Consider the following 288,358-nt stretch of genomic DNA (forward strand, 5'->3'; position numbering starts at 1 on the left):
AGGCATAATAAACCTTCCTCCTTTGTAAGTTTTTCGATGATTTCTTCAATTCCCTTTCTGCCACCATTATTCTATGGTCAAAACAAGTTGACCTACGGCTAAAGCTTGGGTTTCCATATTGCAGTTCAACCTTCCCGAATGGCAAAAGAGATTGTGTCTAGTGAGGAGAATTGGAGAGAAGGACAATCACAGGAAGAAAAAATCCACCTTGGCCTTTGGCCTGTTTTAAACTCTGCCCAGTTTGAAATCATTAGAAAAGAAGGTTGAGTTGATTGTAAAACAGGGATTCGCGACTGTCCATTTACAATACAGTGCCAAAAAGACCATCAAACAGGGGAGGTTTCCAATCGAATATTCAAAACACCACATCCACAAGGATCCAAGGATTAATAGAGAAGTGATGGCTCACATGTTGAGAGCAAGAGTGACCTTTGGTAGGCAGCTGAGTTTAAAATCAGCTCAGCATCAAGGTTGCCACTGAGCTGACCCTCTTGTCCTTAAAATCTCCTGTACGGATGTAGAATGTAAACACTCTGTGGGACGCACCTTTGCTGGCTGGAGAGTTTTACCAAAGGTACCTTTGCAGCTCAGTCATATTAGGTGGCAGGACAGGATCACCAAAAACAACGTGCGGTTAGGCAAAGGAATCAAACGTTATCGGGGAATAGATAGGAATAGAACATAGAACATAGAACAGTACAGCACAGAACAGGCCCTTCGGCCCTCGATGTTGTGCCGAGCCATGATCACCCTACTTAAACCCACGTAACCCGTATACCCGTAACCCAACAATCCCCCCATTAACCTTACACTACGGGCAATTTAGCATGGCCAATCCACCTAACCCGCACATCTTTGGACTGTGGGAGGAAACCAGAGCACCCGGAGGAAACCCACGCACACACGGGGAGGACGTGCAGACTCCACACAGACAGTGACCCAGCCGGGAATCGAACCTGGGACCCTGGAGCTGTGAAGCATTGATGCTAACCACCATGCTACCGTGAGGTGGAATTTGAATCACAAACAGGTCAGCCATGATCTTACTGAACGGCCTACTTCGCTGATTGTTAACAGCATCAACATTGAGGGGACAACAATCAACAGTGAGTCCCATTGGCCTTGACATGTTGTTATGGTCAACAATGGGCTGAAGAGTGTGTTTCATGAATACCTGGGTGGTAGAAGATAGTTGGAAGGGCAAAGAAGTGCAGAAAGAACACACTGACCTTGAACCAGTAAATTGTGGTTGTTGACTCTTCGGAAGCTCTGCTTGTTCCAGCCACATGTGAAAGTGACGAGTGGAGGAGTCGCGAAGGGCCGTCACAACGCATTGCCAATTTAGAAATGAGAGGTGCTAAACGGAAATGTTAACTGCGGAGCAATGAACAGAACAGCATCTCCCCTCCTCCTAACACACCCAACCCAGGAACGCAGTTCTCTGAGGCTCATGGGAGTTAATGTTTTTCCAAAGTCATTCTGCATATTAACATAAACATACACAGATACTGGACACTAAATGCACTGTAAAATCTATGGGCATAGTTGATGAGTTAGTGGACTTTTTTAATGATTGAAGAATCTTGTGCAGAGTGACCTCCGACTTTTACACCCAAACCTCCGAATGTCACAAAAAGCTTGATGCCGGGAGTACTAAATCGTAATACTTACCCCATAATTCCAATACTAAGAAATGACAATGGATATAACACAATGGGATGGTCATCTGGCAAGGTTCTGTTCTACATGGGCAGCCCACTTTGCCAGTTTACCACCCAGGTGTGTGAAGGTAAAAACCGACTCGAAAAAGCACTTATGGGGAGTTTGTAAGTCACCAGGCACCAGATATTTTAGCTTGCAGAGCATTAAAATGATAAGATGGGAGAAGTAATGACCATTATTTTTCAAAATTCTGTGGAACCAAAATACTGATGATGGTCGCAGTTTAATTTCAACTCAACAAATTTGGAAATGGCTGAGTAATTGTAGAAATGTTATCTTAGTTTTAATGATTAGAATGTTTGGGGCCATATGAAAGAACAGCATCAGTAAATGCATAGATTTGGGATACTCAAGAATAGTCAATACATATTTCTAAAGAGGAGCTTTATTTGTCTAATAGACTAAGGGCACAATTCAACAGGATAGCCCCGTTTCGGGCGTGTTTAGCATCGTGTTTCCCGGCAACTGCAGCGCCGAGAATGACCCTGCTACTCAACGTCACTTTGCCGTATTTCTGGCCTTAGCGGGGACTGTCCTGTTGAGGCTGCACTTACATCATTTCCTGCACTGATAAACTCAACACAGTAGCAGCACGGGGCAGCACGGTAGCATAGCGGTTAGCACAGTTGTTTCATAGCTCCAGGGTCTCAGGTTCGATTCTCGGCTGGGTCACTGTCTGTGCTGAGTCTGCATGTTCCCCCCGTGTCTGAGTGGGTTTCCTCCGGGTGCTCCAGTTTCCTCCCACCGTCCAAAGTTTTGCAGGTTAGGTGGATTAGCCACGCTAAATTGCCCTTAGTGTCCAAAAAATGTGAAGTAAGGTTACTGGGTTACAGGGATAGGGTGGATACCTGGGCTTCAGTAGAGTGATTTTTGTAAGGGCCGATGCAGACTTGATGGGCCGAATGGCCTCCTTCTGCACTGTAAATTTGATGATTCTATGAACACGCCAGTGCAGGAAGATGACTTGTGAACCCCACGGGGTTGCCAATGTGGCCTCCGGAAACCCCCACCCACTGCACCCAACTTATCTTTTTCTGGGGTTGTCAAGCCGCTCCCCCCTCACGCCACCTTCTATGGTCAAGGCACCCCAGTCTCGAACACAGGCACGGGAAGCCTGGCACCCGGGCACCTTGGCACTGCCAGCCTGGCACCCTGATAGTACCACATGACACGCCTGGGTGGCAGTGTGAAGGTGCCAAGCTGGCAGTGGCAAGGTGCCAGTGGGAGTGCCTGGGTGTCATCTTGCCCAATGCCCGACCACCACGGGGCTTCCAATGGCCTGGTAGACCTCCCCCCTCCCCAGGTGCCATTACACCTGGTCCACGTTTGTGTGGACCAGTGATAAACGACACTCTGGCGAGGTTTCCCGGGTGCAGCCATGAGGAGAATCTAGCGCAGATGTCGTTAAGTGACCCTAATGCTCATTTACATACGGTTAGCCATTGAGGGCAAGATACAGATTGTGACATCTCGCGAGATTTCTTTGAATCTCGGAAGACGTTTCGAGTGCCACAAACCTCGCAAGATTCAAAGGGCTCGTTACATCACCAAGTCGGGACCGATGAGGCTGATTAATCACATCTTTGATTGTGAAAGATTGTTTTTCTTGGACACTGACTTCAATGGGGGGGGGGGGGGGGGGTGGTGTTGTAATGATAAGATCAAGATTGGAATCTTAAAAGTGAGGGAGTCACAACATTTTTGTGCACACCATTTTAGGATGTGAATTGCATTACCTAATGCCAAGTCAAACATAACGTTTGGGAGCATATTAGAAAATTATCACAATTTAAGAATATGGGAGAGAGCAGGGAAGCGGGATTCAAGAGCTTCGGCTGAAGAGGTTGGCATAGTACAGGTATGTGAGACGGGCATTGAACCTAAATCAAGCCCAGCTATGTGTCATGGTGATGAACAGCTCCAAGCTGAATAAGAATTTAAGAATCGGTACAGCCTGAGCAAGCAACTGGCTGAAAGAGGAATCATTTATGAATCAATTGTTCAGTAATTCTTGAGATGTGGGCATCTCCTCAAGGCTAACAGTTATTGGGCAGCATTATCCGGCCTGTCTCTGGCTGCAGGATTCTCTGCTGCCGTTGCCTTCTCACTTACTCAGGCAAAGGTTCACCAGGATGATTCCTAGGATGGCAGGATTGTTGCATGAGGAGAGATTGGATCGACTGGTCCTGTGTTCACTGGAATTAAGGAGAATGAGAGGGGATCTCATTAAAATGTGTAAAATTCTTACAGTGCTGGACAAACTGAATGCATGGATGTTGTTTCCTCTGCCTGGGTGGTCTAGAGCAAGGCATCACAGTCTCAGGATTCATGTTAGGCCATTTAGGACTGAGATGAGGAGAACCTTCTTCACTCCGAGGGTGGTGAACCTGTGAAATTCTCCACAACAGGAGGCTCTGGAGGCCAAGTCACTGAATATATTTAAGAAGGAAATAGGTAGATTTCTAGACTCTAAAGGTCATGATCATAATGAATGGCAGAGGAGGCTCGATGGGCTGAATGGGCTATTACTATTTTCTATGCTTCTATGTCAACTTACTTTGTTCAACTGTCCGTTCGCTAAAATTGACAAATTACCAAGGAAGAACATTCATGATTGAATGTTCCCACCATGTGCTCCAGACTGTTTGTGCAGCCTTTGGATATCAACTGTGAAGAAGATCATGTCGAACTACCATCTCTCACCCCTGAACTGACATCCACATTGAATCTCGCCACGCGCACAGAGCAGCTTAACTCTCCAAAGCTAATGATGCCATCTTCCCACAACCGATGTTGGGGCAACAGCAGCAGAAGATGCCATGAACTCAGAGGTATGAACATGGTGAGCTGCCAGAAATGACTGGCAGGAGGCGTGACCAAGCAACACATTGACCACTGATTGCTCACATGGGACTGGAGACTAATTGGACTCTGATGGGGGCCAATATCCCAGAGCTTTAAGTGCTCATGGGCATTTGAGCAACAATTAGCAAGATGGAATCCATGGGACTTCCAAACAGTTAAATTGAACACATGTTAATAATAGTGCAAAAGGGGCAGCACGGTGGCCTAGTGGTTAGCACAACCGCCTCACGGCGCTGAGGTCCCAGGTTCGAATCCCGGCCCTGGGTCACTGTCCGTGTGGAGTTTGCACATTCTCCCCGTGTCTGCGTGGGTTTCGCCCCCACAACCCAAAAATGTGCAGAGTAGGTGGATTGGCCACGCTAAATTGCCCCTTAATTAGTAAAATTAATTGTCTAATCTAAATTTAAAAAAAAAAAATAATAGTGCAAAAAAATTACAATGTGTGTATACACGTGCCACCTATTGTCTTTAATACTGCCTACTTTTTCTTATCTTACTGCTATGTCTAGCTGCGGCCCTGATACCTGCAGTGGAGATACAATCAGCATGCTGACTGCTCTGGCTTGTTAACTGAGATGACTTTGGTGGATGTCCCGAGTACTTGATGGGCCCGGAATGCAAAGGCTCTTCTGCTCAGGTGTAGGTGCACCCTCCTTGGCCTGACCTGCTGGAGGCAATTAGATCGCTGGAAACCCTATGGAATATCCTGGGCAGAGGCCCTCTGGTCTCTGGCTTGCAATCCTCCACCCTATTGGTGCCTGATGGCACCTCCATTGAGGGGAAGTGGCACCTGGGAGGAGGTCTAGGGGCCTAGTTCCCCTCTTACCTAGCCATTGCTGGGATGCACCCGTGGGTGGACTGGTGGAGTGCCAGTTCAAGCTCAGGTGCAGCAGACACTGTGCGTTCTGCTGCTGCTGGGTCTCCAAGGCAGTTGCAACACTTACATAGGATACAGACAAGCGCTGACATGCTGGAGCCGCACGAGCAGAGAGGATGGGCCACAGCCTTTGGGAATTCTGCCCGTGGCCTCTGGCAGCCCTGTCTGATGTTCTACTGCCTCTCTCTGTATCTTCTACAGGTCTCTGAGGGCTTTGGATGCATGAATAATGAGCCGTGCAGCAGAAATTGCATGTGTTCAATCCCTCCCACTTCCGTGCCCACCAAGGACTTAGACTGCAGACTGGGATGGCACAGTGGTTAGCACTGCTGCCTCACAGTGCCAGGGACTCGGGTTCAATTCTGACCTTGGGTGACTCTCTGTTCACACGCTCTCTCCGTACCTGTTTGGGTTTCCTCCCGCAGTCCAAAGATTAGGTTCGGTGGATTGATCATGCTAAATTGTCCCTGAGTGCCCAAAAAGTTAGATGGGTTACAGGGATTGGGCGGGGGAGTGGGCCTAGGTAGGATGCTCTTTCTGAGCCTCAGAGTAGTGTCAAAGGGCCAAATGGCCTCCTTCAGCACTGTAGGGATTCTATGGTTCAGAGTGGGAGATTCCAACCAGGGAATTGTAATTTGGGATGTGACAAAATGGGAGCCTTGTTAACTTTGAAATGTTCTCTACTGCAAGTACATTCCACAATGATGGAGGTTTTCTCTTAGGAAGGCCGGGATTCATTTGCATCTTTTCGCTCTGTGTCTCCATTTCCTGAGTAATTTAAACATCAACTAGGATAATGGCTCAGTGTGCTAATGAATTAAGGCATGTTGTGACAGGAACTCAGCTTGAAAGTCTGACTTATGTGTACTGGATGTGAATGGCAAATAGGGAGGAAAAGAAATGAAATGAAATGAAAATCACTTATTGTCGCGAGTAGGCTTCAATGAAGTTACTGTGAAAAGCCCCTAGTCGCCACATTCCGGCGCCTGTCCGGGGAGGCTGGTACGGGAATCGAACCGTGCTGCTGGCCTGCTTTAAAAGCCAGCGATTTAGCCTTGTGAGCTAAAGCAGCCCCTAGAACTCAAGAGCTGTAGGTCTTCCATGTAGTACCTTGGATTTCCCAGCCTAACATCTGACTGTGCTTTAAATACAATTCTGGCTATGAGCAACTGAAATGAAATGAAATGAAAATCGCTTATTGTCACGAGTAGGCTTCAATGAAGTTACTGTGAAAAGCCCCTAGTCGCCACATTCCGGCGCCTGTCCGGGGAGGCTGGTACGGGAATACGAACCGTGCTGCTGGCCTGCTTGGTCTGCTTTAAAAGCCAGGGATTTAGCCTTGTGAGCTAAACCAGCCCCTAGCTGCAGTCCTTGCATTGGCAGAAAAGACCATCAGGTGAAATTCCTCGTCTGTTCACGGCAGCGAGATTCTCCAGTCCACTGCAGTGAATGGGACATTTACTGGGGGCCTAATACTCTGTCCTCGCTAGCAGCGGTAGTAGGGCAGTCTCACAGCAGAGAATCCCGGCTGATGTGAAGTGGGACTCCCAGCCAGCTTGAAGCAGGTAGCCTGGTCTCCGCTCCCATTCAGCTTCAGAACATCTGCTCCTCTGTTGCCATGAGGCTGAATGTGAAGAAAATCAGGCAATTCATTGTTGCCCATTTTGAAGTACTGCCCAGTTCAGATTTATAGCCAAAAAAAGAAACCAAAGAAAAGGATTTTTTTTATCATAACTCACCAAGTAAATATAAAGTCGCCATAATCCCAGATGTCTATCGGCTGCTTTCCCCTTGGAAGAGAAGTGCTGACTGGTGGTGATTTAACTTGAGGGTCACCACACCTCAGGCGAGGGGCAAGGTTGAGAAGGCGGGGCCTTCATGAATAATCTCAGCCGGTGCGGGGAATTGAACCTGCGTTGTTGGCCTCGCTCTGCATCACGAACCAGCTGACCAGCCAACTGAGCGAAATTGGGTCCAACCCTGGGTGGTTGAGCAAATTGACAGAGCTGGATTTGAGGACAAATTATAAGTACACGAGTTAGAAAGGAATAGGGAATATATTGACGGGGCTCGATGAGGACATTCATTCACTCATGGAATGTGGGCATCGCTGAGCTGCCATTTATTGTCCATCCCGAATTGGCCTTGAACTGAGGGGCTGGCTAGGCCATTTCAGGGCGCATTTTTGCCAAGGGTCAACTTTGCTGTGGGTCTGGAGTCACATGTATGCCAGATCAGGTAAGGATGGCAGATTTCCTTCCCTTTAGTGAACCAGATGGATTTTTGTAGCAATCTCATGGCCATCATTCGGATTTTAATTCAAAATGTGTACTGAATTCAAATTTACCATCTGCCGTCGTGAGATTCAAACCTGTTCCCCAGAGGATTACTCTGGATTACTGGATTACCAGTGACAATACCACTACACCACTTCTTCCCCTATTATGCAATTAAAGCGAGAGGAGGCTACTTTGGAACATAAACACCAAACTAAGCCACTTGGGTTGATGGTCAGCTTCTGTGCTGCGGATTTGATGTGATTCCATCCAACTATGTGAAGATGGAACTTTCAAACCTGCACATTTACAAGGATGTAAAGACCACATGTTGAGAGCGAATGTGGCCTCCGGTAGATGAGCGGGATTTTGCTCACACCGCCCACCACCGAGATCGTCCAGTCCACCAAAATTTAACAGACTTTTGGCTGGGTTGCCTATTCTCCCGTGGCAGGTCCTGCTACGATGGAGCTGGAAAATCTGCTCCTCGGTCTCCATGAAGCTGAATGTTTCTACGATAGGGTTTCCGGAACCTACACTCCCCAAAAGTCTCAGCACGGTAGCATGGTGGTTAGCATAAATGCTTCACAGCTCCAGGGTCCCAGGTTCGATTCCCGGCTGGGTCACTGTCTGTGCGGAGTCTGCACGTCCTCCCCGTGTGTGCGTGGGTTTCCTCCGGGTGCTCCAGTTTCCTCCCAATGTCCAAAGATGTGCGGGTTAGGTGGATTGGCCATGCTAAATTGTCCGTAGTGTCCTAAAAAGTAAGGTTGGGGGGGGGGGGGGTTGTTGGGTTACGGGTATAGGGTGGATACGTGGGTTTGAGTAGGGTGATCATTGCTCGGCACAACATCGAGGGCCGAAGGGCCTGTTCTGTGATGTACTGTTCTATGTTCTATGTTCCGCCGACCTGGTGTACATTGCATCCTGTGCCCTCCACTCACCATGCCTGGCCACTGAATGTTGAAGGATGACTTGGTTCCATAAAATCGTACCTCAACCAGTTGGGAGAGGGGAAAAGTGACAGGAAAAAAAACTTCCCTTCCTCATCCCCACATTGGGCTTTTAGCCTACCGTCAGTAGATGGGTGCAACCTGTGTATACATGGGGCGGGCATTCCGGCTCTTCCTGCCCGTGGGATCTTCCTGTCCTGCCGAAGGTGACCCTCTCCACCGCGGCATGTTCTCTGATGTTAGGACGGGAGAATCAGGCAAAACGGTGCAGGCATCAAGGGAACTGGAAGATCCCCCTGGCAGCTAATGGGGCGGGGTTGGGAGGCGGAAAAATCTCTCCCATTGTGTTCACCATTGGCCTCATTAAAAGGCAACAACTCCTGGCTGTCACAGAAAAGAAGAATTTAAAGTACGTGTGAAATATAAAACCACAGTTGTTGAGGGAATGATAGGCAGAAAGGGGGACAGACATTGAACTGGAAACATTTCCCTTCCTGTAAACTGTGCACTTATACACTCGGTCATACTGATATACAGTCATGTGGTATGTCCTCAGATACTATACCATCATTTGAGGTGTGGTGATGCTAAGATTAAATCACCACCAGTCAGCTCTCCCCCTCAAAGGGGAAAGCAGCCTATGGTCATCTGGGACTGTGGCGACTTTACTTTGCAATCATTCCAGGTGAGTGAAAATGGCCCAGCAGAGCGGTAAATCATTACAAAAAATGAGGGAAAGGCACTTGTAAATTGTAAATAAGTTGACTCAATCAAATCCAGTCATTAAGCTCATGTTGACTGCCATTGTAAAGGTGATTAGTTTGGAGTATTTATCAGACTGCGAACTCTCTCGGTCCTGAACCTTGTAATAACCTGCATGGAACACACGGGGCTGGGCTGTTTGTTTTCCCCGTGTTGGTCAGGGAGTATGAGCTCCCGCACCAACAACGGGGCTGATATCGTGTTGTGAATATGGTCAGCCAGATAGGAACCAACCGACAGAGAGAGAAGACCCGGTGGGATTCAATCGGGCCCTTTGGAAATTGTACGTAGTTTAAATAATCGCTTTCATTGTGTTTTTCGTCTGACTCCCTTCGCCTTTGCTAAAAACTTATTACTTCAATAACACTCACATGTGTTTGAGCACAGAGTTATTCTTCTCAGTGATTCTGTGTCCCGAGTGGGTTAGCGCAGGAATTCGCACTTCCCATCGTTCAACAAAGTTTTGACACCGATTGTCAAAATTTGGGTTTACATCAAGGCAAGTTACTGGTGATAACCAGTCAGCTCTGTTTCTTAACACACCTTTTCTTAACTGAGCTGTAAGGAAACACTGGGATGCTCCACTTAAATAAAAAATACTAACGTAACAAAGGTGCTCCCTTTTTTGATGTGGACAGCTACTGGAAAAGTACATTGTAACACACAAAAAAACATATCAGGCTAAAGAATCTTCTCATCCCTGTGCACGGTGCTCATCATTCCTGTGTTGTGAACAGTCAGAGACGGGGTCCTCAGTGCAGCAGTGATCATTACAGGTTCCTTATCCAGGGTCAGCCTAGGCTGTGGAACAGAAACAGGGGGCGGGATTCTCCCCTACCCGGCGGGGCAGGGGGTCCCGGCGTAGGGGAGTGGCGCCAACTACTCCGGCGTCGGGCCTCCCCAAAGGTGTGGAATTCTCCGCACCTTTGGGGGCTAGGCCCGCGCCGGAGTGGTTGGCACCACGTCGACTGGTGGCAAAACCGGCACCAGCGGCCTTTGACGCCCGCCGCCCGGCGCCGGGGCTGGCCGAAAGGCCTTCGGCGGTTCGCGCATGCACCGGTGGTGATGTCAGCGGCAGCTGCCGCTGACGTCACCACCGGCGCATGCCGCTGGGGGATTCTCTTCTGCCTCCGCCATGGTTGAGGCCGTGGCGGCGGCAGAAGAAAAAGAGTGCCCCCACGGCACTGGCCCACCCGCCGATCGGTGGGTCCTGATCACGGGCCTGGCCACCGTGGGGGCACCCCCTGGGGTCCGATCGCCCCGCGCCCCCCCCCCCCCCCACAGGACCCCGGGGGCCCACTCGCGCCGCCGATCCCGCTGCCACCAGAGGTGGTTCAAATCTCGGCGGTGGGAGAGGCCTCCCATCGCGGGCCGGAGAATCGCCGCAGGGAGCTCACCGATCGGCGTGGGGTGATTCCCGCCCCCGCCAATTCCCGGGTGGCGGAGAATTTCTGCCACGGCGGGGGCGGGATTTTCGGCGGCCCCAGGTGATTCTCCGACCCTGCATGGGGTCGGAGAATTTTGCCCCTGGAGTCAACAGAATCTGGGCTCACAATGGGAATAGCTTGCAATCTGTTCAGTGTATGCAGATAGCGCTCTTTGTGGAGGTCTAACATGGTTACAAGTATGGCGGTGGCTCCACAGTATGTGTCCTCAGTAAATCTGAGCTACTGAGACACAGAGGATCCCAGGTTCCCATCACTGAGTTTCTCCTTATTCAAACACGGGGCTGGATTCTCCGATTCTGGAGCTATGTCCCCATGCTGGCATGGGAACGATGGCGTTTTACGAAAGAAAAAATGGCGTAAAACGGCCACCGATTCCCCGTTTTGCTCGGGGCTAGCATGCCGGCAGCGTAGAGCATCTGGCACTAGCTGCTAATATGGCCCAGGGAATTGCCGGGTCCATGGCCACGCACGCGCATGGCGGCGGCCTGCAGTGGCCGCGCGCGCGACATGGCGATGGCTGCTCACGGACCCGGCCTGCAAGATAGTGCCCCCGCTTTGGCCAGCTCGCGCGCCCCGGACCACGGACCGCCCCCCCCCACAGTGCCCTCAGCCCCAAATTAAGTCCCCCCTGCCCGCGGATCGGCCCTCCCCTGACTGTGGCGGTGCTGGACTGAGTCCGCAGCCAACACGCCACTTTCCCGACGGATGAGTCCACACGTGACCAATGCCGTAGGGAACATGGACGGTCGGGGTCGGAGTATCGGGGGTGGGTCTCAGGCAATGTCCTGATGTCGTCGATAGGTTGCGCAGTATGGAGGGGGCGGAGCATCACAAAAGCAGCACCGCCCCCAATTTGGTAGGGAACTCTAATTCTCCGGCCAATCGCCGGACTCGATTTTGGTGCCAGTGACCGGCGAATCCAGCCCATGGTCTTTCAGCATGGTCCAGTGCCAGCAAAACCCTATTGATGTTATCGACTGAAAACATGCCCTGGAGATCAAAAGCAGATCAGTTTTCATGATTTCAAATATTTTAAAACAGTTATGGCATCGATTTTCACACCTGAGAGACACTAGCCAATGGCAGAGGGAAATGGTGACATCTTTCTGTTACCATAAGAAATAGGAACAGGAGTAGGCCATTCAGCCCTTCGAGCCTCCTCTGCCATTTAAAATGATCGTGGCTGATCTAACACTCACTAAGTCCACTTTCTTGCCTTCTCTCCGTAACACTTCAATTCCCCCACTGATTATCGATCTCAGCCTGGGGTAAAGAATTCCAAAGATTCTCCGCTCTTTGAGAGAATAAATTCTTCCTCAAATCCGTCTTAAATATGCACCCCTTTATTCTGTGCCCTCTGGTCCTATACTCTCCCATGAGTGGAAACATCCTCCCAACATTTACGATGTCTGACCCCCTGGGAATCTTACATATTTCAATCCTAGCACCTCCCATTGAGCCAGTGTGCATCAGCGTGGTGATTAGTGGATACAGCGGCTTGCCAATACCAGAAAGGAAAACCCACACCGATGCCTGGTCACTACCCTCTGTGTGGCACTTGTGGCACATCCTGCACTGTATGAAGCAATGGATTGGCTATCATCTGATGTAAATGGATGGATTTTGATGCAGATGACAACACCTTTTACCTCTGACCTATCCATGACCTTCTATTCTGCTCCACGTCCTCCACCCACCTCCCCAGCTAAATAATCCATTACATTTCCACCCCTCCTCAGCTTTGAAAATGGAAATAAGTCACCCAGGCTCAAAACGTTAACTCTGTTTCTCTCTCTGCAAATGCTGGCAGACCTGTTGAGTTTGTCCAGCATGTTCTGTTTTTGCAACTTTTAAAAACTGTTACGAACTTTTAAGTACTTTTCACACTTTAATGACAGTTTTTAAAACTTTGTAAACTTTTAAATGCTGAAATGTAGAGAGGTGAGGAGGGGGACTGAGAGAGGTAGGGAGACAAATATAGAGAGAAATAGGTATGGGAATGTTCTGGAATAATTCGTTTGAGGCCCCTAGTGTTTCCCAAGCTCCCTGTCTGCTGGGATCAGTTCCTCGGGTATAAGTGGCATGGGACTCCTCTCAAAACCCCAGCCCCACACACACAGGTTATCGTGGCTTTGTCAGTTCATCTTCCACTTCCAACCCAGGCATCCCAGCTACTCTTTCCCCCAGCCCACCCAGCACCCCTTCAGCCCCTTCTCAGCTCCTATCCCTCCCCATGCCCAAATCCCCATTATCCCGCTGACCCCTCAGTCTCACAGATGTCGGAAACATTGCTTTATTGGATGGGAAAACACAGTGGGTTGAACAGTGGGTACATCAGTGTGAGCTCCCCTGGAGTCCATTGACATGCATCCTGATTTCTGGATTTCAACCAAAGTTGAAGTCAAATTTCCAGGGCCAGATGAAATATATCCCAGGTTGTTGAGTGAGGCAAGGGAATAAATAGCACGGGTGCTGGCAATAATGTTCAATTCCTCTCTGGCCACAGGAGCGGTGCCAGAGGACAGGAAGATACCCAATGTGGTACCATTATTCAAGAAGGAAGGAAGGAATGAACCAGGAAACTACAGGCGCGTCTGTGGTGGGAAAACTATTGGAAGCAATTCTGAGAGATCGAATTAATCTGCATTTGGAAAGGCAGGGATTGATCAAGAAGGTGATGGGAGCTTGGAACTCGCTGCCTGAAAGGGTGTTGGAGGCAGAGACCTTCATAACATTTAAGAGGTAATTAGCTGTGCACTTGCAATGCCAAGGCATACAAGGTTATGGGCCAAGTGATGGAAAATGGGATTTGAAAACTTTGGGGGTTGTTTTTGACGAGCACAGACGTGATGGGATGAAGGTGCCTTTTCTGTACTGTAGACCTCTATGAATCCATGACAATTAGCAACGTGAAAATGACCAGATAACCTGCTGCAGTGGTGTTGGCCGAGTGATGGACATTTACCAGGATTCTGTGGGGAACTCCCCTGCTCTTGTTTGGCACCGTGCAATGGGATCATCTGCATCCACTTGAGATGGTAGGTACAGGCTTTCTTTTAATATCTGGTCCAAAAGATTGCACTTCCAGCAGTGCATCATTCCCTGAGTAATGCGCTGAAGCATTAAAGGTGAGACTCAAGCCTACCATATTCTGAGTCAAAGATAAAAATGCTAGCAGTGAGTCAAGGCTAACACCTCGACGTGTTCCACTATGGCCAGCAGCCAGACAAGGTCTTTATAGCATTCGTTTCGGACTGGATTTAAATCCAGATCACATCTGCTCTTCAGAATGTTGCTTTGTTGTGGCACGGCAACTTAATGGGCACTGATAAATTCGCACCATGAAATGGCATTGCAACTACAGAACAGCACTTTGTAATCACATTGTTATTTATGAAAGCAAAGCTAAATCATTATCAGCATTCCTTTAATAATTAAACTTTCGAAACCAATAAGCAAAAACATTTTTAATATTTTGAGTTATGATTATAAAGAGAAAACACAGCAAGGTCATACTCCAGTGGAATCGCTGACCCATTTTAAACTTCTAATATACTTGCTGCAGGGACAACAAATAATTCATGATTTTTTTTCTCAGTTATCTGTGCTGCCTCTGGCGCTCCCTATTCTCTCCAGTTATCATTTATTTTCTGCACCCTAATCTGATCCGTGGCTGTTTTTTTTCCACTGGCATGTATATGGGTCGAGGAGGCAGTGTCAAATGTAGCCGCAGCAAGAATATTGGATAGAGGAGAGAAGCCTATCCCAAGCTGGCTCTCCTTTCTCTGTTTCTCACCGCATCACCTTCCCCGACCTTCTGGCCTTCCATACTGTGAAGGGCTGAGATGTGTTGCATGGGACTGAAGCCTTCAAGCCAAGACAATGAACAGGCACAAGGTACGGTGGTTAGCACGGAGATGGTACAAGTGTGATCCTTTAAGAATTATTCTGTCAACTGTTATATCGTGTGCTAGATTAAATGAATTCACCCAGTCCCCAGTCTAGAATTTTGAAGTAAGGCAGGAGAAAATAAGGATCTTAATTGGAAATGTGTGTTCGTTCTTGTAACTCCATAATTCGAGAAAGATGAGAGGGAGAGAAAGCAGGTTATACCTATTGTGGGGACGTTACTGGAATCTATATTTAAACACAGTGAGTAGTCACTTAGAGAAATCTGAGCTGATTAGACAGAGCCAACATGAGTAGGCCACGACTAATTGAATTTTCTGGGGAAGCGACCGTAGACAGCTGAATGCTCAAGAATGTGGTTCATATGGATTGCCAGAAGGCATTCAATAAGGTTCCATGTACCAGTCTAGGGGTTGGTTAGCTCAGTTGGCTGAATGGCTGGTTTGTGATGTGGAGCAAGGCCAATAGGTAGGTTTTATTCCTCCCATCGGATGAGGTTATATTTGGGCAGCACGGTAGTACAGCGGTTAGCACAGTTGCTTCACAGCTCCAGGGTCACAGGTTTGATTCCCGGCTTGCGTCACTGTCTGTGCGGGGTTTGCACATTCTCCCCATCTCTGCGTGGGTTTCCTTCGGGTGTTCCGGTTTCCTCCCACTGTCCAAAGATGTGCAGGTTAGGTGGATTGGCCATGCTAAATTGCCCTTTGTGTCCAAAAAGGTTAGGTGGGGTTAATAAGTTACAGGGGTGGGCTGGGCTTAAGTGGGGTGCTCTTTCAAAGGGCCAGTGCAGACTCGATGGGTCGAATGCTCTCCTTCTGCACTGTAAATTCTATGACACTATTGTGGTAGTCACACTGATTGTATAGTAGATGTAGTAACTGTATACAATAAGGCTCCTGTACTAGAGGTACGGGGGTAAATCCCTGCCTGCTGGCTCTGCCCATTAGGCAGCGTATAAATGTGTGTGCACACCAGGGATTCTCCCATTCTGGTAGCAGCTGCAGGAGGCCACACATCTCTGCTTAATAAAGACTCGATTATTCTCTACTCTCATCTCGTAGTAATTGATCGTGCATCAACTATGATCTATGAACGCCCCGCCTTCTCATCGCTGCCACTCACCTGAGGTATTGTGACCCACAGGTTAAATTACCCCCAGTCAGCTCTCTCCCTAAAGTGGAGAGCAGTCGATGGTCTTCTGGGACTGTGGTGGCATTTTAGAATGTAAGAGACTGTAAACTAAAACTGAATCACACGGATTCAATTGACCTTGCCAGGTGTTTGCTTCGACATTGGAAAACAAAGAGAATGGATATAGACCTAGAAAAATATGAACGAGGAGCAGTCGTAGGCCTTTCGCACTCCCCAAGCCTGCTCCACCATTCAATAAAATCATGGCTGATCTGATTGTAACCTTAACCCCACATTCCTGCTGACCCCAATAGCCTTAAAATATTCAAGGACACTGCTTCAACTGCCTTTAGTGGAAGAAAGCTCCAGAGACTCACCACTCTCGGGGAGGAAATACTTTTCCCCAGCTTTGCCTGAAATGGGCGATCCTTATTTTTAAACAGTGACCCCCTAGTTCTAGATTCTCTGACAAGAGGAAACATCCCCTCCACATCCGTTGTGCCAATACCCCTAAGGAACTTAAAGGTTTTGATATGTACTCATATTGTACAGAGTTTGATGGAATTAAAAGGGCTGGTGTTGTCCTACAAGACTCTGTGCAGGAGCATTGGGTGGGATTCTCCGACCCCCCGCTGGGTCGGAGAATCCCCGGGGGGGTGGCACAAATCCCTCCCGGCCGCCCCGCCGCCGGCTGCCGTATTCTCCTCCAGCATTTTTCGGGCGGGGGCGGGATTCACGCCATGCCGGTTGGGGGCCGTTGGCAGCGGCCGCCCTGACAATTCTCTGGGCCCCGATGAGCCAAGCGGCTGTGCGTTTTTGGCCAGTCCCATCGGCGTGGGTTATGTATTGTCCCACATGGCAGGATCTGGCAGGTAAGTTGGTGGGGGCTGTCCTCGGGGGGACGCGGGGGCATCCGACCCCGGGGGGGGGGCATGGTGGCCTGGCCCAGGATCGGGGCCCACCGATCTGCAGGCGGGCCTGTACCTTGGTGGCACTTCTTCCTTCCGCGCTGGGCCCTGGCCATGGCCGGCTCAGAGAAGAGTCAAAATATGTCGGCCGGTCTGCGCATGCGCGGAACCACGCCGGCAGTTCCGCGCATGCGTGAGATCATGCCAGCCCTTAGGCGCATGCGCAAACCCACGCCGTCCCTTTGGCGGCAGCTGGAGCAGCGCCAATCCCTCCAATGTCCACCTAGCCCCAAAAAGTGCAGAGAATTCCGCACTTTCGGGGGCTGTTGACACCGGAGTGGTTGGCTCCGGTTCTCCCGCCGGAGAATCCCGGCCATTAACTATATTTATCAGGCATGTATAGTCCTGATAGGAGAATTTCTACTTTCTGTTGAGGCTGCAATATTTCCCAGACAGACGACCATCTCCAAAGGCTCATGGATCACCTATCCTGTGCTTATGACATGTCCTTGCTTTCATCCCATAGCTACGTGTCAAGAAAGTTGTAGCTATGGGATGAGCTTTTATGTCTCTGCCTGTGATCAGACTATACAATAAACCACTGGAAGAATTCAGTAAGATCGGTTGCTTGGATTTAAGGTGACAGACAACCTGGGCGGAATTCTCCGCCCCCCCCCCCCCCCCCCCCCCCCCCCCCGGGGGTCGGAGAATCGCCCGGGACTGGCGTCAATCCCGTCTCCGCTGTGGCCCGAATTCTTCGGCTATCCACAGTACAATCAAGGTTACTGAGTTGACCTCTCCCAGAATCCTCTTCTACCACCCCTACTGGATGAACTTCCTCCTGTTTGTCACTGGACGGGTTCTTTGGCTACCCACAGTACAGTCAAAGTGACTGAGTTGATTTCTACCAGAATCGGAGAGACAGCGGCGTCATGGTAATGTCAGTGAACTAACCGTCCAGAGTCCCAGACTAATGTTCTGGGGGTGAGGGTTCAAACCCTACCACGGCAGCTGGTGAAATTTAAATTTAATTAATAAAATATGGAATTAATAGCTGGTCTCCATAATGGTGAACTATCACTGACTGTTGTAAAAACTGGTTCACTAATGTCCTCGAGGGATAGAAATCTACCATTCTTACAGGGTCTGCTCTACATGTGACTCTCGACCCATAGCAATGTTTTTGACTCGTAACTGCCCTCTTAAATGTCCCAGAGAGCCACTCAGTAGGAGGGCAATTAGGGATTGGCAACAAATGCTGGCTCCATATCCCATCTCTTTCTTACACAATGCAACATGCAGCAAACCTATACATTCCTCAGGGTGGGTGGATTATCTACTGCAAACTCCACTACAATGGTCCAGACAGCAGAAACATCGGCACATGATGCTGATCACTGGCTTAATGTTAATGGCAGCATAGGGCTCTCGCTAAAGGGTGATTTTTCAGCCATGCACAGACAGGAATCATGAATAATGACCATGGTGATATCCTCATCACTCAGCGGTATACTTTCACAGGTCTGGATGGCCCAAGGGTGGCACAGAGCTACTCATTGGTATCATCATACAGGCACACAGTTAATCCACCAGCTCAAATATTGCCTGCTGCCTGAGTTAACGTGGGCAGCTCAGCACGTGTCGGAGGTGGGGCGAAAATCTGGAAACAAAAAACAAATAGCCTCTAAAACGAGGGTGACGGCTTTTTCAGATATGAGCTTGAGGAGCTATGTTCTAAACCACAACATTATTACAGAGTAAAATCCTTGAAAAGATTCACCCAAGGGCCATATTTCTGTATTCCTGTAACCACTGCAAATTCAATGAATATTTAATGACTGACAAATGGTGTGCCCATGAACTGCTGACCCTCAGTAAAGATAATGCTGAGAATGGTGTGGCATATCCACTGACTGTAAACTTCATGCATTAATGTGGAATGAATATCTGTCTGATTCATGGATGCCACAGATCTCAATGATTGCGCTGCCTTCCTGACTCTCAAGAGTCAAGTAGTTGAGTTTCCTTGACTCAACCTCTGCTAAAGAAAGAAACACACTTTTACCTCAGGATAAGTCCCAAAGTGCTTTCCAGCCAATGCAGTACTGTTTTTTAAGTTTGGTCCCTGCTGTAATGTATGAAACACGTCAGCCAATATATCCCAACAGGAGAGCTCGCTAACTCTTCTCAGAGGTATCGTAGAACCTTAGCATGGTTACAGCACAGAAGGAGGCCTTTCAGCCACTGGGTCCGTGCTGGCTCTCTGCAAGAGCAACCCAGTTAATCCCAGCCGCTCCCCACAACCCACCCCGCAACCCCGCCCAAACCATTCTCCTCAGACCCTGAAAATCCTTTTGTTTCAGGTGTCTTCCCAGTTCCCTTTTGATAGCAACTATTGAATATGCCTCCACCACACTCTCAAGCATTACATCCCAGACCCCAACCACTCAAAATAAATTTTTCCTTGTGTCGCTGTTCATTCCATTGCCATTTACCTTTTCTCAGAGGCCTCTCGTTCTCGAACCTTCCACCATTGGGAACCACCTCTCTTGATCGGTTCCATCCATACCCCTCATGATTTTGAACACTGCGATGAAGTCTCCTCTCAACTTTCGCTTCCATCAGGAGAACAGCCCGAGGTTCTCCAATCTATTTAGTTTATATTGATTCACATTGCATTTGGAAAGCAATCTGATGTCTCAGAACCTGACAGGGTGATTCTTGATCTTTTTATTGTGTATCTTATTGTGCCCTATATTTTTATGAAATGGAAATAAATGTTTTTAAAGATTTCAAACTTTTTTTAACTCTCCAATCATTTTTGTTAGTTGCACATGGCAGTGTCCTGGTCCTGGCTTCTCCATGGCAACCCCTGAGTTTGACGACTCAGTCTGAAGGGCAGCATCTCCAGCAGTGCAGCACTCCCTTAGTACTGCACTGAAATATCAGTGTGCTCAAGACTCCTTGAACAATATCAGCTTGTTCGAGTCTCCAGTGTGTTCAAGTTACTTTGTGACACAGGTGTCACAACCACCTGGGATAGTCATAGAATCTCTACAGTGCAGAAGGAGGCTACTCAGCCCATCGAGTCTGTACTGACCCACCTAAGTTTAACAGTGCTGGTGGAGCTCAGTGGGCTATACAGCTGGTTTGTGATGCAGAACAAGACCAGCAGCGCGGGTTCAATTCCTGTACCAGCTGAGAATTCTGAATTCTCCCTCTGTGTACCCCAACAAGCGCCGGAATGTGGCAACTGGGGGCTTTTCACAGTAACTTCATTGCAGCATTAATGCAAGCCTGCTTGTGACAATAAGGGTTATTTAATCCCCTGCCCTATCCCCTTAACCCTACTTAACCTTTGCTCTACTAAGGGGCAATCCACCTTATTTGCACATCTTAGGACTGTGGGAGTAAACTGGAGCAACCGGAGTAAATCCTTGCAGACACTGGGGAAAAGTCTAAACTCCACACAGTCACCCAAGACTGGAATTGAACCTGGATCACTGGCAAGTGAGGCAACGGTGCTAACCACTGTGCCACTCCACGCTATTGCGCGGTCAATTTCAGCCCCATTTGATCTGGAGTCGCAACGCAGGTGAAATTTGATTTTGCTTAATATACCCAAGGTCCTTGGTTGATCCCAATAAACTACAGTAACCAGGTTTGTAACTTTAAAACACAAGGAACCGTTATTATGTACAGTTTTATAATTAAACGGATATAAAATGTAACTGACTACTATCTCTTTCCGGCAGCCCCCTTTCCTAACTCGTCCCACATTCTACACACACATATAGACAAACAATGCAGAGGGGAAAGGGTGGTGGAAAGGAAAGAAAATATTAATAAAAGTATAAGAATAAGGATCTTTGATGCATTGGGATGACTTCCAGCCAATGTCTTTCTGAAGTTCACGCTTTTTTTTTGGTACTTTTCTCTTCTCGGCTTGAGATGGTTTCCTCTGGCAAGGTTGCCCACTTTCTCTGCAGACTCAGCATCTTTTCAGGTTCACAGCAAAGGAAATGGCAGGCACACAGAGCAGGAAACAACAGAGCAGTTCTGTCACTTCAGTGAGCAGGTAAGAGAGAATGAGAGAACTCCTTTCACTTCCAAGGTCTGAACACTTCTGCCCAGTTCTCTCAGAAAGCATCACACAGGAACCCATCAGTGACCATTGTCAGGCAGAATACTGGCCTCGGCCAACCCACCAGCTGCTGGTCAAACCGATTTCCTCCAAAACCTGTTGCTCGGATCCACTCGGTGCCAAAGAGTCTGGCATTTCCTTTCCAAAATACAAAACCCAGGAACAGTGTCCTGGCAAGCAGACTGTTTCAACTTTGAGTCTTCTGCTTTAAGACACATCCCGATTATGGGTCCACGGACCAAAATAATAAAATAAAAGGAATGGGGACAAAGGGAATAAACAGGAAGGGCTCTTGCACAGAACTTAGCCAAAGCTTTTGCATTGCTTTATTTACATCTCACTTACACTGTTGCCAAGACCTTGCTGCCATACAGCCGTGTGCTGAGGACACATTTCAGATTAACACCTTCCATGCCAGTTGCGTTGGTCGCCCAACGTTGGTGGCTGCCTTTCCAATGTGCGTACTGATTTCTTTGTCAAGAGACAGGGGCCGGAATTCTCCCCTACCCGGCGGGGCGGCGGTCCCGGTGTTGTGGAGTGGCAAGAACCACTCCGGCATCGGGCCTCCCCAAAGGTGTGGAATTCTCCGCACCTTTAGGGGCTAGGCCCGCGCCGGAGCGGCTCCCACTCTGCCGGCCAGCGCAAACGGCCTTTGGCACCCCGCCAGCTGGGGCTGAAAGGCCTTTGCCGACCGGCGAAGTCTGCACATGTGCCGGTGATCAGTGGCTGCTGACATCATACCGGCGCATGCGCAGGGGAGGGGGTCTCTTCCGCCCCCGACATGATGAAGGCCATGGCGGGCGGAAGAAAAAGAGTGCCCCCACAGCACAGGCCCGCCGGCCGATCGGTGGGCCCCGATCACGGGCCAGGCCACTGTGGGGGCACCCCCCGGGGCCAGATCACCCCGCGCCTCCCCCAGGACCCCGGCGCCCGCCCGCGCCGCCAATCCTGCCGGCACCAGACGTGCTTTGATTCCTGCCAGCGGGAAACGCCTGTCAGCGGCGGGACTTTGGTCCATCACGGACCGTAGAATCGCCAAGGGGGGCCCGCTGACTGGCGCGGATAATTCGGGCCACGGCGGGGACGTGATTGATGCCGGCCCCAGGCGATTCTCCGGCCCCGGGGGGGTGGGGCAGAGAATTCCGCCCAGGTTGTCTGTCACCTTAAATCCAAGCAACCGATCTTACTGAATTCTTCCAGTGGTTTATTATATAGTCTGATCACTGGCAGAGACATAAAAGCTCATCCCATAGCTACAACTTTCTTGACACGTAGCTATGGGATGAAAGCAAGGACATGTCATAAGCACAGGATAGGTGATCCATGAGCCTTTGGAGATGGTCGTCTGTCTGGGAAATATTGCAGCATCAACAGAAAGTAGAAATTCTCCTGTCAGGACTATACATGCCTGATAAATATAGTTAATGGCCGGGATTCTACCTCCTGGGGACTAAGTCCCCACGCCGGCGGGAGAAACGGCGCCAACCACTCCGGCGTCAACAGCCCCCGAAAGTTCGGAATTCTCTGCACTTTGGGGGCGAGGTGGACACTGGAGGGATTGGCACTGCTCCAGCTGCCGCCAAAGGGATGGTGTGGGTTTGCGCATGCGCCTAAGGGCTGGCGTGATCTCGCGCATGCGCGGAACTGCCGGCGTGGTTCCCCGCATGCGCAGACCGGCCGACGTATTTTGATTCTTCTCTGAGCCGGCCATGGCCAGGGCCCAGCGCAGAAGGAAGAAGTGCCACCAAGGTACAGGCCCGCCTGCAGATCGGTGGGCCCCGATCCTGGGCCAGGCCACCATGCCCCCCCCCCCCGGGGTCGGATCCCCCCCGCGTCCCCCCGAGGACAGCCCCCACCAACTTACCTGCCAAATCCTGCCATGTGGGACAATACGTAACCCACGCCGATGGGACTGGCCAAAAACGCACAGCCGCTTGGCTCATCGGGGCCCGGTGAATTGTCAGGGGGGCCGCTGCCAATGGCCCCCAACTGGCATGGCCTGAATCCCGCCCCCGCCTGAAAAATGCCTGAGGAGAATATGGCAGCCGGCGGCGGGGCGGCGGGAGGGATTTGCGCCACCCCCCGGGGATTCTCCGACCCAGCGGGGGGTCGGAGAATCCCACCCAATGCTCCTGCACAGAGTCTTGTAGGACAACACCAGCCCTTTCAATTCCATCAAACTCTGTACCGTATGTGTACATATCCATTATCCACTTGATCAAAACCTTTAAGTTCCTTAGGGGTATTGGCACAACGGATGTGGCGGGGATGTTTCCTCTTGTCAGAGAATCTAGAACTAGGGGGTCACTGTTTAAAAATAAGGATCGCCCATTTCAGGCAAAGCTGGGGAAAAGTATTTCCTCCCCGAGAGTGGTGAGTCTCTGGAGCTTTCTTCCACTAAATGTCCGAGAGGTCAACTCAGTAACCTTTATTGTACTGTGGATAGCCGAAGAACCCCTAAAGTGACAAACAAGAGGAAGTTCCTCCTGTAGAGGCGGTAGAAGAGCATTCTGGGAGGAGTCAGCTCAGTCACTTCGACTGTACTTTGGGTAGCCGATGAACTGGTGTCAAGCAGCGGTTAATCCCAAAACACTACAATAGAGTTTCCCTCCTTCCCTCCTCCTCTAACCAAAAAAAGGCACTGTGAAGAGTGTTATATTCCTTGCCCTTTCCTCCAAAATAGCCAGATATGAAGTGCTGACAAAGAATATACAAATAAGAAGTTTGAATCAGAACTAATTTATTTTACACTACTAAACTAAAATGAAGTTCGCACACCCTACTGAATAACAGATAATAAACAAATGATACTAAATCTGTAGTACTGTATTCAATATTCTATCTAACTATTTAACTACACTATGACTTGACCTCGTGCTATATTTCTACATTCAACTTTCACTCTGCTCTCTTCATGATCCCTTCAGCTTCTCCCAGAATTCCTAGAGATGCTGTCTTATCCACAGTGAATTAGTAACACCCTCTAGTATTTGATTTACAAATAGATTCAGATATTAACCCTTTACTATACTGCATTATACATATCATTACAAGAAGGACAAGCAAGGAAAGATATTTCCTGGGGTGTTTATTTGCTGTAACCTACTTCAATACAAGCTTGTAATCAAATACATTTTTGTTAAAAAAGGTGGTCAAGCAAGGGTAAAGAACGATATGACGACCAGCAGGTAAGTGATTGGCTGGTGACTGGTAAGTGGTTTTTATTTTTATTTTCTATTTTCTTTTCTCTTAGTCTCTCTCGGTGTTGTTATAAAGTTAACTTATGGATTAAGTCATGGCAGGAGATCCCAGGCCTGTGTTACGCTCCTCTTGTGCAATGTGGGAATTCAGGAAACCTTCCAGTGACCCTCACTCCTTCACGTGCAGTACGTGTGCCCAACTGCAGCTCCTATCAGACAGCTTGATGGCTCTGGCGCTGCAGGTCGATTCACTTCAGAGCGTAAGCGATGTTGGGAAAATTGTGGATAGCACGTTCAGTAAGTTGGTCACACCGCAGATAAAAATTACTGTGGAAGATAGGGAATGGGAGACCACCAGAGAGAAGAAGAGTAGGAAGGCAGTGCAGGGGTCCCCTGCAGTCAACTTACTCAAAAACAGATATAATATTTTGGATATTGTTGGGGGGGCATGGCTCACCAGGGAAAGGCAGCACCAGCCAGGTTCACGGCACAGTGGCTGTCTCTATTACACAGGAGGGATAGGGGATTCAGTTGTAAGGGGAACAGATAGGGGTTTTTGCGGCCGCAAATGAGACTTCAGAGTGGTGTATTGGTTCCCTGGTGCAAGGGTTAAGGTTGTCTCGGAGCAGCGGTAGGACATTCTGGAGGACGAGGGTGAACAGCCAGCTATAGTGGTGCATATAAGTACCAACGATATCGGTAAAAACAGGATGAGGTCCTACAAGCTGAATTTAGGGAGTTGGGAGTTAAACTAAAAAGTAGGACCTCAAAGGTAGTAATCTCAGGATTGCTACCAGTGCCATGTGCTATTCAGAGTAGGAGTGGCAGGATAGCTAAGATGAATACCTGGCTTGAGGAATGCACAAGAGGGAGAGATTCAAATTCATCGAACATTGGAACTGGTTCTGGGGGAAGTGGGACCAATACAAATCAGACGACTGTACCTGGACAGGACCAGAACCAATGTACTAGGGGGAGTGTTTGCTCGTGCTGCTGGAGAGGGTTTAAACTAATATGACAGGAGGATGGTAACCGATGCAGGAGGTTGGAGGGAAGCACCAAAGGGCAAAACCATTAGTGGGACTTGCGTACAGACCACCAAACAGCAGTTGTGAGGTTGGGGATGGCATCAAACAGGAAATTAGAGATGTGTGCAGTAAGGGTACAGCAATTATTATGGCCGACTTCAATCTGCATATTGATTGGGCTAATCAAACTGGTAGCAATGCGATGGAGGAGGATTTCCATAAATGTATAAGGAGTGGGTTTCTTGACCAATATGTCAAGGAACCACCTCGAGGACAGACCACCCTAGACTGGGTAATGAGAGAGGATTAATTAGCAATGTTGCGGTGCGAGATCCTGAATGGAAGAGTGACCAGAATATGGTCGAATCCTTCATTGAGATGGAGAGTAACACCATTAAGCCTGAGACTGGGGTCCTGAGCTCAAAGAAAAAGATGGGGTGAAATGTGCATTGGACTAGGACACTTAAGGGGTTGACATTGGATAGGCAATGGCAGACATTTAAAGAACACATGGATGAACTTCAACAATTGTACATCCCTGTCTGGCGCAATAGTAAGGCTGGGAAAGTAGCTCAACCATGGCTAAGAAGGCAAATCAGGGATAGTGTTAAAGCCAAAGAGGAGGCATATAAATTGGTCAGAAAAAGCGGCAAGCCCGAGGACTGGGAGAAATTTAAAACCCAGCAGAGGAGGACAAAGGGTTAATTCGGAAGGGGAAAACGGAGTATGAGAGTAAGCTTGCAGAAAACATAAAAACTGACTGCAAAATCTTCTATAGATATGTGATGAGAAAAAGACTGGTGACGACAAATGTGATGATGTACCATCAATTGAATGCGAGACGAGTTGCTGTACAAAAGTATGGCCTTAATGAGCTAGATGTTAGCCCTGCGTTCGACTACAGTAAATGGACGACCGCAGGGCGTACTGGGTATTTATACCCCGACCTGGAGGCAGGGTTAACTCAGCCTCTCGACCAATCGGGGAGCCGTCACATGACTGGTCTCAACCAATCGGTCGAGAGGCACATGACCGACCAGGGCCAATGGTAAGCCGGTGTTCTGCACCAATGGCAGGCAGCTATGTTAATCATACCACCACATGTAGGTCCCACACAGTTAGAATCAGGTGAATTACTAAAGGGCAACAAATATATGGCAGACCAATTGAACAATTACTTTGGATCTGTCTTCACTAAGGACGGCACAAATAACCTACTGGAAATAGTAGGGGACAGAGAGTCTAGCGTGAAGGAGGAACTGAATTAAATCCTTATTAGTCAGGAAATTGTATTGGGGAAATTGATGGGGTTAAAACCCAATAAGTCCCCAGGGCATCTGCATCCCAGAGTACTTAAGGAAGTGGCCCTAGAAATAGTGGATGCATTGGTGATCATTTCTTAGCATTCTGTGGACTCTGGAAGAGTTCCAATGGATTGGAAGGTAGCTAAAGTAACCTAACTTTTCAAAAGAGGAGGGAGAGAAAACGGGGAATTATGGACCGGGTAGCCTGACATCGGGGGTGGGGAAAATGCTGGAGTTAATTATTAAGGATGAAATAACTGAGCATTTGAAAAGCAAGGACAGGATCGCTCCAAGTCAGCATGGATTCACCAAAGGAAAATCATGCGTGACATATCTTCTGGAATTTTTTGAGAATGTGACCAGTAGAGCGGACAAGGGTGCACCAGTGGATGTTGTGTATCTGGACTTTCAAAAGGTTTTTGACAAGGTCCCAAACAAGAAATTAGTGAGTGAGCAAAATTAAAGCTCATGGTATTGGGGGTCATGTATTGACGTGGATAGAGAACTGGTTGGCAGACAGGAAGCAGAGAGCGGAACTAAACGGGTCCTTTTCAGAGTGGCAGGCAGTGACTAGTGGGGTACCGCAGGGTGCAGTGCTGGGATCCTAGCTGTTCACAATATACATTTATGATTTGGACGAAGGGATTACATGCAATATCTCCAAATTTGCAGACAATACTAAGCTGGATGTTAGTATGTGCTGTGAGGAGGATATAAAGAGGCTGCAGGGTGACTTGGATAGGTTGGCTGAGTTGGCAAATACTTGGAAAATGCAATATAATGTGGGTAAATGTGAGGTTATCCACTTTGGTGGCAAAACAGGAAGGCAGATTATTATCTGAATGGTGGCAGTTTAGAAAAAGGGGAAGTACAATGAGACCTGGGTGTCATGGTGGAACAGTCGCTGAAGGTTGGCATGCAGGTACAGCAGGCAGGGAAGAAAGCTAATGGCGTTCAGAGCGAGAGGTTTTGAGTATACAAGTAGGGATATCTTACTGCAGTTATACAGGGCCTTGGTGAAGTCACACCTTGAGTATTGTGTACCGTTTTGGCCTCCTAGTTTGAGGAAGGATATTCTTGCTATTGAGGGTGTCCAGCGAAGGTTCACCAGATTAATTCCCTGGATGGCAGGACTGACAGGTGAAGAAAGACTGGATCGACCGGGTTTGTACTCACTGGAGTTTCGAAGAATGAGAAAGGATGTCATAGAAACATATAAAATCCTGATGGGACGGGACAGGCGCGAAGAATGTTCTCGATGTTGGGAACGTGCAGGATGTTCTCGATGTTGGGGACGTCCAGAACTCGGGGTCACAGCCGTAGAATAAGGGGTCAGCCATTCAGGACTGAGATGAGGAAGAACTTATTCTTTGAGAGTTGTGAACTTGTGGAATTCTCTATCACAGAAAGCTGTTGGGGCCAGTTCGTTGGATATATTCAAGAGGGAGCTGGACGTGGCCCTTGCAGCTAAAGAGGTCAAGGGGTGTGGAGAGAAAGTGGGAGTGGGATACTGAATTTGCATGATCAGCCATGATCATATTGAATGGTGGTGCAGGCATGAAGGGCGAATAGGGGGTGTCTTGGAGGGCGAGTCCTTGGAGAAGCGGATCTTTGGTTTTACTTTTTGTTCTGTTAGAACAAGGGGGGGGGGGCTCATTAAAAGTGCACCCCCCCATCCCCGATTTCTGGAAGGCAGGTGTTGCCAGCCGGGTGGGACGCAGCATCATTTTTCCCCTTTGTGTTTAAAAAGTCCGTTGGGAGAGGCCGGATCGCAGCCGACGGGCTACACAGAGCTTCTCCCGCCTGAGAGAACACTTTGAAAATAAAACTGAGATGTTCCACCCTTCGTTTAAATTCCAAGCAGATAAGGTTGGAAAATAGTTTCATATAATTGATACTTCCTTCCGACAGTCAGAAACAGCTCCATCAATGGATGTAAAAATGAGGGAAATAGCAGCGATAGAATTACTTCTTCCACATTTGCACCAGTATTTCATCACACTTGCATGCGCCAATGACCAAACATTTCCAACAATGTACTCAGCGATAACTCAGAGGTAATCAATGGAATGGAGTGAGTTGTGACTTGCTTGAAGTCCATTCGCTTTCGAGGGGTGGCAGTGGCATAGTGGTATTGTCGCTCAACTAATTGTCTAGAGACCCAGAGTCATTCTCTGGGAACCTGGGTTCGAATCCCTCCACGGCAGATGGTGAAATTTGAATCCCATTCAAAAAATGTGGAATTAAAAGTCTAAAGATGACCATGAAGCCATTGCTGATTATGGGAAAAATCCATCTGATTGACTAATGCCATCTGGTTCCCAGGAAATCTGGCATCCTTACCTGGTCTGGCCCAAATGTGACTCCATCCAGAGCAACGTGGTTGACTCTTGAAATGTCCTCAGGGATAGGCAACAAATGCTGACCCAGCCAGCGACATCCATAGCCCATGAACGAAAAAAAAAGATAAAATATCAAAATGGACAAACATAAACCAGTATCCTTGAACCGTTCATACAAGAACAAAATATTATGCATACTGGAAATCTGAAATAAAGTTCTGGATCCTGCCTGACATGTTAAGTATTTCCAACACCTTCTGTTTTTATCTTTTTAACCGTTGTCTGGAAGGGACCTCTGTGAACAGGTGGATGTCTATTTTTAATATGTTTGCACATGGAATTGAGGGGCAGCACGGTAGCATTGTGGATAGCGCAATTGCTTCACAGCTCCAGGGTCCCAGGTTCGAATCCGGCTTGGGTCACTGTCTGGGCGGAGTCTGCACATCCTCCCCGTCTGTGCGTGGGTTTCCTCCGGGTGCTCCGGTTTTCTCCCACAGTCCAAAGATGTGCAGGTTAGGTGGATTGGCCATGTTAAATTGTCCTTAGTGTCCAAAATTGACCTTAGTGTTTGGTGGGGTTACTGGGTTATGGGGATAGGGTGGAGGTGTTGACCTTGGGTAGGGTGCTCTTTCCAAGAGCCAGTGCAGACTCGATGGGCCGAATGGCCTCCTTCTGCACTGTAAATTCTATGAATAGTTTCATGTTAACGACAAATGAATACTCTCTTTTGTTAATTGCTTTCAAAAAAAATTCCCTTGTCCTAATACCTTGATTATTGGAAATAGATGGAGGCCAGGGTTCTCTGTGGCAAGGATGGAGAGTTTGGCACTCAGTCAAATCTCCCATTCACTTAAGCAAGATCAGAGAATCCCGCTGCCGTGAACAGAGGGAGAATACAGCTCGGTATCACAGAGGGGGGCTGGATTCTCCGATTCCACCAGCCGCATGTGTCTTGGCTGCGTGTCGTTCGCTGGTGGTGGAATTCTATCTTCCCATTGAAACCACCCTACATCACTGGGAAACCCATGGGTGGAGATGTGCTGCCGGCGGGAAAAGTGAATCGCAACGGCGAGAGAATTCCGACCCTTGTCTGGGATACCATTCTTCAAAGTGTGTTCAAGTAAATTTCTTAATAAGACCAAACTGGTTAATTTATCAAACCATGATACCATTGCGAGGAGGGTCTGTAACAGCTCTGACACCAGATATACCTGCTTGAGAATCTGATGCTGTATCGATATTTTGATGTATGGATTGACATTTTGTTTAGCAAGAAAAAATACCCCGTGCGGAGACATTGTGGTGAGAAACATTTAGATCCAATATTTGGTTTTATTACAAATGCTGGGAAAAAGGCGCAAACATTCGGAGAAACTGGTTATTTGAGACACAGGAAACATGTGAGGCGGGTGGGAGAATTGAACTGTCAGCTTTAGCTTCTGACTCCAGGAATTGAGCACGTACTGGGTCATTTTATGAGGAAAGTTTGACAGATGAGGGGCGGGATTCTCCGACCCCCCGCCGGGTCGGAGAATCGCCGTGGGCCGGCGTCATCCCGCCCCGTCATGTCCCGAATTCTCCGGCACCGCAGATTCGGCAGGGGCAGGAATCGCTCCGCACCGGTCGGTGTGACCCCCTGGCGATTCTCCAGCCCGCGATGGGACGGAGTCCCGTCGCTGTCATGCTTCTCCCGCCGCCGGTGTGGATCAAACTACCTACCTTACCGGCGGGAGCAGGCGGCGCGAGCAGGCTCTGGGGTCCTGGGGGGGGGGGGGGCGCGGGGCGATGTGGCCCGGAGGGGGTGCCCCCACGATGGCCTGGCCCACGATCGGGGCCCATCAATCGGCGGGCGGGCCTGTGCCGTGGGGGCACTCTTTTCCTTCCGCCTTCGCCATAGTCTTCACCATGGCGGAGGCGGAAGTGATCCCCTCCCCTGCGCATGCGCGGGGTGACGTCAGCAGCCGATGATGCTCCGGCGCATGCGCGGACTTCTGCAGGCTGGCAAAGTCCCTTTGGCCCAAGCTGGCGTGGCGCCAAAGGCCTTCCATGCCAGCCAGCGGAGCCCAACCACTCTGGCGCGGGCCTAGCCCCTCAATGTTAGGGCTTGGCCCCGAAAGGTGCGCAGACTTCAGCACCTTTGGGGCAGCCCGACGCCGGAGTGGTTCACGCCACTCCATCACGCCGGGAACCCCCGCCCCGCTGGGTAGGGGAGAATCCCGGCCTAGGTTTGTATTCACCAGAGTTCAGAAGAGTAGGAGGGGACTTGAAGATACTGGGCGGGATTCTCCCCTATCCGGTGTAACTGGCGCAAAAATCCGGCGCCAGCGGCCTTTCAGGCCCGCCGCCCGGCAGCGGGGCTGGCCAAAAGGCTTTCGCCGGTCGGCGCATGCGCGATGTTGGTTTCTCTTCTGCTTCCGCCATGCCGGAGGCCGTGGTGGCGGTGGAGGAGAAAGAGTGCACCCAGGGCACTGGCCCGGAGTCTAAGCGGGGGGCCCTGATCGCGGGCCTGGCCACCGTGGGGGCACCCCCAGGGGTCCGATCGCCCCGCCCAGGACCCCGGGGGCCCAGTTGCGGCGCCGATCCCGCCGCCACCAGATGTGGTTCAAATCTTTGCGGCGGGAGAGGCCTCCCAGCAGCGGGACTTTGGCCCATCCGGGCCGGAGAATCGCCGCAAGGGCCTCGCCGATCGGAGTGGCGTGATTCCTGCCCCTGCCAATTCCCGGGTGGCGGAGAATCTCTGCCACGGTGGGGGCGGGATTTTCGGCGGCCCCAGACGATTCTCCGACCCTGCTGGGGGTCGGAGAATTTCGCCCACTGTATTGACAGGGTGGATGTGTGGAGGATGTTTCCTCTTGTGGGAGAATCTAGAACACATGGTCGCTGTTTAAAAATAGAGTCAGTCATTTAAGACAGAGATGAGGAACAGTTTTTCTCTCAGTGGTTCGTGGGCCTCTGGAACTCTCTTCCTCAAAAGCCGATGGAAGTAGAATCTTTGAATATTTTTTGAGGCAGAGACAGATAGATTCTTGATCAACAAAGAGGTAGTGGGGGTGGGCAGGAATATGGAGTTGAGGTTGCAATCAGATCAGCCATGATTGGTGGAACAGGCTCGAGGGGCCGAGTGGCCTACTCCTGCTCCTATGTCGTATGTTTGCATGTAATCTGAACTGACACCTGCCTTCCTCTCGCCGATTTGTAAATCTGTAGTCTCATTGTTTCTGACGGATCGTCGAGACTCCCGGGCATTTCTTAAAGAGGGATTGAGTGTTGCCTGAGTGTCTCAGCCAACACCACCAGAAAGAAGTTGATCTACTGTTCACCTTATTGCAGCACACAAAATCAGAGTTGCATTTGTGATATCAATTAGACAGAAATTATTACAACATGTTGCCATGAGAAGTGCTAAGGTGCTGCACAAATCTTTCTGGTCACAAGTTCCAGTTTTCAGCACTGATACTTCTTGCACAAATTTATTTCTATTGGTTCATGTTGCAAGAATTTGGGATGCTCACCGAGAGGCTGATGTATCTTATGATTATAACATATCATTAGATTGCATCCGAACTCCCGGTCTCAGTGGAGGAGCCAGTACACTTGATAGAGGAGCCTCATTAACAATCATTGAACCAACAATCTCGATTTTCCAATGCAGTTGCAGTTTATACCAATTTGCTTAGAAATCATTTTTTTGTTGACCGAGAAGAGTTATTTGTATCTGGATTTCCAGTCTGATTTTATTAGAATCACACGTACACCTCTGAGTGTCCGTACCAGAGAGTGCAAGGACCACACGAGTGCAGCTAGCAGAACCTTCTGTCGAAGTGGATATTCAGGACATGTTCAGTGAAATTGTTCTGAGAGACTTTGGAAAGGCCCAAAGGACAGCTCAGTCAACTAGCCAAGGATGACGAAACGGTGACTGACATAACAAAAGTGACAGTAACTCCAGACGTAAGTGTGTGTTTGAAGGCAAGTGATAGAGGTGCCTGCCGAACAGACTGCGCATTTGTTTGGTGGTTGCTGATGGTCATATCTTAGGTGGGCACGAGGAGGATGGCACTCTGCACCACTTCATTGAATCCCATTCATTGGCCACAATGTAAGGAAAGAAAGACTGCATTTATATCGCACCTTTCACAGTCTCAGGATGTCTAAAGCCCTTCACAACCAATGAAGCGACCCTCTAGAGTAGAACACATGCAGTAATGCCACATTACGTTGTACTGTAGTCAGCTTTTATTGCCACCGGATGTGCTAGCTACCTGATAGCTTCAGATGTCTTTGTGGCAGACACCACAACGTACCAGCTAACTCTCCAATGACCCGTGCTCTGTGAGTGCAGTTCCTCATAGTCTTTGCTGGGTAGATGTTCCAGATCTTGGCAATATGGTTGGCGGCAACTTGATATATGCTGCCCATCAGGCTACCTCACTGTTGATCACTCTAGTATATCTTCTTACATACATAGAACATAGAACAGTACAGCACAGAACAGGCCCTTCGGCCCTCAATGTTGTGCCGAGCCATGATCACCCCACTCAAACCCACGTATCCACCCTATACCCGCAACCCAACCCCCCCTTTAACCTTACTTTTATTAGGACACTACGGGCAATTTAGCATGGCCAATCCACCTAACCCGCACATCTTTGGACTGTGGGAGGAAACCGGAGCACCCGGAGGAAACCCACGCACACAGGGGGAGGATGTGCAGACTCCACACAGACAGGGACCCAGCCGGGAATCGAACCTGGGACCCTGGAGCTGTGAAGCATTTATGCTAACCACCATGCTACCCTGCTGCCCCTAAAATGCTTATTGTCACAAGTAGGCTTCAAATGAAGTTACTGTGAAAAGCCACATTCCGGCACCTATTCAGGGAGGCTGTTACGGGAATCGAACCGTGCTGCTGGCTTGCTTGGTCTGCTTTCAAAGCCAGCGATTTAGCTGTGTGCTAAACAGCCCCTTCTCCTAATGAAAGTGTGAAATACTATGTTTGCGGTTTTTCTGAGGTCAGGTCAGGTATTTGCAGATCATAGCGGTTCCCTCAGCTCTGGTGTGGAATAGGGGTACTTAGATCTTTAATCTTTGGTGAAAACAAGACATGTCCACTTCTGCCTGTAGATACGGCTCCCATTGGGATGGGAACTGGACAGTTATGAGGCCGATTGGCTTGCTTGGTGACCTTTCCTAGGTTCTTCTCTACTCTATTCCAAAAAATCTAAAGGAAGTCCCAATGGGAATACTACTATGTGAACTGCTGGGATTAAGATGGCCACCCCTTAGTGAATGTCACAAAGGCAGATGGGAAAGTCCTTAGCTTCAGCAAAACGCAATAAAATGTCAAGTGGCTAGCCTGTGTTAACTTGTTGCTAGGACTACAGTAACTCTCGCATCTTGTCCGGGGGTATGTAATGACGCTGGACCCTGACTTTGTACAGGGAAGAATGGAAAAGATTGCAAATGACACTGAAACAATAAATAATGGAATTCAGGACAACATAACATCATTTGCTCCTCTCTTGCATAGAGCCAGACAGACATAGGTCTTCCTGCAGCCTTTAAGAAGCATAGCGGAAAATATGATGGGCACCAGAGAATTCCGAGACACTAAGCAATGGACTCCCACCCCATTTCTTGACCGTGGGTGCCCCATTATCATTTGCAAAACAGGAGATGATTGGAAAACCTTGCCTATCTTGAATTTCATGTGCACTCCTCTTTAATACCCTCCTTTAAGAAGGAACCAGTCCCGTTTCAAAATAATTTATTGACTCTGTTTAAACAATGGGTTTTGGCAATGAACAAGGCAAGCTAACCCACCCAAAATGGATTATAGGGGGTGTTGTCAGATAGTACGATGATCTTTGATTTCTGGTTGTTGGGCTCCAATTCAATACGAGCAGACAACAGGGTGTCACTGTAGCACAGTGGTTAGCACTGCCCCCTCTCATCACCAGGGACCTGGGTTCAATTCCGCCTTTTGGTAACTGTATGGAGTTTGTACATTCTCCCCGTGTCTGCGCGGGCTTGTCCCGGGTTCCTCCCACATAAAAGATGTGTAGGTTAGGTGGATTGGCCATGCTAAAAATAAATTGCCCCTTCGTGTCCAAGGGTTAGGTGGGGTTACAGGGTTGTAGGGATGGAGTGAGGTTAGGTGGGGTGCTCTTTCAGAGGGTCGGTGCAGACTTGTTAGTTCAAATGGCCTCCATCTGCACTGTCGGGATACTATTCTAGGTTTCTATGAACAGTTATTGTTGATTGGTTACAAGGATTAAATCAGCTCCTAGTGGGAATGGGGCCTATCATGAAAAAATACAGATGATTTTATGATTTTATGATTTTATTGCAAGATGTGACAAGGTGGCTGGTTTGGAATTTTTTTTTTAATGTTGCTAAAATACTTGTCTGAAACTGGGCCAAGATACATTTCAGAAACAAACTATAACTTTCCTCTGAGCAGTTATTTTGTTGTTTTCTGTCTTTGAAGCATATGGCGTGATGAAAAATGTAGAACACATCCCCAATAAATGTTGAAAGACAACTTGTGAGATCTATAGAAGCAGATAAGATTCAAATGAAGTTCCACAAGCTGTCATAAGTTGTATCCAAATGAGGTACCCAATAGCCACTAATCGATGTTGCCTGTCAAGTTTATTTTTCAGGAAATTATTTGGTGATTCTATTTTTTAATTTGGTGAAATATCTATTCGAAGCGTCAAGGTCCATTGAGCCGGAGAGCCCTAGGGTTCAACAAAACAGGAGGGAAGATAAATCGGGAAGCTGTGGTCAGTTGACAACTAGCTTCAATATTTAAAGCCAAAAGGATGGCTGAGAAAAGTATGTAACTTCAATATCTTCAGCACCTGGGATAGAATAGTAGCCAGTATTTTATATGCTGTAGTTCTATTTATGCTTAATATAAATTTACCAATCTCACAAAGGACTTGTAAACTAAACATGGATTTTTAAAAATTTGAAGCTATGGTACAGGATTGTTCAACAGACAGATTTACTATAAAGATTCAACAGCTATTGATAATAATCAATAGGAAAGTACAGCTGCAATTCCTTCACGCCACATGCTGTTAACTGAACTGAAAGCTCCTCTGAATAATGTCTGCTGGCTATACGGTTTGCATCCTGGCTACTTACTCAGAAGCACATTCTCCCTTAAAGTGATATTGCAACAATATGTATTGCAAACACAATAAAATAAGGATCAACAGAAAAGCAAGGATATGTATAAAGTTAGATTATATTTGCAGTTTATAAAGAACCTAAGAGGAACATTCAAAAAAGTAATTGTGTTGGCAGCATTGAAAAAAAATAGAGAGACAGAGACGAGAGGTTACAACAGAGAGAGAGATGAGAGCTCGGGTAGAGATTGGTTTGGATTGGATATCAGACCTTCCCATGCTGATAGTGTCTTCTTCAATCCAGTACTGAATTTACACATGAAACAAAAAAAATGTTAGAGATTGCTAGAAGGTTTCCTAAACAGTTAAACTTGTACTGGTTCAATATTTACTGCTAAATTAATCTTCCATTTGCATTGTTCCACTTACATACTCTAATATTTGATTAATATGCTTCTTTTTCTGCAGATCAGATGTGATGGGTGAAGAGTATTAGTGTGAAGTTGCAAATTGAATGTGGGGTAGGTTTATTGTACCTGAACTTATAGTGCTTAATAGTCACACGATTGCTGCCATGTTGCAAGGGAAAGCTTTCAAAGGGGAGACATTGAATGCAATGGTGACGAGGAAACTAATTAAACGTTTGGACTTTTTAATAAAGCCGTCTCATCAGGAGACATTGTACAGGATAGAGTGACAACAGAAAGCTAATGAAGACATACACGGTTACTGCAGTCACCAGTTTAATCATTTCCTTTATTTGGAAAGGTTACTCAATCAAAACTGTGAGGAGAAAAGAAAAGGGTAACATTTACAGCCTTTCATGGCTTTTCTTAAACAAATTCTTCTTTTGCAATGATGTGTGAGGTTTTATTTTCAGCTTAGTAGCACTATGATGACAAGCTAAGTGACTCTTTTGTGAGGCGATACGGACACGATGGGGTGAATGGCCTCCTTCTGTGCTGTAAATTTCTATGATTCTGTGTAGTCTTGTGGAAGTGGAATGGCTCTTCGCTCGTTCAGATGGGTCTTGAGTGTGCTTGCCGAGCACACGGATGGCCTCTGCCTGCTATTTGTCGCAGAAATGTATACATTTTACAGCCAATCTGTGAAACTGGTAGAACCCTTTTCTTGAACCGGGTATGGATCATGAAATAGGCAATTTGACTGCTCATTTCATGAAATGGCCGGTGCTATTGTACGAGCTTTAAAATCTTACTCGTGGAATTGTTGCTCAAGCCTGTCGCAGTGTTGCGGCCTGCTGAATATCAATCGGTTAGTGCTGCCCTCAAGCAAGGGAAAACTGGACAGGAAGTTCCAGGAGCTGAATATTGCATCCTAAAAACGTTTGTGCTTACAGCTCCAGGTGGTGTGGACAAGGTGACCGAGAGAGGTGGTGAGTTCATGGGTACCAAGGAAGCAATCGTGGACATAGTGAGACAAGTCCACATTGAAACTGGACATGGTGGTAAAAAGGAGACTCACAAGAAACTTTCTGAAAAGTATTAAAGCATCCCACAGTTTTGTATAGGATAGTACATCATTCGCTGTGAGAGAAGCACAGAAAAGCAGGCAGGATGCAGCAACAGAAGTGGTTGTGAGACAAGTAGACCTGATTGACATGCAGACTATGAAGTATGGAAGCTATCATTTCAGACCACAATACATAGAGTACCTGACCACGTTCTACATCATTCATCCTCTGAGCTCCAAAACTGCAGCTGAGGTTGCTCATGAGCAGCTTCTCATATTTGTAGACATCTCAGCTCCTCATATTTTTCAGTCAGATAACAGAAGGGAATTCGCTGCACAGGCCATCCACTAACTGGCAACACTCTGGGAATCTCTGGTGTCAACATGCGCCCAGACATCCCCAGGGTCAAGGGTGTGTGGCACGCGGTATTGGTGATATGAAACTGAAGTTAATGGCTTGGATATGTGAGAACAACTGTGCTAGGAGGAGCTATGGTATCCGTTTAGTTCAGTGGGCAATGAGCAACTATTTCCATGATACAAAGATGGCTCCTTACCAAGCACTCACTGGAAAGAAACCACAGTGTGGCCTCAAATCAAAGTTGCCAGGTTAGTTCCTCAACAGAATCTCCATCGCCACCAAAGAAGAAAATTTGGAAAGACTTCTTGAGAACATGGAAAATCCTGATCCTGAACTGGCCCCAGAACCATCCAGTGCACATGTCAGTTCCTGGAGCATCCAATATGGAGAACTCTGAGCGTTTCCCAGAACTATCCACCATAAATGACCCTGGGTTTGCCCCCGAAACACCCAACATGGCAAACTCTGAGCCAGCCCTTGGATCATTCAACATGGACAGAACATGAAAACATCTGCAACCATCCTTCATGAATGAGTGGCATGGTGGCAAAGTGGTTAGCACTGTTGCCTCACAGGGCAGACACCCCGCTTCAATTTGGGCCTTCAGTGACTGTCTGTGTGAGGTTTCCAAGTTCTCCCCAAGTCTGCATGGGTATCCTCTTGCTGCTACGATTTTCTCACACAGACCAAAGATGTGCAGGTTAGGTGGATTGGCCATGATCAATGCACGGAGTTACAGGGATGGAGGTGGGGGTAGCGGGCCTAGGTAGAGTGCTCATTTGGAGGGTTAGTGAGCTGAATGGCCCCTTCTACACAGTAGGGATTCTGTGGATTGTATGGAATGACCCTGAGCAGGCCTCTGGATCAAACATTACAGATGACCCTAAATCTACTGAAGAATTCCATCCTGCCAAATGACCGCAGGAAGGGTGACCCATCGGTGTGGTGCTGCTGGCAGATGGGACTGGCTGTACCACTGGAACTGCCAAGGAGATTGTGATGGGCAAACTTGCCAGGAACCAATTTGAATTTGTGCAACACGGTGGACTGAGTGCAGAAGCCATTCTACCGGAACAACTCAACCTTCGTGAGATTTTATGTATTCAAAGTATTTGTGCTGGGCGGGGCTTCCAGAGATGTCACTGCGGGCATAACTGCTTATCAGGACAATATTCCTGAAAGCCTTGTCGTAGAGTGGCAGTGCCCCTACCTCTGGACCAGAACTCCAGGTTCAAATCCAACACAGGACCCGTTAGCCACAGAAGAAACGTTCAAAGCAGTTCAACAGGCTGATAATCAGCTTCGGAATTCTTCCACCACTCCCACCACTATTCCGCAAAGGGAAAAATACAGTATGGGTGCAAAGATACATTTACAAAAAAACAATGGGTCTGATTGAATGGCCTCGTCGTGCCTGATGCAGTGATGGCCAGTCTCTGGACAGGGTGATACCGTGGCATCACTGATGCCACCTGAACACCTTGGCACTGCCAACCTGGCACCTTGGCACTGCTCAAGGTATCCTGACAGTGTCGCTGCTAGGGTGGCAGGCTGGCAGTGCCAAGGTGCCCAGGTGCCGGGTTGATCGGGCCCAGGGGTGCCCTGAGCTCAAAAAGTGACAGAAAAACTGCTCCTCCAAATCTATAAAGTATAGAAGATACCATGCTGCGATAACATGGTGTGAAACTGTTTATCTTCAGATTGTAAACTCACATTAAAGGATGTGTATGAAAATGAAAAAAAAATGAAAAATGAAAATCGCTTATTGTCACAAAAGAAAAGTAGGCTTCAATGAAGTTACTGTGAAAAGCCCCTAGTCACCACATTCCGGCGCCTGTTCGGGGAGGCTGGTACAGGAATTCAACCGTGCTGCTGGCCTGCTTTAAAAGCCAGCTATTTAGCCCAGTGTGCTAAACCAGCCACCAATTTGTGAAAGTTCATGAAAACAGGACAGTTTGACCATCTAGTTCAGAAATTGGCATCAGAAAACTTGCCCAGTTTCTGAGGTGTGGTGAGGGAGGGCTTGAGGATCCCTAATTGGTAGTTGGGGCATCGGGGGAGGAGGGTAGGGGGGGTACGGAGGCTGAGGTGGGGGCGAGGCATTGGGGCAGCACTTTAAAATAGCGACGCAATCTCTTCCTGTACAGGAAGGAAGTGACTGTAATTGAAACCTCAGCGGGGTGTGACCCGCAGAGGATCCCAAACTGTTCAATAGCGGGGTTATTCGTGGCACTGCAGGCTCCGAGAAACACCCTGCTATTCGTGCCCAAAACTGGACTCTTTCTTTTGTTAAATCACGCCCGATGTTGCTGCTTGAAAGCAGGTCTCTGTTACAACAGTGCCTGTCACATCCACAAGAGCTGTGACAACATTGACCAGTGCTGGCATATTAAATATGTATGAATTGTATTTGTGCTTTTTTTGTAAATATTGATGTACAAGCTATCGGAATGGTTCAGGTGTGATCCTGGATGAAATATAACAAAGCATAAACCAATGAATTTGAAATGCTTGGATGTCACAATGAATGTTCAATGTACATTGAATAAAGGCACGTAAGTGGACAGGAAACTGAATTAAGCAGATTATACATTTGAGAATGATAGTTAATTCTCCGTTCATTGAAGTTGGCGATGCCATGAACTGGGCAAGTTTTCTAATGCCAATTTTTGAACTAGATGGTCAAACTGTCCTGTTTTCATGAACTTTCACAGATTGGGGGCTGGTTTAGCACACTGGGCTAAATCGCTGGCTCTTAAAGCAGGCCAGCAGCACGGTTCAATTCCTGTACCAGCCTCCCCGAACAGGCGCCGGAATGTGGCGACTAGGGGCTTTTCACAGTAACTTCATTGAAGCCTACTTTTTTTTTGTGACACTAAGCGATTTTAATTTTTCATTTTTTTTTTTCATTTTCATACACATCCTTTAATGTGAGTTTACAATCTGAAGATAAACAGTTTCACACCATGTTATCGCAGCATAGATGTAGTGGCAGATATTTAAAGGGATATTTCAGAAGAGAATAGATTCATTCCAACAAGAAAGAAAAATTCCAAGGGGAGGACTGACCATCTGTGGTTAACTAAAAACATTAAAGGTGATATCAAACTTAAAGAAAAGCATATAATTGAACAAGGATGGATGGCAGGTCAGAAATTTGGACTGAATTTAAAATAAAAAAACAGCAACGAATGACAAAAAGATTAACAAGGGGTGAAAAATTAGAGTAAAAGAGAAAACTATCTAGAAATATAAAAACAGAAAGTAAGAATTTCAATAGACATTTAACAAAGTAAGCATTGGTCCTATAGAAAGTGAGCCTGGGGAGTTACTAATGGAAAATAAAGAGAAGGCAGATAAATTGAACAGGTATTTTGCACCTGTCTTAACTGTAGAGGATACCAGAAATAGCTGTAAATCATGAAATAGAAGGGAAGGAGGAACTCGTGAAAATTATAATCACCAGGAAAGGGGTACTCAGTAAGTTGTGGAGAGAAAACGTAGCTAATATTTCCAGTTCGGATCACTCGTCAAAGCTGGTGAAAAGACACCCAAGCTCTATTAGCTCTGTTCTCTCTCCATAGCTACTGTGAGACCTGCTGAGATTTTTCAACATTTTCTGTTTTTGTTGCAGATTCCAGCATCTGCAGTAATTTGCTTTTATTTTACTGAGTAAATTGCTGGTGCTGTGAGCTAACAAGTCCCAGGGTCCTGATGGACTTCACCCTGGGTCTTAAAAGAAGTGGCTCATAAGATAGTTGATTTAATTTTCCAAATTTAGAGGTTCCATTAGATTGGAAAATAACGCATGTAACTCATTTATCATGTAGATCTTGTGGCGCAGTGGGTAGCATCCCTGCCTCTGAGCCAAAAGCTACGGGTTTGAGTCCTACCCCAGGATTTGATGACCAAGTTCATAACATGGCCAAACAGGTTTGATCCAAAATCCTTCCAACACACACCAATGGCAGTTGGTAAGAATGAGAGAGACTCCTGGTCAGCCACATTGGTGTGGAATGGCTCCTTTCAAGCTATAACCATCTGATGACAGGCTAGCGGTTTAATTTAGGTAAAACGAGCTATGGTGCAGGAAGAGAAACAATAACTCCTTTATTCAAAAAAGGAGCAAGACAGAAAGCAGGCAACTGCAGGTTAGTTAGCTTAACATCTGTCACAGGGAAAATGTTGGAAGCTATTAATGATGTTGTAACTGGGCAATTAGAAAAATATCAAGGTAATCAGGCAGAGTCAACATGGTTTTGTGAAAGGGAAATCATGTTTAACCAATTGATTAGAATTCTTTGAAGAAGTAACCCCTGCTGCGGATAAAGGGGAACCGTTGGATGTACTGTATTTAGATTTCCAGAAGGCATTTGATAAGGTGACTTTTCAAATGTTATTGAATGAAATAAAAGCTCAAGATGTAGGGGTAATATATTGGCATGGACTGAAGATTGGCTAGCTAACAGGAAATGCAGAGTTGGCATAAATGGGCCTTTTTCTGGTTGGCAAGATTTGATGAGTGGTGTGCCACAGGGAGCATTGCTCGGATCTCCACTTTTAACAACTTGTATCAATTATTTGGATGAAGGGACCAAAGGTTGTTGCTAGATTTGATGGGTAGGAACGTAAGTTTTGAAGAGGACATAAGGAGGCTACAAAGGGATATAGATAGATAGTGAGTGGGCAAAGATCTGGCAAATGGAGTATAATTTGGGAAAATGTGAAATTGTCCATCTTGGCAGGAAGAATTTTAAAAAAGCATCAGATCTGAACGGTGAGAGATTGCAGATCTGTGAAATGCAGAGGGATCTGGGTGTCCTAGTGCACGGAATGCAAAAGGTTATTTTGCATGTACCGCAAGTAAGTAAGAACGCTAATTGAATGTTATAGTTTTTTGCGAGGGGAATTGAATACAAAAAAAGGGGGGTTTTGCTTCAATTCAGTAGGCATTGGTTTAAACTACATTTGAAGTACTGTGTACAGCATTGGTCTCCTTACTTAAAGAAAGATGTAAATGTGTTGGGAGCTTTTCAGAGAACGTTTACTCGACTAATAACTGGAATGGGTGGGTTACCTCATGAGGAAAGGTTAGACAGGTTAGGTTTGTATCCACTAGAGTTTGGAAGAGTAAGAGGCGACTTGTTTTGAAACATATAAGATCCTGAGGGGGTCCAGACAGGGTGGATGTGGAGAGGATGTCCTCTTGTGTGAGAATCTGGAACAAGGGGTCACTGTTTATAAATAAAGTGCCCCTCATTTAAGACGGAGATGAGGTGAAATTGTTTTAGTTCTGAAGCAGTTTTGAAACTAGGCCATAGTTTGGATGATCCAAGCTCATCAGATGGAATCACAATATGCCCACTGGTCTGCTGCTTATGGGTGGTCACATCGAGTAGACATGTTGGGCCGAATGTCCTACTCCTGCGCCTATTATATTCTCATAAATTTCCCTCAGAGGGTCTTGAATGGAGATCTCTTCCTCAAAAGGCAGTGGAAGCATGGCCTTTGAATACTTTTAAGACCGATCGCGATAGATTATTGATAAGCAAGGAGGTGAAAGGTTTCAGGGGATGGGAATATGGGGTTGAGATTACAATCAGATCAGCCATAATTTTACTGAATGGTAGATGGGCCGGATATGTTTGTGACTTCTGGGATCAGTATTTGGTGTCATTTTTGCTAGACTAGAGACCCTCTCCATTTTTGTGAAAATTCAGGCCACAATTTATTTTAGCGTGTTTGGTTATCACTAAGTCAGGCAAAACCTTCCGCAATGGTTAAATGGAACTCTCTAAGCCCCCCACTGAGTTTATAATGCAGGCCACAGTGAGCTATATGTGTACATGCTGTTATAGCTTAGAGATATTTATATTTACCAGGTGACTTTATGATTTTATTATTAGGTTTAACTAGGATTGTGTTCGTGATTATTTTTTAAAAACAAGGCATGTCTTGTCTCTAACATATCTGGGAGAGCTTTTGGAGTGTGGTGGCATTTGGAGTGTGTGTGAAGTCTATCTTCATTGAGTCAGTTCTATCTAACTTTGACTTGCAAAGGATGGGGCTGGGTGAAAATACCCTCAAAGACCAAAAAGAGTAGTTCCTGCTTAAGCCAATGCTTCATGTTTGTGTCAGGAGTGTAAGATCTGCTGTGAACTGTGTCTTACATTACAATCCTGAGTTTGCATATAGATAGTGTCGCTCATGCCTAGCTTAAGGTAAGTGCTGGCACCAGGGAACTAGGAGGCTTGTGATTTTCTGACAATCATTGTCATTGGCCATTAAATCCTGCTTCAGAATGTACTTGGAAAAAGCTGATGCCCGAGCTATAAAGCGGACAGATATGCCGTCACTTCCTTCTCCATCTAAAATGAGGAAGCATTAGTTGTTAAGATTACTGTGTTTTCTAACATTTACCATTGTTAGCCTCCATCTCATAAATGGATTGTTCAGATGGCAGTGAAGATTGTTGGTTGGATGGCCTGGGAAACTATCATTTGCTGAAGAGTCAGATGGTTAAAGAGTGACTGCACAATCTATCCACAAAATAAATTATATTGGGCCTAGAAGGAGGCCATTTAGTCCATCGAGTCTATGCTGGAAGAGATGACTCTTGTAGAAGGATATCTGGCAAAACGAGGATCAATGTGAGACTGGGAAACAGTACCACCTGTGGTGTGGTTTAAAGAGGCAGATGACCTGATACTGGAGGTCAGATTTGGACTGGACTGAGACCTGTGTAGAAGCAAGCATGGAGTTAGTTCATAGTTCATAGCCAAGGGCAACAGACACATGAGAATATCACCACATGCAAGTTCCCTTCCAAGTCATTCACCACCCTGACTTGGAAATATATCACCATTCCTTCACTGTCGCTGGGTCAGAATCCGTAAACTCCTGCCCAAATAGCACAGTGGGTGTACCTACACCTGAAGGACTGCAGCAGTTCAAGAAGGCAACTCACCACCACCTTTTGAAGAGCAACGAGGGATGGGCAATAAATGCTGGCCTAACCAGCAACACCCATATCCCGTAAATTAATATTTTTAAAAAATTGCTTCATTATACACAATTGCTGAGCTACTTGTGATTGAAAATAAACACACATTCTGAGCTTTGTTGCCTATAATAAAAAGTTTTATTTTAATTATCTCACATGATGTGGGTGTCGCTGGCTAGATCAGCATTATTGCCCATCCCTAATTGCCATTTTGAAGATGGTGGTAGCTGTCTTCTTGAACCGCTGCAGTCCATGGTACACCCACAGTGTAGGAGCAGCGATATATTTCCAAGTCAGGGTGGTGAGTGACTTGGAGGGGAACCTCCAGGTGGTGGGGTTCCCAGGTATCTGCTGCTCTTGTCCTAGATGGTAGTGGTTGTGCGTTTGGAAGGTGCTTTCTAAGGAATCTTGGTGAGTTACCGCAGTGCATCTTCTGGATGGTACACAAGGCTGCCAACTGTTTGTTGGTGATGGAGGGTTTGAATGTTTGTGGAAAGAGGAACAAGCAAGTGGGCTGCTTTGTCCTGGATGGTATCAAGCGTCTTGAGTATTGTTAGAGCTGCACTCATCCAGGCAACTAGAGAGTATTCCAATACACTCCTGACTTGTGTCTTGGCGATGGTGGACAGGCTTTGGGGGGTCAGGAGGTGAGTTACTCACCATAGGATTCCAAGCCTTTTACCTGCCCTGATAGCCACAGTATTAATGTGGCTAATTCAGTTCAGTTTCTGATCAATGGTAACCTCCAGGATGTTAATTGTGGGGGATTCAGCGATGATAATGGCATTGAATATCATGGGACAATGGTAGATCCTCTCTTCTAGGAGATGGTCATTGCCTGGCACTTGTGTGGTGCAAATGTAACTTGTCACTTGTGAGCCCAAGCCTGGGTATTGTCCAGATCTTGCTGCATTTGGACATGGACTGCTTCATTATCTGAGGAGTCACGAATGATGCTGAACATGGTGCAGTCATCCGCAAATATCTCCACTTCTGACCTTATGATGGAAGGGAGGTCATTGATGAAACAGCTGAAGATGGTTGGGCCTAGGATCCTGTCCTAGAATTCCTGCAGTGATGTCCTGGAGCTGAGATGATTGACCTCCAACCACCACAGCCATCTTTATTTGTGCCAGATATGGCTCCAACCAGCGGAGAGTTTTCCCCCTGATTCCCATTGACTCCAGTTTATAGAGCTAGGGCTTCTTGATGCCATATTCGGTCAAATGCTACCTTGATGTCAAGGGCAGTCATTTTTGTCCATGTTTGAACCAAGGCTACAATGTGGTCAGGAGCTGAGTGACCCTGGCGGAACCAAAACTCTGATGATGGAGAATAGACTGATAGTCTGGTAATTGTCTTGGTTGGATTTGTCCTGTTTCTTGTGGACAAGACACAACTGGGCAACTTTTCACATTGTTGGGTAGATGTCAGTGTTGTAGCTGTATTGGAACAGTTTGGCTAGGAGTACGGTAAGTTCTGGAGCACAGGTCTTCAGTACTATTGCCGGAATATGAACAGGCCCCAGAGCCTTGGCAGTATCCAATGCCTTCAACCATTTCTTGAAATCACGTGAAGTGAATTGTATTGGCTGAATCCTGACATCTGTGATACTGGAGGAAACCAAGATGGATCATCCATTGGCACTTCTGGCTGAAGATTCTTGCGAATGCAACATATGTGCTGGGCGACTCCATCATTGAGGATAGGAATATTTTTGGAGCTTCCTCCTCCAGTGAGTTGTTTAATAGACCACCGTCATTCACGGCTGGATATGGCAGGACTGCAAAGCTTAGATCTGATGCTTTGGTTGTGGAATCGCTTAGCTCTGTCTCTTATGCTGATTATGCTGTTTGGCACGCAAGTAGTCTTGTGTTGTAGCTTCACCAGGTTGACACCTCATTTTTTGGTATGCCTGATGTTGCCTCTGGGATGCTGTCCTACACTCTTCATTGAACCAGGGTTGATCCCCTGGCTTGGTGGTAATGGTAGAGTGTGAGCCATGAGGTTGCAGATTGTGGTTGAATACAATTCTGCTGCTGCTGATGGCCCACAGCGCCTCATGGATGCCCAGTCTGGAGTTATAAGAACATAAGAACATAAGAACATAAGAACTAGGAGCAGGAGTAGGCCATCTGACCCCTCGAGCCTGCTCCGCCATTCAATTAGATCATGGCTGATCTTTTGTGGACTCAGCTCCACTTTCCGGCCCGAACACCATAACCCTTAATCCCTTTATTCTTCAAAAAACTATCTATCTTTACCTTAAAAACATGTAATGAAGGAGCCTCAACTGCTTCACTGGGCAAGGAATTCCATAGATTCACAACCCTTTGGGTGAAGAAGTTCCTCCTAAACTCAGTTCTAAATCTACTTCCCCTTATTTTGAGGCTATGCCCCCTAGTTCTGCTGTCACCCGCCAGTGGAAACAACCTGCCCGCATCTATCCTATCTATTCCCTTCATAATTTTAAATGTTTCTATAAGATCCCCCCTCATCCTTCTAAATTCCAATGAGTACAGTCCCAGTCTATTCAATCTCTCCTCATAATCCAACCCCTTCAGCTCTGGGATTAACCTAGTGAATCTCCTCTGCACACCCTCCAGCGCCAGTACGTCCTTTCTCAAGTAAGGAGACCAAAACTGAACACAATACTCCAGGTGTGGCCGCACTAACACCTTATACAATTGCAACATAACCTCCCTAGTCTTAAACTCCATCCCTCTAGCAATGAAGGACAAAATTCCATTTGCCTTCTTAATCACCTGTTGCACTTGTAAACCAACCTTCTGTGACTCATGCACTAGCACACCCAAGTCTCTCTGAACAGCGGCATGCTTTAATATTTTATCGTTTAAATAATAATCCCGTTTGCTGTTATTCCTACCAAAATGGATAACCTCACATTTGTCAACATTGTATTCCATCTGCCAGACCCGAGCCCATTCACTTAACCTATCCAAATCCCTCTGCAGACTTCCAGTATCCTCTGCACTTTTCGCTTTACCACTCATCTTAGTGTCATCGGCAAACTTGGACACATTGCCCTTGGTCCCCAACTCCAAATCATCAATGTAAATTGTGAACAATTGTGGGCCCAACACGGATCCCTGAGGGACACCACTAGCTACTGATTGCCAGCCAGAGAAACACCCATTTATCCCAACTCTTTGCTTTCTATTAATTAACCAATCCTCTATCCATGCTACTACTTTACCCTTAATGCCATGCATCTTTATCTTATGCAGCAACCTTTTGTGTGGCACCTTGTCAAAGGCTTTCTGGAAATCCAGATATACCACATCCATCGGCTCCCCGTTATCTACTGCACTGGTAATGTCCTCAAAAAATTCCACTAAATTAGTTAGGCACGACCTGCCTTTTACGAACCCATGCTGCGTCTGCCCAATGGGACAATTTCTATCCAGATGCCTCGCAATTTCTTCCTTGATGATAGATTCCAGCATCTTCCCTATTACCGAAGTTAAACTCACTGGCCTATAATTTCCTACTTTCTGCCTACCTCCTTTTTTAAACAGTGGCGTCATGTTTGCTAATTTCCAATCCACCGGGACCACCCCAGAGTCTAGTGAATTTCGGTAAATTATCACTAGTGCATCTGCAATTTCCCTAGCCATCTCTTTTAGCACTCTGGGATGCATTCCATCAGGGCCAGGAGACTTGTCTACCTTTAGCCCCATTAGCTTGCCCATCACTCCCTCCTTAGTGATAACAATCCTCTCAAGGTCCTCACCTGTCATAGCCTCATTTCTATCAGTCGCTGGCATGTTATTTGTGTCTTCCACTGTGAAGACCGACCCAAAAAACCTGTTCAGTTCCTCAGCCATTTCCTCATTTCCCATTATTAAAACTCCCTTCTCATCCTCTAAAGGACCAATATTTACCTTAGCCACTCTTTTTTGTCTTATATATTTGTAAAAACTTTTACTGTCTGTTTTTATATTCTGAGCAAGTTTACTCTCATACTCTATCTTACTCTTCTTTATAGCTTTTTTAGTAGCTTTCTGTTGCCCCCTAAAGATTTCCCAGTCCTCTAATCTCCCAGCAATCTTTGCCACTTTATATGCTTTTTCCTTCAATTTGATACTCTCCCTTATTTCCTTAGATATCCACGGTCGATTTTCCCTCTTTCTTCCGTCCTTCCTTTTTGTTGGTATAAACCTTTGCTGAGCACTGTGAAAAATCGCTTGGAAGGTTCTCCACTGTTCCTCAACTGTTCCACCATAAAGTCTTAGCTCCCAGTCTACCTTAGCTAGTTCTTCTCCCATCCCCTTGTAATCTCCTTTGTTTAAACACAAAACACTAGTATTTGATTTTACTTTCTCACCCTCCATCTGTATTTTAAATTCCACCATATTGTGATCGCTCCTTCCGAGAGGATCCCTAACTATGAGATCATGAATCAATCCTGTCTCATTACACAGGACAAGATCTAGGACCGCTTGTTCCCTCGTAGGTTCCATTACATACTGTTCTAGGAAACTATCGCGGATACATTCTATAAACTCCTCCTCACGGTTGCCTTGACCGACCTGGTTAAACCAATCGACATGTAGATGAAAATCCCCCATGAGTTGTTAGATCTGTTCGAAGTCTGTCCATTTGGCAAAGTGATAGTGCCACACAACAAGGTGTAGGGTATCTTCAACGTGAAGATAGGACTTTGTCTCCACAAGGACTGTGCTGGTCACTTCTCCCAACTCTGTCATGGACAGATGCATCTGCAGCAAGCAGATTGGTGAGGCTGAGGTCATGTGTGTTTTTCCCTCTCTGCTGCCAACCCATCCAGCAGCTATGTCCTTTTGGACCCAGCCAGTTAGGTCTGTGGTGGTACTACCAAGCCACTCTTTGTCATGGACATTGCAATTCCCCACCCAGAGCATATTCTGCACTCTTGCCACCCTTAGTGCTTCCTCCAAGTGGTGTTCAACATGGAGCAGTAGTGATTCATCAGCTGATGGTGGCCGGTACGTGGTAATCAGCAGGAGATTTCCTTGCTCACGTTTAACCTGAAGCTATGAAACTTCATGGAGTCCAGAGTCGATGTTGAGGCAACTCCCTCCCGACTGTCTCCCACTGTGCCGCCACCTCTACTGGGTCTATCCTGCCGGTGAGACAGGACATACCTCGGAATGGTCATAGTGCTGTCTCGGATATTGTCTGTAAGGTATGATTCTGTGAGTATGACTATGTCAAGCTTAACTCTCCCAACTTGGCACAGGCCCCCAGATGTTAATAAGGAAGACTTTGCAGGGTCGGCAGGGCTGGGTTTGCCGTTGTCGTTTCCAGTGGCTGGTTCGATGCCGGGTGGTTCGTCCGGTGTCATTCCTTTTTTGTGTATTTGTAGCGGTTGATAAGCGGTAGCTGAATGGCTTGCTTGGCCATTTCACAGGGCATTGAATTGAATTGAGTTTGGCCAACCCAATTAATATCACACGTATTCCCATGGGTTGCCGTAAAACTCATTTGTTTCCACATACCGTTAGGAAATAGATATGGTTTTAAGTAATTTATAATTCTTTTTGTGAGTATTAGAAATAAGTTAGAGCTTTAAGAGCATAAGAACATAAGAACTAGGAGTAGGTAATTCAACCCCTCGAGTCTTTTCGAAAAAAGAGCTCCTGCCTGTTCTTGATAGTGTCAACCAAACTATGGCAGTGAGCCATTTCAGGGGGCAGGATATGTGGTTCACATAACAGCTTGGTGCCAACTGCGCGGGAACGTGTATACCCTGGATGTCTCAAACCTAAGTTTTACGACTCTGGAGGCTCCTGACTTTAAACCATTCACAAGTTGGACATGTTGGTCAAGGATCATTTTAACCTCACGCCCTGCAGTGGCATCAATTCAGTTCTGTTGTTGGGGATCCTGAAGAGACTGTCTCCACTTTCGTAATCAGGCTTCTCCACGTGGCAGAATACTGTGAGTTTGGAGCAGTGCTCAGCGATATGCTGCCTGACCGCCTAGTCCGCGGAACCAATAACCTCAGCAGCCAGAAAAAAACACCTGGCTGAAACTAAAATTACACAAGACAAAGCGATCAAAGTCGCTCAGGCAACAAAATGCATCGAAAAAGGCGCACCTGAGCTCCAAAGTAAATCAGCTGTGGGCAACGAGCCCGTGAGGTATGTGGCAAATCGACAGGTACAGTAGAGAACGAGGCACGGTCCTGATGTTGGGCAGAATAATGGCCAAGAATATGGGGGAAACCCTGAAAATCCTCAGGACCACCAATACTCAGTAGCCTACAACAAAAAAGAAGCACAACTGCCTTTGATGGTTGTGAAAGGAAATAGACCAAGCCTGATGGGAAGGGGCTGGTTACAGGGAATTAAACTGAATTGGCTGCAAATCTCTAAAGTTACCCATAGCGAGTTTCAAAATGTCCTGCGAAGATACGAGGATATGTTTAACCTGAAGATATGAAACTTCATGGGGTCGAATTTGAGTTAGGTCTAATTGTGTTCCAATCAGAATTTGTATCGCATGTGGTCTATGTTAACAGCAGGACAGTACGGAAGAATGTCGACCACTTGAGAAGCTGGCCGTCGGTGGCCGTCCCATTCCAGATCAGTTCCAACCAATGTCATGGTCTCACCTGAGGTTGTTCCAGAAGAGAGGGAGTCTGAAGTTTTGTAACCAGCCATGCCAGCAGTCCACGTGGGATGTGGTGAGGGTGGCAGCCTTGCATAAGAGTTGGAGTCACCTGAAGCGTCATCATCTGCCAACGACAGGGTGGCCATGGAGATGGTGGAGCCAGCTGGGGAACTAACAAGGCCTGCAAGGATTCAAAGACCAGAAGATTTAGGAGGATAATTAGGCCATTTGGCCCATCGGCTTTGCTCCACCATTTGATCATGGCTGATATGTTTCTCATCCCCATTCTCCTGCCTTCTCACTGCCCCATAGTGCAATGGAATATGAGTCATAAAATGATTTTAAGAATGAGAAAGATATATTTCTGATAGGGAACGGGTTAAAGGGATCTGGGGAACAGGTGGGGAGGTGGATTTGAAACCAGGAAGAGATCAGCCATGAGAAGGTTCGAAAGGCTGATTTTCCTCATTCTGCGCTGATTTTCCTCATTCTGCTCCTAATTCCTACATTCCTATGTTCACCCCGTAACCCCTGATGCCTTTATTAATCAAAAACCGAACTAGCTCTATCTTTAAGGCACTCAGTGACTTGGCCTACACAGCCTTCTGCAGCAATAAATTCCACAAATTCACCACCCCCTGGCTGAAGAAATTCCTTCTCATTTCAGGTTTACAGGAACGAGCCTTCAATCTGAGGCTGTTCCCTTGAGTTCTAGTCTCTCCTCCCCATGGAAACATCTTCTCCACGTCCACTCTATCTCGGCCTCTCCGTATTCTGTAAGCTTCAACTCCCCCTCATCCTTCTAAACTCCATCGAGTACAGGTCCAGAGTACTCTACCGCTTCTCATATGAGAAGTCCTTCATTCCTGGAATCATTCTTGTGAACCTCCTCTGGACCCTTCCAAGGACAGCACATCCTTCCTTAGATACAGGGCCCAAAACTGCTCATAATATTACAAATGGGGGTCTGACCGGAGGCTTATACAGCCTCAGCAGTCCAGCCCTGCTCTTGTATTCTAGCCCTTTCAAAATGAATGCTAACATTGCTTTTACCTTCCTAACTGCCGACTGAACCTGCACGTTAATCTTTGGAGAATCCTGAGCTAAGACTCCTAAGTCCCTTTATGCTTCAGATTTCTGAAGCCGTTCCCCATTTAGAAAATAGCCTGTGCCTCTATACTTCCTACCTGTAAAGACCACCTGGGCTAGTGTGCGGCCAATTCCAGCCTGGAGCCGCAACACAATTCAAATTAATAAATAATTCTTAAAAACACACTTGAATCTAGCAGGATTCTCCACCAGCGGGACTCCCCGTTGCGACGGCAACGCACCCACGCCCACGGGTTTTCCGGCAGTGTGGGGTGGCTACATTGGCAGGTGGTGGGAAGGGAGAACCCCATTGCCGGCGAGGGCGCGTCGGCCAGGAAAGCGTGGCTGGCGGACTGGAGAATCCCGCTGATTGTCTTTGGCCCTTGGCTGCCCAATAACTACAGTCACCAGGTTTGTAAATTTAAACGCAATTCATTTTTTTTTAAACAGTAACTATAATTAAAAATGCAGCAAATACAGCAGTTTAGCTGTTATCTAATTCGTAACACCCTCCCCCCCCGACACATCTAAACTCACCCCACCCTCTACACACATACACAAACAGACAAATACAGAGGGGAGAAGTGGGATGTAAAAGTAATTATGAAATTAAAAAGATAAGAATCTTAGTACATTTCTTCAATCCAGGCTTTCCATTTGAGTTTTTCACTGCAGATCCATGCAGATTCTGTGCACAGCTATGCAGTTCTTCTTCCTTTGATTTCGGCTTTCAGTTTGAGGTTTACAGTCTATAATGGTTTTCATTGTAGACTCATTAAGGACTCTGCAGTTTCAGACACACAGCCGCTATCCAGGTTTTCTGGAGAGAGAGAGAGAGCTCCTTTCCTCTGAGTGTCCAGGACCTGACTGCTTCTCCTGGCTTTCTAAAAATTATTATTATTTTTTAAAATAAAGTTAGAGTGTCCAATTAATTTTTTTTCCAATTAAGGGGCAATTTAGTGTGGCCAATCCACCTGACCTGCACACCTTTGGGTTGTGGGAGTGAAACCCACGCAGACACGGGGAGAATGTGCAAACCCCACACGGACAGTGACCCAGGGCTGGTATTCGAACCCGAGTCCTCAACACCGCAGTCACAGAGCTAACCACTGCACCACATGCTGCCCACTGGCTTTCTCAAAATCATTCCAGTAAGGCAGGACCCAATCACCGCCTCTTACCGGGCAGAATATGGCCTTTTGGCCAATTCATTGGACACCACCCAACCAATCGAACCCGAGTATCTCGTGGCTGAAATTCTGAGTTCTGTTGTCTGAAAGCTAGCAGAGTGTTCTCTGTTGTAACTTGAATTCTGCACTTCCCCTGCTCGACTTAAAGATATATGTCCATTCAGCATCCATGGATTAACATGATAACAGCAAAAATAAAGAAACAGGGAAAGTAGGGATTCGACAGGTAGTGCTTTCGCTACCAAAGTGCATAACCTCACGCTTTTCCACATTGTATTCCATCTGCCACTCCTTTGCCCACTCTCCTAGCCAGTTCCAAGTCCTTCTACAGCCTCCCGGCTTCCTCAACACTAGCTGCCCCTCTAGATATCTTTGTATCATCTGCAAACTTAGAAACTGTGCCTTCTTCCAGATTGTTAATGTATATCATGAATAGCTGTGATCCTATCACTGACCCCTGAGGCACACCACTAGTCACCAACTGCCATCCTGAAAAAGATCTCTTTATCCCCACTCTCTGTCTTCTGCCAGTCAGCCAATCTTCTATCCATGCCAGTACCTTGTCCCTAACATCATAGACTTTTATTTTATTTAACAGCCTCTTGTATGGCACCTTATCAAAAGCCTCTGGAAATCCAAATAGATCACGTTTACTGGCTCTCCTTTGTCTCATTTCCTTATTACCTCCTCAAAGAATTTTAACAGATTTGTCAGGTATTTCCTCCCCTTGATGAAGCCATGCCAACTCAGGACTATTTTATCATGCACTTCCAAGTACTCCACAATCTCATCCTCAATAACGGACTCTAAAATCTTCCCAACAACCAAAGTCAGGCTAACCAGCTTATAATTTTCCGTCTTCTGCCTCTCTCCCTTCTTAAACAGGGGTGTTACATTAGCTATTTTCCAATCCTCTGGGACTGTCCCTGACTCCAGTGATGCCTGGAAGATTACCACCAATGCCTCCACAATCTCCTCAGCTATCTCTTTCAGTACCCTGGGGTATAGTCCATCCGATCCAGAAGATTTATCCACCTTCAGACCTTTCAGTTTCCCCAGCACCTTCTCCTTACATTCACCTCTGCCCCCTGACTCTCTTGAAGTTCTGGATGCCACTGGTGTCTTCCACCATGAAGACTAACACAAAGTACCTATTCAGTTCCTTTGCCATTACTTTGTTCCCTATTGCTATTTCTCCAGTCTCATTTCCCAGTGGTCCAGTGTCCATTCTTGCCTCTCTCTTACCATTTATATATCGAAAAACACTCTTGCATTCTTCTTTTATATTGCTAGCTAGCTTACAATCATATTTCATCTGGCAGCACGGTAGCATTGTGGATGGCACAATTGCTTCACAGCCCCAGGGTCCCAGGTTCAATTCCGGCTTGTGTCACTATCTATGCGGAGTATACACATCCTCCCCGTGTGTGCGTGGGTTTCCTCCGGGTGCTCCGGTTTCCTCCCACAGTCCAAAGATGTGCAGGTTAGGTGGACTGGTCATGATAAATTGGCCTTAGTGTCCAAAATTGCCCTTAGTGTTGGGTGGGGTTACTGGGTTATGGGGATAGGGTGGAGGGTTGACCTTGGGTTGGGTGCTCTTTCCAAGAGCCGGTGCAGACTCGATGGGCCGAATGGCCTCCTTCTGCACTGTAAATTCTATGAAATTCTATGATCTTCTTCCCCCTTACTGACTTTTTAGTTGTTCTCTGCTTGCTTTTAATGGTTTCCCAATCCTCTGGCTGCCCCCAATCTGCGCCACACTGTATGCTTTTTCTTTTGATTTTATACTGTCCCTGACACCCCTTGTCAGCCATGGTTGCCTCGTCCTCCCCTTAGCATGTTTCCTCCTCCTTGGAATGAATTTCTGTTATGTCTCCTACATAATGTGAGGCACGGTAGCACAGTGGTTAGCACTGTTACTTCACAGCATCAGGGTTCCCTGATTCGATTCCTGCTTGGAGCACCGTCTGTGCGGAGTTTGCACGTTCTCCCTGTGTCTGCGTGGGTTTCCTCCGGGCACTCTGGTTTCCTCCCACAAGTCCCGAAAGACATGCTGTTAGGTGAACTTGACATTCTGAATTCTTCCACTGTACCCAAGCAGGTGGCGAAGTGTGGCGACTAGGGGATTTTCACAGTAACATCATTGCCATGTTCATGTAAGCCTACTTGTGACAATAATAATGATTATTATAATAAAAAAGCACCTGCCATTGCTGTTCCTCCATCTCTGCTGGACTCCCCTTTACAATCAACTCTGGCCAGCTCCTCCCTCGTGTCTTTGTAGTTACCTTTACTCAATTGTATTACTGTTATGAAATGAAAATGAAATGAAAATCGCTTATTGTCACAAGTAGGCTTCAATGAAGTTACTGTGAAAAGCTCCTAGTCGCCACATTCCGGCGCCTGTGCGGGTAGGCTGGTACGGGAATTGAACCGTGCTGCTGGCCTGCTTTGGTCTGCTTTAAAAGCCAGTGATTTAGCCTTGGGCTAAACTAGCCCCTGATTCCAGCTTCTCTCTCTCTAACTGCAGGGTAAATTCTATCATATTGTGGTCCCTAAGGGTTCCTTCACCTTAAATTCCCTTATCAAGTCTGCCATTCAAAAAACAGAATTGCCTGTTCCCAAGTGGGCTCTGCCACAAGCTGCTGCAAAAAAACATCTCTCAGACATTCCACAACTTCCTTTTCTTAGGATCAGCTCCTAACTTGATTTTCCCATTCCACCTGCATACTGAAGTCCCCCATGATTATTGTAATTTTACCTTTCCTATAAGCCTTTTCTAACTCCTGATTTATATTATGCCCCACATCCTGACTATAGCTAGGGGGCCTGTAACTCCCATCAAGGTCTTTTCTTCTTTGAGGTTCCTCAACTCCACCCATACAGATGCTATGCCTTCCGATCCTGTACCACATTTCGCTATCGATTTAATTTCATTTTTTACTAACAGGGCAACTCCACTCCTCTGCGCATCTGCCTAACCTTTTGACATATGCTTGGATATTTAGGTCCTAGCCCTGATCCTCTTGCAGCCACGTCTCTGTGACACTCATAACATCGTACCTGCCAATTTCAATGTACGTTACAAGCTCATTTACCTTGTTTTGTATACTGCGTGCATTTAGGTACAAGACCCTCAGTACTGCGGTGACAGCCCCCTTTCTCATAGTTGTCCCCTTATCTGTTCTGCCTGATGTTAGATTCCTGCTCCTTTCCATACTCTCTATTCCATTACTTGTTCTGGAAACTTTACTAACCTCCTCCTGAGCCCTCATCCCCTTTAACTAGTTTAAAGTCCTCGACTTAATCTGCACTCTTATCTTCTCCATTAACTTTGATTTTCTGAGGGTCCCAGATAGACTGACCTTTAGATGGATTCTTTACCCTCATATCTCTTGACATTTTATAATAATAATAATCTTTATTAGCGTCACACGTAGGCTTACTTTAACACTGTAATGAAGTTACTGTGAAAGTCCCCTAGTCGCCACACTCCGGCACTTGTTCGGGTACACTGAGGGAGAATTCAGAATGTCCAATTCACCTAACAAGCACGTCTTTTGGGACTTGTGGGAGGAAACCGGAGCACCTGAAGGAAACCCACGCAGACACGGGGAGAACGTGCAGACTCCGCACAGACAGTGGCCCAACCTAGGAATTGAACCCGGGTCCCTGAAGCAACAGTGTGCTACCGTACCAGTATTTTACTGCACCACCATATAGCACTTATATAGCACTTGTACATAATTTGTCTTTGAAAAATTCCGGAAGGGGCTTGAGGGTGGAGGGATGTGGTAGACAACCCTTTTAAGGGGATGGCATTGCGCTCTGCATGACAGGCTCGGGGCCTATCACGCGGGAGCATGAAAACACTGGTGGGGAACACCTGGGCCCTGGGAGCAGGGGCCCGAGCAGTGTGGACCCTGGAGCTGGAGAGTCAAGTCCAATCCAGCATTGCTCTGTTATTTAGTTGCCTTTGCCTATTGTCAATACACTCTTTATTTGTTACAACTGGAAGTCTCCGGTGTAGTGTCTCGAGCCAGGTACCATACTTTTTCTTTTGTTTCTTTTTTTAAAATTTAGAGTACCCAATATTTTTTCTTTTCCAATTAAGGAGTAATTTAGTGTGGCCAATCCACCTAACCAGCACATCTTTGGGTTGTGGGGGTAAAACCCACGCAGACATGGGGAGAATGTGCAAACTCCACATGGACAGTGACCCAGGGCCGGGATTCGAACCCAGGTCCTCAGCGCTGCAGTCCCAGTGCTAACCACTGTGCCATAGGTACCATACTTGGAAACATTCTTTGCACCTTCTTCTGTGCCTCTTTATTCTTGCTGTAATAACCACAGTTGTGCACAGAACTTTCGATGTTGCATAATTGTGGATTTAGACGGATTTAACACAGTCTTTGCTTTTCAATTTTATCCCTCCTGAAATATAGCTCATTTTTGATGGCCTTGCTAATTTTGTCTCACTCTACCTTGGGTCTCTTTGTTCCACTATCTCATTTAGACTCATATTACTCAAGGAATATGTGACGCCTTAATTCCACCTCCCAAAATGACCCAAGTTGCACCTAATTTACCAATTCCATTCTGCAAGTTTATTGTGTTCTTATATTTTGCAGCACTTCCTCCTCCGAACTGTATTCTCCACTTTGACATTTTCAAAATTTGAAATTGTATTCCCAAGTCCCAGTTGTTGATGTGAATAGTCAACAATGATAGTCCCAGTGTCAATCCTTGTGAACAGTTCGTTACATCATTTGCCAGTCTCAGTAACCTTTCTCAGGCTCCAAATTCCAAATCAACTGAGCTGAGAAGACCCGGGCCCAGATATTCCGGTCAGCGTCGATGCTGCATTGTCGCTGACCACGAACATTTCCGCGCTATGACCGTATTGTGTTATTGTGGATTTCCAGGATTGCCAATATTCCAGGCCAGGATTTCCAATTTTTCAATCACAGATGCAGGAGCAATGAGCCAGTGCCACCATCTTTGCCGAGGGCTGGTGAGAGCAGCAGAAGACAAGCAAAGAGAGAACACACCATCTTATAACGGCATTAGCTGGTGAATTCAGCACCATTATTAAAGGTCCCTGTCTTTCAGCTGGTGTGAGCAGGTGAGTGAGTGACTGAATTGGTGGGTGTGAGTGATATGGGGGGGGGGGGGGCACGGTAGCACAGTAGTTAGCACAGTAGTTAGCACAGTTGCTTCACAGATCCAACGTCCCAGGTTCGATTCCCAGCTTGCGTCACTGTCTGAGCAGAGTCTGCACGTTCTCCTCGTGTGTGCGTGGGTTTCTTCCGGGTGCTCCGGTTTCCTCCCATAGTCCAAAGATGTGCAGGTTCGATAGATTGGCCATGCTAAATTGCCCTTGGTGTCCAAAAAGGTTGAGAGGGGTTACTGGGTTACGTGGATAGGGTGTGGGCTTAGGTAGGGTGCTCTTTCAAAGGACCGGTGCAGACTCGATGGACCGAATGGCCTCCTTCTGCACTGTAAATTCTATGATTCTATCATTAAGTTAGTGAGCAATCGGTGGGTGATTGAGTGGGTGTGTGAGTAAGTAGGTACATGAACAACTAAGTGAGTGATTGAATGGGTGGTTGGGAGAGTGATTGAATGGGTGGGTGTGTGAGTGAATGTGATTGAGTGGGTGAGTTATTTATTGAGTGTATGAGTGAGTAAGTGATTGAGTGGGTCAGTGAATGGATGGGTGAGTGGATGCCTGAGTGAGGGTGTGAGTAAATTACTGGTGGGATGGGATCAGATGGTCTAGTCAGGTAGGTACTTCGGTCAGGCAAGGCCGTGCAGTCAGATCAGCTCGGGGTGGGGGTGGTTTGCTGGCTAGGCTTGGCTGATGGGGCTGGGGTGTTGGTCATGTGGAAGGGAATAGTTGTTTTGTGTTGGGGGTGTATATGTATTCAGGTTGGGTGTAGGGTCCAGTGAGGGGATTAGTCACGTCAGGAAGGAAAGTTGGCTCAATTGATTGTGGAAGTGAGGGGGTCTGTTGTGATCAGTTCAGTGACCCTGTTAACCACTGATTTAGATCAGAGATTAACAAGTGTCACATTTCCAGGGTGTGTATCTGGCCCAAGTCTCTGACAATGTACAAGGCGTACGAAACATTCGCATAATGTCTGTGGCAGGGTAAATCAGATCATTGGGAGGTTAAACCTCTGGCATGATCACGATGTATGAGGAATTCCACAGGGTTTGAAAGTGCAACACAGATTGAAGTCTAGATTTTGCCACCATTTCTGTCGGACCAATGTCTCCGAGAGTGAGAAGAAGAAGAAAGTGATTATGCGGGAAAGGAAAGCGAGGTGAAGTAGGGGCAAAGAAAGAGAGATGGTGAGACAGATTGCAAACAATTCTTAAATAAACTCCTGACCTTGACTACAGTTCAAAATTGATAATCTTGCCTCTCTTGGCCCAGAACACACTTTCAGGCCACATCTGCCAATTTATTTGTTCATTCAGGTGGGAATTGTTCCAAAGTGTGCTCAAAACCGAATGGAGATTCTCCCACAAGCAGTTCAGGATGCAATGTCAGTTTTGTGGTCTTCAAATCTAAAGATATTAATAATGGATTACAAACCTGCCTCTCGGTTCTTAGAATCCCCTACGAGCAGAGAGGGTGAAGGTTTTCAATTTTAAACACTCTTCAGCTGTGTGTCTTCTCCACAGTGATGAATTATTGGCGGTGCACTCGATGTTTCCAAGTCTCTCCACACTGCATGTGTACGAGGCCCTAACCTTACACCAGTGTAATCATTCCTGTTCACCAGTTAGGTAAATAACTACTGCAATGTTGATTTACGTATAACTTCAATGTTGGTCAGCTTCCTACATCGAACTGATAAAGAAACCCAGGCTTGCGATGAGGACGACACCCCCCCACCCCCCACCCCTCCCACCTTGGGTTACCCGGTTACCCGGGTTACCTGAGTCAGGTGACCCTGTCGGCCGATTGTCCCCGTAAAGGGGGACAAACATCATCCCCTGCTTATTCATTTGCAGAATCGTGGCTTCTTTGACCACCTCCTCATTTATTGCTGACAGACTTTGGAGACAAATGCCTCCTCGTGGCTGTCAAATTAGGAGCATCCAGAAAGTCACCTTTTTCAGCTTCATTAACCTTGTCATTTCTTGATGGTTGCTTGTTCCGGGGTCTTCCGAATCAGAAATTGACCTTCCATTTTAAAAGCATCTTTCATGTCCTTGATGGGAAAACACTGCATAGCTGCTGAGTCACCTTTAAACTGTACTCGCAATTGGGATGTCGAAAAACATGGCAGCCAATCTGTGTAGTCAGATCCCATACATGGCGAATGAATAGTCACTTGTGTGATGAATGTAGGAATTTCAGATGGATTGTATTATAGGTATGTGGTGCAGTAAGGGTTAAAAGCCTGGAGTGGAGTGTGTGCGACTTCTGCAGTCATGCTATGAAAGAATCTTGGTTTGAAAAGTTGGAAGCCAGGGGTGCAATTAAACTATCATAACAAAGTTTGGGCTAATTGAATTTTGTTTAGATTAAGGGGGGAGCTTATTAGATTTCAGCTTGGTAAGATGATGTCGTTGCTGGGTGGAGCTAAGGAATCAGGCATTTTGCAGAAAGCAGGGCAGTCCTGAGCTGAATGAAGCTGTGACCAGAAATTGCTCTCTGCAATTCAGTTAAAAGAGATTATCAATCTTTAAAGCAGCACAGACTTGTCTGAGAGCAAAGAGGAGCTGAAACAAGCTGAGAAGCATCTTCTGAAGAAATACAGCCAGAGTTTCTGCATTGGTCAGATCTTGTCTTTAAAGCAGTGTCAATAGATCTCTCATTCTCAAAGAAAATCTCTACAAAGCAATAATCCCATGTGCCATTGATATTTAAAGTGGATTGAGAGCTGAGTTGTTTTTCTTGTTGTTTAGGTGGGAATGAAGATAACAATTAAGGGTATTGTATTCACTGTGTTGAGTAGTATTGTTTAAGGGCTAATTGTAAGCTAATTTTGGGTGTGATGTTAAAGATATTTTAATATTGTGTTAGTAATACAGTTTGTTTTGATATACCATATCCCTATTTCTTTGTGTAATCACTTCTGGAGTGAGATATCCTTTCTTACAAAATAAAAATAAAATATTGGGGTTTCTGTCCAGTATCCTAGCCACTGTTGGGGTTTGGTCTGGGATCGTAATACTTCACAAGACATAACTTGAGTATTGCTGGCAAAAAGAAACATGCCGTTGAAGTTTTCATCTTGCACTCATCAGGACATACACAAGAATGTCAAATTTCAAATGGAGCAACAATTTATATTGCCTGAGAAAAGGGTGCTGATTCTTTTGGCAAGTAGACTCTAATTAGTCGGGAGATTACCATGGGGAATAATCTATAGCCCCTGACTTCCTCGGAGTAGCAGTGGATTGCCACTCCGTAGTGATTTATCTTCGTTGTAATGGAAAGCACCCATCTCGCCCAACCTCCCTGATTCAGGCTGGGTGAGATGGAAGAAGCGAAGTGCATCCTTGGCTCCAGTGGTGAGCTGCAAAAGGAGCGGAACACAGGAGGAAACGGCCTCTTTTAATGGCATTAGCCATCCCATCGGGCCCTTGGTCTGGGTCTTTAAACCAGCTACTTTGAAGTTGGAAGTGCTTTTATTTCTTCTAACTTGCAAAGCAAGTATTGGCATAAAACTGGCTGAACCATCAGAAGTTAGCAATTTAAATCACTTTGTCGGACAGTTCTCTACGCAGCACAATTGTCCAGGGGAAGTTAGCGCTTCTGGAGAATTGACTCTTAAACTGTTGCTTGGGAACGTCCAAGAGGTGTTCCCCAGTCCATCATTGGGGTCCCCCTCAAATGCAACTCTGGGGAGCCAGGAAGTTATGGCTCAACTTTCTTCATGAGATTAGTTGGAAGAATTGCCACTCCGTAGTGATTTATCTTCGTTGTAATGGAAAGCACCCATCTCGCCCAACCTTCCTGACTCAGGCTGGGTGAGATGGAAGAAGCGAAGTGCATCCTTGGCTCCAGTGGTGAGCTGCAAAAGGAGCCGAACACAGGAGGAAACGGCCTCTTTTTATGGCATTAGGGATTAGTGCTGGCCAAGGTGCAAGAAAAGTCCACCTTCTTCTCTGAAGAATGGCTAAGCAATCTTTATTGGTCATCTGAACATGATGACAGGGTCTTGGCCTAATGTCTCATCCTGAAAGGCTTCAAATTCAATGGTGCAGCGCTCTCTCATTACTGCACTCAACCTTGAATGTCTGTTCAACTCTCCAGAGTGGGAGTTTAAACCATGGCCTCCTGATTCAGGTGTGAATAGTGATATAGTCTAATGGCGCATCTGTGATTGAGATAATCTAACTCACCGAAGTCTGCAAGTCAGGTTTTCCATTTCCAACTCACTTCACACAATGTTAGTCAGTGTTCCTGATTTTCTTTTCATTCGTTCATGGGATGTGGGCATTGTTGGCTGGGCCAGCATTTATTGCCTGAGTCAACCACACTGCTGTGGATCTGGAGTCACATGTGGGCTAGAACGGGCAAGGACAACAAATTTCCTTCCCTAAAAGACATTAGTGCTGGATGACATCAATTTGAGCCATCCTTCTCTACACGGAATAATAATTAATATTTACCGATGGGCGCAAAGCTTATCGAACACCTTTACAATCGTTGCATAAGAGGGTGTACTGCCTGTGATTTCCTGTGATGCAGTCCCTGCAATATGGGATGACAGGATTACCCGAATGTGTTTGAATTAGATTCCCTTTACCCATCCCCATTTTCTTAAATTTGTTCTGGGGATGCGAGTGATATTTGCAAGGTGTCCATCTCTAGTCATCCTGAAACGCTTGTGATGATCTTTTGCCCCGTGGCCGCGGTGTAAGTGGGTTCAAGGCTCCCACAATGACATTGGCAACCCAATGTGAGGATACCAATCCAAGGACAAGGAGAGAACGGTGATACACCTGCCACCTGGAGAGTGCGTTACTTGCAAGTCATTTATTTTAAACATGAAAATGTCTCCATTGAAAAAAGAGGCAAAATGAATTTTGCTTGACTTCTGCCAATAGGGATAAATGCTGGTGTGTTAGTCCCATCAGCAACAATCGACTGAGGTGCAAAACAGGTTGCTAATTCTCTATTACCCATTTAAAACTGGCATACCAGTCAATGTGTTTTCAGACTAATAAACAATGAGCTTCATTTCAATGTAGAACTATTTTCAGGAAACCTGAGTACTGTCCCAGTCATGTCCTCAGCTATCTCATCCCAACTGAATCAGGAGTGCAGGGTCATCAGTTTTTGCCCGGGACTATCCTGGTTTTGGGAAAGGGGACCCTGTTTTAAAACACAGGCTGTTGGTCCCAAGACCAGAAAGGACAAAACGTTTTGAATGCTAAGCCAAATCCAACTCCACCCAACAGAGACTCTGGTCACCTTTTTGCCAGCTCCAAATTGGCTAGGGAGGTAATGACATCCACCAGCCTGATCAAGGAGTCTATAGAGCCCAAGGGAAAACAGTTTTAAACATTGTACAATATTCCAGATCAGGAATTCCCTTTGTTCCACAATCCCAGATGAACGAGGGGCGAGCAAGCAATACACATTCGGAAAATGCCTTCTGTCCAGTCGACTTTAGGGTTTGTTTTCGCCATCGAGGTAAATCAGGCAGAAAACGGTACAACTGGAGCAGCCTCCGAAACAAAAAAGAGAGTTCGAGCCATGGGGTGAAACAAAAAAGGAAGGAACGCGAGGCATACAGCTCGACAAGATCGGTACACGAGAGCAGCATAGACTCTCTCTTGTCGTCCATCTACAACCAGGGCCAAAAGAAGTGGCATACCCCCAGGATCGGGTGCAGCCCCAAAGACTTTGACCAGAGTACACGGTAGGGTGAATGTTTTGTTTGTACTCCAGAACTCAGCCCAATGTCGTGTGTAGAGCTGCCTCGTATCTCCCGATCAAACCATAGGTAATTCTAGGGGATTTAACAAATGTGAGTAAGGGAACCCAGAGGGGCATAGTTCAGTGATGGCCAAGGGGAAATAATCTTTTTCAAGAATGGTTAGGATCGGTTGTGCAGAGTCTGCACGTTCTCCCCCTGTCTACGTGGATTTCCTCCGGGTGCTCCGGTTTCCTCCCACAAGTCCTGAAAAATGTGCTTATTAGGAGATTTGGACATTCTGAATTCTCCCTCAGTGTACCTGAACAGACGCCATAGTGTGGCGACTGTGGTGATAGGCCTGTGGGCTATATCACAGTCAGATGGTGTGCGACCTCCAACCAGCAGGTGGAGGTACAGACACACCATGCGATCTAGAGACCAAGGTCATGTGACCAGTGATGCAGATGAAAGGGAGATATATCCGTCCATCTTCAAAAGAAGATTGAGAGGGTAATAAGATGTACATGTGAATGGTCAGTGCCAGGTGCAAGTTCCAGAGGAGTAGTTAACAGAATCCATGATAGCGTGCTCTGTATCAGATTATTATGTTACACGAGACTCAATAAAATATTCTGCTTGGGACAAGTCATTGTGTTTGGTGAGTTCCTTCTTGAAGTACAAAGGATCAAACGCAACAAGCAACGAGAGGATTTTCACAGTAACTTCATTGCAGTGTTAATGTAAGCCTACTTGTTAAACTAATAAAGATTATGAATATTATTATTATTTAATTTCACTGGACATAATACACACATGCATATTATTCAACCTTGAAACCTGTGTCAAGTGCATTACTCATCATCCTTCAGTATGGTTCATCAACGTAGGCCCAAGCCTTAAATGAGTAAGTTCGGTCATGACCCGTAAGGCTGAACGACCCTCTCCTCCCCCGTGTTCAGGAGGGTCTCCAGCTCTGCATTGGTGAAGTGTGGTGCCACGCATCTGGCTGCCATCTTGTTGGCCGGAATGGTGTGTATGGGGAGTGAAGTGTGTATATATGGCTGCAGCTTGTTAGCCTCCTGAGTGTTAATCGCAAAACCTGCGAATCCTGCACTGGTTCTCATTGGAATCGATTATGTTCCACGTGGTGTCGGTGCTAGCCCCTGAACAGTAGCTGAATCGGTCCAGGTGTGGCGGCAGATTTGCTGTCGTGGAACTCCACGAATCCTGCACCAACGTTAACACCTAGTCTCGGAGAATCCAGTCCCATTGTTCTTTGTTCACTCAACGTGCACAGTCAAGAGTCCCTGCATAGTGATCAAGAATATGAACCCCGATTGAGATTCATTTCAGACTTTATGTATTTATTCATCTTTTGGTTAAATCTCAGTGCAGTTACTGTCTTGAATAAAGTTGCAGCATTGCCACAGCCAGCACAGATTCTTTTAACAGGAGAAAGAAAATAAATCTTACACTGATCCTTTCATATTATGATGTCCCTAAATTCCTCACGGTTAATTAATTCCTCTTTGCAAGCAGGCCATGAAGCTCATTTCGGCCCCACTCACCGGCTGGGAGTTTGAGAACTAATGACTCTATCGGCCCTGTAAGCCACCATCAGATTTTCACCGTCAACAGGCATTTAGTTGCCTGAAAGTGGACACTACGACCCACATGAGGTAAGATCCCACCCCCCCACCCCCCCCCCCCCCCTCCCACCCACCCTCTCCCCTCCTGTCATTGGCCAGCAACTCATCAGTCCCAGTAGTAGTAAGAGAAGTGGTCATTGTTGGCATGACATCCAGTCGCAGGCTAGGAATAGAGGTGGAGGACTGGGTGAAAATCCTGGAACTCCCACCCTAACAGCATAGCTGGTGTACCTGCAGCTCATGAACTGCAGTGGTTCAAGAACGCAATTCACCACCACCTTCTCAAGGGCACCGAGAGATGGGCAATAAATCCTGGCCTATCCAGGCATGCCCACATCCCATGAATCAGTTTTTAAATACAGATGAATGGGGCGGTCTTGCAAATTAGTCTTTCAATTAGGTAGGCACCACCAAACATTGGGGGTGGCAATCAGGAAGCCAGGGGGGGATATGCAGGCCGCGATGGCCCTGGGAATGATACATCAGCTGTGATGGCCCTGGGAGGGATAGGCACATAGGGATGGCCCTGAGAGGAATACGCAGGCCGCATCCCTTTCTGAAAGAGTGATCAGGGGCTTTCCGTGAGGCACCAGAATATCCTGTGGCCTCACCATGTAGTGTGGCACCTACACCTTCAGCTGGTAAAATTCAGCCATCAGCAGAAGGAGGCCCTTAAAAGGCCATGAATTGGTCACTTCAGGGCCCCAACCAATCCAAGGGTGGGTGGACAGGCACCTCCCCACACCTCATCTGCTGCCAATAAAATTTCAGCGAAGGAGGATTGGCAACAGGCTGGTTGGCATCTCAGCCCCCATCCTTTACCTTCCCACTCAGAGTTTTGGGAGAGTTGGTTACTCTTCAAATGACGCACAGGCTGAGCCTCGGTTTTGTGTCTTATCCAAATGATAGTATCTGTGTCAATATTGCACTGAAGGATCAGCCTATATTTGTTCAAATTGTGGTTTGAATGCATCACCAGTCTATTCGGAGACAATGGCCATTACTAATTGAGCCTTACAGCCAATGGAGGTGTGTTCTACTTCCCATCTCAGCTTCAGCAGTGCTTGGGTCTCCCAGTGGCATTGATGAGGCTGTAGAGCTGCCAGCCCTCGCATTGAGCCAGAAGTCCTGTGATTAATGTAGGAATTGCAGATCTACAGTAAGGGTTAAACATTTGGGTTAGTGTGTGTGTATGACTGTCATGTTTTAAAAGAATCCTGATTTGAAAGGTTTTGGGACTTAGAGGTGCAATTAAGACATCATAAAAGTTTGGGCTAATGGAGTTTTGTTTGGATTAAGAGAATCCTTGTGGAGTTAATTATGTATATTGAGTGGGATTCTCTGCCGGCAGGATTCTCTGTTGCGCCGGCTGCGCACCCACGCCCCCTGGATTCCCAGCGGTGTGGAGTGGCAACAATGGGAAATCCCATTGGCAGGCGGCGGGAATGGAGAATCCCGCTGCCGGTGAGGGTGTGTCACACAGGAAAACATGACTAGTGGAACGGAGAATCCCGCCCATTGTGTTTCAGCTTGGCAAGATGCTGTAATTAATTTTTTTTTTTTAAAATTTAGATTACCCAATTATTTTTTCCAATTAAGGGGCAATTTAGCGTGGCCAATCTACCTACCCTGCACATTTTTGGGTTGTGGGGGTGAAACCCACGCAGACACGGGGAGAATGTGCAAACTCCACATGGACAGTGACCCAGAACCGGGATCGAACCTGGGACCTCAGCGCCGTGAGGCAGCTGTGATAACCACTAGGCCACCGTGCTGCCCGAGATGCTGTAATTAATGGGAGGAGCGGGCAGCACGGTGGCGCAGTGGGTTAGCCCTGCTGCCTCACGGCACCGAGGTCCCAGGTTCGATCCCGGCTCTGGGTCACTGTCCGTGTGGGGTTTGCACATTCTCCCTGTGTTTGCATGGGTTTCGCCCCCACAACCCAAAGATGTGCAGGCTAGGTGGATTGGCCACACTAAATTGCCCCTTAATTGGAAAAAATGAATTAAAAAAATTAAATCTGAATTTAAAAAAATAACGGGAGGAGCTAGAGTATCAGGCATTTTGCAGAAAAGTGGTTTAGTTTTAGATTGGGATGTGAGCAGAAGTCTAACATCTGCTCTCACTGCTGTTCAGTTTTGACTGGGGGCAGACCATAAGACCATAAGACATCGGAGCAGAATTAGGCCACTCGGCCCATCGAGTCTGCTCCGCCTTTCAATCATGGCTGATATTTTCCCATCCCCATTCTCCTGCCTTATCCCCCATAACCCCTGATCCCTTTAGAAGCAGAATTTGCCTGTGAACAGGACAGACAGTTTCAACAGTGAGTTGAGACATACAGGAATTTGCAGTTGATTCTGGAGATGGAAGTCAAATCATGGAGACTGTTTCTGAAGACTTCATCTGGAAGATCCTGCATTGTTCTGACAGGATTCAGGTCTATTTCTGACAACAGGCTCAAAGTAGAGTATCCAGACATCTCTGTACAGCAGGTATTCCTGAGTGCTAATTGTATTTAAAAGTGGATTGAGAACTCAAGAGGGTTTTGTTGTTTGAGGGGGAATAAAGGTAGCAGTTTAGGGTTAGTGTGACACTGTATTGATTAGCATTGCTCAAGGGGTAATTGTTGTCATAATATACACCAGTATATCATGGTGCAGACACACACTGATGGACGCACACAGGGACCAATCAACATGCACAAACACCGCAGCCAATCACCAGTTAGAGTACACACACTATAAAGGCAGAGGGCACCATGGTTCCCACACATTCTGGGTGCTGCCTCTGTGTGAAACAAGAACTCATCCAGCCCATCACAGACTTACAACACGTGCTGAGAGAATCAACTGGTTCGGACAAGGCTTAGGTCTCTAGTTTAAGTTAGCATCAGTTAGACCCACAGTCATTGTGTGTTAGTTAGATATAGTTAATAAAATTGTGTTGAACCTTCATCAGTGCTGGAAGTGGCTGTTCATCTCTCAAGTCTACACTAGCCAACACTTCAATTGTAAGCTATTTTTCTAATGTGGTGTTAAAGATATTTTAATACTGTTTTCGTAATAAAATTTGTTTTAATTTACCATATCACTACTTTGGGTGAAATCACTCCTGGAGTGAGGTATCCTTTCCTCACAGTCTTACAAAATAAAAATAAATAATTGGAGTTTTTGTCCCGTATCCTCGCCACTGCTGGGGTCTGGTCAGGAATCATAACAGCCCAGAGAAGCGGGCTGCCATCACTAAGGGAAGGGTGTCTAGGCAACAACATATTAATTTGCTGTGATGGATAAAATAGTTTCAATGGCCTGCAGGTGTGGACTCACGGCATGTGTTTACACCTGACATAGAGTCTTAGGGCATGCCAGTAAAATTCCAGCCAAGGCCTTGTTTCCCTAAATCTTCTGAAAATATTCTCACACAATCTCTGACGGGCTCGTTTGCAAAATTGAGAAAAAAATACCTCATTGTTTGTAACAATTCCCCTACTTTCTCCTGTCCTTTTACAAAGGCTGGAAAATCCCGCCATGGAAACTATCACCGTGTTTCAACATTCATTTGAATGTTAGGGGTTTTGGGCTTTCTGGAAGTTCCTTAGGCAGCACCTTCAAAACCCACAGCCAGTATCGTCTAGAAGGACAATGGTAGCAGACACTTGGGAACACCAGCACCTGGGGGTTCCCCTCAAAGTTACTCACCATCCCAATATGGGAATATATCGCTGTTACAGGGGCAAAATCCTGGAATTCCTTCCCTAAGGCACTGTGGGTATATCTACACCATAAAGACTGCAGTGGTTCAAAGAGGCAATTCCCCATCACCTTCTGAAGTGCAACTAGGGATGGGCAATATATGTTGGCCTAGCCGTAAAATGAACTAAAAAACGGTGCAGGATCTGGACCAGTAACCAGACGAGGTTTTACTGGGAGGGACACAAATGTATTTTGAAAGTTAATGTATTGAACAATTATTCACTCACAAAAATCCTCCCCACCCTCCATGCACCACACCCCCACCCCACGTACCGTCTCACCCACTATTACTGCTTCAGATCACTGTTCAGTGCCTCTTCATCACATGACCTTCGGCATGGAGTTCAGAACAAAAATAACCAGATTGAGCTCTGCAGCTATTAATATAAACCATTGTCGATTGTCGTAAAAACCCATCTGGTTCACTCACCTGTCGCCAGGTCCACAGGAATGTGGTTGAATCTTAAATGACCTCAGGCATGGGCATTGAATGTAGACTCAGCCAGTGATGTCTGCAACCCATGAACCAATAAAGAAAAATTATGATCATAGCTATTTACAAATGTCGCTCAGTCTAAGCCGTGAGCTTTCTCTTTCCAGACTCCTAGTCAAGTGACTCTCTCTTACATCGCACATACGAGTGTCACTATTTCTCCAGATCCACACATTAACCCTTTCAGTCCTGAATATCCTCACACTACAGTAACTAAATAGGAGCGCAGTGGCAATCTGACTGTAATTGCTGCTACTCAGAAGATTCGACACACTGCCTACATCATGCTGATGGCCACCCTGCTGTGTTAGAACATTCAGAAGAGAAAAAAGTAATTTACCTCAAAATTCCTGTCCACTGTCTCTCTACAGCCAGTCTCTCAAGAAGAATATGAACACTACACGGAGGTTCCTGCTGCTCTCTTCAATTTAATTAATTTAGACCTACAGTCCAAGTGTAGCACCCGGAGGACAATGTCTCATTGGTGATATCATTCTCTGGGTGAGATGTCAAGCTGAGGCTTTATCTATCAGCCCCATTGAAGGTTAAAGAACCAATGGCACACAATCAACAAAAGCACCCCATGGGCGGCTGGTTTGTGAGGCAGAACGATGCCAACAGCGCAGGTTCAATTCCTGTACCGGCTGAAGTTATTCATGTATGCCGGCCTTCTCAACCTGGGGTGTGATGATTCTCAGATTAAATCACCACCAGTCGCCACTCAAAGGGGAGAGCAGCCAACAGGACTGTGGTGATATTTATGGCATTATTGTTTAAGGAATGCAAGGGCTGCTGAATCTGCCGACACTGGGAGTTACTGCACTCAGAAAACTTGCCTCATGGCTTGAAACACTGGAAGTCTTTGGAAGAACTTGATGTGGACTTTCTCTTTTACCCCTTTGCCAGAGGAAAACTTCCAAACTTTGTTTGCTGTTTCAATGCAACGACTGAACTGAAATTGGGGGTTTTGGCTCAGGTGAGGGAAGCAGCGTGCAGCTCGCCAGCTGTATTGCTGGCTTTTCCTACCATATTTTCAGCATTTTGAAAAAAGCTGGAGATGGATCTCATGCAAGCAGATTAGGCTCTTTCAACGTTGTCTTTCCAGAGGTTTGGGCGCCATTTATAAAGATTCCCCCCACCCACAGTGACCCCTCCCCCCACCAGCACATGGGGGAACCCCCACCACACACACACACACACACACACGGAACCCCACCCATCGTCCTCTCCAGAGGAACCCCCTCCTTGGCATAGCCCCCTGGCAGTCCGTGTGGCATTGCCCTGCAATGTCAGGGGGCAGTGTCAGGAGACAATGCCAAGAGGTACTGCCAGGGCATGTCCTTCTCACTCCAGGGATTGTACTTACCGTGCATCCTCGGTGGGTTCTCTTTCCCTGGTTTCCGTTGCTCCATACCTTTTGTCTGGGGTGACACAGTGGCACAGTGCTCATCATTGCTGCTTCACAGTGCCAGGGACCCTGGTAGAATTCCGGTCTTGGTTGACTGCCTGTGTGGAAGTTGCGCAATCTCCCCTGTCTGCGTGAATTTCCTCCCACTGCCCAAAGATGTGCAGGTTATGTGGATTGGCCATGCTAAATTGCCCCTTAGTGTCCAAAGACGTGCAGGTTAGGTGGGGTTATGTGGATAGGGCAGTGGAGTGGGTCTTGGTAGGGTTCCCTTTCAGAGGGTCGGAGTAGACTTGATGGACCAAATGGCCTCCTTCTGCATTGCAGGGATTCTATGGCTCTATGATTGTAAACATCACCGATGTGACATCACGTCAGCAAGAGGAAATCCAAATATGGGAGGTCAATGCAACGGGGAACCCCACTATTATTGAAATGTATTAAAATGCGATTCCCAATCTTTCTGGATATGAACCGTGTTATGTCAATGGCAGAGGTCTGGGAATGATCTACTGCGCAGTCCCGTTGATGCAAATCTGTTTTTTGGCCTGAGTGGAGATTTTACCCCCCCGTTACCATTTGTGCCCGAGGCAATCATGGTCGCAAAATCCCAGTCTACTCTTTGTCCTTAGTTCTTAATTAATCTTATGAAATAAAAGCTAAGTGCGCTTACATTCCAGTATGTAATGGAACCTACGAGGGAACAAGCGGTCCTAGATCTTGTCCTGTGTAATGAGACAGGATTGATTCATGATCTCATAGTTAGGGATCCTCTCGGAAGGAGCGATCACAATATGGTGGAATTTAAAATACAGATGGAGGGTGAGAAAGTAAAATCAAATACTAGTGTTTTGTGTTTAAACAAAGGAGATTACAAGGGGATGAGAGAAGAACTAGCTAAGATAGACTGGGAGCTAAGACTTTATGGTGGAACAGTTGAGGAACAGTGGAGAACCTTCCAAGCGATTTTTCACAGTGCTCAGCAAAGGTTTATACCAACAAAAAGGAAGGACGGAAGAAAGAGGGAAAATCGACCGTGGATATCTAAGGAAATAAGGGAGAGTATCAAATTGAAGGAAAAAGCATATAAAGTGGCAAAGATTGCTGGGAGATTAGAGGACTGGGAAATCTTTAGGGGGCAACAGAAAGCTACTAAAAAAGCTATAAAGAAGAGTAAGATAGAGTATGAGAGTAAACTTGCTCAGAATATAAAAACAGACAGTAAAAGTTTTTACAAATATATAAGACAAAAAAGAGTGGCTAAGGTAAATATTGGTCCTTTGGAGGATGAGAAGGGAGTTTTAATAATGGGAAATGAGGAAATGGCTGAGGAACTGAACAGGTTTTTTGGGTCGGTCTTCACAGTGGAAGACACAAATAACATGCCAGCGACTGATAGAAATGAGGCTATGACAGGTGAGGACCTTGAGAGGATTGTTATCACTAAGGAGGGAGTGATGGGCAAGCTAATGGGGCTAAAGGTAGACAAGTCTCCTGGCCCTGATGGAATGCATCCCAGAGTGCTAAAAGAGATGGCTAAGGAAATTGCAGATGCACTAGTGATAATTTACCGAAATTCACTAGACTCTGGGGTGGTCCCGGTGGATTGGAAATTAGCAAACGTGACGCCGCTGTTTAAAAAAGGAGGTAGGCAGAAAGCAGGAAATTATAGGCCAGTGAGTTTAACTTCGGTAATAGGGAAGATGCTGGAATCTATCATCAAGGAAGAAATTGCGAGGCATCTGGATAGAAATTGTCCCATTGGGCAGAGGCAGCATGGGTTCATTAAAGGCAGGTCATGCCTAACTAATTTAGTGGAATTTTTTGAGGACATTACCAGTGCAGTAGATAACGGGGAGCCGATGGATGTGGTATATCTGGATTTCCAGAAAGCCTTTGACAAGGTGCCACACAAAAGGTTGCTGCATAAGATAAAGATGCATGGCATTAAGGGTAAAGTAGTAGCATGGATAGAGGATTGGTTAATTAATAGAAAGCAAAGAGTTGGGATAAATGGGTGTTTCTCTGGTTGGCAATCAGTAGCTAGTGGTGTCCCTCAGGGATCCGTGTTGGGCCCACAATTGTTCACAATTTACATTGATGATTTGGAGTTGGGGACCAAGGGCAATGTGTCCAAGTTTGCAGATGACACTAAGATGAGTGGTAAAGCGAAAAGTGCAGAGGATACTGGAAGTCTGCAGAGGGATTTGGATAGGTTAAGTGAATGGGCTCGGGTCTGGCAGATGGAATACAATGTTGACAAATGTGAGGTTATCCATTTTGGTAGGAATAACAGCAAACGGGATTATTATTTAAACCATAAAATATTAAAGCATGCCGCTGTTCAGAGAGACTTGGGTGTGCTAGTGCATGAGTCACAGAAGGTTGGTTTACAAGTGCAACAGGTGATTAAGAAGGCAAATGGAATTTTGTCCTTCATTGCTAGAGGGATGGAGTTTAAGACTAGGGAGGTTATGTTGCAATTGTATAAGGTGTTAGTGCGGCCACACCTGGAGTATTGTGTTCAGTTTTGGTCTCCTTACTTGAGAAAGGACATACTGGCACTGGAGGGTGTGCAGAGGAGATTCACTAGGTTAATCCCAGAGCTGAAGGGGTTGGATTATGAGGAGAGGTTGAGTAGACTGGGACTGTACTCGTTGGAATTTAGAAGGATGAGGGGGGATCTTATAGAAACATTTAAAATTATGAAGGGAATAGATAGGATAGATGCGGGCAGGTTGTTTCCACTGGCGGGTGACAGCAGAACTAGGGGGCATAGCCTCAAAATAAGGGGAAGTAGATTTAGGACTGAGTTTAGGAGGAACTTCTTCACCCAAAGGGTTGTGAATCTATGGAATTCCTTGCCCAGTGTAGCAGTTGAGGCTCCTTCATTACATGTTTTTAAGGTAAAGATAGATAATTTTTTGAAGAATAAAGGGATTAAGGGTTATGGTGTTCGGGCCGGAAAGTGGAGCTGAGTCCACAAAAGATCAGCCATGATCTAATTGAATGGCGGAGCAGGCTCGAGGGGCCAGATGGCCTACTCCTGCTCCTAGTTCTTATGTTCTTATGTTCTTATGTTCTTAAATGATCTACAGGTCTGGCAACATCTGAGGAGAGAGAAAAACAGGTTAAACGTTTCACATCCAATACGACTCAGAAGAAGATATTCTGTAGAAGACAATATTGGTCTTGAAACGTTAATTCTGTTTCTCTCTCCACAGATGCTGCCAGACCTGCTGGACTTTCCCAGGGTGTTTTGCTTTAATTTCAGATCTCCAACATCTGCAGTGTATTACTTTTATTTAAACCTTATGAAATGTTCATCGATCCCTCAATAAATGGAACGTTGCAAAACAACATTCATAAGCCACATTAGACTCACAGGATGGTAGATATAGCTGCTAAGTCACAGTATTAAACGTTTTTGATGTTTTTTAAGTATATCTCCCAGTCTCATACAATATTCACATTTATATCCTCAAGCCTTTCTGTTTCAAGTTGTAATACCTATAATCGCGAGCTCATAGCTTTACTTCACTTGCCTCAAGGTAGAATTGAGTATATTCCCCAATATCCATGATATTATTACATGATGGGGGGGCACAGTGGTTACCACTACTGCCTCGCAGTGCCAGGGACTCGGGTTCAATTCCAGCCTTGGGTGACTGTGTGGAAGTGTCACGTTCTCCCTGTGCCTGCGTGGATTTCCTCCGGGTGCTCTGGTTTCCTCCCACAGTCCAAAGATGTGCAGGTTAGGTGGACTGGCCATGCCAAATTGCCCCTTAGTGTCCAAAGGTTAGGTGGGATTACAGGGTTACAGGGATTGGGCGGGGAGTGGGCTGAGGTAGAGTGCTCTTTCAGAGGATTGTTGCAACCTCAATGCGTTGAATGGCCTCTTTCTGCACTGTAGGGATTCTATGATGTCATGACAATGATCCATAAAGAAGCTTTTTTTCCATTGAATCTAAGAAAAGAAAAGCAGCATCAAAATCTAGAGGTAATTGCCACAAGTCTGCACTCCCTGTCTTCCTTCCACATGCCACGGTGTCAATGAGTGCACTCCCACGTCTTAGTCACAGTATTGTGGATTCAAGTTCGAATCCTGTCACATGGGTGCATAACCCAAAGTGACATGTTAGGGGTGGGAGGGGGGATGGGGGCGCACAGCATTGTCAGACGCAAGTGCAGGGAAGTTCTTATAATAATAATAATCTTTATTGTCACAAGTAGGCTTATGTTAATACTGCAATGAAGTTACTATGAAAAGCCTCTAGTCGCCACACTCTGGCGCTTGTTCGGGTACACAGAGGGAGAATTCAGAATGCTTTAAGACACTCCTTTAAATCTTGCTCTTTGACTAAGCTTTAGGCCATTTGTCCAAAGATCGCCTTATGTACCCTGGTGCCTCATCTTGGTTTGTGATGTTTCTGTAATGCACCTCGGGATGTTTAAGTGCGTTAAGCACGTCATATGAACCTATGTTGTTGCAGGAACAGATTTCCGTCTGAGGCTGAGGCTGGAACATTTTGGAGATATGGAATAAGTGGAGCTTTATTTAGCTTTTAACCATGCTCTGTGCCAGGATTAAAAACTGTTTCTCACCCCCACGAGCATTGATTTCACATTTTAAAAAAAGAATTCCCCCCCGGGGGAATATATTCCCTGGCCACTGAGCCACAAGTAGAAAAGTTTCTCGAACCTCCTGTCACTGTTGTCATATTCGAGCTCCACCAGTTCCAACTGATTTCCAAAACAAACACACCATCTGCTTGAGGGAGTTGAAGAATATAAATTAAATTTGGCCAGCCATCTGAGACCACCCCCTGACTAACTCTTAGCAAATATCATGTACCTTGGAGCAGTACGAGGTCTCGGAGTCCACAAGCTCAGTTTCATTGCCCTGACTTTCCCAGAAAATTGGCTTTTTCTGTATGTAAAAGCACCAGAGTATCTTTGTTTCACGGTCATTAACTGCAACATGTAAGCATGTCACACAGTCAAACTTAATGATCATCCTTTATGGCCATTTTCCCCACTATCATTATAGATTTTATGTACAAGCATTCATTAATATATATGATGGTCGTCCTTGATACAAAGTCACAAAATTCAACTCACAAATCTTTGTGGTTTTATACCTTTTAAACCAAGTTACAATTCTTTTTTAATTCATTCCTGAGACGTGGGCATCGCTGGCTGTGCCAGCATTTATCGCCCATCCCTAATGTCCCTTGAGGGGGCCAGTTAAGAGTCAACCACGTTGCTGTGAGTCTGGAGTCACACGGAGGCCAGACCAGGTCAGGATGGAAGATTTCCTTCCCCCTAAAGGACATTAGTGAACCAAATGGGTTTTTACGATAAGCGGCATGTTTTCATGGTCCTCATTCGACTTCTAATTCCAGATTTTTATTAAATTTAATTCCAGCATCTGAAGTGGCAGGATTTGAAACCGGGTCTTCAGAGCATTACCTTGGTTTCTGGTTTACTAGTCCAGTGACAATACCACTATGCCACCACCTCCCAGCAGAATGTGTTGGAAGAGGGCAATATACTCAGTGAGTTATATCTTGAATGGATTCTCAAAATGCTTGGAGTAATCGGCTCTCTTTAGAATCATAGAATTTACAGTGCAGGAGGAGGCCATTCGGCCCATCGAGTCTGCACCGGCTCTTGGAAAGAGCACCCTACCCAAGGTCCACATCTCCACCCTATCCCCATAACCCAGTAACCCCACCCAACACTAAGGGTAATTTTGGACACTAAGGACAATTTAGCATGGCCAATCCACCTAACCTGCCCATCTTTGGACTGTGGGAGGAAACCCACGCACACACAGGGAGGATGTGCAGACTCTGCACAGACAGTGACCCACGCGGGAATTGAACCTGGGACCCTGGAGCTGTGAAGCAATTGCGCTATCCACAATGCTACCGTGCTGCCCTTTCTTTTCACTCTGGTTGTTGGATTTTCAGGAATACTCCTGGTTGATTTGACGCTTTCACATATTGTTCGTGGCTTCACGTCATCATTTATTCAAAAGTAAATCATTATCAGGATGTGATGTGATTGGCAAGGCTGGCATTTATTACTGCCCCTAACTGCCCTTCAAGAGGTTTATCTTGAACCTCGGCAGTCCATATTGGGAAGATTCCCAGCCCCCTCACGCCCCCCTGCACAATGTAGGGAGTTTCTGTATTCTGACCCAAGTTCAAGTCGGGATAGTGTGTGATTCTGAGGTGTTGTTTCTTGCAGACATCTACTGCCCTTGTCCTTTTGAGTGGTGGAGGTAGCAGGTTTGGGAGGGAGTAGCATAGTGGTATTGTCATTGAACTAGTAACCCAGAGACCTAGGGCAAGATCTGGGGACCTGGGTTCAAATCCCACTCTGGCAGACTGGGTAATCTGAATTCGATAAAAATCAATTTACGCTAACCCATTGTTAATTGTGCGAAAAACCTTTAATGCTCTGGGGACCCGGGTTCATTAATGTCCTTCAGGGTAGGAAATCTGCCACCTTTACCTGATCTGGCCTCCATGTGACTCTAGATCCACAGCAATGTGGTTGACTCTGCAATGCTGTCTGAAATAGAGGGTAGTTAAGGATGGGCAATTAATGCAGGCCTAGCCATATCCTGTAAAAAAAAATTTAAGATTGCTCTGTGTGCCCTTTGGATTCTATTCACTGCAGCTATGGCGGGATATATGTTGGCTAATGGATATGGTGTTAGATCAAGCACATTTATATATTCTGGGCAGAATTGAGCTTCTGCACCCATTCAGGTGATTGGGCAGTATTCCATCACACTTCTAATTTGTGCCTTGTAGGAGGTGAAGATACTTTGCGGAATCAGGTAGTCCAGCCTCTGATCTTTGGTTGACCAAGTTGAATTGCTGCACAATGTAGAAACAGACCATTTGGACCAACTGGTCCATGACAATGATTACACTGCAATGATCAATGGTAACCCCCAGGTTTATGGTGGCAGGGCAGCCATCAATGTTAATGCCATTGAATGCCAATGGGTGGAAGTTAGCATTTCTCTTATTAGAGATGGTCATTGCTTCAAAACATCATTTCTAGTTGCCATTGTAGTCTTGTGTGGAGTGAACTTCAGAGCACCCAACGTATGAAGACCTGGGAGCAGGGCCATTAATGTGAAGCAATTATGGCTCTTGTCTCAAAGGTAAATGGGAAATGGCGGTGTCCACAAGCATACGGTGAATGTTGAAGATGAGGGGAAAGTGTGCAACACGGTGGCGCAGTGGCTAGCACTGCTGCCTCATGGTGCCGAGGTCCCAGGATCGATCCCAGCCCTGGGTCACTGTCCATGGGAGTTTGCACATTCTCCCCCTGTTTGCGTGCGTTTCGGCCTCACAACCCAAAGATGTGCAGGGTAGGTGGATTGGCCACGCCAAATTGCCCCTTAATTGGAAAAATGAATTGGGTACTCTAAATTTTAAAAAAAGAAGTGGGGAAAGAAGCATGTTGAAGGCAATTAGAAATAGGATGTTGAAAATATTGTTCAGGTCTGCTGCATTTGGGCGTGGGCTGCTTCATTATCTGAGGACCCGCGAATGGTACTGAACATTGTGCAGTCATTTGCAAACATCCCCACTTCTCTTTTGATGGAAGGAAGATCATTGATGAAACAGCTGAAGATGTTTGGTCCGAAGACACTACCCTGAAGTACTTCTGCAGTGATGTCCTGGAGCTGAGATGATTGACCTCCAACCACCACCACCATCTTCCTTTGTGCTAGGTATGACTCCAACCAAGAGAGAGGTTTCTCCCCGATTCCAATTAACTCCAGTTTTGCTAGGACTCCTTGATGCCATATGTGGTCAAATGCTGCCTTAATATCAAGGGCAGTCACTCTCAGCTCATCTCCGGCATTCAGCTCATTTGCCCATGTTTGAAGCAAGGCTGCAATGAGGTCAGGAGCGCCCGTGAGCAAGTTGTTGCTGAGTAAGTGCCGCTTGATAGCACATTTCCATCACTTTGCTGATGATGGAGAGTAGACTGATAGGGTGGTAGTTGGTTGGGTTGGATTTGTCCCCTTTATTGTGTACAAGACACACTTGGGCAATTTTCCACATTGCAGTGAAGATGCCAGTGTTGTAGCTGCACAATGTTCAGCACCATTTGTGAATTTGTGACTTCTCAGATAATGAAGCAGTCCATGGCCAAATGCAGCATGACCTGGGGCTGGATTCTCCGCAGCACCGCGTTGAAATCGCATTTGGCACGGGAGGCGGAGAATCCACTTTTAGACGAGAATCGGGCCCGCACCGCTCCCGCGATTCTCCCTACCCAGAGAATCGCTCGCGAGATTTGCGCGGCTGGGGGGCCATTGCCAGAGGCCCTCCCAGCGATGTTCCGGTCCCGACCGGCCGATGTCCCAATGGTGTGGTTTTAAACACGAATGGCGGGTCAGGACTCTCGCGCAACAGCTGAGGACTCAGTCTGTGGCGGCCCTGGTGAGTGTCGGGGGGGATCAAATATGGGGGGGGGGGGGGTCGAGCGGTGATCGGGCGGGTTAGATCGAGCGGCGCAGGGCAGATCATTGGGACCTTCTTTGTTGGTCCAGGTCCGCCGGTTGAGTCCGCCATCACATTAAGTGCGGCCGCTGCAGGACGCTGCCGTGCACATGCGCGGACTCGCAACCGGAAGTGCAGGGGCCGGTATCCGCAGTTGAAGCTGTGACAAGCACTCCGCGGCCCTGCCAGCCCCTTCAAGGTTGGTGAATAGCTGCAAATTTTTTAAAGAAAATTTTAAGTGAAATGCCAGCGTTTTTAAGCGGGCATGGGGACATAACCCCATTCTTGTAGAATCCAGCCACTGGACAATTTCAGGTTTGGGCTGACAAGTGGCAAGTTACATTCAACACATGCGATAGTTATCACTGTTGTATATCACATACGAGATGTAATACGGTAAGGCTCCTCTACTACAGGTACGGGGGTACATCCCTGCCTGCTGGCTCCGCCCAGTAGGTAGAGTATAAATGTGTGTGCTCACCAAGCTGCTGCCATTTCGGCAGCAGCTGCGGGAGGCTACACATCTCTGCTTAATAAAGCCTTGATTACACTCTACTCTCGTCTCATTGTAATTGATAGTGCATCACCACACAAGTGGCAGCATTGACCATCTCCTACAAGAGCAGACCTAACTATTACCCCTTGACATTCAATTGCATTACCTGGGGTTTACCAGTGATCAGAAATTGAACTGGACTAGCCATATTAATACATGTGGCTACCAGAGCAGGTCAAAGGCTAAGAATTCTACGGCGAGTAACTCATCTTCTGACTCCTCAAAGCCAGTCTACCATCTACAAGGCACAAGTCAGGATTATAATGGAACACTCTCCACTTGCTTGGATGAGTGCAGCTCCAACAACACTCAAGAAGCTTGACACCATCCAGGACAAAGCAGCCTGCTTGATTGCTACTCCTTCCACAAACATTCAAACAGTGGCAGCCTTGTGTACCATCTACAAGATGCACAGCAGGTACTTCCCAAGGTTCCTTTGGCAGCACCTTCCAAACTCACGAACACTACCATCTAGAACAAAAGAGCAGCAGATAACTGGGAACACCGCCACCTGGAGGTTCTCCTCCAGTCACTCACCACCCTGGCTTGGAAATGTATCGCTGTTCCTTCACTGTCGCTGGGTCAAAATCCTGGAACTCCCTCCCTAACAGCACTGGCATGTACCTACACCTCAGGGACTGCAACAGTTCAAGAAACTCACCACCACCTTCTGAAGGGCAACTAGGGATGGGCAATAAATGTTGGCCTAACCAGCGCCACCCACTTCCCGTAAATTCATTTTAAAATAAATTAAACCCACACTGTGGCTTTACTCTGCATCACAAACCAGTTGTTTAGCCAACTGAACTAAATGGGTCTTATCCCGGAGCTATTCACAGAAAGGGCTCTCCCTTTTGTGGGTAGAAGGACTATTTGCACGCATTCACCTTTTTCATCTCACATAAACTTGGGGAACTGTCATTCTCTGGTTTAATCCCCAGGGCAATTCCTTGATCAATAAGAATCGACCTGCCCAGCTTAAATTTGAACAAAGCTGGGCAGTTAATTGTTCCCTGGTGCGTTCACCATGTCAACACCTCCACCAATCACATTCAACTTTTTTTTAAAGTTTAGAGTACCCAATTTTTTTCTAATTAAAAGGCAATTTAACATGGCCAATCCACTTATTCTGTACATCTTTTTTGACCCACGCAGAAGCGGGGAGAATGTACAAACTACACACGGACAGTGATCGAATCAGAATCCTCGGCGCCCTGAGGCAGCAGTGGTAACCTCTGTGCCACCATGCTGCCCTAATCACAGTCTACTTAACAACACTTCAGTACTGTCTTCTTATGCATTATAAATTGTTGTTCCGCTATTACAGATTGGCAATTGTGAATAAGCTATCTCGCTCATTTCCCTCATTTTCAACATCCTACCTTCCTCTCACCTTCAACATTCTCTTTTATTGTTAACTTCTCTTCATCCCCTTATCTCTGCTGGTGTCACCCTGGGTTGTTTGCTTTTTGTCAATGACAGTTCCTTGGGTCACCATAGCAACATGTGGACAATTTAGGATGGGTGCATTTTTATCCAGAGACACAATTCAACATACTTCATGACAACTTTATTGCTTCAGTAACCTTCTTCAAAATGGCAAACAGGTAAACATTCACATATGATATAATAATTGCGTATTGTCACAAGTCGGCTTCAATTAAGTTACTGTGAAAAGTCCCTAGTCACCACATTATGGAGCCTAGTCGGGGAGGCCGGTGCAGGAATTGAACCTGCACTGCTGGACTTGTTCTGCATTACAAACCAGCTGTTTTATCTTTAGCAGCTCTGTTCAAATGAAAATAATTTCCTCTGTAACCATAGTTTATCATAGATTATCATAGAATTTACAGTGCAGAAGGAGGCCACTCGGCCCATCGAGTCTGCAGCGGCTCTTGGAAAGAGCACCCTACCCGAGGTCAACATCCTATCTCCATAACCCAGTAACCCCACCCAACACTAAGGACACTTAGTCAATTTAGGACACTAAGGACAATTTATCATGGCCAATCCACCTAACCTGCCCATCTTTGGACTGTGGGAGGAAACCGGAGCACCTGGAGGAAACCCACGCACACACGGGGAGGATGTGCAGACTCCGCACAGACAATGACCCAAGCCGGGAATCGAACCTGGGACCCTGGAGCTGTGAAGCAATTGTGCTATCCACAATGTTACCGTGCTGCCCCTATATTTGCTGTTTTTGCAGATACTTATCAATGAAAAAAAATACAAGTTCTGGGAATGGAGCAATTACTTATTTTCTTGTGTTTTGTCAGTATCAAGTGCAATTATACCTCAGGCAAGATAAATGGACTCAGTTGTGGCAGCTACAGTTCAGTGATAGCTTTCTCATTGCCCAGTACAAAGTTTGTGAGTTCAAATTCTGCTCCAGAGACTGCAGCACACAGCCCGGGATGAAAATCCAGTGCAGTACCGAGGGAATGCTGCACAGTCAAAGAGACAGGATGTTAATCCAATGTTCTGCTTGCCTTCTCTCCCAGACGCATGGATGCAAAAGATCCCGTGGCACTCTTGGAAAAGAGAGCGGGAAGCAAACATTGGTCACGTCATGTGTGCTCTGTTCAAGGGCAGGTCATTTGCTCTTGCCCTCTAATTACAGAATCACACAGTGCAGGAGACGCCCTTCAGCTCATCGAGTCTGCCCCGACACATGAAAAACACCTGACCTACCGGCCTCGTTCCCTTTGCCAGCACTTGGCCCATGGCCGTGAATGTTATGACGAGCTAAGTGCTCAGCCAGGTACTTTTTAAAGGATGCGAGGCAAGCCTTTTAGCCTCCCAGGCAGTGCATTCCAAACTGTCACCACCCTTTGGGTAGAAAGATGTTTCCTCACATCCTCCCTAAACCTTCTGACCCTCACCTTGAACTTGTACCTCCTCGTGACTGACCCTTCAACTGAGGGGAACTGCTGCTTCCTAACCATGCCCCTCATAACCTTATGCACCTCGATCAGGTCACCCCTGAGTCTTCCACTCTCCAACGAAAATAACCTAAACCTATCCAACCTCTATTTATAACTTAAATGCTCGACTCATTTTCTTGGCAGTTTTTGTGATCACTAGTTTACATTGTCTTCCAATCACCGGGCCAGGGTGAGGAGGCAGGTCCCATACCAATTTCTGCCGGAATGGGAATTGAACCTATGCTGTTGGTGTTATCCTGAATCATATGTAAAAACTATCTTTACTTTTGTCACAAGTAGGCTTACATTAACACTGCAATGAAGCTACTGTGAAAATCCCCTAGTCGTCATACTCTGACGCTTCTTCGGGTACACTGATGGAGAATTTAGAATGTCCAATTCATCTAACATCATGGGGCGGGATTCTCCCCTACTCGGCGGGGCGGGGGGTCCCGACGAGATGGAATGGCGTGAACCACTCCGGCGTTGGCCCACCCCAAAGGTGTGGAAGTCTCCGCACCTTTAGGGGCCAAGCCCTAACCTTGAGGAGCTAGGCCCGTGCCAGAGTGGTTGGCTCCCCACCGGCCGGCGGAAACGGTCTTTGGCACCATGCCAGCTGGGGCCGAAGGGACTTCTCCGGCCGGCGGACGTCCACGCATGCGCCGGAGCATCAGCGGCTGCTGACATCATCCCCGCGCATGAGCAGGGTAGGGGGTCACTTCAGCCTCTGCCATTGTGAAGACTATGGTGAACGCGGAAGGAAAAGAGTTTGGTGGGTCCCGATCACGGGCCAGGCCACCGCGGGGGCACCCCCCGGGGCCAGATCGCCCCGCGCCCCCCCCAGGACCCTGGAGCCCGCCCACGCCACCTGGTCCCGCAGGTAAGGTAGGTGGTTTGATTCACACCGGCGGGAGCGGCATGACAGCGGCAGGACTTTGGCCCATCACGGGCCGGAGAATCGCCGGGGGTGGCCCACCGACAGATTCCCGCCCCACTCCGAATCTCTGGTGCCGGAGACTTCGGGAGACGATGGGGGCGGGATTCACGATGGCCCCGGGCGATTCTCCGACCCGGCGGGGGGGTCGGAGAATCCCGCCCCACGTCTTTTGGGACTTGTGGGAGGAAACCGGAGAACCCAGTGGAGACCCAGACGCAGGGAGAACGTGCAGACTCCGCACAGACAGTGACCCAAGCCAGGAATCAAACCTGGAACCCTGGAGCTGTGAAGCAACAGTGCTAACCACAATGCTACCACGTGGCCCATTAGTCCATAGCCTATTAATCCATAGGTATACTTTGTGTTCAACCAAATGTTATTTTAAACACAAAATCAATCACATGTAATAGTTCCATAGTTGAAACATTTCTTAAGTGAAAGGAAGAACTTACTCCCGACATATGCAACTATATATATTCCAATTAAGCAAACCAGTATAGTTCAAAAACCACTTATAAATAAAGTTAACAATTAGGTTACTTGTTTTTCTCTGTGCTAAAACCTTGGAGAGATCCTTTCAGGAGCCAACTCAAGACACTTATGTTCAATCTTATGACAAATCTTATGACAAACTGCAACTACAGATCTGCCTCCTCCCCTTAATTACCCTCAACATAAAACATTCTACTGTTACCTCCCATAAGATGTCCCATGACCTTGTTCACCAGGACCAAAACTCAATCCCTCATAAATTATCTATATTCAAGTATCCTCCTGAACCCAAAACAATATTACATTGGTCCATTATTTTTGAACAAGTAAAAGGTTGAAATCATTGATTACCTCACATTTGCAATCCCCTTACGCACAGCTTTAGCAGATTTACTAGCTGTATGCATCTTAACCCCATTCTATAAAACATTACTGCAACAAATAAAATAAAATATACTAATTTCTTGTATTCATCACAATAGTTAATATGTGTAAATATTAACTATCAATGTGATGTAAATGCTCCCTTACTTAGACCGATGCTTCAATGAGGTGGCACCAGAATGGGAGACAGAACCAGTTGAAACCAATTCGGCAGATTTGATGCAGTTGGTATTCGGGCATGGGGAATGACATTGCCCCCATGTGCCCTGCAATTCCAATTACACAATGCCCCTGTGGTCAGGCCACAGCTCAGACCTCTTGCTGATTCATGGAAAAACAGGACGCCAACTAAACCCATTTCTTCTCCAAACCACCACAGGGTTATTTTACAGCAATCAATTATAGCATTAAGGTCATCATTACCAAGATTAGCTTCTACTTTTAAAGGTTTGAAGTTAACAGTACTGTGGGGGAGTTTTAACCCATGTTCACGTAGTTTTAGCTTGGCTTGATGGATTACTAGTCCAATGACATTGGACCAACAAGTCCCAATGGTACTTGTGTTCCAAGACTCCTGGAGGGAAAGCCTGTAGCTGCAATTACCATTCTGGTAACCATGCTTCCATGGTTGACTGCGGATTGTTGACACCATGTATCAGAACTGCGCACAAATAGGGCAGCCCGGTGGCGCAGTGGGTTAGCCCTGCTGCCTCATGGTGCTGAGGTCCCAGGTTCGATCCCGGCCCTGGGTCACTGTCTGTGTGGAGTTTGCACATTCTTCCCATGTCTGCGTGGGTTTCGCCCCCACAACCCAAAGATGTGCCGGGTAGGTGGATTGGCCAAGCTAAATTGCCCCTTAATTGGAAAAAATTAATTGGGTACTTTAAATTTCTGAAAAAAAAGAACCACGCACAAATTGGCCATGTGTTGTTTCACCATCTGTGATGTCCAGTAATGGAGACATTTCTGGTGTCACTCTTTCATAATGGGGGGTCTATCCTGGATCTCGGTCCTCTGCTGAGCTGTTTCCCTGGGTGGTGCTACTTCCTGTAACCTGCTCCATTGATACTTCGTCAATCATCCAGTGAAGATCCCTCACATTCATTCTCTGTGCCACACTGGTTGCCAATTTCCATGCTGACGTTGGAAAAGATGGGAGTGAATAATGGTGCATCCTCTCTCAGTCTGTGTGCCTGAGTTATCGGAATGGCCTGGCAGACAAGAGTTAGCATGCAACAACAAAAAACAAGCTGTGCAGCAAGGTGACAGCTCTGTGTGTGTGTGTGTGTGTGTGTGTGTGCATTTGTGTACATGCATATGTTTATGTGTTTGCATATGCGTGGGCATTTGTGTGTCTCTGTTTGCCCACGCGTGTGTGTTGTCCATGTGTGCATGTGTGCGGGCTTATGTTTGTGTGTATGTTTCTGAGTATGCATGTGTTTGTCCCAGAGATAGTTAAGTTAAAAGGAAGATAAATGGGCATCTACCATCCTGCGTGTGACATTCAGCCTTGCCGCCTGCCATGCTGCCTCCACTTTGTGAATGATGCCCATAAACGCTACCTCTCCTGGGGTCAGGATTTAAAGAGTAGCTGGACCTCCTCCAGTCCTTGTATTCTTCCTTCTGTTTACTTGCAACTTCTCCTGCAGGAGGAGGGACGTCACATTAGGCTTTGCCCTGAAAAGGTTTTGAAAAAGTGGGACAACTTTGCATGATGGGCATCATGAGAGGTGGAAGCAATGCATGTGTGGGCAAGAGAGGGGAATCATTGTGGGAGCAGGAATTCAGTATGGGAGTAGAAGCACAAGGGAGCGTGGCAAAGTGTCTTGTTAGATTGGAAAAGGGGGCTTGGGATATGAGGCTGTAGGTGAAATGTTGGCAGTGTTGAGGTTAATATAGGGTGGTACAGAGAAATAACAGATCTTGCCTCACCTTGGCAGTTCTGGTGAGGTTATTTTTTTTGTATTTAGGGGAAAACACATTAGTTGCTCAGACACCCCTGTCATTGCTGCTGACTAATTTGTTTGCAGACGCTGCAAAAAAATCATCATGGTGAAATTATGTTCAGCAACATTTTGCTTTACTGATACTATGCAGTCACACATAATGCTGGGTTGTGTCACTCGTACGCAGGGATGCGCCGATAACAATAAACTGTTCTTCCTCGTCCTCAGGTTTAGAATGAAAGAGGATTTGCCAAGCTTTATTCTTCAACTTGAAGTCATTTTTCCCCTTGAGAGAATGAGGCACCATTGGAAAAGGAGAAAACATTCTTTAATCTCGTCCATTCTTTGTGAAAAGCGAAACCTGTTAGATTCCGTTAAACACCTCTCTCAACACGGCTGAATGGAATTGGATAGAATGCAGTGTCTCAGCGAACTGGGTTTGAAGAGGGTCAATTGCCTTTGTGAAGAGGGGCAAAGCCACATTTGTGTCAGGAAGCTCATCTTTACCACAAGGTGGGTGAAATTGGAGCCAATCTTAGTTACCTGCCTTCAGTGACCCGCTTCTGTTGCGAGCTGAAGTCAGGTAACCTTCTTCAAGAAAAGAATTACCTTCCATTGCCTGAGAATAACAGTTTCATCTAAGGATACAGCTGATTACAATTGGATTGTGTGCAGCAGGCAGCACTTGTCTGTTTCTGAATTTATCAGGCTAAAACATAAAGTATGTCTCAAAGCAACTGAATGAGCAATAACACTGGAGCATGGAGGGTAAAGTAAAAAAATAATTAAAAGGCTGGAAAAATTGTCAACTACTCTTAGACAACCAGACATTGAGGCAAAAGATAAAAACAAATGGTCCAACACCTTAAAGATAAATTAAAATAAAAGAACTAATAGGTAAAAATAGATGACAGATGAATAAGGCTCATTACCAGTTTCAGAGACTGATGTGTGTTCCCCTCTGTGCTTGTTCAAAGATAACAGAGAGTGCACAAAATGTGATATGTAACGAAACATGAGCAATTAAAGCTAACATGCACTTCTTAAAAATTATCCTGCATATTTTAAAAAGGAGCTGCTCTCTGACTGCAGCAGTTCATTCAATTAGCTGGGAAATTTTTACATAGCATCCACAGAGAGGATTAGTTCACCAGCTCAAAGAGAGGCTTCCTGGGTTCTCAGGTGCAGCACGTGAGTGCTTAGTGTGAGAGTTGGAAGGAAGAAGAGGGGAAGAGCAACAGACAGTCACTGCAAAGGCAGTGGAAGCAGATATTCAACCACAATAACGTCAGGAATCTGGGGCGTTATTCTCCGAGCCTGCGCCGGGTCGGAGAATCACCGGGAGCGGCACACAAATCCCACCACGCCGCTCCGACGCCGGGCCGCCGATTCTCGGGCGACCGGAAAATCGGTGACAATCGTGCCGGCGATGTTGCCACGGCGCCGATTGGTGGGCCTTGAAAGTGGCCCCCGCGGTGATTCTCCACGCTCGACGGGACGAGTGCCCGCCGGCGTCGATCGCGTATGACACTGCCAAAAAAGGTTCAGAGACCGCCAGAGACCTCAAATGCTACATGTAACTGCACAGATATCGTCACTCACTGCTCACCACACCACACCCCCCATATCACTTACCTCACGTAGCTCAATACACCACACCCCCCATATCACTAACCTCACTGCTCAACACACCACACCCCCCATATCACTAACCTCACTGCTCAATACACCACACCCCCCATATCACTAACCTCACTGCTCAACACACCACACCCCCCATATCACTAACCTCACTGCTCAATACACCACACCCCCCATATCACTAACCTCACTGCTCAATACACCTCACCCCCCATATCACTAACCTCACTGCTCAATACACCTCACCCCCCATATCACTAACCTCACTGCTCAATACACCACACCCCCCATATCACTAACCTCACTGCTCAATACACCACACCCCCCATATCACTAACCTCACTGCTCAATACACCTCACCCCCCATATCACTAACCTCACTGCTCAACACACCACACCCCCCATATCACTGACCTCATTGCTCAATACACCACACCCCCCATATCACTAACCTCACTGCTCAACACACCACACCCCCCATATCACTGACCTCATTGCTCAATACACCTCACCCCCCATATCACTAACCTCACTGCTCAATACACCTCACCCCCCATATCACTAACCTCACGTAGCTCAATACACCACACCCCCCATATCACTAACCTCACTGCTCAATACACCTCACCCCCCATATCACTAACCTCACTGCTCAATACACCACACCCCCCATATCACTAACCTCACTGCTCAACACACCACACCCCCCATATCACTAACCTCACTGCTCAACACACCACACCCCCGATATCACTAAACCCACTGCTCAACACACCACACCCCCCATATCACCAACCTCACTGCTCAATACACCACACCCCCCATATCACTAACCTCACTGCTCAACACACCACACCCCCCATATCACTGACCTCATTGCTCAACACACCACACCCCCCATATCACTAACCTCACTGCTCAACACACCACACCCCCCATATCACCAACCTCACTGCTCAATACACCACACCCCCCATATCACTAACCTCACTGCTCAACACACCACACCCCCCATATCACTGACCTCACTGCTCAATACACCACACCCCCCATATCACTAACCTCACTGCTCAACACACCACACCCCCCATATCACTAACCTCACTGCTCAATACACCACACCCATGTGGTGAACCACTGTGTATACCTGTATTCGGGGATGTAAAGTAGGACCTGTTCTACAGGTTCGCTTGTAGCCCCTGCTGGCTGGCTCCGCCCACAAAGAGCCGTATAAATATACGTGTCCTCCACTGATCTGCCATTTCGCCAGCTGCAGTAGGAGGCCACGCATCTGGCTGCAATAAAGCCACAGTTCTACCAATCTGTGTCTTTTCTGCAATTGATCGTGCATCAATTTATTGCAGTCAGATTTTCATCGAAATGGATATCAGAATCAAACCAGATTGCCTGCAGCTGGATCCGCACTCGCCTGAAGCCAGAAAGGACTTTAATCACTGGCTAGCTTGTTTTGAGGCTTACATCAATGCTGCGACCCGCACGCTGATGGAGGCTCAGAAGATACAGGTCTTGTACTCCAGGTTGAGCTCCAGCATGTTCCATAAGACCATAAGACCATAAGACATAGGAGTGGAAGTAAGGCCATTCGGCCCATCGAGTCCACTCCGCCATTCAATCATGGCTGATGGGCATTTCAACTCCACCTACCAGCATTCTCCCCGTAGCCCTTAATTCCTCGCGACATCAAGAATTTATCTATCTCTGCCTTGAAGCCATTTAGCGTCCCGGCCTCCACTGCACTCCGCGGCAATGAATTCCACAGACCCACCACTCTCTGGCTGAAGAAATGTCTCCGCATTTCTGTTCTGAATTTACCCCCTCTAATTCTAAGGCTGTGCCCACGGGTCCTCGTCTCCTCGCCTAACGGAAACAGTTTCTTTGCGTCCACCCTTTCTAAGCCATGTATTATCTTGTAAGTTTCTATTAGATCTCCCCTTAACCTTCTAAACTCCAATGAATACAATCCCATGGTTCTCAGCCGTTCATCATATGTTTGACCCGCCATTCCAGGGATCATCCGTGTGAATCTCCGCTGGACATGCTCCAGTGCCAGTATGTCCTTCCTGAGATGTGGGGCCCAAAACTGGACACAGTACTCCAAATGGGGCCTAACCAGAGCCTTATAAAGGCTCAGTAGCACATCGCTGCTTTTATATTCCAACCCTCTTGAGATAAATGACAACATTACATTCGCTTTCTTAATCACAGATTCAACCTGCATGTTTACCTTTAGGGAATCCTTGACTAGCACTCCCAGATCCCTTTGTACTTTGGCATTATGAATTTTCTCACCGTTTAGAAAGTAGTCTATGCTTGGATTCTTTTTTCCAAAGTGCAAGACCTCACATTTTCTCACGTTGAATTGCATCAGCCATTTCCTGCACCACTCTCCCAAACTGTCTAGATCCTTCTGCAGCCTCCCCACTTCCTCAGCACTACCTGCCTGACCACCTAACTTCGTATCATCGGCAAACTTCGCTAGAATGCCCCCAATCCCTTCATCCAGATCATTAATATATATGGTGAACAGCTGTGGCCCCAACACTGAACCCTGTGGGACACCGCTGGTCACCGGCTGCCATTCCGAAAAAGAACCTTTTATCCCAACTCTCTGCCTTCTGTCAGACAGCCAATCCTCAACCCATGCCAGTAGCTCACCTCGAACACCATGGGCCCTCACCTTACTCAGCAGCCTCCTGTGTGGCACCTTATCAAAGGCTTTTTGGAAATCCAGATAGACCACATCCACTGGGTTTCCCTGGTCTAACCTACTTGTCACCTCCTCAAAGAATTCTAACAGGTTCGTCAGGCACGACCTCCCCTTACTAAATCCATGTTGACTTGTTCTAATCCGACCCTGCTCTTCCAAGAATTTAGAAATCTCATCCTTAACGATCGATTCTAGAATTTTACCAACAACCGAGGTTAGGCTAATTGGCCTATAATTTTCCATCTTTTGTCTTGATCCTTTCTTGAACAAGGGGGTTACAACAGCGATCTTCCAATCGTCCGGGACTTTCCCTGACTCCAGTGATTTTTGAAAGATCTCAACCAACGCTTCCGCTATTTCTTCAGCCACCTCTCTCAGAACTCTAGGGTGTAGCCCATCGGGGCCAGGAGATTTGTCAATTTTAAGACCTTTTAGCTTTTTTAGCACCATCTCTTTTGTAATGGCAACCATACTCAACTCAGCCCCCTGACCCTCTATAATTTTTGGGATATTACTCATGTCTTCCACTGTGAAGACAGACGCAAAGTACTTATTAAGTTCTACAGCCATTTCCTCGTCTCCCATCACTAGCCTTCCGGAATCAGTTTGAATTGGCCCAATGTCTACTTTGGCCTGTCGTTTGTTTCTTATGTATTGAAAGAAACTTTTACTATCATTTCTTATATTACTGGCTAGCCTGCCTTCATATTTGATCCTCTCCTTCCTTATTTGTCTCTTTGTTAACCTCTGTTTGTTTTTGTAGCCTTCCCAATCTTCTGATTCCCCAGTGCTTTTGGCCACTTTATAGGATCTCTCTTTTTCTTTGATACATTTCCTGACCTCCTTTGTCAGCCATGGCTGTCTAATCCCTCCCCGGATAATCTTTCTTTTCTTGGGGATGAACCTCTGTACAGTGTCCTCAATTATGCATACAAACTCCTGCCATTTTTGCTCTGCTGTCTTCCCCACTAGGGTCTGCTTCCAGTCGATTTTCGCCAGTTCCTCTCTCATGCCCTCGTAATTACCTTTATTTAACTGTAACACCATTACATCCGATTTTGCCTTCTCTCTTTCAAACTGCAGACTGAACTCAACCATATTATGATCGCTGCTTCCTAAGTGTTCCCTTACTTTAAGATCTTTTATAAAGTCTGGTTCATTACATAGCACTAGGTCCAGAATAGCCTGCTCCCTTGTGGGCTCCATGACAAGCTGTTCCAAAAAGCCATCTTGTAAGCATTCCATGAATTCCTTTTCTTTGGATCCACTGGCTACGTTATTTACCCAATCCACCTGTTGAAGTCCCCCATGATCACCGTGACCTTGCCTTTCTGACATGCCTTTTCTATTTCCCGGTACATGTTGCGCCCCTGGTCCTGACCACTGTTAGGAGGTCTGTACATAACTCCCATTATGGTTTTTTTGCCTTTGTGGTTCCTCAATTCTACCCACACAGACTCCACATCATCCGACCCTATGTCGTTTAGTGCCATAGATTTAATTTTGTTCTTAACTAACAAGGCAACCCCACCCCCTCGACCCACCTCCCTGTCTTTTCGATAGGTTGTATATCCTTGGATATTTAACTGCCAGTCCTGAACCCCCTGCAGCCATGTCTCTGTGATGCCTACCACATCATAATCATTCACGATGTTCCCGTTGATCCAAGACGCCCTGAATTACGCGGATGTGATGGCACTCCTAACAGAAAACTATGCACAGAAAGCGAACACACTCTTCGCCAGGCACGTACTCGCCACTCGCTCTCAACTCCCTGGTGAGTCCATCGAAGAATTCTGGCGGGCCCTACTCCCACTCGTACGGGACTGTGACTGTCAGGCCGTCACGGCCACCGAACACTCTAATCTCCTCATGTCAGACCCCATCCGACAACGACTGCTGGAAGGGGCCACGCTCGACCTAGCGGGGACGAAAACATTAGCACTCTCCAGGACGGTCGAATCCCGTAATGTCCAAGCCTACCCCGCTCGCTGCGCAGCCCACCCATCCTACCCCTACTGGACTCCGCAAACGACCCCCCCAGCTGGGGCCCTGCCTAGTCAATACGCCTGCGCCGCATGCCAAACCGCGCACCCTGGGGGTCCCCGCTGCTACTTCTGCGGCCAACAGAAGCACCCCCGCCAATGCTGCCCAGCCCGCGCCGCCACTTGCAAGTCCTGTGGTAAAAAGGGCCACTTCGCAGCTGTGTGCCAGACCCGTGCAGTCGCCGCTATAGCGCCTGCTATCGCGCCCGCTACCGCCCCCTCCCCCCGCCAAACAATAATGGATGCCGCCATCTTCTCCTCCTGGGGCCACGTGCGGCCAGTGGGCGCCGCCATCTTCTTCTCCCGGGGCCACGTGAGGCCCATGGGTGCCACCATCTTGCCCAGCGCCACTAACATGCATCCCATGGGAGCCGCCATCTTGTCCCGGTGCCGCAATGTGCGCCTCATGGGCGGCGCCATTTTGTTCTCCACAGGGCCTCCGGACGCCGCCATCTTGTCTTCCCCATGGGGCTGGAATGCCAACTACACATCACGATCTGGGCCGCCGACGCTCTCCATGCGAAACCTCTGACGACCACCCCCAGCTCGCCTCGATGACACTGGATCAATCTCGTCCACACAACCTGGCCACCGCTTCGACAAAGGATAAAACAGCGGCCATGTGACCTCTTGCCTGCTGGACTCCGGGAGCACCGCAAGCTCCATACACCCGGATACGGTAAGGCACTGCTCCCTTGTGGTCAACCCCGCCAATCAACGGATCTCCCTGCCCTCCGGGTCCCATTCCGTCCCGATCCGAGGTTTCTGCATGGTCACTTTCACTGTCCAGGGCATAGAATTCAGCGGTTTCCGTCTCTACGTCCTCCCCAACCTCTGCGCTGCACTATTGCTGGGCCTGGATTTCCAGTGCAATCTCCAGAGCCTCACCATCGAATTCTGAGGGCCCCTACCTCCACTCACCGTTTGCGGCCTCGCGACCCTCAAGGTTGACGCCCCCCCCCCAACCCTCTTTGCCAATCTAACTTCAGATTGCAAGCCCGTTGCCACCAGGAGCAGACGGTACTGCACCCAGGACAAGACCTTCATCAGGTCCGAAGTCCAGTAGCTGCTTCGGGAGGGTGTCATCGAGGCCAGCAATAGCCCCTGGAGAGCCCAAGTGGTGGTAGTAAAAACGGGGGAGAAACACAGAATGGTAGTGGACTACAGCCAGACCATCAATCGGTACACGCAGCTCGACGTGTACCCCCTCCCACGCATATCTGAGATGGTCAACCAGATTGTGCAGTACCGGGTCTTCTCAACAATTGACCTGAAATCCGCCTACCACCAGCTCCCCATCCGTAAATCGGGCCGTCCATACACTGCCTTCGAGGCGGACGGTCAGCTCTATCACTTTCTTAGGGTTCCCTTCGGCGTCACTAACGGGGTCTCGGTCTTCCAAAGGGTGATGGACCAAATGGTCGACCGGTACGGTTTGCAGGCCACGTTTCCGTACTTAGATAATGTCAACTTCTGTGGCCATGATCAGCAGGACCACGACACCAACCTCGCTAAATTCCTCCGCACCGCCACTCTTCTCAACCTTATGTATAATAAAGAGAAGTGCGTGTTCAGCACGACCCGCCTGGCCATCCTCGGCTATGTAGTCCAATCGGACTTCTGGGGCCCGATCCCGACCACATGCGCCCCCTTATGGAGCTCCCCCTCCCCCACTGCCCCAATGCCCTCAAACGCTGCCTGGGGTTCTTCTCCTACTACGCCCAGTGCGTCCCAAACTATGCGGACATGGCACAACACGCCTTCGCCCGTATCAGAGCAGACATAGCCAAGGCCGGGATGCATGCAGTAGACGAGGCACTCCCCTTTCAAGTAGAAAGCGACGCTTCAGATGTTGCCCTTGCCGCCACTCTAAATCAGACAGGCAGACCCGTGGCATTCTTTTCCCGCACCCTTCATGCCTCTGAAATTCGTCACTCATCCGTCAAAAAGGAGGCCCAGGCTATCATTGAAGTTGTGCGGCATTGGAGGCATTATCTGGACGGCAGCAGATTCACTCTCCTCACTGACCAATGGTCGGTAGCCTTCATGTTCAACAACATGCAGCTGGGCAAGATCAAAAATGATAAAATCTTGCGGTGGAAAATCGAGCTCTCCACCTATAATTACGAGTTTTTGTATCGCCCCGGCAAACTCAACAAGCCCCCAGATGCCCTCTCCCAAGGTACATGTGCCAGCGCACAAGTAGACCAACCCCGGGCCCTGCATGACAGCCTTTGACACCCGGGGGTCACACGACTGTACCACCTTGTCAAGGCTCGCAATCTGCACTACTCCATCGAGGAAGTATCGGCGGTCACCAGGGACTGCCACGTCTGTGTGGAGTGCAAGCCGCACTTCTACCGGCCAGACCATGCGCGCCTGGTGAAGGCCTCCCGCCCCTTTGAATGCCTCAGCGTGGATTTCAAAGGGCCCCTCCCCTCCACCGACTGCAACACATATATCCTCAGTATGGTCGATGAGTTCTCCAGATTCCCCTTCACCATCCCATGCCCCAATATGACATCTGCCACCGTCATCAAGGCCCTCAACACAATCTTCGCTCTGTTTGGTTTCCCCGCCTACATCCACAGTGACAGGGGATCCTCATTCATGAGCGATGAGCTGCGTCAGTTCTTGCTCAGCAGGGGTATCGCCTCCAGCAGAACGACCCCGGGGAAACGGGCAGGTAGAGAAGGAGAATGGGACGGTTTGGAGGGCCGTCCAGCTGGCCCTACGGTCCATGAACCTCCCAGCCTCTCGCTGGCAGGGGGTCCTCCCTGATGCACTACACTCCATCCGGTCACTACTGTGACTGCCACAAATAACACACCCCATGAGCGTCTTTTTACCTTCCCCAGGAAGTCCACATCCGGGGTGTCGCTCCCGACTTGGCTCACAGCTCCAGGACCGGTCCTGCTCCGTAGGCACGTCCGACTCCACAAGGCGGACCCCTTAGTGGACAGGGTACACTTGCTCCATGCCAACCCCCAGTATGCCTACGTGGAGTCACTGACGGCCGCCAAGATACTGTCTCCCTCAGGGACCTGGCTGCCTCAGGTTCCACTCCAACACACTCCCCCACCCCGCGCCACCCGCCCCTCCCCCGGCGCTACCAACATTAACCCCACAAGGTCCATCGCTCCTTCCCCTGCCCACGCAAGAGGACAAAGAAGATTTCGGCACACTCCCGGGGTCATTAGACTACTGGCCAGCACCAACTCCGCCAGCACCGACATCGCCGCCACCGTTACGTCGCTCCCAGCGAATCATCAAAGCACCGGATCCACTGAACCTCTGACAGGCACCAGAGCGTCAAAATGGACATTTTGTTCCTTCCCCACTGTACATAATTTGCAACATTGCATATAGTTCCACACCACCCCCGCTGGACTCATTTTTAACAGGGGGTGAATGTGGTGAACCATTGTGTACACCTGTATTCGGGGATGTAAGGTAGGACCTGTACTGCAGGTTCGCCGGTAGCCCTTGCTGGCTGGCTCCGCCCACAAAGAGCCATATAAATATGCGTGTCCTCCACTGATCTGCCATTTCACCAGCTGCAGTAGGAGGCCACGCATCTGACTGTAATACAGCCACAGTTTAACCAATCTGAGTCTTTTGTGCAATTGATTGTGCATCACTCCCTTTATCGCTAACCTCACTGCTCAACACACCACACCCCCCATATCACTAACCTCACTGCTCAATACACCACACCCCCCATATCACTGACCTCACTGCTCAATACACCACACCCCCCATATCACTAACCTCACTGCTCAATACACCACACCCCCCATATCACTAACCTCACTGCTCAATACACCACACCCCTGATATCACTAACCTCACGTTGCTCAATACACCACGCCCTCTAAATCACTAACTTCACTCTGCTCAATATACCACACTCTCTGTATCACTCACCTCACTCTGCTCAATACACCATGCCCTCTAATTCACTAATGTCACTTTGCTCAATATACCACACTCTCTATATCACTCACCACACTCTGTTCAATACACCACACCCGCTATATCACTAAACGCACTCACTACTCAACACACCACACCCCTGATATCACAAACCTCACTCACTGCTCGATACACCACACCCTTTGTATCACAAAGTCACTGCTCAATACATCACACCCCCATATCACGAAACTCACTCACTGTTCAATACACCACACCCCATGTGTCATTAACCTCACTCACTGCTCATCACACCACACCCCTCATATCATTATCCTCACTCACTGCTCGATACACCACACCCTCTCTATCACTAATCTCACTCATTCCTCAATACACCACATCCTCTATATCACCGACCTCACTGCTCAATACACCACAACCCCTATATCACTAACCTCAGTCACTGCTCAATACACTACCACCTCTATATCACTCCGTCCACTTGCAGGGAAGCTCATTTTTCACAAGTTCCATAGGGAGATCTATTGGGGTATTCCTCATGGGCCTCATGAGTGCTATTACAGGATCACATTGTTAGGATACCGGACCAGACCCCAATTTATGTTAGGAAATGGGATAAGACCCCAAATATTTTTCAACTTGTGAACTGTGGGGAAAGGATACTTTGCTCCAGGCATGATTCCACTGACAAATACTGTACCACTGTGTAGCAATTTCCTTTCAGAAAAGTAGAGAGAGACCCTTTCAGACACAATCTGGAATACCTGGTGTGCTTGTCAGACTACAAAATCCGACAACCAAAATTGCTTGCTACAGACCTGGCTCCTCCAATTAATCACATAATTTATATCCCACTCAGATTCCATGACCTGCCTATCTAGGTCTATACACAATGTCTCAAATTATCTACCCCTCCAAAGAACCATCCAATATACATTATGTTCCATTAACCCCATATATGGGTAAACAAGTACATAAAATCATAGAATCTCTACAGTGCAGAAGGAGGCCATTTGGCCCATTAAGTCTGCACCACCCCTCTGAAAGAGCACCCCATCTAGAGTCAGGCCCCGTAACCCAGGCACCCCACCTAACCCTTTGGACACGAAGGGCAATCTAACATGGCCAATCCGTCTAACCTGCACATCTTTGGACCGTGGGAGGAATCCGGAGCACCCAAAGGAAGTCAACACAGATGCGTGGAGAAAGTGCAAACTCCACACAGGCAGTCACCCAAGGCTGGAATTGAATCCTGGTCCCTGCACTGTGAGATAGCAGTGCTACCCACTGTGCCACCAGCATTTGTTGCCCATCCTTAAATTCCCTTGAAGGTGGTTGTGAGCTGCCTCGAACTGCTGAAGACCATGAGGTGTAGGTAAATCCACAGTGCTGTTAGGGAGGGAGTTCCAAAATTTTGACCCAGCGATAGTGCAGGAACGATATATTCCCAAGTCAGGACTATAATTAGGCTGTCCCAGAATTCTGCTAATGTTATACCGTTATTATTTTCCAGTTATTTTATAGCAAGGGTAAACTCTAGCCTTTCCCTGTGAATCAGAGAAGTTAAAGCCTATTTATAGTACCATTGGGCTATTGAGTAAGGCTAAGCAGTATGCAAAGGTCAGCTTAGTCACTTCAGTGAAGCTGATTAAAAGACATTCCAGTGCAGACCAATTCATTTGTTGCAGAGGAACGTCAATTGTCTGATAACAAGTGCAGGAAAAACAATAAGCTCTGCAGAGGACAGCATCCAAGTATCTATCATCCTTTATAACTGAGGTTAAATGGAATGAAATGGTGCTGAATCAAAGGCGAACTTACTGAATTGACTGAATAGTGAGAACATGTAACAAAAGTGAAACTTTCAATAAGATAGCTAAACGAGGAAAGCTAAAACCAGTGACAAGGCCTAAGTCAATTAAATTCTCCTTTCATGGAGTTATATAGTTATGCAATGCAAGTTGTCATGAGGGATGAGTGAGGGGACCCTGTGGTTTGTAATGAATGGTTGGGTTTATAAAGGCCGACAAAACTAAATCTAAAGCAGTAGTGCATTTAAATCCACAACCAGTCATCACAAGGTCGAATTCTAAATATTACAATTTAGGTGCTGTTAGATGGCCAACCGTTATAGCCCGCGTGGGTCTTACAGGGTAAAGATGATCCTCTGCCATGTGGAGCTTCCACAATACGAGCTCCGCCATTAAGTGGGTGGTGGACATTTAACTAAGTTCATGTGACTTGTATAAATAGAGTTGACCAATCAGGCACCGACTAGAGAAGACCCAGTAGGGAACTATTGGAGTAATAATAATAATAATAATAATAATAATCTTTATTCGTGTCACAAGTAGGCTTACATTAACACTGCAATGAAATTACTGCGAAAATCCCCTAGTCGCCACACTGTGGAGCCTTTTTGGGTTCACTAAGGGAGAATTCAGAATGTCCAAATCACCTAACAAGCGTGTCTTTCTGGACTTGTGGGAGGAAACCAGAGCACCCGGAGGAAACCCACGCAGACACAGGGGGCGCAATTCTCCCAAAGGGAGACAAAGTGCCGACGCCGGAGTGAAAACTATTCTCCCACTCCCAGGGGGCTAGGAGCGGCGCCGCGTCAATTACGCGCGCCGGGCCTTGACGCCCACGTCAAAGCGACGCCGTGTAAATGATGCAGCCGGCGGAGCTTAAATGACATCACACGCGGATGCGCAGGTTGGCCGGTGCCAACCCGCGCATGCACGGTTGCCGTCCTCCCCCCCGCGGGTGCCCCGCAAGACATGTCGGATGGATCTTGCGGGGCGGCGGAGGGAAAAGAGTGCGTCTTTTAAAGACACCGGCCCGACGATTGGTGGGCACCGATCGCGGGCCAGACTCCTCCTGAGCACCCCCTTGTGCTCCATCCTCCCTCCCCCCCCCCCCCCACACCCCCACAGGCCCCACACGCAGTGGTCGCGCGCTGTTCACGCCGGCAGCAATCAGGTGTGGTTGGTGCCGGCGTGAACTGGTCGGGTTAGGCAGGCCGCTCGGCCCATCCGGGCCGGAGAATCGCCGCTCGACCGTTAGAAATGGCGAGCGGCGATTCTACGAGCGGCCTGTTGTAAAACGCGACACGCCGATTTGGGGGTGGTAGGAGAATCGCGTGCGGGTGCCAGGGCGGCGTGGCTTGAATGCCCGGCACTCCGGCGATTCTCCGACCTGGCATGTGGGTCGGAGAATCGCGCCCAGGGAGAATGTGCAGACTCTGTGCTGACAGTGACCAAAACCGGGACTGCCGCTGTGTAGCAACAGTGCTAATTCCTGTTTTACCGTGCCACCCATATAGAATAGTTAATGTGTTAAATGAAATGTTTTTCTCCACAACTTGGTGCAGACTCCTTTCGCTGCCCTGTACTAAACCTACATATTGAACAAACCTGATATTCTATGTATAAGAACCTTATTGATTTGAGGAGTACCTTTTAAGTATTTCCTCTTCTAACAACTTCAGACCTTCCATTTGCTGAGGGAATTCATTGAATGGTTAACAATCAGAGGTAATTAATGTTTGCACAACTGGCAAGCTACTGAAAAATAAACGGCATGTTATTTTCAATAATTCTTTTCAAAAAATTAATTTGTGTAATGTGGGCATCACTGGTTGAGCCAGCATTTATTGTCCATCCCTAATTTCCCTTGAGAAGGTGGTGGAGAGCTGATGTTTTGAACCGCTGAAGTCCATGTGGTGTAAGTACACTCACAGTACTATTCGGGAGCGATTTCCAGGATTTTGACCCAGTGGGAATGGTATTTCCAAGTCAGGATGGTGAGTGAATTGGAGAGGAACTTGCATGTGGTGGTGTTCCCATATATTTTCTGCCCTTGTCCTTCTAGATAGCAGACAATGATAACAACGGCGCTTACATCAGACTCCTGTTCATTGACTACAGCTCCACCTTCAACACCATAATCCCAGCCAGGCTCATATACAAACTCCAAAACCTAGGACTCGGCTTCTCCCTCTGAAACGGAATCCTCGACTTCCTGACCCATAGACCACAATCAGTAAAGATGAACGACATAATCTCTGCGATATTCCTCAATACAAGGCTGCGTATTTATCCCCCTATTATACTCCATCAACAGTTTTGCTGATGACACGACCATAGATCTCAAACAACAGTGAGTCAGAGTACAGGAAGGAGACAGATAACTTAGTGGCATGGTGCAATGACAACAATCTCTTCCCAATGTCGGCAAACTAAGGGGCTGTTCATCGACTTCTGGAAGGTAAGTGTTGTACACGCCCCTTTCGGCATCAATGGGGCCAAGGAGGAGATGGTTGACAACTTCAAATTTCTAGGTGTACACATCACCAACAATCTGTCCTGGCCTACCCACATTGACGCTATGACCAAGAAAACACAACAGCACCTATACTTCCTCTGGAAATAAAGGAAATTTGACATATCCACATTGACTCGTGCCAATTTTTATACATGCACCGAAGAAAGCGTTATATCTGGCTACATCTGAGCTCGGTATGGCAACCGCTCAGCCCAAGACCATAGGAAACTACAGAGAGTCGTGAACACAGCCAGTCTATAATGCAAACCCTCCTCCCATCTATTGACTTTGTCTACACCTCCCTCTGCTTTGGGAAAGTGAGCAGCATAATCAAATATCCTTACCACCCGGGATATTCTCTCATCCAACCTCTTCCATCGGGTAGAAGATATAATTTTGAGAACCAACAGATTCAAAAACAGCTTCTTCCCCGCTATTACCAGACTTCTGAATGGCCCTCTTACTGACTGAACTGATCTTTCTGTGCATCCTCACTACAGTTGTTGCACTACATTTCATATGCTTCACCCGATGTCTACATTTATGTATTTACATCGTGTATCTATCGTATGACCTACGTTTTTCATGTATGGAGAGATTTGCCTACACCCCTCATGCACCCACCGATTGAACCGGAAATGATGGTGCCGGCTATTGTAGACGCATACTCACCCACCCCAACCCCATAGCCCACCTTCTGGCCACCCCCCACCACTCCCCCAAGCCCTGGCAGAAGCCCCCAGGCCAGTGGCATGGATCCTGGCCAGATATGGCGGTGCTGGACATGGTCCACAAGCTCTCTCTCTCTCTCTCTCTCTCTATGCAGCCACCATGCCAGGCCCTGAGACCACGCATGGCTCCCGGCATTGGGAACTCGGCCCACCGGAGGCTGAGCATCACGGGTGGGCCTGTTAATGACATTCCAACGGCATTGCGACTGAGCGCGGCACGCATCTCGATGATGCCGATTTGGAGGGGGCGGAGCATCATGACCTGGCATCAAACCTGCGCCTGCTGCGGTTTTGGCGTCGGGAGCAATTTTGCGACTGATCGCCATTCCTGATTTTGGTGTCAGGCAATGGAAAATCCCACCCAGAGTGTTTGAAGACTGAGACCTCAAAGCCAGCACCAAGTTCATGGTTTACATAGCAGCTACAATCCCCGCTCTCATGTATGCATCAGAAACATGGACAATATACAGCAGACACCTCAAATCCCTCGAGAGGTATCACCAATGTTGCCTCTGCAAAATCCTTCATATCCACTGGCAGGATAGGCATACCAACGTGAACGTCCTGTCCAAGGCCAATATTTCCAGTGTTGAGGCTCTGGTCATGCTCGACCAGCTGCGATGGGTGGGCCACATTGTCTACAAGACTCCGAAACAAGTACTCTACTCCAAACTCTGCAATGGCAAACAATCACTAAGAGGGCAGAGGAAACGCTACAAGGACACGCTAAAAATCTCCCTAAATAAATGCAATATCCCCATCGACATGTGGGAATCGCTTACCTTCGAACGTACAAATGGGAGAAGAAGCATCCACGAAGGCGCCACTCACCTTAAACGTCATAGGATGGAGCACACAGAGGCCAAGCATAAAGAGCGGAAAGAGAACGCAGAATCCAAAGAGTCCCACCCATCCACCTGATCAAACACCTGTAGCAGAGTCTGCGGATCCAGGACTGGTGTATTCAGCCACCGGGGAACCCCCACCTCCCCAGAGTGGAAGGAAATCATCCTCGACCCTGAGGGACTGCCCATGAAGATGGTAGATGTCGTTGGTTTGGAACATATTGTGTGAGGAGCCTTGGTGACTTGCTCCAATTCAGCTTGTAAATCATGCACAAGGCTTCCACTGTGCGTCGGTGGTGGAGTGAGTGAATATTGAAGGTGGTGGATAGGGTGCCCATCAAACGGGATGCTTCTTCCTGGATGGTGTCGAGTTTCTTTTGTGCTGTATTGTTTACAAGTAATTTGAATTGATTTATGACTCATTCAAGTGAGCCTGGGCTGTATCTGGTTCAGGTTACATCTGAGAAATTTCTAGTCAGCAGAGTCAAACCCCAGATAGTCTCAGCAAAAAACACTGCTCACTGTTTTGACTGGATATTCACCCCATGTTTACTGCTTTATCCTCAGGACTGGCTATATATCAATTGATCATCAAGCCTCGAAACATGTGCTGCGATTTTCTGGTCACATTCGTGACGAACGTCATTGTGGTCGGTTAGGGTAAATTTGGAGGGCGACTAAGAGTCAAATCTCCAAATTTTCCTGTCCCACCCACAGTGAAGCCCGTCGCTGGCAAAGTCAGGGGATTCCCTGACCCCTACACAACACAGTTGGACACCTCACAGTAAATTTCATAGAATTTACAGTGCAGAAGGAGGCCATTTGGCCCATCGAGTCTGCACCGGCTCCTGGAAAGAGCACCCTACCCAAGGTTAACACCTCCACCCTATCCCCATAACCCAGTAACTCCACCCAAGACTAAGGGCAATTTTGGACACTAAGGGCAATTTATCATGGCCAATCCACCTAACCTGCACATCTTTGGACTGTGGGAGGAAACCGGAGCACCTGGAGGAAACCCACGCACACACGGGGAGGATGTGCAGACTCCGCACAGACAGTGACCCAAGCCGGAATCGAACCTGGGACCCTGGAGCTGTGAAGCGATTGTGCTATCCACAATGCTACCGTGCTGCCAATTGCACTAAATACAAGTGCAATTTGGAATAAATAATTAAAATTCTTATTTAATTTTACTGCATAAACACATCACAACAATGGTTCCATTTCCAAAGTAATTCATTAGATGTAAAACATTTATGATGACCTGTAATCCAAAAGATGCTAACTGAATGCAAGCCTTTCTTTCCTTTTCTCATTCATTCCATTGTATACACAGTGGAAATCCAGAATCTGAACAATTTGTACCAGGCTGGAAATTTAATTATTCTCTCAGTGTTTAATGGCCTTCACCACATTTCTGAAAGTAGAAATGGTTTCCCCTATTCATTAAGTTTAACAGACTACAGTGCAACCTTTCCATTCCTCTGCAAGAAACTGTTAACAAAGTATAATCTAATGACCTTGTTCAATTGAAGTCAGAGGACCTAATCTGATTGTTAACAAAGTTAACATTTAAGAATCTAATTATTGTGTGGTGTATGGTGAATTAATGCATAAGGTACTCAATTCTTCTCCTCATACTTTTTTGAAGGCATGCACACATATATAGACATACATACACGCACACACACACACATACAGACACATGCACATACACACAAAAACATTCACACACAGGTGCATAGACACACACCCACAAACAAATACACACACATAGAAAGACACACACAGACACACAAACACTCATACACAGATGTCCACGCATAAGCATAAAGACACACACACACACATACACACAGAGCCAAGCACATACAGATGCACAAACACTCATACACTCAGATGCGCACACACATAGGGCGAAATTCTCCGACCCCCAGCAGGGTCGGAGAATCGCCTGGGGCCGTCGAAAATCCCGCCCCCGCTGTGGCAGAGATTCTCCGCCACCCGGGAAGTGGCGGTGGTGGGAATCTCGCCACTCTGACCGGCGAGGACCCTGCGGTGATTTTCCGGCCTGGATGGGCCGAAGTCCCGCCGCTGTGAGGCCTCCCCTGCCGCCGAGGTTTGAACCACCGAGGTTGGAACGGCGGGATCAGGGGCGCGAGCGGGCCCCGGGGTCCTGGGGGGGGGGGGGGGGGGGGGCGATTGAACGCCTGAGGGTGCCCCCATGGTGGCCTGGCCCGCGATCAGGGTCCCCCCGCTCAGACTCCGGGTCAGTGCCCTGGGTGCACTCTTTCTCCACCACGGCCGCCACGGCCTTCGCCATGGCATAAGCGGAAGAGAACCCCACATCGCGCATGTGCCGGCAGTGATGTCAGCGGCCAGCCGGTTTTTTGCGCCAGTCTTCTGGTGCAAACCGCTCCGGCGCGGGGCTGGCCCCCAAAGGTGGGGAGAATTCCCCACCTTTGGGGAGGCCCGACCCCTGAGTGGTTGGCGCTACTCCCCTACGCCGGCACCCTCCACCACACCGGGTTTGCACCAGAAGACTGGTGCAAATAACCGGCGCCCCTGGCAGCGGGGCTGGCCGAAAGGCTTTCGCCGGTCGGCGCATGCGCCGGCAGTGACGTCAACGGCAGCTGGCCGCTGACGTCACTGCCGGCGCATGCGCGATGTGGGGTTCTCTTCCGCTTCCGCCATGGCGAAGGTCGTGGCGGCCGCGGTGGAGAAATAGTGCATCCAGGGCACTGGCCCGGAGTCTGAGCGGGGGGCCCCGATCGTCGGCCAGGCCAACGTGGAGCACCCCCCCGGGGTTCAATCGCTCCCCGCCCCCCCCCCCCCCCCCCCCCGCTCGCGCCGCTGATCCCGCTGTTCCAGAGGTGGTTCAAACCTCGGCGGCGGGAGAGGCCTCCCAGCGGTGGGACCTCGGCCCATCCGGGCCGGAGAATCACCGCAGGGGCCTCGCCGGTCGGAGTGGCGAGATTCCCGCCACCGCCACTTCCCGGATGGCGGAGAATCTCTGCCACGGCGGGGGCGGGATTTTCGGCGGCCCCAGGCGATTCTCCGACCCTGCTGGGGGTCGGAGAACTTCGCCCGAGGTGTTCGTATACCTAGTGATCATCCAGGCACCAACATCACTCACCTAATTTAAAAAATTGGGTTTCAAATGGACCCACGGACTGGGAGCAGTGGCAGATTATCACATTTTTGCACTTTGGTTCCATGTAGCATATGCTGGGCTGGTGGCATTAGGTCCTGCAGTGAACCTGCCCCATACAACCGCAGCTCAAATTCCTTGCCAGGAGGGCTGGGAGGGGAGACAATGCACCTTGCTCACTCTCCCTGTGCCTGGATAAGACTTTGGGGCCTGTTCACGGGACATCCCCAGGTTTATCTCCAGAATTCTAGCGAGCCCCCAACAGCTTCAGTCAAACTCATGCCTGTTCAAAGTCAGTGTGGATTCCTCACTGGATTTTAAAATAATTTAAAAGCGCCACATAGAGGAAAGATTAATTATCCTTTAGGTGGTTAACTTCCGAACAATGGCCACCTGCAGGAAATCCAAGGTTAGCACTGTTTAATTGTTAGCCCATTAATGATCTTTAATGCCTTCCATTGGAGTAGTTGGGCACTGTCCCAATTCTCCAGCATCTCGTTTGGACTGGTGCTTTGACAACGCCTCAACAGGTTTGCACTGCCTGCTCAAATGGCCTCAGATCCACAGTCTTGGACAAGTAAGGCCAATGTGCCGTGGAGTTGGCGGCCACAGGACCTGTTCCGTTGTAGCTCCATCGGGCCTGTGCTTGTGAGATCTGGAACCATGCTGTCTTGGGAATTCTTTATTCAGTACTAAATGACTCATTGGCGCATGATGATTACGGCTGTAGACTAATTTTAGAAAAATCAGCAATGTTAGCAGCATTTTCCCTCAGCCATCACTGCTTTTTGCTATGAGGCCAAGATTTGCTGAGATGCTCTCACAGACAGTTTGAGAATGATTTCAATAAACATGCACCCCCATAGCAGGACGCGGCAATTTATCTTAAACACTAATACTTAAATCCATTAAATGTTCTCTTGCCTACCAATTATTGACCATCTCTTTAAAGCCATTCTGATAAGAAATCTCTGTCCGATTATTGTTTTACCGTACCAGCTCACCAGAACAGGCGCCGGAGCGTGGTGACTCGGGGCTTTTCATGGTAACTTCAGACTTGTGATAATAAAGGGTTATTATTATTATGATATTATGTGCCACTTAATGACAGTCTCAATTCCTTGTGTACAGTAATGTTGACACCATGGGAATTTCAGAGAACTCACTTACTCCCTAACTTGCAGCTTTTGTGTGGTTTGTCCACAAGAGCAATCCACTTGAATTAACACTGCGATATTTTACATCTGTCGATGCAGCCACTCATATTGTTGGCGTAATTACGGAGATACTAAACACGAATGGTTCCAGCCATTCCCACAGCTCCCAGACCAGTCTTGACATCTTTGCGATTGACTTCACATATTAGAGGTTGACTTTAATTACCATCCACAGAATCCGTAGAATCCCTACAATGCAGGAGGCCATTTGGCCCATCATGTCTCCACCAACCCTTTGAAAGAGCACCCCAGCCAGGCCTATCCCCGCAAACCCACCCAACCTGCGCATCTTTGGACACTAAGGGGCAATTTAGCATGGCCAATCCAGCTAACCTGCATCCCTTTGGACTGTGGGAGGAAACAGGAGCACCCAGGAGAAAACCCACGCAAACAGGGGGAGAACGTGTCAACTCCTCACAGTCACCCAAGACCGGAATTGACCTGCTCCCTGATGCCCCCATCTGGGGTGATGAACATTTTGCAGATAGAAGCTGAAACTAAGAATGGTATTAGCATATTAGAGAGGGATGACCTAAGTTCAAGAAATCAGGATGTAGAAGCGGTTTGCGTCGAGATGAAAAATGGTAAAGGTAAGGAGTAACTTATGGGAGTGTTGAACAAGCCATTTAACAGTGACCATGTGGGAGGACAGGGTATAAAGGAGGAAATATTAGAACCTTGTCAGAAAGGCAATCATGTAGCATTTTAACTTAAATATTTACTGGAAAAATCAAATGAGCAAAGGCAACTGAGAGGAATAATTTAAAGAATGCTTTTGGGATAGTTTCTTAGAACAGCATGTTCTGGGGCCAACCAGAAAATAGGCTATAGTGAATCTGGAATGAGATAGGTTTAATTAGCGACCTCGTAGTGAAGCCACCTCTAGGTAGCAGCGTTCACAATATGATGGTATTTCACATTCACTTTGAGGGAGAGAAGAATGGGTCTAAGACTAGTATTTTCAATTTAAATAAGGCAAGTGGGAGCATGAAAGTAGAGCTAGCTAAAATGAATTCGGTGAAGTGATCGGTCAATATGGATAAGTGGCAGATGGTTAAGAGGATATTTCAGAATATACAGAATAGATACATTCCAAAGAGAAAGAAAAATCCAAGAGGAAGACCCACCATCAGTGCTTCACAAAAAAAGTTAAAGATAATATCAAACTTAACAAAAAAGGTGGGTGACAGGACAGAAGATTGGACAAAATATCAAAAACAGCAAAAAATGACTACAAGCTTAATAATGAGGGAAAATTAGAGTAATCTAGATATATAAATAAAGCTAATAAGAGTATCTACAGATATTTAAATAAGAAAAGAGGTAACAAAGTGACATTGGTTCCTATTGAAAGTGAGTCTGGAGAATTGATAATGGAAAATAAGGAGATAGCAGATTAATTGAACTGGTATTTTACATCGGTTTTCACTATGGAAGATCCCAGAATCCCAGAAATAGCTGTAAATCAGGAAATGGAAATGGACGGAGGAACTCAGGAAAGTTCCAATCACCAGTGAAGTGATACTGAGCAAACTGTTGGCGCTGCGGACTGACAGTCCCGGGTCCTGATAGACTTCATCCGAGGGTCAGAAAAGAAGTGGCTAAGGAGGAAGTTGATGTGTTGGCTTTATTTTTCAAAATTCCTTTGTTCGGGAAAGGTTTCATTTGTTTGGAAAATAGAGAACATAGCTCTTTTCTTCAAAAAGAGAGATAGACCGAAAGTAAGAAACTAGAGGCCAGTTAGCTTAATAATTTGTCGATTACTAAAGATGTTATTGCAGGATACTTAGAAAAATTCAAATTGATCGGACAGAGTTAACATGGTTTTGTAAAACGTAAACCATGTTTAACCAGTTTATTGCAGTTCTTTGAATAAATATCATATGCCATGGATAAAGGGGAACTAGTGGATGTACTGTAGTTAGATTTCCAGAAGCCATTGATAAGGTGCCACTTCAAAGGTTATTGTGGAAAATAAAATTTCAGTGCAGGAGGTAACATATCATCCTGGATAGGAGATTGGCTGGCTAACAGGAAACAGAGGATAAGCTTAAATGGATCGTTTTCTGGTTGAAAAGATGTAACCAGTGGGGTGCCAGAGGGATCAGTGCTGGGCCTCAACCTTTTACAATTTATATATGACTTGGATGGATGGACCAAAGGTAATGTTGCTAAATTTGCCGATGACACAAAGATAGGTAGGAAAGTAAATTGTGAAGAGGACATAAGGAGGCTACAATGGGATATAGATAGATTAAGTGAGTGAGCAAATATCTAGCAAATGGAATATAATGTGGGAGAATGTGACAGAAAGAATAAAAAATAAGTGTTATAGTCACAGCAGACGTTAACTATAACCAAACCCCAGAGGAAAACTTGGTTTATTGGGCCAAGTCTTTTTTTTTGTATTCTGAAAAGTACTGATCCCAGCAGCAAGAAGTCTAGTAACACTTTTGGGATTTTAGAAATGAAAAATGAAAATCGCTTATTGTCACGAGTAGGCTTCAATGAAGTTACTGCGAAAAGCCCCTAGTCGCCACATTCCGGCGCCTGTCCGGGGAGGCTGGTACGGGAAATTGAAAGTAAAAGATTTATTAATAATAAAAAAACTTCACCACAGATGATCTCAGTTACACAGTTAAAATCAGATGTATAAAACCTTCTCCCAGAAGACGCCCTACTGGGTCTGACCCTCAAATAAACACCTTCCAGGTAACACACCCTTATAGTTGTTTAACTACAAAAGCCAAGGCAAACTGCTATAATAAACTGCTATATTACCCAAGGCAAACTGCTATAGTTTTAATAAAGACATGGTACACAACCTCACAAACTCACTTCCACTCTGCTGTGGAAGTCCAAGAAACTTTCGAACAAGGCTGGTTTTTGCCACCCAAGATTTTTCTTGCTTGGCTGGATGGATGCTTCAAACTCCACCTTCTCCCAACCTTGAGCTGTTTCCAGGAAATCTTCCCCACTCAGAGAACACCAAATCAGCTCAACATCTCACCTTAAATATCCTTTTTCCCTTTCATCTCTGATTCCAGTGTTCTCAGCACTCATTTGAACTTTACTTTTCCAAAATACCAAATTCTTTCATATCTTTCCTATTCCCGCACTTTTGGGGTCAAATAAAATTTAATAACCTTCTCTTGTTTACTTATGGAATCTTTGCAAACTGTGAAAGCCTTTTATTTATTTACTTATGAAACCACTTGATCATTGTTTCTTTACCAATGCACACATTTAACACCTTCCCTTCTTTTCATATCTCAATTCTTCAGACAAGCTAATGCTATTAACCTTTTCCCAGCTTAATTAAATAATTCAGACACACACAGACACTGACAGTCTTCTTTACAGAATAGCACAATATTCCCCTAAACAATATTTTTAAAAGATCTATTCTCACGGAAGCATATTATTTAAATTGTGCGAGATTGCAGAGGGATCTAAGAGTCCGAGTGAATGGATTGGAAAATGTTAGGATGTAGGTGTGATAAGTAATTAGGAAAGCAAACAGAACATTGTTGTTTATTGCGAGGGGAATTGAATACAAGAGTAGGGAGGTTATTGTTCAGTTCTACAGAGCATTGGTGAGACCATATCTGGAGTACTGTATACAATATCGGCCACCTTATTGGAGTAAGGATGTAAATGCATTGGAAGAAGTTCAAAGAACTTTCACTGGACCAATAGCTGGAATGGGTGGGTTGTTTTATGATGAAAGGTTGAACAGGCTGGGCTTGTATGCACTGGAGTTTAGAAGAGGAAGAGGTGGTTGGCTTGAAACATTAAGATCCCAATGGGTCTTGACAGGGTTGATGTGGAGAGGATGTTTTAGCTTGTGGGAGAATCTAGAACCAGGGATTGCTGTTTAAGTTGCCCATTTGAGCTACAGATGAGAAATATTTTCTTTCAGAGGATCGTGAGTCTTTCAAACTCTTTTCCTCAAAAGGTGGCGGAAGCAGAGTCTTTGAATATTTTTAAGGCTGATCTAGATAGATTCTTGATAAACAAGGGGGTTAAAGATCATTGGGGGTGGGCAAGGATGTGGAGTTGAGGTTATAATCAAACCAGCCATGATTAGCGTTGCAGGCTTGAGGGGCCGAATGGCCTCCTCCTACTCCTAATTCGAATGTCACAAGGGAAATATTAGACACCACTGACTCTTTGCATCAATGTGGCCAAAGGATTATTGTTATGAAAAAAAATTTGCCACTTTAAATTTTTAAAAATATTCTCTGACCAGCAATTGTCTTGTTCCAATCTCCTTCACCACTTATATTATATTCCAACCTAAACAGACATCTATCACACACACTATAAAAGGTGTTTCCCTCAAAACCACCTGTGAACAATGTATTGCTTTGTGAGTGTGTGCGTTTTCTTACCCGCAAAGTGAGAAATTCAATGAAAAATAATCCAGAGGAAAAGTCTTTTTACCTAAAAAAGGAAAAGGTTAGTTTATTCCACACTATTGCTCTGGAATTTGACTTACTAACACATACACAAATAAAGATTAGTGACAAACAAAGATAAAACAATTGTTATAAAAGTTGGGACTGAACCACAACTAAATTGAGAATGATGGGCAGCGCAGTAACATTGTGGTTAGAACTATGGCTTCACAGCGCCAGGGTCCCAGGTTTGATTCCCGGCTGGGTCACTGTGCGGAGTCTGCACGTTCTCCCCGTGTCTGCGTGCGTTTCCTCACGTGCAGGTTAGGTGGATTAGCCATGCTAAATTGCCCTTAGTGTCCAAAAAGGGTAGGTGGGGTTATTGGGTTAAGGGGATAGGGTTGAAGTGAGGGCTTAAGTGGGTCGGTGCACTCGATAGGCCGAATGGCCTCCTTCTGCACTGGATGTTCTATGTTCTGATTCTGTTCTCGTCCTCTCGGAAGAGGAGACCCAGTTTGATTCTGTCTGGTAGCTTGGAGCCATTTTGAAACAGTCTTTAAGCTCAGTTCAGTCGAAGGTTATTTTTTTAAAAAACCTCAAACCTTTCAAACAGTTTTTCTGGAAAATTATAATGCCATGACTGCACCATGCAGCACATTATAGAGAACCATCCCTAGTTGATCAAATAGATAAAGTAAAAGCAATTAAAATTAGCATGCATGAAGACACTGTTGTTTCTTGACTACCCTTGAGGATCCTCTCCCTGGGAGGATTGCTACCTTGCTTCAAAGGATGCAATTCTGAATGAAACCACACTGGAGTTCAACCCATTTAACTGGGGAGTTGTTGCTTCGGAGCTGAGTATTGAGGGAATACTGATGGAATAGAACTGGTGTACTTGCAAATGCACGGTTACTGGAGCTGAGGATAGACCAGTCAATAGTAGCACTCATCCTACCTTGTAATCAGTCAGTTAGCCACAGGTTCCCCAGGAGACTACACACACACACTTGCCACTTTTCCAAATGTCTGACCTGGCAGTTTCCCGTCAGTTTGAGCAGAACCTGAAGCAAAAATAACTCAATGTCATTAAGTGCGCTACCAGTAAGAGCCATTACATTCTTTTCAATAATGTTGACATCTAGTGAAGCAGTGGACTTGATTAATAATACATTGTCTGGTGACTGGTAATTAAAGCCTAATTAGGAAGTATAATTGAGGAGGTTAGGTCTAAATTCCAGTGTCTGAGCTGATTGCTAATTTGATGTGTGCTCATGTCCAGTTACTCTTTCGTATAATTTGGGTCAAAGTAATAATGGCATTTTGATTAAGATAGATCAAGGCAATAAGATGCGAAAAGGAAGAGTGAATGGTAATTGAGAAGCATCTCAATGAGCCTCTACGGACAAAATAAGAGGAACAAAATTGGGTCAACTTAAAAGAATAAGTGATTTAAAACGTAGAAGTACAGGACTGCAGCTAATAACACTGCGAAAAGTGGCCACACAATATTTAAAGTCTGTTTTCTTTAAGTACAAAATATTACCCATGAGATGTATCGCAGATAGGAAAACCAGTCAATTCTGGAACAATTCGGACAACAGGGGCGAAATTCTCCGACTCCACGCAGGGTCGGAGAATTGGCGTGAAGCGGCGTTATTTCCGCTCCCGCAGGTTTTTGAATTCTCCCGCCGGTCATAAACCGGCGTTGTGCAAATCCCGCCGGCAGCCTGTGAAAACAGCTGGCGCCGGCGGGATTTCATTTTTTTTAAACTTACCTCAAATCTCCGGCCCGGATGGGCCGAAGTCCCGCGGCTGGGAGGCCTCTCCCGCCGCCGAGGTTTAAACCACCTCTGGAACGGCGGGCTCAGCGGCGCGAGCAGGCCCCCGGGGTCCTGGGGGGGCGGGGGGCGATCGGACCCGGGGGGGTGCCCCCACGGAGGCCTGGCCCACGATCGGGGCCCCCCGCTCACTCCGCGGGGCAGTGCCGTGGGGGCACTCTTTCTCCTTCCGCGCCGCCACGGCCTCCGCCATGGCGGACGCGGAGGAGAACCCCGCATCGCGCATGCGCCGGCAGTGATGTCAGCGGCCAGCTGCCGCTGACGTCACTGCCGGCGCATGCGCCGACCGCCGAAAGCCTTTCGGCCAGCCCCGCTTCCGACTGCGCCGGGTGTTTGCGCCAGTCTTCTGGTGCAAACTGCTCCGGCGCGGGGCTGGCCCCCAAAGGTGGGGAGAATTCCCCACCTTTGGGGAGGCGCGACCCCTGAGTGGTTGGCGCCACTCCCCTACGCCGGCACCCTCCGTCACGCCGGGTAGGGGAGAATCCAGCCCCAGATTCTGATTGCAGTCGTAATGTTATCGAAATTATAATGGGTAGCAGGTTCTGTAAATGCTCAAAATAATCTGAGAGGAGGAGCAGAGGAGTGTTGTTATGAAAGCCAGTCCAAAGATGTGCAGGTTAGGTGGATTGGTCACACTACATTTCCCCTTAATGTCCAAAGATGTGCAGATTAGGTGGATTGGCCATGCTAAATTGCCCCTTAGTGTCCAAAGATATGCAGGCAAGGTGGATTGACTTGTGTTCTTTCGGAAGGTCGGTGCAGACTTGATGGGCCGAATGGCCTACTTCTGCACTGTAAGGATTCTATGATTGAGATTCTATGATAGCCCTTTATTCAGACCCTCGATTAGTTGCAACAGAGGTTTTTAGGATTCATTTTCACTGTAAATACATTTCTCAGTCTCCAGTTGGTCAAGCATTTCTTATAAAAGAGAATAAAAAGAAAAAAAGAGGGGAATGAGCTACGAGACCTGGGTGTACTCATACCCTAGTCGCTGAAAGTATGGATGCAGATGAAGCAGGCGATAAAGCAGGCAAATGTACATTGCTATTCATAGCGAGAGGATTCAAGCACAGAAACAGGGATTTCTTGCTGCAATTATACAAGGCGTTGGTGAGGCCACACCTGGAATATTGTGTGCAGTTTTGGTCTCCTTATCTGAGGAAGGATGTTCTTTCTGTAGAGGGAATGCAACAAAGGTTTACTAGACTGATTCCTGGGATGGCGGCACTGACATATGAGGAGAGATTGAGTCGGTTAGAATTATGGGCGCGATTCTCCGCTGCCCACGACGGGTCGGAGAATAGCGGGAGGGCGTCCCCGACATTTTTCACGCCCTCCTGCTATTCTCTCCCCCCCCCCCCCCCCCCCCCACGGCCGCCCCACGATACGAATCGCTGCTCGCCGTTTTTTACGGCGAACAGCGATTCTCCCCAGGCCGATGGGCCGAGTTTCTAGGCCTTTATGGCCGTTTTTACGGCAGCAAACACACCTGCTTGCTGCCGTCGTAAAAACGGCTGCAACATGCCCGTTCTGGGCATCCAGGGCCCCGATTGGCACGGCAGTACCATGGCCGTGCCAAGGGGGGCATGGGCCCCTCGATCGGTGGGCACCGATCGCGTTACGGACGCACTCTTTCTCCCTCCGCCGCCCCGCAGGATCAGTCCGCAGGGCGGCCGAGGGAGATGACGGCTCCGTGCATGCGCGGGTTGGAGCCGTCCAATCCGCGCATGCGCGGCTGACGTCATCGTGCGCGTCAGCCGGCGTGACGCTTGGCGCTCGGACTTAGCGACGGTCGCTAAGGCCGCGATGCCGTGGTTCACGGGGGCCCCGCTGGTAGCCCCGCCCGGGGGGGACAATCGGGTCCTGGGAGGGGGCGCGGAGGCTGCCGCGAAACACGGCCAGTTTCACGGCAGCCTTTACGACTCGCCGCATTTGCGGAGAATCGCGCCCTATATTCGCTGGGGTTCAGAAGAATGAGGAGGGATCTCATAGAAACCTATACAAATCTAACAGCACTTGAGAGGTTAGATGCAGGAAATATGTTCCCGATGGTGAAGGTGCCCAGAACCAGGGGTCACAGCCTGAGGATATGGGGTAGACAATTTCGGACTGAGATGAGAAATTTCTTCACCTAGTTAGTGGTGAGCCTGTGGAAAGTAGTTGAGGCCACAACATAGGGGCTGAATGCTCCGGCCCCAGCCGCATGTTTCTCGCGGTGCAGCGTTCACTGACGGCAGGATTCTCTCTTTCCGCTGCTTGTCAGTGGAAATTTCCATTGAAGCCACAGCAAGCCCTTGGGAAGCCCAGGACAGCACGGTAGCATGGTGGTTAGCATAAATGCTTCACAGCTCCAGGGTCTCAGGTTCGATTCCCGGCTGGGTCACTGTCTGTGCGGAGTCTGCACGTCCTCCCCGTGTGTGCGTGGGTTTCCTCCGGGTGCTCCGGTTTCCTCCCACAGTCCAAAGATGTGCGGGTTAGGTGGATTGGCCATGCTAAATTGCCCGTAGTGTCCTAAAAAGTAAGGTTAAAGGGGGGGTTGTTGGGTTACGGGTATAGGGTGGATACGTGGGTTTGAGTAGGGTGATCATTGCTCGGCACAACATCGAGGGCCGAAGGGCCTGTTCTGTGCTGTACTGTTCTATGTTCTATGAAACTCGAGGGCTGGGGTGCTTTGCCAGGGGGAAAAGAGAATCCCAATTAGCATGTCTTGTATTTATTGTTGCAGACCTATTAATTCCATTGTTTGACCATTGCATCTTCAAAGCTTTTAACGTAATTAAAGATATAAATCAACAGGAGCTAGGGGTTATTTAATCCCCCACAGGGATTTTGAATATCTGATGAGCATCTGACAAAGTCATAAACTTTGCACCTTTAGTGCCTTCCTTTAAGAGTGTCCCTGCTTGAATTGGACATTGACACCCCCAGGTGTGAAATTCCATGTCACAGGCCTGCAGTGCAATTCATATAGACTTTCCAGAGCTGTAGTCAACGTCACAGTGTCAGCCATCAGGTGACACACGGCAGCCATTTTATGATCAGTGTCTTTTCTTGTTTTTTCTTAAATCAGATCTTCTTTAAACAGTTTGCTATGTCTGTGATTAGCTGCTGAAGTGCTAAAGTAGCAGGTAGGTCTCACCCAGTCACAATTTCCTGTCATTGTGACAGTGTGCATTATGTGGTCAGAACAATGACTGGGCGATAGCTGGCCAGGAGGTTCCAAAAACCTGACAGCTCAGCCATCTCCCTGAACCTCAAAAAAATTCTGACAATTCAGGGATGACCCTGGCCAGTGACAACAGGAAGCTACACGGGTGTTATCAACTTAATCTATCAATGGTCACTTGGAAATATTTTAAGCTGCACTTAAAAAAAGTAAACTTTATTGGTGATGTTCAGTACTTTTATACTTTAGAATTAAAAGATTTTAAAGGGTACATTTAGTCCCGGTCCTTGTGTTCTTTCATACAATAAATTTTTACACCGCCTTTTGAGCAACAGTCGAGAAAATTAGACTATTTACCACTATTTATAAAAGTTTAAATAAAAGCATCCTGCCAGCAGTGTGATAAACATTTTAATCACAGAAAATGCTACATCTACAAGGACTTAGAACATTCTGGGAGAAGGGGGCGGGATTCTCTGCCCCGCCAGGGGCAGCAGGGTAGCATGGTGGTTAGCATAAAAGTTGGGGACCAAGGGCAATGTGTCCAAGTTTGCAGATGACACTAAGATGAGTGGTAAAGCGAAAAGTGCAGAGGATACTGGAAGTCTGCAGAGGGATTTGGATAGGTTAAGTGAATGGGCTCGGGTCTGGCAGATGGAATACAATGTTGACAAATGTGAGGTTATCCATTTTGGTAGGAATAACAGCAAACGGGATTATTATTTAAACGATAAAATATTAAAGCATGCCGCTGTTCAGAGAGACTTGGGTGTGCTAGTGCATGAGTCACAGAAGGTTGGTTTACAAGTGCAACAGGTGATTAAGAAGGCAAATGGAATTTTGTCCTTCATTGCTAGAGGGATGGAGTTTAAGACTAGGGAGGTTATGTTGCAATTGTATAAGGTGTTAGTGCGGCCACACCTGGAGTATTGTGTTCAGTTTTGGTCTCCTTACTTGAGAAAGGACGTACTGGCACTGGAGGGTGTGCAGAGGAGATTCACTAGGTTAATCCCAGAGCTGAAGGGGTTGGATTATGAGGAGAGGTTGAGTAGACTGGGACTGTACTCGTTGGAATTTAGAAGGATGAGGGGGGATCTTATAGAAACATTTAAAATTATGAAGGGAATAGATAGGATAGATGCGGGCAGGTTGTTTCCACTGGCGGGTGACAGCAGAACTAGGGGGCATAGCCTCAAAATAAGGGGAAGTAGATTTAGAACTGAGTTTAGGAGGAACTTCTTCACCCAAAGGGTTGTGAATGTATGGAATTCCTTGCCCAGTGAAGCAGTTGAGGCTCCTTCATTACATGTTTTTAAGGTAAAGATAGATAGTTTTTTGAAGAATAAAGGGATTAAGGGTTATGGTGTTCGGGCCGGAAAGTGGAGCTGAGTCCACAAAAGATCAGCCATGATCTAATTGAATGGCGGAGCAGGCTCGAGGGGCCAGATGGCCTACTCCTGCTCCTAGTTCTTATGTTCTTATGTTCTTCACAGCTCCAGGGTCCCAGGTTCGATTCCCGGCTGGGTCACTGTCTGTGTGGAGTCTGCACGTCCTCCCCCTGTGTGTGTGGGTTTCCTCCGGGTGCTCCGGTTTCCTCCCACAGTCCAAAGATGTGCGGGTTAGGTGGATTGGCCATGTTAAATTGCCCGTAGTGTCCTAAAAAGTAAGATTAAGGGGGGGGGGGGGGGGGTTTGTTGGGGGTATAGGGTGGATATGTGGGTTTGAGTAGGGTGATCATGGCTCGGCACAACATCGAGGGCCGAAGGGCCTGTTCTGTGCTGTACTGTTCTATGTTCTATGTTCTATCTCTGCCCCGACCGGTCGGCGGGATTCTCCGTTATGCCAGCCGGTCAATGGGGTTTCCCATTGTGGGACAGCCCCACGCCGTCGGGAAACTGGCATAGTGGAGAATCATGCCGGCAGAGAATCCCGGCCATTGTATTATTAAAAGACACTGGGCAGGATTCTCCCCTACCTGGCGGGGCGGGTGGTCCCAGCGCCGAGGAGTGGCGTGAATCCTCCGCACATTGAGGGGTTAGGCCGGTGCTGGCGGGGTTGGCGCTGCGCCAACTGGCAAGGAAGGGGCTTGGCGCAGTGTCAATCAGCGCCGAAGGACCTCCGCTGGCTGGCACGATTTGCCGCATGCGCGGGAGAATCAGCGTGTGCTGGTGTTATCTCAATGCATGCGCAGCGGGGTTCTTCTCCGCACCGGCCATGGCGGAGGTCCACAGCAGTAGGTGCAGAGGGATAGAGTGCCCCCATGGCACAGGCCCGCCCGCGGATCGGTGGGAACCGATCATGGGCTCGGCCACCGTGGGGCACCCCCCGGAGCCAGAACCCCCTGCGCCCCCCCCCCCCCCTCCCCGAGGACCCCGGAGGCCGCTCGCAGAGACAGGTCCCGCCGGTAAGTGCCAGGCCTAATTTACGCCGGCGGGATCAGCCTAAAAAGGGTGACCGCTCGGCCCATCGCAGGCTGGAGAATCATCGGGGGGGGGGGGGGGGCGCTGTTAGCGGCCGCCAACCGGCGCGATTCCCTCCCCCGCCAAAATCCCGGCGCCAGAGAATTTGGCAGCTGGCGGGGGTGGGATTCACGCCCCCCCCCCCCCCCACCGGCGATTCTGCAGCCTGGCGGGGGGGTCAGAGATTCCCGCCCACTGGCTGGAATTCTCCGGCCATTCGCTAACAGCGGAATTCACACATTCTGCCGGAAGCGCTCCCTCACCCGTGGTTGCCCTGGCAACGTGGGGTAGCATCAATAGGAAATCCCAATGACAGCAGCGGCAACAGAGTATCCTGCTGCCAGCGAACGGCGCACCACCTCTCGCTGCTGTTCACTGTCCCTGAAAGGGTTAATGCAAGGACTCTGGCACCTGTTGTTCCAAGAAAAGGTGGCCAGATGCAATGTGGGGGGGGCATAGAATCGCACCCATATGTTTGCCATCACCATTACTGAAGCTAGTTTTATATTCTGGAATTTAAATTCCACCGGTTGACATTTGAATCTATGTCCCCCAGAGACTTCGCCTGGACCTCTAGATTACTAATGCAGTGGAATTACCACTGTGCCATCATCTCTACATAAATGTAAGTTAATTGTAAATGATTCCAAGTATTTTCCCCCCGCCATAATCTATCAGAAATTGACTCCATAAGTGTCTTAAATTGATCTGTCAGTGCTTGAACCTTTGCTGGGATTTACCGCAATCCGGCAGGCGGGCCGTGCCGGCGCCGAGATGTGTAGTGAACCACTCCGGCGTGGGCCGCCCAGAAGGTGCGGAATCCTCTGGCGGGGTTGGTACCGCACCAGCCAGTGCTGGCATAGATGGCGCCACGCCAACAGGCGCCGAAGGGCCTCCGCCGGCTGGCGTGAGTTGGGGCATGCACGGGAGCGCCAGCGTGTTCTGGCGTCATCCCAGCGCATGTGCAGGGGGTATCTTCTCCGCGCTGGCCATGGCAGACCGTTACAGCGGCTGGCGCAGAGGGAAAGAATGCCCCCACGGCACAGGCCCGCCCACAGATCCCCTGCACCCCCCTCCCCCCCCCCCCCCCCGAGGATACCACAGGCCGCCCGCAGAGACAGGTATCGCCGGTAAGGACCTTGTTTGATTTACGCCGGTGGGACAGGCTGAAAACGGGCTGCCACACGGCCCATCGCAGAGTGGAGAATCGCCGGGGGGGGATCCACTGCCAATGGCACCAGAGAATTCGGCAGCCAGCGTCGGGGCAGTGGGGTGGGATTCACGTCCCCCCCCCACGATTCTCCGGCCTGGCCGGGGGGGGGGAGGGGTCGGAGAATCCTGCCCATATCACTCTGGATCTGCTCTCTCACAGTAAAATAATACTGCCATAGTCTCAGGTGACCATAGGCTGCTTTCTCCTTTGAGGGGGGAGATCTGACTGGTGGTGATTTAACCTGAGGATCACTACAGCCCAGGCGAGGAGCAAAGTTGAGAAGGCGGGGCTATCGTGAACAATCTCAGACAGTACAGGAATTGGAACCGCGCTGTTAGAACATAGAATATAGAACATTACAGCGCAGCACAGGCCCTTTAGCCCTCGATGTTGCGCCGACCTGTCTAAAGCCCATCTACACTATTCCCTTATCATCCATATGTCTATCCAATGACCATTTGAATGCCCTTAGTGTTGGCGAGTCCTCTACTGTTGCAGACAGGACATTCCACGCCCTTACTACTCTCTGAGTAAAGAATCTACCTCTGACATCTGTCCTATATCTATCTCCCCTCAATTTAAAACTATGTCCCCTCGTGCTAGACGTCACCATCCGAGGAAAAAAGCTCTCACTGTCCACCCTATCTAATCCTCTGATCATCTTGTATGCCTCAATTAAGTCACCTCTTAACCTTCTTCTCTCTAGCAAAACAGCCTCAAGTCCCTCAGCCTTCCCTCATAAGATCTTCCCTCCATACAAGGCAACATTCTGGTAAATCTCCTCTGCACCCTTTCCAATGCTTCCACATCCTTCCTATAATGCGGCGACCAGAATTGCACGCAATACTCCAAATGCGGCCGCACCAGAGTTTTGTACAACTGCAACATGACCTCATGGCTCCGAAACTCAATCCCTCTACCAATAAAAGCTAACACACCGTACGCCTTCTAAACAACCCTCTCAACCTGGGTGGCAACTTTCAGGGATCTATGTACATGGACACTGAGATCTCTCTGCTCATCCACACTGCTAAGAGTCTTACCATTAGCCCAGTACTCTGGGCGGAATTCTCCGCTCCCCACGTGGCGTGGGAGAATCATGGGAGAGCCTCCTGACATTTTTTACGCCCACCCTGGCGCCCCCGCGATTCTCTCCCCTCCCCCCCCCCCCCCCGAACAATCGCCGCTCGCCGTTTTTCACGGCGAACGGCGATTCTCCGAGCCCAATGGGCCGAGCGGCCGGCCCTTCACGCCTGTTTCACCACGGCAGCAACCACACCTGGTCACTGCATTCATGAAACGGGCGCTGGATGCCCGTTTACGGCATCCAGGGGCCCGATTGGGATGGGAGCACCGTGACTGTGCTCCGGAGGGGACAGGCCCGTGATTGGTGCCCACCGATCGTCGGGCCTGCGTCGAAAACGGACGCACTCTTTCCCCTCCGCCGCCCGGCAAGATCAAGCCGCCACGTCTTGCCGGGCGGCGGTGGAGAAAGACGGCACCGTTCATGCACGGGTTTGCGTCGTCTGCACACTGATGTCATCCGCGAAGCGCCGTTCGGGCGTCATTTCCGGCAGCCGAGGTCGCGGCCGGGAACGACGGGGGCCCGCTCCTAGCCCCCCCGGATGGGGGTGAATTAGGTGCGGGGAGCGGGCCCCGAAGCCGTCGTGAGCCTCGGCCGAGTTCACGACGGCCTCAGCGATTTTTGGAGCCGGCGGAGAATACCGCCCTCTGTCTTCCTGTTATTCCTTCCAAAATGAAATGAAATGAAATGAAAATCGCTTATTGTCACGAGTAGACTTCAATGAAGTTACTGTGAAAAGCCCCTAGTCGCCAAATTCCGGCGCCTGTCCGGGGAGGCTGATACGGGAATCGAACCGTGCTGCTGGCCTGCTTGGTCTGCTTTCAAAGCCAGCGATTTAGCCCAGTGTGCTAATCACCTCACCTCACACTTTTCTGCATTAAACTCCATTTGCCACCTCTCAGCCCAGCTCTGCAGCCCATCTATGTCCCTCTGTAAATTGTAACATCTGTCCGCACTGTCCACAACTCCACCGACTTTAGTGTCATCTGCAAATTTACTCATCCATCCTTCTATGCCCACTAGTAACTGGACTCCAGTCTGAACATTTCCCATCAACCACCACCCTTTGTCTTCTTCCAGCTAGCCAATTTCTGATCCAAACTGCTAAATCACCCTGAATCCCATGCCTCCATATTTTCTGCAATAGTCTACCGTGGGGAACCTTATCAAACGCCTTGATCTGCTTCATGGACCAACTGGCTAGCCAACTGAGCTGAACCGGCCCCCCAATGCAAGCATGGACTCACAAAAGCTTTGCGATTAAATTTGTATCTTTATTGAACAGGACTTCTTTAAGTACAGGATTTATGATTATTCTTGCATCAAAACCTTTATCAAATAATTGTCCCTGTGATTTTGCAACACTTGATCCCCTCATTTGTTTTCCTCACCCGTCATTTTCGGCCCTCTCAGAGCAACCCCACTCTGTCCCCTCAGCCCGTTCCTATTTTGTCGGTCTCCCTTTCCACCCACCCAGTGCCATCCTCTGCCACCTACCCCTCCCCTTCCCATACACCCTGTAACCAGGAGAGAGAGAGAGTTGGCACCCTGGGGAGTTTACCTTGCGCTGCTCCTTTTTTTGCTGCGCCAACAAGTCTCTCTACCTCTCCCCATGCATTTTCCATGACAATCCAAAGCACTTCGATGGCCATGAAGTTTTTAAGTGCAGTCACCGTTGTCATGTAGAGAAAAAAAACAAGTTGTGGACAGCAAGTTCCCACAAACAGCAGTGTTATGAGGAGTAGAAAATCTGGTTTTGTGATGACGTTTAGGGAATAAATATTGGCCAGGATGCTGGGGAGAACTCCCAGCTCTTGCACAAAATAGTAATGCAGGATTTTTTGCAGCCACGAGGGTACAGGCGAGGCGTCCGTTTAGCATTTTATCTGAATGACAGCATCCACTACACTGCTGCACTCCCACACGGCCGGGCGTTTATGTTAGAGTCTCTTTAATGGAGGGCCACTTACACGGGTTTCAGGGCAGATGTATCTGGAACTGTATTTCAGTACGGTTAGCAGAGTAGCCAAGAGCGAGAAAGTTAAAGGGAAAATTGGCAAGAAATAGGAATTAACATAGAACATACAGTGCAGAAGGAGGCCATTTGGCCCATCGAGTCTGCACCGACCCACATTAAGCCCTCACTTCCACCCAATCCCTGTAACCCAATAACCCCTCCTAACCTTTTTTGGACACTAAGGACAATTTAGCATGGCCAATTCACCTAACCTGCACGTCTTTGGACTGTGGGAGGAAACCGGAGCACCCGGAGAAAACCCACGCAGACACGGGGAGAACGTGCAGACTCCGCTTAGACAGTGACCCAGTGGGGAATCGAACCTGGGACCCTGGCGCTGTGAAGCCACAGTGCTATCCACTTGTCGTACCGTGCTGAGTAGGTCGCACCTCATTGTTAATCGCGGCAGGACTGCAGGACAGAGAGATTCTCAGCTTAAAATACTTTCCTGCTTTTCTGTTTCCCAAAGTTGGTTCATTAAGCATGAAATTTAGTTCAAAGCTCTGTGAAGGCGCTTATTTCACACTGCTTTGGTTACAGGTTCAACCAGCAGATCCAATTGTAGCTCAAGTGCTCTGTGTGTATAAAAGCTTTCATCAAGTTCTCTGCAAGGGTAATGCATGGATTGTCCTGCCATTTTGACAGCAAGCCTGTCATCCACCTGGCTATTACTGCTTCCCCAGAACCAACACTTCACTTTTCAGGCGCAGACAGCTGACGTAGCGGAGTGGAGGAGAGCGTGACGGCAACTTTGATAATTCCAGATATATGGCTGGAAAGTCTGCTTTTAGACGCTCCAGTAATGTAAGCTGCTCCTCAGGCAGTTTGAAAAGCTTCCTGGCAAGTCACACGTCTTCACAAATCAGAATTAGCACCAGGCAGTTGTAGCCAAAGCGAACAAGTGTCGGTGTTAAAAAAAAAATGAGAATAATTGACGGTTTCATGCTCTGCTTGCAGGGTCAGGAATGCAAACATTTCTGATCAAGACACTGGGGGTGATTTTGAGCCCACGTTAGCCTATAATGGATCTGGAACAAGTGTTGAGGAAGCATTTTTATGGAGCTCCCCACTGATTGCTGAGATTAAGTTGCCCCGAGGTGAGTGAATCGGTGGGAGACTGCCATGAGCAGAGCCTGATCCACATGGTTAAAAGAAATGTTTCCAAAGAGGTTCAATAGTCCAAGATTTCCCGCTGGCGGGACTGGCAGTGGTTTTCACACCAGAAACCGACACTCTGTCAAATTTTTCTGAGATTCCCCCCCCCAACCATATCGAAATAACCCACCAAACACCATCAATGACTTGAATTCACATACCATCTCACATTGTAAAAGAATCCACAGTGCTTCACAAGAGCATCATCTGACAGGCATGCAGTTTTTGTCTACTGTGAATGGAACTGTCTGCCTCATTCTAAAGGATTTTTTTCATAATATTCAGTACGTCACTAAATCTAAATTGACCTCTCATAGCGATCTCATACGAACACATGGATGGATTTGTTTATTGTCACGTGTACCGAGGTACAGTGAAAAGTATTTTTCTGCGAGCAGCTCAAACAGATCATTTAATACATGTAAAGAAAATAAAAAGAAAATACATAATAGGGAAACACAAGGTACACAATGTAAATCGGTGAAGCACACAGGAGTGCAATATTAATCAGGTCAGTCCATAAGAGGGTCGTTTAGGAGTCTGGTAACAGTAGGGAAGAAGCTGTTTTGAATCTGTTCGTGCTTGTTCTCAAACTTTTGTATCTCCTACCCGATGGAAGAAGTTGGAAGAGTGAGTAAGTCGGATGGGAGGGGTCTTTGATTATGCTGCCCGCTTTCCCAAGGTAGCGGGAGGTGTAGATTGAGTCAATGGATGGGAGGCAGGTTTGTGTGATGGGCTGGGCTGTGTTTACGGCTCTCTGAAGTTTATTGCGGTCTTGGGCCGAGCAGTTGCCGTTCCAGGCTGTGATGGAGCCAGATAGGATGCTTTCAATGGTGCATCTGTAAACGTTGGTCAGAGTCATTGTGGATATACCAAATTTCCTTCATTTCCTGACGATGTATAGGCACTTTTGTGCTTTCTTGGTGGTAGCGTCGATGTGGCTGGACCAGGACAGATTTTTGGTGATGAGCACACCTAGTAATTTGAAGCTGTCAACTATCTCCACCTCGGGCCCCGTTGATGCAGACAGCGGTGTGTATAATACTTTGCTTCCTGAACCCGCTCTTTACTTTTGTTGGCATTGAGGGATAGGTTGTTGTCAGTGCACCACTCCACTGGGTTCTCTATCTCCCTCCTGTATTCTGACTTGTTTGAGAATTAGGAGCATGTGAAGGCCATTCAGCCCTCATGGCTGCTCTATCATTCAATAAGATCATGGTTGGTCTGATTGTAATGCCCAATTTTCATCCTGCCTACCCTGAACCCCCCCCCCATAACCTAAAACCCCCTTTTTTATGGTCAGGTGACCCATAACCTCCCAGATTGAGGCGGAAATATTGATTTTTTTTTCAGGAGCATGGATAAAAGGTCGATATGTGGAAGCCAAGTTTAAACTTGCAAACTGCAGAGCTGGAACAGAGAGCATTCATTCTGCCTGGCCTCCGGCATTCAACTTTCCATTGAAACCGGACAGGCTTGGAACTGCCCAGCCAGGTGCTAACGGCCACATTGTTTCAGAACGAACTGTTGTTTACACCTCCAGTGTTAGGAGAATGCTACGCAGACATGGTGGCTCCCAGCTCAGTAGGACGCCAGAGGCATAGCGTGACAAGGACAGCACTTGACAGTTGAAGGTTCAAGACCACGGGCAGGAGTCTCCGACCCCCTGCCGGGTTGGAGAATCGGCGGGGGCCGGCGTGAATCCCGCCCCCGCTGTCTCCCCAAATCTCCGGCACCAGAGATTCAGCGGGGGTGGGAATCGCACCGCGCCTGTCGGCGGGCCCCCCCCCCCGGCGATTCCCCGGCCCGCGACGGGCTGAAGTCCCGCTGCTGTCATGCCGGTCCCGTTGGCAGGAATCAAACCACCTACCTTTCCGGCGAGACCAGGTGGCGCGGGAGGGCTCCGGAGTCCTGGGGGACACACGGGACGATCTGGCCCCAGGGGGTGCCCCCACGGTGGCCGGGCCCGCGATTGGGGCCCACCGATTGGTGGGCGGGCCTGTGCCGTGGAGGCACTCTTTTCCTTCCACGTTCGCCATAGTCTTCATGATGGCGGACGCGGAAGTGACCCCCTCCTCTGCGCATGCGCGGGGATAACGTCAGCAGCCACTGATGCGCTGGTGCATGCGCGGACTTCGGCCGTCGGCGAAGTCCCTTGGGTCCCAGCTGCCATGGCGCCAAAGGCCTTTCCCGCCGGCCGGTGGGGCGCCAACCACTCCGGTGTGGGCCTAGCCCCGCAAGGTTAGGGCTTGACCCCGAAAGGTGCGGAGGATTCCGCACCTTTGGGGTGGCCCAAAGCCAGAGTGGTTCACGCCACTCAATCCCGCCGGGACCCCCCGCCCCGCCGGGTCGGGGACAATCCCGGCCCCAATTCTGCAACCTCAAAATATGGAAAGTAGTCACCTCACTGGATCTACCTGTCTCTGCACAAGGCTATTATTGTACACAGGCCACAGGATAATCTAAAATGGTGCAACAGCACGAAGAGGGGGATGAAAGAGGCAACCTGAAGCCCCAGCGCTCTGTGTTTTAGCACCTTCTTCAACGGTGTCTCCAGGAAGCAGCTTTGACTGCCGGCCGAGCAGCACAGCATCTTCATCTCCTTGTACCTCATGTCGAGCATCACCAGACCGACCAGATCCAGAAGACCTACCGAGACAACCTGAAGACCAGAACCAGCCATAGACGATGCGGGGAAACCCAAATCGATGACTGCAGATCCCGAAACATCAGCCAACCTTCAAAGACCAAGGAACATCCTGTCCGAGCCTCATTGAGGGTATTACCAAGTCTTGTCAGACAAGCAGTTCAAACACATCAATAGGGACCTATTGCTAGCGTGTAGTGAATCCTCGGAAAAGAGTGTCAGAAGTAGATAGCTCTTGTAGATTTGAGACTGTTTACTTCGAGATTGAAGATTGTTCACTGAAGAGTCCTGTGAAGAGTGTTATAGAGTTTAATTAATGTACAATTAAAGTACAATAGTAGAGTCTGATAAAAAAAATTTCCCTTGATAAACTGTTCAATAAAGTTGTGTTTGGCCTTCATCTGACACGTTCCCTTTGGTTATTTCACCATGTAACTCACCTGAGTTGAAAAAGTTGCTGCAAACTGGTCAATTTTTGTTGGGGTACTTTTACCACCTTTCACTGTTAATCAAGAATCTACCTCTACCTTAAAAATACCCAGACTCTGCCTCCACTGCCTTTTGAGGAAGATGTGGTGATTGTAGATCTGAGTAGATGCAATATAACTGAGCAAGCACTAGAGGGAGCACGGGAGAATTATATATACACTGGGACAGGAAGTGATGACACACTTCACGGAAGGCAGAACTCGTAGCAGGACACAGACACAGGCAGGCAGCATTTGAGGTAGCCGTAAGTTAAGCTCTGAAGAGAGAACGAATTCACAATAAAGCATCTTCTCCAACTTTGAGACTACGAGCTTTATTAAGACACGAGGAACAACACATGGTACCAAGTGTGGCTTCAGACGCTTACTACCAGACAACTCAGCTGCAGACGCAGAAAGAACAAAATGGCATGGAAATCATCTACTGGACATTGGACTTGGGAAGACATCGCTTATTCGAGGATGTGGCTTGGAACCCCACCTCAGCTGGACACAACCGGCAATGTAAGAAATGTCTGGAAAATGTTTAAACAAATGTTCGATTTATATATCATAGCTAATGGTGTAGCAGCAGCCTCAGACGAAATTAAAATAGCAATGCTCATCGCAGGGCATGAAGCTAGGAAAGTATATAATGGATTTAAATACTCAAAAGATGAAGACAGCAACAACTTACAAACAATACTAAACAAACTTGAAGAGTACTGTAAGGAATTTGAACAGCACGGTATGCTCAGAGGCCAAACTGCACAGAGACTGAGTGATGCAAAACTCTAAAAAAGAAAGGGTTCAGTCAAGAAATCGCGAGTGAAAAGTACAGATCAAAAAGAAGAAATAACTTGAATTTTTCACAAAGCCAAAACGCTGAAATCCAGTCCAGATCGAAAGGAAAAGGTAACTTACAACTTTCAGAAAGAAAAAACGCTGAAATCCGCGATAAAATGGCGTCGGAGCACATTTTACAGTCTCGGGCAGACAAAGAACAAAAAACTGCTTCTGCGCATGAGCAGGAAACGGAAGCCGCGCATGCGCAGTTACAATTACCCGTTTTGCGTTCTGCGCATGCACAAGCCGCGCATGCACAGTTAAAAGAAGTTCTTGTTGCTGATCGTTATGCCAGCAGTTGAAAACAACTCGCACAACACCCTGGAAAAAGCAGTCTGCACCACCCAAAGTGAAGAGAACAAAAAGAAATCCAAAACAAAAAATGATGATTTGTTTCTCGAAGAATACTACTCAGACATGGCTGAGTTATTCGGATATGCTGATCACAGCATCAGCAACACGGTTGCAAAGCTCAACACAAATCTACTCGTGGTAGATGAATCCAACCATGATCACATGGTTTTCGAAGATTACTACTCAGAGATGGCTGAGTTATTCGGACATGCTGATCACAGCATCAGCGACACGGTCGCAAAGCTCAACACGAATCTACTCGTGGTAGATGAATCCAACACCATGGTGCCATGGCAGATCGTCGATACATTGGATGACAGCAATACCCAAGACGAAGACGACGTCACACAGAGAGCACAGAACGACTCCACAGAGAGAGCGGTGACAGGCTCCACAGTGAGAGTGATGAAAGACTCCAAAAGGGAAGAAAGCAAACACTCCCTGGCGAACACCATGCATGAACAAGACCATGAAGGTCAACCCACCATATCTGAGCAACCGCAAGCAGACTATGAAAGTCTACCAAGTTCACATAAACAAGAAAAAACAATGTACATCTACCCACTGCATGCGAAAACAGTGACAAGGTGATCACACTCGACGTACAGGATCACAGCGAGACTGACAGTTCTCAGCTTGTCTGTACAGAAGCACAGAGTCGGGCCACCCAAGAGTCCAGTGAGACCACGACAATAGAAACCATGCAGATTTTGACTCCAGAAGAGGAGCACCAAGAGTCCAGTGAGACCACATCAACAGAAATCATGTAGATTTTGACTCCGGAAGAGGAGCACCAAGAGTCCAGAGAAACCGCGTCAAATGAAATCGCGAAGAATTTGACTCCAGAAGAGGAGCATGAAGAAAGCAAAGACGATGAATCAAATCCACAACAAATGACTGATGTCACCAGCATCAATGCAACATCAGATCATTCTCGAGACGAAACGTTCAATGACTCAAATTATCCACATGGGACACTCATTGAGCATAACAAGAAAAACAAAAGCCAAAAGAAGCACAGCAGAAATGAGAACAACAACAGCAAGAACAAAAGCAACATGAAGCGCGACAAGAACAACAAAAATGGCAAGAAGCACTGCAGAAACAAGAACAACAACAGCACCAACAAAAACTACAAGCACAACGACAAAAACTACAAGAAGAACAACAAAACCAACAAGAAGCATAACAAAGATAGCGACAACCACAAAGACAGAAACGACAAAAACAGCAACAAGAACGGCAATGAAAACAACAAAGACAGGAACGACAGAAACAACAGCAATGAAACAACGACTTGTACAAAATGGTACGACTCTGTACATGAAGGACAATGCCACAGCACACTGCAAAACAATGACAAGACTACAAACATGCCATAGGATGACAACGAATCGCACAAACTCACATCTGCTCCAGAACAAGCAAGCACACCAGCTTTCAAGGCAGATGACATAATAAATCGATATCACAAGCACAAAAAAATGTCCATGTCAGCCAACATCAGTGGTTCGACAATGCCAACACCATGGGATGACGTATTGGTTATGTAAAATAACAAGAACACTGACAACATTCACCACGTCAACAACAACAAAAGAAAAAACTCAGTGAACAAATTCATCAAGTTTGGACTCATAAATGTTTTTATTAAGAGTGGACTCATAAATATAAATTGGCTTTGTAAAATATGCAATAGCACCATCACTTGTATAGATACACATATCATAAGTAACTGTTTTGTACAATTTTCTTTAACGATGTACAGAAAATATGTTTTTAAAAAAAGGGGGATGTTGTGATTGTAGATCTGAGTAGATGCAATACAACTGAGCAAGCACTAGAGGGAGCACGGGAGAGCTATATATACACATGGACAGGAACTGACGACACACTTCACGGAAGGCAGAACTCGTAGCAGGACACAGACACAGGCAGGCAGCATTTGAGGTAGCCGTAAGTTAAGCTCTGAAGAGAGAACAAATTCACAATAAAGCATCTTCTCCAACTTTGAGACTACGAGCTTTATTAAAACATGAGGAACAACACAGAAGAGAACTCCAAAGACTCTCTGACATACAAGGAAAAAAGTTCTCATCATCTCTATCTTAAATAAGCATCCCATTATTTTTAAACAGTTACCCCTAGCTCTAGAACCTAGATTCTCCCACAAGAGGAAACATCTTCTCCACATCCACCCTGTAAAGACACCTCAAGATCTTATATGTTTCAATCAAGTTGCCTCTCGGTAGCACAGTGGTTAGCACTGTTGCTTCACAGCTCCAGGGATCAGGTTCGATTCCCGGCTTTGGTCACTGCCTGCGTGGAGTCTGCACGTTCTCCCCGTGTCTGCGTGGGTTTCCTCCGGGTGCTCCAGTTTCCTCCCACAAAGTCCCGATAGACGTGCTATCAGGTGAATTGGATATTCTGAATTCTTCCTCGGTGTACCCGAGCAGGCACCATTAGTGTGGCGTCTAAGTGATTTTTGCCACTTCATTGCAGTGTTAATGTGACACTGATAAAGATTATTATTATCTCACTCTTCTAAACTCCAGTGGATACAACCGTAGCCTATCTAACCTTTCCTCACCTATTCCAGTTTGCGCAGAATCTATAGTTGCAGTTTCAGCTGTGTTCACATAGCCTTTGTGCTATAGTGGTAAATCATCGCAAGGCTTAAACTGGCTAACCATTTACTCTTGCATTCAGCTATGTGAGATTCAGGCAGGCAAACGTTGAAGGGTAGAACTCAAAAATGGCTGTGCGGTGTCAAATCAGCCTGCACATGGATTCGCAACACGAACTGACTGCTCCGCATGCTTTTGACAGACCCCTTTTCACCTAAGTTGCGTCCAATGCAACTGCCTCAGAAACATGCACGTGCATCTCAGTCGCCATTTTTGAATATCACCAGTGCAAACATGATGGGCCAAATGGCCTCCGTGGGTGCCACAGTAATTCTGTGGTTAGGTGGCCATGTCATGGCTAAATGTGGATACTGTACTGCTGAACTTAGCGTTTCATGTCACTTCATAGATTGGGTCACTTTCTAGCTAAGATTTTCATTTTTCTGAAGTTTTGCTGATATTATTTTGCAGGCAGCACACAGGATGTTGATACGTTTAATGAAAGCCAACCACTGAATCACATTTTGTGGCGTCTTTTCTCATCAAGTGTGTCTGATAACAATAAAATACTTGAAAGAAAATGAAATTCAGCACTAAATATGGCCATAGTTTGCAGAACACTCATGCACTCATGAGAGTGAAGAATAGAACATTTTGATGGAAAATAAACAGATTCCTGGTGATCTCATAGAGATACCAGTGCTTACTGTCAGGAAAACAAAGGTAGTTTTAGGGCAGTGTTTTTCAAACTGTGTTCCCTGCGCTGTGAATTATAAAGGCAGAACCCAGAAACTTTGCCAAAAGTTTTTCCCTCTCTCTCCGCGCGTTTTTCCTGTTGTTGTGAAACTGACCTGAAATCGCAGAGGCTGAAGCAGAAATAGACAAATCCAGACACATCTCCCACCCCGGGATCCCAGCATTTCCCTCTGCATTCTAACCAGGCAATATTCCTGGGTTTAGGCAGATTGCAATATACTCACCAAACCCCTGCTCTCAGCCAGAGGACGGACGGAACTCCCTCTCTCTGTCTCTCTCTCTCTGTCTGTCCCCACAATCTCCCTCTCTCTCTCTCTCTCTCTCTCTCAAACAAAGACAAGGCAGCTGGGAGGAAGGGGAGCCTTGAGGAAGATCTGCTGATGCCCCCATCCAATGGATGCCCGGGGCCAATGCACCGTCGCCCCCCCCCCTGCACGCCGCTGCCCCCTACCCCTATCCCCCTACCTCTACCCCTACCCCGACCCCCCTACCCCCCTACCCCTACCCCCCTACCCCCACCCCCCTACCTCTACCCCCACCCCTACCCCCACCCCCCACCCCTACCCCTACCCCACCCCTACCCCTCTACCCCTACCCCCCCACCTCTACCCCCACCCCCACCACAACCCCCCACCCCCACCCCTAGCCCCCCCCCGCACTCCATGTAGGTAACTGAACGGCATCAACCATCATCAATGGTTGACGCCATTATAAACCTACTTTAATTTTCACCGACGTGGCCAGTGAATCCGGGCCGGTGAATAAAAAAGCTTAAAAAAACAATGGCATCCCGCCGGTGCCAGCCGTTTTCCGAGGTGGCCGGCGGGATTTGAAGAACGCCGTTTTATGGCGGGTGGGTGAATCTTTAACATGGCAGGAGCGGCAATATCGGCGCCGCCGGCCGATTCTTCGACCCTGCGTGGGGTTGGAGAATTTCGCCCCATGTAAGGACTTCACCTGATAATTTAAGTTCTCACTACATCCTTTCAACAAAATCAAGAGGTTTGTCTAGAACTTGTCATGCTTAGTCTTCAAATGCTTTTGAAGTTTTGAGGGTTTTACACTTTCATTTGCCAGTACTTCCCTGCACATAACAAACATGGGCTTTGCATCATGATTTGATTTGGCACAATTAATAAAGCCATACCTCAAGAAATCATCTTTATACTGCTTCGTTCCTGTTCTCAGCTTCTTCTTGATGGGCTGTTCATCAGGGGCACTGGAGCTCATAGCAGCACTGCTTTGTCCTGCTGTGGACTCTCCTGAAAAGTTCTCTCAAGCAGATTCAGTTGAGAGATCCTGGCCTGTTTGTGGCTCTGGCCCTCTCTCCCATATTATAAAATGATCCAGCTTCAGTTCTTCACCCAGTCCTGTTGCCTACTTGCTGGCAGCTACAAAGTGGAAGAATCTCTCCTCCATGATTTTGCGGCCAAAGCACGGACAGGACGTGTCAATGTACATGCTGGGTGCGTGACCTGCTTTCTGCTTTCTAGCGGGAAGACTCTGCCATCTTTTAAAATAAATTTGGTGCTGGGACCGCATGTTGACGTCAGGAGGAGGCAATCTGTGCAACTAGGCTCCGGACCTGCGCACTGCTGGAACTGTCCAAGGGGGCATAAATGCACGGGGCAGCCGGTATTCTCAACCTAAAAACCAAACGTGGCCACCATTTTAAAAAGCCGGCTGCGGCCGCTGGCCGTTTCTCCCAAATCAGGAACGCCATGACCTATCGCTCCGTAACCCTCCCGACACTTGACCCCAGCCCGACTCTGAGTTTGAAAAACCCTGTTCCAGGGGATTTATATTTGTATTGGTAAACATTAGAAATAAGGTCTAAGTTAAAGTGGGTTTAATTTAAAGTTTTTGTCCTGGAAGGGTAAAACTTATAGTTAGATTCATGGAGGACACAGGTTTTTTATTATGTGTGAGGTTGGTTAAGTTCCAACCGTGTATAGGCAGGTGGTCATTGCTTTGCAACAGGAGACCACCTTCTTTTGCTCTTAGTTTTAACTGGAAGCAAGAGCTGTTGTTGTCAGGATCTTGGACAGTGAACATCTCTCAACGTTGCCAGAAGAAAGACTGGACAGGATGGAAGTTGCAAAGAGGCAAGCTTCTTAAAGAACAAGCTGCAGTCCAGATAACCAGGGAATTGAGACACATGGGGCTGGCTTCTGCGCCCCACGGCGCCACATTTCTTCCTCGACCCGCCGGTGGGATTCTCCATTCTGCCGGCCAGTCAATGGGGTTTCCCATTGTGGGTCAGTCCCACGCTGTCGGGAAACCCCCGGGCTGCCGGCAAAATGGAGCATCCTGCCGGCGGAGAATCCCTCCCAATGTGTGACTAAGAAATCTGAAGTTAAGAGAACAGAGATCAAGGTATTGTTCAGAAGAATTCAAGGAACAGCAAACAAGGTGATTTGAGTTAAAGAGACAATCGCAGTAACTGGATCTAAAGTGGGACTGCAGACTCCAGAGTTAGGTGAAACATTTGACGTCTTTTTAATACCATCTGGGAATCGAATATTAAAGCAATTATGAGGAGTTTGCACAGCAGTTAAGACAAATAAATCCTAAAGGGGTTGATGTGAAGTACTGGACTGGATTTGTTGTTAAATGTGGTGCAGAAGTTTTGTTTGAAAGTGTTATTTGTAAGAGAATATTACCGTATGCGAGAATGTGCAAACTCCACACAGACAGTGACCCAGAACTGAGATCAAACCCAGGTCCTTGGTGCTATGAGGCAGCATTGCTAACCACTACACCACTGTGCTGCGCTCTTCTCAATCAGTTATAACGTCAACTGGGATCGTAAGAGTACAGAAGGACAACAGGGTAATAGGAAACTAACCTCCAATGCACCTGAATGAGATTCACGGAGTTAATACATAAAGGCACAAAATGAGAGGTCACTGAATCATTTCCTTCCACATTTATGTAATCCTATAAACTTACAGCTCAGGTAAACTGGGAATAGATTTCCACCTGCTCTTTCCCGTCTTCTCTACAATTTCCTCCCTTCCAAGTATACCCCAACTCTCTTTTAAAAGTTATCATTGAATCTGATTTCATCACGCTTTCAGACTGGGCCTTCTAGGATTTAATAAGGCATTGAGTAAAAAAAACCTCCTCAGCCCATCAGGTGTGTGCGCTCAGGGCCTTGGATGCGGCCGCGGTTGCTGCAGGAGTGCAATTTTATGCTGGCTGGCCAATTAATGGCCATTCAGCGTGAAGCATGCTCTGTGAAAGGCTGCCGGGGAGGGCGGAGGCTGAGAAAAAGGAGTGTGCAGGCCTGCGCTTCTAATATGCTCCCTTAGGGAGGGGTAGGGGGGGGGGGTGGGAATGGGGAGGGACAAGCTCCCCTATACCTTTTTCACAGAGCCGTTGATCCATGAAAAGTAAATATCCATGTTAAAACTAAGCAACAATGTCAATGCAGCTCGATCATACACAGAGCTCAGTCCCCAGACATATTTGTTAACCTTTTTCAGCACTGATAGCTCATTCTGCCCTGGATAAAGGCTGCAGCTAAAATGTAAAAGCAGACAGTTTGCATAAAATTGCTTTCAATTGGCCCCTTAATGGGCTAAATTTTAATTCGTTTATCGGCGAACACGCTTCCGACTCTTGGACGTGTCCGGCAACCGGTGGATTGCGCGAGCGAGTGACGCGGTGGGATGCGCGTCTGATGCCTTCACGCGCAATTCCACACGCTTCCGGGTCAGGCACATTCCCATCCAAGCAATTTAAATTCTGGCCCTCATCTCCAACTCCTTCTTTTGCCACTTATCTCAAATCTGTGCCACCTTCTGCCACTGGAGAGAACGTCTCCTTATTTCCTCTTTCAAAACCACAGGATGGATTATTTAATCGAGTGTTCCAGAAAAGACAGACATTCAAGGTGCGCAGGCCTGTCATTTTTTTAACCAGCGTCCTCTACGGATGTTTTCTCTCGCTTGGAGGACCCGATCAGGAAATTGGGTAGCAAGATCCGGCTTCGATTCGACCCATATCATTTAAGGGAGAAGGTCACACTTCCAAGGCTTAAAACTGGACCCTTACAATCTAACATTTGGCATTCCCAACCTCACAGGATCACAGAATCGGTACAGAAGGAGGCAATTTGACCCAACCGTGTCTGCAGCAGCTCTCCGGATGAACAATTCACCCACAGCCATTTCCCTGGCTGCCTTCTCCCCGTAACCTTGCACATTCTGCCAAGGATCATTTTCCAAGGGCCACCTTCCTCCCTCGGCTTAGTTCAAAATAAATGGGTTAAAACCCCGTTGCAATAATTAGTCTTCCCACAAGTGGAGATATCTTCTCTACGCTCATCAAAGCACTCCGTTAAGTTTAAAGCTCTGCACCAAGTTACCTTCCAGCCTTCTCGTTTGGTGAAAAAAAGGGCTCCAGCCTGTTGAGCCTTCTCTGATAGTTCTATATTCACAGTGGCAATATTTCCTACAATTTGCCGAGTCAGAGAATCACAGAATTGTTACAGTACAGAAGGAAATCTCTCAGCCCATAGTGTCTAACTCTCTGAATGAGCAATCCACTTTCTCCAGCCTTCCCCCTGTAACTCTGCGCACTCTTCCTTTTTGGGTAACAGTCTAACGCCCCCTTGAAAGCCTCGATTGAGCCTTCCTCCACCACACTCTCAGGCAATGCACTCCAGACCTGGGCCACTCAATGGGTCAAAAGGTTTTTCTTCACGTCACTCTTGCCTCTTTCTTGCTCTCTTGTTTTCAAACCTTTCTCAAGTGGGGACAATTTCTCCATCCCTACTATATCCAGAATCCTCATGATTGTGAACACCTCGGTCAAATTTCCTCTCATCTTTCTCTTGTCCAATGAAAACAGTCACATCTCCAATCTCGGTTCTCATCCCTGGAACCATTCTCCTGGACCTTTATTGCACACTTTCCAATGTCTCAATTCACATCCTTCCTAAAGTGCGGTGCTTAGAACTGGATGCAATAGTCCACTCGAGGCCAAATTTCTCATACGTTGAAAATAATCCCCTTACTCCTGCTGCAATTATTATATGGGGCCTTGGTGAGGTCACACCTGGAATATTGTGTGGAGTTTTGGTCTCCTTATCGGAGGAAGGATGTTCTTGCTGTAGAGGTCGTGCCGAGAACGTTTATCAGACTAATTCCTGGGAAGGCGGGACTGACATATGAGGAGATTGAGTCGGTTAACATTGTATTCATTGGAGTTTAGAAGAATGAGGGGGCATATAAACCTATAAAATGGTAACAGGAGGGCAGCACGGTGGCCTAGTGGTTAGCACAGCTGCCTCACGGCGCTGAGGTCCCAGGTTCGATCCCGGCTCTGAGTCACTGTCCGTGTGGAGTTTGCACATTCTCCCCGTGTCTGCGTGGGTTTCACCCCCACAGCCCAAAAATGTGCAGAGTAGGTGGATTGGCCACACTAAATTGCCCTTCAATTGGAAAAAATAATTGGGTAATCTAAATTTATTTTTTTTAAATGGTAACAGGACTAGAGAGGATAGCTGTAAGAATGATGTTCCCGAATGGCGGGGGTGTCCAGAACCAGGGGCCACAGTCTGAAAATAGGGTAGACTGCTTAGGACGGAGATGAGAAAGTTCTTCACCCAGAGAGTGGTGAGCCTGTGTAATTCGTTACCACAGGAATTAGTTGAGGCCACAACATTGGTCGAAATTCTCCTTTTGAAAGACTATGTTCTCTCGCTGGAGCTGAATTTCACCAGATTCATCCAGAAGCTAGTTACAATCCTTAGCCATGCACATTTTTGAATGCGCAGGGATTCCCCAGTCGGACTGAGTCATGTGGTCGGGGCTAGTCTGGTTGAGTCAGCAGGGTTTTGGGAAGGTTATAGTGGGGATGAGCCAGGGGGACGCAAAGGTAGTCAGACGGTCCAGTGGTATAACTGAAGGGAAATCAAGTGGCGTGTTTATAGGGGTACAATGTGAATGATTCAAGGGGTCAGCTGTATCTTGACCCAGGAGATGGGTAAGGATTTTTCTGTCTAACATTTCCTGGGTAACTATCCAGGTTAGCCCCATGTCCGTGGTCTCCAACTCTAGATCACGGTTGGAGACATTTTTGGTGCATCCCGGGATCAGGATGATTGCCCATTGGAAGTTTACCCTTCCCAGGCAATTCCCACAGAATTGGGATTTGTGAGGAATTCCATCGCATATCTCGGGGGTGGGTATGACCTCTAACTATCCGGAGGCTGGAATATTTGGGCCAAAATGTTGTTCTGCAAATTAAAACTTAAATTGAGGTCATAAAGGAAGAGGTGCCGATAAAATGTGCAAACTCTGCAAATAAATAATGCTTGCGACCATTGAGATGTCCCGAGGTTATGAACGTTGCAATATAAATGAAACTTGCTTCTTCCTTTCTTTCTCTTACTCTTTACTTTCTCTTTCTTTCAATCTCTACACCTTTCTGTTTCATTTTCTTTCTCTCTTTCCCTCCCTCTCTCTGTCTCTAACTTTTCCCCGTGACTCCCTCTTTCTACCTCACTTTCTCTATGTGTCTCTTTGCATCTATCTCTGTGTCTGTCTCTGGTTTTCTCTCTCCTTCTCTCATTCATCTTCACCCTCCCTCTTTTTCTATGTGTGTGTATGTGCATGTGTGTCTCTCACTCTTTCTCTGTCTCTTTGCTTCTCACTCTGTCTTCCTCTCTCTTCTCTTTACCCCCTCTGTGCATTCTTTCTCTCTCTTTCTGTGTGTGTATGCGTATGTGTGCGCCTGTATGTGCATGAGAGAGACATTGGCCAGAATTCTCCGAAATCCCGGCCAAATGTCGACGCCAGCGTCAAAACCAATGTGAGCGACTCTGGCATTAACGGGCCTACAGGCCCAGGCATTCATCCCTTCCTCGGGGGCTAGGACGCGCCGGAGTGCTGTCCGCTGCTCCAGCGCTCAAAAGCCAGCGCGCCACGGCCAGCACGGGTCCGCGCATGACCGTGGGTTGTCGTCTCTGTGCTGGCCCCCCAGGCAATATGGCGGAGCCCTACAGGGGCCCGCTGTGGAGGAACATAGGCCCCCTCCCCGGAATAAGCCTGCCCGCCGATTGGTAGGCCCTGATTGTGGGCCCGGCCACCGTGGAGGACCCCCCCCCGGAGTCAGATTCCCCCCCCCCCCCCCCCCCCCCCCCCCCCCCGGCCCCCCACCAGGACGGCACCCACAGCCAGAATTCCGAAGTCCCGTCGGGTAGGACCATACGTAACCCACGCCGGCGCGAATCGGCTGAACTCGGCGGGCACGAGGCGTGGAGAGTTCCCGTGGCACGGCAGCAACCTCGCGGGCATGATCGGCGTCGATTCTCGAGTCGCTGGAGAATTGGCGGCCCGACGTCGTAGCGGCGTGGCGCGATTCTCGCCCCCCCCCCATGGCGAATCTCCAAATCCCAGCCAATGTCCAGAATTCTCCAGCCATTTGGAGTCTTCGTTCCAACTGGCAGTGCACCCCTGCCCGTGAAATTCTCGATGGCGTGGGGTGGCATCAATGGGAAATCCCATTGGCAAGGGGCGGTCATAGAGAATCCAGCCGCCAGCAAATGGCGTGCCGCCGAGAAACACGCGGCTGGGTGACGGGCCAATCCCGCTCAGAGTCTCTATCACTCCTATTATCCTTTTTCCTCTCCCCTTGTGCCTCTCTCCATCTATGTTTCTCTCCCTCACTCTATCTCCTTCTTTCGAGCTAAATAGTAGACTTTTAAACAAAATGTATTTAAATGAAGCAGTGTCACTTTTCCAACGGATCAACTGATATCCCAATGGATCCAAAGGCAAATTCAATCATGTGAGTGAATGATGATTTAATATTAAATATTGCTGCCAAGGTCCAGTGCTGCCAGAGAAAGTTGAACTTCATTGTGTTCCACTTAACACAATAAATAGACCCACAAAGGGAAGAACTGTCTTTTATTAGCAACCTTACACAGAGGTCAAGCATTTCACTTATGCTGTGTTGCACAGTACATAGTTTGTCAAAAAACATATTAAGACAGTAATTCACTTGACACTAACTTGGTGAATAGAACTTCACCAAGAAGTTCAAAGTAAGAGCAATTGTAAGAAATGCCATGGGCGGGTTTCTCTGATCCGGGGGCTAAGTGTTGACGCTGTTGTAAACGCCGGAGCGTTTTACGACGGCGTCATCTGGTCCCCAGGATCAGCGATCCTGCACCACACAGGGGGCCAGCATGGCACTGGAGAGCCTTACACTGCTCCAGCTGCTGAAACGGGCATCAGTACGGGCGCTGCGGGTCCGTGCATGTGCGCTACGACTGCGCGTGTTCGCGCATGCGCGCCATGGCCAGCGCATGTTCGCGCATGCACGTGGGCTGCCGTCTCAGCGCCGGCCCCGATGCAACATGGCAGAGACCTACAGCGGCCTGGCGCGGAGGAACATCGGTCCCGACCGGGATAAGCTGCCCACCGATTGGTAGGCTCCGATTGCGGGCATAGCCACAGTGGACAACCCCCCCCCCCCCCGGAGTAGGATTTCACCTCCCTGACCGCGCCAGCGCCCTTGGCACCGATTCTCCGGCGATCAGAGAATCGTTGGATCGGCATCAGAGCGGCGTTGCGTGATTCACCCCCCCCCCCCCCCACCCTCGGCGATTCTCTGACCTGGAGCGGGGTCGGAGAATTTCACCCCATATTTATGAATATTATAAAATTGTTGTTGTGGGTCCAGACCAGAATCCCAATTATGGTTATGATTTTGGACTACAACCCAACTATTGGAATTTGGTAAAACTTTGAGGAAAGATTACTGAACGGCAGGATTGATAACACTGTCCAGTCGACAGATTTAATGTTAAAACAAACTTTAATTTGGACACAAAATTAAGCACATTAGCAACAAAGAAATAACTTGACAGCTAACGGGTACACCATCTTAATGTGCTTCCTGAAACCTGCCTCTACGTTGCCATAAAGCAACCCATATCTTTCAAATAAAGGTAACAACCACATTTTACTTGCTTATCTTGATGCAGGGTCCTTAGAGAGAGAAAACTTTTTTTTAGGGCCAACCTGAAATCCTTCTTCTCAGCTCAGAACTCTGGAAGGCTCTCTTTTGTCCAGGCAGACCTGGCCCCTTCTGTTAGCTACATCGGCTGCACTCAAAGCACACAGCAATCTTTTGTCTCTTGTTACAAACTGTGCCTTGATTTGTTTAGCCAGGCTTAAACTGTTACAATATCACATTAGCTCTCTATCTGCAAACAAGTAAAATAACTTTTACTCACAGGTCTAGCAGACATACTGACTGTAAGCATTTTAACTCAGGTTTTATTAACTTTACTGTGAAAATACAGAATATACGTATTGCCATTTATAAAATATTCGTCACATTGTGAAAACTGAGCAGGAAGTTGTATATTTCATTTTCCTTTTCTTCCCTTCAGATTAAAAAAAACATTTTAATTGTTAACCATGCTCACTAGAAACGGAGGCAATGATCAGAATTGTCCAGCCGTTGGGATTCTCTTACCCCGCTCGCAGCGCAACATCGCCCCTGGGATTCCCGACACCGTGAGGTGGCTTCAAAGGGCAACCCTATTGACAAGTGGCGGGTAAGAAATCCAGACGCTAGTGAATGGTGCGCTGCTGAGAAAAATGTGCTGGAGGACCGGAGAATCCTGCCCACCGCACAGGACACACTGGGTACCTGTCATTATGTTCATTGCACTATTCGAATAAATGGTTAACATAGGGTAAGCAACCAGCCCATGTAAATGAAGGATATGAATGGGTGCTTGGAGGCACAGGGCAATCTTCACTATATGAAGGAGGACCAGGGAAGATGGCGGGAGACCGAAGGACGAATTTGCTAACAATCTGGCCACTGAGAATAATGCTGTGACCACAAGCCACAGAGATCAACATGTTCTGTGCCATCCTGAGTTTAGCCTCTGGGGAATCCACCCCAGCCCTACCAACTGGCATGACGATTAAATTAATTACCAGGTCACTCACCACTGCTCAAATATTCAGCTGCAAGGGGAGAAGAGCACAAGATTTATGTAAAAGTGAAATACACCCAACTTGCAAAGTGTCTTGAAGTATACAGAAATGTTTTCAAAGTGTTCTTGCCACATTGCATTCCTGATCCTGGAGCACTCTCTTTGCCCTGGTGTTCCAATTTCCTGATTCAAAATTGCAGCAACAGTATTCAACAGCAGGCCCCTTTGCTGTAGCACAGCTTTGCCTTCAGAGGGGCAGACTTCCTTTAAGAACAGAAGGCTGGCTGCACCACATTCTATTGCCGCTCACTGCCGAGCACCGAGAAAGCCAGCAGCACAGCAGATACTTGTCCTTAAGCTCCAATCATGGATACAAAGTAGCAGCATCAAATTTGTGTATGGTGACCACACCTGTAACACCTTTCCATTCCCCCCCTCCAACAACCCCCCCCCCCCCCCCCCACCATGCCTAAACAAAAACACAGACAAGTATTTAGCTTTTAGTGTTCTTCCAATTTGTTGGTACAGCTTTTCATTCTCCATTTTAAAGTGGGGTGTCTGCTGTATGCGAATGCATTTTAACTGAATCTTAGAATAAGGTTGAGTGCAGAGTGGAAGTGAGACAGATTCTGGGACCAGAAACTCCATTGTAGCTCCACTGAGCAACATTGAACTCTCAATGTAGGTCAAGCATGCGGGTTCTAGGTACGGAAAGGCACTGCATGTAATTGGCCCCAAGTGCCTTGTTTATTCACTCGAATGATTCTGAATGAATAATATTAATATTTAGGAAACAGGATACACTGCTGACTTTAATCTTCAAAAGCATTCAGGCTTTCGGAACCAGCTCTCACTCAAGACTTAAGACAATCGCAAATCAGGGAAAGGATGCTGTAAATAATTGATGTATCAGATCAAATGGTTACTTGCTCAGAGTATTAGAGCATCTGTAGAAGTGATATGGCAGGTGACTGTGTTACAAGGGACCTGTTCTCAGCACTTGAGGAAATGTTGATCCTAATGGGAGACAACTGCGGTGAGCTGCGACACCAATGGTTGCAGGAAGACCCTGAAATTTTGCGGCCTCCAAATAGTCTGAAATTTAAAACTAAACAAGGAATGATTATACTCCAACTAGAATTTTACATGAAGACAAAAGCAGAGTCTGGAATTCTGAAAGGAAAACAAAAAATACTGGAAATGCTCAGCAGGTCTGGTAGCGTCTGTGGAGGGACAGAAACAGGTTTAACTTTGCAGGTTAACAGAACCTATGAAAGTTCTCCTGAACAACCATCAACCTGGGATGTTAAGCTGTTCTTTTTCACCCATATTCTGCCTGACCAGCCGAATGTTTTCCAGCATTTTCTGATTTTGTTTAACATTAAACATTGGAGTAATCTTAGACTTGCAAATAATACAATTTAGTAAGTGAAGTGTCGTAGTCAATATTTTCCCCGCGTCTGTACTGTGATAGAGAAATTCAAACAGCATTCATTAGGTAAGCAAAACTGAACTTTATTTACGAATTAGAACTGCTAGCAGTAATGGCTGAGTCTTGAAGTTGGAAAGCAGTCAAGTACAAACTGCTGAGTCCGTCCCAAGTCTGCAATATCACAGAAGAATAAGACGATTTTTATACATTATAGGATCAAGATAACATGAATACAGCTTGGTCAGGAATTTGATCAAAAGTAAAACATAAGTAATAATCATTACAATGGTGTCTCCTTGCTGACCTTTAGGGGCCTGGGGTCTCATGTCATTATCTTGTCTTTGTTTTAAGGGATGGACAAATTTGTTTAAGTACAGGAAGAGACAGTTTTTTAGCTTATCGTATGTATTTAGACTGCTCTGGTCTCATAACGAACGCGTCTTATCTGAGTTTTAGAGTCAGCCAGTTCTCAGATCAAGTTGACCTTGGCTGTTTGTATCTGTGTATTTGTATCTGTGCCTTAGGTTATGTGAAGTCAGTTTAAGTTCAATTGTACCAAGAAGACTTGACTAGTTTTCCCATCATGCCATTATTTGCTTCACACAATACCACAGAAGGAGGTGGCAAGGCACCATCATGGTAAGTTGGTTAAACACAGTTCACCTCATAAAAAATGCAATATGGTGTCAACGAGGCTCATTATGGTTCACTTTTCCCCCTAATGCCAGAGTTTTGCACCTTTGAGCCCCATCCCAAGGTTTGAACTGCTGATCCAGCCTGTCATTCCCCCATGGAGATGCAAAGGTGCTGGAATGTTGGAGAGATAGGGTGCCTCAGTTAAGCTTTTAAGCTGAAAAGGTCTGTTGGTTCAGGTGGATGCTAAATTTCTTGGGCTACAATTCACCCGCTGTCTGGAAAACCTCTAAATCAAGCAGATTAGTTCTGCAGAGTTGTTTTGATGTCAAGCTGTCCATGATGTCAGGAAAACAAGAGTTTCAACTTTTTGTTGATATTTTGTATCATGACTGTCATATTCTCATGCATTGGAAAACAATCCTGTGGGGGTGCGACTTTAGTTTAATTGTATTGGAGGCAGAAAGACTGCAAAGGTCAACATTAATAAGAAAGTTGTGAAAGCAGTTGGGTTGATATGGTGATGAACAGAGGAAGCCAGAAGAACTTGAATAACAATTTACATAAGGCGATGAAAGAAGTGATTTGAAGTTGGCTGTTGTATTTCAATGTGTAATATACACACATTGGAAAATTGCAAATAGACGAGGAAAGGCTGGGCAAGTGAACTTTTGAAATATAGTAGCCATGAAGTAAAAAATTATGACAAATCAATTCTGGGAAAGGGGAACTGCTAAAGGATTGCAGGATACAATAGAATCCCTACATTGCAGAAGGAGGCCATTCAGCCCATCAAGTCTGCATGGACCGTCTGAAAGAAAGTCCTACCTAGACCCACTCCCTCGCAATCCTGTAGCCCCACGTAACCTTTGGACACCAAGGGACAATTTAGCATGCCAATCACCTAACCTTTGCATCGTTTGTCTGTGGGAGGAAACCGGAGCATCCAAAGGAAACCAACGCAGACACGCGGAGAATATGCAAACTCCACACAGACATTTACCCAAGGTTGGAATCGAACCCCGAACCCTGGCACTGTGAGGCAGCAGTGCTAACCACTGTGCTGCCACTAAGGGTAAGATCAAATGGGGAAAACAGATTTAAGAAAACAACGGACACTGTTTGGCGGCAGATGGTGATATCTCAAAGAAGACAGGTGTGGACAAGGCCAGTTCTGGAGAATCAGTTTGCTGTCACCCTAAGAGCAGCAGGGCATTGTGTAGCAAGATTGCTGGAACATTATACATTAGAAATTCTATAAGGACTCTTGCCATTCAAAAGGGTGGTTTAGCTCAAAGTTATTTAAACCAAGATCTGTTTGGAAAGATTTAAACAGTACTGTTAACTTGTCAAGGTGTTCTTGTGTTGTAAGTGTTAACTTTTTTTATTTCTTTATTTTAATAAATTCACTTTAATATAAAATTGTCACAAATGGTCTTAGTTATGTCACATGATATACCCAGAAAATATCTTGAAATTAGTTCCTTCTTATCCAACGTCCAGACATGACATAATGGCCGTCTTTGTTGTTCAGCAGTTAATATTACAGAAGGAACAGGATGATTGAGACAATCTCAAGTAGTTCTCCGATATTTCCATTTTCTGGTCAATTTATCCACTCCCGGGCTGCACGGTGGCGCAGTGGTTAGCATTTCTGCCTCACGACACTGGTGTCCCAGGTTCAATCCTGGCTCTGGGTCACTGTCCATGTGGAGTTTGCACATTCTCCCCGTGTTTGCGTGGGTTTCGCCCCCACAGACCAAAGATATGCAGGATAGGTGGATTGGCCACGTTAAACTGCCCCTTAATTGGAAAAAATGAATTGTGTATTCTAAACCTATAAAAAAAAATTATCCACTCTTGAGAGCTCGGGATGTGGCCAACATTTCTGCTGTTATCTATTTTCACTCTTCCACCTAATCCATGATATTCACACAAATTCATTTTCTGATAACCACATCGGGATATAATTAGCTTTAGGACTCAGGCAAGTTCCAACAAAGGCCAAAGCACTTTACAGTCAACAAAGCACTTTTGAAATGTAGTCATTATTCCAATGTGGGAAACACAGCAGACAATTTATGCACAGCAAGCTCCCACAGGAAGCAATGAGGAAACGAGCAGATCGTCTGATTTAGCGATAAAAGCAAATTACTGCGGATGGTGGAATCTGAAACAGAAACAGAAAATACTGAGCAAACTCAGCAGGTCTTACAGCATCTGTGGAGAGAGAACAGAGCTAATGTTTCAAGTCTGGACCTTAACCCCCCCCTCCCCCACCCCAACCCACATGGGCCATCTGTTCCTGTTCCTAGTTGTCCTTTGACACACTGCTTACCATTGTTCTGCCATTAACACATTCTAATCTCTTAATGTGCCACTATCGGCACCCTCCTTAGCCTTCATCACCCCCATTTACATTTCCTTTGAGAGCGATCGAACAGAGCCCTGTAACAAGCGCGTTTATCTGAGTTTTTTCCGGCGCTCGCAGCACCGAGAAACACCGTTCCATCTATGGGAATCTGGTTCTATTTGAAGCATCAACAGGGAACACCCCACTGAGGCCGCACTTAGTCCCGTTTCCTGCACTGAGGATCTCTGTGTGGCAGAACTCAGAATATTGTGTACAATTCTGGTCTCCACACTACCAGAAGGATGTGGAGGCTTTGCAGAGGGTACAGAAAAGATTTACCAAGATGTTGCCTGGTATCCATGATATGGAGATGCCAGCGTTGGACTGGGGTGAGCACAGTAAGAAGTCTTACAATACCAGGTTAAAGTCCAACAGGTTTGATTCAAACACGAGCTTTCGGAGCGCAGCTCCTTCCTCAGGTGAATGGCCATTCACCTGAGGAAGGAGCTGCGCTCCGAAAGCTCGTGATTGAATCAAACCTGTTGGACTTTAACCTGGTGTTGTAAGACTTCTTACTTGCCTGGTATGGACAGCATTAGCTATGAGGAGAGGTTGCATAAATTCGGTCTGTTCTCAATGGAACGACAGGGGTTGAGGGGCGGCCTGATCGACATCTGCAGAATTATGAGGGGCATGGGCAGAGCGGATAGTCAGAAGCTTTCTCCCAGAGTGGAAGAGTCAATTACTCAGGGTTTAAGGTGAGAGGGGCAAGGTGTAAAGATATTTGAGGCACGCTTTTTGCACAGAGGGTGGTGGGAGCCTGGAGAAGGTAGTGGAAGCAGTTACGATAGTGGCTTTTATGGGGTGTCTTGACAAATATGAATAGCATGGGAATAGAGGGATATGGTCCCCGGAAGGGTCGGGGGTTTTAGTTCAGATGGGCAGCATGGTTGGTGCAGGCTTGAGGGCTGAAGGGCCTGTTCCTGCGCAGTATTTTTCTTTGTGCTTTGTAATCAGATCACGACATCTTGCGAGATTGCGTTAGATCTCGTGAAGCAAGGCGAGCTGGGTAAATCCCGAAAGATGGATTTCCTGGCATCTACCAGCTGTGCCGTGCTGGCTTTCGGGTGCAACATGGCTGGCAGATCATGCCGTTTGTCTTTTTGTCCATGACATCTTTGTCAATCTGCTCCTATCGCTGACCCTCTATCCAGCCCCCACCACTCCATGTGCCCCCCCCTCCCCCAACAATATAAATCTGACCCTATTTCCAGTTCTCTCCAGCTTTCACAATGTCATCCAGACTTAAAACGTTAACTCCATTCTCTCTCCACAGATTCTGTCAGACCTGCTGAAAATTTTTGGTATTTTCTGTATTTGTTTTAGCGATGTAGATGGCAGAATTAAAAATAGCTGGGACATCAGGCGGTACTCCCCTGCTCATCACCATAATTTTATTTTGTTATTCATTCATGGGATGTGAGCATTGTTGGCTGAAGCAGCAATTAATGCTGATCCCTAATTGTCCTTGAGCTGATGGCTCAGCATCATTGGCATTCAGGGCAGCACGGTAGCATTGTGGATAGCACAATTGCTTCACAGCTCCAGGGTCCCAGGTTTGATTCCATCTTGGGTCACTGTCTGTGCGGAGTCTGCATATCCTCCCCGTGTCTGCGTGGGTTTCCTCCGGGTGCTCCGGTTTCCTCCCACAGTCCAAAGATGTGCAGGTTAGGTAGATTGGCCATGATAAATTGCCCTTAGTGTCCAAAATTGCCGTCAGTGTTGGGTGGGGTTACTGGGTTATGGGGATAGGGTGGAGGTGTTGACCTCGGGCAGGGTGCTCTTTCCAAGAGCCGGTGCAGACCCGATGGGCCGAGTGGCCTCCTTCTGCACTGTAAATTCTATGATAATCTATAAATGGATTCCCTTAAACAAGTGGACAAAAGATTTTTGAATGAAGACATTGAATGACCATCCTCTTATTGTCACCATGAATGTAACCTCATCTACTATAACTATCAATGACCAAACAGGTGGATGAGGGTAAAGCGGTTGATGTGGTGTATATGGATTTCAGTAAGGCGTTTGATAAGGTTCCCCACGGTAGGCTATTGCAGAAAATAAGGAAGTATGGGATTGAAGGTGATTTAGCGGTTTGGATCAGTAATTGGCTAGCTGAAAGAAGACAGAGGGTGGTGGTTGATGGCAAATGTTCATCCTGGAGTTCAGTTACTAGTGGTGTACCGCAAGGATCTGTTTTGGGGCCACTGCTGTTTGTCATTTTTATAAATGACCTGAAAGAGGGTGTAGAAGGATGAGTTAGTAAATTTGCAGATGATACGAAGGTCGGTGGAGTTGTGGATAGTGCTGAAGGATGTTATAGGATACAGAGGGACATAGATAATCTGCAGAGCTGGGCTGAGAGGTGGCAGATGGAGTTTAATGCGGAAAAGTGTGACGTGGGTCACTTTGGAAGGAGTAACAGGAATGCAGAGTACTGGGCTAATGGCAAGATTCTTGGTAGTGTAGATGAACAGAGAGATCTCGGCATCCAGGTACATAAATCCCTGAAAGTTGCCACCCAGGTTAATAGGGCTGTTAAGAAGGCATATGGTGTGCTAGCCTTTATAAGCAGGGGGATTGAGTTTCGGAACCACAAGGTCATGCTGCAGCTATACATAACTCTGATGCGGCCGCACCTAGAGTACTGCATGCAGTTCTGGTCACCACATTATAGGAAGGATGTGGAAGCTTTGGAAAGGGTTCAGAGGAGATTTACTAGGATGTTGTCTGGTATGGAGGGAAGGTCTTACGAGGAAAGGCTCAGGGACTTGAGGTTGTTTTCGTTAGAGAGGAGAAGGCCGAGAGGTGACTTAATAGAGACATATAAGATAGTCAGAGGGTTAGATAGGGTGGACAGTGAGAGTCTCTTTCCTCGGATGGTGATGACCAACACGAGGGGACATAGCTTTAAATTGAGGGGTGGTAGATATAGGACAGATGTCAGAGGCAGTTTCTTTACTCAGAGAGTAGTAGGGGTGTGGAACGCCCTGCCTGCAACAGTAGTAGACTCGCCAACTTTAAGGGCATTTAAGTGGTCACTGGATAGACATATGGATGAAAATGGAATAGTGTAGGTCAGATAGGCTTCAGATGGTTTCACAGGTCGGCGCAACATCGAGGGCCGAAGGGCCCGTACTGCGCTGTGATGTTCTATGTTCTATGTTCTATGACACAACCCTGTGTGGAAAGCCCAACCGCCAGAAATGTCTGCATTGACAGAGAGGGGGCAAAAATAAATGCCAGAAGAAGCTCAACATCCGTCTGTTCACACAAGAGACTGCAGAGGAAAACAAATGTACAGGAAAAACCTGCTGCGTACAGATTTTGGAAGGCCAGGAGTGTGGAATCTCGAGCATGAAGATTAGAACAGGTAAGAGTAGGTCTGAGCTTTTGACCCAGAAATGATCAGAGTATTTTGTAGCTGGTGAGAAGTTCAGAACTGTGCAGTCACAGAGGGATTCAAGCTACAGAAGTTATTAAATGTCAGCAGACCTATACAAAAATTAAAAGGTTAAATGAACTTTGGCTTTCCTTCATCTCAAGGCGGTTGCAGTCTCAAGCGTTGGAGGGTTTGCAAAAGTTACGTCAAGCTCTGGTCAGACCACATCTGGATTAATTGCATTTCATTCTGGCTTAAACCTCAGGAAGGATATATTGATCTTTGAGTGGGGTGGGATGTGGGGGACGCAGAATAATTCTTATCTTTTATTCAATCTTGAGATGTGGGCTTCGCTGGTTAGGCCAGCATTTATTGCCCATCCCTAGTTTCCCTTCAGGAGCTGGTGGTGAGCTGTCCTCTTGAACCACTGCAGTCCCTGAAGTGTAGGTACACCCAGAGTGCTGTTAAGGAGGGAGTTCCAGGATTTTGGCCCAGTGACAGTGAAGGAACGGCGATATATTTCCAAGTCAGGATGGTAAGTGACTTGGAGGGAGACCGCTGGTTGTGGTGTAGCCAGGTGCCTGATGCTTTTGTCCCTCTCAATGGTAGTGGACATGGATTTGAAAGGTGATGCCGAAGGAACCTCGGTGAATGGGACACACAGTTGCCACTGTGCAACGGTGATGGCGGAGTGAATGTTTGTGGATGGGGTGCCAATCAAGTGGACCTCTTTATCCTGGATTGTGTCAAGCTTCTTGAGTGTTGTTAGACTTACACTTGTCCAGGCAAGTGCAGAATATTCCATCACACTCCTGACTTATGCCTTGCAGATGGTGGACAGGCTTTGGGAAGTTAGCATTTACACGCCAAAGGATTCTTAGCTTCTGATCCGCTCTTGTAGCCACAGTATGTATATGAATAATCTAGTGGTAGCCCCCAGGACTTTGATAGAAGGGGGATTCAGTATATGGGGGATGAAGTCGGGAAAGGCCCAAAGTCGGATGATTACCCGGCGGAATTTTATAAGGAGTTCTCGATGGAACTGACACTACATCTGCTGGGGGCATTTTGTGAGGCACTGGAGAAGGCAGAGCTGCCAGAGACGATGATGCAGGCGATGATTATATTAATACCAAAGAAGGGGAAGAACCCGTTGGAATGTTGGTTGTAAAGGCCCATATCACTGTTAAATACCGATGTAAAAGTGCTGGCCAAGCTGGTGGCGGGGAGATGGAAGGTTGTATCCTGGGATGGTTTCGGAGGACCAAACAGGTCATGTGAAGGGCTGGCATCTCTCAATAGAAGGCGATTTTAAATGTGATTATGATCTCGTCGAGAGGATGGGTACTGGAAGTAATGGTGTCCATGGATGCTGCGGAGAAGGCGTTCGATCAGGTGGAATGGTGGTACCTGTTCGAGGTCCTGGGAAGGTTCAGATTTGGGCTAAAGTTTGTGGCGTAGGTGTGCCTGTTATATGTGGCACCGGTGGTGAACATAGGGACCAACGATATGAGCTCACAAAGTTTTGGGTTACACATGGAAACGAGGCCGGGGTGCCCGCTGTCGCCACTGCTGTTCACGCTTTCAATAGAGCCCCTGGCAATAGCCCTTAGGGGGTTGGCAGAGTGGCAAGGGATTAGAAGATGGAGCAGGAAGGATCGAGTGTTGCTATATGCGGATGATCTGTTACTGTACATGTCGGATCCATTGAAGAGCATAGTGAGGATTACAGGCCTATTAGAGAGGTTTGGGGCTTTCTCAGGAATACAAGCTGAATATAGGGAGAAGTGCAAGAATTGGATTGGAGAGCCAGCTCAGGGGAGGCTGCCATTCAAGGTAGCCAGAGACAGGTTCAGTTATCTGGGGAGCAAGGGGATGGGAGAATGGGCAATGCTGCATAAATAGAATTTAACAAAGCTGGCGGAGGAGGTTAGGGAGGATTTTAAAAGGTGGGATATGCTGCATTTGACTCTGGCAGCGAGGGACAAGTGGTGAAGATGAATGTCTTTCCAAGGTTCTTATTCATATTCCAGGCATTTCCGATTTTTGTACCAAAGGCCTTTTTCTGGAAGTTGGATCCGATTATTTCAGAGTTCATGTGGGCGGGGAAGGTGCCAAGGGTAAAGAGCGCCCTGTTACAGAGACAGAATTGGAGGGATGGCGTTGCCAAACTTGTTGCATTATTGCTGGATGGCGAAGGTGGAGAAGTTGGTGGGAGGCAGAGGGGGCAGAATGGGTTAATATGGAGGAAGAATCTTGTAGGGGCTACAGCCTGAGAGTTATGGTGACAGTGGCATTGCCACTGGTGCCAAGGAGATACATGGCGAACCCAGTTGTACAGTCCATGATGAAGATGTGGAACCTGAGAAGGCATTTTAGGATAAAGAGGATGTCGGTGCTAATGCTGTTGTGTGAAGGGGCGGAATTCTCCGCTCCCGGGAAAACTCAGGAGGGCCGTCGTGAACTCGGCGGAGTTTCACGACAGCCTCAGAGGCCGCTCCTCGCCCCCTATTCTCCCCTCCCAGCGGGGCTTGGAGCGGCGCTCCGTAAATCTCGGCCGTGGGGGCGTCGCGCCGAGAATGACGCGGCCGGCGCGCCGAATGTTGTCAGCCGCGCATGCGCAGGTTGGCCGGCTTCAACCCACGCATGCGCAGCTGACGTCACGACGCTGACAGCTCGAACCCGCGCATGCGCGGTGGCCGTCTTTCCCCTCAGCCGCCCCGCAAGACGTGGCGGCTTGATCTTGCGGGGGGCGGAAGGGAAATAGTGCGTCCGATTTAGATGCCGGCCCGACGATCGGTGGGCACCGATCGCGGGCCTGTCCCCTCCCGAGCACAGTCGTGGTGCTCATTCTCCACCAGGCCCCCTACAAGCCCCAAACGGGCATCTCCACACCCGTTTCACGACGGCAGCGACCAGGTGTGGTTGCCGCCGTCGTGAAACGGTCGCGAACGGCAGGCCGCTCGGCCCATCCGGGTCGGAGAATCGCCGGTCGCCGTGAAAAACTGCGAGCGGATTCTTCCGAGCGGGGGGGGAATCGCGGGGGCATGAGGGGGGCGTGATATTTGTCGGGGGACCCTCCCGTGATTCTCCCACGCGGCGTGGGGGGCGGAGAATCGCGCCCATACGTTTGAGCCAGAGGGGACAGACGGTATGTACAGGAAGTGGAGAGAGAAGTGGGGCTGGCGGGGGTGAGGAATCTTTGCCTGGAAGAGAGGTTTGCTAGTGTAGAGGAACTGAGGGAGAGGGTAGAGCTCCCGAGTGGAAACGAGTTCAGATATTTACAGGTAAGGGACTTTGGACAGAAGATCTGGAAATAGTTCCCCAAGCTTCCAAAGTATGCCCTACTGGAGCCGTTGCTGCTCCCAGACGTGGAAGGGGAGGGCAGGGTAGGAAATATTTATGGATGGTTGGGAGAACAGAGGGGTAAGCGGATGGTGAAGAATACAGAGAAGTGGGAGGTGGAACTGGGAGGGGAGATAAACTAAGGAGTATGGAGTGAGGCACCAAGTAGGGTAAACACGACTTCCTCGTGCACAAGGATGAGACTGATGAGATTGGGCAGCGCGGTAGCATGGTGGGGGCAGCACGGTAGCATGGTGGTTAGCATAAATGCTACACAGCTCCAGGGTCCCAGGTTCGATTCCCGGCTGGGTCACTGTCTGTGCGGAGTCTGCACGTCCTCCCCGTGTGCGCGTGGGTTTCCTCCGGGTGCTCCGGTTTCCTCCCACAGTCCAAAGATGTGCGGGTTAGGTGGATTGGCCATGATAAATTGCCCGTATTGTCCTAAAAAAAGTAAGGTTAAGGGGGGGGGTTGTTGGGTTACGGGTATAGGGTGGATACGTGGGTTTGAGTAGGGTGATCATTGTTCGGCACAACATAAAGGGTCGAAGGGCCTGTTCTGTGCTGTACTGTTCTATGTTCTATGTTCTATGATACAGTTCAAGGTGGTTCATAGGGTACAAAAACTCGGGAGAGAATGGGTTCTTCCACGGAAGAGTGTGGGCGGGGACCAGTGAATCACACACATATGTTCTGGGGCTGTGAGAAGTTGGAGAGATTCAGGGCGGGAGTGTTCGCGACACTAACAATAATTGTGGGGGAGAGTGTCGTGCCGGACCCTATAGTGGTGATATTCGGGATATCAGAGAAGCCGGAGCTGATGGAGGGGAGGAAGGCCGATGTCGTGACCTTCGCGTCTCTGGTTGCCCAGTGAAGGATTTATTGGAACGGCGATCGGCAATGTGACCGGGGGGTGGCGGCCTGGCGAGGAGATTTATATGACTGGCTCCATTTGGAAAAGATCAAATAGGAATTGAAGGATTCAGCGGAGGGTTTTGAGGAAAGGTGGGAGCAGTTCATGGCCATGTTTGAGGAGCCGGAGTGGGGGAGGGGGGGGGTGAAAATGGGGAAAAATCTACACCGACTGTAAAATTGTGAGATGGGGGCATGTTCCCCGGATTGCTTCTGTTCTGCAACTGTTTGAATAATTTTGGAACAAAATACATTTTAAAAACAAGAAGGGCGCTTCAGTGGTGGTACTGCCATTGAATGCCAAGTGGTGATGGTTAGGTTCTCTCTTGTTGCGGATGGTCAATGCCTGGCAGTTGTGTGGCATGAATGTTACTTGCCGCATGTCATCCCAAGTCTTGGTATTATCCAGGTCTTGTTACATTTGGATATGGACTGCTTCATATCTGAGGAGTCACGAATGGCGCTGAACATTGTGCAATTACCAGCAAATATCCCCACTGCTGACCTTATGGCAGAAGGAAGGTCACTGGTGACGCAACTGGAGATGGTTGGGCCCAGGAAACTACCCTGAGGAGCTCCGACAGTAATGTGCTGGAATTCAGCATAGCTTCACTGGAATGATACCAGGACCAAATGGATTAAATTATTGGATAAATTGCATGGATTAGGGTTGTTGTTTTACAATGTTTCTCACAAGCTACCTTGTAGTTGAACAGAAGCAACTTATGAGAACGATTGCACAATGTCATCGTTGACTGTTTGCTCGAGCAAACGGGCAGTCTAACATCGCAACCCGTAACGTTAGCATCTTTTCCATAAGGTTTTCTGCTATGGTTGAATCTTCAAAGCCTGCAGAACCCATTTGAATCCACCACATAAAAACCAGTGCGTAAGAGGTAATATAATTAAAAGGTTTCAAGAAGATCAATTGGATTTATAGAAACTCTTTCCCCTGATGAGGGAGTTCAGAACAAGGGGGCATAACCTTCAAATTAGGGCAGATCATTCAAAAGAGATGATAGGAAACATTTATAAGACCATAAGACATAGGAACAGAATTCAGCCCATCAGGTCTGCTTCGCCATTCAATCATGGCTGAGATTTTTCTCATCCCCATTCTCCTGCTTTCTCCCCATAACCCCATATCCCCTTATTAATCAAGAACCTATCTATCTCTGTCTTAAAGGCACTCAGTGATTTGGCCTCCACAGCCTTCTGCAGCAAAGAGTTCCACAGATTCACCACCCTCTGGCTGAAGAAACTCCTCCTCATCTCTATTTTAAAGAGTGTCCCTTTATTCTGAGATGGTGTCCTCTGGTTCTAGTTTTTCCTACAAGTGGAAACATCCTCTCCACGTGCACTCTATCCAGGCCTCGCAATATCCTGTACGTTTCAATAAGGTCCCCCCTCATCCTTCTAAACTCCAATGAGTACAGACCCAGAGTACTCAATCGTTCCTCATACAACAAGCTCTTCATTCCAGGGATCATTCTTGTGAACCTCCTCTGGACCCTTTCCAAGGGCAGCACATCCTTCCTAAGAAAAGGGGCCCAAAACTGCTCACAATACTCCAAATGGGGTCTGACCAGAACCTTATACAGCCTCAGAAGTACAATCCTGGTCTTGTATTCTAGTCCTCTTGACATGAATGCTAACGTTGAATTTACCTTCCTAACTGCCAACTGAATCTGCAATTTAACTTTAAGAGAATCGTGAGCAAGGACTTCCAAGTCCCTGTGTACTTCTGATTTCCTAAGCATTTCCCCATTGAGAAAATAGTCTATGCCTCCATTCCTCCTTCCAAAGTGCATAACCTCACACGTTTCCACATTGTATTCCATCTGACACTTCATTGTCCACTCTCCTAGCCTGTCCAAGTCCTTCTGCAGCCCTCTTGCTTCCTCAATATTACCTGTCACTCAACAGATCTTTGTATCATCTGCAAACTGAGCAACAGTGCCTTCAGTTCCTTCTTCCAGATCATTGATGTATATTGTGAAAAGTTGTGGTCCCAGCACAGACCCCTGAGGCACACCACTAGTCACCAGCTGCCATCCTGAAAAAGACCCCTTTATCCCCACTCTCTGCCTTCTGCCAGTCAGCCAATCCTCTATCCATGCCAGTACCTTGCCCCTAACACCATGGGCTCTTAACGTATTTAACAGTCTCCTGTGCGGCACCTTGTCAAAGGCCTTCTGGAAATCTATTAAATTACATCCACTGGTTCTTCACACTAGTTACTAGTAACGTGGAATTCTCACTCCCTAAGAAGCTGCTGAGGCAGGATTGAATGGTTTTTGAGGGTATTCAAAGATCCTGGCCAAGGCTATTCGGTAATGTTCAGGTTCAGATCAGCCATGAATGAATCAAGTGGAGGAACATGTTTGAGGGGTTATACTCTGCCTCTCTGGGGCCCCTTCAGGGAGAGAGCATACTTTGAGGGTTAAAAGACAGCATGGTAAAACCATACAAGCTAAATCTGGGAATTCTCAGGGAAGGTGGAGTGTATTTGGGATACATCACACTTGTCTGTTGCCTAAGGGAGGGAAACAGGAAAACAAGCTCCAACGTGTCCATTAAAGTGCATGGATATCGTATAAAATGGTGAATAGGTACACTTGTCGAGTTCAAAATGGCAGCCCTGGTAAATTATTAAGAAACAAATCCTTGGGCGCGATTCTCCGCACTCACGACGGGGCGGAGAATAGCGGGCGGCGCAAATTTTTACGGCGACGCTGGTCCGACGCCCTCCCGCTATTCTCCTCCCCCCCCCCCACGCCCGCCCCCCGACACGAATCGCTGCTCGCCGTTTTTTTACGGTGAGCAGCGATTCTCCCCTGGCCGATGGGCCGATTTCCAAGGCCTTTACGGCCGTTTTAACGAATTTTAATACACCTGCTATACAAGTTCGTGAAAACGGCGGCAAAGTGCCGTTCTGCACAACTATGCCACCGATTGGCACTGCCGCACCACGGCCGTGCCAAGGGTGGCATGGGCTCGCAATCGGTGGGCACCGATCGCAGGCAGCGGGTCCGATTCCCGCGCACGCTTTCTCCCTCCGCCGCCCCGCAGGATAAGTCCGCGTGGCGGCTGAGGGGCATTACGGACCGCGCATGCGCGGGTCTGACAGATATGCGCGGATGACGTCATCCGCGCATGCGCGGGTTGGAGTCGGCCAATCCGCGCATGCGCGGCTGACGTCATCATATGCGTCAGCCGTCGCTAACTTTGGCGCGCGGGCTTAGCGAAATTCGTTAAGCCCGCGATGCCGTAGTTCATGCTAGCCCCGACCGGGGAGCAGAATCGGGTCCCGGGAGGGGGCGCGGAGGCTGCCGTGAAACACGGCCGTTTTAGTGTCAGCCTTCACGACTCTCCGCCTTTGCGGAGAATCGCGCCCCTTATCTTTAATTGGTCGTAGAAATTCCTGATTAGTGAGTCTTGTCATCAATGCCAGATGTATTTTCTTTTAAAGTTTTCCCAAGGAGTTTTTTTGACGTTTTATTTGTTCATGCAATGATATCCATGCACTCTGGACCTACACTAACCCACAGCCTTCTTTGTGTCAGTTATTAAGTTCCATTTGTTGTTTGTTCAAAAATTGATTGTGAACCATCTGTCTCTTTCTTTTCATTTCTGTCGAGTTTAAATGCAATATTTTCCATGCTCGTTGGACAATGTATTATTCAGGAGAACCAAACAGGCGAGGATCAAACTCTTTGACATGCTCAACTTCTGCAGTTCTCTTGGAATAAAGCTGTTTCTGTTCCTGTTTTCTCTGGAGCTTTATTCTGCCTGCATCTGTACTAAAGCTTTGGATAAAGTCATCTATAATTGAGAATGACTTGTTGTCCTATTACATTACAGTGTGTATTGGCCAGCATCAATTGACGTTAATCTACTTAAACACCAACGTCCACATCAGGAGATGCCCTGCAGCACAGCTAAGGGCACCGGGCTGAAGCAGATGAGAGGTCCCAGGGAGGAGGCCTTTCAGCCAGAGAAAATTGTGGAAAGAATTGGGAGCGCATAAGGATAGGAGCAGGCCTTTCAGCCCCTTGGGCCTGCAGCGCTGTTCATTTGGAACGAGTAGGAAATGTACCTCAACTCCATTTACTCACTTTTGCTCGATAGGGCAGCACGGTAGCATGGTGGTTAGCACAGTTGCTTCACAGCTCCAGGGTCCCAGGTTCGATTCCCGGCTTTGGTCACTGTCTGTGTGGAGTCTGCACGTTCTCCCCGTGTCTGCGTGCAATTCCTCCCGGTGCTCCGGTTTCGTCCCACAATCCAACGATGTGCGGGTTACGTGGATTGGCCATGCTAAATTGCCCTTAATGTCCAAAAGGGTTAATTGGGGTTACTGGGTTGCAGGGAGGGTGGGGATGTGGGATGGGGACGGTGCTCTTTCCAACTTCCGAAAGGCGAGGATCGAGCCCCCCCTCATCCCACCCCATAATGGCAGGACACCCCCGGGCCCGGTCACCGGCATGGGAAAAATGCAACCCGGGCACCTTGGCATGGCCGACCTGGCACTCTGGCAGTGCCGCTGCCAGGCTGACATCCTGGCAGTGTCACCTCAGTGGGGGTTAGACCCTGCATCTTGTGACCCGGCAAGTGCATATTAAAGTGAGCCTCACTGCATACTTTACAGCAGGAGCTGCCTTAAGTTAAGTTCAAAGGCTCAGTATGAATGCCAGTGAATAGATGAATGTCAGTGAATAGACCGGATGGATGATGGTAGGTAGTTCTGGAGTAAGCAGATCGAGCAGGGGTAAGGGCATGGGGGCAGAGGTGGCATTAGGCTCAGGTTCGGGGAGGCACCAGGGGAGTAGTCGGAGATTCAGGTTGGGGGGGGGGGGAGGGCTAATGCCAGGCCGAGTGGTTGGGGGCACTTGGGAATTGAGGAGGCAGATAGGAAGAGTCAGTGTGATTGGTTGGGTTTGGGGCGTGGGTGGGGCTGAACTGAAGGTGGGTGGGGGGGGGTGTGGTGGGGGGGGGGGGGAGGAAGCTGTCAGTTATGTGGACCGGGATTTTCCGCTCTTGTTCTTTTTGGCGAATTTGTTGATGGGAGCAAAACATCCCGCGAGAGACCGCAATTGTCAGTTAGGAACGGGAGGTTTTATCATGATTGTCCCTAGGAGTTAGACTAGGACTTTTCTGTCTCTGGATAACTATGCAGGTAAGTATGTATGTCGGGACTGTCTGAAGTACAGTTAACTCAGAATTGTGAACTTTCACGGATGGTCCGGCAATTCCCTCCGAGGTCAGTGTTATGATATGCAGACACACACATAATGATATACAGACAAGCAGCTAATAGACACAGAGAACAGGACATGACCAATAAGCGGGCGGGACACTCCGGGGTGGGATCTGACTATAAAAGACACGAGGCACTCACACTCCGCCTCTTTCCACTGATGAACATCTAGAGAGTCAGTCAAGGGCATTGTTACAATCTCACACCTCCACCACGTGGCTAAGAGCTAGTCTGGTTCAGACAGAGTAACCACACTTAAGTTAGCAGAGAGTCGAACTCACAGAGAACTGTGCTAACTGTGCTACTGATTCAATAAACCTGATTGAACTAACTTCAAGGTCTGGAGAATCTTTCTGATCTAAGCTGCATCCAGTTACAGCCAGTGTTAGACCAGCGTACCTAACATAACAGTCAGCACATTGGGACCGCCATTGGGTGCTGACTCACATTGTGGGTTGAATGCCTGGTCTCCAGCAACCCGCAGACCTGAATATCTAAGCACTAGAATCTTGGGGAGGCAATTTTGCGCCCCTGATCGCCGTCAACAAGAATGGTGACGCAAGCGGAAAATACAGCGAGTGGGAAGTGAGACTCTCGTCGACGAAATCTCGTTTCTTGATTGTGCCCGCCCACGCCAGAAAGGGTGAAAACCTAATTTTAATAAACTTTAATAAAGTTAAATATGGCTAAAGAGCTTCCTCGTCATACGTTCCCCCCTCACTAAATATTCGCAACAGCCATTTAAGAACATGAAGCAATCGAGGGAATCCCGCCAAGGTAAGTTTATCCCCGAGGTGGGGAGACAGGGTAACATCTGGGCACTTCCCCTGGTACAGGTTGGCACTGTCAGGTTGGCACTGCCAGGTTGGCACTGCCAACCTATGTCAACATGGCCGTGCTGGCCTGTGCCAACCTGTGCCAGAGGGCAGTACCAAGGGATGGTCCTCTGGGGAGCCCAAATTGTGGGGGGGGGGTGGTCATTCCTGCTTTGCGTAGTGGGGAGGAGAGCGCCGTGCCTTTAAAGGACAATACTTGGCAGTGGCGGGAGGAGAGGGCAATGGGGAGGTCTATTAAGACGTGGGGGAACATAGTATTGAGGGAGGAGGGGGATATGGCATTGAAGATCGGGGTAGCGGGCATTGAGAGGGTGGGCGCCGGCTATACTGCCGTGGTGGTTGTGGGTTGTGTGGGGGAGGGAGGGGAGGGGAGAGCTGTGATACCTTTGTGATGATGTGGGGAGAGGGGGGGCGAAGTTTAACCTCAGTTTTGATTGTGGAGTCCTTATAAAAATAGTGGCCAGATCTCTGTGGAGCCAGTCTTACTGGATCCAACAGGCCTCACTCCACAGTCTGACGGTGTAAACCACGCCTCCCCCCACTCATTTTTTAAAATGTCAGAGCAGCTCAGTTTAGCGAGGTGCACGGCAGTTTTCAGCCTGAACCTGACACTCTGACAAATTATGGGAAAATTCCACCCTTGTCGTCAGAAGGACGCCGCTCTGCCCATCATGTCTGTACTGGTACTTTGAAGGTTTTCCCAGATTCAGACCCACTCCTCTGCTCTTAACCCATATCCTTGCAACTCTTTGTCCTTTCAATTATTTATCTCATTTCCTTTTGAAGGTTACGAGTGAACCTGCTGCCTTTCAGATCACAGTAACATGCTGAGTGAGAAAATTCTCTCACACCGGGATTTTTAGTTTTATGCCAATTATCTTAATTCTGGCTCCAGATTTCTGGACGGCTAAATTGATCTGGAGGGAGTGGTCAGATGATTTAAGTTTCGAGGGAGGTCCAGAATAAAACTTGAAAAGCTTTCTAAATTTTTTGCTCAAGTACAGAGAACGCAATATCAGAAATACCAGCTAATAAAAGGATGTGGTTGAAAGATGGTTTAAGATTTTATGGGCACGATTCAGTGGAAAAAGTTCAAGTCCACTTTTGGGGACATTTGCCAGGTGTTCCTCGGCGGCCGCATTGGTGAGATTGCGACCTGTATTCAACTGCAATTAGTGCCAAAAGTGAGCCACCACTGAATTTCGACATTCCTGGATCTCTCAGAGTGACTCCGGTAAATCGGCCGATGCCCTCCGGCTCCAGGCCCTCCAGAGGTCGTCTGCCAAGGGCATCAGAGGCTACAAGTTGCGGAACGCAGCATGCTGCCTGCACCATTGATCCACATCCTGGAAACACACCTAGACATAGCACTAAACCACGGAGGATCAAGAAGAGTGAGGAGCACTGAGTGGGCATTGGTTAGGTCACTATCCCTAGCTGGGGGGAATGGAAATATGTCACATTAAAATCTTCTCACCTGAAACATTTGAAGCCTCTGTCACTTTAATCTTCACAGCAAGCCTGCCTGCAAAACCTCCCCCCCCTACCCCCAGCAATATTTCAACCCCCCGGCAGAGTATTCCAAGATCAAAAGTCGTTGATGCAGATCCCCTTCAGAGCATGGTTGTGAGCGCGCTGTCAGCAGAAAGACAGGAGTCAGACTTAATTAGATCCTGAGAAGCACCAGAGCTTTCCTCACAGTGGGTGATCATCACTCTCCTGCCTTGTATAATGATCCACTGACAATGCCGACACAGGCCCATCACCCTGGGGTGATGTTGCACAGACCCTTGGAGGGGTTACATGGTGGTCGGGAGGGTGAGATGTGGGTAGGTTTGGGGGGGGTGAGGAATGGTGGAGGTGGGGAAATGGGGGGGGTATTGGGGTGGGGGCGCTGAGCTGATGGACACAGCCTTGTCCTCGGAGAATGTGGAAGCGTTGAGGGCCTCCCTGGTCCTCCTGGCATGTCGGACCTTTGTTGCCTGTCCTTCATCTTCTGGCTCCTCAATGGGGTCATCCTCCAGCCCCTCCTGGTCTGCTTCCTCCTACTCTGGTGAGGCCTCCACCTCCTCTTGCTGCTCCTCCTCCTCCAGATTATGGAGGGCATGACAGACCACCACAAAGCGGGAGACCCTCTGGGGGGATGTACTGCAGGGCACTGCAAGAGCGGTCAAGGCATCATAACCTCATCTTGAGCAGCCCGATGCTCAATGACAACATGGGTGGTAAGGTGGGCCTCATTATATCAGGTCTCAGCCTCGGTCTCAGGCCTCTGCACCGGCGGGTATCCTTTCTCCCCAAGAGCCAACCCGTCATTCTGGGCTGGTCCTCAAAGATACTGGGGATCTCCGAGTGCCCCAGGATGTCACTGCCATGCACGCTCCCAGGGTTGCAACAGGCATGGGTATAATTCTGAGGCAATGGTTGCACCCGATCTGAATATTCAGGGTGTGAAACCCCTTGCTGTTAATATAGGGCACTCCCTGATACCACGGTGCTTTCAAGACAACATGCATACCATCAATCACCCCCTGGAACTGGGGCATCCCAGCAATGGCGGTGAATCCTGCAGCTGGGCACCTTGGTGGGTCAGGTTCAGCTCAAAGCTGATATAGTCTGATGCCCGTGCATACAGAGCATCCGTCACCATCCGGATGCACCTGTGGGCTGATGACTGCTATATGCTTCACAAGTTCCCTCCCAACCCCTGGAATGACCAGGTGGCATAGATATTGAGAGCTGCAGTGGCCGTGAAGGTCACCGGCAGTGAATGTCCTCCTCCTCCACACGGTGTTGTGTCTGCGACATATGCTGTCCGTCAGCTCATTGAAGGACCAACGACGTCTGTACACCTTGGGTCATCGGCCTTCCCTTCTGTCCCCCTCCACAGCCTGATGGGTAGCCGGGTCTTCCGAGTGTGCAGTGGCCCTCCTGCACACGTGGTGCCGCCTCCAGCCTGAGTTGGCATTGCTGCCTTCTACAGCACCTTCCACAAACACAGCGAGGACAGCCTCAGCAGGATCAACTCCAGCAAACATTTTTTTTTACCTAGAAGCAATTGGAGAAGGAGCGAAACCGGCGATCAGTTTGGGCTTCCATCCCAGGACCCTCAAATCTCACAAGCGCCCCACCACCCTTATTATGACTATCCCGCCATCTCTTCGAGTACCATCCAGTGAGCCAGTTGTGCTGGCAAACCTTGCTGTGCATACTCACCCTCAGCCATGCCAGCAGCCCCAAGACCCCAGACCCCAGTCCTCTGCCAGCAACATTGGGGGCGGGGGGCATGCTCAGCTGCCTGGCGCTCATCCAGACAATTACCCTTTGGCCCCGAGAAGATCCTCAGTTGTGAAGATCTTTAGTATTTGATTGTTGAGAGTTGCCTCTGTGGTGCTGATGCTCCGAGAGTTCAGGTACACTGTTTAGGTAACAAAGGCTGCTGGTCATCCTCTGAGACATGGCACCTGTGCCTTCAAGGAGGCACTTGAAAGTTCAGGAGCATGGAGTGCTCCGACAAGTTTCACAAGGCCAATTCCTCATTTGAAATAGCTTTCAGCTGTGAAGTGCGAGGCTGCTCACAGTCAAAGGGAGTGAAATTGAATTTGACGATAGAAGACGCAGCAGGGGGATGTCCTGGAAGTGTTTGGTAGGACAGAAAGGCTACAGCTGTGGTTTCCCCTTGGCTTGAAGACTTTTCCCCACAGACTTAAAGCCCCTTACCCCCGCTGACCTGGCCCAGGGCTACACCCAACCGGGAATGCACCAGTCTCCTGAACAACCCCAACCACACTGAGGGGTCCTGCAACTCCTCCCACCCCTCCTCCTCCCCCTCCCTCTCCCCCTCCCTCTCCCCCTTCTCCCCTCCCTCTCCCCCTCCTCCCCTCCCTCTCCCTCCTCCTCCCCCTCCTCCCCCTCCTCCCCTCCCTCCTCCCCCTCCCTCTCGCCCCTCCTCCCCCTCCCTCTCCCCCCTCCTCCCCCTCCCTCTCCCCCCTCCTCCCCTCCCTCTCCCCCCTCCTCCCCCTCCCCCCTCCTCCCCCTCCCTCTCCCCCCTCCTCCCCCTCCCCCCTCCTCCCCCTCCTCCTCCCCCTCCTCCTCCCCCTCCTCCTCCCCCTCCCTCTCCCCCCTCCTCCCCCTCCCTCTCCCCCCTCCTCCCCCTCCCCCCTCCTCCCCCTCCCCCTCCTCCCCCTCTCCCCCCTCCCCCTCCTCCCCCTCTCCCCCCTCCCCCTCCTCCCCCTCCTCCCCTCCCTCCCTCTCTCCCCCTCCCTCCCTCTCCCCCTCCCCCCTCCCTCCCCTCCCTCCCTCCCCTCCCTTCCTCCCCTCCCTCCCTCCCCTCCCTCCCCTCCCTCCCTCCCCTCCCTCCCCCCTCCCTCCCACCCCTCCCTCCCCCCCCCCCCCCCTCCCTCACCACTTGTTGAAAAAAACAGCTTTCCCTCACAGCACCTCCCCACCCAACCCCGCCCCACCGGCATCTCTTGCCTAAAACCACAAACCTATGTCCCCTGGTTCTTCTGCCATCAGCTAATGGGAGAAACACTTCTCAGATGAGCCTTGATCTAGCTCATACCTTGTAGCTGATCTCAGAGTGCAAGCCATTCCCGTTGAGCTCAAGCAGCTTAAGTTATTCATTTCCTTCGTTCAAACACAATTACCAAACCATAATATGGCACACCTGTGGGGAAGAAGCAGCTACTGCCAGGTGAGTCATACAGGCAGAGAGTAGTAACGCTGAACGGTGTTTTGCTGTTAAATCATTGCATGACGGGTTTCGCTCCTCAAGTCAACCCTCTTGTCCTCCTGCAGCAGTCTCATCTGAGATATTTCCATTCTTCCCCTCATTCAGCGTTGGAACTCTCCCTATGCATTACAATGGATTTAACTGAAAATTGGCTACCAGTTGAAGTGCTTGGAAAGCTTAAATCAGCAAGAGTTAAGCAGTGGAACTTACCTTTTGTCATTTCATATGCCGGGATTGCAAGTTATGCCTGCATTCATGTTCTGCAGGGTGGATGGACTCTGTCCTGAGTACTTCCCACTGAAAGGAATCCCAACAGCCCCAGAACTATACGTAAAATGGATTTGACATAATCTAGTCTGCACGACCTGGGACTACTGGAAGTAGTTAACCGTTAGCAGAAGTAATTGCATGGCACCCTTTGAGCAATTACCGACCATCCCAGAATGAATCTTGACCTTCAGCCTTATTAACTGAGAGGCAAGGCCTATTACGGCCGATGGATTTGAGGAGACCTCAGTTGCTTGCTATCAAATTACCTTTAGGCTTTGATTCAATAATCCACATGAAGAAGTTTACTGAGCTCTATTTGTGGAGAGGCTCCTTGCAACAGGCTGTTAAAGATTTTTAGGATTTCATGCCAAGGGCTCCCAATTTCGGAATGTGGCACTTAGGGGCAGGCACAGGCCATTTGGTCGCTTTACGCTTGCTCCGCCATTCGATAAGATCACGTTGTGGCCTTGATTCCACTTTCCTGCTTCCTCCTATAACCCTTCACTCCAATTGACGATCAAAATTCTGTCCAACTCAGCCTTCATTGAATTTGATGGCCCAGTGTTGCCTTTTTTTATCTACTGTAAATATGGCAGTAAATATACTGTAAATATACCACAAGGTTCAACTGGCTATCGATCAAAGAGCCAAACACCAGTTAGTTAGTTCAAGGTCAAGGGAACTTTATTTACAGACACAATTAATCATGCACATAAACACTACTAGTTAAACTACACCTATCGACTATGACAACCTGTACTTAACTTCAGGCACACGGCTTAGGTCAGGGGAACAGTGGCCGTTGTTTGATTCTGGATCTATCGGGTCTGTAGAAGTAACTGCTGCTCAGCTAGGCTCATCTGTCTGGTAGCGGGCGTTGAACTTGACCTTGCTTCTGGTGGTGCTGCATTTGGAAGTGGACGTTGCCGTTGCGCCAGGTCCAAGAGAGGCCGAACACATGGTGGTCTCTCTTTTTATTCTTGGGGGTTTTCGCGCTCTTTTGGGCAGTCCCTCAGTTTGGACCCCACTAATTGGTGATTCCTGATCTCTATGTTCGATTCGAACCAATAAAGGGGCGGGTGCCTTGATGGCTGGGGGTGTGCCAAGCGGTCATTGACCCTGTTGTTTATGCTTCCCTAGTACATGGAGTGGCACCGGAATGTCTGGGACTATATCGGTTGCTCAAGTATCAATTCTTTGGTGGAAATGGGACATCAAATGCTAATCAGTTGGGGGTTTCAATACCATCAGGATTCCTCATTCGCACATATACATTCAGGCTCTGAGCCTGCCTGAATCTCGCATTGTCCATTTTTCCCACTATGCTTTGCGACCTTCCCTGTTCCTGGTTGTAAGTGGCCATCCCAGATGGGTACACCAGCCTCCACTGTGATTGGAGAGGTTGGTGTGCGTTGCACAGTATCCATGGATTATTCATTGAGGGATACTGACGCATGTTAATCACTGTACTTGATTCTCCATCTGCGAAACTCTATAACGGTAACACTGAGTGGTTAGAAAGCTTCACCACGGCCCCGTTAAAAAACGCATAATAATTGCAAGAATATCCAACTCCCGATGCAGTTTTCAGCTTTCGCTAGGCAGTCATCCCCCTCCTGATGTTCCCTCTTGGGCTGCACTTTTATGTCTGCAGGACTCGAAACATTAACTCCACCTCTCTACAGATGCTTCCAGCCCTGCTGAATATTTCCAGCACTTTCTGCTTTTATTTCAGATTTCCAGTATTGGCAATATCTTGTTTATATCATAACATTTGAAAGTCTCTGGCCATTCAGTACAACAGGGGCCAGTAGCATAGCTGGATCTACAGGCCCAGATCACTCCGCAGGTAGACAAATCCACTGAAAAGCTGCCTACTCGGGTGAGATCTTCCAGCTATTCATACCAGTGGGATTTTCCATTCTCGCCGATGGCGCACCCCCACCATTGGGTTTCCCAGCGACTTGGGCTGGACGCTATGGAAATCCATTTGACAGTGACGGGACAGGAAGATCCCACTGCCGGCCAACAGTGGGCTACATCCTGCTGCCATGAAACACGCCTAGAGGCAGACCAGAGAATCCTACCCCTCTTCTGTACTCTACTTTTTATTTATTCATTTAAGGGATGTGGGCGTCGCTGGTTTGGCCAACATTTATTGCCCATCCCTTATTGCCCTTCAGAACGTGGTCTGAGTTGCCTTCTTGAACCGCTGCAGTCCCTGAGGTGCAGGTACAACCACTGGGAGGGATTTCCAGGATTTTGTCCCAGCGATGGCGAAGGAACGGCAATATATTTCCAAGCCACGGTGGTGAGTGGCTTGGAAGGGAACTTCCTGGTGGTGGGGTCCCCAGGTATCTACTGCTCTTGTCCTTCTAGAGGGTAACGGTTGTAGGTTTGGAAGGTGTCTTAGGAACCTTGGTGAGTTTGTGCAGTGCAACTTGCAGATGATACACACGGCTGCCACTGTTCATCGGTGGTTTGAATGTTTGTGGAAGGGGAATCAAGCGGGCTGCTTTGTCCTGTCTACTCTGTGTATTGCAAAGGCCTGGCAATGGTCAATGAGAGTATTTTCCTTCACAATTGTGCTTGTTGAAAAATTGATTTATCTCCTAAAATACTTCACAACCTATCAATGAGATTAGGAACTCCGTTGGTGGTTGGAAGGTTTATAATTGGAGCGTTCTCAGGCCATATTGTTGTGCTGTTTGATTCTCCTCAAGAAGATTAACTGGTGCTCACTGGTGAGTTGCGATCAACACAGACTATCGACGTTTACACGGATACCACCAAAGGGAAAAGAGGTGAGCGAGAGTGCCAGAATCCACTGTCAACTTAGGGCACCCATCGGGTGCAGCTTCTGATTCAGCACAAAGTAGGAGGTTAAATCAGGACAAGGATTGTCACCTGTGTAGTGTTCTTTGTGGTTCAGATCCTAGGATGGTTGGCGTAGTGTTCACAAAGGCCACAACTAGCTTTTGTATTAAACAACGCTAAAGATTTACTTACACTACTTAATTGAATTCAACCTCTTACTTCTATATAATAAACAATTGACAATAAATTTACAATCTACACTCATCTACCACTAATCTCTGCACTAATACAATAACTATGATCTGTTCCCATTCACACGAGCTTTCCTACAGTTTTTCTCCTAACCTTCGCCTAAACACTCTCCCAGAAGGCTTAGCATTGATGCTTTGTATACTTCTGCATCTAGCTTCCTCTAGTGGTTGATTCAGACATAACACTAACCCTCACAGTTCTGTACATTTCTCATAATGTCACAACTCGCAAGAGATTGAAAACAAAATCAATGCATCTGGTGCAAATTGATCAAACGCAATCTTTTGCTTCCCCTTCCAGTGTTAGCTGTGGCTCAAGCACTCTCAGATTTTCCTTTCATATCACACCCTTATCCTGGTGTTGGTAATTATTTTAAATTCATTCCTCCTTATCATCTCTTGATTTTCAAGAACCTTTTGGTAAATTTTCCAAGTCTTCTACAGTCAGTCGGAAGCAAAATGCCTGTTCAATATTTCTGCCATTTCCTTGTTTTCGATTATCAGTTTCCCAGATTCACTATTCCAAGGACCAACACGAGGCTTAGTTGCCCTTTTCCGATTAAAATACTTGTAGAAAATCTTACCATCTGTAAGATCGCTTTCTGTCATAACCCACCTCACAGAGCGTATGGGGTGGGAATGATTGTTTCTCTTGTCCCTTGCGGAATGCGAGCTCCCGTGTTAAGGGGACGGGGGAAACTCAATCTTTGATGTGTACAGGGTCGGCCAGTTCGGCACCGACACCAACAAGACCCTGTTTAGAACAATCGGGAGTGGTGTATTCTAACCTTGGAAATAAACCTACGTTTCTTTGATAAAACATAGTGCGGACTCCCGTCACCTTACAAAACTTTCTTTTCAATATTTTTTTTAAAATCGCTCTTTCTTGTTTTTTTATTCATGCATCTTTATTGGCCATAATGAAGGAGGCCTTGTGGCACAGTAGGAGCAGCCCTACCCCTGGAGCCTGGAGCTTCACGTTCAAGCCCAACATCAAGACTTGCTAGCCATGGAAGGAGTGTTCACAATGTGGTTCAACGGGCTGATAATAAGCTCGGGAATCTTTCCGCTATTCCCCAAATGGAAAGAAAAGTGCACGTGTGAAGATATCCTTAGAAGAAAAGGCCAGAAATCTACGCTCCACTGCCTTTCCGGCAGGTTCTGAGGTGGGGTGGAGGGGAGTTTGAATTTGCGTTGACGGGATTCCCTCCGGGTTCTTTCCTGTCACAACCACACAGTGGTGAACAGAGCCTCAGCTGGGAAGGCCACGCTTGCCCCAGTTGAGGCTTTAAGTAGATTACCAAAGGGCCTTTTCCAGCCGAGCCCATCTTTTAGGCTGGCAGCCATATTTAGGCGGCCATATTTAGTCCCGAATGATGCATCCTTCTCATCGAGTCTTCCTTTCTTACTGAGAGTTATTGGGCGTGAGTGCACTGCCGGCGAAATGGAGGATCACACCGATGGAGAGTCCAGCCATTATATATTTCCTTCTACCTTTCAAACTGGTTTTTCAGTTCATTTTAGCGAGCTCCTCTTTTTATCAGCCTTTATTCAAGTTCAAAATATGTGTCTTAGACCACACTTCTCGTACAGAACCAGAGAATTCCTACAGTGCAGAAGGAGGCTATTTGGCCTACCAGGTCTGCCCTGACTCTTTGAAAGGACACCCTACCAGGTCCAACTCTCTGCCTAATCCCAGTAACTCCACCTAACCTGCACATCCCTGGACATTAAGGGGAAATTTAGCATGGCCAATCCATTTGACCTGCACACCTTTGGACTATCGTAGGAAACCGGAGCACCCAAGGAAATCCACGCAGGCACAAGGAGAATGTACAAACTCCACAGTGGCCCAAGGCCAGAATTGAACCTGGGACCCAGGTGCTGTGAAGCAGCAGTGCTAATCACTGTGCCAACATACCCCCCCCCCAAAGAAATGAATAAAGCCTGTTACTTGTCACTTGGCCAATAGGAAGAACATTAAAGGGCTGGTCAGGGATTTGAACCCAGGATCCCTCGCAAGCTCGTGAACTGAAACATCCAAAGTGAGAATCATACCCCTAGACCAACGAGCCGTAATCTCCCAACCCCTCCAAACTGATCATGAAATTCTATCATGTTATATCACTGCAAGGTTCTGTTACCATGAGGTTATTGATTAATTCTGTCTCGTTGCTCAATACCAGGTCGAGGATATCCTGCCCCTGATTGGTTCTAGAACATAATATTCCATTAAATCATCCTACATACACTAGATCACAGATCTTCACTGGATACAAATCACAAATCATTGGATTACAGATTTGCACTGGATTACAGATTCTCACTGGATTACAGATTAAGATCGCTGCATCACAGATGGTCACTGGAATTCAGTGTCGCAGTTACCAGCTCTCTGTGTGTGGTCCAAGGGATCAGTCTTGTTGCACCAGCTCAGGCAGTGATTGCCAATGGCACACTCAAGAGTGGAGATGCATTTGAGCTACATCTGATCTGCCATCTCCCAGCGCCTGGTCACGGCAGCATGGTGGCACAGTGGTTAGCACTGCTGCCTCACAGCACCAGGGACCGCGGTTCAATTCCGGCCTTAGGTAACTGACTGTGTGGAGTTTGCACGTTTTCGTCGTGTCTGTGTGGGTTTCCTCCGAGTGCTCTGGTTTCCTCCCACAGTCCAAAGATGTGCAGGTTAGGTGGATTGGCCATGCTAAATTGACCCTTAGTGTCCAAATGGTTAGGTGAGGTTACTGGGTTACAGGGATGGTGGTGGTGAGAGGGGGGGAAATGGGCCAAGGTAGGGTACTCTTTCAGTGGGTCGGTGCAGACTTGATGGGCCGAATGGTCGCCTTCTGCACTCTAGGGATACTATGATTGCAACAGGGGCACTGGACTGGTAGAAGATGAAATGTGGAATCCTTAGCAACCGCCAGCACCTTCCTGATTATGTAATGTTGCTGAAACCATTTGGAGCATTTCTGAGTGCTAGCCCAGCATGCACCAGTGATTGAATGTGGGATTTTACCGGTTTGCAGCTGCAGAGGATATGGTACAAGAGGAAACTGTCCAACATTTCCGCTGATTGTTAAGGTGAAGGAAATGTTGGTGTCTATCTCCAGGGGTTGGAGATACAGAAGTAGGGAAAAGGAATTTCAGTTGCATGAGCCTTGGTCAGACTCCATCTGCAGTACCACACTCAGTTCTGGCCAATGGACCTGAGGAAGGATAAAGTAGTCCTGAAGGATGTGCAGTGTTAATGAGAGTGGAGCTCAAAGGCTAGGTCAGGGGTGGGCAAACTACGGCCCGCGGGCCGCATGCGGCCCGCCAAAGGTCTTTATGCGGCCCACCAAGATCAAGTCATAAAAAAAATGAAAAAATAAAAAAAAATTAATTTTTTTTTTAAATTTTAAGGTTAATGGGGGGGCTGTTGGGTTACTGGTATAGGGCGGATATGTTGACTTGAGTAGGGTGATCATTGCTTGGCACAACATGTGTTTCATGTGAAGTTTCTACTTTAAAATATTAATTAATAAAAATTAATTGCTTTTTTTTCTTTAAACTGAGTTACTTTGTTTTTCAAATAAATGTGTTTCATGTAAAGTTTCTACTTTAAAATATTAATTAATAAAAATTAATTGCTTTTTTTTCTTTAAAAACATTTTATTTTGGCTATTTTAAATGTTAATTATTTTACTTAATATGCTATGCGGCCCTTTAAAATTGTGAATTTCTGAATGTGGCCCTTGCACGGAAAAGTTTGCCCACCCCTGGGCTAGGTCATGAAGGCAGGTTGCATAGACCAGATTTGTATTCCCTTCAAATGGAAAATTGAACGGTCAGCCCAAAGCGTTTAAAATTCCTCAGTCAAGCAGATAAGGAAATATTATTTGAGTATTGCTGTATAAAAAAAGACATTTTTGTCAAAGCTTTTCATCTTGCACTCATCAGGACAATTGACAAGAATACTAAATGTAAATGGAACAACAATTTATACCGTATGAGACTACTGATTGGTTGGCAAGTGGATTGGTGGAGGCATTGCCATGGAGAATGCACCAGGTGATGGTGGCTCATAGTTAACTGTCAAGAATTGTTTGAAATTTAAACGAGGCAGTTTGACTCTGATTGGTAAAGGCATTGCCCTGGAACTATTTCTTCAGATGGGGAAGTCCAAAACAAGGAGTATAACTTTAAGAAGTAGATCTAGCCATCCAAGAGTGTTATTGGGAATCACTTCCTCAAAGAAAGGCAAGTGGAAATCTGAGAAACTCTGTTCCAGAAGACTGGGGCAGTTGAAATGTTTTCCAGCTTCCATCAGCAGGTTATTGTCGGGAACTGCAGCAAAGTTAGATAAATGGAGCTGAGGTAAAGAATGGGTTGCCAATTATCCCAGATCGCCCAGGACTGTCCTGACATGGATGGTCTTGGTGTTAATGCTCAAAACTCTGGAACTCTTTATGTCTCAAAGTTCCCACCACTGTGGGATTCCTCGTTTGGTGATGGGGCCGGCCGAGGAATTTGGAGGATTGAACATTTTTTATGGAGCCACTGGAGTTGAGGGATTGGAGTTGGGAATAAAGGGAATGGCTCAGCACTGGTGCGGGGGGAGGAGGCCCCGGAATGGGAGTGGGGATCTCAGGAATTGGAAGGAGACTTGTGGATGGGGGAGGGAGTCAGAGAGCCCGAGGCAAATTGAGGATTGGCACGGGGGAATGGGTTGTCAGGGTGGGGAGGGAGAGTGGGGATTGGGCAGAGAGGGGTGGGGGTGGGGAATGGAAAGGAATTTGCCGAGTGTCAGGAATGGTGAGGTGGGAGAGAGAGAGAGACTGGGGGTGTCCTATCCTGCTGAGGGAATAAGGATTCTCCAGAACGTTGGGCAGGAAACAAGACCTCAAAATTCCAGGTGGCGCCCATTTAGTCCATTGGTGACATGGCTGATCCGGTGAACTTCCTGCAGGTCATATTCATCACCCTTGGCCAATCTCACTGCACAGTAGCAAGTGTAGAGTTACAACTCCACTCCAACTTCTATTTTCATGGTTAGCGAACAGAGGAAAACAAATCAGCAAATGCATCAAAAATGAGACATATATAAAGATTTTCCATCATAAAGAGGATGGAGCAGATTCTATTCCCCCTCAAACAAACCAGAAAGAGAAGTAAGACGCATTCCAGACCAGGCAGATCGCTATGTGAGTGCTAATTATTGAGAACAATGTTCTGTGTGGATAAACTCTGCATATTTAAGTGTTATGTTGTTCTGCAGTCGGAAGAAATCAGTTATGTCAGATGCATAATGCAGATAATGAGCTGCACAGCTGATTACTTTTCAACTCGTCAGAATTGCTCATTTTAGTCATTAGTGATGATCATTTCAGTTCTGAAACGCTGCTGATAATTGTTCATTAGCATGCCTGGACGTTTTGCTCTTGTTTTAGCTGATTTGAACATTGATAATTAATAACAGAAAAACGATCGGTAATAATTATTCACATGTAATTGAGCAAATCGCTGTTTGCTAAGAGGGAAACTTGCACGGCACAATAGATGTAGAATTATCGAGGAATCAGCACTAATTCAGCAAAAGAGCACCGACCGTTTGAAAGAGCACCCCTCCTGGGCTCACTCCCCCGCCCTATTCCCGTAACCACACCTAACCTGCCCACTTTTTGGCACTAAGGGGCAATTTTAGCATGGCCAATCCAGCTAACCTGCACATCTTTGGACTGTGGGAGAAAACGAGAGCACCCGGAGGAAACCCACGCAGACATGGGAAAAACGTGTACACTCCACACAGACTTTCAATCAGAAGCGCTTACTGCGCTGCCAGCTGCTTTTGGACTGATTTCATGTTCTGTTTTGCCCCATTACTTAGACATCAACTGTAACTGACATCAATGGGTTTGTCCATTGCCCGTGCCCTGGGAACCCTTGGTGGGGTGGTGTGGGAGGGATGGTCACCGTCTGTGGGAATGGAAGATCCTGCTGACAGGAACGCTAGGACATTTTTCGGCCTGTCTCTTTAGCAGGCACATGTCGCACAATCTAACCAAATCATGCAACAAGATGACACATTAGAATGTGAATCCTTACAATTGAGTTCATGATTCTCGAGAAGAACCCAGGCACTAAGCTTCCCAGCCTGACTGCATCAAACGCAATTCATTCAAAACACTTCTACCAAAGATATGCATTGTTTGGTAATGCTAAATTGACCCTTGGTGTCCAATGGTTAGTTGGGGTTACGGGCATACAGGGATGGGGCGGAGGCTGTGGGCCTAGCTAGAGTGCTCTTTCAGAGGGCCGGTGCAGACCTGATGGGCTGAATGGCCTCCTTCTGCACTATAGTGATTCTATTATTCTACCTATTCATCTCTACATCCCATGCATAAGACACAGTACAGAATTCAGACACACATCTTTCTCACTATCCAATAAAATGACAGCTGATCCCTTGACAATTTAATCTCTCCAGCCCGCTACTCTAACCCAGACCTTCCCTTTTGTACTTCTTCCTCATCCCTCCTTTCAATGGCATGAAACAGATCACACTTCTAACTTCTTTCAGCTTTGAAGAGGAGTCATATTCAACCCAAAACATTGGACTTGATTTAATGGAAATGAAACAGAGTCCCATTTCAGGAGCATTTAGCAGGGTGTTTCCTAGTGCTTTCAATCTCTGGATCCCCCCACATTGGCCTCTGCATCCTGTTCCAGTGCCCCAGTTTACCAATTAAGGGGTCCTTAAGCCCCCGCACCCCACCCATAAGGGCAGGTCACCCCTGGGCCTGAACTCTGGCATAGGCAAGATGCCATCTGGGCACGCAGGTGGCACTGCTAGGATACTGGTCTGGCAGCACCATGGTGCCCAGGTGGCATCAGAAGTTCTAGGGTACCATCCTTCCCAAAGCCTGACCACCTGGGGGCCCCTGATTGCCTGGGAGGGGCCCCATGTGCTGGTACACCTGGTCCACATTTGTGGAAACCAGTGCTAAACGGCACCCACTGGGGGCCTCTGAGGTGAGGCTGTTAGGTCCTGCATCTTAGGTAATTCTGGCGCAAACATACTTAAGTGAGCCTAATTGCACACCTAAATATGCAAATCAGGATGCTGCCCATTGCGGGAGGGATCCAATCGTGACGCCTCGTTAGATCATATCGAGCATTGTAAATCTTGCGAGATTTACCGGCCTTGCCGTGTGCCGAGTTGGGCGCGATGAGGCCGGTAGAGCGGCCTATTAACTCTGTTTCTCTCATCACAACAGCTGCCAGACTCTCTGTGTCAGCATTTCCTGATTTTATTTCGAAGTTTCCTTACCACTCCGCTTCCGATACAAAGGTCATCGCAAGGGGAAGTGGCTCATTCAGCCACCAGGCACTGAAATGTTTGGCGGCCATCATGATTTCATGATGTGGCTGAGATGGTCACACCCAATGATCAGAATTACAGCAGAGCAGTGTGAATGGTGGTGACAGATTGCTTGCTACATTATTTCAAAGACGAGTCGGGGAGTTATCCCCACTGGGGCCAGATTATCTGGTCATTTATCACATTGTCATTTATGGGAGCTTGCTATATGCAATTTGGTGCTGCAGTTCCTATATTAAATCAGTGACTACTGGTTAAGAAGCATACTTCCTTGTCTGTAAAGTCCACCAGCATGTCCTGAGGTCCGGGAAGGTGCTATATAAATGAAGGTTCTTTACCTGATGGTTCATGACTGATCTCATAAGGCACCTTATTGCTGCAATAGAAGTGTCTGTTTCAGGATCACAGCACTGTGACTCAAAATATACCAAACCCATCACCCAGAGAGGCAGAGCTTTTGTTGAATCTGACCCTGGGAGGGTTCCAATCTTCATAGAGAAGATGGCTTGCTGCTGAATCTGAAAGCACGTCACTTGCTTGAAAAGTGCATTAACACAACGTGATGCTGACTGGTTCATTGAACATCCCCAAATTAAAGAACAAGGTTGGGAAAGTCACGATAGCATTGCTTCAGCGTGCACTATGTTCCATCAGTAAAGTTTCAAGGCTTATTTTAAATTGGAAGTTCAGTCATGTATATAAAGAAAAAGATTGACTTAAGTCTGTCACGGTAATAAAAACTCATTTAATTGGACTTACAGCCACGGTCCTCTAAAGGGATTTAGAAATTTTGGAACAACAGGAGTCTTACCTTAGTTCAGATCCACCTCACAGAGTTGGTGTTTTTAATTTACGAGAGTATTAAACAAACAAGGTTATCATGTAGCCTGAATTTTGTTTCCGACCTGACGTTAACTGCACAGTAATGTTACCAAGATGCTAAATGGACAGCCTTCCTGAGTTTCCCCATCTATTCAAAGCTTTGTACATGGAATACAATACGCTTTAAATGTTATTCTGGCTCAGGCTGGCATCATTCAACCTGTATTAAATGATTGTTTATTGGCCTTCTAAAATATTAAGAAATTGATTGAATATTGTAGAAATCTCCATCTCTCTCTTTTTCCCTTATTAAGAACGATTTAATCGCAGGTTGACAGAGTTGCCAAAGATGTGGAGATGCTGGCAGTGGACTGGGATGGGCACAGTAGGAAATCTTATAACACCAGGTTAAAGTGACAGGTCAAGAAGGATGTGGAAGGATAGCTTACCTTTGTCACGGTAATGGGAGATTTGTGACTTCCGTCAGAACCATTTCAGTACTTCAGTTGGTGCAGAAACCTAATTGGGGGGATTCCAATATAGAGCTCTGTGAAAGATAGGCATGGACTCGGAAGGCAACAGCACATTCAAGGATTTTAGAGCTGAAAGAGTGGCTGGAGGTGGTCGGATGACTAAAGGTTTTTTTTTTAAAGAGAGGGTTGGTGGTGCCAGAGTTGAAGGTGAGGAGGAAGGAGCATGAAGAAAGAGAGTCATTCAAAATTTCAGTTAACATGGGGACTATGAAGTCAAATGTAAAAGATAGGTCAGCAGTTTATTGAGAATAGAACAGACCTAGGGCAAGGGGGAAATTTAGACGAGATTTGGAATAATGGGCCTGTGTGTGTGTGTGGGGGGGGGGGGGGGGGGGGGGGGGGGGGGTGGTAGGAGTGCCAGAGGCAGTTGGACACAATAGTTTCAATCTTGGTGATAATGACATCCATGATCTCCACATCTTATTAATGGACCTGCTGGGTGTATAGACAAATGAGCCGGGAGCTGTCAGCCCCGGCCCTGGGCAACCTAACCCTCGCTATTTGCAAATGGAAGCATAATAGACAGAATGAGGAGGGATTTCTAGCAGCCTGGAACCTTCCCTCGCCATATGTCCAACAGATTATGCGCAACCTCTCCAGAATGATGGAGCGTAAAGCGGCACTCTGAGAATCTCACATCCACGGGTTCCTGTTTTAGGTTTTCTCTAGAGTGAGGTCAGTACGGATGACAAAGTAGCACGGTGGTTAGCACTGTTGCTTCACAGCTCCAGGGTCCCAGGTGTAATTCCTGCTTGGGCCATTGTCTGTGCGGAGTCTGCACATTCTCCCCGTGTCTGGGTGGGTTTCCTCCCGGTGCTCCGGTTTCCTCCCACGAGTCACGAAAGGCGTGCTTGTTAGGTGAATTGGACATTCTGAATTCTCCTTCTGTATACCCGAACAGGCGGCGCAGTGTGGCGACGAGGGTATTTTCATAGTAACTTCATTGCAGTGTTAATGTAGGCCTACTTGTGGCAATAATAAAGATTATTATTATTATGTAAGTAACTTTGGGCCATGAGTAGCGGCATTGCCAGCGACCATTAAGTGCTGTTGCTTGGTCGCTGACAGGTAAACAATACGAAATGGAGGAGGGCGCCTCCTCTGTTTTCAACACAGGGGTCTGTATCTTACTGGCCTCTGAAGGCAACAGAGTATAATTGGTAACTGAAGAGGAGGACACTTGTCTTGTCAGCCATCTTGGAAAATGGAGAGCTTCTTACCTCGGGGTATCAATTCTGTCATAGTCTGAAGCAATATTCTTTAAAATTGGGTCAAGGACAAAATATTCCACAAAATTGGTCTTGATGAAAAAAGGCCTCATTGTTCTAGAACACTGATAGTACCAATTTTCCCATTTCAGCATCTGGTTGATTTTGAAGTACTGCTAATTCCTAGGTCGTGATCGTCTTCCCTGTCAACCCTGGGTTTTTTCCTGGCAGCCATCCTGAAGTTATCATTTATGCTAACAGTCATCAAAGAAATAAACTGCTCAGAAATGCGGAAGATTTGAGTCTTCTTCAAACCCATTTCTTATTAAATCTAGTGGAGACCTTCCCACTCATGGTGAGTGAGATGTCTGTTTGCACATGACCATCGCTCTGTGCTTTGATAGCAAATCGCCCACGTTATTATTCTCCGTGGAATACTCCAGAAGCATTAATAAGGCAATTTTTGTTCCCTAGTTACAGTAATTGTGTATGACACCCATTTATTTCTCCAGTCGTGTCATCTTGTGCTTCAAGCCCTAATTGATCATACAGTATTAATGAGGAGCTCAGAGAGCGACATCAGGAAAGTCGGGTGTAATTATAAACAAGATGATGTGCTCTCCAACTGAATAGGGATGGATGTGACAGATCATGGCAGATGCTAACAGATGATGAACCTGCTCCTTTATCAAGTTACTATTCTTTGTGCCTAATATAAACTGGCATAGCTGCTGGTATATTGCAGTAAACCATTGCAGACAGGCATTACATCAAAGACTAATAATTCAATGATATTGCAAAGATCTGGATACAGGAGGCAGAGGTATGAGAGGTAATTGTGATGCCAATATCATTTTCTTACAAAGATATTAGGATAACAAAGGCTATGAATTCTAAAAATTGGGAATAAAACAAGACAAGGGTGATGGAAAGCCCAATGTGAATCATTACCAATCCTTCCCTTAGCGAGCTGCTTTCACACATCAAAAACTGGATTTCCTTTGCAGTCTTCTTAAACAGGATGTTCTCTGAGAAATTATGACACTGAAAATAATTTTGCATAATTGTGTCAGCAGGAAGATGTGGAACAGTGACAGACTGCTGGAGACTTAGAAATATCACAGAAGGTCCCATTACATGTCCAGCATTGGCATGTCCTATTCCAGAACTTCAAACTAATTTTTATGTTTTAAAACTGGGCAAAAAGGTCCGAAAGGATAGCCGCCGAGGGTCACGTAACTTCTTTGTGGATTGAACCCAGTCCTATGTCTCAAGAGGGAACAAAAGGAACATGCCTGACTGATGTGAATCTTTCTTGAAACCTATCCAAAGGGGTATTATCAAATTAAATAGGTCGTTCAAAAACAAATATGCTGGGTGGGGTTCCCCGGCTTCATCTGTGGTGGGACTCATTGCAAAAAGAAAGGAAAATTTGGCGCTCCAGCCAAAACTCCATTGACTTTCAGCGGCATCGGGAAAATCCCAGTTGCGAAAGAGGATGGAAAATTTTGGCCACTAACTGTTTCAAGCCTTCAAGGTGTTAAACCACAACACAGGATGTTGGAACCAATAGAAACACCACCCTTATTTGGAAAAGGACTTGGACTTGTAGAAAGTCACATGAAAAGGATGACATCACAGGAAAATCAGCAGAGCCAGGGAGATAATAGAGCGCAAGTATGAACGAGGCTAAGAGCGGAGCCGGGAGATATAAAAGCGCAAGAAAGAGCGAAACTGAGAATGAAGCAGGGAGGAGAAAAGAGCGTGAGAAGCAGCGAGACTGAGAGTGGAGTTGGGAGATAAATGAGCGCGAGGAAGAACGAGACTGGGAGCCATGCCGGAAGGATAAAAGAGAGTGGGAAAGAGCAACACTGGTGGAGAGCCGGAAGGAAAAAAGCGCGAGACTGAGCAAGACCAAGAGCAGAGTGCTAGCATGGATTTTGAAGCTGCTGAGGAGGCATCAGAATTCAAAAGTAACATGGGGCAAGTAGAAGCAGCTGATCGGGTGAGTAACGTCAGGTAAGTATTTACTATTTTTATCGCTTATAGTTTGTAGAAATGGGTATTTAAGAAATGTACCTTTAAGAAATGGGTGTTTAGGAGATGTACCTTTAAGAAACGGGTGTTTATCAGTGATGCCAGAGAGTGAGTGGAGCTGGGCTGTCTGTCAGTTTTTCACATTTGTTTTAGGCTGTTTGCTGCAGGGTGTGTTTTAGTTTCGTTTTCAGAGTTGGTTAACTGCAGTCACAGTCAGAAGGTATATTAGTCTCTCTCTGTAATCTAAAAACTGTAAATCGATCCTTTGGTGATTTAAAACTAATAACTGCTCTCAGTAGTGACTTTAACCTGATGTGCTTATGTTTAAAGGTTTTGTTTAAGTCTTATGGATGTTAAAAGGACAGCTTAAGAATTATTAGTGTTGTATTCTTTGGGGGCTGTATTTGAATTAATGGTTGCTAAGATGTTCACTGTATGTTTTAAAAAGGTTAACTTGAATCATAGAATAAACATGATTTTGCTTCAAAAAATACTTTTCCATTTCTGCTGTACCACACTTGTGGAGTTAGCCGTGTGCTCCCCATACCGCAATCTAGTAAAAGTTGTAGGTCAGGTGAACTCCATGATACACTTTGGGATTCTCTAAACCCTGGCTCATAACAGTATATTCTGTGGTCTACAGTTTGTAAGGGTTATATCCTGTATTGACGAGGACCTAGGAAGAAGGGCCATAGAGTAATTGATATTATTTGATTTTAAGAAGCTTGCAAAAGGTTTAATTTAATGAGGTAAGTCATGGTAGGAGAGTTAAAAGCCCTGGTGGGTTCCTCCTGCTCTACGTGAGAGGCTGGGAACATTTCCAGTGCTATAGGCCAGCATGTGTGCAGGAAGTTCCCCCAGCTGTAGCTTCTGGAAGCCCAGGTTTTGGAGTTGGAGCACTGGCTGGGGACACTGTGGAGCATTTGAGAGGCAGAGACTATCGTGCGTAGCATGTATAGAGAGGTGTTTACACCGCAGGCTACGATTCTCCAGGTAGGAAGGGACTGGGTGACCACCAGCCAGAGCAGGAGGAATAGGCAGGCAGTGCAGGAATCTCCATTCCCCAGCAAAACAGATATACCGCTTTGGATACCATTGTGGGGAATAGTCTCTCAGGGAAAAGCAGGAACAGCCAAATTTATTGCAGCATGGTTGGATTTGCTGCACAGTGGACGGGTAAAAAGTGTGGGAATTAGGGCGGCATTATGGCGCAGTGGTTAGCATTGCTGCCTCACGGCGCCGAGGTCCCAGGTTCGATCCTGGCTCTGGGTTGCTGTCCATGTGGAGTTTGCACATTCTCCCCGTGTTTGCCTGGGTTTCACCCCCACAACTCAAAGATGTGCAGGGTAGGTGGATTGGCCATGCTAAATTGCCCCTTAATTGGGGAAAAAAATGAAATGGGTACTCTAAATTTAAAAAAAGTGTGGGAATGCAACAATTATGGGGGATTCAAGTGTAAGATGAATAAAAAGGTGTTTCTCTGGCCGTAAATGAGACTCCAGGATGGTATGTTGCCTCCCTGGTGCTAGGGTCAAGGAAGTCTCAAAGCAACTGCAGGAAATTCTGGAGGGGGAGGGTGAACAAACAGTGGTCATGATACATGTCGGGTACCAATGACATGGGTAAAAAGGGGACAAGGTCATAAAAGCAAATTTAGGGAGTTAGGAAGGAAGTTGAAAAGTAGAACCTCAAAAGTAGTTATCTCAGGATTACTACCAGTGCCACACACTAGTCAAAGCAGAAATAGCAGGATATATCAGATGAATACATGGCTGAAGAGACATTGCGAGGGGCAGGGTTTTCCATTGTGGGACATTGGGACCAGTTCTGGGGAAACTGGGACCAGTACAAAGTGGACGGTTTGCACTTGGGCAGGACCAGGACTGATGTCCCAGAGGGAATATTTGCTGGAGTGATTGGGGAGGCTTTAAACTAAAATGGAATGGGGACGGGAACATGGATAAAAACAAAAGACAGAAAGGGAAATAAGAATCGTGATAGGCAGAGAAGGGCCAGATTCAAACAAGGCCACATTGAAAAATAATGGGAATAGGACAAGGAATGTTAAAAAGACAGGCTTAAAGGCTTTATGCCTCAACACCCAGAGCATTCACAATGAAGTGGATGAATCAAGTGTGAAAATATATGTAAGTGAAGCATGATATAGTTGGAATTATGGAGGCATGGCTGCCGGGTGACCAGAGATGGGAATTGAACATCCAGGGACATTCAGTACTTTGGAAGGACAAACTAAAAGGAAAAGGTGGTTGAGTTGCAGTGCTGCTTAAAGAGGAAATTAACACAATAGTGAGGAAGGATATTATCTCCGTCAAGGTGGAATCTGTATTGATAGAGCTGAGAGACACCAAGGGGCAAAAAACATTAGTGGTGGTTGTCTATAGACCCCCGAACTGTATTGGTGATGTTGGAAATGGCATTAAACAGTAAATTAGAGACACATGCGAGAAAGGAATATATAATAATCTTTATTGTCATGTGTAGGCTTACATTAACACAGCAATGAAGTTACTGTGAAAAGCCCTTAGTCGCCACATTCCGACGCCTGTTCAGGTACACTGAGGGATAATTCAGAATGTCCAAATGACCTAACAACACGTCTTTCGGGGTGGGAGGAAGCCAGGGCACCCAGAAGTAACCCAGGCAGAAATGGAGAGAATGTGCAGTCTCCGCACAGACAGTGACCCAAGCCGGGAATCGAACCTCGGACCCTGGCGATGTGAAGCAACATTGCCAACCACCGTGTACCATATCTGTAATATCTGTAATTATGGATAATTTTAATGTACATATAGATTGAACATGTCAAATTAGAACAATACCATAGAGGAGGAATTCCTGGATGGTTTTTTGTTCCGATATGTTGAGGGACCAGCTGGAGAGCAGGGCATTCTAAACTGGGTATTGTGTAATTATGAGGAATAATTGGAAATCTCTTTGGGATCAGTGACCATAAAATGATGGAATTTGTCATCAAGATGGAGGAGTACCATGTTGATTCGGAGACTAGGGTCCTGAATCTATGAAAGGAAACTACGATGGTGTGAGGTGTGAGCTGCTTATGATGGATTAGGAAACATTACTTAAACAGATAATGGTGGATAGGCAATGACAAACATTCAAAGGCAAAGACAGTGTTGGACGCTATAATGGAAGTGGAAGTAGACGGCATTGATGGTGGAGCAGGTTTGTGTTCAGAAACTCAGCTCAAGGTCAAAGTAGACATCAAAGATGAGAAAAGATCGGTTCAGAATGATATAGTGGCCAGAGTGGGGAGTGGAAGCAATGGCAAGGGAATGAAGTTTGTCGAAAGAGTTAAGACAATAGCTCTGGTCTTCCCAAGGTTTACCTGAAGGAAATTGCAACTCAACCCGGAGCCTAACCCTAACCCTAATGCAGCTCAACAACACAATCCTGGAGAGAGAAAGGATTGTGGGATGTGATGAGAAGAAGGAATTCATGAGGCTGATCTATCAACATGAGCCATCTTTCAGATAAGGATTAACTTAGCTGTCATCTGTCTGAAAGACCCCTCGACAGTATCCAAAGAAGACCAAGCGAGTTCTCCCCAAAGTCCTCAGGCAGCAAACAACAGATTAAAATAGATTATCTGGTCATTCATCTTTTAGCTGTGGAACTATGTGTGAAAATTGGCTGCCTCATTTCTTACATTCCTGAAGTGATTACACTTCATAAAATACCTCATTGGTTGCAAAGTACTTTCAGATGTTTCGAGGTGGTGGAAAAATGTAAGTCTTTCTTCATTTCTCCTTTGTTTGTTCTCTTCTGAACAGTTTTTGTTCTCTTTATTCTGTGCTGTTCTCTGAATCACCAGTGGAAAGCAGGGAAAATAAACATGCTTTTTGATGGACATGCATAAATTCAGGTAAACGGCTTTAATTTTCAGCTCAGAGCAATTTCACTTCACTGTTATTACAATACTGTTCTTCACTGTCAAGGACTTTATGAATTTTAACAAAGTGTGTATTAAACTGAAGGTCTCATAAATGTATGATCCAATGTGAGGAAGCTGAAAGTCAAGGTCTGTAGATTTATAGCAAATACAGTGTTCAAATGAAATTCCTGTTAATAAGGGAGCTACTGTGAGCACAATTTTATGACTGGAACAATGTGTGTTTGCTGTACCAGACACTTCATATTCATTGATCCTGATCGGAGCTTATCCTCTCTCACACCAGCACCAGCTCTGCAGCATGAACCATCTCTGCCCTTACCTGGTTTTAACCATGGCTGAGAAATTCAGACGAGCCTCTTGTAAATTTTTGCAGCGACTATTTGAAAGCTGCTACTCCCGCCTGAAAGTCTGAGCTCATCCTGTACTCTGTTGCCCATTTCCTAACCCGCTCTATCACCCTGGTGCTTACTAATATGCATTCACAACATCTCAATTTTTACAAAACAGTGATTCTTTGTTTTCAATTCCAACCTGACCCCATTCCATCTCCACCTTTGCAATCTCCAGTCCGACAACCCACTGAGTTCTCCGCACAGCTCCAATGCTGACAAAGGAACATAAGAGTCGGCAATTTGGCCCTTCGAGCCTGCTCCACCATTAACTGTGATCCAGGGCTGATCTAGTTGTGGTCTCAACTCCACTTTGCTGTTCCCACCCCCTTCCCCAGAACCTTTGCCCCCCTTATCTATCACAAATATGTCTAATGCTGTCCTGAATAAATTCAACGACCATCCTTGACATCCCCAATTTCAGTCATTCCGCTACTAGCAGTCATGCCTTCAGGTGCCATACCCTAAGCTGTGGAATTCCCTCTCTAAACTGCTTCACCTCCCCACGTGGGCAGCACGGTAGCATAGTGGTTAGCATAAATGCTTCACAGCTCCAGGGTCCCAGGTTCGATTCCCGGCTGGGTCACTGTCTGTGCGGAGTCTGCACGTCCTCCCCGTGTGTGCGTGGGTTTCCTCCGGGTGCTCCGGTTTCCTCCCACAGTCCAAAGATGTGCGGGTTAGGTGGATTGGCCATGCTAAATTTCCCGTAGTGTCCTAAAAAAGTAAGGGGGGGGGGGGGGGTTGTTCGGTTACGGGTATAGGGTGGATACGTGGGTTTGAGTAGGGTGATCATTGCTCGGCACAACATCGAGGGCCTGTTCTGTGCTGTACTGTTCTGTGTTCTGTGTTCTGTGTCCTCTAAGCCTCGCTACCTCATGTTTTTAGCCACTGAACCCAATATCACCACACTTGACTCTCTCTGAAAGTTTGTCCTGGAACAATCCTGTGGAGTTTTTTTGCCACATTAATGTCACTAAGTAAATGCAAGTTATTGTCGCTTACATTCTCAAGCTTGCAGGGAAATTCTCAACAGTGCAATTGTCTGAGCTTCGCACCCCTACCGGCTCCCCATCCCCAAGAGCCTTTGGGTAAACAAATACATTGCACCGAATTTCAGCTTCGTTGACTTGGGTTCGAAGTGACGGTTCAAAGCAAATAGGGGAGCAGATTTGGAATGCCAACTCACATTCAAATATGATCATATTAGCTCCAGTATTCAGCCAATTATGGCCACTTAAGGGACCACTTAGAAGCCATTTTCCAAATAGAAAGGGGGCCCTCCATCTTTGAAGTGACGTCTTGCCATGTGTGGAGACTGCCTGGTCTCTAAAGGCCATGGATTCATCAGAGTTCCCGCTCCACCCCAATGTCCCGACCTTCTCTGTGTATCTTCAATCTAACATTTGCCGAGGATGCCAGAAAGCGCATCTCTGTTGGTGCGTCCTCCCAATATCCGACCGTCCTCAGCAGCGCCCATCACACCTGGTGGGGCAGTTGCTAGGCATTTTAGTGCACCTTCTGATCAGGCCATCTGCTTTTTTGATTGGCCCGCCATCCCTAATTGGGTGGGACACCTGGAGGCAACGTCTTAATCAGCTGCCTTCAGGAAGATCACAACTGAAATCCCGCCAGGGCCATTTCCAGGTTTCCCGCCAAATTTGAAACTGACGCCAAGATTGTGACCCAATCAGTCCCACTCATTGCCCATTCGACACTGAGACACACAGACAAGGACCTCTTTACCTTGGTTTCCAATCTGTGTTCGCTCAGTCTCAGTTATAACAGCTGCGGCAACCATGTTGAGAACAATCACATTTTTAAAACTTGAATTTCTAGTTAATAGCTGGGACGGATGACACAGCAAGGTTTCACCTTTTAAGACTCTATCAGCAACAAATGATTAAAACGCTATTAACCAAACGCTATTTTTGTAGCCAACTTATACTTTGGCTGGGATTTTCCATTCCCTACCGCTGCAATCAGGAAACCTGATCAGGTGGAGAATGGAACGCCCCCCAAAAAATGGGTTTAGGCAACTTGCCCTGTGCCGGTGGGAAATACAAATCATCAATTTTCATCCATTTCAATTTGATTAGCCAGTTGGAATTATTCAAAGAATGATTTTCCCACATGTCCTTCTCTGCGCTATTTCTATCCTTTTTTAAAAATTCATTCATGGGATACTGATGTCACTGTCTGGGTTATCATTTGCTGCCTATTCTTTTGAGAACTAAGTGGTTTGCAGGGCCATTTCAGTGTGTATTTAATAGTCAACCCATTGCTGTGGGTTTGGAGTCACATGCAGCCAGACTAGGTTAAGACTGCAGGTTTTCTTCCATAAAGGGGCCTTAGTAAGCCAGGTGGGCTTTCTCACAATTGACCATGATTTCATGGTCAATTTAGACCTTTAATTCCAGATATTTTCCTCATTGAATTCAAATTTCACTTTCTGTCATGGTGGGATTCAAACCCAAGCTCCCATTACTCTGGGTCTCTGGATTACTGGTCCAGGGATAATTCTACAGTGTCACCACCTCCCTGGTCCTGGTCTTGCTCTTTTGTGCTGCTCGCTGACTGAACCCTCGCCTTCTCCATGTTTATTTATACCCCCGCTCCTGGTCTCACTCTTACCCGCTGCTTGCTGACTCCAAAATGCAACTCTTTTTCAGTCCCTCAGTATTGAACTGAAATGTCATCCTAGATTACAGGCTCAAGTGTCTGGCGTGCACCATGAGCCTGCGGCCTTCTGACTCAGTGGTGAGAATGCTCCGATTGAGTCAAGGTCGATAACCGTAAGAGACAGAGGAGAAAATTGAAATTAAAACACAACTCCTGTTAAATGTGCTATGAAGCTGTTCTTATTACTATTGTGCTATGCTATATGTTAGCAGAAGTGAAGGACACTGACTGTTTAGGACTCGCACCAGCTAATTATTTGACCCAATTGTGTTTCAGAAACTAATTCCAGTGGTCATGAGAATGTTGAGTCCTGTATATGTATAGGCTCATCACTTAATTAAAATGCGAGCCATTCATTAATATGAACCTTGAGATCAGTTAGTATGTTGTGATTCCCTTAAGGTTCCCTTGAATTACACTTCTTCAGCTGATATGTTGGGTCACGACAATGCTAGGGATTGGGACATCCTGGTTTAGATCGTGGAATTATCTAGGTCACAATGGGGCGGAACCTGGCAGAGCTCATACCATAAATATAAGGGGTTCTGACAGTAAAGATTCGGCACTTAGAGGGGATGGAACTTGATGGCTAGTGACTGTCCGGGTGACCATTATGTAGCTTTAGTGACTTCCTTCCTGGCCCTCCAGTAATCACCAATTCCCCACAACATTGTAAACTTACAAGATCCGCTCAGTGTTTCACCTCTGTTACAGAAATATTCAACTGCTCCATTAATGGTTTGCAAACAGTTCTCAGCTTCTCTGTGCCTCTGGAAGTTGTTTCTCACAAGCGACTTTCCATGGGCGGAATTCTTCGACTCCCCGGGGCCGGCGTCAATCCTGCCCCCACCGTGTCCCAAATTCTCTGCCCCCGAGATTCGGCGGGGGTGGGAATCGCGCCGTGCCGGTTGGCGGGCCCCCCGCGCCGGTCGGCAGGTCCCCCGCGGTGATTCTCCGGCTCGCGATGGGCCGAAGTCCAGCCGCTGACAGGCCTTTCCCGCCGGCGTGGTTTAAACCACCTCTGGTACCGGCGGGATTGGCGGCGCGGGCGGGCTTCAGGGTCCTGGGGGGGGGGGGCGCAGGGGCGATCGGTGCCCCCACGGTGGCATGGTCCGCGATCGAGGCCCACCGATCGGCGGGCGGGCCTGCGCCGTGGGCGCACTCTTTTTCTTCCGCCCCCGCCATGGCCTTCACCATGGTGGGGGCGGAAGAGACCCCCTCCCCTGCGCATGCACCGGTATGACATCAGCAGCCGCTGATGCTCCGGCGCATGCGCGGATTTACGCCGGCCGGCGAAGTCCTTTCGGCCCCGGCTGGCGTAGCACCAAAGGCCTTTCACGCAGCCGGCGGAGTGGAAACCAGTCCGGCGCGGGCCTAGCCCCTAAAGGTGCAGAGAATTCCGCACCTTTGGGGCGGCCCGACGCCAGAGTGGTTCACGTCACTCTGACACGTCGGGATCCCCCGCCCCGCTGGGTAGGGGAGAATCCCGGCCCATGTGTTGAACTAATTAAGCTCCTTCTATTTCCAATTATTTAGAACCCGTTAGGAGGACTTCCTGGATTAGGAAGCTCTGATTTCTCAGACTTAAAAGTGTCAGTCAAGACCAAGTTGAACTGATTGTGTAGTAGGTTCCCTTACAAGCCTGTTTCCAGGGAGACGGCTTACTGCTAACTTTGTAACATTGTACTGGGATAAATCTGGTGGAAGGTTCTGATTATTAAACCCATTCAGCACAATGACTGTTTTTTTTAATTGAGATAGCTATTAATTTAAAGCTTAGACTAAGACCTGAATATTCACTCCAAAGTTCAGCGCACGAGAGTTGGTAAATTTCCCAACTTTACAAGCCTGGCCTGGGGGAAATGTTCATTCTGTTAATTAGGGTGCCGTGGAAACAGTGTGGAGGCAGCCACAGGGGCTGCCGAGTGCCAAGGAAAGTTGCTTCAAAGGTTCATCTTGTTACCCTGGAACTTTGTCCCAGATATAATAAAAGCAGTAAGACTCTCTAGCCCTCACCCCTCATACCACCTCAGCCGCACACACTCCCCTTCTTAATCCATGCCAACTCTTGCTATCTCATGCCATGGCTCCTCATACCTCCACGCCAACCTATGACTCCCATTCATATCCATGACCATTTATAGCTCCTAAGCCAACTGAGTGCCAACTCATGCCAATCAATGTCACATTCACTAGCCCTTGCCCTCACACTCTCCACGGCAACAATGTCCGCCATAAGTAGACATCACACATCTCCAAGGCAGTAGTGTCCACCATGGTTAGACATCAAGAGGCAAGCTGAGATTAAATAAAATAACATTATAAGTATCTATTACGAACTTCACAGTATTAAATAAAACACATTAATTGATTAAAGGCCAATCATTATATTTAAATCCCTTTAAGTACTTAACTCTCTATAAAACAAACATTTGCATTCGTAGCATCACATTAAAAGCAGCTAATCTCTGAATAACCAATTGGAGCTATCAATAAAAATGTCAATTTACAGGCACTCAACTGCAATGATGATAGCTTGTGGGAGCAGTCAAGCACCACTAATACTATAATGACAACCCTCAGGCTTGTGTTACCAAGCATCTATTGAAATTGCAAGCACCAAATAATTATTCAACTGAAAGACACAGCAGACTGTTTTTTATTCAAGATTTAAATTGCAGGGGATTTAAATGACTTGACAGCTTGACAGTTCAATAGGCAATATCCACTTTTTATGTACATTCGTGCCTACTTTTAACAATTGAAAAGGGGTACCTAACCTCTCGCAAGAAGTTCTCCAAAGAACTCTGATGAATTTAGACCTTCTCCTCAAATTCGTAAAACCCAAGAGTCATGTCTTTGAAACATAGGTGACGAAAATAATGACTGGGTGAAGGTAGCTGCATTTTAAGTAAGTAGCCGCTTCTAAGAACGGCAGGTGTGTGAAATATATCCGGGCCCCATTCCCCACCCCAGCCTCGCCAGCCTACCCACCCTAGGTGGTTACTGGATACAGGGATGGGACTTCCAGATTCTGGCTCAGGTGCAGAGCCCTTCCACTTTTGTGGAAATTCAGGCTCAAGTATACAACACATTTTTTTTTAAATATCATTTTAGGGAGCAATATTTTTGAACTTTTAAGGTGGGAATTGATCTGATGAGGGAGACTATTTTGCCGATATCAGTTTAACACAGCTATCGTCAGCACTCTTAAACAGGAACAGCGTTTAGTCTCTGCACAGGGTTATATTGTAAATCAATACTTCTGCTGCTGAAGCCTGCAGTTCCAGACAGATGGAAATATAGGTTGTAGAACATGAATGGTCAACAGTTCTGATGGGATGCCGAGCTCACTTCTACTTTGACACAAGTCTGGAATAGAATCAACCTTCATGATTAGCCCCTGCTGCTTGGGCTTTGTGATCTCGATATTCATTGACTTATTCTACAGGGAGCATTGTTTGGTTTTCATCGACCCAGTGTGGAATGAGAAGGAAGATCTTCGGTGTCTAACGGAGTCGGAAAGTTATACCACAGCACTGCCTCTCCAGCAGAATTACAGCAAAATCACGACAATCCCGGGAGGAGCTCTGAGCGGGTTTCCGTGCATAATTTAATCTTGACATGAAAGATAAATTGCGAAAGACGCAAATGCCTCCATTCCAAGGCTGAAACTGCTTTTATATTTAACTGCTCAAATCTTCCCACATCAACACAGAAGAATCCAAAGGCTTTCACACATGTTGAAGTAAGCGTCGGCCTTTTCTGCAGTCTCACCGCCACCCCACTACTTTCTTAAGAAGCGAACTCTTTATGTTGCCAAAAGCTGCTGACTCTCAAATAATAACAAGATTGATTCCTGCAACAAAATAACATTGATTTGAGTAATATTACAGGTCACTAATGGATTCCATACTGACAGTTGGAGGTACAGAGAAGAAAGGAGAGGCTCATTTCATGACAATTTTAAAAGCACAAGAGCACATTTTGCAAAATGTCCAGCAGCGTCAGCAAGGACTTCAGAGAAATAAACTGGTTCAAGGTCGGAACACAGAAATTTAAGTTAAAGGAGAGGAAAGGTCTTGGAGGAAGGGGCACTGTTTGTATTCAGTTCAATCCCTTGTTTTATACTTTGAAAATACATCATTCTAATCATGCCTGACATTTGAAAAATAATACTTGATCTTTACCAAGCAGGAAAACTCACAGGGTCAGTCCGCCTGGAAGGTCACGGATGGAGAGTATCCTAGTGTGTGCTCTTCCAAGCGAATGGCAAGAAACAGGCGCCTAACAGTATCGCACAAAAGCAAACTGCCCCAGAAAGCCATCAACCTCTACATGGGGTCGTGGAGACATAATACTCGCGAGTTAATTAAGGAACAACTGAATGCTGGGGAAACTTCGAGTTTTTTTGACTAAGTTTTCCTTTCTTTTCGCAAAGGAAGGCCGTTCGCCATATCGGCGTCTATACCGACCCTCCGAAAGTGCACCCTATCTAGGCCTACTTACCCACCCCATCCCCGTGACTCACCTACCCGTTTGGACACTAAAGGGCAATTTAACATGGCCAATCCACCTAACCTGCACGTCTTTGGGGTGTGGGAGGAAACCGGAGCACCCGGAGGAAACCCACGCACACACGGGGAGAAAGTGCAAACTCCACACAGACAGAACCCAAGGTTGGAATCGCACCCTGGTCCCTAGTGCTGTGAGGCAGCAGTGCTAACCACTGTGCCACCTTAGTTGCCAAAAATTTAATTTGATTGTCTTCCTGTTCTCCTTCACTTAGACCATCTGGTTATAATGGACAGCTAACGTGAGCAGTTTGCCATCCCATTACATGTTAATTAAAAAGGCGTGTTAAACTGATCAACTATTTTGGCAACCCAGCTATTTGTGCCTTGTTCAAGTTGGGATTAACATGACTCCTTAATTTCCTGGCACTACAATTTGCCGAAGCAGTACTGACTGTAGCGGCAAAGATGGCCAGACAGAGAAAACCAATGGACTTCAGCGTGAAAACTAACCTCCTAAATGAATTGTGTAATCTACTCTACCATTCCGGCCTTCCAGAATGCAGTGTTTCCTGAACTTTGACCTCTTATACATCCTGCACCTCCTTCACCCTCCTCTCAGTGACCATGCCTTCAATGATCCAGAGACTTAGCTCTGACACTCCCTCCCCAACCTGTTTGCCGAAGGGGGTGGTAACATTATGGTAATATTATTGGGCTAATACTGCAGGAATAAGAGGGCAGCACAGTGTCTCAGTGGCTAGCACTGCCGTCTCACGGTGCCGAGATCCTAGGTTTAATCCCGGCTCTGGGTCACTGTCCGTGTGGAGTTTGCACATTCTCCCTATGTTTGCATGGGTTTCGGCCCCACAACAAAAAGATGTGCAAGGTAGGTGGATTGAACACGTTAAATTGCCACTTAACTGGCAAAAATGAATTGGGTACTCTAAATTTCTGAAAAGAAATGCTGCACGAATACAAGTTCAAATCCCACTAGCGTGGAGAATTTGAATGCACTTAATGGTCAGGAAGCTACCAAATTGTTGTTGAATAAAATAATTACTCCTATCATTCACTACTGCCTTCAGGAGGGAAATCTGACATCCTTACCTAATCCGGCCCACACATGGCTTCAGAGCCACAACAACCCAGTTCTCTTTTACCTGCCTTCTCTGAAATGGCCAGGTAAGCCAGTCAGTTTGATGGGCAATTAGGGATGGGCATTAAGAGCTGGCCTTAATTGTCAGCGATGACCACAAGAGCAAACAATAAAGAACATTTTCTTCCCCTTTAAGACACAGTGTAAAACCTCACTCCGATGTCGTTTGCTGAACTACGAACAGGATTTTCCAATGCTTCCCTCTGGCCGGTCCACCTGGTCCCAGGGTAGTCGACCCCCGCCCTGGGTCCCCTAGTGATGGGATGGGCGAGCAACGCAAAATAACTTAGACTTTGGTGGGACCGGGAGAGGCTACTGGTGACCAATAGCAAGCTGTGAGCAGTTTAGGGGGTGGGGCAGGGAACATATAGAGGTCTCTATATGTTTACATATTACAGTTCAGTGGCTGCCACATACTACAAATTAAGCTCCACAAGATGGTTGTAGCATTTCTGTGAAAGGCCTGTTGGCCTTATGAAGTCAGATTCATACTAATCCCTGAAGGCAGAAAACAGGCCCTTAACATCTGCCAAAAACAGGCCACAATCAATTTTCGAGTGTGGGATCTATCACGATAGCAGACCAGACCCCAACAGTGGCTAGGATACTGGACTGAAACCCCAATATTTTAGTTTATTTGTAAGACTGTGCGGAAAGAATGAATCATTCCAGGACTGATTGCCTGAAGAAATAGGGCTTAGCTATTTTGAAAAAGAAACTTTATTATTGATACAATATTAAACTTTTGAACTTCACACCCAAAAAGAACAGCTTACTAAGTACCCCTTAAACACTTCTACTAGATTTCCCATTAAACAATAAGAAAAGAAACATACAGCTCTCAGTCTATCTTACTGTGGGAGAATCGTGGACCCAGCATCAGGCAGATCAGAATTCAACTCCCCTTTTCAAAGTTTCTCCAAAAACCCTCTTCATGGCTTTCTCCAAAAAACTCTGCTTGTCTAAAGCTTTTCAAAATGTGTCTCTGCATTCTTTGGCTCCATCCAGCAATGATTTCATTTCCCCAAGATGAAAAACAAATGATCTCTCTGCAGGCTGCAAAGCACGTTAACTCCCAGTGACTTTCCCAGTCAAACCACAGTCCATTAGCCTACACTGGAAAACGCATTCACTTGTCAATTTCACCTTCTGGCTGCTTAAAACACCCAGGTCCTGCAAAACAGAATTATTTTTTAAAAAACATGACCATTGTAGGCAAACGCATTCTAACCCCAGGTGTTTAACACTTAAATTGACCAACACTTAGAATCCAATATTCCTAAAGGCTTCCAGTCATCACAGATTTTGCTGTGTTCAAATTGGCTAACACGTTTCCTGCCTTGTAACGGTGACTACACTTCAACAGGGGCTTCAATGACTGAGACATGTTTGTGAATGTTATTATTTAAATGCAAGTCTTTCCTTTGTTTTAGCTCTCTGTGTGAAGGTACTACTCATATCATCCCCTTTAACACTCCTGTTGAGAATCTTCAATTTATGCTCCCTTGTTCTCCAGAGATAACAGTTTTCCAGGATTTACCTTCTCAAAACCGGCAGTCAATGTCGAAAGTCTCTCATATGTGTGTGCGTATGTGAATGAACGTGAGCATGTGTGTATGTGCATGTGTGTGCGCGTGCGTTCTCGTGCATGCGCCATTATCAGGCTGACTCTCTCAGGGGCTGGTTTAGCACAGTGGGCTAAATAGCTGACTTCCAGTGCCGAACAATGCCAGCAGCACGGGTTCAATTCCCGTACCGGCCTCCCCGAACAGGCGTCGGAATGTGGTGACTAGGGGCTTTTCACAGTAACTTAATTGAAGCCTACTTGTGTCAATAAGCTATTATTATTATTATTATGTCCGCCTTCACGTTCTTTTATTCCATTAAAAAGAAGTCCCAACTCGCAGAGCCATGCCCCTTGATCTGTGGCTGTAAAATGTCAGCTTTGTTTTAGTGGGTAGCAGTCTCCCTTCAGGGACAGTTGGCTGTCCCCCTCCGCAGGCATCGGCAGAGCATCTGGCTGAGATCTTAAACCAATGCCTTTTCAGCTCCCTCGGGTATCTGCAAAAGACTTCATGGTGTTACCTTGAAGAAGACCCACGGGAATTTAATCCATTGACCTGGTCAATATGTAACCCTCCAAACAAACTGCTGCAATCTGGTCATGATCTGGTTAATGTTTCGGGATCTTGCTGTGCACGGATTGCCTATGATTGCTGCATTGCAGCAAGGGCAACATTTCAAAATGTACTTAATTGACTGAAAAGTGCTTTGGGTGATCCTGAAATGGTGGGAAGGTGCGATGAAAATGCAAGCCTTCATCTCCCTTTTGACACTTTCTCTAGGTTTCCCACTCAAAGCCTTCGCGTGACTCCGATACCGGTGCTGCTGTGCGTGTGAGCAGCAAATTACATTGATTAGAGAGTGAACATTTGCACCATCAAGTGGGTTTAGTAGGTGTTGTGATTGTGTAACCACTATAATTTACACTGTACATTACTGTGTCCCTGTGGACTCCATCTGTGAGTCGTTGCGCGGCTCTGCCCTCAGGGGGAGATGAGGAGCATGTACATGGCTCCGCCCTCGGCTCCACCCCCTTCAGGAAGTATAAGTGTTGTGGTCCTGTGAGTCCGCCTCCAGTTCAGCACAGTCGCAGGCAAGCTCAGTTGTAAGCCGATTAAAGCCACAGTTTACTCCAACTCGTGTCGCTGGTTAAATTGATGGTCACATCAGTAGGCAGGGGGCAGAGGGCAGAATCCTGACCACCCTGAGCAGCGACACCATCATCCTGTTTCTGAATATATCCACAACATCTCAGCATGTGGGGCCCAAAAGGCAGGTCTTGCCCCACAGCTTTTAAATTGTCGAGTGTTTACTTTTCAACATTGTGAGGCACAGCAGCCTCGGAATGGTGGAGGCTGCAATGAATGACTCCCAAAGAACTTGCTCATACGCAGCCACTGATAAACTAAATTGCTTCTCCATATTTACAATAAAAAATGGGGTCATATTCAGGTATTGTAGTCTTTGAACCAATTCAGTCTCACGGCAGCTGCCAGTGTAGATTATATTGCACAGCATTGAGGCCACTCGGTAGTGCTGCTCCACTTTTATTCTTCTTCAAACCCCTGGGCCATCATTCAGTTTTCACTTCAAATAAGCACAGCTTGAATTTCTAGATATTTATAGGCCCTGTTTCATTTTCTGAGAATCTGTGTAGTCAGCTAATTAGGGTCCTTCCCTGCTGTCAGTCATCTCAGTATGGTCACGGGTCACACACAGCTAAACTGAATAATGCATCATGGTTCTTTTATGAACTTATAAGTCATTGAGCTTTGCAGCAAAAAAGAGGCCCTTCGACCCATCGCGTCTGTGCTGGCCATCAAGCACCTATCTGCTCTCATCCCATTTTCCAGCACTTGATCCATTGCCTTGTATGCTCCGATGTTTAAAGTGCTCAGCGAAGCGCTCTTAAATGTTGTGAGGGTTCCTGCCTCTCCCGCCCTTTCAGGGGGTGAATTTCACATTCCCACCAGCCTCTGGGTAAAAAAGCTTTTCCTCCCTCAAAACTCCTCTAAATGTCTTGCTCCTTACCTGAAATCTAAGCCCTCTGGTTATTGACCCCTCTACTAAGGGGAAAATGTTTTCGTATCTACCTTATCTATGTCCCTCATAATTCTGTACACCTTGGTGAGGTCCCGCCTCAGCCTTCTCTGCTCGAAGAAAAATAATCCCAGCCATAGAACATAGAAAATACAACACAGAACAGGCCCTTCGGCCCACGATGTTGTGCCGAACCTTTGTCCTAGATTAAGAACAAATTAATCTACACCCCATCATTCTACTGTAATCCATGTACCTATCCAATAGGCGCTTGAATGTCCCTAATGTTTCCGACTCAACTACTTCCACAGGCAGTGCATTCCATGCCCCCACTACTCTCTGGGTAAAGAACCTACCTCTGACATCCATCCTATATCTTCCACCATTCACCTTAAATTTATTATGTTCTAACCAGATTCATAGCTGAAATGCTCAAGCCGAGGTAGAATTTATTCTATTTTCTGTCTGTCAGCCTGATAATGGTACACACGCACACCCACACACGCACACGCACATGCTCATGCTCATACACGTATGCACACACATACACATGCACACAAACACACACATGCATGCACAAATATGAACACACAACACACAAATATGAACATGCGTGCACACGCAGGCTAGTGAACAGGCTACCAGCTTTCCAAGCAGTGGTGCTCCGTCACGGGACCTGCTTGACACCTGTAATTCATTTTATTGTGGGTTGATCCAAACGAGCAAGCTGAAACTCAGTATTTATTTCCTCCTCTCTGTCCCTTTACCCAGGACCTTTAAAATCTTAATTCTCACCATTTTGACAAAATGCATTTAGATTAGAGTGGAATCCCCTAAACTAAAGCTGCACCTGGACCAAATTCCTGGTTGCAGCCAGATGAATCTGAGCTCTTCTTTGTCTCTCAGCTCTACTGTGTCCACAAGGGCCGGTTCTATGTGCGTTCCCCCTGAATGCACAGCAGGCCTTGAGGACTGGGGAAACAGCCTAGCCCTTCAGCAGGGTTAACCTATTGACGATATTCTGATGTTCTACAGTCCCTGCATTTCCCAGATTGTGCATGTTCAGAAGCCCGACCAAACCAATGGGCTTCTGAAACTTTTGAATGCTGCAGATTCTCTGCTTGCAAGTCCAGAGACTTCTCCAGAGAAGTAGAATTAATTTGTCTTCAGAGAAGCCTTATCGATAAACCGTACAGCATAAAAGAAAGAGAAATGAAATAATTCACATTTAAATAATGTCGTTCAGAACCTCAAGTGGTCGCAAAGCACTTTACAGCCACTGAAGTGCTCTTGAAGTGTAGTCAGTGTTACAGTGTAGGAGAGATAGCAATCATCCTGTGCAAGAGCAAGCTCCTACAAACAGCAACGTGGTAAAGATATTGGGCATGATTTAACAGAAACTATTCAACAGAAATGTTTCTAAGTGTCGATTTGGGCGCGATTGGTGGGTTGTTTCCTGACAGCCGCGTTGGCGAGATTGCGGCCCGTATTTAATGGCACTTAGTGCCAGAAATAAGCCCCCATGATCTTCTCATCATTACTGGCTCCCTCACCAACTGATTCGCCAGACCCACTTCTCGCCACTAACAAAGGGGAGTTCCTCTTCAATGCTCGCTCAACACTCACTTCCAGTCAACACATAAACACAAGCATGGCAGCACGCAGACCTGCTCCTCGCTTTGGGTATGCCAACCTGGACAGGCTTCTCGACACTGTGGAGGTGAGACGGGGCATCCTCTTCCCCTGAGGGGTCAGAGGGCCAGCATGAGGGCCAGCAATGCCACCTAGGAGGCAGTGTCAGCGGCTGTCAGTCCAGACAGCATGCCCAGGAGGACCGCCGTATAATGTAGGAAGAAGCTCAATGACCTCCACCAAGCTGCAAGGGTAAGTTACCACCTCTCTCCTGGCATCACTTTCACCTGCCACCCCTCAAATTCCCAACGCCCACCCAAATGACTGGTTGACATTCGCACCCTCCCCATATCTGATCTTAGTACCTGTTCCTCAGCACCCCCTGACACCTAGCAGAACAACCCCTTCATGTCCAGTTGCAGTTCCTACATATGCCACCTGCCACAGACCCCTCTGATCCATTAAGCCTGCAGCTTATAATGCTTCCTCTTTGTCACTGCAGGAGAAGATAGCCCATGATAGGTGTGACAGGGCCAAGACGGAGGGTGGGGGCTACCTGAGATCCGAGCCCTCGCCCCTCTGAGGAACGGGCCTTGGGAATTACGGGTTGACCGAGGAGAGAATAGTCACTGACAGCGAGGTTGGCCTGCGCCGCAGAGGTCAGGGTCCACTGTCCCTTCACCCAGATGACCTGTCTCAAGTGGGTTATTCATGTCAGACAAAATGCTTCTGCCCTTTCACTGACCACTTGCCCATTCTCTTGCAGAATCTCCATCCGATGGGGTCGGGCCATCCAGAGTCATTCCCCCCCTCTGCCGCCACCCAAGTGGACACCTCAGAAGAGAGCTCTGAGGAGACCATCATCGAGGCCTAAGAGCTATAATCCCCATCTTCCACCAGCGCAGAGCCACATACCTCAGTTGGCGACATTGGTTGACAGGCATCTGGGGCACAATCTGGTGAGCACAACACAGTTGCTGGTGCACATTAGGTGGAGACAAGAATATCCAAGGGAGTCAGCAGTCAGAGGTGTGCTAGAGCACAGGACTCAGCTGAGTCCCAGTCAGATGCCAAGCCTGCAGACAACGCTATCCCAGAGCTGATACAAATGCATCTTGGAGCATCGCCAGCGTCGCCATCTGGGTTCCTCCTTGGCATGATGGGCGGCCTGGACTTTTGGGTGTGTGGCTGGCCCCCTTAACATGGGGTGCCGCCCCCCCATTCAACCTGTGTTGCGCTGCTGTTTTCTCTGGCATCTGGCCGCCTGTGCTGCCACCAGCAAGAATCATTGTCTGAGACATGGCATGTGTGCTCCCAAGAAGCCACTTGAGAATATTTTGTTTATTAAATGGTCAACATCCTCTGTGGGATCGATCCTTTAATAAGAATGCGGGGAGTCCACACCAGAATAAATAAAGAACTTTGGTTTATATACAGTTATGCTATATACAACTCCCGATAGATCCCTACCGGGTCACGTTCTGGTTGGTGCCTTACTGGCCGACACAACCACATGGAGTTCTCCTGCCCCTCAACAGGGGAGCTCGTACTCTGCAAGAACCAAGGAGAAGATCATTCCCATCCTGTACGTCCCATGTGAGATATTACAGATACGGTCATCCATTTTGGTATTTGTACAGAATTGGAGATGGACGGAGACCGACATCCAGTTAGGGCTTCTACCCCGGGACCCTCAAAGGCCCCAAGCTTCCCCTGCCCTCACGTGTCCCACCTTCTCTCAGACTGCCATCCACTGAGCCAGTTGTGCTGGAAAACCTCATTCTGCACGCTCACCCCCGGCCACAGCTGGACCCCAGACAACTGCCAGGAACATTGGGGAGATCATGCTCAGATCCACTGATCCACGCACTCCCTCTTTGGTCACAAGGACATCCCCAATGCTGAAGCCCAGCTCTTGTATGTTTGATTGTTGGCTGCTGCTTCAATGATTCAGACGCTTCTAGAGTTCTGGCAAAGTGTTCCGGTTTCAAAGTTTGATTGAAATTCAATGCAATAATCAACGTCTGAGACATGGCACGTGTACCCACGAGACATCACTTGAGAATATTTTGTTTATTAAATGGTTTACAGTAACATTCAACTCGGTAACATTCCACATATCACACCAACCGTTGAACAACAAGGAAACATCACCGTTCCATCTTGGTACCAATACAGAGCTACATCAGTTAATTTTCACAAAACAAAACCTCACGGTATCACCCCTTGCAAGTTCCTCAATATTATCATGTTCAGAACTTTGTTGTAGAAATTATCTGTCCATGAATGTGTTAACTTGTTCCACAGATCTGTGCCATTCTCCATCCAGGAGCTGTGCAGACCCTCCCACATAGTATTTGAGTGTGGCTGAGCAAAGGTGTCAAGACCTGGTGAAGTGGAGTGATTTGGCTCCCCTTCTATGCATCCCACTTACTTGGCTGCAACAAAAATTTTAACATATATTTTCCCCAGAAATGCCTTTCCAAATCCAAATGCATTTGTTTGTTAATAAGAAGTCAATCAAACAAATTTTCTTGAGCACAAGAAAGATTACGTTTATGCAATAACGCACACTTACATACAGTTATCAGAAGTAAGAAAGTTCAATAGAAACTGAAATGAATATATGATTAAGTCCTTTGTCTTTGAGGCACATATAGTTAAATGTTGCTTCCATATAAAGTTAGGTGCCTTCCTGTTTAATCTTTTCAGGTCTGCTTTTTGTTGAAGACGTTGTTTTAGCTTACAGAGGGAGGGAGAGAGGAGAGAGAACCTTCCCAGCAGTGTTTAAGATGACAGTTATATTTAATTCCTTCCGGCGCACTCTTTTTCTGATTCTGCCTGGCAGAACTAGTTTTTAACACTCCTCTCTGAATATTCCCAGAAGGGAGTTCAATTAGTGTGCATGTCATTCATTGTTGTAGATCAATTGGTCCCATATTTTGATCTTTGCATCTTCAAAACTTTTGGCACATTTCAAGATATAAATCAACAAGAGATGATGTTATTTCATCATCCACAGGGGTTTTGAAGATCTGATGAGTATCAGATCAAAGTCCAACACATTGAATGTTTAATGCCTTCCTTTCAAGACTGTCCATTTTTGTATTGGACCTTGGCATTCAGGTGTGAAATTTGATGTAACAGGTCTGCAGTACAACTCATACAGACTTTCCAGAGAAGTGTTCAACCTTATAGTATTGGCCAACACGAAACTTTTGGCAGCCCCTTTTTGATCAGTGTCTTTTCTTGTACTTTTTTCAAACAGGTCTTGTTTAAACAGTTCATTATGCCTGTGTTTAGTTGTTGAGTGATAATAATAAGATGGTAATTTAGCTTAAGTAAGTGTCTGAGAAGAGGGGGGCAATCCATGACAAGCTTGTAAGAAGCCAAAGATGATGTTTTTATTATCCCGAATGAGAGCTTCACAGACACCCTGATGCATCCCAGATTTATTGGACAAGTAGTCTGAGAACAGAGAGGCACATGAATGTGGGGAGAAATGTTAGACAAATAGAGGGATTTCTTCATATCCATGTGGAAGCTCATTCTGGGACTATGCATGAAGTTGCCAAGAGGTAATAAACAGAAGATGGCCAAGGACAGAGTTACATTTATCTTGCAGGGTAAGGGAAGACACACTACAGGAGCTCACAAAGGCGTCTTCAGCAGCACCTTCCAAACTCAAGGCCTCTACTTCCAAGAAGGGAGAGGGCAGCAAAAGCATGGGGGCAGCACCAACTGGAAGTTCCCCTCCAAGCCACACACCATTCTGACTTGGAAATACACCGGCCATTCCTTTACTGTCTCTTGGAATTCCTTCCCTGGCAGCACTGTGGGTGTACCTACACCCCAGGGACTGCAGTAATTCAAGAAGGCAGCTCACCAGCATCTTCTCAAGGGCAATTAGGATGGGACAATAAATGCTGGCCTGGACAAAGATGACTACATTCCACAAAAGAATAAAATACATTTCTGGAAAGGCACTAGTTGTCGTTTGATTGCCAGGATTAGGACCATACAAGGCATTTTCAATTGAGCAATGAAGGAAGATAATGTGGCCAAGTATATCAAATGCTGTGGAATGATTAAGGAAGAATGTAAGAGATAATGTGGCACAGTCAACAAGACTATCATTTGTGACTTTGCACTGCTGGGGCTGAACGAGTTTGAGCAGGGAATTATTGCAGAGGGAATTGCGATAGAGATGGACATGAATCTTTGAAGCCACAATGTGGATCGAGGAAAGAGGAATCATGGCAGCATGGTGGGACCATGGCCATGGGATGGCACGGTGGCACAATAGTTAGCACTGCTGCCTCACAGCGGCAGGGACCTGGGCTCAATTCCGGCCTTGGGTGACTGTGTGGAGATTGCACATTCTCCCCGCGGCTGTGTGGGTTTCCTCCGGTTGCTCAGGTTACCTCCCACAGTCCAAAGATGTGCAGGTTAGGTGGATTGGCCATGCTAAATTTCCCCTTAGTATTCAAAGATGGACAGGTTAGGTGGGGTTATGGGGATATGATGGGGGGAGTGGGACTAAGCAGGGTGTTCTTTTAGAGTATGGAAGCAGACCAGATGGACTGAATGGCCTCTTTCTGCACTGCAGGGATTCTATGGAAACACTGAGGTAGTCGTGAGGCAGATAGGTAAAGGGGATTTCCTTGAGGGTATGATAATGGTGGTCTGGAGTTGAGAGACGGACAGTGTTTGAAGAAACTGCCGACGTTTGTCAGCACCCCTGCGTGCCAGGGAAAGGAGGTGCGATAAGCCGTTGTGGATTGAGGGAACTGATGCAGGAGAAGATGGGTTCTATGATGGCAACAACTTTGGAGAAACATTTGAAATGGTAGAAGTTTGCCATTTGGTTCCTCAATCCTGATCCGTCGCCATTCAACTTGATCATGGCTGATCTTTCCTCTCTAGGTTACTTTCCCACATTATCCTCATATCCTTCAATACCTTTAACATCTAGAAATCTCTCAATCTTCGTCTCAAATAGTCCCAATGACTGAGGCTCCACCCTCTGTGAAGTAATTCCTCCTCATTTCAGTCCTAAATGGCCAAATTCTTATCCTTGGGCTTTTCCCCTGTTGTTTTATTGTGAAAATATACTGGCAACAATTACTCATAAAGGATGAACTAAATGCATTGTGGGTTCATTTATTAAGACGAGACACACGAGATAGATATGCTTGAATGGAAAGTTTGAAAACACCAGAGCTGTGCTGTGTTCTGCTCACAGGCAAAAGTGGAATTTGAACTGGATGGCATGACACACTTCCCTTCAAGCGACGTCATGCTGTTATCCCGTAAAGATATATTACAGCATCCCCTGGTTGTAGATTCCCACAGCTGGAAGAATGGCCTTCCTTCATCTACCAAGTTGAACCTTTAGGAATTATATCAGCCCGCATTCTCCGGAACTCCAGGGAATATAGGCTGAGTCTACGGCCCAGGTGGGAGGGCAGCAGGGAAAGAAGTATCAGAGCATTGGCGGCCCTGTTTGTGCATGTCGTAAGTGGCTGCGGGGTGTCATTGTGATTGTGTATACCACTGAAGTCTCAGGTGCATCGGACTAAACTGTCCTTTGGGCCATTCTCCATATCAAGGTGGTGGAATTCCACTCTGAGAGCCCAAGTGAGTCACGGGGCCTAATTTAAGCAGCAGGCAGAAGGCAATAGGGTTAATGTTGTGGGGGAGAGACAGGCCTGGGCAAGAATAGCAGAGGGATGGATGGAAGTTTATCATCTGCATACCAGGGAGAGCAAGTTCGAGAAAAGCAGCTGGCTTTGCCAATGAGAATATTGGCGTCTTGTCCTACCATCTGTTTACTGATTCTCTGTCTCATGCTTTTCTTGGACCACTCTTCCATTTTCAAATGAAAAATAGATACATAGAAGAAAATAAAGTGAACTGCGCTGGCGTGAATGGCCCGTTGCCATCGCAACATGCTGGCTTACATAGGGATGTCGAATTGGGCCTCACATGCCATAAAGATCAGCAACTGCCGTTGGCTCAGGGTGGGTGGGAGACAGGCGAGGCATTGCTGTCTGGATGCAGGAGGAAAAATAAATAAGTGGCTGAGGCAGTTCGGGAGGTTTGCCCTTAATTATGGCGGTTTCCATGAACCCCTTACATTTGCTGTGAGTTTGGGGGGTTGGCATTGGGTTTAAGGAAGTTGGTGGCTATAAAAAGAAAAATAGACCTATCCTGCTCCTCTCAGATTATCCTCAAAGGGAGAGAGAGGTACCTGGGCATACTCAGAATGGCAATTAGTGACCAATGTTTGAGTGGCAGTGTTGGGACACAATGATTGCTTTAATGGAAGAAGAGGAACTGAAGACAGAAATAGGAAACAATAAAGCAACAGGAGCATTGAGACAGGCAGAGCATTAAAAGAGAGTGAGTTGGCAATTTGTTAGTGAGTTTGCAATTGACCTGGGGCAGAGTTCTTCACATTGGGTAGATAGTGAAAAGAATGGAGGTTGAGATGAGTCGGGTGATGTTGCGTGTAAAGGATGCCATGCAAGTTAAAATTCATTTACTGGATGTGGGTTTCATTGGTAAGGCCAGCATAAATCGCCCATCCCTAATTGCCTTTGAGAAATGGTGGTGACTGTCTTCTTGAACTGTTGGGGGTCCTTGAGCTATAGGTACACCGACAATTCTGTTAGGGAGAACATTCCAGGATTTTGACCCAGCGACTGTGAAGGAACAGCGATCTAGTTCCAAGTTGCGACAGTGAATGAGTTGGATGGGAACCTCCATGTGATACTATTCCCAGTTATCTCCTGCCATTGTCCATCAAGATGGCATCTTGTAAATGGTACACACGGCTGCCACTGCTCGTCAGTGGTGGAATGTTTGAATGTTTATCAATGTGGTACCAATCAAGGGGCAGCTTTGTTCTGAATGGTGTTGAGATTCTTGAGGTTTGTTGGAGTCATCACATTCCTGACTTGTGCCTTGTAGATGGTGGACAGGATTTGGGGGAGCGGGGGGGGGGCATCAGGAGGTGAGTTATTCACTGCAAAATTCCTAGCCTCTGACCTGCCCTTGTGGGCACAGTATTTATGTTACAGTGATCAATGATGGTCTTATTGATGTTCAAGATAGCCACAGAGAGGGTGATGAGGTTGAGGAGCAACCATTCTCACAAGTGTCTTTGGATAGTTCTTGGAAAAAGGTCAACTTTTTTCTTATGTGTTCATGGGATGTGGGCATCGCTGACTAGGCCAGCATAAATCATCCATCCCTCATTGCCCTTGGGAAGATGGTGGTGAGCTGTCTTGAACCACCGCAATCTATGTGGTGCAGATACACCCAACATGCTATTAGGGAGAGACTTCCAGGACTCTAATGCAGTGACAATGAGGGGACTGAAGACTGGGCATGTGGCACAATGGCAACAATGATGCTTAAGTGAGGAACTCCCCAAAAACATACGACCTGGCACGTTGGGACAAGCCCGCAGTCAACAAAAAGGGGATCATTGGGCGAGATCATGAATGGGAAGCCAGAATAACAAAATTACTAAGAATTCTATGTCATCAAAAGTGGAAATTCTGCCTCTGATCATTGTGCCTTTTGTGTTATTAACAAATGTTTAGTGTGGGCTTTCTATAAGGTTGGCTGGTATTTTCCAGTCTCGCCGCCCACCCGCAGTCAATGGACCTTTGGCTGCCTCACTGAACTTTCCGTTTCAGCTGTGACAGGGCTCACCACGGACGGGTCCGGAAAACCCTGGCCATTGTGTTCAATTGGCCCAGAAAAGAAATACTGCGGCCAGATCCCTGTTTGCTTTACATCTCTTGAAGTAAAGGCCTCTATTTTTAAGTGCCCGTCTCTCTCAGCATCAGGCTAATCTATGTTGTAATCCCTGGTTAGCGTGGGCCTGTTAATCAATTGTTCAGAAGTAAAAGTCACCTTCAATGGAGCCAACCGCTAAGCCAGAGTTAATTCAGGCAGCATCTTAATTAACAATTCAGCCACATTAAAATGCACCGTACATTTCCCGACGAGAAACCTTGATCAGATACAATCAAAATCAAATGAGTTAATCCACTTCCAATTGTCTCTCTGAAGGGAAATTGGTTTCAGTTTCTAATGTGCAGGAGCCTGCGGGCAATCTGTAAACATGCTCCTGTCCTTAGTACCAGAGAATAAGGGATGGAAGGATTAATGTAAATGATGGTAGGGTTGCCAACTGTGATTAAATGGATTCCTGGAGGTTTCATCACATGACTCCACCCCCCACCCCCCGTGCTCCAGCCAACACATCCGTCGTTGTGACACATTGCCTTCCTGTTCCAATTGGACAACAAAGAGACTCATTACCCAGTCGGATGATGCTTTGACTGTCAGCCAAACAGCCTTTTCTTCTCCCATTTTCAACCTTTTCAGGTCCAACAGAGAGAAATGTTCAAAGAAAAATGATAAATAAACAATCTTTTTTTAATGATGGGGTGGTTTTCCTCCAGGGTTGCACACAGCGGTGGACTGTCGGTTGATCTTCAATGCCTGGGCACTCCAGGCCAATCCTGGAGGGTTGGCAACCGTACAGAGTGTGGTGATATAACCACTGTAGATATATGTACTTGCAGTAGGGGGATGTATGGCCGTGCCTGTAATATAGGTTTCTCCGGTAAGCCCCTGCCGGCTAGCTCCGCCCACAGGGAGCTTGTGTATAAATATGCGCTAGCTTCACTGAGATACTATTCTACAGCCGCCGCCGGAGGAATAGCATCTCACAGCAATAAAGCCTCTCTTGTACTTCACTCGAGTCTTTGTGTACAATTGTTAGCGCCACAATTTATTGCTGTGAGATTTTCCTTACACCATGGACATAAGGATCAAACCTGACCGCCTGCAGCTGGACTCGCAGTCGCCCCACGCCAGGAAATACTTTGTTCACTGGCTTGCAGTCTTCGAGGCCTACATCTCTTCAGCGGACCCTCCCCCGACGGAGGCTCAAAAACGACAGCTTCTTTACTCAAGACTCAGCTCCAGCGTCTTTCTGCTAATTCGAGATGCGCCTTACTACGCCAGGGCCATGGAACTGCTCAAGGAAAACTACGCACAGTCGACGAACACCCTGTTTACGAGACATCTACTCTCTACTCGCGTCCAACAGCCGGGTGAGTCGATTGAGGACTTCTGGAGGGCCCTTATACCTGTAGTACGAGACTGCGACTGCCAGGCCCTCATGGCCATGAAACATTCAGACTTACTCATGCGGGATGCCTTTGTTACGGGCATTGCATCGGACCCCATTCGGCAATGACTGCTGGAAGGGGCCGCTCTCGATCTCGCGGCTACAAAGTCTCTGGCGCTATCAATGATGGCCGCCTCCTGTAGTGCGCGATCCTACCCCGCCAGCCACTCGGCCCACCCGTCCTACCCCTCGTTCACCCCACAAACGGCCCCCCCAGGCCCACCTGTCCTACCACTCGTGGACCCCGCAACTGGCCCCCCCACCAGCCGCCCCTGCACACTACGCCTGTGCTGCTCGCCGCACCGTGCACCCTGGGGGTTCCCGATGCTACTTTTGTGGTCAGCAGGAGCATCCCGCCAGCGCTGCCCGGCCCGCACCACGACCTGCAAAGCTTGTGGCAAGAAAGGCCACTTTGCAGCGGTGTATCAGTCCCGGACGGTTGCCGCTATCACGCCCGCATTCCCCCCTCACCTCAGCTGATCACACAATGGGCCCTGCCTTCCGCTGCCCCCGACCCCATGTGCGATCAGTGGGCGCCGCCACCATCGTCGCCCCTGCCCTGTGCGCACAATGGGCACCGCCATCTTCACCCTCCGCCTCCATGTGCATTCCATGGGCGCCGCCATCTTGTCCCACCCCCACAACGTGCGCTCCATGAGCACCACCATTTTGTCCGCCGACATCTTCTTCCACACAGGTACTCCAGACGCCGCCATTTTGTCCTCCCTCGGGACAGGACCCCGGGACTCGGGTCGCTGCCGCTGCTCGTCGAACTCATCAGACTCGGATGCCGATCGCCCACTACTTGCCCCTGTTACGCTCAAGCAGTCCCGTCCTCGCAACCTGGCACCCTCTTCCACGACGGTGCTCGGCAACGGCCATGTGACCTCCTGCCTCATCGACTCCGGGAGCACCGAGAGCTTCATTCACCCGGACATGGTAAGGCGCTACTCCCTTGCGGTCCACCCTGCCAACCGGCAGAACTCCCTAGCCTCCGGTTCCCAATCTGTTCCGATCCGAGGCTCCTACCTGGTTAAACTTACCGTACAGGGCGTGGAATTAGACCGTTTCCGCCTGTACATTCTCCCCAACCTCTGCGCGTCACTCTTACTAGGCCTGGACTTTCAATGCAACCTCCAGAGTCTCACCCTCAAATTCGGCGGACCCCTACCTCCCCTCACCGTTTGCGGCCTCCCGAGCCTCCCTCCGTCTTTGCCAATCTGACGGCAGATTGCAATCCCGTCGCCACCAGGAGCAGAAGGTACAGCACCCAGGACAAGGCCTTCATCAGGTCCGAAGTCCAGCGGCTGCTTCGGGAGGGTATCATCGAGGCCAGCAACAGCCCCTGGAGAGCCCAGGTGGTAGTGGTTAAAACTGGGGAGAAGCACAGGATGGTCGTGGACTACAGCCAGACCATCAACCGGTACTCGCAGCTCGATGCGTACTTCCTCCCTCGCATATCTGATATGGTCAATCAGATTGCACAGTACCGGGTCTACTCTACAATTGACCTGAAATCCGCCTACCACCAGCTCCCCATCCGTAAATCGCACCGTCCCTACACTGCCTTCGAGGCGGACGGTCGCCTGTACCAATTTCTTAGGGTTCCCTTCGGCGTCACAAACGGGGTCTCGGTATTTCAACGAGAAATGGACCGAATGGTTGACCGGTACGCACCATCTGCGGCCATGACCAGCAGGACCATGATGCCAACCTCGCTAAATTCATCCACACTGCATCCCTCCTTAACCTCACGTATAACAAAGAGAAGTGCGTGTTCCGCACAGGCCGTTTGTCCATCCTCGGCTACGTAGTCCAAAACGGACTACTGGGGCCCGACCCCGACCGCATGCGCCCCCTCATGGAGTTCGCCCTCCCCCACTGTCCCAAGGCTCTCAAATGCTGCCTGGGGTTCTTTTCTTATTACGCCCAGTGGGTCCCACAATACGCGGACAAGGCCCGCCCACTTATCCAGTCCACACATTTTTCCCTCTCGGCCGAGTACAACAGGTCTTCGCCGCATTCGATCTGACATAGCCAGGGCCGGGGTGCACGCAGTAGATGAGACACTGCCTTTCCAAGTAGAGAGCGACGCTTCCGATGTCGCCCTTGCCGCCACGCTGAATCAGGCAGGCAGACCCGTGGCATTCTTTTCCCGCACCCTCCACGCCTCCGAAATTCGACACTCATCTGTTGAAAAGGAGGCCCAGGCAATCGTTGAAGCGGTGCGGCTCTGGAGGCATTACCAGGCTGGCAGGAGATTCACTCTCCTCACTGACCAATGGTCGGTAGCCTTCATGTTCAACACGCAGCGGGGCAAGATCAAAAATGACAAAATCTTGCGGTGGAGTTTCGAGCTCTCCGCCTATAACTACGAGATCTTGTATCGCCCCGGAAAGCTCAACGAGCCCCCAGACGCCCTCTCCCGAGGTACATGTGCCAGCGCAAAAGTGAACCAGCTCCGTGCCTTGCACGAGAGCCTTTGCCATCCGGGGGTCACTCGTTTGTACCACCTAATCAAAGCCCGCTATCTGCCCTACTCCGTCGAGGAAGTACGGACAGTCACCAGAGACTGCCAGGTCTGTGCCGAGTGCAAACCGCACTTCTCCGTCCAGATCGCGCGCGCCTGGTGAAAGCGTCCCGCCCCTTTGAACGCCTGAGCGTAGATTTCAAAGGGCCCCTCCCCTCCACCGACCGCAACACCTACATCCTTCATGTGGTCGATGGATTTTCTAGGTTCCCCTTCGCCATCCCATGCCCGGATATGGCGTCTGCCACCGTCATCAAGGCCCTGGATTCCATTTTCGCTCTGTTCGGTTTCCCCGACTACATCCACAGTGACAGGGGATCCTCATTCATGAGTGATGAGTTGCGTCAGTTCCTGCTCAGCAGGGGTATCGCCTCCAGCAGGATGACCAGCTACAACCCCCGGGGAAACGGGCAGGTAGAGAGGGAGAACGGGACGGTATGGAGGGCCGTCCAGCTGGCCCTACGGTCCAGGAACCTCCCAGCCGCTCGCTGGCAGCAGGTCCTCCCGGATGCGCTCCATTCCATTCGGTCACTACTGTGCACCGTGACTAACAGTACACCCCATGAACGTGTTTTTGCCTTCCCTAGGAAGTCTACATCCGGGGTGTCGCTCCCGACTTGGCTCACGACTCCGGGCCCAGTCCTTCTCCGTAGGCATGTCAGGCACCACAAGGCGGAACCCCTGGTGGACAAAGTACGCCAGCTCCACGCCAACCCCCAGTATGCCTACGTGGAGTTCCCCGATGGCCGCCAGGACACAGTCTCGCTCCGGGACTTTGCTCCCTCAGGTGCCGATCCCACGCCCTTTTTCCCCCCCGCGCCCCCGTATTCGTCCCCACCAGGTCCTTCCCTCGTTCCCCTGCCCATACTGGAGGACACGGAAGATTCCGGCTCGGTCTCGGAGTCATCCCGCCATTGGCCAGCACCAACACCGCCAGAACCTGCACCATCGTCGCCAACACCGCCTGTGCTGACGTCGCCACCACAGCTACGCTGATCACAACGGAACGTTCGACCGCCGATTTGGCTCAACCTGTGACCTGCTGACCGGATGGACTCTTGGTTTTCTGTTGTTTGGACCTTTTGTACATAGATCACCTTTTGTATTATAGTTCCACGTCACCCCCGCCGGACTCATTTTTTACAGGGGGGTGAATGTGGTGATACAACCACTGTAGATATGTGTGCTTTCAGTAGGGGAATGTATGGCTGTACCTGTAATATAGGTTTCTCCGGTAAGCCCCTGCCAGCTAGCTCCGCCCACAGGGAGCTTGTGTATAAATATGCGCTAGCTTCACTGAGATACTATTCTACAGCTGCCGCCGGAGGAATAGCACCTCACAGCAATAAAGCCTCTCTTGTACTTCACTCGATTCTTTGTGTACAATTGTTAGCACCACACAGAGATCTGTGTGTATCCACGTAAATGGATACACTTTTTAAGTTTAACCAATTAAACTAGGTCAAACAAACCAAGGGACAAATCAGGAGAATCGTCCCTTAAAGGTATACAGCATCCACCAAAAACAAATTAAAAAGGAAACTTAAAACAGTCAATCAAAATGCGATTAAAAGGGTTGATATTGCGCCCTCGTCTCCATGGTGTCCCCTTGGCATGGAAGGCCTCTAAGCTTTCAGCCGGTACCTCCGTAACCCTTTCCAGAGGTAACCAGCAAACAATGTAGCTGTGGAAGAGGGACACACAGTCGAGCAAAATGATCCCCTTGATCACCAGCTACATGGACCTATTGGAGCCAAGCTTAACGAGACTAGGAGCAGGTTCAAGAGGAGGTTCTCCTATTCCCTGCCCTTCCGTGTTTCCACAGAATTCTTGCAGTGCAGAAGCAGGCCATTCAGCCCAACGAGTCTGCACTGACCTTCTGAAAGAGCACCCACTCCCCCGCCCCATCCCCATAACCGCCTAACATACACATCTTTGGACTGTGGGAGGAAAATTGAACATCCGGAAGAAACCCAAGCAGACAGGGAAGGAACTCCACACAGACAGTCACCCAAGGCCAGAATTGAACCTGGGTCCTTGGCGCTGAGCCAGCAGTGCTAAACACTTCAAGCATTATTGGCCTCTAATAATCAGGACTAGTTGTGCCATGTCAGGTTCACACTGGCCTGGGAGCGAGGAGGAAATTTTTTTAAATTCTAAAATGGATCGATGAACTGAGTGAAATAAAGATAAGGCAAACGGGCATCACTCCAGCCAGCAATGTTATCGCTGCAACAGGAACTTACATTGATATTTTTCATTTCACCTCAAAAAAGGTCCAAAGCACTTCATATGGTGGGCGACTTAAAAAAGATGGGGACTAACAACAATGGATGCAGGGTAGCATGGTGGTTAGCATAAATGCTTCACAGCTCCAGGGTCCCAGGTTCGATTCCCGGCTGGGTCATTGTCTGTGTGGAGTCTGCACGTCCTCCCCCTGTGTGCGTGGGTTTCCTCCGGGTGCTCCGGTTTCCTCCCACAGTCCAAAGATGTGCGGGTTAGGTGGATTGGCCATGCTAAATTGCCCGTAGTGTCCTAATAAAAGTAAGGTTAAGGGGGGGTTGTTGGGTTACGGGTATAGGGTGAATACGTGGGTTTGAGTAGGGTGATCATGGCTCGGCACAACATTGAGGGCCGAAGGGCCTGTTCTGTGCTGTACTGTTCTATGTTCTATGTTCTATAACCGGACAGCTCGTGCATGCTATGAGTCTGCCCGATCTGAGGAAGACCCCCATGCTCCTGACACATGATCCCTTTGGTATCTGTGTCCTTCCAGTGCCCATGTGACCACCCGATCTACAACTAGCTGTGGTTTCACCAGGGCCCTGCACAGTTTATAGAATCAGTACAGTGCAGAAGGAGGCCATTCAGCCCATCGTGTCTGCACCGACCCTCTCAAAGAGCTCCCCAGCTAGGCCCACAACCCACCCTGTCCCCATAATCCAATAACCCCACATAATCTTTTGGATACTAAGGGGCAATTTTAGTACAGCCAATCCATCTGCACATCTTTGGACTGTGGGAGGAAACCGGAGCACCCGGAGGAGCACATGGGGAGAACGTACAAACTCCAGACAAACAGTGACCCAAGGCTGGAACTGAGCCCTGGTCCCTGGTGCTGTGAGGCAACACTGCTAACCACTGTGCCACCGGGGCTTATCATGTAGCAAGAACTCCCTCCTTTTATACACCTCCCATTCCACAATAAAGGCCAACATTCCATTTGCCGTCCTAATTGTTTGCTTCACCCGCTTGTGGACATTTTGCGATTTGTGTTACGAATCCAAAATGATAGTGAAACCTCCGGCTTTGAACCAGAAATCACTTGATCGGTGACTCATTAAGAGCTATTCTTTCCATTCCCAGCAATTCTGATGAGGTTTTCTTTTTGCAATGACAAATGAAAGGAGATGTGGGCAGGACGCCGGTGGATGGTCAGCAGGGTCTTTATTGCCACTGAAGTGCTCTGCCATGAAGTAGTTTGAGAAACGTGGCTTTAAAAGTTTATTTCCTGAATGTTGGCACTCAGCGAAGCCCTGCCTGTCTACTGCCCACCGTTCAATCACTGTTTGCCGCTGACAGACGTGTGTCGTACCTCAGTGGTTTTCAGTTCCTTCAACACTTGTCGACTGAAATGTATTCAAGCACACCCATCCTTGGTGTATGTTTGACCAGGTTTAGTGACCCTAACAGAACATTTGAAACCCAGACAAGCTGACGACAAGAATCTTTGAGAAGGTGATATCGGATTCTTAAGTTTGCAACATTCCCTGCTGCCAAAACATTGCATCAATGAGTCTCTCGGAGAAAACATCTTGCTAGTTATCTACTTGTCAAGGTACGCATTATCCTTGACATGCGGCACAGTGTGTAGCACCAACATTGAGTCTGTAACCGTTGACTGCCTCTGTCTATCACCTGTCAATTCTCATACCTTCTCACAGCTGACGGACAATCACAGAGCTCAGAATGTAAGAAGATTCTGTCCCGGAATAGCAGCAACACAGCGCAAGGCTGCAATGCCTTCAGGAAAAACCTGAAAGAAAAGATCAGCTGTTGAGTTCTGGAGCACACAAAAGTGATAGTTTGTAATGGATGCCCTTTCACCAAAGGCTACAGACAAGCACAATGGGGCCTGACACAAGTGATTCACTTAAGCTAGTCCTTACCATTATACTTGTCACTGTTTATTCTCATTAAAGAACAGCTTAGGCTACATAATTGAAGATTCTGCTCATCCACTTGACATCGCCTACGATCTCCCTGACACAAAGGGCAGAGGACTTGTAGCAACATTAAGCCTGACATTAATGCCAGTTCAGTGCAGATACAGAAAGGCAAATGTAATTTGATCCAGAGCAACTTTGTCCATCGTACATGCAACCAAATGTGCAAGGGCTTCATCGGGTAGGGGTAGGGAAGATCTTCCCAGTTGCGCAGGAAGCCAAAACGTAGGGGGAATGTAATTATATGGCGGCTACCAATCAACCTAAAAGGGAATTCCGGAAAAATGTATTTACTCAGTGAGTGGTGAGAATGTGGAATTCGCTGCCATGTGGATTAGTTGAGGTGAACAGCATTGAGGAATTTAGCGAAAGTTAGAGAAGGACATGCAGGCGAAAATAATTGAAGGATATCCTGACAGATCTCTCTCTTTCTCCACCAGCCCCTTGAAGCGAGGAGCATTCTTGACATGAGATATATCCTGTGGCAGGGATTCGCACGTGGACTCTTTTAACTTGGAGCGGCAGTTGCAGCACAGTTACGATAAGGTACCAACTGACCAATGCATATCGGGAGGATTTGAATGCTGATAATCAGTCTGGTTGGCCATGTTATGCATATTCCTGGAGAGAGACTCAACCCAAAGCTTCCGGCTCAGAGGCATGATTGGCTTATGGAACTGGAAATTTTTCCAAGCATTGATACACTAATTGAGACAAATGACCTGTTTTTGTCCTGCTCAGCGTATATCACTTGATGGAAGGTTTTGGTTTGTTTTATGAAATAATTGGAGCATAGGGGGCTGGATTCTCTGATCCTGAGGCGAAATGTTGACGCCGTCGGCAACGCCGTCGCTTTTCTTGACGGCGTCAACACGGCTCAGAATCAGCAATTCTGGCTCCAACAGGGCCAGTATACAGCACTGGAGCAGACCACGCCATTCCAGCTGCTGATCCTGGTGTGAACTGGGCACCGGGGGGGGGGGGGGGGGGGGGGGGGGGGTCTGCGCAGGTGCAGTGGCACCGGTGCCAACGCATGCATGCGCAGTGGCTCCCTTCAACGTGCTGGCCCCGATGCAACATGGTGTAGGGCTACAGGGGCTGGCGCAGAAGAAAGGAATCCCCCAGCCAGAAAGGCTGCCCCGCCTATCAGTGGGCCCTGATCACGGGCCAGGCCACATCGGAAGGCCCCCCCTCCCCCCGGGGTCGGACCCCCCCCCCTCCTCCCCCCCCACAGGCCGCTTCCAGATCCTTCAATGCCGAAATCCCGCTGGCTGAGAGCCGGCGTGAATGGCGCCGGTGGGGCTCGGGTTTTTTACGGCGCCCGCTTCGCCCATCCCGGGCCATGAATCAGAGGGGGGGGGGGCGTGTTGAGCGACCAGCGCAGCGCTAACCACGCCAGTGCCAATCCCGCTGATTCTGCGCTCTGCAGAGATATATTTAAGGCTGAGTTAAACAAACTTTTTTTATCCACAAAGGGCAACACAATTAGCAGTGCTACCTCACAGTGCCAAGAACCTGGGTTCAATTCCGGCTTTGGGTCACTGTCTGTGTGGAACTTGCACGTTCTCCCAGTGTCTGCGTGGCTTTCCTCTGGGTGCTTCAGTTTTCTCCCACCATCCAAAGATTAAAAAATAAATGAGAGTATCCAATTCATTTTTTCCAATTAAGGGGCAATTTAGCATGGCCAATCCACCTACCCGCCACATCTTTGGGTTGTGGGAGTGAGACCCACGCAGACACAGGGGAGAATGTACAAACTCCACATGGACAGTGACCCAGAGCCAGGATAGAACCTGGGACCTTGGCACCGTGAGGCTGACGTGCTAACCACTGTACCACCGTGCCGCCACAGCCATGACCTTATTGAATGGTGGACAGAGCCCAAGTAGCTGAATGGCCTACTCCTACTCCTATTTCTTATGCTGAGGGGCACTTTAGCTACTCCTGCACCCAAGTCTCCACCACCAGCACAGTACACGCCCCTCACAACAACCCTCCTCTGATTGTCAAGCCCGCCTGCCACCCCATGGCATCCCCCAACCCCACTTATCTTTCTTCAAAGTCAGCCGGCCGTTGAGGTGCCCTGTCCTGGCACCAGACCCAGAAATCGCTAGCAACGGTGCTGTTGAGGCTACCAGCTCTCCGTTACGGTACACGGATCAAACAATTTATTTTAGGAAATTGAACAAGACCCCCGAATCATTTTGTCAACTATGAGGAGAGGATACTTCACTCCAGGAGTGTTTCCAGTGACAACCAGGGGCCTTTTATATGAAAACAAAATTTATTATTAACACAGGATTAATCCCCTTAACAGCCAAGAAAAAAATAGCTTTTCAATTAACAGTTAAACAGTTTAAAAAACGGTCTTTGAGACTACTTTCCCAACTGATGTGTTGGGTACTCTGGATCCGTGGAGACTGCGTTTACCCTAGCAGGAACACATACAGGCTACCAACACTTGAAATAGTACAACACTATTTTATTAAGCTAGGAACTGTTGAACATACTTTCACTGTGGGTCGACACTATGTTAGATTAAACTAAAGACCTATGCCTATCCTAACCAGTCTATGCACTCAGCACATGGTGAAGATCTGTGCTACAAGCTGTGAGCTCTGTCCTTCTCAGAGGCTGCATCCCAAATGAACGGGAAAACTAGTGCCCTCTGGCTTTATAGTGAGCGTGCTCTAACTGGTGATTGGCTGCTGTGTTGTGTGTGTTGATTGGTCTTGCAGTGTGTCAGTCAGTGTGTGTCTGCACCATTATATACTAATGTGTATATTATGACACCAACTACTTCTAAACTTTCAATTAAGCAAAATCCACACATACAGGTCAAATGCCAGGTATTGACACTCTGTGGCTTACAGATTTATGCCAAATAATAATCTAATAATAATGATCTTTATTCTTGTCACAAGTAGGCTTACATTAATTAACACTGCAATGAAATTACTGTGACGATCCCCTAGTCGCTACACTCCGGTGCCTGTTCGGGTATACTGAGGGAGAATTCAGCCTGTCCAATTCACCTAACAAGCACGTCTTTCAGGACTTTGTGGGAGGAAACCGAAGCACCCGGAGGAAATGCAGAAATGGGGAGAACGTGCACGCTCCGCACAGGCAGTGAACCAAGCGGGGAATCGAACATGGGTCGCTGGTGCTGTGAAGCATCAGTGCTAACTGTCATAATATACACCAGTATATCATGGTGCAGACACACACACTGATGGACATACAATAGGACCAATCAACATGCATAACACCGCAGCCAATCACCAGTTAGAGCACACTCACTATAAAGACAGAGGGCATCACTTTTCCCGCTCATTTTGGAATACAGCCTTTCAGAAGCACAAGAGCTTACAGCTTACAGCACAGATTCTCACCATGTGCTGAGTGATTCGACTGGTTAGGACAAGCACAGGTCTTTAGTTAATCTAACATCGTGTTAACCCACAGTAAGAGTATGTTCAACAGTTTATAGTTTAATAAAATATGTTGTACTATTTTAAGTGTTGGTGGCCTGTATGTGTTTCACGGATCCAGACCACCCAACACATCACTAACCACTCTGCTACCATGCCTTCCTGAAGTCCTTGGGAGAGAAGCATTCAGAAGTCAGTCTGAGAAACACATCTCCTTTCCTCAGAACCCAGAGCATGACTCGCAAATTAAAATAAAAACAAAAGACACAGGGCTGGGCTGAAAAACTAAACTAAAAAATAGACCAAGCCCCTCCCATGAGTGACATCACAACTCACCTAACCGTTAACCCTTAATCACAGCTTTGGCAGACATAGAGTCTGGGTACTTTAACCTAAGTTAGTTTAATAACATGACTGCAACCGGCACAGAAGATATATGAAAATTTCCTTTAGTCATCACACCTCTTGGGGACTGACTACCATCCAGATTGAGAGGGTTGTTAAGAAGGCGTACGGTGTGTTAGCTTTTATTGGTAGAGGGATTGAGTTTCAGAGCCATGAGGCCACGTTGCAGCTGTACGAAACTCTGGTGCGGCCGCATTTGGAGTATTGCGTGCAATTCTGGTCGACGCATTATCGGAAGGATGTGGAAGTATTGGAAAGGGTGCAGAGGAGATTTACCAGGATGTTGCCTGGTATGGAGGGAAGATCTTATGAGGGAAGGCTGAGGGACTTGAGGCTGTTTTCGTTAGAGAGAAGAAGGTTAAGAGGTGACTAAATTGAGGCATACAAGATGATCAGAGGATTAGATAGGGTGGACAGTGAGAGCCTTTTTCCTCGGATGATGATGTCCAGCACGAGGGGACATAGCTTTAAATTGAGGGGGGATAGATATAGACAGATGTCAGAGGTCGGTTCTTTACTCAGAGAGTAGTAAGGGCGTGGAATGCCCTGCCTGCAACAGTAGTGGACTTGCCAACACTAAGGGCATTCAAATGGTCATTGGATAGACATATGGATGATAATGGAATAGTGTAGATGGGCTTTAGAGTGGTTTCACAGGTTGGCGCAACATCGAGGGCCGAAGGGCCTGTACTGCGCTGTAATGTTCTATGTTCTATAGTTAATTGGTCGGCAGCAGCTATATACCCATCCAAGGGTCCGCCTGCCAGCTGAAATAGCCCCTACTTTTGGCCCCCACAGGAGACCTCTCTTGCCTCCACAAAATGCTGCTCTAAAAACATCCAAGCGAAAGACTTTCTGGATAATGCAGTAAGTGTGGAGATTTCAAGGCCCAAATTCACTTTTTTCAACACAGCTGATTATGTGGATTCAAGATCTATCCTTCATTTTAAATCCCATCGCAGCCATGTCCCATCTTATTTGAGAATTCATTACTGTTTATGTATCAGAGTAACGCCATTAGATGGTGTAATGTCACGTGTTATGCAATTACGTCGTCGGAGTGTTGTGCGGACCTCTGTGGAGTTCACCAGTTTGAGCATCACCTTGTATATGAACCCCTGGCACAATGTTATATGAACGTGACATATGCCACCTGACTCTTTCTCTTTGCGGCTACAGAAAAGAACATATCAATCATTAGTCTCTCATCCTAACCTGAACCCTTCACCTCTCCTGTCTAGTCACTGCCTTCACCCCGCCCTGCTTCATGTCCCATTCCACCATCACAGTGAATTCTTCAGCCATCTCCTGCCTTCCTGTGAAACTCTCTTTTTAAATTGCTTTGTCTTTCCACTTCTCTCTCTCCTTTACGATTGAACAACTCCTTCAGTCCTTATCCCTTGATCGAGGGCCATGTCTCCCTCTTCTCTGCACAGTATCAGTATCACTGCCTAATCCAAGATACCGGTGGGGGCTGGGGGGGGGGGGGGGGGGGGGTTCTTTGCTGAGCTCAGATTCAACATGAGATGCAGCAAACCAGGATTCCTCTTCCAGTCCGACATTCCCACTTTCCATCCATGAAGGATTGTTCCGATGAATGTGCTCCCCAGGTAACTGTGACAGCTCTGTGATACCCTGTGATAGTACCCTGTACCCTGTGATAGCTCTCGTTCATCAGCTCAGCAAGTTCACAACTATCAAAGAAATACATTTTGTATCGAAGAGGCCTCTTTGGTCTCTGGAATGTAGATCAGAGGAACAAGATGCTATTTTAACATATCGTAATCACACAAAGCCAATGAAAATAATTCCAAAATCGAATTATAAAAATGTAAAGTGTACACTAAGGAAATGTCATTTAGGACTTGTACATTAGACCTTGGCATGTTTGCTCAGTTATGTCAATCCAAACATCTCCCTTGTGGTATATCTATGAAGCAATACACAACCATATGAGCGCAACAGTGGATCACAGACATTGTTTTATTGAATCCTAAAATCATACAGCACAGAAGGAGCCCTGTTGGAATCTGCCTATCAGGGATATCAGCAAGGCATCATTTGAAGGGAACTGTGTCATGTGATCCAGTCTTGGTTTCACTTTTGCTTTGCGCAGAGCACAGCACAGAACAAACAGCTCTGAGGGAAGCCTGTTCCTTATTGTGTTTGGGGAAAGGAGCCAGTGGTTCCCACTACTCCATTTTAATTTACTACCTGCCCTTTGACCCTTGGCTGCAGTAAAATCTGATCCTGTCTGATTGAGAGCCTGCTCTTTCCACCTAATTAAGGGTCTGCCGCTGTTTCTGGGCTTGCAGTTGCAGGGGTTTGGAGCCTGCAAGGCTCACTGGGTGTGGAGAGGGGTGGGGGGAGGGGATGGATGAGGAGGATCTGTTGGTGAACCTGCTCCTGGGCCTGGCCAAACTTTCCATACACATATCCAGGCAGGGGGTGACCGAAGGGGTCATCTGACCTGACAGTCTGTCCCTCTACCCCAGCCAGATTTAGGGTTCGGAGAGGGTCAAGAAGCCTGTGCCAGGCCGATTGCTGCACCTCACCATCCACAGAATCATAGAATCCCTACAGTGCAAAATGAGTCCATTCGGCTCTTCGGGTCTGTACCGACCCTTGGAAAGATCACCCTACTTAAGCTCATGCCTCCACCCTATCCCTGTAACCCAGCAACTGCACCTAACCTTTGGATACTAAGGGCAATTTAGCATGGCCAATCCACCTAACCTGCACGTCTTTGGACTGTGGGAGGAAACCGCAGCACCCGGAGGAAACCCACACAGACACAGGGAGAAAGTGCAAACTCACACAGACAGTCACCCGAGGTCGGAATTGAACCCAGTTCCCTGGAGCTGTGAATCTGTATGCTACCCAGGTTGGGCCGGAGGAAATTAGTTTCTTTGAAGAAGTGTCTGCTCATCTCAGTTCCATCAGTGCAGGTCAGTGCATTGACCTCAGGGGGGATTTTTTTGGACCCTCGGAGCCTGGGACCATGGCAGTACCCCGTGCTGCTCAGCATCGATTGGAAGTGGAGGGATCTGACCAGGTCTTTAAAGTGATGGACGCCTGGCAACATTTCCATCCTGAATCCAGAGTTTTAATTTTTATGCCACCTGGAGTTGAAGCATCTAGAAATGGACTTTACGTTCATAAGGTGTTTGTGTCCTGCTTTCTGACAGTGCCTGTACAGCTGGTGCTGTGCTCAAACCGTCTTCTGGAGAGGGCGGAATTTGTTCAGTTCTGCACTCGGAAAGGGTCTGTGTGCTGGCACTTTAACAACCTACAGCTGGAGGATGAGTGATTCCTGGACTTGTTTTGTCATTTCTAGGCTGGCTGGAGAAGGAAACAGGGAGGCTTCCCCTCCTTGTGGCTATGGCGGGGCGTGGGCAAGACATGATTCTGTCAGGTGTATGTGAAGGAGTTGACAAAGAGGCGGAAATCCAGGATTGGGGAGTTGGAGATGGTGATGCTCGACTTGGAGTGATGCCTTGGCCAGCCCGATGAGGAACCCGCCCTGCAGTTGGTGTACAAAGATAAGAAGGGCGCGCTAGGGGACCTGCAACTTGTTGGGTCCCAAGGTGTGTATGTGAGTTTGCGGATCAGGTTCCTCAAGGATCTACCCCTTCTTCTACTCACTGGAAAAGGTAGGTGGTCCATAAACAGCTCTTTGCAATGCTGATTGACGGCGGATCCCTTGTCTCAGATCCAAAGGGCATCAGGGCCCACGCTTGAAATTTCTACATTGCCCTCTCCTCTCCGATCCGTCCAGTGAGGATGCTGCAGAGTTTTGTGGAGGATCTGCCTCACGTCGATCCTGAGGCTGCCGGAAGGTTCGATACCCCTATCAGCCTCAGGAGCTGACCGGCAAGACCCCAGGACTGGATGGGCTGACTGTGGGGTTCTTCAGGGAGAGGGGATCTTCACCTCATTAAGAACTGGCGCCCAGCACGGGGTCCTAAATCTTTGCCAGTGTGACGACATCGCGCTTGGCTCTGTGCAGGATCTCATGATCCAACCTGACCAGTCCTACACAGTCCGGGGCCTGAGCATCCATGATAACATCCACCTGGCCCGGGATATGATCTGCTAATCCCAGAAGGCTGCTCTGTTCAACACATTCCTGCCTCTCGACCAAGAGAAGGCATTCGACATGGTGAATCACAAATATTTCTCCAGGTTGCTGTGGACATTCAAGGTTCAGGATGAATTTTGGCACCCGGATCAGACTTTTGTACGCAGCTACAGAGTGACTCATTAAGGTTAATTGGTCCCTTAAGGCACCCCTTCGTTTTGGGAGAGCGTCAGGGTTGCCCATGTCTCACCAGTTATATTCCATTTGCTTGGAGCTTTTCTTGTGCCTGTTGTGAAGGAGATTTTCGTGATTGGTTCTGGGTGGGCTGAGCATTGGGGAGCTCCTTTCTGCCTACGCTGATGACGTGCTCCTCATGTTCACATACCCAGCTGATCTGCAGAGGATGCACGATGCCGAGGAGTGTACTCTGCTGCATCGTCTGCAAGGATCAAGTGGGACAAGTGTTCTGGTGAGTGCTGTCTGACAGGGGTTGTGGTTTTGGTCATGAACCAGCTGATAGTCTCAATGCTGTGGTCCGGCTGGACCCTTTGAACCCTCCCCTGGAGTTTGTTACAAGAATTCAGAAGATGGTCATCGACTTTGTTTGGGACAAAAGACAGCACTGGGTCGCTGCTGAGCTTCCCGTGTAGGGAGGGCAGTCTGGAGCTGGTATGTCTCCGCACCCAGATAGCGACTTTCCATTTTCCTACCCTGCAGCGATACCTTTACTTTGAGTCCCCTCCCAGATGGTGTGCCCAGGTGATGTATTTCATCTGCCAGGTGAACAGCCTCAATTATGACGTGCAACTGCTCCTGTTTATAGACCTGAGAGGTTTTCCTAACTCTTTACAGGCACCGCCCACCTTTTACCAGGTCCTGTTCAAAGTAAAGTCTGGAGTGCGGTCACCCTGCACCGCAGTTCTCCCCCATCAAGAGGAGAGGCTGTCATCAGAGAACTGCTGCTCTGGAATTTGCACCTACACCACTATAACTTCACTAGCCTGGTGGTAAGAAGGGCTGTGGCAGCTGGGGTGAGTAGCAGTGGAGGCGTGTTGGGTGGCAGAGGAATAGGCTGTGTGATCCCTTTTGAAATGGTGTGTCAGGTGTTGTTGGGTGTCCAATTTTCTGCTGATGCCATCCAGTGCCTTAGCATGGTGGTGCTCGGCCTTGATGGAACATGTGATCTCGTGGAAGCACAAGTGCGCGATGCACTCCCGTCTGAACGTACCCCTGCTCAGGCGGAATTTCACATTGGCCCCAAGCCCTGAACTCTCCTTTGGGTACCGGTGCCACAAAATCCGAGTCACCTTGCGAAAATGCCCTCCGTTCCCTGTAGCATGACATGGAAGGGTTTCCTGTAGGGGCTGCTGCTGCACACCTTTCCCCTCCTTGCCCTCCCCGCCCTTCAGGCACCTTGTTGTTGACCGGCACGGAGGACCTTGGTAGGGCGCACTCTATGCGGGAGTCCTCACTCGGGGGAAACACGGTAGCACATGGGGCAACGCGGTAGCACAAGTGGATAGCACTGCGGCTTCACAGCACCAGGGTCCCAGGTTCGATTCCCCGCTGGGTCACTGTCTGTGTGGAGTCTGCACATTCTCCCCGTGTCTGCGTGGGTTTCCTCCGGGTCCTCCGGTTTCCTCCCACAGACCAAAGACGTTCAGGTTAGGTGGAATGGCCATGATAAATTGCCCTTCGTGACTAAAAAGGTTAGGAGGGATTATTGGGTTACGGGGATAGGGTGGAAGTGAGGGCTTAAGTGGGTCGATGCAGACTCGATGGGCCGATTGGTCTCCTTCTGCACTGTATGTTCTATGTTCTATTACAATTGGGAACCTGGGGTGGAGGGTGTTGCACACAGCAGATCCATAAGACCAGAGGTTGCATTGATTCTTGCATCTTGGATTCTATGTATTTGTATGTTGTCCGAAGCTGAACCACTTTTTGATATCTTTCTGAAAAATGTGTTACTTCCTTTTTGATTGCACTTCAGCCCCACACTCCTGATCTTCAGGCAGGTGATATGGAAGAGTTCCTCCTCGTGGGCCAGCTCCAGGGCTGGGCCAAGCTGGCCCTTAATAGGCAGCAAGGGGTCAAGAGGGTTGTCCGTCCGACCGTCTGCCTCTCCTCCTCAGCTACATTTGCTGCTACGTCCTGTGTCCCTGGAAAGGGAGCACGTGACGTCTGCCTTAAAGGTGTTGATTCAGCTGTTTTGTAACATGTAACCTCAGCACAACCTCAATTGCGAGCAACTAAATCGCCTCCTAGCTGCTCAGGAATTCCCTTGGTTCAATCTTTGCTGAAATTAGCTGAGGCATTGAGGAATGTGCTGATCTCAGACACGGGGAAGGACTGAATCAACCTGCTCCTGATGTACTACCCACTGAAACGTCCACCTGAGTGAATATAGGAAGAGGAAAATTACAGGGTTGAACTGTGATGGCCCTGGTAGTTCAATAGCCTGGCTGCACTCATTGGGTTGGATTCAGTGGGAGATGGTGGCCAGGCAGTAATATTACTACTACTAATAATAATCTTTATTCGTGTCACAAGTCGGCTTCTATTAACACTGCAACAAAGTACTTTGAAAATCCCCCATCACAGACGCAGTCTAAAGCTCTGGGGGTATGAGTTCAAATCCCACCTTAGCAATTCAATTGATAAATAAATCAGTATTTGAAAGGTAGTCTCAGTAATGTTGACCGTGGGACTCTCAGCGATTGTTGTAAAAGCCCATCTGGTTCATTAATGTCCTTCAGCAAAGGAAATCTGCCATCCTTACCTGGTCTGGCCTACATGTCACTCTTGACCCCCACACATTGTGGTTGACACTAACTGTTATCTGAAATGACTGACTTGGCAAGGGCAATTAGGGACGGGCATCCATTGCTGACTTGGCCAGCAATGCCCACTTTCCATGAAAGAATATAAAACAGAATGCAGAGGCATCACCCACTGGGTGAAATGCCAGGGGGCAGGCTTACCTTCACTAACCCGCCAGCCACAACTCTATTTTATAATGATCAGGGTGTTAACTGCCTGAGGTTTTGGCTTCCGTCTCCGGGTGGAATGATGCCCCACCTCCCAAAGCTGGTCCGAGGGCTGATGGGCAGGTGGTAAAATCCCAGCAAAAGCAATTCATGTTTCAGCTGGCAGACACATTGCTTATTTCAGGTACTTTCTGCCACTTGAGGAACCCCACCATGAGCAAGGAATAAGGGGCAAATCGGAATGAAAGTATATCTTCTTTCATGCGGTCTCTGCAGTCACCCCTAGCCTCTTTGAAATGTGTCTTAAGTCTTGGATTTATCATTGTTGTCATGAATAAACAATCACCAAACACATTCACCATGAACAAATTAGATTCTGCATTTCCCAGCTTTATAGCTGGAACTATACTTAAAATACAGGTACAATATCTCAAAACCCGCAACCTCTGGGTTGGATTTGCGGATTTTGGATCTTGCTGGCTTGCGCTTCAGGAGACCTGGGGTGGGAAGTACTAGGCCCGACTAGGTCAAGCGTGGCGAAAGACAGGCGTGCAAAGTCAATAACGAGTTGGTGTGTCATCGCACCAGAGCAAAACCAAATTCAACAAGCCAGTATGTTATTGGCTGGTTTAGCACAGTGGGCTAAAACAGCTGGCTTGTAATACAGAACAATGCCAGCAACGCGGGTTCAATTCCCGCACCGGTCTCCCTGAACAGGCTCCGGAATGTGGCGACTAGGGTCTTTTCACAGTAACTTCATTGAAGCCTACTTGTGACAATAAGCAATTACTATTATTATTATCATTTCACCCACTGAATAATAAGGGGGAGTCATAGTGGTTTTGTCACTGACCTGCCATCACCAGGTCCAGGCAGCGGGCCCCCTACCACAGCTACATTCGCGGCTGGGTGTCCCTGGCAAGGGAGCACACGATGTCCACCAACACCATCGAGGCCTTCCGTGTCCAGTGGGCACCGCGGGGGCTGGCATGCATCCTCAACCCTCTCATTCACGTTTTGGTTTGATGTTTTAAATTTCATTCGTGAATTGTTTTTGTTTAACGCTTTTGAAAGGGCGCTTCCTTCCTTGACAGAATCCAAAGGAACAAGAAACACTCCGCAGGATGACTCAGAGAGATGACTACTGAAAAAATGCTGGAACATGCTTCCCAGTAAACTGGGCCAAGCTGTTAATGGGTAAAATGACAGAAGATCTGTGGGAGGCTTTCAGAAAAAGAATTAGTGATTTGAAGAACCAGCTTATAGCCCGAAGGGACAGGAGGTTTATGATGTGTTGGGTATGCTGGGTCTGCAAGGACTGCGTTTACTGTAATAGTGAGAGAGACAGGCTTCCAACACTTGAAGAAATGCAACTCTATTTTATTGAACTCTTAACTATCATACATACTTTAACTGTGGGTTGACACTATGCTGAGTCGACTGGAGACCTGAGGCTAACCTGACCAGACTATCTTACCACATGGTTCATGTTCTAGTTGTTGCTCACAGGCTCTGACTGTCTCAGAGGCTGCATCCCAAGAGAGCAGGAAAAGTAGTGCCCTCTGGCTTTATAGTGGCCATGTCCTGTTTGGTGATTGGCTGCTGTGTTCTGTGTGTTCATTGGTCATCCTGTGTGTGTCAATGCCTGTCTGTGCACCATCATATACTTGTGTGTATATTATGACATCTCCCCCCCCTTTTAAAAAATGTGTATATGTCAATAAATAGTGAATGTGTGTATGAGCCTGACTGTGTACAAAGTATGTGAGCGTATTTACGTGTGCAGGAGCCTGACTATATACAAAGTACGTGAACGTATTTACATGGGAAGGTGTCTAGTGCAGATGGAGGGCATACAACAAATTAGGAAGAAACAATATGTACAGATGTGTAAACGGATCACAAGGCAATGAAACATTCAGTCTATCAGTTCAGTCTCTGAGGCGGGCGACAAATTCTGGATGACCGCCTCAAGGGTGGGTCAGGGGCTGCCTGCACTGGAATGGGCGGAGCTGCCTCCAATGTAGAGGGTGGTAAACGAACTGGCAGATTGGTGACCTCGTGAAAGAGTGCGTCCTGAAGAATCAGCAGGCGAGGCTGGACATCACGTTCAGGTGGCGAGCGTGGAAGTAGCCGCAGTGCCCGCCTATTACGCCGAAGAAAAGAGCCATCATGCAGGCGAACGAGGAATGATCTGGAGGCCACTTGCTTGACCACCACAGCTGTGGCAGACCAGCCACTGTCAGGTAGCTGAACACGAACCCGGTCAGCAGGGACCAGAGCAGGGAGATCTGTGGTGTGGGCGTCATACACCGACTTTTATTGGGCTCGAGACAGTTGCATCCTTTGCAGGACCGGAACATTGTCAAGGTCCGGGATGTGGATAGCCGGCACCGTCATCCGTAGTGTGCGGTTCATTAGCAGCTGTGCTGGGGACAGGCCAGCGGACAAAGGAGTCGCCCTGTAGGCTAACAGCCCCAGGTTAAAATCTGAACCCGAATCAGCCGCTTTACACAGCAGTCGTTTGACAATGTGTATCCCCTTTTCAGCTTTCCCATTTGACTGGGGGTAGTGGGGGCTTGAAGTGACGTGCGTGAGATTGTACCATCGGGCAAAATCCGTCCACTCCTGACTGAAGAAACATGGGCCATTATCAGTCATGACCGTAAGTGGAATGCCATGACAGGCAAAGGTCTCTTTGCAAGCCTTGATGACTGTTGCTGATGTGAGGTCATTCAGTCTGACCACCTCGGGGTAGTTAGAAAAATAGTCCACGAGGAGGACGTAGTCCCGGCCTTTTGCGTGAAAGAGATCAATGCCAACCTTGGTCCATGGGGAGGACACCAGTTCATGCGGCTGCAAAGTCTCTTTCGGCTGAGCCGGCTGGAACCGTTGGCACGTTGGGCAATAGAGGGCAGTGTTGGCGATGTCCTGATTGATGCCAGGCCAATATACTGCCTATCGGGCTCGCTGGCGACACTTTTCAATCCCCAGGTGACCCTCGTGGAGTTGGCCGAGGATGAGCTGTCGCATACTCTGTGGTATTACTATCCTATCCAGTTTCATTAGTTTGCCATCAACTACTGCCAGATCGTCTTTTATATTATAGAACTGTGGGCACTGGCCCTTTTGCCAACCATCTATGAGATGGCGCATGACCCATTGGAGTAAAGGATCCCTGGCCGTTTCCTGACGAATCTACACGACCCTTTCATCAGTGGCCGGAAAGTTGGATGCGCAGAACTCAACATGGGCATCGGTCTGGCAGACGAAGTCCGACTGCTCGCACGGCGTGGTGATGGAGCGAGAGAGTGCATTGGCCACAATGAGCTCCTTGCCTGGGGTGTAGACCAGGTCAAAACCATAGCGTCGGAGTTTGAGGAGGATACGTTGTAGGCGTGGCGTCATATCGTTGAGGTCCTTCTGTATGATGTGAACCAGTGACCTGTGGTCCGTTTCGACCATGAACTTGGGGAGTTCATACATGTAATCATGGAATTTGTCAATTCCCGTGAGGAGGCCCAGGCACTCTTTCTTGATTTGAGCATATCGCTGCTCAGTAGGTGTCATGGCTTCAGATGCATATGCGACTGGGGCCCAGGAGGAGGATTCGTCGCGCTGGAGGAGTACTGCCCCAATGCCAGCCTGGCTCGCGTCGGTGGAGATCTTCGTGTCCTTGGCAGTGTTGAAAAACGCCAGTACCGGGGCTGTGGTGAGTTTCGCCCTGAGCTCACGCCACTCTCGCTCATGAGCGGGGAGCCACTGGAAGTCGGTGGTTTTTTTTAACAGATTGCGGAGAGCTGTGGTGTGACATGCAAGGTTGGGGATAAACTTCCCCAGGAAGTTGACCATCCCTAGGAAGCGGAGGACCGCCTTCTTGTCCTCCGGTGTCTTCATAGCGTTGATCCCCGACACCTTATCTGCATCTGGCTGCACACCAAACTGCGAAATATGGTCACCGAGGAACTTTGGGCGAAATTCTCCCCCCCCCACGACGGGTGGGAGAATAGCGGGAGGGCCTTCCCGACTTTTTTGACGCCCTCCCGCTATTCTCCCCCCCCCCGCCGAAATCCCGACACGAATCGCTGCCGCCGTTTTTTTACGGCCGGCAGCGATTCACAGCTGTTAGAAGGGCCGAAGTCCCAGCCCTTTACGACCTTTTTACGAACGGCAAACACACCTGGTCCTGCCGTTCGTAAAAACGTCGTGACCACCTGGAAAAAAATAACCATGGCACCGATTGGCACGGCAGTACCACGGCCGTGCCAAGGGTGCCATGGGCCCGCGATCGGTGCCCACCGATCGCGGGCAGCGGGCCCGATGCCCGCGCACTATTTGTCCTTCCGCCGCCCCGCAGTATCAATACGCGGGGCGGCTGAGGGGCAACCCGGACCGCGCATGCGCGGGTTTCGCGCAAAACGCGATGACGTCACCCGCGCATGCGCGGGTGGGGTCTTCCCACCTGCGCATGCGCGGCTGACGTCATATGACGCGTCAGCCGGCGCTAAGTCCGACAAGCGGGCTTAACGATTTTCGTTAAGCCCGACTTGTCGGGGCCTCCGACGTCGGGCTGCTAGCCCCGACGGGGGACCAGAATCGGTCCCCCGTCGGGAAGGGGCGCGATGCCGTAAAACCCGCCCGGGTTTTACGGCAGTTTGACGATTTCTCCCGTTTTGGGAGAATTTCGCCCTTTATTTCTGCTTGACCGAATGGGCATTTGGCTCTGTTGAGTCGGAGGCCATGCTCGTGGATCCTATGGAACACTAGCTTGAGGCGATCGATGTGCTCCTGAGGAGTTGTGGACCAGACAATGATGTAATCGACGTACACTTACACCCCCTCGATGCCCTCCATCATTTGCTCCATTATTCGGTGGAACACCTCCGAGGCAGAGATGATGCCAAAGGGCATCAGTTGTAACAGTCACGACCAAACGGGGTGTCAGATGTGCAGAGCTTTCGACTGGATGCGTCCAGCATTATTTGCCAAAACCCCTTGGAGGCATCCAGCTTCGTGAAAAACCTGGCGTGAGCCATTTCGCTGGTTAGCTCTTCTCGCTTCGGGATAGGGTAGTGTTCCCTCATGATGTTACGGTTCAAATCTTTGGGGTTGATACAAATGCGAAGTTCCCCTGACGGTTTTTTGACACAAACCATGGAGCTAACCCAGTCTGTGGGTTCCGTAATCGTAGAAATGACGCCCTGGTCCAGGAGGTCTTGCAGCTGCTGCTTGAGGCGGTCCTTAAGGGGTGCCGGCGCCCGACACGGTGCATGAACCACAGGTGTGGCATTCTGTTCCAAAGTATCTTGTATCGGTAGGGGAGTGTGCCCAGACCCTCGAAGATGCTGTGGTGTCACGCTATGATGTCATCTAATTGGGTTTGGAAGTTGGCATCTGGCGAGGCTGATGCCTCAGCGGGCGACGTGGAGTGAACCCGCTGCGCAAGATTCAGGATTTTGCAGGTCTGAGCACCGAACAAGGAATGATTCCCACCCGGAATGGGGATGTGAGATCTTCGGTGTCAGGATCTGGAACCATGTCGGAGTCTGCAACGGGTTGCTGCACTGACCGGATATTCCTGCGCTGCGGCTGGGATCGCTTTGTGGTGGGCAATTAAGCAGATCTGCACAGGGCTGCATAGTGGCCAAACGTGCCACACTGGAGACAGCGTCGAGATTTTGCTGGACATTGCCGCTTTAAGCGGGCGGAGCCACATTTGTTGCACGTCATGGCCGATGTCAAGACGCTCCGTGCGCCACCACGTATGCGCGGTGCGGTCAAATGATGTGCGTACCTGTGCAGTTCGGTCCTCGGCCTCGCCGCCCCCTCGGTCGTTGTGCGCATGCATGCGAAATGGCGGCCCTCATCCAGACTCAGGCAGTGGAGCTGTTTTCCGGCCTGCACCCGCTCCGCATCGTGGGGGTTTTGCCTTGCCGTTTCTGCCACCCTGATATGGGAGTCCCGGTTGTTGGCGTGCTCATGTAGGACGCAGGTCTCGATGGCGATGGTAAGGGTGAGCTACTTAACTTTAAGGAGCTGCTGGCGAAGGTGATCGGAGTGGACCCCGAAAATGATCTGGTCACGGATCATAGAGTCGGAAGTGGAGCCGTAGTTGCAGGACTGCGCGAGGATATGGAGATGGGTTAAGAAGGACTGAAAAGGTTCATCCTTACCCTGAAGCCTCTGCTAGAACACATACCGTTCAAAGCTCTCGTTGACTTCGATGTCACAGTGGCTGTCGAACTTCAGCAGGACCGTTTTGAACTTTGTCTTGTCCTCACCTTCAACAAAGGTGAGGGAGTTAAAAATGTGGATAGCGTGGTCCCCGGCTGTAGAGAGGAAGAGAGCGATCTTCCTGGCATCCAATGAGGCTTCGAGGTCGGTGGCTTCAAGATATAGCTGAAACTTCTGCTTGAAAATCTTCCAGTTTGCACCGAGGTTGCCGGCGATGCGGAGTGGCGGGGGAGGACGGACGCTGTCCATGTTACCGGATGGCTGATCGCTGGTCAAAGGCAGACTATCAAGGTAGGTCTGTCAAACTCTACCATCGCGCAGTGGTACCATGATGTGTTGGGTAAGCTGGGTCTGCGAGAACTGCGTTTACTGCAGCAATGAGAGAGACAGGCTTCCAACACTTGAAGAAATGCAACTCTATTTTATTGAACTCTTAACTAGTAAACATACTTTAACTGTGGGGTTGACACTATGCTGAGTTGACTGGAGACCTGAGGCTAACCTGACCAGACTATCTTACTACCACATGGTGTATGTTCTAGTTGTTGCTCACGGGCTCTGACTGTCTCAGAGGCTGGATCCCAAGAGAGCGGGAAAACTTGTGCCCTCTGTCTTTATAGTGGTCGTGTCCTGTCTGGTGATTGGCTGCTGTGTTCTGTGTGTTCATTGGTCATCCTGTGTGTCAATCAATGTCTGTCTGTGCACCATCATATACTTGTGTGTATATTATGACAGTTTACTTGCCAAAAGAAAAAAAAGGGACAACTAAAGACGTTGATTTAGTTACGGTGAAAAGGAGTCAGTCGAGTAACAAACTGAAACCTATTTATTAACACAGTGTTTATGTACACAAGGGACCTGGTTGAAAGTCACCGGCTCTCTCTCTCAATCAGTGTTAAATTGAGGCTGACCTTATATACAATCTATCCCCATTCCGTAGCTAGCGGGGGAGTTCATACTTCTCGAGGGGAATAAATGGCCTCCCATTTCAAATGGAGATGAGAAGAATTTATTTTCTCTGAGGGCTGTGAGTCGGTGGAGGCAGGGCCATTGAATATTCTTAAGACAGAGTGAGATGGATTCTTGACTAAGGGGGCGGGGGGGGGGGGGGGGGGGGGGGGGGGGGGGGCAAAGGGTACAGGGGAGAGGCGGAATGTGGAGTTGAGGCCACAATCGCATCTATTGAATGTCAGAGTAGGCTCAAGAGTACTAAATGGCCTCCTCCAGCTCCTAATTCGCATGTTCACAACTCATCAGGAATATCAAAATTATCACAATTTCTTTGAAAATTGTATCAAGAAAGAAAATTCCATCAGGAGCAACGCGAATCCTTGACAACTGATAATAGTGTAGTTATCACTCAAAATAAGGAAATGGAATCTGGAATTATTACTTGCATTTGCAGCAGAGGATGAGGTCAGAATGATGGAAATTCAAAGGTAACTCATTTAGAATCTGATACAGGAGGTTTCCAAAATTAAGCAAAATAACAGTCGTAAAGAAAATAGTAACATTACTTTATGATAAACCCCCACCCCCAGGACCAGGTGATTGCCATTCCAGAGTTTTAAAGTAATCAGGTGAGAACATTTCTTTCCTTTCTGTGTATTTATTCAAATTCCCCTTTGAAAGTTACTGCCTCCCCCAGTAAACTTTCATATCATACCAACTCGCTGTGTGATAAATACAATCCCCTCCCTTCCCCTCTGGTTCTTTCGCTGATCTGCATCCTCTGGTTACCCACCCTCAGCCAATGAAAACTGTTTTTCCTCATCTGCTTGAACAAAACCATCGTAAGCGTGGAATTTATCCGTTAAATCCCTGCTTAATCTTCTCTTCTTCGAGAAGAATATCTTCAGCTCCCCACAAAACCAGGATCCTGGCACCATTCCAATAAATCGCCTCTCCACTCTGTCTGAGGACTTGACGTTTTTTTTGAGAGAGTGTGGTGCCCGATGTTCCGACAGTGATTTATAAATGGTTGACTGTGACTTTATTGTAAGAAGTCTTACAACACCAGGTTAAAGTCCAACAGGTTGTTTCAAACACGAGCTTTCGGAGCACGGCTCCTTCTTCAGGTGAATGAAGGATTCACCTGAAGAAGGAGCCGTGCTCCGAAAGCTCGTGTTTGAAACAAACCTGTTGGACTTTAACCTGGTGTTGTAAGACTTCTTACTGTGCTCACCCCAGTCCAACGCCGGCATCTCCACATTGTGACTTTATTACCTTTATTCTATTCATAATGCCTGGGATTCCATCGGTTTTCCTTTTAAATCAGGTTTTTCAAATTCTGTCCTGTCATTTTCAGAGAATCTTCTGGCCCACAGTTTTCGAAAATGCCTTTTTTTTCCCTCCCCTGAATGTTTTATAAATCGTCACTAAATGGTTTGGAAGTTTACTTTTGCGGAAAACGAGGGATTCAGGATGCTCAGTGTCCACTTGTCAATCAATCAGCGCTCTCTTCTCAGGCAGTGTATATTGTTGTTGCCTTTGAGATTTCAATTGTGGTCCAATGGTTAGCACTGTTGCCTCACTGCAGCAGTCTCGGGTTCAATTCTAGCCTCGGGTGCTTGTCTGTGTGGATTTTATGTGTTCTCCCCGTGTGGCTGCGTTGTTTTCCCCCAGGTGCTCCGGTTTCTCCCCTCCCCGACAGTCCAAAGTTGTACAGGTCTGGTGGATTAGCCATGATAAATTGCCCCTGGGTGTCCAGGAGTGTGCAGCTGATGTGGGGTTACAAAGAAGAACAAAGAAAATTACAGCACTGGAACAGGCCCTTCGGCCCTCCCAGCCTGCGCCGATCCAGATCCTTTATCTAAACCTGTCTCCTATTTTCCAAGGTCTACTTCCCTCTGTTCCCGCCCGTTCATATACCTGTCTAGATGCCTCTTAAATGATGCTTTCGTGCCCGCCTCTACCACCTCCGCTGGTAAAGCGTTCCAGGCACCCACCACCCTCTGCGTAAAAAACTTTCCACGCACATCTCCCTTAAACTTTCCTCCTCTCACCTTGAAATCGTGACCCCTTGTAATTGACACTCCCACTCTTGGGAAAAGCTTGTTGCTATCCACCCTGTTCATACCTCTCATAATTTTGTAGATCTCAATCAGGTCCCCCCTCAATCTCCGTCTTTCCAACGAAAACAATCCTAATCTACTCAACCTTTCTTCATAGCTAGCACCCTCCATACCAGGCAACATCCTGGTGAACCTCCTCTGCACCCTCTCCAAGGCATCCACATCCTTCTGGCAATGTGGCGACCAGAACTGCACGCAGTATTACGGTGAAAGGGCGCGGGTGTGGACCTAGGTAGGGTGCTCTTTAAGAGGGTTGGTGCAAACCCGATTGGCAAAATGGCCTCCTTCTGTGCTGTAGGGCGTCTACAAGAACATAAGAACTAGGAGCTGGAGACCCCTTGAGCCTGCTCCGCCATTCAACACGGTCACAGCTGATCTCATCTAGGCCTCATCTCCACCTTCCTGCCCGTTCCCCATAACCTTTCATCCCACCACTAATTCAAAAGCTGTCTATCTGCTCCTTAAGTATATTTAGTGTTCCACCATCCACTGCACTCTGGGGTAGAGAATTCCACAGATTCATGACCCTTTGAGTGAAATAATTCCTCCTTATTGTTGTTTAAAATCTACCAGACCTTCGCCTCAAAATGTGGCCTCCCGTTCTAGAATGTCCAACAAGGGGAAATATCTGTTCTATGTCTATATCCTGTCAACCCCCTTCAGCATCTTATATACCTCAATTAGATCTCCTCTCATTCTTCTAAACTATAACATGTATAGGCCTAAACTGCTCAATCTCTCTTCGGCATTCATGAAAATCTGTCCTGATGGGTGCAAAGGGAACAGCTTTGACAGCATGTCTCTTTTTGCTCAGCTATGTTGCAAATCGTCAAGCAAGTCCCCTCCTTACAAGATCCGTGTAAACCAGAATAAGGAACCCCTGGGGCTGAATACAGCCGCAATGCCCAGGCCAGAATCTGTGCTGAAACGATGTATCGATTGGGTTTGCTGGGTTTAATGAAACAGCTTAGGAAGATTTTAACTCGTGTCCTTGCAGAGTCTAATTACCAGCTTCCAGCTTCCCAGAATTATATCTGACATTGTGTACCCTCTTTATCGCATTGTATATTCTCAAATAGATTGCTTTTCTTTCAAAGCTCATGATGCATTAAGCACAGGACGCTCGGATACATTTACGTGCTCCAAAAGATGCAGAAATTGCCGATTAGTAATTGACGAGCAATTCCGATATCATAGATTATCATAGAATTTACAGTGCAGAAGGAGGCCATTCGGCCCATCCAGTCTGCACCAGCTCTTGGAAAGAGCACCCTAACCAAGGTCAACACTTCCACCCTATCCCCATAACCCAGTAATCCCACCCAACACTAAGGGCAACTTTGGACACTAAGGGAAATTTATCATGGTCAATCCACCTAACCTGCACACCTTTGGACTGTGGGAGGAAACCGGAGCACCCGGAGGAAACCCACGCACACACGGGGAGGATGTACAGACTCTGCACAGACAGTGACCCAAGCCGGAATCGAACCTGGGACCCTGGAGCTGTGAAGCAATTGTGCTATCCACAATGCTACCGTGCTGCCCTGGGAACATGCACCATACCCAAATCTATTTGAGGTTATATAATGTTGTTTTGGTTAAAAACAAAGCAGCCTGGGTTAGTCAGCACAGCTTGTGATTATTACAGCACAGATTTTAATAACTATAATTTGAAATGTTGCTCCAACACCAATTTAAGGGAAATTAAAACCGGAAGTGTGCAGCAGATCTATTAGGACCTGAAAGGAGAAAGGGCAAGTGTCATTTGCCTCCACTGAGTGTTTTTGATGAAAGCTGCACTTCAAAAGTTAACCTACCTTTTCTCATCTGATGTCAGATTTTCTGCATTTCAGTTGCTTTATTTTAGACATTTTAGAATTATTTATTTTTTCTTTTCATATAAATTTAGAGTAGCCAATTATTTTTCTTTTCCAATTAAGGGGAAATTTAGCCTGGCCAATCCACCTAACCAGCACATCTTTGGGTTGTGGGGGTGAAACCCACGCAGGGAGAATGTGCAAACTCCACGCGGACAGTGACCCAGGGCCGGGTTGCGAACCCGGGTCGTCAGCGCTGCAGTCCCAGTGCTAGCCACTGCGTCCAGTTTCTCTTTCTAATATCTGGCACGGTTCTTCTCCCGCGGTTCACTTCCCTTCACCAACTTCTTCACCTCTGGTTCTTGGAAAGGCTGTCCACCCATATTTATGGTCAGCCCCACCGATTCCTACAGCCACCTAAGTTATACTTTCTCCTGCCACATTTCTTCCAGGACCTCTTCCATTCTTCCTGTCTTTGAATCTATCCCATTTGTTCTGGTGATCCCACCATCGCATCATAGATTCCAAGAGCATAGAATGACGCCATCTGGCCGATCGTGGCTGTAATGGCTCTTTGAAAGAGCCATCCAAGGAGCTCCAACCCTCACAGCCCTGCAAATGTTCCCCGAAAGGGAAGTCCTGTCTGACAAATCTATTGGAGTTTTTTGATGATGTCACTTGTAGGGTAAATAGAGGAGAACCAGTAGATGTCGGACACTTAGATTTCCAGCAGACACTTTATAAGATTCCTTCAAAGATTAACATGCAAAATAAGGGCTCATGGAGTTGGAGGAATATATTAGTGTGGTTAGCGGACAGGAAGCAAAGATCAGGGATGAATAGGGTATTTTAAGTTGGCAGGCTGTGACTAGAGGAGTCCCGCAAAGATCAGTATTTGGCTTCAGCTGTTTGCAGGCTATATTAATGGCTTTGACGAAGAGATGGGGTGTAATGTATTTAAGTTTGCTGACAATACAAAGCTAGATGCGAATGTAAGCTGTGAGGAGGTCACAGGGGCTGAAAAGATACATCGGCAGAGAAGTAGGTTGGCAAAAAGGTGCCAGATAGAGTATATATATTTTTTTAATTTAAAGTACCCAATTCTTTTTTTTTTCCCAATTAAGGGACAATTTAGCATTGTCAATCTACCTACGCTGCACATCTTTGAGTTTTTTGGGGTGAGACCCACGCAGACACGGGGAGAAAGTGCAAACTTCACACGAACAGTGACCCAGGGCCGGGATTGTACTCGCGTCTTTGGCGCCATGAGGCAGCAGTGCTAACCATTGAGCTACCGTGCCTGGCAGATGGAGTATAATGTGGAGAAGTGTGAGGTTATTCACTTTGGTCATAGAACATAGAACAGTACAGCACAGAACAGGCCCTTCGGCCCTCGATGTTGTGCCGAGCAATGATCACCCTACTTAAACCCACGTAACCCGTATACCCGTAACCCAACAATCCCCCCATTAACCTTACACTACGGGCAATTTAGCATGGCCAATCCACCTAACCCGCACATCTTTGGACTGTGGGAGGAAACCGGAGCATCCGGAGGAAACCCACGCACACACGGGGAGGACGTGCAGACTCCACACAGACAGTGACCCAGCCTGGAACCGAACCTGGGACCCTGGAGCTGTGAAGCATTGATGCTAACCACCATGCTACCGTGAGGCCTCATAAGAACGGAAAAGCTGAATATTTCTAAAAGTTGTCACGTTTCTAAATGTTGATATTCGGGGCACTTCAGTACATTCGTACAAGGAATACAAAGTTAGCATCCAGGGACTACAAGGAAAGCAAATAGCATTTTGGGTTTTATTGGAACGGGATCAGAGTATAAGAATAAAGAAGTGTATGAGTGTTTATCTTTTATAAAGCACCCTACTTATAGTCATTTTGATCTGAATTACAAGGCATCAAATTGACTCAAAATATTGTTTGCTTAATAGGGTCAGATTATTTGTACACACAATGAGAGATTTAACATGAGCACAGATTTGAAATATGATTACAGATTTAGCAGGTTGAGAAAAAATAATAAAAAACAGTAGCTGCTTTGTTACATTCCTCCCAACAAAATCAACTCTTCACTGATGTCAAGTATCAGAAGGTGCAAATATGTTACTGTAATTGCAGCAAGTAAACACTTCACCAAGATATAAATCAAATGTTATTTACTGTAGTCATACATTCAGCAGGCCAGCTACTGTGATTGTAAATTCTTCTCCCACTGATCATTTGGGCTCGCTCTTGTTGTAGTCTTGCTCTCATTCTCTCTCTCTTGCACTCTCTCTCTCATTCTCGCATTCATTCTCGCTCTCTCTCGCTCTCTCTCAGGCTTTCCCTCTCTCGTTTCGTCCTCTCTTTCTCTCACTTTCTCTCTTCTCTCTTGTCTCTCTCGCTCTCTTGCTCTCTGCTCACTTTCTATCTTGCTCTCTTTCTCTCACCCTCTCTCATATTCTCTCTCTTTCTTACTCTTTCTCCCTCACTCTTTCTTGCTCTCTCCCTCAGTCTCTCTCGCTCTCTTTCCCGCTCACTCTCTCTCTCTCACCCAGTCCCTCAGATCTTCTTCCAACAATTAGTGAGATCTTCTTCCTTCATCTGCAGGATGGTCTCTGAAGGGCAACATCTCTTCATCAACCCTTTCCTGGTATCTCAAGCCATGCTGATTGGATATCATGCTTAGGCCTAAATCTTCCAGTCTCTCAATCATCAGAGTCCAGACATACCCCAAGATATGCTTTGGGACCCTGCAGGAGTTCCAACGCAATGACACCATCCGAGGGGCAATTAACTGGATAATTACCCAGGAAATACAAGACTGCAAAATCCTAGCCGAACTCCTGGGTAACTACTACTGACACCTCGGGCTCACCCCTCCACCTATTGGCTATTCCTTTAATCTATGGACTCTCCTCTTGAACCCTGACTACCCTCCTCCTGATGTCCTGCCTCCGCAGAATTTACCTCATTGGGCCTCATCAGCTGACCCTTCACCCCCACGCCCACCCCAACATGTCCTGCCTCCCTCCCAAACACAAATCGACAAGACTCACAACCCTATGCCCCCCACCGACCACACCTGACTAGCCCCCGACTTGGATGTGATTGCCGAAAGCCAGTTACCTCAGCTCCAGGACATCACTGCAGGGGAATACCACCAGGTTTCCCTCCAAGCCGCACACCATTCTGACTTGGAAATGTACGGGACATTGCCTCACTGTCACTGTCCAAAATCCTGGAACTCGGTTCCTAACAAATAGGAGATTTTGTGGGAGCGAGAGAGACTCACGTTTGGTATGTTGCCTCCCAGGTGCAAGGGTGCGTGATGTCTCGGATCGTGTTTTCCGGGTCCTTAAGGGGGAGGGGGAGCAGCCCCAAGTCGTAGTCCACATTGGCACTAACAACATAGGTAGGAAAGGGGACAAGGATGTCAGGCAGGCCTTGAGGGAGCTAGGATGGAAGCTCAGAGTGAGAACAAACAGTGTTGTTATCTCTGGGTTGTTGCCCGTGCCATGTGATAGTGAGACGAGGAATGGGGAGAGAGAGCAATTAAACACGTGGCTACAGGGATGGTGCAGGCGGGAGGGATTCAGATTTCTGGATAACTGGGGCTCTTTCTGGGGAAGGAGCGACCTCTATAGACAGGATGGTCTACATCTGAACCTGAGGGGCACCAATATCCTGGGGGGGAGATTTGTTAGTGCTCTTTGGGGGGGTTTAAACTAATTCAGCAGGGGCATGGGAACCTGGATTGTAGTTTTGGGGTACGGGAGATTGAGAGTATAGAGGTCAGGAGCACAGATTTGACTTCGCAGGAGGGTGCCAGTGTTCAGGTAGGTGGTTTGAAGTGTGTCTATTTCAATGCCAGGAGTATACGAAATAAGGTAGGGGAACTGGCAGCATGGGTTGGTACCTGGGACTTCGATGTTGTGGCCATTTCAGAGACATGGATAGAGCAGGGACAGGAATGGTTGTTGCAGGTTCCGGGGTTTAGGTGTTTTAGTAAGCTCAGAGAAGGGGGCAAAAGAGGGGGAGGTGTGGCGCTGCTAGTCAAGGACAGTATTACGGTGGCGGAAAGGATGCTAGATGGGGACTCTTCTTCCGAAGTAGTATGGGCTGAGGTTAGAAACAGGAAAGGAGAGGTTGGGAGTTTTCTATAGGCCACCTAATAGTTCTAGGGATGTAGAGGAAAGGATGGCGAAGATGATTCTGGAAAAGAGCGAAAGTAACAGGGTAGTTGTTATGGGAGACTTTAACTTTCTAAATATTGACTGGAAAAGATATAGTTCGAGTACATTAGATGGGTCGTTCTTTGTACAATGTATGCAGGAGGGTTTCCTGACACAATATGTTGACAGGCCAACAAGAGGCGAGGCCACATTGGATTTGGTTTTGGGTAATGAACCAGGCCAGATGTTAGATCTGGAGGTAGGTGAGCACTTTGGAGACAGTGACCACAATTCGGTGACCTTTATGTTAGTGATGGAAAGGGATACGTATACCCCGCAGGGCAAGAGTTATAGCTGGGGGAAGGGCAATTATGATGCCATTAGACATGACTTAGGATGTGTAGGTTGGAGAAGTAGGCTGCAAGGGTTGGGCACACTGGATATGTGGAGCTTGTTCAAGGAACAGCTATTGCGTGTTCTTGATAAGTACGTACCAGTCAGGCAGGGAGGAAGGGGTTGAGCGAGGGAACCGTGGTTTACCAAAGAAGTGGAATCTCTTGTTAAGAGGAAGAAGGAGGCCTATGTGAAGATGAGGCGTGAAGTTTCAGTTGGGGCGCTTGATAGTTACAAGGAAGCGAGGAAGGATCTAAAGAGAGAGCTAAGACGAGCAAGGAGGGGACATGAGAAGTCTTTGGCAGGTAGGATCAAGGAAAACCCAAAAGCTTTCTATAGGTATGTCAGGAATAAAAGAATGACTAGGGTAAGAGTAGGGCCAGTCAAGGACAGTGGTGGGAAGTTGTGTGTGGAGGCTGAGGAGATAAGCGAGATACTAAATGAATACTTTTCGTCAGTATTCACTCAGGAAAAAGATAATGTTGTGGAGGAGAATGCTGAGACCCAGGCTATTAGAATAGATGGCATTGAGGTGCGTAGGGAAGAAGTGTTGGCAATTCTGGACAAGGTGAAAATAGATAAGTCCCCGGGGCCTGATGGGATTTATCCTAGGATTCTCTGGGAAGCCAGGGAAGAGATTGCTGAGCCTTTGGCTTTGATTTTTATGTCATCATTGGCTACAGGAATAGTGCCAGAGGACTGGAGGATAGCAAATGTGGTCCCTTTGTTCAAGAAGGGGAGTAGAGATAACCCCGGTAACTACAGGCCGGTAAGCCTCACGTCTGTTGTGGGTAAAGTCTTGGAGAGGATTATAAGAGATACGATTTATAATCATCTAGATAGGAATAATATGATTAGGGATAGTCAGCATGGTTTTGTGCAGGGTAGGTCATGCCTCACAAACCTTATCGAGTTCTTTGAGAAGGTGACTGAACAGGTAGACGAGGGTAGAGTAGTTGATGTGGTGTATATGGATTTCAGTAAAGCGTTTGATAAGGTTCCCCATGGTCGGCTATTGCAGAAAATACGGAGGCTGGGGATTGAGGGTGATTTAGAGATGTGGATCAGAAATTGGCTAGTTGAAAGAGGACAGAGGGTGGTGGTTGATGGGTAATGTTCAGAATGGAGTTCAGTTACGAGTGGCGTACCACAAGGATCTGTTCTGGGGCCGTTACTGTTTGTCATTTTTATAAATGACCTAGAGGAGGGCGCAGAAGGTTGGGTGAGTAAATTTGCAGACGACACTAAAGTCGGTGGAGTTGTAGACAGTGTGGAAGGATGTTGCAGGTTACAGAGGGACATAGATAAGCTGCAGAGCTGGGCTGAGAGGTGGCAAATGGAGTTTAATGTGGAGAAGTGTGAGGTGATTCACTTTGGAAAGAATAATAGGAATGCGGAATATTTGGCTAATGGTAAAATTCTTGGTAGTGTGGATGAGCAGAGGGATCTCGGTGTCCATGTACATAGATCCCTGAAAGTTGCCACACAGGTTGATAGGGTTGTGAAGAAGGCCTATGGTGTGTTGGCCTTTATTGGTAGAGGGATTGAGTTCCGGAGCCATGAGGTCATATTGCAGCTGTACAAAACTCTGGTACGGCCGCATTTGGAGTACTGCGTACAGTTCTGGTCACCTCATTATAGGAAGGACATGGAAGCTTTGGAACGGGTGCAGAGGAGATTTACCAGGATGTTGCCTGGTATGGAGGGAAAATCTTATGAGGAAAGGCTGATGGACTTGAGGTTAGAGAGAAGAAGGTTAAGAGGTGACTTAATAGAGGCATAAAAAATGATCAGAGGGTTAGATAGAGTGGACAGTGAGAGCCTTCTCCCGCTGATGGAAGTGGCTAGCACGAGGGGACATATCCTTAAATTGAGAGGTAATAGGTATAGGACAGAGGTCAGAGGTAGGTTTTTTACGCAAAGAGTGGTGAGGCCGTGGAATGCCCTACCTGCAACAGTAGTGAACTCGCCAACATTGAGGGCATTTAAGAGTTTATTGGATAAGCATATGGATGATAATGGCATAGTGTAGGTTAGATGGCCTTTAGTTTTTGACTTCCCATGTCGGTGCAACATCGTGGGCCGAAGGGCCTGTACTGCGCTGTATCGTTCTAGGTTCTATGTTCTAAGCGCTGTGGATGTACCTACACCATGTGGATCCCAGCGATTCAAGAAGGCAGCTCACCACCAACTCCTCATGGATAACTAGGGATGGGAAATTAAAGCTGGCCTAGCCAGCGAAGCCCACATCCCATGAAAAAAGGAAGCAAAAAACCGGAACAACTCATTATTTAACAAAGTTTCTCCCCATCTTTCCTTGAGTTCTGGATACAGGATCAGAATCTCAAACAATTTTTAGCTACCCACCTGAACCATTAACCCTGAATCCTTTTGGACTTGGGTTGGACTTTAACCTGGTGTTGTAAGACTTCTTACTGAATCCTCAGCAGAGAAGCCTTCAAAAACCACTATGCCCAATAGCTGATTACTGATACAGTCCTCTCATCTGCTAATAAATGCAGCAGTTGCCTCCATTCATTTTTTGACCGACCCACAAGTTAGTAAATTGCTGTATCTAAAAAGAGATTGCAAGCTTTCTTTCACAGGTAGCAGATTAGAGAGCTCTGACGTACACAGCCCTCTCCTTACCAGAGAATAAACACTGCTCGCAGGTCAAGGAGAGATGGAGCAGCACCGCAGTGATTCATTCACACTGTGTTATACGCTTTAACCCGGTCACGATCCTTGAAGGCCATTAAACTTGTTCAGTTTCCACTTAACTCAAAAAGCACACGCAACAGACAAAAGAACCGTCAGTTTTGACACTTGAAGCTGCTGCAGGTCCTTGTTTTTGCACTCGAAGTGGAGTGGATTAAGGGGCATTGGCTCTGGAAAACCAAATTGCAGTCATTTGTCAACCCTGCCGGCTCGTAACGTGAGCTGTGATGTAGTGATCGGTCCTCAGGAAGGGGATTCATTCGACAAACAAGCAAAAAAGACTGCGTGAAATCCTTTGTGTGCCTCTTGGTGGCTGGACTGATAATTTGGGAAGTCAGAATGGATTTTGCATTCGTAGGTTAGTCATGACTAATTGTCACCAATAAAGGAGAAAAGGAACAATCTGTTGTGAGTCATGTTGTTCCCCGAGTCGAGGAATCAGGTGGGTGTGATGCCACCCCTAATATTATGCTGTTGCCTTGACACCCTTAGACTGAAAGTCAAGAAAGTTCTCAAAAGACACATATCTAAATAGGGGATCTTATCTGAGGCTAAGGTGGAAGAAGCAGGTGCGGGGGGGGGGGGGGGGGGGGGGGGGGGGGAATCCGAAGGCTTTTTAGACTTACGGTTTTGTGAAGGGGAGGTCGTGTCTCACTAACTTGATAGAGTTTTTCGAGGCGGTCACGAAGATGATTGATGCAGGTAGGGCAGTGGATGTTGCCTATAAGGACTTCAGTAAGGCCTTTGACAAGGTGCGTCATGGCACACTGGTACAAAAGGTGGGGCTGGATTCTCCGACCCCCCCCCCCCCCCCCCACTGGGCTGGAGAAGGAGGGGGTAGGATTAATCAAAACAAACAGCATAAATCCAAGAGAGTCAATGACCTGCTTCTTCACTGTAGGTTTCCATAGTTTCAGATTTAAGCAGCACATTGTCATCATGCAAATGCAATGTTAGTTCTGCTATTTCACCAGATGTTAGAATGTGGATGAAGAAAACTCTTCAATCCAGTTGACCCCATTGCTCTACAGTCTAAGCTTTTAGATGGTTGTTATCTTCTTTTCAGGCGTGAACTGAAGAACCTAGATTGGGGGGCGGATGTTTGAGGGTAAATCAACATCTGACATGTGGGAGGCTTTCAAATGTCAGTTGAAAAGAATTCAGGACCGGCATGTTCCTGTGAAGAAAATGGATAAATACGGTAAATTTCTGGAACCTTGGATAACGAGGATATTGTAGGCCTCGTCAAAAAGCAAAGGGAGGCATTTGTCAGGGCTAGAAGGCTGGGAACAGACGAGGCCTGTGTGGAATATAAGAAAAGTAGGCAGGAACGTAAGCAAGGAGTCAGGTGGACTAAAAGGGGTCACGAAAAGTCATTGGCAAATTGGGTTAAGGAAAATCCGAAGGCTTTTTAGACTTACATGAAAAGCAAGAGGGTAGCCAGGGAAAGGGTTGGCCCACTGAATTGAATACTTTGCATCAGTATTCACCAAAGAGAAGGAATTGGTGGATGTTGAGTCTGGAGCTGGGTGAGATAGCCTGGGTCACATTGAGATCCAAAAAGACGAGGTGTTGGGCGTCTTGAAAAATATTAAGATAGATAATTCCCCAGGGCCTGATGGGATCTGCCCCAGAATACTGAAGGAGGCTGGAGAGGAAATTGCTGAGGCCTTGACAGAAACCTTTGGATCCTTACTGTCTTCAGGTGATGTCCCGGAGGACTGGAGAATAGCCAATACTGTTCCTTTGTTTAAGAAGGGTAGCAAGGATAATCCAGGGAACTACAGGCCGATGAGCCTTACGTCAGTGGTAGGGAAATTACTGGAGAGAATTCTTCGAGATAGGATCTACTCCCATTTGGAAGCAAGTGGACGTATTAGCAAGAGGCAGCACGGTTTTGTGAAGGGGAGGTCGTGTCTCACTAACTTGATAGAGTTTTTCGAGGCGGTCACGAAGATGATTGATGCAGGTAGGGCAGTGGATGTTGCCTATAAGGACTTCAGTAAGGCCTTTGACAAGGTGCATCATGGCAGACTGGTACAAAAGGTGGGGCTGGATTCTCCGACCCCCCCCCCCCCGCTGGGCTGGAGAATCGCCGGGGGTGGCATGAATCCCGCCCCGATGCTGGATGCCAGATTCACCGGCGCCGGATTTTCAGCAGGGGCGGGAATCGCTTAGTGCCGGTCGGGAGCCGTTGGCAGTGGCCCCCCGGCGATTGTCGGCCCCGCAATGGGCCGAGTGGCCGCCTGTTTTTGGCAGGTCCCGCCGATGTATAGTACACCACGTCCGTACCGGTGGGACCTGGTTCTGCGGGCGGTCTGAGGAGTCCTCGGGGGGGTGGGGGGGGGGGGGGGGGGGCATGGGGGTAACTGGCCCCAGGGGGCCTGGCCCGCGATTGGGGCCCACTGATCCACGGGCGGGCCTGTGCCGTGGGGGCACTCTTTCCCTCCACGCCGGCCGGTGTAACGGTTCGCCATGACCGGCGCGGAGAAGAACCCCCCTGCACATGCGCTGGGATGACGCCAGCACACGCTCGCGCACCCGCTCATGCGCCAAGTCGCGCCGGCTGGCAGAGGCCTTTCGGCGTCGGTTGGCACCGTGCCAAGCCCTTCGGCGCCGGTTGGCATGGCGCCAACCCCGCCGGCTCTGGCCTAGCCCCTGAAGGTGCTAGTCATGGTTCACGCCACTCCTTGGCACCGGTACGGCCCACCCCGCCGGTTAGGGGAGAATCCCGCCTGTGAAGTCACACGGGGTCAGAGGTGAGCTGGCAAGATGGATACAGAACTGGCTAGGTCATAGAAGGCAGAGAGTAGCAATGGAAGGGTGCCTTTCTGATTGGAGGGCTGTGACTAGTGGTGTTCCGCAAGGATCAGTGCTGGGACCTTTGCTGTTCGCAGTATGTATAAATGATTTGGAGAAAAATGTAACTGGTCTGATTGGTAATTTTGCGGATGGTACAAAGGTTGGTTGAATTGCAGATAGCGATGAGGACTATCAGAGGATACAGCAGGATTTAGATCGTTTGGAGACTTGGGCGGAGAGATGGCAGATGGACCTTAATCCGGACAAATGTGAGGTAATGCATTTTGGAAGGTCTAATACAGGTAGGGAATATACAGTGAATGGTAGAACCCTCAAGAGTTTTGAAAGTCAGAGAGATCTAGATGTACAGTCCACAGGTCACTGAAATGGGCAACACAGGTGGAGAAGGTAGTCAAGTAGGCATACGGCATGCTTGTCTTCATTGGCCGGGGCATTGAGTATAAAAATTGGCAAGTCATGTTGGAGCTGTATGGAACCTTAGTTAGACCACAGTTGGACAAGGTAAGAAGAACCTAATTGATATAACAAAATCCTAAACTGGTCAAGACTCTTTTATATATTTTTTAAATAAAGAAAAATAGGTGACATAAGCTAAGCATCCCTCACTCTGGTGAGAAACTTCTGGTGAGTTAGGCCACACTTGGAGTATGGTGTTCAATTCTGGTTGCCACACTACCAGAAGGATGTGGAGGCTTTAGAGAGGGTGCAGAAGAGATTTACCAGGGCGTTAGATATGAGAAGAGATTGAATAAACTTGGTTTGTTCTCACTGGAACGAAGGAGGTTGAGGGACGACCTGATAGAGGTCTACAAAATTATGAGGGGCATAGACAGAGTGGATAGTCAGATACTTTTTCCCAGGGTAGAGGGGTCAATTACTAGGGGGTATAGGTTTAAGGTGCGTTGGGCAAGGAGGGGCAAGAGGAGATGAACGAGGCACGTTTTTTACACAGAGGGTAGTGGGTACCTGGAACTCGCTGCCAGAGGAGGTGGTGGAAGCAGGGACGATAGTGACATTTAAGGGGCATCTTGACAAACACATGAATAGGATGGGAATAGTGGGATACGGACACCGGGAGTGTGGAAGGTTTTAGTTTAGACGGGCAGCATGGTGGGCACAGGCTTGGAGGGCCGAAGGGCCTGTTCCTGTGCTGTACTTTTCTTTGCTTTTTGTTCTTTCGGATTGTAATGGTTTCACTGTCGATTCAGAAATACCAGGCAGGCAGCATTCGAGAGAGAGAGAGAGAGAGCATCTTCTTTCAGAGTGTAGAGGCTTCAGCTTTTAGCAGTAGGCAGCAGAGCAGAGAGAGCTGCTTTCACATTGAAGGTCCAGTGGCTTCTGCCAGATTCTCTTAAAAAAAAAACACCCAGCAGGATACAATTTCTGTCTGTTGACAAGCAGGATACAAGCAGACAACCAATCAAAATGAATCCCTCCAATCTTCTGGGTGCCACAAAGTCTGGGCTCCTCTGCACAAAATACAAACTTTATAACACAGTGTACTATTTTGCAACTTTTGAGTTCCTTACTCTCTCTGCTTGACTTAAAGGTATGTCTTAATAAAGGAACTATGGGCCAAAAACGATAAAGTCAAAATTAAATAAATAAGAAAGAAGGGAATTTACAAGAAGGGCCCTTACAACAGCTAACACTTGACACTCTCCCTTATTTCAGATGCTGAAGATTTGCTGACACATCTGCCACTCCAGTAACAATAGACCCACCTCCCCAAAGATGCACTGTCAGCTGATCTGAGATTCAGCTCAGAGACGGCCACTGTTACATATTTTATATCGGAGACATATCCAGAGATGACACTCGTGTCTTCATAGTGATTTAAAATGTCTGCTCCATACTTCATCTCCAACTTCCAGCTCTTTGTTCAATTTGTTTACTTTTCTCGGGTACCATACTGAAGGTGGGGGGGGGGGGGGGGGGGGGGGGGGGAGGGTTCAGCGATGATACCTCTTAAAACTGAATCGTTAGCATGCCACTAGAGTAGTTTTACATAAGTTATTTTATTAAGGATTGAGATGAATTATAGGACTGAGTAATCATTATTAACCGTTAAACATGTATTTTTAGGACAAAGCAGTAATAAGTAATCAAATGGGATTTAGGATGGCTAATGTGACAAAAGGACATTATTTCTGACATCTTTGTCGTTGTGAAACAATTCAGGGTGCTGGTTCTGTTGTTCTGCTGCTCACAAACAGTCAGCAAGCAGCTGTCAGGATGAGGATCAATTATGCGCTGCTTGCGATTCTATTGGGTGAAGTTTAAACACTGCTTGCAATTCTAATGGATAAGTTTAAAAGTAGCAGCATCCAACTGGGGTGGGCTACTGATTTTTGAACGTTGTATAAGTACTGTGTTCTGGTCTTTGTTCGCAGAACAGTTCTTGGCCGATATCCAGTCTATTCTCCGTGTACACGTAACAAGCTTGATTAAATAAGCCATCTTTGTCCTGGTTGTCGTGTTTGTTCCTCTCTGTACTGCGCTGAGCCACAGGGAATAACCCCCACGTGGAAGCTGACTCAATACACAGTTCTTGAAACCGCTCCTACATCACATACCCAGGCTTAACAAATCAAGCTGGCCATGCTAAATTGCCCGTAGTGTCCTAATAAATGTAAGGTTAAGGGGGGGGGGGGTTGTTGGGTTACGGGTATAGGGTGGATACGTGGGTTTGAGTAGGGTGATCATGGCTCGGCACAACATTGAGGGCCGAAGGGCCTGTTCTGTGCTGTACTGTTCTATGTTCTAAGCACAGTGAGCATCAATAGTAAACAGACTCATATAATCAAACACAGAACCATTGGATGCTACAGGCAACTGAGCTACCGGCTGGATCTTTTGAAAAGACTCATCAGCCACAAATGTGCCGATTATATGCCAAACTGATGTACTACCTGGCCACTTCGGTAAAATCCCATGACAGAACACAAAGTAAAAGCAGCATTTCATTTTCAACTGACAGTGCCAAAACAGGCTAAATCTTCAAGACAGCAGGTGAGACCTTGCTGCAGGCACACTATTCGCCTTATTCTCCTTCTAAACACATCAGTGTAATCCACTACCTGAAGCAATTTTAGATGATTCTAAGAGATGCATTGGTGAGGTGATACTCCTCGCAAGAACTGATCGAAAAAAGGAGAGCAGCATGTAATAAAGTACGGAAACAGTAGCTATTGAATCGCTTATGACACTGAATTTAATTTGTCAATCTTCGCCTTCAAGCTCATTCTCTGAAATGACTGATCACAGGAAGAATTAGCACAAAGTCTATTACCAGCCATTTTCCACAATATCCTGAGATCCAACGTTATTAAACCGGAATGTTTTACTTGAGTAATTATGCCGCTGATCTGACATTTTAGCATTTATTTTGTGTCGTTCTGCAGGACATCATGACTTCATAATCTGCCCCAAGGCAATTATCACCTTTGTTTTAATTAACAACTCCCGTCCTTGGAGTCAGCAGGTTTGACAATGGCTAGCACCATTATCTCCGTTACACATTCTTGACTGTCATCACCTTTGAGGTTACAGAGGAGATTAATGCAAGTTTCTCTGTCATTTTTAAACTTAATGGATTGTCCACGAGAGTAAGCTTTTGCTGGGTATTTCTTACCGTCTCAACTTCTTTTTTGTCAGAATAGCTCTTCCAAATTGTCTGTAGATTTAGTTCGGCTCTGTTATTTTTTTTAAGGTTATTAGTCTTGTTCTGCATTTTATCTGCATGGCTGCTTCATTGAACTCAACGAGCAATACTGTATTAGGCACTTCGTAAAATCAACAGATGGAAGAACACGGATTTCCCACCTGGAAGGTTCAATTAAAATTGGCTCTCATGGCGGTTCAGTTTTATTTACAGTTTGTGGATAAGCGTTGCTTTGAATAAGGGATGTCATTTTCCTTCCTGTTTTGGGAATGAAGAGCTTTGTGCCAGGCTGGTATCACAAAGAAATTACTTCATTGCTCAGTCCATTTGTAGGAAAATGGGGCTGGATTCTCCGGCCCCCGCCGGGTCGGAGAATCGCCGGGGGCCGGCGTGAATCCTGCCCCTGCCGGCCGCCGTATTCTCCGGCATCGGATATTCGGCGAGGGCGGGAATCGCGCCGCACCTGTCATCGGGACCCCCCCCGGCGATTCTCCGGCCTGTGATGGGCCGAAGTCCTGCTGCTGTCATGCCGGTCCCGCCGGTGGGAATCAAACCACCTACCTTACCGGCGGGACCTGGCGGCGTGGGCGGGCTCCGGGGTCCTGGGGTAGGCGCGGGGCGATCCGGCCCCGGGAGGTGCACCCACAGTGGTCTGGCCTGTGATTGGGGCCCACCGATAGGCGGGCGGGCCTGTGCCGTGGGGGCACTCTTTTCCTTCCACGTTGGCCATAACCTTCACGATCGCGGACGCTGAAGTGACCCCCTCCCCTGCACATGCGCGGGGATGACGTCAGTCGTCGCTGACGCTCCGGCGCATGGGTGGACCTCCGCCGGCCGGCGAAGTCCCTTCGGCCCCGGCTGGCATGGCGCCAAAGGGCTTTCCCACCGGCCGACGGGGTGCCAACCACTCCGGCGCGGGCCTAGCCCCTCAAGGTTAGGGCTTGGCCCCTAAAGGTGCAGAGAAATCCGCACCTTTGGGGCTGCCCGATGCGGGAGTGGTTCACGCCACTCCATCCCACTGGGAACCCCCGCCCCGCCGGGTAGGGGAGAATCCCAGCCATGATGTCCACCCTCTTTCCTCCCATAACTATCCTTCATGTTCTAATCTGTTGACTCAACTATAATTAGCATTCAATTGAAACTTCCTGCCTTGCCCTTGCTTAATTCCAAATACGCCATCCTAAGCATTCTTCCCTCTGTACCCTCATTGTGTCAAGGTGGCACAGTGGTCATCACTGCTGCCTCAAGCGCCAGAGACCCGGGTAGAATTCTGACCTTGGATGACTGTCTGTGTGGAGCTTGCACTTTCTCCCTGTGTCTGCGTGGGTTTCCTCTCGAAGCTTCGGTTTCCTCCCATAGTTCGAAGATGCGCAGGTTAGGTAGATTGGCTGTGCGAAATTGGCCCTTCGTGCCCAAAAGATTATGTGGGGTTACTGGGTTACAGGGCAGGGCACGCTAAGGTAGGGCCCTCTTTCTGATGGCCAGTGCAGTGCTTTTTACTTCTTGGTTTGCTGTCTGTGAGAATATTTAAATGTTATTGGCTACTCATCCTGCAGGCTGAAATCACTTATAATGGATACCTGGAGATCTCATGACTTGGCATCAGATCCAAACTGATGCCAGGCAAGGAAGAAATCTATGCGTACAGATGATTACAACTTTGTGGGCAGTTTTCTTCGAGATGAGCGACAACCTCATCACTGACTGTGATGTTCAATGTATTGCAATGAATTACTTTCGCCTCTGCTGCATTCACTCAAATCAAATGTTATATGATTGTTTGGATCAATCAACTCATTGCCTCACTGCTGTCCCACGGACAGATTCAGTTAACTTCCTTGAGGGTAGTTGGTTTCAAATCAAAGCTGTATTGACTTTTTCTTTCTGATGTTCTGTCTTACTGTCCTGAAGATGAACATGCAACCAGTATGTGATTTCCCAGACATCAAATCATCCTCTGTTTAATTATTCATGTGCGACTGTTTGAAAGAAAGAGTTGCGTAAAATTTACAACACAGAAACAGGCCCTTTCGCCCCATTACATGCAAAGATACAATTAAGAGCAGGAGCGGGCCATTCGGCAACTCAAGACATCTCCATCATTCAAGAAACTCATCTGATTATAACCTCAACCCCAAATTGCTGCCAACCCCGGTAACCTTTCACCCCCATGTTAATCAGGATTCTCTCTGGACTCCAGGTGATGGTGCTCCTGTGTGTCTGCTACTCTTGTCCTTCCAGATGGTGGCGTCCGTGGTTTTGGACGGTGCTGTCTGAGGAGTCTTAATGAATTCCTGCAGTCCATCTTATAGATGGTGCACACGGCTACCACTGTGCGGTGGGGTGGAGGGAATGAACGCTTGTGGGTGGGGTGCCAATCAAGCGAGCTGCTTTGTCCTGGATGGTGTCGAGCTTCCTGAGTGTTGTTGGCGCCGCACTCATCCAGGCAAGTGGCGAGAATTCCATCACACGTCTAAACTCGAGTGGATACAAACCTAAACCTCGCCAATCTTTCCTCATGAAACAACCCATCCATTCCTGGTATTAGCCTAATAAGCCTTCTCAAACTGCTGCTGACACATTTATATCTTTTAATAAATAAGGTGACAAATCCTGTACACGATACTCCAGATGAGGGGCGGGATTCTCCGACGTACCCCGCCGGGCCAGAGAATCGCCGGGGGCAGCGTGATTCCCGCCCCCGAATTCTCCGGCGCCGGGGTTTTGCCGGGGGTGGGAATGACGCCGCGCTGGTCGGCCGCAGCTGGCAGTGTCCACCCCCCCCCCCTGCGATTCTCCGGCCCGCGATGGGCCGAGCGGCCGACCGTTTTAGCCCCATCCCACCGGCATAAATTAGGCCTTGGACTTACCAGCGGGGCCTGACTCTGCGGGCGGCCTCCGGGCTCCTTGGGGGGGTGCGGGGGGATCTGGCCCGGAGGGGGGGTGACCCCACAGTGGCCTGGCCCGCAATCGGGGCCCACCGATTCGCAGGCAGGCCTGTGCCGTGGGGGCCCTCTTTCCCTCCGCAGTGGCTGCTGTGGACCTCCGCCATAGCCGGTCCCACGCATGCGCCATCCCGCGCCGGCGGGCGGAGGCCCTTCGGCGCTGGTTGGCACGGCACCAACCCCGCCGGCGCCAGCCTAGCCCCTGAAGGGTGGCCCGATGCCGGAGTGGTTCACGCCACTCCTCGCCGCTGGGACCGCCCGCCCAGCGGGGTAGGAGAGAATCCCGCCCGAGATCTCACCAATGCCCTTCATGGCTGAAGTATAACCTACCTATTTTTGTATTTAACTCCCCTCACAATAAAAAATAACATTCTATTAGCTTTCCTAATTACTTACTGCACCAGTATACTTGCCTTTGTGGCCGAAGAACCACAGAGGCATGGAGAATTCGGTGTCCAGCCCATTACTAGGATGCAAATGAGTTGAAATTCTCATTTGCATACCCGAGCTGGCACAGGGCATAAACACTCGGTTCTGCTGCCAGCAGGGGGCTAAAGCATCACAGACGGGATTGACGCTCGCCGTCATTATTACCCCAACACAATATTCCCCGCCACATCAGGAACTCTGTTACCAGCGGTGAGCGGTGGGGAATCCCGCCACCTCCTTCTCCCCGCAGCCCCCACCCCCCCCCCCCCCCAACACTCCCCCCGCCACCCCTCCCCCCCCATGGTTGCTCAATTTGCTGACAATACAAAGATAGGCAGGAAAATAATTTGTGAAGAGGACAGAAGGAGGCTACAAAGAGAAAAAGATAAGTTAGGTGAATGGACAAAGGACTCGCAAATGAGGTATTCTGTGGGTAAGTGGGATATTATCAATTTCGGCAGCTTTTGATGTAAATGGTAAGAGATTGTAGAGTTCTGTGATGCTGAGGGATCTGAGGGTCCTCAGGCATGAATCACAAAAGGTTAGGATGCCGGTACAGCAAATAATTAGGAAAGTTAATAGAATGTACTTGTTTATTGTGAGGGAAATTGAATATGAAAGTACTGAAGTTATGTTTCAGTTGTATCGCGCATCAGTGAGAGTACAGCTGGGGTATATGCACATAATTGGTCTCCTTGTTGAAGGTAAGTTGTAAATAAGCTGGAAGCAGTTCAGAGAAGGTTTACTGGCTAATGCCGAGGGTGGAATTTTCCAAAGAAAATTTCTCGTTTTCAGCCTATGTGCTCCCAGCAGTGGAGTATTGGCACTGTTTCCCACTGGCACTAAGAGCAAAGCTGATGTGCCATTCCCGAGACTCGCTTCCTGCGCTAGACCTGAGAGGGGCGGTGCCTGGACTCTCTGACCAGTCCCGCTTCTCAGAGATCAGGGCCGCCTGTTTCAATCTCAGGATAGTGTTTGCAGACCCTCCCGATTCGCTGGCAAGGTCGCCCCATTAATCGCTGGCAGGGTCTCCACCCATCCCCCCCCCCCAAACCCAATTGCTGGAAAGGCCCACCCTCAGCATCCCTCTCAGTTCTTCCATTCAGTCACCCCCTCCAGCTTCCCCCTTCAGACCCCACCAGACGTTCCTGCTTCAGCCCCCTCTACCTCGTGCACCCCTTCAGGCCCCACCCCTGGTAGTGCCAACCTGGCACCTTGTAAGCTGAGTGGGGGACAAGGTGGTCCGTATCCACCTGACACTTGCCTCCAGATTGCCAAGGGGGAAGTGACAGTGTGGAGGGGTGGGGGGGGGGGGGGGGGGGGGATTCTTCGGCTGGGATGGAGGGGCTCAGGCTCGGGATCTTTCCCGGAATGGAGGTCATTTGGCTCGTCTTCCCATCTGTTACCTCCTAGAAAAGGCAGGTTCTCTGCCTGGATGCTGCCCCCACACCAGTTCTTTCTTGGAAACTCCCCCATCCCCCACTTGCCCTGAAAGCCCCCCCCCCACAGCACCCTGGAGACAAATGTAGGGAAGGCACTCACTCCCTTGCCCCCATTGAAGTGCAAGGCACCAGGCACATGATTGCCGAGCCTTGCACCAAGTTATGCCAGCGTGACTCCTGGATGGGGGGCTGGTACATCCCAGGATGTCTGTGAATTGGGCATCCTGACTGATAATGTTAATCAAATGGCTTTAGAATCATAGAATTTACAGTGCAAAAGGAGGCCATTCGGCCCATCAAGTCTGCACTGGTCTTTGCAAAGAGCACCCTACTTAAGCCGACGCCTCCACCCTAGCCCCAGAACTCAGTAACCCCACCTAACCTTTTGGACACTAAGGGTCAATTTATCATGGCCAATCCACCTAACCTGCACACCTTTGGACTGTGGGAGGAAACCGGAGCATTAGGCATTTGCATGTTCCTGCAGGGTCTGCTTTGGAAACGTGACAAGGTCAACAGGGCCAACTGGGAGACTAGTAACGAGATTGTCACCCGGCATCAATCCTGGTCTTGGCCTCATCCTGGTTTCTTTTTTATAAATTTAGAGTGCCGAATTCACTTTTTTTCCAATTCAGGGGCAATTTAGCGTGACCAATCCACCTACCCTGTACATCTTTGGGTTGTGGGGGTGAAACCCCGCACAAACACGGGGAGAATGTGCAAACTCCACACAGACAGTGACCTGGGGCCGGAATCAACCCTGGGACCTCGGCGCCGTGAGGCAGCAGTGCTAACCACTGTGCCACTGTGCTGCCCCTCATCCTGGGTTTGGCGGTCCATCGCGATTCCCGCCTCTGGCTAGCAGCCCCGGAATACCCCACCAACCCCCCCCCCCCCCCGCCCCACAAGTATCATGTCGGGCTGGACGGTCAGTATGAATCACATCGGTTGTACCCAAGTTATTCCCATCATGATCTTCCCACACTTTTCTTGGAACCATGGTAATTTGTACTGAAAATGTGATGCGTGGGACCCGAAGATGGCAGCAAGGCTGGATCCTCAAGGATCAGGGGAAGCTCCGATCCCAGAATGACCCAAAGGCCACTCACCCCACTTCTCGCTGCCATAACCCCCCCCCCCCCACAATCACTGTCATCAAGCCCTCCCCCAAGTGAGCAACACCCCGTTGTGGAGTCACAAAAGGATCCCCCCCCCCTTTCAGGCCATCTGCTTTTCAGAATCTAGCTCAGTTCCCCTCCCCCCTTCAGTCCCTTTCACTTGGAAATGTCAACCTGGCACTGCTCACTGTCACCCTTGTGCCAGGTTGCAAGGTGTCAGTGCCAGGGCACTGTCTAGCCATATTACTGACCACCCGAGGGTGCAGAAGCCTCCAAGCCCCCCCCCCCCCCCCCCCCCCCCCCCCCCCCGCCAGTGTGGTCATTACATATATCTACAGAATTCAACAGCGGCTGTGAGAAGGTCCTTATTGAGGAACCCTTGCACTTTAATATCTGAGTTGTGCCAGCTGTTTCTATGGAGGAAAAGTACCTCAAGGGCAAGGCATGGTGTTCAGGTATCAGAGGCTGAAAAAGATCAAGTCTAAAAGAATTTATGGTGTCAGACAGAGCATTTTGCCTTTCTACTTTTTAAAAACTAAATTTAGAGTATCTAATTATTTTTTCCAATCAAGGGATAATTTAATAATAATCATCTTTATTGTCACAAGTAGGCTTGCATTAACACTGCAATGAAGTTACTGTGAAAAGCCCTTAGTCGCCACATTTCGGCGCCTGTTCGGGTACACAGAGGGAGAATTCAGAATGTCCAAATTACCTAACAGCAAGGGCGCGATTCTCCGCAAATGCGGAGAATCATAAAGGCTGCCGTGGGACAGGCCGTGACCCACGGTAGCCTTCACGGCCACTTCCGGGGCCGATTCTTCCCCCCGGGCGGGGCTAGGAGCGCGGCCCTGTGTGTCACGGCGGCGCGGCCTTGACGTCTGCGCATATGCAGTTGCCGTCTTTCTCCTCAGCCGCCCGGCAAGATGTGGCGGCTTGATCTTGCCGGGCGGCGGAGGGGAAAGAGTGCGTCTGTTTTGGACGCTGGCCCGACGATCGGTGGGCACCAATCACGGGCTTGTCCCCTCCTGAGCACAGTCGTGGTGCTCCCATGCCAATCGGGCCTCTAGATGCCCCAAACAGGCATCTGCCGCCCGTTTCATGATGGCAGCGAGCAGGTGTGTTTGCTGCCGTGGTGAAACGGGCGTGAAGGGCCGGCCGCTTGGCCCATCTGCCTTGGAGAATTTGTGGCGTGGGTCGGGCGTGGGGGGGGTGAGAATAGCGGGAGGGCATGAAAAATGTCGGGAGGCCCTCTCGCTATTCTCCCACCCGGCGTGGGGGGCGGGGAATCGCGCCCCATGTATTTTGGAACTTGTGGGAGGAATCCGGAGCACCCGGAGGAAACTCACACAGACACGGGGAGAACCTGCAGACTCCTCACAGACAGTGACCCAAGCCGGGAACCTGGGACCCTGGCACTGTGAATCAACAGTGCTGACCACTGTGCTACAGTTTAGCATGGCCAATCCACCTAACTTGCAGATCTTTGGGTTGTGGTGGTGAAACCCATACAGACCCGGGGAGAACGTGCAAACTCCACACAGACAGTGACCTGGGACTGTGATCGAACCCTTGTCTTTCTAGGAAGTATTTCAAAGTTGAAAAAAATCCACTGTAGGAAAATGCAGTCAGACAGCATAAAAGAGCAAATCCTTGAGAGTTGATGTACCGTGAAGTGCTGCAAAAACGCACAAAGCTAATCACTCCTGTAAGGATCCTCCTGTTTAAACCATGGTTGTTCCCTGTTTTACCTCATATTTCATTTTAATTTTTGCTATTACAAATTTTATCCATCAATGATTAATAGACCTATGACTTTAATGCAGACTTTGCCTTTAATTCAAGCTGGAGAGATCAGTGATGAATCAGTTTGACTGACGTGTCTGGTGGTCAATGAACTGACTCAAAATGCTGGGCTTTGCAGGCAACTGGTGGTGATTGGTTCTGATTTCTCTGGAATGTTTCCCTCTCCCCAGTAAGGCTGCATTGTTCTAGTTTAACTTTCAGTTCTGAAGCTGGATGAAGCATCCCTGATTGTTTTCCCTCTGACATGAAGAAATATCTCTGAAAATCGAGTGCAAGAACACTTTTCTTTCCCCAGCAAGGCTGGATGTAATTTTATTGAAACAGCAAAGGATTGAGATTAAAACTCAGGATTGAAGTTGGGTATGATGTGAGACAAAGAGTCTTAAGAGAAAAGGAGACTCGGGGTGGCATGTGGTGCAGTGGTTAGCACTGGGACTGCGGCACTGCGGCACTGAGGACCCGGGTTCGATCCGGGCTCTGGGTCACTGTCCAGGTGGAGTTTGCACATTTTCCCCATGTCTGCGTGGGTTTCACCCCCACAACCCAAAGATGTGCAGCTTAGGTGGATTGGCCAAGCTATATTGCCCCTTAATTGGGGAAAAAAATAATTGGGTACTCTAAATCTATTAAAAAAAAGAGAAAAGGAGACTCAAAGGTGAACCTTTGAGTTGATGGCCAAGTTTAATAATGGATAAAGCATCTCTCCAGAAGAAATCCTACTGGCTGTGAGTACTGAAGGAATGTTCCTGCCAGAAGACCATCATCAACTGAACACCGGTGGATTTGATCAGTCAATGTGCTAGGAGGACAGCCTGCTGCAAATAATTCAACATTGAAAGCAAGGACTCATCTTTATTTTTATATTCATCCTTGATATTTTTACCCCTTCCCACCCCTCTATGTTTGTCTGCTTCTACTTGTGGGTAGAGGGTGGGACAGTAAAAAGGGGGTTGGGTGTAGTTGGTTAGCTTGCCTTTATTCTGTCATAATTACTACATATTTAATCTTTATTTCTGTTTTAAATAAACAGTAATTGCGCTTCAACTGACAAACCTGGTGACTGTGAATCATTGGCAGCCAAGGGCCAAAGATTTCAGGAATTTTTAAACAAATTATGGTTAATCCACTTTTGGTGAAACTCTGGTGCCTGTGGAGATGGAATGGACTGTGCACTAGCCCAGGGTGTTGCAACACTCCTTTGATATAGCCTTCAGCTGTCAGTCAAGAGGCTGGTTAAAGTCAATGGGGTGGTAAATTCAATGTGAACAACCAGATGGGTTTATGGTTGAGGAGTTGTTATAAATGTTTTTTCCAGAGTTGACAGGTAGCATTGCCGCCCTTAAGAGAAGAAACTCCATCCTATGGGCGAAGGGTATTTTGTCCATACGACCTTGATGAAGATAATGCTCGAACCCATAGGAGTCTCATATAGCTGACTTTGTTAGATCCCACTGTCCTGGAATGGAGTTGGACATGTGGTGATTTTGTAGATTACCTGCGAGAAGCATTTGGAATTCCCCTCACCTGACAGGCAGCTTTAGGTGCTGGATGAAAATGAAATGAAATGAAAATCGCTTATTGTCACAAGTAGGCTTCAAATGAAGTTACTGTGAAAAGCCCCTAGTCACCACATTCCGGGAGGCTGGTACAGGAATTGAACCGTGCTGTTGGCTTGCCTTGGTCTGCTTTAAAAGCCAGCGATTTAGCCCAGTGTGCTAAACCAGGGATTGTGCTCTAAGGCAGTCACGCACGTTTAAAGAGAGGGCAGGAAGAAAAAGTGATTTAAAAAGTGTTAGTTTTGTCCGAGATTATAAACAGTAAGTAGTTTGTTTCGACTGTCTCAGTGATCAATGAAGCACTCGCACCCATTGTGCGAAGAAGTCCACAATCCACCTTCAGACCAGGTTTGTGACGACAGAATGATAAAACCAGAAACAGTTGAGACTTTGAACAGAAATTTGTGAGGATCAGCATTTCCCAGCCTCAGATTGAGAATGCAGGAGTGGAGTTGGTTGTTGCTTTTTGATAATTACATTATGGGGGAGCATGGCTTGTTCATTTTAAACAGTTGCCCGGACACTACTTTTACCGGTTGGGTTGTGAATTCAATGATAACCGTAACTATGGGCACAATGCAGAAACACAAATGTATTTGGCCTCCCCTTAGCAGGTGCTTTCTTGGTCTGCCTTTCATTTGATTGGAGAGACACTAGGGGCATGGGCAAACAACACTAATCTCTGGTAGAGATCACAAGAGCATCCTGCCACTAGTCCCATGACTTACACATTGCAACACCAATCACTGGGCTGAACAGGCCCATCTCTAAATGTAAGAGAATTTGGTTGCAAAATGATGTTCCAGAGCACCTCTGGAGAGAGTGCGATGGAAGCCTGGTAGGGCCCCTTAAGGTATGGCCCGGGCAGTGCACCCATGCCCAGAAGCATACTGGCATGAGCGTCCTTGGTGTGCTCTGGTAGCCTCTGATCTGGTGCTGGTTGATGCCAATCAGGCCAACTGACTGATTTGATGGTCTATCCATGCAGGCCCAATCAACATCTCAGCTTGTCACTCACTGACTTGTACTCAAATGCAAGACTGGCCCAGCAGTGCTGTCATTTAAAGAGCCAGTTAGGAAGTGTAATGTAGGCTAGCTGCCTCTATTGCCATGTGTCTAGATGTCTTCTGGAGTGTTTTTGGTGGTGTTGCGGTGAGTTCCCAGATTTGGCAGAGATTGTCACTGCATGTTCAATGGGAGGGCAGGAGCAAATGGTCAGCTCACAAAGGCTGCAATGTGCACGGGGGCTGTAGTGCCAGTTCCTCGGTGTCTGCAACAATGGGAGGCTGCAGAGAGGACAAATATCACAGAACACCCTCTGCCAAGGTGGAACTGGGTCCCTCCATGCCTCTGTGCCCCCAGAAAATGACAGAGAAATTACAGGCCCTTAGATTTATTCACCACACCAAAGAAGAAATGATCTCAGCAAAAACTTATAATGCTCCTTTACTGGCCAATAAGAATATGAAGAAAACAGAAACCATTTATTTATGGACAAGGAAGGCTTTACAAGAATTCATTTTCTCCTTGACATAACTTCGCTATTTGTTCACTTTATGAGAAAATATTCAGGTGCCAATCCCAACTTATTTCTGCTCCACTATTTCCTAGTTGAAATTAGCAGCATTGGATAATAGGAATTTTGAAACGCTGCTATCATTAATGAAATTACACTGTGCAATTTCTCAAAAGTCATATCACATTTGGAGCCCTATTTCACCTTTCGCTAAATTCAAGATATTAACGTTGGATCACTTGAATTGTAATTGGCTTCTTGATAATCGAGGCAATAATATTCTGATAGAAGGAAACTAATTTATTTTTAATGAATGGATGCAGTGTTATCAGCATACAACAAAGGTGGATGCTGGAGAACGGTTACGGGCTGAGAAAACATTTAAACTAAAATTGTAATTTCTTCAAATCATTAACACTGGAAATTAATTTAGTAAATGGAGTCGGTAATGGTTTTGGAATTCAGGAATGTTTTTTCTTACTGTGATAAATTTATAATTTAAAGTTGAAACAATGGGACTTTAGGAGATTATTGAACATTATTTAGGACATCTATTTAAGTCAATTCTCTAAGTGGACAAGAAGTGACAGTACTGCACTGTGATATTTAGTCCTCGCTATTAAAACGACACTCAAAACATGTTCCAGGTACTCGGTGAATCGCTCGCAATGCCAGGATTCTGCTTTAGTCAGTAAACTATAAATATTCTTTAGTTAATATTCTTTGGAAACAGGGTGGCATGGTGGTGCAGTGGTTCGCACTGCTGCCTCACGGTGCTGAGGACCTGGCTTACTGTCTGTATGGATTTTGCACATTCTCCCTGTGTCTACGTGGGTCTCACCCCCACAACCCAAAGATGTGCAGGTTAGGTGAATGGCCACGCTAAATTGTGCCTTAATTGGAAAAAAAGAATTGGATACACAGAATTTATATATTTTTTTAATTGTTTGATCAGTACTGAGTGATGCATGATGGGTGGGATTCTCCATTGGCTGACTCCGTAATCGGGAAATGCGATTGGGCGGAGAATTGGTTCTGACACCAAAATCGTGGGCGGGATTCTCTGTTGCCCGATGCCAAAATCGTATTTGGCGATCGAATTGGGACCGGCGGTGTTTTTCAGATGCTTCGCCCCCTCAAAATCGTCGCACCGCCCCTCCGATGTTCCGCCCCCGATGGGCCACGTTCCCGACCGCGCGGCTCGCGTGTGGTCTGAGTTTTCGTAAACCCAGCTTGGCAGCTGCAGATTGTGTCCAGCGGCGCCACAGTCGTTTTCAGCGAGGGCTGGGGGGACTGATGGGTGCTGTCCAGAGGGTGACAAGGGGTTGTCCAGGGGGAAACTATTTGGCCGGCTGCGTCCGCACATGGCTGCGCCATGTTGTATGATGCGACCGCTGCAGGTCGTCGCCATACGCATGCGCGGCTATGGACCAATGGCAATTTTCCGGACGTTTATGTCGGGAATGTCGGGAGTATTATGTGATGCGGCTGCCAGCCCCCCCACAGGGTGGAGCATCGGTGCGGGGGCCCCGCCGACCTTTTCATTGTAAAACTAGGCACTTCCTCTGGACATAGCCTCAAAATCGGAAAATCCAGCCCCGTGTCGATTTCATGTCAAATTGCAATTCTCCGGTGCCTCAACAGCGGCGTTAATGCGTTCCAGAACGCACATACAATAAATGTTGTTTGCATTAGCGTGCCTGACCCGGTATTCTCTAGGACCTCCGCGATTCTCCACTTCCACTGCGGCAAATTTCTGGCAGCAATTGTGCTTTTAAAAATCATGAAACTGGTGCCGTGGCTGATGAGGAAGAGAGACAGGAGGTAGGACATGGAGATGCGCAAATGTGGACTGTCAGTCCTGACACTGGCTGAGGTGGGATGCCCTGTCTGGGCTGTAGGGTGGGGGTGGGGGTTGGGGGGGCTGACGGGGGAATGGGCCGTGGGGCCGGGGTGACACTCCACGGGACTGGCGGTGACCAGGCGCAGACCGCCATTGCCGCAGCCTGCACGGCAGCCATCTTCCTGCACACCCCACTGACCACCCACCTTTGGGTTCATTCAGCAGAGTGACATCAGCAATATGGGGGCTTCCACCCCCACACCCAGCTCCCACCATCCACCCCACCAATCCCCGCACCTCAGCCTCTACCCTCCACCCCACCATCCCGCACCCCATCCTCCGCCATACCACACCCCCAACAACCGGCCACCACCCGCCGGCGTTTCATCAGGCGGCCCACCCAGGGCAATGTCCACTTTACTCCCTAAGGGGGTGCCAGACGGCAGCTGCAGAGTGTACCGTTGGCAAGGGCAGTGCTAGCTGATGGTACCCCTGGCAGGAAGGACGGGCAGCAGAGCCAGCGGCCCCCTTGGTTCCCTCCACTGATGAGGACAGGTGTGTGGAGAGGAGGGGGGGGGGGGGGCAGAGCCCACAGTGCCAACTGGGGGCACCATGTAGCCTGTTGGACCTGTTTGGGCACGGGTGTACGCACCATGCTAACATGTCGGCCTTTCACTCCCTGCAGACAATCCATATTGGAATTCAACCAGCAATGGCAGCCTTCCTGCTCGTCGACGCAGTGCTGGGGGATGCACTGAGGCAGTATGAGCTGGAGCTGCATGAGGAGGAGGAAGCTGCAGCAGTGGAGCGTGCCGCAGCAGAGCGTGCTGCAGCGGAGTGTGCCACAGAGGCAGACGCTGATGATGGAGAGCGAGCTGCCCAGCAGGCCAAGGAGGTGGAGGTGCAAAGGAGGTGCCGCATGCCGCCTCACGTGTATTGGCAACACCTATCATTGGAGGACCTGGCGACAGGGCATGCAGTCGAAGACTCCGGCTGAGCAGGGGGACAGTCCAACATATCTGCCGGATCATGGCACCTGGCACCACAGGGGTATAGGGGTGGACACTGCTCCCGGTGTCCATCGAGGTGATGGTTGCCCTGAACATTTACGCCACAGGGTCCTTGCAGGTGCCGAGTGGGGACCTGTTCGGGACCTCACAGAGCTCGGTACCCAGGTGCATCCTGCCATTACTGAGGCCCAATCTGCCGTCTCGCCCTATGAGCACCTGCAGATGACAGGCTGCTCTACACAAACCAAAAGGGGTTTCACTCGATGAAAGTGCAGCTGGTATGTGACCATCAAATGTGCATTATACAAGTCTGCACCCGATACCCGCTGCTATTTTAGCGGCCAGGCAAAGCACCCCCGTCAGCGCTGCCCGGCCCGCTCCGCAACCTGTAAAGGCTGCGGCAAGAAGGGCCACTTTGTGCGGCCCGCGGACCTCACTGCCCCCACCCCCCACCGCCACGTGCGATCCCCGGGCGCCACCATTTTGGGCCCCGACGCCACGTGCGATCCCCAGGCGCCGCCATTTTGGGCCCCCGACTCCACGTGCGATCCCTGGGCGCCGCCATTTTGTCCAACACCCACCATGTGCGGCCGACGGGCGCTGCCATCTTGGATCGGCACCGAGGACCCCACAGGTGACTACTGTCTGCCGGATGACGACTCGGAGTTTCTGCCATGACTCGTCTCAGTCACATTGGACCAGTCGCGGCCTTGCACGCTATCCACGGCAGCCACAAAGATCCTTCTCAACGGCCACGAGACAAGCTGCCTGCTGGACTCCGGGAGCACAGAGAGTTTTGTTCACCCCGCCACGGTAAGACGCTGCGCTCTTCCTGTTTATCCAGTCAAACAAAAAATCGCTCTGGCCTCCGGTTCGCACTCAGTCCAGATCACAGGGTGCTGCATAGCGGACCTCACAGTCCAGGGGAGGGAGTTTAAAAATTACAAGTTCTTCGTCCTTCCCCACCTCTGCCCGGCAGCACTCCTGGGGTTAGATTTCCAGTGCAACCTCCAGAGCTTAACATTCAAATTCAGCGGCCCTATGCCCCCCCCCCCCCCTTACTATCTGCAGCCTCGCATCCCTCAAGCTTGATCCCCCGTCCTTGTTTGCAAACCTCACCCGGATTGAAAACCCGTCGCCACCAGGAGCAGACGGTACAGTGCCCAGGACCGGATCTTCATCAAGTCCGAAGTCCAACGGCTTCTGAAGGAGGGGGTCATCGAGGCTAGCAACAGCCCCTGGCAAGCACAAGTGCTGGTGGTAAAGGCCAGAGAGAAGAATAGGATGGTCATAGACTACAGTCAGACCATCAACAGGTTTACGCAGCTGGACGCGTACCCTCTTCCACGTATCTCCGACCTGGTCAACAGGATCGTGCAGTACAATATCTTCTCCACGGTGGACCTCAAGTCCGCCTACCACCAGCTCCCCATCTGCACGAGTGACCGAAAGTACACTGCGTTTGAAGCGGATGGGCGACTCTACCACTTTTTAAGGTTTCCCTTCGGTGTCACTAACGGGGTCTCGGTCTTCCAACGGGAGATGGACCGAATGGTCGGCCAATACGGTTAACGGGAAACCTTCCCAATCTCGATAATGTCACCATCTGCGGCCACGACCAGCAGGACCATAACACCAACCTCCGAAAATTCCTCCGAACCGCAAAACTCCTTAATCTGACCTATAACAATGACAAATGCGTGTTTAGCACTGACCGTATAGCCATCCTCGGCTACGTAGTGCGTAACGGAGTAATAGGCCCCGAACCTGAACGCATGCACCCTCTGATGGAGCTTCCCCTCCCCCACTCCCTCAAAGCCCTCAAGCGCTGTTTGGGTTTCTTTTCATATTACACCCAGTGGGTCCCCAATTACGCCGACAAAGCCCGTCCCCTCATCTAATCAGCCACTTTTCCCCTGTCGTTGGAGGCCCGCCAGGCCTTTAGCCGCATCAAAGCAGACATTGCAAAGGCCACGATGCGAGCTATCGACGAGTCCCTCCCGTTCCAAGTCGATAGCGACGCGTCCGATGTTGCTCTGGCGGCCACCCTCAATCAAGCGGGCAGACCAGTGGCCTTCTTCTCCCGTACCCTCCACGCTTCCGAAATCCGCCACTCCTCGGTCGAGAAGGAAGCACAGGCCATAGTTGAAGCTGTGCGACATTGGAGGCACTATCTGGCCGGCAGGAGGTTCACCCTCCTCACAGACCAACGGTCAGTGGCCTTCATGTTCGACAATGCACAGAGGGGCAAGATAAAGAACGACAAGATCTTGCGGTGGAGGATAGAACTGTCCACCTACAACTACGACATCTTGTATCGGCCTGGGAAGCTAAACGAGCCTCCCGATGCCCTGTCCCGCGGCACCTGTGCCAACGCTCAAGTGGACCACCTTCGAACCCTCCACGCGGACCTCTGCCACCTGGGGGTCACCCGCTTTTTCCATTTTATAAAGACCCGCAACCTGCCCTACTCCATTGAGGAGGTCAGGACAGTGGCCAGGGAATGCCACATCTGCGCGGAGTGCAAGCCGCACTTCTACCGCCCCGAACAAGTGCATCTTATAAAGGCTTCCCGCCCCTTTGAACGTCTCAGCATGGACTTCAAAGGTCCCTTCCCCTCCAACAACCGCAACACGTACTTCCTCAACGTGATTGACGAGTACTCCCGCTTCCCGTTCGCCGTACCCAGCCCCGACATGACCACACCCACCATCATTAAAGCCCTCCACACCATTTTCTCCCTGTTCGGATTCCCTGCGTACATTCACAGCGATAGGGGGTCCTCCTTTATGAGTGACGAGCTGCGTCAATTCCTGCTCAGCAGGAGCATTGCCTCCAGCAGGACGACCAGTTACAACCCCCGGGGTAACGGACAGGTCAAGAGGGAGAATGGCATGGTCTGGAAGACCGTCCTGCTGGCCCTACGGTCCAGAAATCTCCCAGTCTCCCGCTGGCAAGAGGGACTCCCAGACGCCCTCCATTCTATCCGGTCACTCCTCTGTACCTCCACTAACCAAATGCCTCACGAACGCCTTCTTGTTTTTCCCAGTAAGTCTTCCTCAGGGACCCCACTCCCGACCTGGCTGGCTACCCCCGGGCCCATCCTGCTCCGGAAACACGTGCGGGTGCACAAGTCGGACCCGTTGGTCGATAGAGTCCAGCTACTCCACGCGAGCCCGCAATACACGCATGTGGAGTATCCCGACGGCCGACAGGACACGGTCTCCCTCCGAGACCTGATCCCGGCCACCCCCCCCCCCCCCCCCCCCAGCGGCAGCACCCCCCAAACCCCCAACCCCAACTGACCCCAGCAGGCGCCCCTCCCCGGCCCCACTGACACGTACACACACGCTGCCCAGTGGACAGGATGACCATCCCCCGGCCTGGCCCCCTCTAGCTCCGACTAGGGGTACAGACGCAAGAACAGGATCATCGCTCCCGGAGTCACGGACAACCACCGCTCCAATGTCGCCGGCACAGCTACGCAGGTCGAACAGGACATCCAAGGCACCCGATCGGCTGATTGAATCCATGTGACCTGCTGATGGACTCTTGTTTTTTTTTGCCTGTTCTCCATTTCCCCCCCCATTTTTTTTCCACACTGTACATAGTTTTGTTTTGTATTTTGTACATAATTGAGGGCCAGTGGGCAGCCATCAATGCAATGGTACGACCTGACATCTCTAGTCATACTACCAGTCTCTCACATACTCACGGGACATGCACCCCCCCTCCATATCCGCGTTCCCCGTACCCGCCGGTTCCTTTTTCAACAGGGGGTGAATGTGGTAGTATGACTAGGGGTATTACGGTACCTGGAAGTGTGAGCTGCCATTGTTGCAGAGGACTCGCTGCCCATTGGCCCAGGTATGTCATGTGCCTCTCAGCCGATTGGCTGAGAGGTAAGTAGCTCCACCTACGAGGCGAGGTATAAAAACCCGTGTCTGCCATTCTTCTGTACGTCTGCTGCCGGGTCCACTTCTTGTGTATTACAGCCTATCGTTTGGACTTTATCTACGTTTTGTGTCCATTGATTGTGCATCACAGATCTATTCACAAACAAAGTTACTCAAGTTCCTCCGGAGCTACTCTAAGTGTATCTGTACTACCACAAACTGCCCAGTCTGATGCCACTCACGGGCAGGAAGTCATACCTATGATTACGTACATTGATAAACTTCTTCACATTTGTCCAGTAATATACAGATATGCATGTACGCATATCACCACATCCCCCTTCCTTTGAAGATAAAGGTATTTACAAACACATGTAATATACATTTTGTTATAGGTTCAGTCTGTCAGGCCGCAGGTCTGCTGGTCCCCCTCTGGTCTTTTCGCACTCCCTGCCGTTGTGTGCGGCCTTCTCCTGGGGAGGTGGGGAGGGGCAAACACAAACAATGACACCGTTAGACTGTCCAGCGCATGCAGCGCAGGGGTTGGGTGGATGATGGCATCAGTGGCCAGGGCACCCGGTTTATGTCAGCTGGCATGGGTGCTGGCACGTGGGGCAGGGTGGGGATTCAGCCATCCCTTGGGAGGGGGGTCGGGTAACGGGTGTGTGGGACGGGTGTGTGCCAACTCATCCTGGCCACCCTGAGGTGGTCATGCAGAATTTTCTGGCACTGCTGGCCAGACTGGGTGACATTGCCCATGGCCCTGACAGCCTCTGCCACTTGTGCCCAGGCATGGTGAACAGCGATGCCTGGAGGCCTTTCTCCCGGGCAGTGGTATAGAGTCATCCTTCTCTCCTCCACGGCATCCAGGAGGGTGTCCAGCTCCGCGTCCCTGAACCACGGCGCTGTTCTCCTTCCACCCCTCATGTTGGCTTGACTGTGTGTGTGGGGAAGGACCGTTTAAGTGCGACTGCGGCTTGTGGGCCTCATGTGCGCCAATCATGGACCCGGTGAATCCGGCACCATTTTCCATGGAATTGAATGTGTTCCACGTGGGGCAGGTGCCAGCCCATTTAAAGTAGTTGAATCGGTGCAGCTGTTGTGTCGTTTTTCCTTTCGTAAAACGCCACTGTTCCCACGTCGGTGTCAGCACTCAAAATCGGAGAATTCAACCCGTATGGGTCCTGCACTGATGTCAACAATTAGTCTCAGGAACGGAGAATCCCACCTGATGTCTTTGGAGGAATTTTGGCGGGATTCTCTGATCCTGAGGCTCAGTGTTGACGCCGCCGGAAACGTCGTTGCGTCAAAATGGCCCCAGGATCAACAATTCTGGCGCCTACAAGGGGCCGCAGGGTGCTGGAGTGGTTCACGCCTCTCCAGCTGCTGATCCGGCCGTGGAATGTGTTCCAGAGGATGCTCGCATGCTCAGTGGGTCCGACGCTAACCCACGCATGCGCAGGCCCAATGGCGCAATTTCCGCGCATGTGCGGTGTCTCCCTTGTCCACGCAGGCCCCGACCCAATATGGCGCAGGAGTACAGGCGTTGGTGCAGAAGAAAGGATGCCCGGAGACAGAGATGCCGGTGGGTCCTAATTGCGGGCCAGGCCACATTGGAGACACCCCCCCCCCCGAGGTCAGACCCCGCGCCCCCCCCCCCCCACACACAGACCGCTCCCGGATCCTTCAACACCGAGGTCCTGCCGGCTCAGAGCATGTTAGAACGGCTCCGGCGGGACTCGGGGTTTTTTTTACGACTGCTTGGCCCATCCGTAGAGCGGCCCCCGACCGGCGCCGCGCCGACCTTGCCGGCCCCAATGGCGCTGATTCTCCGCTCTGCGGAGAATCGCATCCCTGCGTCGGGGTGGCGTGGCGCGATTCCCGCTGCCCCCCAGCAATTCTCCGAACCAGCGCGGGGTCGCAGAATCCCGCCCTTTAGGTCTTAGGAGGAATCATCGCTAATTCCTTCTATCGATCAGCATCAAACTTTGGGGCGACAGGTTGAGTTGATTGCTGCCATCACTTTGAGTACTAGGAGAGTTGTTCGAGTTCCAAAGTGGTATTGGATCCATTGGAATCCCGACAGAAGGAGGCCATTCGGCCCATTGAGTCTACACTGACCTTCGAAAGGGCACCACACCTAGGCCTCCTCCCCCTCCCCATGCCCTCAACCTCTCCTAACCTGCATATCCCTGGAAACGAAGTGGCAATTTTAGCATGGCCAATTCACTTAACCTGTACATCTTTGGGCTGTGGGACAAAACCGGAGCACCTGGAGGAAACCCTCGCAGACACGGGGAGAAAGACACCTGGGTCCCTGGTGCTATGAGGCAGCAGTGCTAACCACTGGGCCACCGTACTGCCCTTTTGATGTCAGGCATCATATTGATGATTGCATCAACACACCATTCTCAGTGAATGTCTGCTGAAGTATGGAGAGCAGATAGATCCACATATCAAACAAAGTGCAATGCTGACTCGATGCCATTGCTGCCATTTTGAAGCTGAACGCTTTACCTGAGTTCCTCCCGCAGCCTCACACAGCTGATCCTGTGTTTAGCTGCAGGAAGGCCCCACCATCAAGGGGGGGAAAGGCTCATCAGGTACCTACTGGTTATTTGGTGTTTGACTTCTTCTTGCTGTTCCTCCAGGTTTGCAAGTTTTTAGCCACCTCTGGAGATAATTCAAGTTGCAGAAGCCTACGGGGAGTGGGATGGCAGATGCTGAGCAACACTTTGGTAACTTCAAGGCTTCCGCACAAATCAGTTGCTTTCAGGCATGGGTGCATTTGTAAACAAGACATTACCCTTGGAATTCAGAATAACTGGCAGAATGAAAAGAGGGTGCATAGAGCACGACAAGCTATTGGAAGAGGGAGGAAGGGGAAAGAGAGAAGGACTCTCAGCAGGAGGTCATGTGCATCCGGGTTATCAGGGAGTAATTTTTCAACTTGAACCTTCGTGAGGAAACAATGTGTTAGATATCTGTGTTTCAGTTACAATGGCCTCACTGAAATCTGCCACCTCAAGCAACCATAACCATAGCAGCAAAGTGGCACAGTGGTTAGCACAGTTGCTTCACAGCTCCAGGGTCCCAGGTTTGATTTTCGGCTTGGGTCACTGTCTGTGCAGAGTCTGCATATACTCCCTGTGTCTGCGTGGGTTTCCTCCGGGTGCTCCGGTTGCTTTCCACAGTCCAAAGCTGTGCAGGTTAGGTGGATTGGCCGTGCTAAACTGCCCTTCGTACCCAAAAAGGTTAGTTGGCATTACTAGGTTACAGGGATAGGGTGGAGGCGTGGGCTTAAGTAGGGTGCTCTTTCCAAGGACCTGTGCAGACTCGATGGCCCGAATGGCATCCTTCTGCTCTGTAAAGTCTATGATCTATGATCTATAACTGCAGGGAAAGCCATTTTGGCAGAGTTAGTGATGGTGACTGCAGTTTATACATTTTAGTTAATTCCTGACTGAAGATGATTTCAATATCTCAGAATTACTGTTGATGGTTACTTATGGAAGATAATTGAAGGAAGATTGTTCAAGAAAAATTACTGAAGGAAGATCACAAAAGTAAGGTCGCTGAAGGAAGGTGACTGAACAGAGGTCGCTGAAGGAAGGTCCCTGAATGAAGTTCATTGAAGAAGGTCACTGGAGGAAGGTCACTGAAGGAAGGTCGCTGAAGGAAGGTCACTGAACAAAAGTCATTGAAGGAAGGTCACTGAATGAAGTTCATTGAAGAAGGTCACTGAAGGAAGGTCACTGAAGGAAGGTTGCTGAAGGAAGGTCACTGAACAAGTCATTGAAGGAAGGTCACTGAACAAAAGTCACTGAAGGAAGGTCACTGAAGGAAGGTCACTGAAGGAAGGTCACTGAAGGAAGGTCACTGAAGGAAGGTCGCTGAAGGAAGGTCACTGAAGGAAGGTCACTGAAGGAAGTTCATTGAAGGAAGGTCACAGAAAGAAGGTCACTGAAGGAAGGTCACAGAAGGAAGGTCACTGATGGAGGTCACTGGAGCTCTTTTTTCCAATGAGAGCTAACATGATTTCATTCTCTTCTGGTAGAGGCAAGCCAGGTGAGCACAATGTTTTCCGAGGCTTTCAGGCTTCCTTGCTGTGCAGGGTCCCAATGACTTCATGCACATCACTTAGCAAGTGTCAAACACCAGGAATTAAGGGGCTTCAGCATCCACAAATGCACAACGCTGTTGGCCAAGTTCATTAGATTGACTTCAAGTTCTGCGCAAAAGCCCTGTTCCAAGTTTGGAGTGCTGGATTCCTTCATCGCCTTGACATTAAACACGAGCTGTCTGGCACATTTCTCAATGCATCAAGGGTTTTGTTATACAAACCTATCAGCATTCTTCTTGTATGCCGTCCCATCAAAATTCTCATCTGATCCTCTGCAGCAGAACTTGGACACATAAGGACATGCCCCCACTCCAGCTCCCCCCCCGGCGATTCTCCGCTCCGCGATGGGCCGAGCGGTTGCCCCTTTTCGGCCAGTCCCGCCGGCGTAAATTACACAAGGTTTGTATCCACGGGACCTGACTCTGCGGATTCCTCGGAGGGGTCGCAGGAGGATCTGGCCCCGGGGGGCGCCCCTACAGTGGTGTGGCCCGTGATCTGCGGGTGGGCCTGTGCCGTTAGGGCACTCTTTCCCTCCGCGCCGGCCACTGCAAAGCTCCATCATGGCTGGCGCGCAGAAGAAACCCACTGCGCATGCTTAGGGATCATTGGGAACACAGTGGTTCTGGGAACACGCTGGCACTCCAGTGCATGCACCAACTTGCGCTGGCCAGCAGAGGCCCTTCGGTGCCAGTTGGCGCGGCGTCAATCACTCCAGCGCCGGCTTAGCCCCCGAAGGTGCGGAGGATTCCGCACCTTCCGGGCGGCCCAACGCCGGAGTGGTTCATGCCACCCTTTGGCGCCGGTACAGCCAGCCCACCGGATACCGGAGAATCCCGCCCCTGGGGCATGTCTCTTTTCACCCTCTCCAATAAAGCCTTGACATAGTGTTTAAAAATCTTAGAGTTCATGTTATGTCATTCACTGAATTCACTTCCTGAATGAGTCTTTGGAACCTGATCCAGCTACAACCCGCCCTTCCTTTCAGAGAGGCAGAGTGGCTTTAAACAGTGCTCGGATGTTAGGACTTTAGACCCTCAGCTAATGTGTGCAGCTAACGAACAACAAGGGATGTGTGCAGAAATCGGCCAACCCGAGCTTGCAGCACAAAGTTGGTGCACTGCCAGCCATACATTGAACGGGCACGAGGTGAACATGTATTGTGGCTCCCGTGCCCATTTTTTGGGGGTCAATTCTGGTTACCCCCCCCCCCCCCCCTCCCCCCCACCCCCACACACCCCCAAATCTGCTCAACCCTGCTCTTGAAGATCCTGTTTGAGTCAGACAATCCATGCCGGCATCCAGATGTACAGATCCATTCCAGGATTGGTGGCAGTACTAACTTTGAGGGTAGCTCATTCTCAGACTGGTACAAGATCTATCTCTTGTCCTGTGATGGCCTCTGCCAGGTGAGTGACTCAGAAGACGAATGATGGAAGATTGTTTTTAGGAAGAGGATACTCAATGTCTAGAAATTGAGCTAGTGTCAATTATTTATAACACTAAGAAAGTATCTTCACTTAAAAAATATCGTCTCACATCCTTTCACACAGACCTCTTCCCTCTGTATTAATATAACCTGCAGGACTTTCATTATATGTGAGTTTTCCCACCACTATTCATCATTTAGAATTAAATGGATTTCTAAGGCAGACCAAATTATTTTTCTTACTAAATATGCATGTTTTATACCTTTTTACGACAAGATATATCTATTAGAAAATATACTGCGGGTGCAATTGTCAGTGAATAATGGTATTGCAGACAGTGGAAAGTGCAAACCGCAGAGCAGATGAATATAAAAAAGATAGCGACAATATTAATATTTAACACTTCAGCTATATATATAGTGAGGCAGAGAATCTGCACCTGGTACTTGAGTTTCCACAGAAACTCATTTGTACATCAGCAAACGTAAAATCTGCCACACGCTAACTTGGTGCAGTTCGATTAACATCGTTGAAAATGGGTGTCTCTTAAAAAAATAATCGGTCTGATCAGAGTGCCTGGTCCACCACCCGTGAGTAATCTTATTTTAAGTAGTTCAAAATTGCATTTAAAACACTGACAGAATGACTTGCTAGTCATATTGGTGCATGGTGGTCAGCTTCCTCGCTCAAAGAACTATGTCTAAAAACTTTAAAATGTGCCTGCTGATGCCACTGAAAAAAGAGGAGTTTGAATTTGCGAGCCTCCTTGAAGACCCCCAAACAGCCGTAAGTAGCAGGAACTCGCCGAGCTGATTAATTTACTTTGGGCTGTGGTCAGTTTGGAGGGCAGGCCTGGCTTCTGATTTAAGGCCCCTCATGCAGCCAAGGGCAAGAATTCTCCGGCCTTTAGGATTCTCTGTTCCCATCGGCATCGCACCCACGCCCGCAGGGTTCCCGTCAGTGTGGGGTAGCCTCAATGGGAAATCCAATTGACAAGAGTAGGGGGTAGAGAAACCCATCACCAGCGAATGGTGCATGCCGGGAAACATGCGGCGGGGGACCGGATGATCCGCCTGATATTTCCTGGACCCGGCAAATCAAATGGACTTTTGAATGGATTGAACCTGAGACAAACCAATAAAATTCCTGCCAGTGTTTTCTTGATAAAGATGGTGACAAAGATCACAGAAACCCAAGCTGCACTTATTGCATAATGAACTTGAAATTCCAGGATCTTTTGCACAGGTTTTACGAACTTCAGGTGAATCATATAAAAATGAATGCAAGGATGCAGAAACTCTTGGTAAGCAGTTTTTAGGTTGTCTGATTACACAGGGAAAGGGGAAACTTGAGCAATCCTGGTCATTTGGCCCCACACAAAACAAAGCTCGAATTTATGAGATGTCTCTTATATCTCCAGGACATCGGAGAGCACCTTACAGTCAATGAATTATCTCGGAGGTGCTGTCACCATTGTTTTTTTTTTAGGCAGGCCTGGCTGACAAGCTTTGCACAGGAAGGCCCCGACTGAAAGATAAATGACCAGTTTATCTATTGTTGACAGTGTTGGTCGAGAGATGAATGATTGAGCAGGGCAGGATAGGAGGATACATAGCTCTCCTGTCAAAAAAGTGCCGTGGGATCATTTATCACCAGCTCAGTTGAACATCTTATCCAAGAATGGTCACCAGCAGCGGAGCCCTCAGTTTGTGCATTGGAGATGAGCCCAAGATTTATGTTCCTCGCGCTGTGGAGTTGAATACGAATCCACAGTTTGCTGATTCAGAGTTGAATGCATTGCTACTGAGCCACAGCATTTCTTGACGAAGAGGAGAATTTGATACCCCCCCCCCCCACACCCCCGCCGCCGCCGCTCCTCCCAGCCCCCCACAACCCTCTCCCCCAGCTTCTGCCAAAGCTGCTCGCAGTTGGAAGATGCTGAATCCAGTGTCAAAGCGAATTTCTCAATGAGTTTTGCTGGCTAGAAAAAGCAGTGCCAAGTTGGCCCAGACTGTAACCCAGCCTGTATCAACAGCACTGGTTTTAGTATGATCCCTCCCTTAAATTGACTGAATTTATGACTGTAAATCTTGTGCATTGTGGCACAGTTGGATGAGGAGAGTGAGGAGGTTGGGAATTGGTGCGAGTTGGAGGAGTGGGGTGGGGAGAGTGGCTAGGAGGGGGATGAGGGCAGGAAGGGTATTAAATCAGACAAGGCAGCTGCTCTTAAAGGGCTCAAGCTTTTTTTCTTAAAAAAGGGATAATTACAAAGGTCATAGTGGCACAACACTGCTTGTTTCAAGATTTATATCTTGTCCATGCATTTTCATTTTAATTCTAATTGACTGAGACGACTGCTCGACAAGGAGCTGTTACTGTGGTCAGATGCCAAAAAAGAACACTCATGGAGTTAAGAGGCTTGATGAGCACGTGGGCGGGTTCAGGACTGACTTCACTCAAGCAACAACCTCCACTTACTTTTCCCAGCTAATGCTCCCTTTTTTGAGAGAGATTAATCAAGGTGTTGGTCTTTGCAAACCTAGAGATTGAAATTGGATATGGACAGTGGGTCCCAGAACAGGAGATATGCATTTACTGCCTGTTTACCGCCTGTTATACATAACATCCGATAATGGCTCAAAGGTTATATAGGACATAGAATGGGCAGCTAGTGAGGTTTTCACTGTGTTTGCGTCACTGACTCCATGGGCGAAATTCTCCGACCCCCAGCAGGGTCGGAGAATCGCCTGGGGCCGCCGAAAATCCACCCCCCCGCCGTGGCAGAGATTCTCCGCCAGCCGGGACGTGGCAGTGGCGGGAATCACGCCACTCCGATCGGCGAGGCCCCTGCGGTGATTCTCCGGCCCGCGATGGGCCGAAGTCCCGCCGCTGGGCGGCCTCTCCCGCCGCCGAGGTTTGAGCGACCGGGCCCCCAGGGTCCTGGGGGGGGCGCGGGGCGATCGGACCCCGGGGGGTGCCCCCACGGTGGCCAGGCCCGCGATCGGGACCCCCCGCTCAGACTCCGGGCCAGTGTCCTGGGTGCACTCTTTCACCTCCGCGGCCACCACGACCTCCGCCATGGCGGAAGCAGAAGAGAAACGCACATCGCACATGCGCCGGTGGTGACGTCAGCGGCAGCTGGCCGTTGACGTCACCGCCGGCGCATGCGCCGACCGGCGAAAGCCTTTTGGCCAGCCCCGCTGACGCTGGCTCCGGTTTTTTGCGCCAGTCTTCTGGTGCCAACCGTTCCGGCGCGGGGCTAGCCCCCAAAGGTGAGGAGAATTCCCCACCTTTGGGGAGGCCCGACCCCGGAGTGATTGGCGCCACTCCCCTACGCCGGGACCCTCCGTCACGCCGGGTAGGGGAGAATCCCGCCCCTTGTCCTGTTTGAACTAGGAGCTGAAGTAGGCAATTCAGCCCTTTATGCCTGCTCCGCCATTCATTGTGATCATCGCTGATCCCATCTCCACCTTCCTTCTCACCCCCGGTCACTCCTCATCCTGCTACTAATTAAAAACCTATCAATATCCTCCTTAAAGTTGTTTAGCATTCCAGCATTCACTGCACTCTGGGGTAGAGAATTCAACAGATTCACGACCGTTTGAATGAAGTAATTCCTCGTAATTTCTGTCTTAAATCTGCTAGCCCTTAGTCTAAAACAATGGGGCTGGATTCTCCGCAGCCCTCGTCAAAATCGCGTTTGGTGCCGGGGGGGGGGGGAGAGAATCAACTCTCCCGACAGAATTAGGTACGGTGCCACTCCGGCAATTCTCTGGGCTCCGAATATCCGTGCGTCCGCGAATTACGCCTCGCCCACCGAACCTCCGCTCCCAGCCAGCCAAGTTCCCGACAGCGTAGAACTAACATGGTCTGGCCGGTCTGCGGACTTCATTCGCGCACCCTGGTTGGGGGGGGGGGGAGGCTGGAGGGGCCTTATGGTCAGCCAGGACACAGATCGGGCTGGTCCGATGCAGATGTGCACGGCATACATTACGGAGTTGCCTCTACATTCCGAGTCCGCTCGGCGCGGCCGCTGGAGGCCACCACCATGCGCATGCACAGACTCGAAACCGGAAGTGCGGGGCCCCATATCCCCAGCCAAAGCTGTGTGAAGCTTTGATCCCTGCTAGCCCCCAGAAGGTAACTGAATCGGTCTATCTGTTTTGGAAGAAACTTGGGAGTGCAACGCCAGCATTGTTACGTTGGGCCGGGTACATAGCCCCATTTTGAGAGAATCCAGCCCGTGGCCTCTCATTCCAGAATGTCCAACAAGGGGAAACATCTGCTCTATGTCTATTCTGTCAACCCCCTTTAGCATTGTATATACCTCAATTAGATCTCCTCTCATTCTTTCAGACTCCAGTGAGTATGGACCTAAACTGCTCAATTTCTCATCGTAAGACAAGTCAAGTTTTGCTCCCCCCCCCCCCCCCCCCCCCACACCCACGCCATGGCATTTGTCACTTGTGTTACACTGCCGACTGCCTGATTGTTTCATCCAATGGCTGAGGAAGGTCCAAAATATGAAAGTATCAGGCTGTGGTCTTCATTGCTTTTTTCAGGAAGTTGTGCTCCCTGCAGTAACAGCCCAGTGATTCACTGTGTGGCATTTTCAGTCACTCACTCAAAGCCATTTACTTGCAGTTTTCTTAGGTCCTGGCCTGCATCAATCCTGATTGCCATTGAAGCATTTCCTTGACATCCACTGGTTACCTATTCCCCAAATCCATTAGTTTCAAGCCCCTCACTCTTATATACCAAGCCTTTATGATCTCACCCCACCACAATCTCCTCCTCCAACCCTGTCAGTTGGCCTGAGACTGTGCAGACCCCCATAGCTCACTTCCACAACAATAGCAGAACCTGCCACCGTCATGGGTCACACACTTCAATTGTCTCCTGAAGCCGCTATACCTAGTCACACTTTTCCCACCTTCAGGTGGATTCTCTTTCCTTAACTCCTGTTCTTCTTTTGTCTCCTGCTTGGTGTGCAACCTCCCCTTCCCCCCCAACCTTCTGTGGAAGCATTCACAACATTGAAGATGCTGTGTGGCTGAAGACAGCATCAGCTGGAAGGGACTTTGTGTTGTACATCAGGATTCCATTTCTATCAAGTTACTTCATGGAGGCCTTATAATTGGGTAATTGGTTACCAGAACCGCACTTAGATTCAGGAGGTCTTGTGGCCTGCCTCTAAGCTAGAATCTCCGCGTCCGGGTCCCACCACAGGTCTTGATGGCCAAAGAAGGTGTGTTCATGACTTTGACCAAACAGGATAAGTGTCAACTTTCCAACACGCCAATGGCAGTGCAAATAGTGGGAGATACTCCTGATCAGCCACACTTGATGTGGAGTGGTGCCCTCAAGCTACAAGCCTTGAGTGGAAGACTAGTGACCTTCTTCAGGAATACGTAATTATGGAAATAGGCAAAGGTCTGCCTTAGATGCAGGGAGATAATTGGATTCAACCAAGTTCTCCAAGCATAAATATTTTAATACTCAATCCCTTCTCATCTCTACATGAAGATTAAATCCATTTGTTTCCTTTTGTTAATTCAATTAACTAAATTAGCTTCTAACTTCTGGCACAAGGTGAATGTATTTCTTGTTTCCTTGTGACGTAACCTTCTGTCATACTTATTCATGTTCCCCCTTGGTCACTCAGTCACCCTCTGTCTAAGCCTCATCCACTTGAATTCCTCTGGGTGACATCCTCAGCTAGTAAACCCCCCGTGTGACTGAATTATTTATGTGCCAGGTTTTATGTTCAAATCTGAAAACATAACAGCTATAAGTGGTCAATATCATAACGCTAAATGAGACAAAAGTATTAAATCAGTCCTCGGAGAACGTCATGTTCAGCAGGATTTGTACTTGTAGAGAAATGCGCTTCTGATGGTCTCAGAGGCAGGATTGTGCTAAACCACACAAAACAGTTCAGTTTGAATTCCTGGTGATTTTTTTTTTTTACATTTAGTGTACCCAATCATTTTTCCAATTAAGGGGCAATTTAGAGTGGCCAATCCACCTACCCTGCACATCTTTGGGTTGTGGGGGCGAAACCCACGCAAACACGGGGAGAATGTGCAAACTCCACACGGACAGTGACCTAGGGCCGGGATTCGAACCTGGGACCTCAGCGCCGTGAGGCCGCAGTGCTAACCCACTGCGCCACCGTGCTGCCCTCCTGGTGATTGTTGAGGTAAGAGCATCAACTTGGCCCAGGGGCTTCAAAGGAACAGAAAATGCCCTTGATCAAAGAGTGGAAAGTTGCTGGGGCTGTCTCAGGAACGAGAGCAAATACTTTCATTTATTTAGCACCTTACACAATGTCTCAAAGCACTTTGCAGCCAATGAGGTACTTTTGAAGTGGTTATTGTTGTAATGTAGGAACAGTAGCAGGCAATATGCATGCAGCCAAAGTCCCTCAAACAGCAATGTGATAACCTGACATTGGTTGGGGTGGAAGCAAGTGAGCAGGGTAGCAGTGAAATTCTCTGCCCTTCTTCAATTTGTGTGCGGCGTCTTCGACATCTCCTGAGAGGGCCGACAGAGCCTTGGCTTAACATTTGGTCTGAAATGCGTGATAGATTTAAGCGTAAGGACAGAGGGCGGGGCGGGGGGGGGGGGGCATACGGGTTTATTCAACAGACCGATTGGACGTTCACCAGTCACCGCTCTGCATCAGCCCCACCTCAGTTCAGAGGAGGCATTCAAATCACTTGCCCTGTCTGCCCTGGCACCACGGGTCTCACACTTTCCTTTGAATCCAGAAGTTGTGAAATCCGGCTCTGCACTAGAGACTTAAACACAGAAACCAGGCTGAGATTTCAGTGCAGTGCATCACATCAGGGCTCTTTCTGTCCTCTCTGCTGAATGCAAAATATCTCAAGTGTTGTTCTTGAGGAATCACTTTGTCCTCGCGAATGCTGTAATAACATAATTAAAACAAATTATTTGATCATTATCTACAGTGGCTGCACTTCCAAAGGCAAGCCATTGAACATAAAGCTCCTTGGAACACCTTGAGGTCATGCAAAGCACCAGACAAATATAAAGCCTTTATTTCCAAACTATAATGAGCTGTCAATTCTCTTTCACTCTTCCATATTCCTAGAAATGCTGGGTATGCATTACCCACCCCCACCTGTTTGATCATCTGGATTAGAGCGTGGTCAATTCCTAGCCCCACATGACCCAAAGTCGCAACACTATTGAAATTAACTATTAACTCTTAAAAGAATACCTAAAGTCTTTATTTTTATTAATAACAATAACTATAATTCAATGAGCAAAAAATACAACTGGTTAACTATTATCTAATTCCTAACCCCCAACCTTTCTTCCTTAACCTGCCCCCACCCTCTATACTCACACAGGAAAGGAAAACACAGAAGGGAAGGGAGGGTGGAAAGTAAAAAAATAATACAAAGAGTAAAAGGATTAAAGTCTGTTTCAGCTGGGCATCATCTCATTAGATATTTTTATTCCAGGCCTTCAGTTAGGTGTTCTTGCTTTCAGCCTGTAATGGTTTCCATTGTAGATTCATCAGGGTCTCAATACTTCTCTGCAGTCTCAGAAACACTCAGGCAGGAAACCTTTTTGGAGAAAGAGAGAGAGAGAGCAACTCACAGTTCCTTCTCTCAGCGTCCAGGAGAGTTCTGTTTCCTTCCTGGGTCCTCTGGAAACCTCTCCCCTTCTCCCGCGGATGGAGGTGGCTATCACGAGGGGACATAGCCTTAAATTGAGGGGCAATAGATATAGGACAGAGGTCAGAGGTGGGTTTTTTACGCAAAGAGTGGTGAGGCCGTGGAATGCCCTACCTGCAACAGTAGTGAACTCGCCAACATTGAGGGCATTTAAAAGTTTATTGGATAAGCATATGGATGATAAGGGCATAGTGTAGGTTAGATGGCCTTTAGTTTTTTTTTTCCATGTCGGTGCAACATTGAGGGCCGAAGGGCCTGTACTGCACTGTATCGTTCTATGTTCTATGACTGAAACCAATCACAGCCTGTCGCCAGGCAGAATACGGCCTTTGGCCAATCTAAGGTGCCCCCAGCCAACCAATCGAACCAAATTCCTCCGATCTCTCAGGTGCCAGAAAGTCTGAGTTCTTCTTTTAAAAATCGAAATCTCCAGTACCACTGTCCAATTTGCAACGTTTGAGTTCCTCACTTCCGCTACTCGACGTTAAAGTATATGTCCATTAAATATCCATGGATCAAAAATGATAATGACAAAGTAAAGGAAATGGGGAAAAAAAGGGAATCAACAGGATGGGTCCCGGTACTAAAACCTAGATTTTAAAGAGCAATTTTCCAGACCTATTGGCAGGGTCACACGTTAGATGTGGCTATAGTTCAACATTTGATAGGTTGTTGCAAGTTGGCCGAAGGGAAGACTGATTGACCTTCCGAACCTGACAATGTTTATATGAGTATGCTCACTCTGGTGACTTAGAGCGAGTACTACACATGATCCTAGATCAGATAAGTCTCAATCTTCTCCCAGTATTCTGCTGTGAGCTTTGAGATTATTCTCAAAAGTGAAAGAGTACTGAGTTTTATTATTTCGTGGGACAGAGGCAAAGTCAGCATTTGATGCCCGTTCCTAATTGCCCTTGAGAAGCTAGTGGTGTAATTCCTTGAACAAGGGCAGTCCATGTGGTGTAGGCACACCCACAGCACTGATACGGAGGGAGTTCCAGGATTTTTACTAAGTGACAGTGAAGGAATGGCAGATGTATTTCCAAGTCAGGATGGTGAGTGACTAGGAAGGGAACTTGCAAGTGGCGCTACTCCCGTATATCTACTGCCCTTGTCCTTCTAGGTGGTAGAGATCGTGGGTTTGGAAGGTCAAAGGCCCTGTCAAAGGAGCCTTGGCGAGTTGCTGCAACACATCCTGTATAAAGTACACACTACTCTGCCACTGTGCATTGGTGGTGGGGAATAATGGCATACTGATAATATTACTGGACTAATAATCCAGAGGCCCACACTAATCCTTCAGAGACTTTAGTCCAAATCCTATCACAACAGCTGGGGAAATTTCAACCCAATGAATGAACAAAACTGGAATAAAATGCTCGTCTGAGTAACAACCATAAAACTACTGGAATGTCATAAAGAAAACATCTGGATCATTAATGCTCCCTTTAAGGAAGGATATCTGTTATCCTGACCCAGTCTGGCCTGTATGTGACTTCAGACCCACAAAAATACGATTGTCTCTTAACTGCCCTCTGAAATGGTCCGCCAAGCAACTCTGTTCACTAGGAATGGGCAATAAATGCTGGCCTCGCTCATGATACTCACACTGAAAGGGCAAAAGAAACAATGACACGATTGTCAGTTCATCGCTTGTATTGTATTAGAGTGAAGCTGGCAAAGTGAAGCTCAGGCAGATCATTGTGTGCTTCACCAGGACGATATCCAACACTCTGTTTCCATCTTTCGCCAGAACAAGGCCTGGAAATTTGCTTTGAGCCCGACTCCATTTCTGGAAAAACTTTCAACACAGCATTCACTCCTCACTTTAACCCAATCCCAACATACACGTTTGTATAGAAGAGGGGATGTGACGACAGCACTGAGACCATGCCCCGGTCGGGAGGCACGATAGCACAGTGGCTAGCACTATTGATTTACAGCTCCAGGGTCCCAGGTTCAATTCGCGGCTTGGGTCACTGTCTGTGTGGAGTTTGCACTTTCTCCCCGTGTGTGCGTGGGTTTCCTCCGGGTGCTCCGGTTTCCTCCCACAAGTCCAAGGGTGCGCAGGTTAAGTGGATTGGCCATGATCAATTGTCCTTTGTGTCCAAAAAGGATAGGTGGGGTTATGGGGATAGGGTAGAGGTGTAAGTAGGGTGCCCTTTCCAAGGACAGGTGCAGACTCGATGGGCCGAATGGCCTCCTTCTGTACTGTAAATTCTACGATTCTCTGACTCACCTCACGCCCAGCCAGGAATTTTGAGTTGGCGCCGTGACATTATGATGAGGGTATGGGGGGGGGCCCTTCCACACAAAGAACAGACATTTTCACCAATTCAGAGCTGCTCCAGTCGGAATTATTTATTATTTTCACGCCTCCCACTTTGGGTGTTAGAATGGGGATTGTGGACCCCGAATCCACCTGAACAGAAACAGGCAAATACGTCTGGTCAGAATCTCTGTTCCTGAGACTAAGTGTTGACGCTGGGACAGGGTTTGTGGACTTCTGCAACATCAAAACTGCCCCTGCACCTGGACTGATTCAGCCACTGTTGAGGGGCTAGCACTGGAGCCATGCGTGACACAATCGATTCCAAGGAGAAATGGTGCAGGATTCGCTGAATTTGCGATTGACCCTTAGGAGGCTGACAAGCTGCAGCCATATATACACATTTCACTCCCCAAACACACCATCCCAGCCAATAAGATGGCAGTGAGGAGAGCAGCCCCACGATTCAGCGACACGAGCTCGAGAGCTTGCTACGTGCCGTGGAGGAGGGACAGATGACCCTATACTCTGGCCTGGGAAGTGTCATAAAATGCACCCATGCACATCATGAGGTAAAGACAGGCAGTGACAGACGCCCAGGTGAGCCAATCAACACACAGGACAGAACACAACCAATCACCAGACAGAACACTAGAGGGGGGGAGGGGCTTCCTCCTATAAAACAAACGAGGCATCAGCACTCCGCCTCTTTCCACTGGTGACAACTGTAGTGACAGTCAAGGTGTATATATCAGTCAGCACCTTCTACACGTGGATCAGAGCTAGTTTGGTCTAGTTAGTTAGAGTTAGTACACTTAGAGTAGTAGAGTGTCAACCCACAGCTAGCTGTGTGCTCTGTTACAGAAGTTCAATAAATCGTATTGAACCAACGCCGAAGTTTGGTGCATGCTTTATAGTCCAACTGCATCCTGTTGCAGTCCGTGTTACCCCAGGGGTAATAACACAACATGATACCAGGAGTCTACTTCATCTAAGTAATTTACCTTGAATAATTCAGTGACGACCAGCAAGTCCCTTCCAGCGGCATGGAGAAGATCCAGGCCCCTCCACAGCTCCGGATCTCCGGCAATCTCGGCGCCAACTGGCGGGTCGTCAAGCAGAAATTCAGTCTCTACGTTGAAACCTCGGGCCTCGAGGATGCGTCCGATGCCAGAAAAATCACGCTGCTCCTATCGACTGCGGGGGACCAGGCCATCCAAATCTTCAATTCGCTCACTTTTGCCGACGGCGAGGACAAGACCAAGTTCCAGACCGTCTGAGCCAAATTCAACAGTCACTGTGAAGTCGAAATGAACGAGAGCTTTGAGCGTTATGTCTTCCAGCAACGCCTTCAGGGTAGGGATGAGCCTTTCCAATCCTTTCTAACTCATCTCCGCATATTAGCGCAATCCTGCAACTATGGTGACACCGCCGACTCCCTCATCAGGGATCAGATCGTGCTTGGGGTCCACTCCGACGCCCTGCGGGAACAGCTCCTAAAAATAAAAAACATGAACCTGCCAGTCGCCATCGAGACGTGTAAAGTGCATGAACAGGCGAAAAGTCGCTACTCCAACCTGAAATCGGCAGAACAGGACCAACTTGCATCCCACGAGGCAGAAAGTGTACAGACCATCGCCCGAATGCGGCGCCTTAGCATCGATGAAGGCGACCATTTCACGTGCTTTTCCCGGGGTTCCAGCTGCTTGATTATAATGGCAATGCCATTACTGCGTTAGGGTCTTGTCACCTGCATGTCTCCAACAAGGCCATCAATGCCACACTGCGATTCGAAATAATCAAGCCTGATAAGGCTTCCCTGCTTGGTGCCCATGCATGCAAGTTACTCAATCTCGTGCAGCACGCACATGCCATGTCCTCTGCCAATGTGAATCTTCAGGCTGACATTGACAAAATCGCCCCCTGGACCCGAGGCATCTCGGTGATGGTGATGAACCCTGCAGCCTGGGCACCCTAGTGGGCTGGGTCCACATTGAAGTATTGAGCCAATTGGTCATATCGGGCTTCCATGACAGCGCAGATGCACCTGCACACTGAGCACAGTGAGATCCCACTCAGCACCTGGAAGGACCCCGTGGCGGTCTATATCTTCCTCTTATCTAAGGCTATCCTCCTCAATATTTACCACCCCACCAATTTTCATACCTTTCGTGAACTTACTGAACAACTCTCCTACATCCATGTCCAAATCATTTATTAAAACCATTAACAGCAAGGGTCCCAACACTGATCCCTGTGGGTCCCCAATGGACCCAGGCTTCCAGTCAGGAAAACACCCTTCAACCATCACGCTCTGCTTCCTGCCACTCAGCCAATGATCACTCAATGTCTGTGGAGTTTTGTGACATTGTCTTTCCCTTAGATTAGGATCCATCTGTGTTAGTCTATAACTGTGTAGGAGGGAGGAGTTGTTTAGTTCTTATGCTCATTGTGTCCTTCGTCATTCTCTGCACACCTCAATGACTGGCTCCTTCAGCCACGTCTCTACAATGTTGTTCATGATTAGTTCAAAGTTCAGTGAGAGACTTTTTGTTTTTTTCTGCTGAGTGGGCTCCAGACAGCACCGTAGCAATACAAAACATTGTCCTTGGTAAGCAGCTGCCTTTATCTGACAGATAATGTCTGTTAATATTCCTTTATATTGCTGTATCTCAGCTTGCCATTAATGTGATTTAAACATCATTAACATTCTCTTTTTGCTTTTAGGGGATGTTTAAAACAGGCTTTTCTTCCACAAAGATTAGAAATGAATCCCTAATTGCATGGAGACAAAGGTAAATGTGGTCACAGTCCCAGAGGACCACAGGCTGCTCATAGAATAGATCATAGACTCACCCCACTGCAGAAGGAGGCCATTCAGCCCATCGGGTCTGCACTGACCCTCTCAAAGACCACCCTACCTGGGCTCACAGCCCACCCTATCCCCTTAACCCAATAACCCCACCTAACCTTTTGGATATGAAGAGGCAATTTATCATGACCAATCCACCAACATCTTTGGACTGTGGGAGGAAACCTGCGCACCCAGAGGAAACCCACGCAGACATGGGGAGAAAGTGCAAACTCCACACAGTGACCAGAGGCCAGAATTAAACCCGAGTCCCTGGCACTGTGAGGCAGTGGGGAAGGCAAACAAACATTCATGGGGTGTGTTGTTAGTAGCGGTGCACAGCAATGACCGAATGGAGTGGAGTGAATCAGGGAGGACCTCCTGCCAGCGAGAGGCTGGGTGGTTCCTGGACTGTAGGACCAGTTGGACGGCCCTCAATACCGTCCCGTTCTCCCTCTCTACCTGCCCGTTTCCCCGGGGGTTATAGCTGGTCGTCCTGCTGGAGGCAATACCCCTGCTGAGCAGGAACTGACAGTTTATCGCTCATGAATGAGGATCCCCTGTCACTGAACAGAGCGAAGATAGTGTTTAGGGTTTTGATGACGGTGGCAGATGTCATATCGGGGCATGGGATGGTGAAGGGGAACCTGGAGTACTCATCGACCACACTGGGAATATACGTGTTTCGGTTAGTGGAGGGGAGGGGCCCTTTGAAATCCACGCTGAGGCACTCAAAGGGGCAGGCGCGCACGGTCCGGCCGGCAGAACTGCGGCTTGCACTCCGCACAGACCTGGCAATCCCTGGTGATTGTCCGTACTTCCTCGACGGAGTAGGGCAGATTGCAGGCCTTGACAAAATGGTACAGACGAGTTACTCCTGGGTGACAAAGGCTGTCGTGCAGTACCCGGAGTCGGTCTACTTGTGCGCTGGCACATGTACCTCGGGATAGGGCGTCTGGGGGCTCGTTGAGTTTGCCGGGGCGATACAAAATCTCGTAATTATAAGTGGAGAGCTCGATCCTCCACCACAAGATTTTATCGTTTTTGATCTTGACCCGCTGCGTGTTATTGAACATGAAGGCTACCGGCCGTTGATCAGTGAGGAGAGTGAATCTCCTGCCGGCCAGGTAAT

Source organism: Scyliorhinus canicula, chromosome 16 (genome assembly GCF_902713615.1).
Source record: "Scyliorhinus canicula chromosome 16, sScyCan1.1, whole genome shotgun sequence".
Lineage (NCBI taxonomy): Eukaryota > Metazoa > Chordata > Chondrichthyes > Carcharhiniformes > Scyliorhinidae > Scyliorhinus > Scyliorhinus canicula.